General features: G+C 47.0%; 11 protein-coding genes and 1 long non-coding RNA gene across 34 annotated transcripts; 5 read left to right on the top strand and 7 right to left on the bottom strand.

Moving 5' to 3' along the window:
• Nucleotides 1–58,636: 58,636 nt before the first annotated feature.
• On the bottom strand, nucleotides 58,637–86,759 carry RABGEF1 (RAB guanine nucleotide exchange factor 1). Of its 5 annotated transcripts, none has more exons than XM_083479319.1 (10): nucleotides 86,595–86,759; nucleotides 80,132–80,320; nucleotides 78,344–78,510; nucleotides 70,513–70,533; nucleotides 69,222–69,388; nucleotides 68,543–68,624; nucleotides 66,895–67,027; nucleotides 65,108–65,199; nucleotides 63,222–63,478; nucleotides 58,637–62,977 (listed from the first exon to the last, which is right to left on the bottom strand). In XM_083479319.1, exons 2-10 carry the CDS (start codon nucleotides 80,308–80,310, stop codon nucleotides 62,579–62,581), a joined length of 1,497 nt encoding a protein of 498 aa, XP_083335445.1. In that variant the 5' UTR covers nucleotides 80,311–80,320; nucleotides 86,595–86,759; the 3' UTR covers nucleotides 58,637–62,578. The 5 variants fall into 5 exon arrangements, with proteins under 5 accessions (XP_083335445.1, XP_083335449.1, XP_083335446.1 ...); XM_083479323.1 differs by lacking the exon at nucleotides 70,513–70,533 and adding an exon at nucleotides 77,581–77,700 and having other exon boundaries at nucleotides 86,595–86,707; XM_083479320.1 differs by having other exon boundaries at nucleotides 86,631–86,653.
• A 1,155-nt stretch (nucleotides 86,760–87,914) lies between these two features.
• Nucleotides 87,915–102,742, bottom strand: KCTD7 (potassium channel tetramerization domain containing 7). 3 transcript variants are annotated; one of them, XM_083479430.1, is made up of 6 exons: nucleotides 102,585–102,740; nucleotides 98,579–98,728; nucleotides 97,693–97,873; nucleotides 94,570–94,739; nucleotides 91,059–91,237; nucleotides 87,915–90,105 (listed from the first exon to the last, which is right to left on the bottom strand). In XM_083479430.1, exons 3-6 carry the CDS (start codon nucleotides 97,822–97,824, stop codon nucleotides 89,729–89,731), a joined length of 858 nt encoding a protein of 285 aa, XP_083335556.1. In that variant the 5' UTR covers nucleotides 97,825–97,873; nucleotides 98,579–98,728; nucleotides 102,585–102,740; the 3' UTR covers nucleotides 87,915–89,728. The 3 variants fall into 3 exon arrangements, with proteins under 3 accessions (XP_083335556.1, XP_083335557.1, XP_083335558.1); XM_083479431.1 differs by lacking the exon at nucleotides 102,585–102,740 and adding an exon at nucleotides 99,677–100,327 and having other exon boundaries at nucleotides 98,579–99,417; XM_083479432.1 differs by lacking the exon at nucleotides 98,579–98,728 and having other exon boundaries at nucleotides 102,585–102,742.
• A 418-nt stretch (nucleotides 102,743–103,160) lies between these two features.
• On the bottom strand, nucleotides 103,161–119,539 carry TPST1 (tyrosylprotein sulfotransferase 1). 8 transcript variants are annotated; one of them, XM_083479364.1, is made up of 7 exons: nucleotides 119,291–119,430; nucleotides 114,555–115,480; nucleotides 110,353–110,551; nucleotides 109,713–109,763; nucleotides 109,290–109,353; nucleotides 108,185–108,233; nucleotides 103,161–107,092 (listed from the first exon to the last, which is right to left on the bottom strand). In XM_083479364.1, the coding sequence occupies exons 2-5, from the start codon at nucleotides 115,397–115,399 to the stop codon at nucleotides 109,309–109,311; spliced, it is 1,140 nt and encodes a 379-aa protein (XP_083335490.1). In that variant the 5' UTR covers nucleotides 115,400–115,480; nucleotides 119,291–119,430; the 3' UTR covers nucleotides 103,161–107,092; nucleotides 108,185–108,233; nucleotides 109,290–109,308. The 8 variants fall into 8 exon arrangements, with proteins under 8 accessions (XP_083335490.1, XP_083335491.1, XP_083335492.1 ...); XM_083479365.1 differs by having other exon boundaries at nucleotides 109,282–109,353; nucleotides 119,291–119,427; XM_083479366.1 differs by having other exon boundaries at nucleotides 119,141–119,367.
• A 44-nt stretch (nucleotides 119,540–119,583) lies between these two features.
• On the top strand, nucleotides 119,584–141,005 carry LOC310695331. Its single transcript, XR_014520005.1, has 4 exons — nucleotides 119,584–119,840; nucleotides 122,593–122,766; nucleotides 138,766–138,852; nucleotides 140,050–141,005. It is a non-coding gene; the product is annotated as an uncharacterized lncRNA (long non-coding RNA).
• On the bottom strand, nucleotides 125,101–149,060 carry CRCP (CGRP receptor component). 3 transcript variants are annotated; one of them, XM_083479487.1, is made up of 6 exons: nucleotides 148,922–149,060; nucleotides 142,720–142,756; nucleotides 142,146–142,244; nucleotides 141,005–141,099; nucleotides 136,826–136,883; nucleotides 125,101–127,017 (listed from the first exon to the last, which is right to left on the bottom strand). In XM_083479487.1, exons 1-6 carry the CDS (start codon nucleotides 148,927–148,929, stop codon nucleotides 126,871–126,873), a joined length of 444 nt encoding a protein of 147 aa, XP_083335613.1. In that variant the 5' UTR covers nucleotides 148,930–149,060; the 3' UTR covers nucleotides 125,101–126,870. The 3 variants fall into 3 exon arrangements, with proteins under 3 accessions (XP_083335613.1, XP_083335612.1, XP_083335614.1); XM_083479486.1 differs by lacking the exon at nucleotides 148,922–149,060 and adding an exon at nucleotides 148,506–148,567; XM_083479488.1 differs by lacking the exon at nucleotides 148,922–149,060 and adding an exon at nucleotides 146,209–146,227.
• A 5-nt stretch (nucleotides 149,061–149,065) lies between these two features.
• On the top strand, nucleotides 149,066–167,521 carry ASL (argininosuccinate lyase). 4 transcript variants are annotated; one of them, XM_083479342.1, is made up of 17 exons: nucleotides 149,066–149,172; nucleotides 154,345–154,416; nucleotides 157,258–157,452; nucleotides 157,969–158,052; nucleotides 158,682–158,738; nucleotides 161,186–161,283; nucleotides 161,826–161,903; nucleotides 162,169–162,246; nucleotides 162,660–162,712; nucleotides 163,021–163,083; nucleotides 163,288–163,402; nucleotides 164,325–164,409; nucleotides 164,705–164,764; nucleotides 165,259–165,342; nucleotides 165,925–166,005; nucleotides 166,619–166,725; nucleotides 167,270–167,521. In XM_083479342.1, exons 2-17 carry the CDS (start codon nucleotides 154,405–154,407, stop codon nucleotides 167,412–167,414), a joined length of 1,395 nt encoding a protein of 464 aa, XP_083335468.1. In that variant the 5' UTR covers nucleotides 149,066–149,172; nucleotides 154,345–154,404; the 3' UTR covers nucleotides 167,415–167,521. The 4 variants fall into 4 exon arrangements, with proteins under 4 accessions (XP_083335468.1, XP_083335469.1, XP_083335470.1 ...); XM_083479343.1 differs by lacking the exon at nucleotides 149,066–149,172 and adding an exon at nucleotides 151,247–151,268; XM_083479344.1 differs by lacking the exon at nucleotides 149,066–149,172 and adding an exon at nucleotides 154,048–154,157 and having other exon boundaries at nucleotides 163,021–163,080; nucleotides 163,285–163,402.
• A 2,071-nt stretch (nucleotides 167,522–169,592) lies between these two features.
• On the top strand, nucleotides 169,593–188,679 carry GUSB (glucuronidase beta). The gene is made up of 12 exons (XM_083479293.1): nucleotides 169,593–169,861; nucleotides 175,355–175,543; nucleotides 176,256–176,437; nucleotides 177,259–177,401; nucleotides 178,152–178,339; nucleotides 179,397–179,549; nucleotides 180,725–180,903; nucleotides 182,334–182,480; nucleotides 183,745–183,829; nucleotides 184,620–184,796; nucleotides 186,079–186,214; nucleotides 187,509–188,679. Exons 1-12 carry the CDS (start codon nucleotides 169,655–169,657, stop codon nucleotides 187,685–187,687), a joined length of 1,965 nt encoding a protein of 654 aa, XP_083335419.1. The 5' UTR covers nucleotides 169,593–169,654; the 3' UTR covers nucleotides 187,688–188,679.
• VKORC1L1 (vitamin K epoxide reductase complex subunit 1 like 1) lies at nucleotides 188,603–203,613 on the bottom strand. Of its 2 annotated transcripts, none has more exons than XR_014519997.1 (3): nucleotides 203,205–203,506; nucleotides 194,888–195,843; nucleotides 188,603–194,211 (listed from the first exon to the last, which is right to left on the bottom strand). XR_014519997.1 is itself a non-coding variant. In XM_083479484.1 (3 exons), exons 1-3 carry the CDS (start codon nucleotides 203,396–203,398, stop codon nucleotides 193,985–193,987), a joined length of 531 nt encoding a protein of 176 aa, XP_083335610.1. In that variant the 5' UTR covers nucleotides 203,399–203,613; the 3' UTR covers nucleotides 188,603–193,984. The 2 variants fall into 2 exon arrangements, 1 of the variants encoding a protein (XP_083335610.1); XM_083479484.1 differs by having other exon boundaries at nucleotides 195,734–195,843; nucleotides 203,205–203,613.
• A 4,027-nt stretch (nucleotides 203,614–207,640) lies between these two features.
• LOC310695300 (uncharacterized protein) lies at nucleotides 207,641–209,800 on the top strand. The gene is made up of 2 exons (XM_083479479.1): nucleotides 207,641–208,240; nucleotides 209,621–209,800. The coding sequence occupies exons 1-2, from the start codon at nucleotides 207,656–207,658 to the stop codon at nucleotides 209,642–209,644; spliced, it is 609 nt and encodes a 202-aa protein (XP_083335605.1). The 5' UTR covers nucleotides 207,641–207,655; the 3' UTR covers nucleotides 209,645–209,800.
• A 1,961-nt stretch (nucleotides 209,801–211,761) lies between these two features.
• On the top strand, nucleotides 211,762–220,563 carry METTL27 (methyltransferase like 27). Of its 2 annotated transcripts, XM_083479462.1 has the most exons (5): nucleotides 211,769–211,944; nucleotides 216,743–216,871; nucleotides 217,523–217,658; nucleotides 218,934–219,026; nucleotides 220,241–220,563. In XM_083479462.1, exons 1-5 carry the CDS (start codon nucleotides 211,816–211,818, stop codon nucleotides 220,462–220,464), a joined length of 711 nt encoding a protein of 236 aa, XP_083335588.1. In that variant the 5' UTR covers nucleotides 211,769–211,815; the 3' UTR covers nucleotides 220,465–220,563. The 2 variants fall into 2 exon arrangements, with proteins under 2 accessions (XP_083335589.1, XP_083335588.1); XM_083479463.1 differs by lacking the exon at nucleotides 216,743–216,871 and having other exon boundaries at nucleotides 211,762–211,944.
• Nucleotides 220,564–223,512: 2,949 nt separating this feature from the next.
• On the bottom strand, nucleotides 223,513–236,686 carry LOC310695292 (claudin-4-like). Of its 3 annotated transcripts, none has more exons than XM_083479467.1 (2): nucleotides 236,547–236,686; nucleotides 223,513–225,698 (listed from the first exon to the last, which is right to left on the bottom strand). In XM_083479467.1, the coding sequence occupies exon 2, from the start codon at nucleotides 225,682–225,684 to the stop codon at nucleotides 225,034–225,036; it is 651 nt and encodes a 216-aa protein (XP_083335593.1). In that variant the 5' UTR covers nucleotides 225,685–225,698; nucleotides 236,547–236,686; the 3' UTR covers nucleotides 223,513–225,033. The 3 variants fall into 3 exon arrangements, with proteins under 3 accessions (XP_083335593.1, XP_083335595.1, XP_083335594.1); XM_083479469.1 differs by having other exon boundaries at nucleotides 223,513–225,695; nucleotides 236,547–236,669; XM_083479468.1 differs by lacking the exon at nucleotides 236,547–236,686 and adding an exon at nucleotides 228,308–229,029.
• LOC310695294 (claudin-4-like) lies at nucleotides 229,180–231,168 on the bottom strand. The gene has a single exon (XM_083479471.1). It carries the CDS (start codon nucleotides 230,944–230,946, stop codon nucleotides 230,317–230,319), a length of 630 nt encoding a protein of 209 aa, XP_083335597.1. The 5' UTR covers nucleotides 230,947–231,168; the 3' UTR covers nucleotides 229,180–230,316.
• Nucleotides 236,687–244,715: the final 8,029 nt, after the last annotated feature.

Below are 244,715 nucleotides of genomic sequence, written 5' to 3'. Positions count from 1 at the left end.
ATCTCGCTTTATTGGCCAAGGGAGCCGGCATAGTTTCCAGGTCATGTGGCCAGCATGACTAAGCTGCTTCTGGTGAACCAGAGCAGCACGCGGAAACGCCATTTACCTTCCCGCCGGAGTGGTACCTATTTATCTACTTGCACTTTTGACGTACTTTCGAACTGCTAGGTCGGCAGGAGCAGGGACTGAGCAACAGGAGCTCACCCCGTCGCGGGGATTCGAACCGCCGACCTTCTGTTCGGCAAGTCCAAGGCTCTGTGGTTTAATCCATAGCGCCATCCGCGTTCCTTGTAAGAGAGTACACAATGCTAACAAAAGTCTGACTCAGCACCTTTTCCTACCTTCCCATTTATTGCATCCCATTATGCAGAGCAATGAGGACTAGAGTCTTTGCATTATTTCTCAGGGGATGGGGCCTAAGCTTGACGGGCAGAGCATGCAGAAGGTCCCCAGGTCAATCCAGGCAGCACCTCCAGGTAGGGCTGGGAGCATCCCCTGCCTGAAATCCCGGAGCTGTTGCCAGTCCATGTAGACAACACTGAGGCAGATGGACTGACGTTATAAGGTCTTAGGTTTGATCTCCAGGGGCACATTCAGTTTGGGCTGTGAATGCCACACACACACACACACCAGACTTTATTTAGCAAAATGTAAATATTGCTTGATGCCAAAATATAATATAACATATGATGTAGAATATTCACTTTAAAATTGCTATAAAAATAGACTTTAAGAATGTAAATGTAATTAATTCATTAAAATGTAGGGCGGAAATCAATAGATTTATTATGTGCTTGCTGGGGAGGGGGAGTTTTTAACAGAAATTGAAAGCTGTGCAGCAGAGGTGCCCGTCTAATATCAAGAGGCAGACAGTTCCAGGGGCTAGATGCTGCCGCACTAAAAGATCAATTTCTCCCATGTGCGGAAAGATCAGTAGTACACATTATTTCCTTTTAAAGGGGAGGGAATAAAGATATTAAAGTCCAGAGTAAAAAATGACAACTGCTCCAGTACTGAATAGTATCTTTATTAGTTGTATTAGCAGTAGTATTAATATTTCTTCATCTGAGATCTTAGGGTGGGTGACACCAATCTAAAAATACAATATTAAAATAAACTGCAGGGTATAAATGTTATAGTAATGATAGCCCTGTTGCACAAAGGTAACGTTCTCACTTTTTTTCTCTCTCTGCCCATTTTTGCTTCTGGCCCTTCTCACTGCCTGCATGTGGCCCCTGGAAAATTTCCCAGAAGCGAATGCTTCCCTTTCAGAGAGAGAGAGAGAGATCTTGATCAGACTTACAAGGCTGGCTGGACAGTGTGGCCTTTTCTGACCCACTCATCAGTTTGAGAGATGGCCATGGGGGGGGGGTCCTCAGGTGGCAGCATGGACTGCACCATTTCACAGGGGGCAGAACTGCAGTTTTGAATGCTCCCTTGTGGAAAAACTCTCCCTGTTAAGTATGAAACAAAGCCTGGTGGCCTAAACAGAACCCTTTTCTCCCTTGTGCTGTTCCCCTCCCCTCCATCTGCAAGGATTAATTGCAGGGAGGTGCTTTTTACAAAAATGACATCACCCACCTGCAGTCTGAAGTGGTATGGTCCATTCTATCACCTCATTCATGCCTCCTGCTAGGTTTCAATCCTTCACTATAACAGGTTTTTTGGCTAAATTGCTGCACTGTGGGGAGGGCTGTGCATGACCTCTTTGGACTCCCCGTTCTGCTCTTAACTCTTTTGTTGTTGCTGGGTTTGATGATAAATTGCAGTTTTATTACAATTCAATCCATCACATCCCAGGCCGCAGCTATTCTGAACGAGGTGCAAGATGGGGAATCTTCTAAATAAAGAGAAATAAAGATGAGTGATTCAAACTTATTGACGTGTGTGTGTGTGTGTGTGTGTGTGTGTGTTTATGATCCAGCTACAGGCAGATTTATCTTGATGTGCAAATGGCTTTCACTGACAGGTAAGTGTCGTGTGAATGATCCAGAGATCCTGTCCTCTGCAGTGACAGTTTTGCACATTTATTTATTTTTATCTTCAGAAGCATTTCTGAACTGCCTGTTTTTGTTTTGTTTGTTTTTTTAAAAGCTCTTAAGTGGTGCAGGAAAATGCTTGCACGAAAATAGTGAAACAATAGTCATTGAAAAAACAAAAACAAAACCCAGAAATCTGGCAAGAACAGAGTCCAACCTTATGGGTCAGGAAAAGCATGACCAAAAAAAATATGCATGCCTTTAAAAATGTTTGAAGCAACTGATAGATGATGCTTGATATATGGCAGAGGGAAGGGCACTCCATAGAACAGGCCCTCCATAGAACTGGATCCCCACCTTGTGATGTTTTGCAGGGTGCAGAGCTATGAGTAACATTCCCCCAGATGTTCCACTAAGATGATTAGGGAAGGTCATTCAGTGGGAGAGCATCTGCTTTGCATCCAGAAAGTCCTGGGTTCAGTCTTCATATAGCGCATAATCAGACTGTGGAACTCCTTCCCAAGAGACGGTGATGGACACCAACTTAGTTGGCGTTAGAAGAAGATTAGGATTTTGATGGCTACTAGCCACAATGGGACGCAGGTGGCGCTGTGGGTTAAACCACAGAGCCTAGGACTTGCTGATCAGAAGGTCGGCGGTTCGAATCCCCGCGACGGGGTGAGCTCCCGTTGCTCGGTCCCTGCTCCTGCTCCTGCCAACCTAGCAGTTCGAAAGCACGTCAAAGTGCAAGTAGATAAATAGGTACTGCTCCAGCGGGAAGGTAAATGGTGTTTCCGTGCGCTGCTCTGGTTCGCCAGAAGCAGCTTAGTTATGCTGGCCACATGACCCGGAAGCTGTAGGCTGGCTCCCTTGGCCAATGAAGCGAGATGAGTGCCACAACCCCAAAATCAGCCACAACTTGACCTAATGGTCAGGGGTACCTTTACCTTTAGCCACAATGACTGTGCTCTGCCTCCATGGTTGGAGGCAGTGACGCTTATGAATACCAGTTGCTGGAAGCCACAGGAGGGGATCTTGTGTTTGGGTCCTGCTTGTGGGTTTCCCTTAGGCATCTGGTTGGCCTCTGTGAGAACAGGATTCTGGACTAGAATGGCCCATTGGCCCATTTTGAAAAGGGAAGCCATGGTTGAACTGAGGTGTGTACATTTCAGACAGCCATTGAGCATGCTCAGATGACATCTTCACTGAAGTGGAGAACGGGGTGTGTGTATGTGTAGGTGTGAAGAAATAAACCAGGTAATTCAAATCAAATGAAGACATCCACACCGTCACTCTGGTCTGTACAACAATATACAAATGATTTTCAATCCCCTGGGGCTCAGAAATGTCCCCAAACAGCTGAGCAGACTAAGGTGTGTCAGGAAGTCTATCACAATTCTTTTTTGGGGAGAACCAACCAGGAAGGAAAAGCCCCAGCCATCAGACTCATCAGATTTCTCTCATTATCCTGAAATTTGGAACCATGAACTAGACAGATGATACCTGCTCCCTTTCCAGTAGCGAGCAAGTGAGAAGCAAACACTGACTCTACGAACAGGGAATTTCAATAAGCATCCCGAGTATAATTCTGTAAATGTCAGGACTTGTGAAAACTCTCTTATGTGTTAAGAGCATGGCACAGACGCGTTCAGCAGAAATGTCCCCTGGCAAGGAATGAGTTCGGTCTCAGAAACAGTTTTTAGGGACAAGGAGAGAGTCTATGAATCTGCAATGAAAACAGAGGGCTTTCTCGGTAGTGGCGCCCTCCCTGCGGAACACCCTCCCACCAGATGTCAAGGAGATAAAGAACTACACAACTTTTAGAAGACATCTGAAGCCAGCCCTATATTGAGCAGCTTTTAATGTTTGACGTCTTATGTTTTTATTTGTGCTGAAAGCTGCCCAGATGTAAATTATTAACTTTTTATCCTATCAATAATCTAAGGAACTTGGGATGGCTTCTCTGAACAATCTCCAGACAAACAGCTTTTGTATTTCTTTTAGATTTAAGTTTCTAGCAAATGCAGAACCAGAGATTGGGGATAAAATCTACACTGACCGTATTCTTCTCCTTTTCTGTGAGAGACCAGCCTGCTCACCACTTTCAATGTTTTGCTTTAGCCCCACCCCATCCTTATTGAAAAAATCCTGAGGACAGTCATATCTCCTTTCTTTTTTAGCCTCACAATGACCCTGCGAGGTTGGCTGGGCTGAGACATAGTGACTGGTGCAGGATCAATCTGGCTGAGTCAGGATTCAGACCTGGGTCTTCTCAGCCCCAGCCTGATGCTCCTAACCACACCAGCATGTTCAACACACACAGTTCCTGCTGCTCACCCGTGTGATTTTCTGCCTGTTGAAGGGATGTTGGTTGCTAGACATGCAAATAGGGCTGAGAGGAGGGGACTGGTGCAACAGCTTAAAGAATTTTTATTGCAAGGCAAGTATGAAGCCACTGGCATTGGAAATTGACCTTAGTTGTGTTGTTGTTCTTTTTTATAAAAGTTCCATCATTTATCTTCGATGCAATTCCCACTGTGGCCTTATAATCTGAAGCCCCACTGACAGATCTCAGTCAATATGCCAGTGAGCCCTGGCTTTGCCTTTTTGGTCTCAGGACAGCTCCAGGACTTGTCGAAACAGGAGCCATAAATAATGACCGAATCTGGGGATGGTGTATGCGTGTGTGTGTGTGTGAAATGGTAGTTTATCAGAGGGATAGAAAAATAATCAAGCTTACCCTTTCGGCATTGCCAGGATCCGCAGAAGATAAACGTCCAGGAAAGGGAAGGAGAATTGGAACCCCACAGCAGAATTTAAAACTTCCAATTGAGTATAATTCCAGTCACTGCCCAGGCTGGTAAATCAAATCCTCTGGTGGGAGGGGGGAGGGGCAGGAAATCAATGCTGGACACTGAGGACCACTGTGCTGAATTGGATAGAGACATTTTACGAGGGAGGCGCTGAGTTCAAATCCCTGAAGAGCTCTGAAGGACACTGTGTGACCTTGGAAAAGTCCCATTTTACTTTGTTTGTTAATTGTAATAATATCCCACATTTCTTTGCACCAATAAGTTCCATGCAGAATGCCAGGGCTCTCCCTCTCATTTTATCCTAACAGCAGCCCTGCCATGTAAGGCTTGTCATAACTTCTTGTACGGATGACTATATGTCTCCTGCTTTCAGTGGGAACCAGGAAGTATTGTTTTTCGGTTAAAGGAAAATAGGTATGGTAAATAAAAAGGAGAATTTCCTGGATGGGGCAAATACTCTTTGATGAGAAAGAGAGCCCTGGCAGAGATTTAAAATCACAAAAAATGCAGCAAAGTAAAGAGTGAGGCGGAGTGACCTAGCTAAGCCTGGCAGGACAGCTTACTCTATGGTCTTAACCTCTTCATGCATTAATTAGACTTAAGCATGTTGGTTATATGAGGCTGGTTATCCTACAGGAAGGAATTTAACAATATTCTGCATGAAGAAGGACATTTAAAAATCTGTCCTGAGCCTTCCAAGTTCAGCTTCATGGGAAGGGGAGAAAAACTTTCCTCTGTCCACTTTCTCCATGCAATGAGGAATTGTGAGAATTTTATAGTGCTCCTTTGACTGGTGGAATCCAACACAGTGGCAACAGCTTTGCTGGGGGCTCACTGGGCATGGCTTCAGGAACCACCTTTAGGTCCTGGCCCACTGGTTGAAAACCTATGCTGTAGCCCATCAGGAAAAGTCAAGCAATTGCTGCCCCACACTTCCCAGTGCATCTCCCTGCCATTCTCCTTTCTGCAAAAAGTTCCATGTGGGGAGAATCTCTTGTGCATAGTTCAACTAAGGGAGTAGAGTGTGTCCAAAAAGATGCCAGGTTTTTATTTAAGCGATACATATAATTATTCAGCTAATACAGAAATGATCTTTCCCCATGCATTATGCTGTCCAAAGGCGAACTAATTTTGCTAAAAGTGCATATAAGAATTCCAGAGGAGGGAAATCCAGACTTGATTGCTGAACTACAAACTGGAAAACAATAACAATAATAAAAATATTTGACTTGTACAAAAAAACCCAACACCCTTATGGAACTCCCTGCCACAAGAGGCAGTGATGGCCACCAGCTTGGGTGGCTTTAAAAGAGAATTGGACAAATATATGGAAGAGAGGAAAGCAGAGACATCACCTTGCCAACAAAGGTCCGTATAGTTAAAGCCATGGTTTTCCCGGTAGTGTTGTATGGAAGTGAGAGCTGGACCATAAAGAAGGCTGATCGCCGAAGAATTGATGCTTTTGAATTATGTTCCTGGAGAAGACTCTTGAGAGTCCCATGGACTGCAAGAAGATCAAACCTCTCCATTCTTAAGGAAATCAGCCCTGAGTGCTCACTGGAAGGACAGATCCTGAAGCTGAGGCTCCAATACTTTGGCCACTTCATGAGAAGAGAAGACTCCCTGGAAAAGACCCTGATGTTGGGAAAGATGGAGGGCACAAGGAGAAGGGGACGACAGAGGACGAGATGGTTGGACAGTGTTCTTGAAGCTACCAGCATGAGTTTGACCAAACTGCTGGAGGCAGTGGAAGACAGGAGTGCCTGGCGTGCTCTGGTCCATGGGGTCACGAAGAGTCGGACACAACTAAATGACTAAACAACAACAACAATATGGAAGAGAGGGCTCTTGATGGCTTCTAGCCAGGATGGCTCTGATCTGCCTCTGCAGTCAGAGGCAGCAATGCTTCTGAATAGCACTTACAGGAAACCACAGGATGGGAGAGGGCTCGTGTGCTCAAATCCTGCTTGCTGCTTTCCTACTGTGAGAGCAGGAAGCTGGACTAGACGGGTCATTGGCCTGATCCAGCAGGCTCTTCCTATGTCCTTAGGAGCACCAGATCAAATGCAATTGCACAGCTTGAATTCGCTGAGCAGTGCCCAGAAACTAGCGCCGCAAGCATAGAAGAAAATGATCCCTAGCAGTTCTACCAAGCCGCAGTCCCCCTTCAAGCGCAGAGCCCTGACTGAGGCTTGCTGCTAATCTGTGCGAGAGGCGGGTCCCTCCTGCCACTTCCCCACCGCACCCCCAGGCATGCCCTCTATCTGGCTCATGGCTTAATTGCTACCTCCAGCGCCTCGCTAGACAACTGTTTGCAAATTTCACCCAGACACTTCTCCCAAGCAGAGGAGAATCACGGCACCCTCTGGCTCCCGCTGGAAGCACTGCAAGGGAACGACTCCTCTCGCTTTGCTGGGTGCTCTGCCTCTTGGAAAAGCTTGGAAGTTCACCGGAAGGGCACGGAAGCAGTGAAAAACGTGAAAACATCCCAAATCCTTTCCAGTTCTAAATCTTTCCCAAGTCTTGGTGAAATGATAGGGCTGAATACTACGTCTTCCCTTTCAACCTATTCTCAACGGGGTTCTGAATAGCTTCCTTCTGCACGCCACCCTGATCTTCTGCGAGATTCCAGGGATTTGATTGTTTTATTGTATTTCTGTGACGATTTCAAATGAATCCCAAAGTGGTTTACAATAAATAGCACAATAGAACATCCCAAATGCAGCACAAATTATATAAAATAATTAACAAATCATCAATAGAACAATTATAAGATATAAAACACTATAGACCTGCCTGCTGGAGCAACCCTCCCAAATGTGGCACCCTCCAAATATTTTCAACTGTGTCCCTTGTCCCTTGTCCCTTGGCCCAGTGTCCCTTGTCGATTGGCTATGCCTATGAGAGGACACCAGCTTAGAGAAGGTGGTTATGGAGCTACACAGAATGTCCACTCAGTTCCTGCATGAGTGTCGTTCAGATATTTGAAGACCACTATCATGTCTCCCAGATAAAGTTCCTCATAGGGCTTGGTTTCCTGACCCCAGGGTCTGTGTTTCCTTTTGGAAATGAGGCACGACAGAGACTGTGGTGGTTTTGTGATATATGGTTTATATACATATATGCAACCTGAACCTACGAGGGATGGGCTCACAGCATCAACATCCCAAAAGGGTCTTGCTTCTCTCGTAGCTGTAGCCCTGGATTCAAGCAGAAATCAGCCATGGCTCTCTCTACCTTTCCAGCCCACAGTTCCTGCCGCCCGCCTGCCCCCCAGCAAATTCTGCCCTCAATCTCTCTGTCCATCACTGAGGGCACCTTAAAGGAGACAAGTGGAGTCCTCAATTCATGAGAAGGGTTGGAGTACACCTGGTGTTTAACTTCTGTCCTTTATGCCATCAGAAGGAGGGGGAGATGTCCATCCCAATCCTTTTGGACAAACATGGCCAGTCGTACACCCAAGGTGCAGTCAGGTCTTTCCACCATGCTGTCTGACTTAGGGCTCACATAGGTAGCCCATGTTATTGTGAATTCCCAGAATTCCACACGCTTTCTGGAGCACTCTGGCTCAAACTCCCTGCCTTGATCAGAGTGTAATCCCCCAGGCACCCCAGATTTGCAGAAGGTGGGGAGAGAGAGTTGTCAACCAAGGCGTTTGCCACTGTCACAGCTTCCTGGGGTTTTTTAATAGCATGAGCCTCTGGCCACCGTGTGAAATAATCCATGGCAACCAAGACGTAGCAGTTGTCAGCTCCTGTTTCTGGCAAGGGCCCCAGCAGAGTTTGCTGCGATGTGACCTAGAAGGGAAAAGCTGCAGGGTGGAAAGGCAGAGAGAGAAAGCGCCATGGATGTTTTCTGCCTGGAATCCAAGGCTGCGGCAATGAGAGAAGCAAGGCCCTCTTGGGGTGTCGATTCTGTGAACCCTTCCATCGTAGGCTCAGGTTGTATATACGTGTAAATAAACCATATATCGTAAAGCCAGCACAGTCTCCACTGTGGCTCATTTGCAAAAGGAAACACAAATCCCACTTCTTACACCAGTGTTGCACGCCACCCCAATCTCCAAGTGGCATGAGGTTCCAGGGGTTTCAAGCACAGCTGAGACCGTGGTGTCTTTATGACATATGGTTTATTTACACACATATACAACCTGAGCCTATCAGAGCATTGTAGGGTTGGAAGGTATCCCCAAAGGCCAGCTAGTCCAATTCCCTGCAATGCAGGAATCACAACTAAAGAATCGCTGTAAGAGGGCCATCCAACCTCTGTTAAAAAACTCCCAAGGAAAGAGAGCCCATCACCTCTTGTGGGAGTCTGTTCCACTGCTGAACAGCTCTTTCTTTTTTCTTTCTCCTCCTGTGATGAGGCTGCATTTTAATATTTTAATGTTTCAATATTTTAATGTTGTATTTTAATCTTGTTTTTAAGTTGTATTCATTCAACTTGTTTTTATTATTGCTTGTTAGCCGCCCTGAGCCCAGCCTTGGCTGGGGAGGGCGGGGTATAAATAAAAATTATTCTTATTATTATTACCCTCAGAAAGTTCTTCCTGATGTTTAGTTGGAATGTCTTTTCTTGTAACTTTGGAGCAGCAGAAATCAAGCTTGCTCCATTTTCCATGGGGCAGGCATTCCTTGACACCCCCCAACACACACAAAAACAATTATGAGGCAACTCTAATATATCTGAAACACATGATCATATGGAAGGGTTTATTTGAGCTTTTCTTTAAAAAGTGGGGGTGGGGGTGACATCAAAAGAGTCCTGCAGCTGGATCAGGCCAGTGACCCTTATAATCCAGCATCCTCACAGTGGCCAACGAGATGCCTCTTATGAGAAGCCCACAAGCAAGACCCAAGCAGAATTCCAATTCCCAGCAAATACTATTCCAAAGACATCCTGGGCCAAGGGCCTGACTCAGGATAAGGCAGCTTCCTGTTTTCACAGAACCACAGAACTGTAGAGTTGGAAGAGACCACCAGGGTCATCTAGTCCCACCCCCTGCAATACAATGTAGGGCTCGAACCCACAACCCTTAGATTAAGAGTCTCATGCTCTACCGACCGAGCTGTTCCAGTTTTCATCATGTGCATTCATAGCTCAGTGGCAGAGCATCTGCTTTGCATTCAGAATGTCCCAGGTTCAAATCCCCAGCATCTCCAGGTAGGGCTGAGAGTATCCGAAGCCCAGAAAGTCACTGCCAGTCAATGTAGACAATACTGAGCTAGATAGACCAAGGCCCTGGCTGCTTCCTGTGGCCCCAACATCTGGAGGGCCACAGGTTCCCCATCTGTGTCAAGGGCTATGCCCTGGGGTGCCCCACTACAAGGGAGGCAGGTGTCTCCAGGCTGCCTGTCTTTCGCAAAAGAAACCCAAATCGCAAAGACGCTTCCAGCAAAACAGGTTTCCTTCCAGACGGGGGTTTCCGATGCCATTCGGCAAACCCCAAAGAGCCCTCGAGGAGCAGATGGCTGGCTGCGTCTTGGCTTTGCCAGAGCCACCCCACGTCCTTCCACCTGCTGCTTAGACAGAGGCCCCAGCCAAGTTTGGGTTGGAATCATCACGTCGTCTGCTTGCCTGGAAAAGGGGGGACGGTTTCCTTTTCTTCTCCCGAGCTCCTCACAATTGCACATTTGGAAGCAGAGCCGGAGCCGAAGGCAACGTTCCCAACGCAGCTGCTACTTCTGCTGGAAGCGGCAAAGAAATTTCGGCAGAAAAGGCAAAGCAAAACTATTCAGGGGGGTGGAGCGACTCTCCTATGGAGACAGATTGCAGCGTCTGGGGCTTTTCGGTTTGGAGGAAAGGAGAGTAAGAGGTGACTTGGAGGGAAATGATGCAGGGCATGGAGAAAGTGGGGAGGGAAAAGTTTGTCACCCTCCCTCCTAACACTTGAACTTGTGGACATCCCAGGAAGCCAAACGCTAGAAGATTCAGGACAGAGAAAAGGAAGCCCTTCTTTGTGCAGCACATAGTTAACCTGTGGAACTCCCTCCTGAGGACCACTAACCTAGACGGCTTTGCAAGAGGGGAGGGAATCAAGTGGATTCTCCAGTTGTCACTCTTGCTCCCACTCCAAAAGGAAACCATCTGTGGCACAAGAACAAAGTGCTTAAATTAATGTAACACATTTGCTCCTCTTGTCTGAAAGGTGTGCCCTGGCAAACGGTTTGAGAATTATGGGTCTATGCTTTGTTTGCTTGTTTGTTTGTTTGCAGTATTTATAGCTCACTCTTCATGGAATGTTTTCATTCTGAAAGGAACAAAAAGAAAGAAAGAAAAGCCAATAGATTTGACTCGCATCTGCACTGGGGTTACGTTCCAGGGATGGCACATATATGCAAAAAAGGCATATATTCAAAACACTCCCTTGGAACCACCTCTGCATAAGCAATCTTACTTTCCACCAGATGGGTGTTAACCTACACACAAACACAGGCTGGATCTAGATGCATTTAAAAAAAAAAAAAGTTTAAGGAAAATGTGTTGTCAACCTTATGATGGGAAATCACATTGCCAAAAGATGGCACTCTACAGTGCCATCTGGTGTCACACATCTAAAACACTTTTTTTAAAAAACAAAACTCATGTTGCAGCATCTGTACACACCCCAGTAGCAAGGCAGAACAATTCTAATCTCTCTGCCTTGTTTACTAGGGTCTATGAGGCTCTAGTGAGATGTTACGGGCCATCTGATTTTTCGCGACATCTCGCCAGAGCCCAGTAAGCAGGTCCGAGAGCTTAAAATCTGTTTCTATGCCAGGAGAACCCAGCGCAGAAAGAGCCTTTAAGCTTTCGGACATGCGTGCAATTAATTTGAGCAACTTCAACTAGTCAGCCACACCAAGTGCACAAGTTAAACGCACAAGATGCAAGTCGACTTTATACAAAAATTGCAAAATCATGTAAAGAGGACCGATAAACAACGGAACAATTCTATGATAAGCAAAATTACAACATAAATTAATACTTCCAATTTAACCAAGTACGAGCTCAGCCGGGCTGACGCTACCAAGTTCAGATACCAAGGTTCAGATAGATTTGCTGGCTTCCTGCATCTCCCTGGACAGACCAGCCATTGTTGTTGTTTTTCTGCTGCAATGTCTCATGTGGACTGGCATGATTTCGTAGGAGGGGCATCCCAGGTACACAGTCAGGGTCACCCCCAATAACCTCTGGCACAGCCTTCAGTGACAGATTCACACTCGATAGACCTCCACCAAGCAAAGTGTCCCTTCCCTGAAAACACCAAGTGCCTTAAAAGCTTCAAAACACAATCCTAATTCACACTCAATGGGATTCCCAGCGGCTCACAGATCGAGGCTCTGGGCAGAGACTGGCTGGTCCTTTCTGGAGGAGGGGGACGCGTCCAAGAGGCCTGTTAAAATGGCATGAAGCAATTGTGGGGAAAACGTTCAGTGTTGGGAGAGTCTGGAGGTTAGTTTTAGTGGGGAAATTAATAATAATAATATACTTTATTTATATCCCCTGCCATCTGGCTGGGTTTCCCTAGCCACTGTGAGCGACTTCTAACAAAATATTAAAAATACAATAAAACATCAAACATTAAAAAGTTCCCTAAACAGGGCTGCCTTCAGATGTCTTATAAAAGTCAGATAGTTGTTTATTTCCTTGACATCTCCTGGGAGGGCGTTCCACAGGGCGGGTGCCACTGCCGAGAAGGCCCTCTGCCTGGTTCCCTGTAGCTTCGCTTCTCGCAGTGAGGGAACCACCAGAAGGCCCTTGGCGCTGGACCTCAGTGTCCGGGCTGAATGATGGGGGTCGAGACGCTCGCTAAACTGGGCCGAGCCCATTTAGGGCTTTAAAGGTCAGCACCAACACTTTGAATTGTGCTCGGAAACGTACTGGGAGCTAATGTAGGTCTTTCAGGACCGGTGTTACAGTATGTGGTCTCGGCAGCCACTCCCAGTCACCAGTCTGGCAGCCACATTCTGGATTAGTTATAGTTTTCGGGTCACCTTCAAAAGTAGCCCCACGTAGAGCACATTGCAGTAGTCCAAGCCGGAGATTACTAGAGCATGCACCACGAAAACTGTAGGAGGAAAACTTACATCAAGACAAGCTAAAGGAGGTCCACAAGTCCAAACAGAATTATGGAGGTTTCTGAATGGCACCGATTGCATCTCCAGACTTAATTCTGCAACTCCATGGATGAGCCCCAGATTCTGATCCCCTGCCTTCTCTTGTTGGAGACCCTCTCCCAAAACAGGCTGCTTTGAGACCTGATGGGTGGCCCATGGCAGATCTGAGCCATGCACACACCATGCATTTAAAGTGCATGCCCCTCCTCCCAGGAATCCTGAGAAATGTAGTTTACCCTTCACAGAGCTACTATTTCCCAAGCCCTTAACAAACTATAGTTCCCGGGATTTTCAGTGGGCTTGCTTTAAATGTACAATGTGTGCACAGCCTTGGAGATGTGTGTTCTGGGAGTGGGGCTGGCAGGTGCACCTTTCTCTTTGCACAGGTGTCCAGCGCCCCCCCCAACCCACCCATCCACATAGTCCAGGCCCCTGACTCCTCCCAGGCACAGACATTTTTGGTGTTGGGAGATGGGAGGCTCACAGAGGCCCCTGAGGGCCCATGATTTTATTTATTTATTTACTGCATTCTCAGCCTCCACTCCTCTAAGAAACTGAAGGTGGTATACCTAGTTCTCTTCCTATTTAATCCTCACAACAACCCTGTGAGGTAGGTGAGACTGAGAGACAGTGACTGGCCCAAAGTCTCACCCAGTGAGCTTCATATGGCCCAGTGGGCATTCAAACCACGGTTTCCTATGTCCTAGTTCAACGCTCACACCACCAAACCACACTCCCTTTTTTTTTTTGCTCAGTGCCACTCCGTTTTCAGCTGACAAGAGCCTGAGCTGTAGAAATCCTCTGCATCACAGGCTTTCCCTGGGATTTCATTTCCTTTGCGTATTCTAAGTGGATCCTGTTTGCAAATCCTTCTTTGATACTCCAAGGCTTTATCCCTTGTTACTCGGAGAGGGAAGAGAGAGTGAGAGAATTGTCGCCTGGAGCAATCAATTGTTCTTTTTGCAGAGTTGTCTCCTTTGATAGGAAAACCCGAAGGATTTGCGGTTTCCCCTTTCCATGTGATTGTTGTGGGGGGGGTGGAGGGAACGGGAGGAGGGTGCTTAATTCCTAAAATTATGGGCACCGGAGTCCAAAGACTTTGAGATTTGTGCTCTGTGGTGTAAAAGGTGCTTTCTCTAAGTTTTGCAGAGTCTGGTTGCAGCTCGCACCACAAGGACAGGAAGCCACTCTGCTTATGCTCAGAGGTACCATGCTTTGTCGTTCCTTTGCGAATATCAGCTTTCAGTCCTGTATGCATTCAGTGTGGCAAGGTGCCGCTGCACGGGGTTCCCTGCATCAAATGCAACAATATTGGAACCCCAAGACATGGAAATCACAAAAGCTCTGTTCTCCAGGAGGTGTCTAGGCTATGCCTCTTTAGATGGGAGCTTGCCAGACTGAATCCTCCTCTCTAAGAATAGCCCCTGCCTATAGAAAACAAGCCTTTTTCATGGGAAAGAGTTCTGGCCTAGCTGTTTCCTTGCCATACCAGCTTTCCATGTGCAAGGATTACCGTAATTCCCACGAAGGAGCAGTCTATGCCTTCACCTGCATCCTGAAGCATACCCTCCATGCATTTCTCCAATGAAAATAGGGATGTCCTATTCCAGTAGTAGTAGTAGTAGTAGTAGTACCATGCCCATCTGTCTGGGTTGCCCCAGCCACCCTGGGTGGCTTCCAACATATATGAAAACATATATAAAAACATAATAAAACATCAAACATTAAAAAACTTCCCTGTTCAGGGCTGCCTTCAGATGTCTTCTAAAGGATGTATTGTTACTTATTTCCTTGTCTCAGGGGTCGCATAACTCCACACCCTCCAACATTTCTCCAATGGAAATAGGGACGTCCTAAGGAAAAAAGAGACATTCCAGGATTAAATCAGGAACTGGTACAGCTTCTGTAAACTGGGACTGTCCCTGGAAAATAGGGACACTTGGAAGGTCTGCGGAAGTCACACATTCCATACATGGAGGGGACTTATACTGAGTCAGAACATCGGTCAGACAGAATATGGAAATTAACTGTTAAGGAAATGCCAGGGAAACAGAATAAATTGCTGTGAGGACATAGCTTCCATCTTGCCAGATCGCAGAGAGCAAGGCTTGGTTTAAGCTGCGTCTCGGCAGTCCGCTTTGAAAGCCGGGCCACAGCCCTGGAAGAGTAATGGGCAATGTGCTTGAGCATGTGCAGAAGGCCTTTCCCTTGGCCATGGTTGGCACATCTGAGACAAGGCACCAGAGCATGGAGTTATTCTTTTGCTTCAGTAGCATTGACAACTGACAAGCCGACCGCCCCCAGGACACTCATACAGAACCCAGGCGTTTTGTGTACAAATGTATCCCTTTTGTCCCTCCTGAGCAATATCTGAGGAGGCCAAATTTTGCAAAATGTTTGCCGCTGTGCCCTGGTGAAAAACGGGGCGCCATTTGCAACCCACAACGGGATGCATTGGCAGCACGAACCCCCTCGCCCCTGTGATAAATGCCGGGTCTTTTGCAATTCGCCTTCAGAGATGGTGTTTACAGGCATCTCTGATACAAACGACACGCAGAGAGCGCGACGGGTCTCTGAAGACCAGCCTGTACTCGCGACGGTGCTAAAAGGCAGTAAATAAAAGATCATGGCTGAGCTGGGAGCTCCAGAATTAAGGAGCATCAAAAGCCAAGCGTGAGGAATGAGCCTGGATCCCGGACTGCTTTAAGCAAAATATGCCATTTGACTTTTCTTTTCTTTTTTTAAAGGAAAGTGAATCCAGGTTCAATCCATTCCATAAATATACCACGCTTTCAAATATGAAACTCCCCTCCCCCACTGGACTGATCTGTATTCTTCTGAGTTTCTGACCATTTCCTCACTCGTGTTATTTTAAACCTCCCTTGCCAAGGCATCTTTCAAAGCACCCATGCATGGGAACGTAAGAACATAACGAAGGGCCTGCTGGATCAGACCAAGGACCCATCTCACAGTAGCCGAAGTCCACCACTGCTGTGTGGGGAGTTGAACCCTGGTCCAGCCCTCGAACCAATAGGTCACACTGGTGGCAGCAGAGGACAGGCGCAGAAGAAGAAAACTCTTGGGAGGAAATATCTCCACTGCTCAGAATCAGGGAGGTCACTATTTAATTTAAATCCTGCCACTTCCCCAAATTTCTGAATTTCTTCTATAACTCCAGGGAGAGAATTTTTTGGATCTTCCACTGTAATCACCAAATCATTGGCGTATGCTTTCAATTTAAACTCATTTTCCCCAGTTTTTATTCCAGTGATCTCTTTATCTGCAGCAGAGGACAGGAGCAGAAGAAGAATACCACTGAGAGGAAATATCTCCACTGCTCAGAAGCAGGGAGGTCACATTCTTCCTGAGTTTTCTCCATTTATGCCTGGTTGAAACAGAGCCACCCGGTCCCCCTCAGATAAGCCGCACTGAGGGAGGAACCACAGGGCATTCCGGAACATTCTGCTCTGTATCGGGTGCCAACTCCTGGCAAGGGGAAAGCCTTGCTCACCCAAGAGAAGGCTCTCTGGGGGCATGGACAAAAGCCAGGAGAAAGCGCCGAGGTTTCTCTGGATGCCATCATCAGTCACAGCCTGATATCCACTCAGCATGTGGCCTCAAGCAGGCTGCCTCAGCGCCTTCCAGACGCCTCCTTGTTTGTTTAAAGTATGTCACTCCCACCTTCCTCCCAAATTAGGATTCGCAGCGTTCAGACACGCCTGTAAAATACAAAGCGATAAAAACAAGCTCGTTGGAGACAATAATTAAAAGACGTAGGGAGAACCAGAAACTAAAGTGTCGTTTGCTCTGACAGCAGCCCAGCGGCCAGCATTGCCTGCACTTTAGCTTCCAAAGGCCTGGAATTATTATTGTTATTATCATTTAAGGCAGCAGGATGGTGCTCATAAAATTATGCAAGACATGAAGAAAGTGAATGCCAGTTGCTGGGAACCACAGGAGGAGAGAATGATCTTATGCCTTTCCAGTTGTCCATGAGAGTGTTGAACATCCTTGTTCAAGGGATGCAGCCAATCTCAGGCCTTGATCTTTATGAGATGGTCCAACTGCATCACTTCAGTATTGTCTGCACCTCTACAGACTACAGGCAGGGTTCTGTATCTGTAACATCTCGAGAAGGACAGCCTTCCTCCTGACACGCTAGCTTTCTGAGTGCAGGGATGATTTTGTTCAAATGCAAACATTTGGGTCTATGAAGCACTCATCCCAGCCACAGAATGAGGTGGTACAGTCCTGGCTCCCTATTGGGACTGTACCACTGAGATCTGTACCACACAGGCTCCAAAGAGCCACAAGATCTAAAAGGATTCCATCAGGGGTGCCACATACCCTGAAACGCCCGCCGTGGTTCGCAGAGCCGCTTCAAAACCATCTTCACTTCCAGCTAATATTATCCTATTTGTTCAAGCCTTCAAACAATCTTGAAGCCAGTTTTCCCCACTGGGTATTTAATTGGGATTTATTGCCGGCTGTTATTGTATGTTAAATAAATTCCCGGCGATTATTAAACATGGAATTGTTGAGGTTTATTGCCGTCGATAAGCCATCGCTGGAGGAACGCCATGGGAGTCTCTGCCGAAGGCCACAGATCTGCCTGACACCCTCGGCTGTCTTGTTGCGACACATCTTTTGAGTAGCGCTGAAATAATTGGGAGGTCTTTAATGAAATTCAAGCACTGCACCCACTGACCACCACCACCTTTAGCCAAATCACAACCCCACTGTAGCCTTCTAAATATGAAGAGGAGCTAAGTGGGAGGTGAATCCTAGAACTGTGGAGTTGGAAGGAACACCAAGGGTCATCTAGCCAAACCCCCCACAATGCAGGAATCTCAACACGTGGTCCCCCATCCAATCTGAAACCAGACCAGACCCTGCTTAGCTTTGCAAACGCGCTAGCGGCTTCATTGCTGCAAATGGTAGGAACTGGCACTACCCCCTTTGCACAGTGGCATTCAGAAGCATTACTGCCTCCAGCTGTGGTCCAAGAATTTGCCCAATCATCTTTTAGAGTTCCATCCCCTTGAACATTTTGGTGGCTCCTTTCTGAACCTTTTCCAACTCTACAATATCCTTTTTGAGGTGAGGCGACCAGAACACAGTATTCCAATTGTAGATCTTCTTACATGCATCTCAAAGGCACCCAGTGTCTTTGAATCAGGGTCTTAGCAGTCTTTCCTGCTCTGCTGGGGTTTGAGAATATTACTATTACTATTATTATTATTATTATTATTATTATTATTATTATTATTCACTTTATCAAAAGATCCCAGAGTGGGGTACAACATTAAGAACACATTTTATGGAGCATAATAATAAAAACATAATAACAAGCATAGGAGCCAACTCCTAGGGACCGAGGTCCCCTCAGCTCCCCCCCCCCATATTGTCATGTAGGGCCGTCCACCCCACCAGTTAATGGGCATTGCCATTCAAATGGTGTGCATGTGCAAATTATGTGGGGCAGGACTTACCTGCCCCTCCCCCATATTTTGTTCAAGTTGGCACAATTGATAGACAGCTTAATAATAAAATGATCTTATTAACAGCCCCGCCCTCAGTTTTAACAAGCCATAGATTATTTAATGGCCAATGGCCTGGTGAAGAAGAATGATTTTGCCCAGACTAGTGATGGTCAGAGGCTCTTCCAGAGTCTCTGGTCAAACTCAGCAGGTTCTGTTCCAAGCCAAGTGAAGACAGATCAGGACCCTGGACAGATCTCAGGGAGCCAGGCTATGGATGAAGCTGGAAGGAAGATGGTTTAGATTAGAACATGGGTAGGCAAACTAAGGCCCGGGGGCCAGATCCGGCCCAATCGCCTTCTCAATCTGGCCTCCGGACAGTCCGGGAATCAGCATGTTTTTACATGAGTACAAGGTGTGCTTTTATTTAAAATGCATCTCTGGGTTGTTTGTGGGGCATAGGAAGTCATTCATCCCCCCCAAAAAAAATACATATAGTCTGGCCCCCCACAAGGTCTGAGGGACAGTGGACCAGCCCCCTGCTGAAAAAGTTTCCTGACCCCTGGGTTTAGAAAAAGGAAAGGGGAAGAATCTGGAGAGGAAGGTGAACAAAACAGATGTCTCAACAGAAGGAGAAGCCACAGTAGCCAGAGGAAAGCCCTCTGCAAAGGATCGCTTTGGCTCTCCAATGGATCCAAATGACAAGAAATGAGATTGAACATTAGGAAGAACTTTCTGGTTTTGAAAGTGGAACAGACTCTCCTTCGCCGGAGGTTTTTCAACAGAGGTTGGATGACCACCTGTCATGGATGCTTTAGCTGCGATTCTTACATTGCAGGGGGTTGGACTAGATGTCCCTCGGGGTCCCTTCCATCTCCCTGATTCTATGATTGGCAGTTGGGGGCAGGGAGAAGATGCTGAATTAGATGGACCTTTGCCCTGACCAAGCAGGGCTGCACCTGGGCTCGCTTCCTGTTGCCGTTCCCCGACCGAGTCCTTTTAAGCCTTTTCGTATGCGTGTGCTGAAAAGCACAATAAATGAGAAAATCAAAAGCCTTCCAGCTCCAGAATTGGCCTGGCAGTTTGTCCAAGAGCACTGATCATTTCCTGATTCAATCAGGGGGATTCCCAGGAGGGCAGGAGAAGGCCAGAGCTTCCTGGGGGAACCACCTAATGATCCAGGTGCAGGGATTACGTTAACTCAGGGCTCTGAGGAGATGGGCCTGCCAGCGAGCCAGGCACTTGCCAAGCTGTCTCCGTCGGAGCCACAGTGAGGAGGTCAACAAAGAGATGGCAGGGTTCCAAAACGGGTGGTGGGGGGCACAGCTGGTGGGCAAAGATGCTATTGGAAGAAGAGACAAATCACCAGGCAGCCTGGGAGTGGAGAAGGAACTCTGTTCAAAGATAATGGAACTGAAACAGTCCAAATTCCCTTCCGTGGGGTGGGAGAGAGAGAGACTGATGCGCGATCTAGAGCCATATTTGCTTTGGACCACTTCTATAAATATTGTTCAACCAGGTGATTTTTCCAATAAAATGCATTGCCATGGGATTGCAGGGTTGAGCTGGATGACCTCAAGGTTCATTCCAAGGCAGCGATCCTATGATTGGCCGATTGGTTTATTGCAAGTGTTGTGTTCCAGAGAGTGGAAGGACTACTTTAAGTGTTCAAGCCTGCCAGAGCAGTCTGGCTTTGTTATGTGAAGGACACGTACATGTGATTTGTTGCCATAGGAGCTAATCATTGGGCAGCCTTCTTGGATAGTGGGATTACCTTCTCCCAGCTGTGGAATAGACCGATTCTGTGTCCATGTTAAAGAGAAGCACGCAGAGAAGAGACCAGCTGCTAGACAGCCAAAATCAGCTGCCTGAGGCGGCTGCCTCACCCCATCTAAGGATAGAGCTGGCACCACCACCGGGGAGAAAAGGGAGTGTAGAAATGCAAGATGTTCCTGGAGCTGGGATTGGTCAGCATCTTCCAAAACAGCCCAATAAGGACTAAGAATTCTCAAATGGCATAGAATGCTGACTGACTCTTGCAGAAACTTCAGATGGGGTAGGAAGGGGAATGCAATGGAGTGTGTGGAACCATGAAGAGGAGGACTGGATGAGACCAGTGGCCCATCTAGTCCAGCATTCTAAGAACCTAAGAAGAGCTTCCTGGATCAGGCCAGTCACTCATCTAGTCCAGCATCCTGTTCTCATACTGACCACCTAGAGGCCTGTTATGGGAAACATAAAGGTAAAGGGACCCCTGACCATTAGGTCCAGTCATGGCCGACTCTGGGCTTGCGTACTCATCTCGCTTTATTGGCCGAGGGAGCAGGCATACAGCTTCCGGGTCATGTGGCCAGCCTGACGAAGCCGCTTCTGGTGAACCAGAGCAGCGTACGGAAACGCTGTTTACCTTCCCGCCGGGGTGGTACCTATTTATCTACTTGCACTTTGACGTGCTTTCGAACTGCTAGGTTGGCAGGAGCTGGGACCGAGCAACGGGAGCTCACCCCGTCGCAGGGATTCGAACCACTGACCTTCTGATCGGCAAGTCCTAGGCTCTGTGGCTTAACCCACAGCACCACCCGTGTCCTATGGGAAACATACAAGCACGTAATACCTTTCAGTGCAGCTGTGTGGTTGGGGAGGGTAGCAATTATCCAGACGACCCACCTGGGTGGATGGGGACCATTCTCCCTCGCTCGCTCTGAGTCCCCTTCAGTGGCAGCTACAACCAGCTAGCTCAAAATGCATCAGATAGGAATGTTGATCCGTTCTGAAATGGCTCCTTCTGGAAGGACTAAAATGCCGGTGCAATTGGATTACCGCCTTAATGGCTTTTCAACGTCTGCATCAGATTCCCTGGCTCAGTTCCAGATGGTGGAAACTCAAGAGAGGATGGCTGGAGCAACAAGAAGCCCCTTCTCTTCTCTTCCTCCCCCTCCCAAGCCCATTCGTTTCATCTCTTCTTTCTGGAGGAATCAAAAGCAGTCAAACATAGAATCACAGAACTGTAGCGCTGGAAGGGACCCCTAGAGTCATCTAATCCAGCCCTATGCAATGCGAGAATCACAGCTAAAGACTCATTGACAGATGGCCATTCTGTTTAGAAACCTCCAACCAGGGAGAGTCCACCACCTTCCGAGGGAATCCGTTCCACTGTCAGGCGGCTCTTGCTCTCACAAAGTTCTTCCTAAGGTTCCATTGGAAGAAGGGGATTTTGCTTTCTGTGACATGCAGGGGGATTTAAGAACAGAAGAGGCCCCTTGCTGGATCAAAACAAAGACCCACTGAGTCCAGCATCCTTCTCTGTAAAGTTAGCCTGCCAGATGGCTCCAGAAACTAGGGTTGCCATCATGGGCATAGCCAGGATTTTTGCAAGGGGGGGTGCAGGCCTTTTGTTAGGGGGGCAGAATCTCCACTAGCTATGTATTTTTATTTATTTTTATTGATTGGGGAGAGCTGCCCCTCCCTGCCCCCCCCCCGGCTATGCCCATGGTTGCCATATTTCACTGTTGACACTGCTGCCAACCACAGTATTCCAGATATGGGAAAATCCGGACATATGGCTACCCTACTGGAAACAAGTCCCTAAAAATATCTATCAATTCACTGAACCACTCAGCAGACCTCGCACCGAGACCTATACTTCCATCAGCATGCAAAAATGAGATGCACCATCAAAGAACTCTACTGACAGGTAGGGAAATGGGGTTACATTTATTTGGATAAAAAAAATATGGGCTCACATCTTCATTCCTCTTTGTGGGGGTTTGGCTACAGTTTCCATCATAGAATTGTAGAGCTGGAAAGGATCCAGTGTCATCTAGTCCAACCCCCTGCAATGGAGGAATCACAACTATAATATAATCTGATTTGTATCAGAGACAAGAAGAAGAAGAAGGGAAGGGAAGGGAGCAGGTAAATCTAGGATATGCTGGCATTTCCCAACCACTGCTCCCCAGAAAGGAGAATTTGGAGGTACAGTGCCCCTGATGAGGGATGCTCTACTTAGTCCTTTTCTTTTGTACCACTGCGGCATCTCCTCTAATGGATCAACCAGCTTTTGGGGGAAAGGCTGCCAAAACTGATTTGTGAACAAATGTTTAATGAGATAAGTAAAACTACTCATCAGCATATCGTGAAATCTCCAGAGCTTTCATGAACGCATCTGTATTTAAATGAGAATCAGGAATTGATGGATAAACGATTAATTGGATTTCTTGTAGTGGCAGCATGTGTGGTTGTAGTCACATTCTGGAAGGACTTAGAAGGTGCAAACTTGAACTCTTGGCACAGGAAAGGATGATGTGTTGCCCTTAGGGAAAAATTGACTCACAACCAGACTGGCAAGAAAGCACAAAGACACCTTTGCAGGATGATGTTGGAGCTCTATTTCATTTACAAATTATCCCCCCAAAAAGCAACACCAAAGACCAGTCCCAAAGATTTATACTGGATCAGGCCTGCTGGATCAGGCCAGTGACCCATCTAGTCCAGCATCCTGTTCCCACAGTGGGCAACCAGATGCTTGTAGGAAGCCAGAAAGCAGGATTCGGGCCCAAGAGCCCTCTGCCTTTCTGCAGTTTCCAGCAACTGGTATTCAGAAGTATTGCTGCCTCTGGTCATAGAGGCACAGCCATCATGGCTAGTAGCCTTTGATAGCCCTCTCCTCCATGAGAATCACATAATAAGAACATGTTTCACAGATGTATACTTTTATAAGTCATGGTGTGATTTGGAATGCTTAGTGCTCCTATCTCCGCTCTTAGCTCATCTGCCTTACTCAAAGAATTTATGGGTGTCAACCTAATTCATTTACATCCTGTTTTAATAAGATATCTCAATCCCATCTACGTATTCCCTTTGTCTTCCATGGAAGATAACAGTATTTGATAAAGTAATTTCTCTTCTCTCATGGTACACTGCTTTTGGATGGCTAGTAAAGGGTTCTTTAATTCTGCTGGGGGAAGGGATAAATGGTTTTATTGTTTAAATCCATTTTATTTTTATTTGCAACATCATACTTGCTGGATTTACAGCAAGTCCTATTGAATCGAGCACGACAAATAGCGTGCCTACAGTTTTGTTGCTTTATATCCATTTGGTACATTTTAATTATTTTTTTAAAAAATAAATTATAATAATAATAAAAAGTTGTGGTGTGTGTGGATGGGAATACAGGTTCTCATAAGGCGTTTCAGGGGGTGTCCGGGGATGATATAAATTGTTAGAAAACCTGATGAAGTGACTTCTGCTCACGGCAACCGCCTTAAACAGACTGCAGCAACTGGGTTTCTTTGCAGCATCAGTGCGTGGAATAAGCCCTGTTTGATGCCCACACAGGCCTTTCTCCACTCCGAATCCCTCTGGCACAGCTTCCACCCCATCCGCAGATGCTGAGACTGAATAATTTATCAGCTAATGAGCTTTTAGTGCCACTTAATAGCGCCCCCTCCTATCTCCCGCTCCCCCTTCTCTCTCCCCGCAGTGCCTGGCACCCAGGACCCTTTCTCAATTATGCAGGAGCCATCTCTCCAGCATTAGCAGAAGCAGACAGCCATCGACTCGCGTTTCCAGCCACGCCAAATCCAGTCTGCTCATCTGGGCCCTCTCCGGCCCCAGGTGGCAACCATTTAGCAAGACCAGGCACACTCTCGCCTGCGAACCCAGGAGGGACAGAGGGGGCCAAGAGCCCGGACCCTGCACCAACTGCCTCTTCACGTTCGGGAGAACCTTTCAACTAATTGTCAGGATGTGTTTTGGTTTTGTTTTGAGTTCCCTTCTGCCAAAATAATTTGCCCATCTATACCGACTGGCAGTGACTCTCAGGCCAATATCTGAGTGTTTTAAGGAAAAGGGAGGTCCTGGGGATTGAATCGGGAGACCTGCAGCTGGAACAGGCCAAGGGATCCAGAATGCGGCAGCTAGACTGGTGACTGGGAGTGGCCGCCGAGAACACATAACACCAGTCTTGAAAGACCTACATTGGCTCCCAGTACGTTTCCGAGCAGAATTCAAAGTGTTGGTGCTGACCTTTAAAGTCCTAAACGGCCTCGGCCCAGTATACCTGAAGGAGCGTCTCCACCCCCATCGTTCTGCCCGGACACTGAGGTCCAGCATCAAGGGCCTTCTGGCGGTTCCCTTCCTGCAAAAAGCAAAGCTACAGGGAACCAGGCAGAGGGCCTTCTCGGTAGCGGCGCCCGCCCTGTGGAATGCCCTCCCATCAGATGTCAAAGAGATCAACAACTACCTGACATTCTGAAGACACCTGAAGGCAGCCCTATTCAGGGAAGTTTTTAACGTGTGACATTTTAGTGTATTTTTGGTCTTTGTTGGAAGCTGCCCAGAGTGGCTAGGGAAACCCAGCCAGATGGGCGGGGTACAAATAATAAATTATTATTATTATTATTATTATTATTAGGGATTCTTTCACTGTGATTCGTGCATTGCAGGGGGTCAGAACAGATGACTCTATGGACCCCTTCCAACTCTACAATTTGATGATTGTGTGGCCCATCTGTAGTCCAGGACTCTAATCTCACAGTGGCCAACCTGACTTCCTCAACCAGAAGCCACCAAACTCTTGTACTGGCCACCACTGTGAATGGCTTTAAAAGAGGATTGAGCAAAGTCATTGGGTAGGAGGAGAAGACTATCAATGGCTACTAGCCATCATGGCTATGCTCTGCCTCCAGGACCAGAGACAGGAATGCTTCTGAAAGCCAGTTGCCAGAAACCGCAGGAGGAGAAAGGGCTCTTTTGCTCAGGTCTTGCTGTCTGGCCACTGTGAGAACAGCATGCTGGACTAGATGAGCCATTGGCCTGACCCAGCAGGCTCTTCTCAGGTTCTTATGTTCTTAGGAACCAAAATCTTGTCGGGGAGCACACACAGCCTACTTGTAAGGAAATACTGATGTCATTGACGAAACACCTGGAGCAGGCATAGGCAAACTCGGCCCTCCAGATGTTTTGGGACTACAACTCCCATCATCCTTGACCACTGGTCCTGTTAGCTAGGCCAAGTTTGCTTATGCTTGACCTGGAGAGTATGGACTCTTGCACAAAGGTCAGGAAGAGAGAGAGAGAGAGAGAGAGAGAGAGAGAAATCTTCTCCAGCAGAGGCCTACACCAGGGCTCATTCGCTCTGTCCTCCCTTATGACCCATGGTTGTCCATGTGTCTCAGCTGCTCGGCAGAATCAGGACTGGGACCCAGCAGCTAAACGTGCTCCACCATGTTCAGCTGCACTGTGCAGGGCTAGTGAGAAATTGTGAAGAGAGCAGGGAAAGCTGCAATCTGATAGCTCACTGACCACCCTGAAAGCATGCTTGAGTTATTCCAAGCTGAGAAGAAATTTAAAAGCTGCCAATATATTAAATTTAAGAGCCATCAATATATATTAGATCTGGGGTGAGGAACTTTCTTTCTGTCAAGGGAAGCATTTCCTTGGAGGTAATCTGTGGAGGGAAGCATGCCAGGAATGAACGGGGTCATTCTCTCCCTCTGTGTCTCCCTCCCTCCCTTTCTCTGTCCTCCTTGCTTTCTTTCTGCTGCCCCTTATCTTCTCCCTGTGTCAGGCCAATGGCCCATCTAGCCCAGCATCCTGTTCTCCCAGTGGCTGCCCAAGTGCCTGCAGGATCTGAGCACAGGAGCGCTTTTCCCACCTGTCACTCCAGCAACTGGTACTGAGAAACCTGCTGTCTCTGGCAGTGGAGGTAGATCATAGCCTTTGGGGTTGGAAGTCATGTCTAATCCTCTGTTAAAACCATCCGAACTGGGGGCCATCCCTGCCTCCTGTGGGGGTGAGTTCCATAGTTTAACCATGTGCTTCATGAAGAAGGACTTTCTTTTCTCTGTCCTGAATCACCCAGCATGAGTTCTAGTCTTCTGAGAGAGGGAGGAAAACTTCTCTCTGTCCATTTTCTCCACGCCAGGCATCATTTTATAAACTTCTACCACGTCACCACTCACTCGCCTTTTCTCTAAACCAAAAATGTTCCAAGCATTGCAACTTTTCCTCACACGGGAGTCATTCCATCACCTTGATCATTTGGGTAGCCCTCTTCTGAATCTTCTCCTCCTCGTCATTTTGAGATGAGGTGACACAATATTCCAAGTGTGGTCTCACCTTAGATTTGCGTAATGGTATTTTGATACTGGCATTTTTATTTTCAGTTCATTCCTTAATGGTTCTTTGCATGAAATTTGCATTTGGGAGCTCTTTGCAAGGCCTTTCTGATCTGACCACCCGGAACAATCAAGTATCATCAGCAAACCTAGCTACCTCACTGCTCACTCAAAATCCTAGATCATTTATGAACAAGATTCAAAGCACAAGTCCCAATACCAATCCTTGAGAGATTGCACTTTCTACATCCCTCCACCGGAAGAACTGTCAATTTATTCCTGCTCTCTGCTTCCTGTTTCTTAACCAATTCCTGATCCACAAGAGGACTTCTCCTCTTATCCCATGACTGCTAAGCTTACTCAGAAGTCTTTGGTGAGGTACCTTGTCAAAAGCTTTGTGAAAGTCCAAGTCAACAATGCCAACTGGATCTCCTTTATCTATAGGTTTGTTGACACTCTTTAAGAATGCTACTAGGTTTGCGAGATGGTACTTGATCTTGCAGAAGCCATGCTGACTCTGCTTCAGCAAGGCTTGTTCTTCCCTTGACAATTCTTCCCAACCAGTTTTCTTTCAACCACCCCTGCTTTCTCACCCACTTCTGTTTCTTTCTGCTGCCCCCCTCTCTTTCTGCCACTGCTTCTCTTTTCTCTTTCTCCCTCTTCCTTTCAAACCAAATAAGCCACCAAGAGGGCAACACATCCTTCGCATCAGAGGCCTGAGTTGATCACTTGCAGAGGACATTTTTTTCATAGGTAGAGCATGAGACTTTTGATCTCAGGGTTGTGGGCCCCGTGGTGGGTGAAACCTCTGTCTCTCCCTTTGGTCTCCCACCACCCACATGAAAGGAGGCCCAGGGTCTGCTGTGAACCTGTGCTTTGTCCCCCATGCCTAGGTCATGCCTGGACCACTAATGGCCCTCCTGGCTACCAAACCCTGACATTCTATGGCCCAAGGGGAACAGCTCCACCATTTGTGGCACTTTCCAATCAGATTCACCACGTTGCATTTATGAACCTCGTCGAAACACATTTGACAAACGAACCACATCTAGATCTGGGGCAGAATGGGGGGGCGTTGAAGGGAAGCAAAGGAGGCGGGATTGCAGATGGAGTGTTCTTCCTCCATCCCTCGCCCAGGTTCACCACCATTGCCTCAGCCACCCGAGTCTCGCCCGGAAGCTCATTGTAGCCCGTAATGAGAACTGACATTTGGACAGCTGAGCTAACGAGAGCCGGGTGCTTTGGGGCTTCCTGTTTCTCTCTCGGAATGTCACTTTTGCAGTCGGAACAATTTCCCTAACATTAGCATCTCATTAGCATGACACTGCGCCCAGGGTGTGGGACAGGGAGAGAGGGGGCAGTGCAGGGGGGCCAGGCACAAACAGTGTGTTCAGTCCTTCTCCCTTCCCATTTTTTTAGCAGAGGGCTGCTTCCCATGATTCAGAAGCTTGTGGCTTTCTCGATCAGTGCACCAGCTTGTGGAATTTCCTGCCACATGATGACCATGTGTGCAAATCCAGTCGCCTCCCTTAAAAAGGATACTACAGAGTTTGAAAAGTTCAGAAACAGGCAGCTGAAATGATCAGGGGACGGAGCAACTCCCCTATGAAGAAAAGCTGTAGGGTCCGGGACTTTTTAGTCTAGAGAAAAAGGCAAGACATGACATGGTAGACATTTGCAGAATTACGTGGATGGAGAAAAGCTTTTCTCCCTATCTCATAACGCTAGAACTCATGAAGCTGAATGTTGGGAGACGGGCAACATGAAGTCCTTCTTCACGCAGTGCATAGTTCAACTGTGGAACTCCCTGCCACTGGAGGCAGTGATGGCCACCAACTTGGATGGCTTTTAAAGAGGATTAGACATATTCATGGAGGAGGAGAGGGCTATTGATGGCTGCTAACCATGAGGGCTATGCTCTGCCTACAAGGCTGGAGGCAGCAATGTTTCTGAGCATCATTTGCTGGGAACTGCAGGAGGGCGCTTCTGCCTGAATCCTGCTTGCAGGTTTCCCACATGCATCTGGCTGGCCACCATGAGAAGATCATGCCGGCTAGATGGACCATTGATCTGATTCCGCAGGCTCTTCTTATATTCCTATGACCACTTGCGTCTGTGTGGTTTTTAAACAGTTAGCCCTCTTCTTCATGACTTTGCCTTGGAACCTCCATGGACAGAGGCAGTATATCTTGGACTACTGCAATGCGCTCTGCGTGGGGCTACCTTTGAAACTGCAATTAATCTAGAATGCAGCAGCTAGACTGGTGACAGGGGGCGGCCGCCGAGACCACATAACACCGGTCTTGAAAGACCTACATTGGCTCCCAGTACGTTTCCGAGCACAATTCAAAGTGCTGGTGCTGACCTTTAAAGCCCTAAACGGCTTTATACTCCCATCGTTCAGCCCAGACACTGAGGCCCAGCTCCAAGGGCCTTCTGGCGGTTCCCCCACTGCGAGAAGTGAGGTTACAACTAACCAGGCAGAGGGCCTTCTTGGTAGTGGCGCCCGCCCTGTGGAACGCCCTCCCAGCAGATGTCAAGGCAATAAACAACTATTTTACTTTTAAAAGACAACTGAAGGCGGCCCTGTTTAGGGAAGTTTTTAATGTCTGATGCTGTATTGTTTTTAATATTCGGTTGAAAGCCACCTAGAGTGGCTGGGGAAACCCAGCTAGATGCGCTGGGTATAAATAATAAATTATCATCATCATCATCATCATTATCATCATCTTTGGTTACCAGGTGCTCGGGCCAGCGGAAAGTCACATCAGCTTTTCAAGCCCATCCTTTCAAAGCTGACAGTCAACACCACATCCCAATCCATGAGTTATTTTATGTGGCGACACAGTGGATAGGTTTGGTTTGTGCTCACAGGGTCTAGCGACTTGCTATAGTTTGGGTCCATGAAGAGATATTGCTCCCTCCCTGATCCTACTGGTTAGCAACCATGCGAGGGGATTTCAAGTAGTGGGTTAGTAGTATTACTCCATTTTCATCCTACCTTCCTTCCAAGGAGCTCAAGGTGGTAAACACACTTCCCTCCCTCACAGTTTTGTCATTTTAACAACAAGCTTGTGAGGTTGGCTATGCTGAGAGATAGTGACTGGCCAAAAGTCACCCATGAGCCCCAATTGCAGAGCCAGGATTCAGGCTCCCTAGTCGAATGCTCTAACCACAGCACCACGCTGCCTCTCCGCGCCAGGGGAGAAAGCAAGTGTGACAACGAGTACAATTTAAATGTGGGTTTCTGTGAATTTAAAAGCACGCTACAGTAAACAGGACCACAGGGACTTATTATTGAATATTATCTGATAAAGATCTGTCTGTGTGGTGCTTATGAGCATATTCATTAGTTTCCTTTCTTTATTAAATTGGTTTTATGGAGCATCCTTCATCACATCAGGACAGTTTCCTGCTTAGAAAACAACTCGATTAAAAACAAATCTAAACGGAAAAACCAATAAGAAACTTCTAAAAAAACACACTCAAAAACCAGGATTGCAGCAGTCCACGGACCAGTAACAATCTCAGCTCTCAAAGATTAGCCCCCCCCCCCCAGTGCCTGGGAGAAGAGAAATGATTCCTGTGATTCCTGCATTTCAGGGGGCTAGACTAGATGTCCCTTGGGGTCCCTTCCAACTCTGCCATTCTATAATTCTATGTATACTTTGCCAGGACTCTGTCCTGTGACAGTACTTCATTTACATTGTTTTGTTGTCTATAAAATCAAATAAATACATTTGATAAATGTGTATATTCTGGGGGGGGGGGTGTTGCACTCAAATACTGATGAATTTTCATGAGGACTTTCTTAAGTGAGAAATGATGTTTAAATCTGAAGAATTGAACTTACATTGCCGGGTGGGGGGAAGGAAGCCTGTGAAAACTGTTCAGGGTAGTGATTATTTCTTAAGTCTGTTTTTCCTCTTATTGGAGCCCAGGGCGGTTTACAGCGTGATAAATTCTGGTTGCAGCAAAGTGATTAAAAAAATATTAAAAACTGCAGATCTAAACCAATGAAACCTAAGGCAGCAGAGAAGCTAGGGCACTGGGGTGGCCTAGGGGTGGGGTGCTAAGAGGCTAAGGGGGCAGCAGGGTTACACAAGAGGTATAGAGGACCTTGGAAGACTTTGAAAATCTGGTCTCACTAGATTGTGTTCATCAGTTTTGTTCAATTAGTTAAACGAAACAGCTTTAACTGGGCTGTGAATATATGTGCAATTTATTGTTACTCTTCCAAATTTCATTCTGTTGTTCTCTTCCTTAGTGGTTCATGCAAACTGCTGTTTTGAATACTGTAATTATTTTTTATAGGGTAGGGGACACTGGAGTTAAGTTTATGGAACCAAAGGGTGGGGACCCAAAAATGTTTCGGAATATTTACAAATAAACTGTAAACAGATAAGAACATCGGCAGGATTATTGTAACAGCCTGCAGTTTTATAAGAGTACATACTCAAAGTAGATGAGTAAATAAAGTTAATTTGGAATGTGCAGAAAATATTCTTTTTAAGAAATCAAATTTAAGGAACCGCAGGAAGAGTCGAGAAGGAAGTTGAGTTTTTAAAATGTTAAAATGATTGTAAAATTATTGAAATGTATAAAACTGAAAACCATAAATAAAAATAAAATAAAATAAATGTTTCGGAGCCACTGAGTCAAAGGGTATCTTGTCCCCTTTCCCAGTCAAATGGACAGTGAGAGCCACCACCTAGTCCACACAACAGATCTGGAAAATCTGGCCGGACGGCTTGCCACGGCGACCCAATGGCCACCCCCAATCTGCTTGCCTTCAATGCACTGAAGTGGAACGGTTGCCTGCTGAGAAAGGAGGAGGATGGAAATCATTCCGGCAGCCCCATCTGCTTCTCAGGCTTAATGGAACCATCAGCCCCCACCCCACCCCCAAATTATGCCCACCCTGAGAAGGCAATCTGCCCCCATGCATTTTTAACTAGCTCATTAAACTTTCAGAGGGATCCATCAGCTTTAGGGCCAATATTTGGCCTCTCCGTTGTTGTTTTTTACACTGCCCTTAGGTCATCGTGGACAGATTGCAAGATGAGGAAGAGAGGGTCCGCGAAGGAAGCCAGCAGATGCCTGAGCGAGGAAGAGAAGGGATAAAGGGGGTGTGGGAAGGGTAGGGAGCTTAGCAACCAAACCGAGGGAAGCTAGTGGTGTGTTGTGGTTAGAGTGTTGGGCTAGGACCTGGGAGACATGGGTTCGAATCCTCACTTGGGCTGGTCATTGGCACCTCAGCCTAACCTACCCCACAGGGTGGTTGTGGGGAATTAAATGGGGGTCAACCATGCAAGCCACCCTGAGCTCCCTGGAGAAAAAGGTGGGGCATAACAGCAATGATAATTGGATTTATGCACCAACATAGAACCATGGAATCGGAGAATTGGAAGGGATCCCAATGGTCATCTAGTCCAACCCCCTTGCCATGCAGGAAACACAGCTAAAAAATCCCTGACAGATGGGCATCCAAGCTCTACTTTAAAACCTCCAGTGAAGAGAGTCCACCACTTTCTGGGTTAGTTCATTCCACTGTCAAACTGCTCTCATTGTCAGGAAGTTCTTCCTAATGTTAGGGTTGTCATTTCAAAAAGTGAAAACCCAGACACAAAAGTTGTTGAACCGCCCGGACTCTTCTTAAGGGGGCTGAATACCGGCTATGTCTGGATGTATGGCAACTGTACCTAATGTTCAGTCGGAATCGCCTTTCAATGTACACGTTAGTGAAATAACATACTGCATTTATATGGCGTTGAAAGAAAATGTGAAAACCAGGCAACATTGTGGAGGAAACCTCTTATAGCGGGAGATATTTGCACACAAGTGCGGGCAAACCTTCATGGGGACATTAAAAAACAACAACTTTCAACAGAACTGTACGGAACAACCTTACATTCACAGAGCAAAATATCCTTTTGAATTATATACCCAGCCCACGGAACCTTACAAAAGGACAATACGAGTGGACTCTCCGTGCCTTTACCACAGCAAAAAGACTGATACAGTGGTACCTCAGGTTAAGTTTCCTGCTTGGCAGGGGGTTGGACTCGATGGCCCTTGTGGTCTCTTCCAACTCTATGATTCTATGATTCTAAGTACTTAATTTGTTCCGGAGGTCCGTTCTTAACCTGAAACTGTTCTTAACCTGAAGCATCACTTTAGCTAATGGGGCCTCCTGCTGCCGCTGCGCTGCCGGAGCACAATTTCTGTTCTTATCCTGAAGCAAAGTTCTTAACCTGAAGCACTATTTCTGGGTTAGCAGAGTCTGTAACCTGAAGCGTATGTAACCTGAAGCTTATGTAACCTGAAGCGTATGTAACCTGAGGTACCACTGTACTTATGAATTGGAAAAATAAAAATGTGGCTCCCTTCTACAATTGGATTCAAGACTTATACAAACTCACAACGTATGAACCACTTGCATATAAACGCAGACTTGCCATGGACAAATTAAATATTTGGAATCCACTCTTACAAATACTGTAATAGGTTAAGATCTGGTGAAGTTCAATGACAACTTTGTAAAGTAAACAGTTTTGTGTTTTTTCCTCTCCCCCTTTATTTTCCCTTCAACATGGGCACTGTTTCTCTTTTTCTTTCTCTCTCTTTTATTTACGTCTCATCGTGTTTAGTGCACATATAATTATGTACTTTTTGATTTTTCAAAAAAGATGCCGGGGGGGGGGGGGAGAAATCTCAAACTGATGTACAAAAGTGGAGAATTAAACTTAAGGTTGGAAAAACAAGGACCTGAAGTCAACATGATCTCCCAACCCTGCCCTCAGCCGAGTCTGTTGATATCAAGGACCTTGAGCTCCATTCAATTAGATCCAAATGGCTGGCGATGGCTGCGTTAGGCGTGGGGGGTGTAGGCAATTAACTCTTAATTACGGTACAAATTAATGGCCAGAAACCCAGAGTCTATTAGCACCTGGTGACTGACAGCGGGAGAGGGTGCCTCCTGCCTCCTCGCCCGCCACCCGCACAGCTGCAGTGGAAGTGGAACGGAGAGCAACTATCTTGACTTGCACCTCTCCACCAAGAACTGCACGGGGGAAGGTCAAACATGCCATCTGAGAGGGAAACTGCTCCCCCAAGATGTGCTCGGTCTCACCCTAACATTGACCCTGAGAATAAGCTTCCAGGCTGAGGGAAGAGGCGCTTGCCTCAGGCGGCAGACTGTGTAGGGCAGCAGAATGAGGGTGACCATCAGTTGTGGCTCCTGTTGCCTTGATAGCCTCTCTGTGACACCTAAGGGAAGTGCGTAGGAAGTTGCTTGGTTGTCAGGAGCGAGCCAGCAGAAAAGCACACTGAGCAAGTAGGAATAAACACTTTATTGGCACGAACATGATCTGCACAGACTTGGCGGCGTGTCAGGCCTAATGAGCACAGCAGCTCATCCCCAGTAGGTCTTGGAGGGACTGAACATCCTCGCCACCCCACAGCTGTCCAAGTCCCTTCCTCTCCAGGGCTTTCCCCAAGCAATCTGAGACTGCACCTGCATGAAGCCAACCTCTCCTCCGCCCTTTTCATGCCTCTTTTGGTTCTGCGAAACAAGGGGAGAGGGGAGCTTGTCGCAGCAGGAGGGGGAGACACCTGTGACTCTTCACCAGCCTGACTCATCTCTGCCTCTTGGCCTCCCCAGCTTCAGTTTCTGCCTCTGATTCTGGACTTCTTTCTGCCACAGACTCTCCCAAATCACCAGGTCCTATATGTCCTAAACTTCTGACACCTCCTCTTCCTAGTCTTCTCCCTCTGATCACTTATTGTTGCCCCACCACCACTCCCTGGTTTCTGAGCCTTCTTCCCTTGGTGGCTCCCCAGCTGTCTCCCCCCCCCCCCATTCCTGTGTGTCCAACCAGTCTGTGACATTTGTAGCAGCTCTCCAGACTTGGGATACAGTGGTACCTCGGTTCTCAAGCATCTCAGAAGCTGAACGTTTTGGTTTCCAAACACCGAAAACCCAGAAGTAAATGCTTCTGTTCTTGAACGCGTCTCAGAAGTCAAACGGCTTCTGCTGCGGTTCCCCCCCCCCCCAGTTTTCTCAATGGAAATTGCAGACAGCCCTTTGCGCCTCGGTTGTCGAACATTTCGGAAGTCAAACAGTCTTCGGGAATGGATTATGTTCGACAGCCGAGGAACCACGGTATTCCCAGCCCTACCTGGAGGTGTTTGGAAGCAGTCAGGAACTCCTGCAAGCAAAGTCGTTGCTCTACCACTGAGCTATGAAAGTGTCAAATGGACCTGTGGGCCTAGGGCAGTATATAAATTTAATAAATAATAAAAATCAGGAGCTGCCTTATGCTGAGTCAGCCCTAAACCAAATGTGGCCCTCCAAGCTTCCCTACCTGGCCCTCACGCTTCTCCCCAGGCCACACCCCTTGCTGGCCTTGCGTTGCCCCCTCCTTCGATGTTTTTGCCTGGCTGAAATGCATCCTTGAACTTTGATAAGGCCTCTTGCGCCCCTGGATGGAAGGTAGAGCTCCAGTGTCATAACTGGCTGAATGCAAAGGAGTGGTGGGAGGCACAGCTGGGGAACCCCCAAGGGAAGAAGGCTCAGAGCCGGGGACTGGTGTTGGGACGGTGCTGAGTGGTCAGAAGGAGAAGTGGGAGCAGACTGGGAGGCGGAGGTGTCGAAAGCAGAAGAGGCAACAGGGTTTAGTGAGCAGGAAGAAGCTGTGGCAGAGAGCAGTTCAGAAGCAGAGGCAGAAGCAGAGGCTGGAGAGGAAGGGGGCCAAAAGGCAGAGGTGAGGCAGGCTGCTGAAGAAGTCTCCCAGAACCAGAAGGGGCACGAAAAGGGCAGAGGAGAGACAGACAAGATAACAAAGTCTCATGTTGTTTGGGAAGGGGAGACATAAGGAGCTGTGGGAAGGCAGGGGCCTCCAGCCCCACAACTGCCTCAGTGGGGTAAGATCCACAGGAAAGAGTTTCTGTGCTCACTAGGGGCCTGGCCTCCTGGGCTGTCTTGTTTCTTTGAATAAAGAGTTAACTTCATTGACACTGTGTGAGTTCTTGCTGACCCACTCCTGACATCAGATGAAGGGAGGGCTGTGGCTCAGTGGTAGAGGATCCACTTTGCACGGAGAAGGTCTCAGGTTCAGTCGCTGACATCCACCCGACAAGGAGACACCCACTATCTGAATCCCTGGAGTGAGGCTGCCAGTCAGAGTAGGCCATACTGAGCAAGGTAGAACAAGGGCCTGATTCACAATGCAGGAACTTAGGAAGCTGGATCAGGCTATTGGTCCATCAAGCTTGATACCGTCTGCACTGACCGGCAGCAGCTCTCCAAGCTTCCAGACAGAGGTCTTTCCCCCAGCCCTCCCTGAAGATGCCATTGGGGACTGGATGTGGGACCTTCACAACGGCCCAATGCACTATAAGGGCGTTCCTACAGAGGGGTTGATCTAGATGACCCTTGAGAGCCCTCCCAATTCTACAGTTCTATGATTAATGGCGTAGGGGTCTTGTCTGGATGGGAGAGCATCAGCGTTTGCAGGCAGAAAGGCCCAGGCCTCCCGGGTTAAACAGGAACTCCGAGAAAAGGCTTGTCCGCACCTGAGAGGGTCCACCAGGATCCTGGAATGCCAAACTGGCACACTGAGAAGCATCTGAAATGGCTCCACTCGCCTCCTCCCTGCCGTGCCCTAATTCCAGAGTAATCTCTGCACAGCCGACCTTTCCTGCCAGCGATGGAGAGGAGAGAGAGAGAGGAGCAAACTCTCTGTTTCTGCGCCTGATTGTTCTTATCAGCGCAGACACACAGCCCTCCTCCTCCTCCAACCGAAAAAGAAAACGCGATGGCCCTCGGATAGCTTGGCATATGGGAAGGAAAGCTCTTGGCTCCCAGGCAGGCACAGACACACACAGAGAGAGACCCTCAAAAGGAGTCTGCCCTCCTTTATGAATGGCCTTTCTCTCTCTCTCGTCATTTTGTCACTGGGGTGGTGGGCGGAGGGAAATCTGGGCTGCATCAAAGCCACTGTGAGCTTCGCAGGTTAAGAGGGCGAGCCTGCTATTTATACAACTCTCACACAGACGGCGGAGTAGTTAGAGGCTCAGGCTGGAGCTCGGGAGAGCAGAGTTCGAATCCCCAAGTGGCCATGAAGGTCATTGGTTGCGACCTCAGGTCCCTCAGCCTCGCCTACCTTGCAGGGTTGTTTGGGGGATTAAATAAAGAAGGAAAGAACCACGTGTGCCACATTTGAGCACTCTGGAGAAAAAGGAAGGGACCGTGAGGATTGTCTACTCCAGGCATGTGAGTTGTTTTGGGACTACAACTCCCATCATCCCTGACCGTTAGCCAGGGATGATGGGAGTTGTAGTCCCAAAACATCTGGAGGGCCGAGATTGCCTATGCCTGGTCTACTCCAATTCCCTGCAAGGCAGGTATATGCAGTTGTCCCATACAGGGATCGAACCTTCAACCTAGGCCTTATCAGCACCACACTCTAACCTAGTGAGCTAAATAAATACATAAACACACATAGGAAGTGAATATGACTCTCTGTGTGTGTATGTTTATACATTTCACACCCACGTGGCGAGTGAGCAGCATCTGTGCAATGTGGGTGGATATTTGTCAATTTTGCACACATACACACAGATCCCAGAAATTAAAATGGACAAAACTGCCATCAGCTTCCTCTCCTGGCAAAGGGGTCCCTGATTAGCATCCAAAAGCAGTGAATTGGCTGGCAGAGGTGAAGACCCTTCCCCAGCCCCCAGCTGCCTCCAGCCCCAGCCCCAGACAAAAAAACAAACCCCTTTTTTACTTCCAGAATCCTGCATCCTCCCAGGCTAACATGGGAGATGCTGAGCCTCAAGGAACAGGGCTAGAACATGTGCTGGTAGTGAGTCATGTAGAGTTCTAGAGAATCTTTAAAAAGGTATTTCTGGGCTAATTTCATTTCATGTCTTGCTTACATTCTGCTCTGCCTTCCTGGGGGAAGCCTGGAGCAGCGAACATCAAACGGAAGAGCAGCTCCATTCACACAAAATATTCAGAGTTTTGTCAGCCGCACCAAAAAACACAGCGCAGATCAAAACGGAAAGGAAGCCAAAGCCACGTTCATTGTTGGAACAAGCAGGCGATGGAATCAGCTGAATCAGGAAAGCCACGGCGTGTTCAGGCATGTCTGGGGATCAGAGGAACATTCCAGGGCGCCCATTTCACAGAAGGAAATACTGGTGCTGCTCAAGATGGACAGATTGCTTCCCCCCCCCCCAATAGAGGAAACATCTATATGTACCCCCAAACAAATAAACACAGACAAAAAAAAGACAACCTTCCCCCACGAAGAAACCAGGAAAAAACATATTCAAAAACAAGCCATCCTTGTCTCCAGACAAATACACAAAAAGGCAAGCAAAATACCTCCATGCAAATAAGAGGCATTCTGGGGAAGGAAAGTAAGAATGACTGCAATTGGGGGAAGAAAGGGGGGCTCAGTGGGTGTCTCACCAGGTAGCTGCTCCTGCCCTGAACCATTTTGGTTGCCCTTTTCTGAACCTTTTCTATCTCTGCAATAACTCAACAAGTTCTGTTACACTGTGAGAAAACAGTTACCGTATTTTTCGCTCTATAACACGCACCCGACCATAACACACACGTAGTTTTTAGAGGAGGAAAATCCGTAGGCATTCCCTCCATAACACGCATAGACATTTCCCCTTACTTTTTAGGAGGAAAAAAGTGAGTGTTATGGTGCAAAAAATACGGTATATAGTTGGGAAAACAACAAAAACAGTACTGTCGACAGGGGCTGCCAGACATCTGGATTTTCCCGATTTCCACCCTGATAATGCGGAAAATCAGAATGGATGGCAACCCTAACCCCACCCCTTAAGTGAGAACCAACTGAGTCCCAATCTAGAACACGTGCTGCTTTTTTGCTTCCTGCTCCTGAGTAAAAGTAATGTGAGACCAGATAAGTTCTGGTACCTTCTGGTAGAACTACTCTGGCCTTTGGCTCAGATTCACTGCTATCTCCTGGGGTTCTCAGTGGAGGTTCTGGAACTGGGCTGCGTGTCCAATGACAGCTATCAGGTCCCTTGAAACTGCAGGTGCTACAGATAGAAGGGATCTTCCTGAGGTGTCCATCAACTATGACCATGCCGGCAGGCTGCTAGGGCTGATGGGAGTTGGAGTCCAGTGACAGCTGTACCCCTGGCCAGCCTCATGGTCCTTCTGCATGGCTAACCAGTGCAGAAATGAATTATGCATCCTGAATGCAAATGTGCTCTGGTTGCGTAATTTATAAGGGAATGAAGTGCAGGGCGTGCAATCTGTTTTCAAAGGAGAGGGTTTGCACAGATTTGCAGTCGGAAGCTCACTTTCTGCTGAAATCCACCCTGCCATTCCCTGCAAGAAAACCTCCTTATATTGTCTGCTTCCCTCCCTCGTCAGGCAAAAAAAATCACACATGCCATGTCACCCGGATACACAGACTGAAAATTAACCACCCACTGAGTCCCGCCGTCGCTTCTCAGGGTTGCCTTCACTGCAAACGCAACACGTTCCTGACATCGAACATGACAAGGTCTGTTTGTTTCTCTCTACACCGAATTCAGCTGCCGACTGCCCAACCTGAAGCTCCCAGTGCGTCAGCAGCCAGAGACGGAGAAGCCAAAGACACAAGCGCTATATAGGATGGAGATCTATATATGTATATATTCAATGCCAATGTCTCTTGTTCCAATACGCGAGTTTCCAAAAACAGAGAAAGGTTATTGCAAATATCTCTTTCTTCCCTGCAACGTCTTGATAAGGCTCAGCTACACTGAGGAATTGCTGGTTCTTTTCATTTTTGTGGCAAAGGGAGATATCTCGCATCAACTCACATGCAAAAGGAATCAGTTCTACCAGATGCTGCCCCACACTGCATTATTTGGGGGTGCATATAGAGGGGGGGTAAAGGACCCCTGGACAGTCCAGTCAAAGGCATCTATAGGGTACAGCGCTCATCTTACTTTCAGGCCGAGGGAGCCGGCATTTGTCCACAGCTTTCCGGGTCATGTGGCCAGCATGACTAAACCGCTTCTGGCACAACGGGACGCCGTGACGAGTGCCAGAGAGCACAGAAATGCTGTTTACCTTACCGCCACAGCGGTACCTATTTATCTGCTTGCACTGGTGTGCATTCAAATTGCTAGGTTGGCAGAAACTGGGACAGAGCAACGGAAGCTCACCCCATCACAGGGATTTGAACTGCCAACCTTCTGATTGGCAAGCCCAAGAGGCTCGGTGGTTTAGACCACAGTGCCACCCACGTCCCTCATATATATCCCCAGATCGTTTGAGTTGCCTTCGCATGCACGCACACACACAACTTTCCTTCTGAGGTTCCCTCCTGAAAAGTTGCCCAATCTCATACAGAATCAAGTATCTCTGAAGATGTGAGTAGGAAAAAATAATCAAACTGAATGTTGAAAGTTAAGGGGTAGAGACTCAGTAGTGCAATCTATTCATTTATTTCATAGAATTTATCGACTGCTTGATTGTTTTTTTAAAAAAAACTCAAAGTGGTTTACAAAACAAACCCCATAAAAAAATAAAATTATCAACAGGAAAAATAAACAATAATTTAAAACTTTCAAGAAGTTTAAATAACACAAATTAGTGGCAGCAATTAGGCCTGCTGGGCCTGCAATTGGTTGAGCTGCTCTGATGTCACAGAGAGCTGAGGCAAGGAGGAAAACAGTTTGTGGCTGCTGGTGCCAAGTTGCTAAGATCCCACAAAGGGGTCAGGCTGACAGACGGGCCTGGGAAAGAAAGGCTTGAAGAAAACAAGGGCCTACGGAGGGATGACGCATCCTAGGAAAGAAGAGCTGGAAAAGCAGTACCCAAATCAATATGCGAAAGAGGGAGAGACCAGAGGGAGCCGTTGGAGAGCGTGAGAAAAGGCAAGAGAGGAAAATCAGAGAGCCATCCATATCTGTGACTATAGGCCTCACATCAACGTTAGCAGAATCAAGTGTTCCTAATAATTTTTTTTTAATCTGTTGTGGTTCTTCATTTGATATCTAGAGCCCAGATAAACTGAGGATGATAGAATCATAGAACTGTAGTGCTGAAAAGGACTATGAGGGTCATAATGATGATGGAAGAAGAGTTTGGATTTGATATCCCGCTTTATCACAACCAGAAGGAGTCTCAAAGCTGCTAACATTCTCCTTTCCCTTCCTCCCCCACAACAAACACTCTATGAGGTGAGTGGGGCTGAGAGACTTCAAAGAAGTGTGACTGGCCCAAGGTCACCCAGCAGCTGTTCACCAGATTACGAGTCTACCGCTCTTAACCACTACACCACACTGGCTATGGAAGCCAAAATAGTGATAGCAATAGGGGAAAGATAGAGCACTGCTTCCTAAAGTGGGTGGTAGTGCCCCCTGGAGGGGCGGTGGAGTTACCTAGGGGGCACTAAGAGGCAAGGGTGTATAAGAGATGGGAAGGGTATAAATAATAAATTAGTAGTAGTAGTAGTAGTAGTAGTAGTAGTAGTAGTAGTATGGGAGGTGCTGGAGGTATAAATGACAATCAGACTTTGAAAAGCCAGTCTCACTGGATCAAGTTCACAACCATGTTGGTGTATTAATTAAACGAAATACTTTCAACTGGATTTTGAATAAATGCGCACTTAATTGTTACTGGGGTTTTTACTGTTTTATTATCTCCCTCAGCAAATAGTAAACTGCTGTTTTAAATAATACTTTTCACAGGAGGCATGGGGGATGAGTTTATTGAACCAAGGGGACAGTGGCACAAAAAGTTTTGGGAGCCACTGCTGTAGACCAAGGAGAAGAAAACTCAAGTCTGTGGGCCAAATGCGGCCCCCCAGAACACTCCATCTGGCCCTCAGCTCAGGTTACACCCCTTACTGGTGCCACGAGGGTGTGGGGAATAGATGTCTGTGCCCCTCCCAGGCTTCACCGCTTCATCAGAAGGCAACAAGCACAGAAACAGTAAAGGCAGGTTATGATATCAAGGAAACCAGAAGCAGCGGTGGGGACCCCCAGGTCCCGGTGGCTGCTGGGAGTTGTAGTTCAACCACTTCTGGAGGGCCACAGGGTCCCCACCCCTGATTACAATGCAGCATATTGTTATTTGTTTGAATTGGACCAGGCCCTATTTTCCTAGTCTGAAAATGTAATGGGGGGTGGTGGTCAGAGAGAAGCCATAATCTAGAGACCACATCCTGTCCTGTGTTTAACATACACCAGCCTCAGGCCAATCTGCAAGGTAATCATAAAAATAAATAAAAAATGCAGGAGACAGATACTGGCTCTGACAGGTGCGAAGATATAAACAGCAATAAATGTCCAGGGTGATAAAGTAGGGAGGAGAGACTTTTCTGTTCTCTTATTTTTTAAAATGTCATTTTAACAAATATAAAAAAGGGGGGGCAGCAACAACAATAAGCTCCTTAAAACCTGTCTGAGGTATAAAAGTGACCAGCTACGACGGTCTGAAAAATGGTACCTATGAATCATCAGCACGTCACAAAGCTGAGAGCGACAGAAGGCATCCGTGTTAAAAAATCAGTGTATTAATAGAAAACCTTCTGAACCTGTGAATCCCTGATACTGGTCTATGAGTCATTCTCAGGCCTTTCTCTAGCCCCAAGTGTCAAATGCAGCCCCCTAGGGATAACTGGCCCCCTAGGGCTAACTGTCCTCATGCCACCCCCTCTCCCCAGTCACACCCCTTCTTCCCAGGCTAAACCCCTCACTTCAAGCCTCCCTATTTGACCCACAGATAGATAGATAGATTGTCTTGGAGCTAGAAAGTTCTGGGGCAACCTTGGCTTTCTCCAAAATGGAAACCGTTCTCTCTCTCTCTCTCTCTCTCTCTCTCTCTCTCTCTCTCTCTCCAGTTTGATGCACTGTGCAAAACAAGGTTGGAACGACAAGTTACTTTCCAGCTACAAAAAAATAAAAGGCCCACCTCTTCCCAGAATTGCCACTTCACTGTCTTGGGCACGAATTCAGACCCTACTCTGCACCCTCAGGCAAACAGAGGACCACGCTCCCCAAACCGCCTCCTTCATTCCTCTCTGCCAAGTTTGCTTTCAAGCGCTCCCGCCATGCCGTTAACGGGAACTGCCTCTCAGTCCGGCCACCTCCCAGCCTCAGGCACCTTCCATTATGCTCACCGGTGCTTTCCTCTTTAATAAGCCGTTAATATCTTAATAAACTTTTATTGAATGCATTAAAGGGAGAAGCCGAGAAGCTCTTGCCTCTCGTTCCTCGGCTAAATCTTCCTCGGTGAGTGCTCTATAATTGTTCCAAAGTTTATCATTTATTCAGGCCGGGAATTGCTCACGCGGCGAAGAGACGGCTGAGGCATGCAGACGGTGCTCCGCTGCGTCCTGTGGAACAGGGAGAGGCCTCTCTTGTGGAACTGGGCTTGGCTTGTTACCCTCAGGGCCTTCCCAGAGGCGACCAGCCCAAATCAGAAGTGAACAGGGACCACTTCCAGTACATGGCCAACTCTACCATTGGGCAGAGTGAGACAACAGTCTTGGGTGGCAGTCTTGGGTGGCAGATGAACTCACTGAAAGGACAGATCCTGAAGCTGAGGCTCCAATACTTTGGTCACCTCATGAGAAGAGAAGACTCCCTGGAAAAGACCCTGATGCTGGGAAAGATGGAGGGCACAAGGAGAAGGGGACGACAGAGGACGAGATGGTTGGACAGTGTTCTCGAAGCTACCAGCATGAGTTTGACCAAACTGTGGGAGGCAGTGGAAGACAGGAGTGCCTGGCGTGCTCTGGTCCAAGGGGTCACGAAGAGTCAGACATGACTAAACGACTAAACAACAACAATACTTATTCAATATATCCTTTCCTACAATCCTTAACATTCCCACAGGAAACTCAGCTAAAGAATCCCTGGTGGGTGGCCACCCAAATCTTCCAATTGTAGAGAACTCACCACCTTCCAAGGTAGCCCCTTCCTTACTGTCAGAAGAGCTGATCTGCCTTACATGGTTGTCATAAAGGTGACAAGATACCGTATTTTTTGCACCATAACACTCACTTTTTTCCTCCTAAAAAGTAAGGGGAAATGTCTGTGTGTGTTATGGAGGGAATGCCTACAGGTGGCATGCCTACGGATTTTCCTCCTCTAAAAACTACGTGCGTGTTATGGTTGGGTGCGTGTTATAGAGCGAAAAATACGGTAATTTCCATAAAGTGCCTTGAAAAGGGTTTTCTTTTTTTCTCTTCCCCTCATTATTATCTGGCAACAGCTCCTCTGAAGGGACTCGGTTGGGATCTCCTTTTCTCTTCCTACTGTATCGTGAAACTGGCTTGCGTCCCCAGGAGGGACACAAGACACTAGTCCTGAGGAAGGTCACAGGCAGACGGCGCTGAGCTCACCAGGCTCCGAGAGGCCTTTGGAGGATTCTCCTCGACGGAGATCGGTTACCGACAAGGGCCGGCTGTGCCAAGGTGGAACCTGAGCCACTGAGAGAGGGCACGAGCCGCAGCGCCGAAGTTCCCAGCGCACATTAAGGAGATTAAATAATTCATTGCTGGGAAGCCCTGGCAGGAAATCAAATGTGGGAAAGGGGAATCAAAGCAGGGGGCTTGGGTCTGGGGGTGGCTGGGGTATCAGAATTGGCTCCTGTGCAGCTGAGAGAGAGAGGAAACTGAATTTTTGCACAATGCAATCCAGAGATGGCTTCCTGGAACCAAGCCCCGCGGAAGTTCAATGGGATACGCAGAGCAGCATCGTTGGAGATTGTGATTCTTTCTTTCAGTTATGGATATTTCCCCGGAGGCTCCCCAAAACATTTTACAAGACAATGAAGGCATATAGAGAGCTATTGCATATATAAAAGAGGTTTAAAGCTTTGCATATATAAAAACGATCACATATACATACCATTTCAAACAACAATGTCTGTAAAAATCAATTCAATTCAGGTATCAGCTGGGATTAAAAAAAATAAATCCTGTCTTGCTGCATGGAACAGTCTACCTCAGAAAGTGATGGCGTATTAAACAGAGGTTGGGTGGCCGTTCATCAGGGATTCTATAGCTGCGGTTCCTGAGTTTCGGGGGTTGGTCTAGATGACCCCAGGGTACCTTCCAACTCTACAGTTCTAGAACTTTTTGTAGATTAGGATTCAAAACTGTCACCCAGTCTCAGTCAATTCACTGTATGCGTTTGAATGCCTTCATGAATCAATTAAATCTGCATGAATCTGCAAATAAAGAAAACAATCATTCTGAAGGGAAACGCATTCATTTTTCTTTTTCCCTTTGCTTTTTAGAACATCAGCATGGGCATAATGGAGCAAACTCTCCCTTACAAGATCTGGAGAAGGAAGTGGCTCCTGCCAACCCTCATTTTTCTAATTATGGTTTTAAAATAATTAATGTTTAAGGGGGGGGAGAGCCCTGCCACTCAGCTAACTGGGAGCCCCTTTTTAAATTGATGCCAATGTTTTTTTGACTGATTCGCCTTAAGGATTCATTGATGCAAGGCTACATTCCGAGAATTCAGATCCAAATCAGCTGCTGTTTAGGTGACAGGGTTGTTGTCAACCAAGCCCTACTCAGAGTAGGCCCATTGTGATTGTGGAGCTCAGTTAGGATGCAATCCCAAGCAGAATCTTACAAGTTGGAAGGGACCCTGAGGGTCATCTAGTCCAACCCCCTGAAATGCAGGAATATGCAGCCATCCCAGACGGGGATTGAACCTGCAACCTTGGTGTTCTCAGCACCATGCTCTAACCAACTGAGCTATTTGGAATGGTAATCCAATGTGACTTAAGCTGGCGTAGAGTTATACCAGATCCAAACTCGCTTTGGCTGCAGGCTTGCTGCTGTTCCTCTGCCTAGTCATTTATTGATTTATTCATTGCATTTCTATTCCAGCTGTTTCTCTGCAGACCTCAAGGTAGCACACATGGTTCTTCCCCCTCCTCATTTGTACTCCACAACAACCATGAGAGGTAGGCTAGGCTGAGAGGCAGTGACTGGCCCCCAAGGACACCCAGTGAGCTTCATGGCTGTGCAGGGATTTAAACCCTGGTCTCTCCCAGGTCCTAGTTCAACTCTCTAACCACTACACCACACTGTCTCTCCCCTTGAGCTCCAGCATGTAAGAAAGTGTGTGGTGGATCGGGCCCCTGGGCCAGCAACTCAGCACCTCCACACAGCGAGGCTGGCAGACACGCCAGTGTTCCTGTTCTTTTCTCCTCACCCTTTTCCTTTTCCTCCTGCTCCCTCCCCCAGCACACAGATTCTAGGTCACTGGGTTGCCACTTCTGCTCATCGAAGCCTCGGGATATGAAGCAAGGAGAAAATAAAAAATAAAAAACAGAATCCATCCCAGAGCACCGCATTACTTTTACAAGAGGGAAAAACAAAACACAAAGGAATAGTTGTGACTTAATCTGCATACTCTCATTCGAATATAAATGCATCCCTAAAACTGCCTGCTAGATTTATTTTATTAGCCTCTTTAAGCCAGGCACGTCGACCCTTCCTTGCTTGTGAGCTGTGTGGAATGTGGGGTTGCATCCAACTTAAGCCACATCCACACTGTGCATGGGACAAGGCAGCTCAGGAAGTTCAGAACCATGGAGAGCTCCGGCGGAGCAACGTGATCCGACAGAGGCTGAAAGCAAACTGCATATCTACACTGCATATCATACCACTTTAAACCATAAAGGCTTTCCCCAAAGAATTCTGGGAGCTGTAGTTTGTTAAGGGCACTGAGAGTTGTAGAAGATCTCCTATTCCCCTCACGGAGCTACAACTCCCAAAGTTCCCTGGGAAGAGGGATTGATTGTTCAACCACTCTGAGAATTGTAACTGAAGGAGGGACAGAGGAGTCTGCTAGCAACTCTAAGCCCCCTCAACAAACTACAGCTCCCATGATTCTTTGGGGAAGCCATGACTGTTCAAAGTAGTATCACTGTTGTTGGCATCCGTCTGTCTCGAGAGACAATGGAGTCCGCCTCCGGGGTGAAGTCAAACCGTTGCATTGTTAACACCAAAGTGACTTTCCCAGGGCACAAGCCTGGGCTGCCTAGATGACAAGACCCCCCTCTCGGCCTCGCTGATGTGGTCCAAAGGAAAGCAGAGAAGAAGAAGAAGAGTTTGGATTTGATATCCTGCTTTATCACTACCCATAGGAGTCTCAATTCAGCTAACATTCTCCTTTCCCTTCCTCCCCCACAACAAACACTCTGTGAGGTGAGTGAGGCTGAGAGACTTCAGAGAAGTGTGACTGGCCCAAGGTCACCGAGCAGCTGCATGTGGAGGAGCGGAGACGCAAACCCGGTTCACCAGATTACGAGTCCACTGCTCTTAACGACTACACCACACTGGCAAGACATTTGGCACCAGCTTGGCTGCAGGAGTTGCTGGAAGGAGGCATACAAGGTGTGACCCAACTGTCTCAGGGACTCTACTCCAGATTTGTGTAGGGTTTACTCCTTAGACTTATCTTCTCCTGAAGATATTCTGCAAGGCACTGGAGGTTTAGGACCAGAGTTTTCCTTCTCCTAGATGAGCTGCCTGCCCAGGTGAAGGAGCCCCATCTGCCCCTCACTTCCCTCTACAGCACGTGTAGAAACCATCTTCTTGACCACTGGGCCCACCAGTGGTCTTGTTCGCTCAATTCACCAGAGCCTGTCTTCTCGCATGCAGGGAAAGCCCCTTAACTCACCAAAGGACTGTTTCAACTTTCACCACCATGACTACCCTCCCGCCCCCCAAACAGCTTTTCTCTTTTAAAAATGCAGTTGTTGGGGGTTTATGCCAGAAACCCCATCTGGAAACTCCAAATCAGGGACATGAAGGATATCCTGGCTGATATAAACTGGCCAGCTTTAGAGGAGGCCGATTCAGGTTGGACCAGGCACTGACTTTGCAGCATTTGGTGGAGAAACAGACCCAGAACGTCTCTTCTCAGTCCTATCATTGTATGTTATGTGTTGCAATGATTTGAACTGCTCTTTCCCTGACCACATCAAGTTTTAAAGTCATGAGGAAGAGGTTGGCTGTTTACGGCCCCGGCATTTCCCTCCCCTCCCCTCCTTGCCTTCTGCTCCTTATTATCTTGCCATATGAGGCTGTGGCTCCAAAGGACCCATTAGATATTCCTTGATGGACTCTCTGCTCCAGGGGCCTTCCTAAGGCTCTTTTCAAAGTCATTAAGCTGTTAGCTGTTTGAATGCCGAATTAGGGACTCCATTAGCTCCAAAAATAGCTGCCCACACGGGAAACCACACTTAGGCTGCGATCCTGCTGTGCCCCGTCAGAGGCAAAAGGGCTTACTTCTGAGTAGACCTCCCTAGGATTGTGTTGTTTACAGATGCAATCCTAGGCACACTTACGGATGAGGTGAGGCCTACTGTACATAATGGGACTTACTTCTGAGTAGACATGTATAAGGTTGTGCATGGACTCGCATACTTTGTCAATTGCTTGGTGGGGCATTGGATTAGATAACCCTCGGGGGGTCCCTTCTAACTCTGTGATTATGTGATTCTATCCAACTTTGTATAGTTTAACTTCAGGCTATTTGCCTTCATCCATCCGAAAACCATATCCAATAAGTAGTTCAGGATTTTAGCATCCTCCATGGGATCAGAAGGTGCAAAAGGGAGGCAAAGCTGGGCATCATCATCCCTGCACCCCAAAGCTCTGGACACCTTCTCTCTGCAGTTTCATGTAAACGTTTGAAGGCCTTAATAATAATAATTTATTATTTATACCCCGCCCATCTGGCTGGCTTTCCCCAGCCTCTCCGGGCAGCTACCAACAGAATATTAAAATCATGATAAAATATCAGACATTAAAAACTTCCCTAAACATGGCTGCCTTCAGATGTTTTCTAAAAGTCAGATAGTTGTTTATTTCCTTGACATCTGATGGGAGGACGTTCCACAGGGTGGGTGCCACCACCGAGAAGGCCCTCTGCCTGTTTCCCTGTAACCTCACATCTCACCATGAGGGAATCGCCAGAAGGCTCTTGGAGCTGGACCTCATTGTCTGCGCTGAACGATGGGGGTGGAGATGCGTCTTCAATCCCTAGCCCCTCTGTGTAGGACAGGAAATGCCTCTGAGTACCCTGGAGATCTGCTGCCAGTCAGTGCAAACATTACTGAGCAAGATGGACCAAAGCTCTGTCTCTGCCTGGAAGGCTTCCTAGGCTGGCCGCCCCCAGCCCACCTTTGCTCTCGTGGCAATTAAGCCTCTCCGATAAGTGGAGGCACAGCTGTCCTGGGGGGTGTGCAAAAGGGCCCCCTCTCTCCTCCAAAACCGAGGATTATGCAAAGGCGTTCATGTATAAAATTGCTTCTTGTACCGAGAGGCGAGCAGGGACGCCAAAAATCAGCCACTCCGGGGGGTTCCAGGCGTTGCGGCGGACAGAGACCTGCCGGGCCCGCTCCGCTGCACCGTCGCTCTATCTGGGCCATCCACCACTCGAGACTTTACATGCCTCCAGCAAGCGGCGTGCAGCACTGAGCGCGTTCTTTCTGCTCCAGTAACTGCGGGGAAATATTTGTCGGAAATGAGCGGGGAGGGAGGGGGCAAGAAAGAGAGAAGGAGCAAGGAGGGACCGCCTGAGTTTCGCAGCCGTTGTTTTTTTTTTTTCCCAGGGTGTCCAAAAAGTCAGTAGTTTGACTAAAATGAAGTGAAAAGGAAACTGAGGCCCGATCAAGGCTGGCAAGGATGGGACTGAATCTCTCTGGAGCCTCGTCTAAAAATAAAAAAAAGGATATTGAAGGGTTGAAAAAGGTCCCAGAAATGGCCCACCCAAATAGTCAAGGGGATGGAGTTTAGAGAAAAGGTGAGTGGAAAAAAAGGTAAAGCAACTTAACGGAAGCTTGTAAAATTGTGGGTGGAGAAAAGCTTTTCTTCCTCTCTTGTAGTGCTGGAACTTGTGGGCATTCAATGAAGCTGAATGTTGGGAGAATCAGGACATGCAGCACAGAGTTAAACTCTGGAACTCATTGCCACATGAGTCTAATGACTAGAAACTAATAAATCTGCTCTGATCTCTTCCCCTCCCAATTATGTCAGTCACTTGTACAACTCAGAGCAGGGCCTTAAGTGTGATTGCCCCTGTTCTGTGGAACAGCATTCCCATCAAGGTGTGACAAGCGCCCCCTAGTGGCACTTTCCGGAAACAGTTGGAGGCACTTTTGTTCCAACAGTCAGTCTTTCTTTCCCAGCTGGATATTTGCTACGAATGTCTGCTTGTTAGGGTATACTTGCCATATATGAGTGGTGGGGGGAGGGGGGTTTAACTGTTTTTAATTATTCTTATAGTACACCTTTAAACATTGTATGAAAGGTAAATAATAAATCAGTGAGAGCAATAATAAGTCTCCCCAGATCTTGCACCTGCTCCAAATAATTAGGATAGCACTGTAGAGCGTATTTGCTGCTGCACAATGTCTGTACTGTATAGCTGTTTGCAAAAATGATTCGAGGGAAGTCTAGCTTAGCAATACCATCACCCACATTTTAAGTGTGGTGGTTGGAGTGTCAGACTGTGGGCCCTGGGAGACCAGGGTTCAAATCCCCAAATGGCCATGAAGCTCATGAAGCAATGATGACCTTGGGGGGCAGTCACTGCCTCTCAGCCTAATCTACAACACAGGGTTGTTGTGGGGAATAAATGAAAGGGGGCAGAACCTGTTCCCTGCATTGCAGAGGGTTGGACTAGATGGCCATCAGGGTCCCTTCCAACTCGACGCCTTGAGCTGCATGGAGAAAAAGGTGGGATTTAAAGGGAACAGACACGATGGTACAGTGGGCTCTTTTGCTGCCATTTCCAGGTTAAAAGCATCAGATAACTCCCCTTGAACCCAGAACTGGTGTCAGTCGATGTGAACCACGTTGACCTGGATGGGCCAATGGTTTGATTCGGATTCCTTCTCTGTAAGGAAGTTTTAATATAATTGTCACATATTTTTGCATGCCACCTTGCAGTGGTGGCCGGTGCCTGAGATAGCACAGAAGGCAGGGAGCCCAGCAGCAGGTGGCGCCAGAGCCAAGAAAAGGCAAATACAAGCCCTGATTGGCTGCAAGTAAGAAGATAGGCAGAATGCAATGCAGGAATCTTTTGCCCAGCATGGAACTCAAACCGATGACTCTGGGATTAAGTCTCATGCTCTAGCGACTGAGCTATCTGCCTGAGGTCAGGCTGGGGTTGGTGGGGCGCTGGGCTCATTGTTGTGAGGATTCCTTGAAAGGTGGTCTACAAATAATTTAAACAAAAAATGGAATAAAGTATAAACGCATCTCTCCACCATATGCCAGGCCAGTTACAAGAAAGAAGATGTTTCTGTGCATGTGCTGAGTGCCATAACTGCAGCCGCCTCCCATGGATCTCAGGCACTGGAGAAGTGGGGCCCTGAGCCCCACAAACCCCACCATTTCAGAAACAAAGCCTGAAGCCACCGCTTTCGAAGCAGCAGCCTCCAGCTGTGTGTTAATTGGATTACGGCACTTAGGCCTTGCGGAGAAGTTGACAAAGGGCCCTCCGGGGCTCCGCAGTTTAGTGAGAAATACGAGGTCTTTGGGAATAGAAGAACCCGAAAATTCCGCGGATGTTTCTCTGCCAAGAACCCGGCAATGCCTTGTCCTCTCCTGCCCCCTACAGGGGCTGAAGCTGCAGCACAGTTTAATAATCATAGAATCATAGAGTTAGGGACCCCAAGAGTCATCTAGTCCAACCCAACCCGCTGCAATTAAGGAATTCTGCCCCCAACCACCCCTGGGTGGGCTCAAACCACTGGTGGAAGAAGAATAGATTTCTAGAGCTGGAACAGACCCCAAGGGTAAGGTTACCAGATTTTGTTCAATGAATAAGGGGACTTTTTTTGACTTCAGTAGGAATGATAGGATTTTGTATGGGGGCTGATTTGTAAATCCGAGGACTGTCCCCGGGAAATGGGGACATCTGGTAACCTTGCAAGGGTCACCCAGTCCGCCCCCCCCTGCAGAGCAATGAGGAAGCATGACTCCCTAGTAACACCATGGGCGAAAGAGGCATTGAAATGAGACCCAGTGGAGGGTGGTTCCTTAGGGCAAAGGGGCACCACCTCCCCATTCATCCAGCCCTGATCTGCCTGCCTTCTTGCTGTCAACCAGTCCAGGGGGTGGCCTAGTTGTCAGCCTCCTCCTCCTCCTCCTCCTCCTCCATCTCAGTTTTGCCCATGTAGGACTCAGCAAGGAGGAGGATGGAAAGAAATCTGGAGCGAGCTGGATCCTTTGGATGAAAAAGAACAAAATGAATTTCAGTAGGAACCAATGTAAGGTTTAGGCAGGAATAGGCAGACACAGAAATATAAGACAGGGGACACCTGGCTTGGCAGCAGTACATGGGGAAAGGACCCAGGGGCCTTAGCAGACTATATGCTTAACATGAGGCAACCGTGTGATGCAGCAGCAAAAAAAGGCTAATGCTATTCCAGGCTGCATCCACAGAAGTCTAGTGTCCTGATCAAGGGAAGTCATTGCACCGTTCTATTTTGTCTTGGTCAGACCCCACCTGGAGTGCTGTGTCCAGTTCAGGGTGCCACCGTATAAGAAGGATGTTGACAAGCTGGAAGGAGGGCAGAGGAGGGCGACCAAGATGGTGAAGGGTCTGAAGCAAGCCTTTTGAGCAGGGGTCAGCAAACTTTTTCAGCGGGGGGCCGGTCCACTGTCCCTCAGACCTCATAGGGGGCCAGACTATACTTTGGGGCGGGGGGGGGATGAACGAATTCCTATGCCCCACAAATAACTCAGAGATGCATTTTAAATAAGAGCGCACATTCTACTCATGTAAAAACACGCTGCTTCCCGGACCGTCTGAGGGCCGGATTGGGAAGGCGATTGGGCCAGATCCAGCCCCCGGGCCTTAGTTTGCCTACCCATGCTTTTGAGGAACTGTTGAGGGAGTTTGGGATGTTCAGAGACAAGAAGACTGAGAGGTAATATGCTAGCCATCTTCAAGTATCTGAAGGACTGCTCCATGGAAGATGAAGCAAGCTTGTTTTCTGCTTCTCCAGAGATTAGGACCCAACCAACAGATTGAATGGCAAGAAAGGAGAGTCTCACAAAAAATGACAAAGAATTTTCTAAAAGCAAGAGTTGTTCAAACAGTGGAACGGACTCCCTCGGAAGGTGGCAGACTGTCCTTTGTGGGAGCTTTTTGCACAGAGGTTGGATGGACCATCTGCCAGGGATTCTTTAGCTGATGGTTTACTGAAGGGGTTAGACTGGATGACCCTTGGTGTCCTTCCAATTCTACAGTTCTGTCATCCTAACACATTGCCAGTGTGATATATAACAATTCTGCTGTACTTGATGGCATCGTGCTGGTTTTGTTGTTGTCGTTGCTATCATTCTTTGTAGGGCCCTTTGGGGGCATAAAACAGGCTCAGAAATAGATCAGAAAAACTTTCATCTGCCCCCCTGCCTGCCGCCCCCTTCCAAAATAGTGACACACATCCAATTCCTTTCCACCTATTGCAAAAACAACACACTATCCACATCAGTGATGTAGATGTGAAGGACAAATATTGGAGGGTGGGGAGATTTTGCCACGTTCTGAGCATCGCCACCACTTTCAAGTTTAAAGCTTAGAAATCAGGTGCGTAATGTCACCACTTTTCAAGGTGCGCAGAGTCTCTTTTTCTCTGTAATCAGTGCAGCTGCAGTTCCCTGATGCAAAGGCAGGGCAGGCAAAGTGAGGGGGAACCGCATCCCTCTCCGAGGAACATCTGTGCATCCTCCGCAGCTCGGCGGGGGCTCCCTTGGCTACAAAGCCGAGATTGTCAAGCCCCCGCTGTATTTCAAAAAGCAACGAGCTGAAATTCTGTTCGCCTCGCTCTGAAGTGCGGCGACAGCCGACGCTGCCGCTGTTTCAGAAGAGCTGCGTGAGGCGGTGTCAGAGCGCCTCTGAAATCCGGAGATGAAGGGGCTTCGTTGTCGCAGGACTCGGCGACAGTCCTTCCACCGAAAAACAAAGCGAGGTTCCAGTCCAGTTCTGAACAAAAGGGGCAGCTTAAACAGGAAGCTGCCTTATGCAGAGTCAGACCACAGGGCCCGTCTAGTTCAGTACGGATTGGCATAGCGTGGGTGGTTGCCCCAGCGCAAAATGTTTAGGGGCACAAGATATCAACACCCGGAGCTGCTTCAATACAGCTCCAGACAACGGAATGGCTCTTCTTTTCTTATCTCTGCAGCTGCAATCTCCTGGGTGGGGCGGATGCCACTAGGCAGTTGAAAGTGCATGCATACTCTGTTTCCTTCCTTCCCTCCCTCTGCATGTCCCCGGGCACTGGCAACTCATGCTATGCCACTGCTCTTTCAGTCAAGGAACATTTGCAGGCCTACCTGGAGACGCCATTGGGAAATGAAGCTCCTGTTTGCAACAGGCCATGCTTCTCCCTTTGAAAAGTAAAATTCCAGTCCTCATGCTTCTGAATTAATGTATTTGTTTGTTTTGCATTGTAAGTCGCTTGAGGCTTCCAATGCGATAAATTTAATAAATTACTAATAAATTAAATTGGTGTGTGCAGAGGTCTTCGTGCGCAAGTACATAGCTCCACATCACGTCCAGACGCACGCTTCTTTGACCTTGCTGCAAACCAGCCCGAGTTTCATGCGAAGAAACTCCAAAATCCTCCAAAACAAGTGTTTCAAGCGACAAGTAAGATATATGACACACAGACGTGCGTTTCAATTAAATAAATAAATCGCCAAGGACATTACGGAAGGCCCTATTTAAAAACCCGACTTTAACCTGGAGGATTTAGGGATCTTCGAAGCCTGGCAAAAAGTTTCCCCATCATCAAAGGCCTCTCTCTCGTCCTTTAATAGACGGATTAAAAAGCTCCCGACGCAAACGATCCATGAATATTTAACTCCCATCAATATTTCATTATCGAGGGGGAAGAGAAAGAGCAGAGAAAAAGAGATTCGTGGCGCGGACTGCACTTTCTGGAACTTGGCCGCCTGACGCAGGAATCCTTTGAGACCTTTGGCTAGGAGAAAGTCTTGCTGTGATGTGGGAGGACAGTGGATTTATTGGGGGGGGTGCAGGGCCCATTTCCAGTTCTCCAGCCTAAAGATTAACCTCTCCCATTGCAGAGAAGTCATGTACCTTTTGGTACCACCTAATACCCGTTCTGCATGTGCAAATAATCCATCTTTTAGTGTGGCTGCACCTACACTCTGGAACTCCCTGCCTCTTGACCCCAGCCAGACTCCTTCGCTGTTCTTTTTGGCACCTGTTTAGACCAGCCTATCCAGACATGCAGGATGTTGGTGTGTGTTTCAATCTGCTTTTAGTTTATTGCTGATAGCTTTGGAATTTTTAAAGAGATGTTTTTACTGATACTTTTATTGTTTGCTCCTCTTCGCAAAGTGCTTTTAAACAATCACGCAGTGTATTTTATGATTATTATTTTTAAATGCAAATCCCCCACTCTAGAGACATGGAAAGCTACCTTCAGGAAAGTCAAAGCTGTGCTCCATCTAGATCAGTATTATTGACACTGGTAGGCAATGGGCTCTCTGGGGTTTCAGGCAGAAATCTCCCCCAGCCTCCTTGGAGATGTCATTGGGGACTGAACCAGAGACCTCTTGCATGCAAAATGTATGCTCTGCCACTGAGCTGCGGTGCCTTCCCTTAAAAGAGAACTCAAGGTGCTGGTCCTCATGGTTTCAAATGTTTAAACAAGAAGAGAGGAAGCTGCTTTGCACTGTATCAGACCCTGAGTCTGTCTAGTTCAGCATTGTCTCTGCACTAGGAGACGGGGGCTCTCTAGGTTTCAAGAAACGATCTTTCCCTGCCGTACCTGGAAAGGGATGGAACCTGGGATCTTCTGCATGCAAAGCACATGCTCTACCCACTGAGCTATGGGTCCTTCCCATGAAAACAAACCAATTGGTCCAACCAGCTCAGTATGGTCCACACTCCCATCACAGCCCTATAAGTGTGTTTGCCAAACTTGGGTCTCCAGCTGGTTTTGGACTACAACTCCCATCATCCCTAGCTAGCAAGCCAGTGGTCAGGGATGATGGGGACTGTAGTCCGAAAACAGCTGGAGACCCAAGTTTGGGAAACACTGAAACATACTCGGGAACAGCCAAAGCGAAAATAAGGGACTTAAGCCTAGTGCTTTCAGGAGGTCTACGCTGGGGTATGACTTCGCTGGATACCAGCCCCTGCTGAACTTTACATGCTTCAAGTTGCAGCTAAGTACAAATCCACCTGTCTGAATTTCATTATGGATCAGTGGGAAGGCTCCCGATGAGAAGCGCCATGAATCAAGCTACTTATTTTGAAAAATATTGGCAGCAACAACAAAAAAACCCCACTTACCTGCAATGGCAGAAATAAGTTTGCCTTCCTGAAATTCTTGTGCTCTGTGTGGTGCAATGAATCTTTGCAAGGCACAGCTAAGAACCTCACATACATTGGACGCAGGCAGGGTCTTCCCAGCAAGTGCATTCCGGATGGTTCGGTCGCAAACAGAGTTACTGATTGTTTAAGGCTGTATGACCACGAAGATCGTGGCACGGGGCTATTTCTTCGGGCCAGAAATGCAGTCTCAAGAATGACCAGAATATAATAAGCAGGAATGCGCTTGCAGATGTTTCAACGGTAATGGACAGCTTCAGGGAGGGATGGGGAGAGAAATTGCTCTGGGTTTGTGTTGAGGCCCAATGTGGTGTAGTGGTTAGAGCGCTGCACTAGGACCTGGGAGACCAGGGTTCAAATCCCACCCCCACTCAGTGGACCAGTCGCTGCCTCTCAGCCTAACCTACCTCACAAGATTGTTGTGGGGATTACAGTGGTACCTCGGGTTACATACGCTTCAGGTTACAGACTCCGCTAACCCAGAAATAGTGCTTCAGGCTAAGAACTTTGCTTCAGGATAAGAACAGAAATCAGGTTCCGGCGATGCAGCGGCAGCAGGAGGCCCCATTAGCTAAAGTGGTGCTTCAGGTTAAGAACAGTTTCAGGTTAAGAACAGACCTCCAGAACGAATTAAGTATTTAACCTGAGGTACCACTGTAATTGAAGAGAGAAGGAAAGCATGCGCGCCTCCTTGAGAGTAAGTGACTGGCCCAAGGACACCCAGGGGACTTCATAGCCAAGTGGGGATTCAAACCCTGGTCTTCCAGGTCCTAGTCTAACACTCTAACCACTACTCTGACTTTCATAAACTATTACTAATAGGGTCACTGCCTTCTGCAAACGAGGCTTTCCATGAAGACCCTTATCCCAAGCATGTAGGTAGGCTTTAAATGTTATTTGATGCAACCAACTAATGAAAACGCGTGAAGAAAACCCTCTGAGAAGCCTGTGCTCTCCCAACTATTTGACCCAGGATACTTTTTTAATTATCTAGCATGATGAAACCTTCCTGGGATGCTCCCAAGCATGTGTGCTGCTTTATTTTGGGACCCGTTGATTGGCCTAATGGAAGTATTGCTCCAGTATGTGCTTTGGAATTTCTCTGCACATTTGAGGGGGGGGAAGAGAGAGGAAGGAAAAGAAACATATTTGTACCATCTGGTGAGTGTTTGAATAAGTGGGGAGAAATTGGCTCTTGCACCTATTTCTTTCCCTGCACTGCCACCTAGTGTTAGAGAAAAGGAACATCCACAGGGCTAAAATCTGGCAGGGAGCTATCAGCATCTGGGCAGTACTGAAATATTTTATAGCAGGGATGTTTTATTCCTGCATCGTAGGGGGTAGGACTAGGTGACCCTTGAGTCCCTTCCAACTCTACGATTCTATGATTCTAATTACTTCTGTTCTGGATAATAATAATAATAATAATAATTAATAATAGCATTTCTTTCCACCTTTTTCTCCAAGAAGCTTAAGGTGGTGTACATGGTTCTTCCCCTTACTTAATCCCCACAACAACCCTCTGATGTAGGCTAGGCTGAGAAACTGTGACTGGCAGAGTGAGCTTCATGGCTGAGTGGGGACTTGAACCCCGGTCTCCCAGGTCCTGGTCCAGCACTCTAACCACTGCACCACACCGGTCAGCAAAAGGGTATGCTGTGCTACAGTAGTTAAGAGCAGAGATGGGAAAACGTTTTGTCCCACTGGGCTAGATCTTTACCTTCCCCACTGCCTTGGCCAGCTGTGACAGGCAGACAGGCCCACACAGCTGCCAATCATCTAGCCCCATAATGATGCCAAGTGATGGGTGGTCCCAGCTGATGTGGACCTGAGCTCTCATCACACAGAGAAATGAGTAAGAGGGGGACACAAGTCCAACCACAACCGTAGGCCCAGGAACCACTTCTTACACCATTCATAATTGTGAAGGGCAGATTTCATGGAGATGGACACAGACTCCTATTTTCTGCACGATACTCCACAGTTCGACTGCACAATTGAAAATAAAACTGATTATCGTGCCATTATACAAATCAATGGTGCTACCATATTTAGAATAATTGTGTACGGTTCTGGCTAACCCACCATGTAGAGTTGGGAAAAGGTTCAGAAAAGGATCATCCAGAATGATCAATGGGATGCACCCCTATGAAGAAAGGCTGAATCATTTGGGACCTTTTAGAGAAATGGCAAGTAAAAGGTGACATGACATAAGTTTAAAAAATGATGCACAGCTTAGAGAAAGTGGAAAGAGAGCAGCTTTCCTCTGTCATAGCACTAGAGCTCGCGGACATCTAATGAAGCTGAATGTTGGAAGATTCAGGACAGACAAAAGGAAGTCCTTCACGCAGGGCATAGTTGAACTCTGGAACTCACTGCTGCAGGAGGCAGTGACGGCCATCAGCTTGCATGGCTTTAAAAGAGGAGTGGGCAAATTCAGGGAAGAGAGGGGTATCAATGGCTACCAGTCTCCATAGTTGGAGGCAGTATCGGTTTGTTGGGAACCACAGGAGGGGAGAGGGCTTTTGTGCTTGCTGGTCTCCCCCCGGCATCCAGTTGACCACTGGGGGAACAGGATGCTGGAGGAGACAGCCCACTGGCCTGATCACTTGCCCCACTGCCTCCACCACCTTCCTGGGTGAGAGGAACAGGTTGTGCCAGGTTTAACATGTCCAGTTAAGAAACGAGGCATTGACTACTATACAAAAAGACAGTGAATGCAAGAGAACCTTGTTGTGGAAGAGGTTTAATTTCATTCAACAGCAATTCAGTAACAGCAGCAGAGTTAGGAGAGAATGTACGGACCTGGAAACCAGAATTAGCACCTAAGGGCGTCACAAAGAGAGGAACAACGGCAGGGAAAGGAGCCCCCTTCTTAAGGCAGAGGTGGATATTATCTGTAGCCCTCCAGATGTTGCAGGATTTCAACTCTCAGCACCTCTGACCACTAGTCCTGCTGGCCGCCAGGAGTTGGGATATCCTCAGTGACAGCTGGAGGGACTCACAGATGCATGCACCCCTGCTCTCAGAACGGAAGTGGTAAAATACAAGTTCTCTGCGGTCAGCTTTGTCTGTTCCACCCATGTACCTGGGGTTAAGGATCGAACGCCATAAAAATATTTACCTTTCGAGAAACTCCGAAGAGCTCACAGAATAAAGGAACACAAAGGAAGCGAGGACACAAATGGATCACAGTCTCGGTCTGAGCTTATTGCAAAAAAATGGAGAAGGGCCCTGAACAGCAAAACAGCTGTACTCATGCTCTTTTGGCAGACTTGTGGGAATCTACTTTGTTATTTTACGAGAACCCCAATATCCACCAGCTGGTGCAAAAGACATAGGCTTAGAAAGAATGAGTCCTGAGCCCTGGAATGAATTCTGAGTACTGCAACTCAACTGAGCTCACAGTCCTGGGTATCTGAGGGGCTGCAACACGGGTGGAAAGTGGACTCTCCTTCATTTGGGGTTTTAAAACAAGAGGTTGTCAGGGATTCTTTAGCTGTGATTCCTGCACTGCAGTGGGTTGGACTAGATGACCCTCAGGGTTCCTTCCAACTCTACAATTTTATCATCCTATGATACTTTTCCTTCTTCTCTGACTTCCTCTGTGCTAATCAGTTGTAAACAATAGTAAACTTTGAAAGCCTTATCACCTCATTTTTCACCCTGGACGAGATGACCCTTGGGTTTCCTTCCAACCCCATGATTAATTTTTTTCTTTTAAAGGAATTCTGACCCCAAGAATCCTGTCTTGGGGTTAACTGAGCTCACTGTCTTTCCTACATAAAACCCCACTTCTGGAGACTCTCTCCCACCTTCTTACCTCTTCATTTCATCAATATCGTTCTGCCTTGCAAGCCAAGGCGTTTAACCATCAGAAGCCACACGTTCTTCCTGATCCCTCCCTGCAGATTCCTCTCAACTTCCTGTCTGGCCTTGGTTCCAGAAGCTGCTCAAAAAACAAGATACTTGGAAATCTACTCCACAGTTCATCAATGATCTGCACATCTACAAGTATGATGGTTAAGACTGGAAGACCCAGGGGCCAGGGGAAGACATGCAAAAAAAGTGGCGATTCCAAAACGTGTTGTACTGCGGCATCAAGCCGTTGACACTATAAAGCTCAGCTTCTCTCCTTGTGTCATTTGAAGGGGCTGGGAAATTGAAAGTCTTGTGTCTGCTTTCCCTGCAGAAGGTCCCAGGCTCAAATCCTGGCACCTTGAGGTTAAAGGGATAAGGAAAGACCCGTCTGAAACCCTGGAGAATTGCTGCCAGTCAGTGTGGACAATACTGAGCTTGATGGACTGGCTCAGCATATAAGGCAGCTTCCTATGCTCCCATATTTGCAGGTTTGGCATTAAAAAAACAAAACAGAACCAGAAGTCACTGATACTTAGGATGAATTTAATAGCAGGGGAAACAGCTTTGCTCTTTGCAGCCAAGAGCTTCTAAGATCGTGCGCCACCCAAACCTCCCAGCCCTTCGCAATCCCATACAGGTGTAGAAAAAGCATCAGTTACGGGCCAGTTCATCAATTCAGGCTGGCAAGTCACTGTGTCTGAACAGCGTCATCGGTTCTCTGGCCAAAGGGAAGAGGATTTGACAGGGTGGGTGGACCCAGGCTACTGAAAGACTGGGAAAGAGGGGCAGGAAGGAAAGAGACCCAATTCAGTGGAATATGGACCCTTCCAGTGAGCTACTGGTAAGGAAGGTGTGATCAGAGACTTCACTTAAACCCAGCGCTGAGGAAAGGCTACAGAACGTTACAGATATAAATCCCCAAACAGATATATATACACAATACGGTCACATCTTACACGGGGGGGTTGGTTCCAAGGGTTCTGAATATACCCCAAAACACATATGCTCAAACCACCCCTGCATGAGCATCCCTAGCCTTCCAGAGTCCACATTGCTGAGCATACAAACACACCCCAGGAAGAGAGCTGAAAAGCTGGTGCAAAGAGAGGTTTTAAGCTCTCCACCTTGCTTGCGTTGAACGTGCAGGATTTCAACCAGCCGGCCTTCAACTGCACGTGATTGGAACTGCGCGGGTTAAATGCGTGTAAGACGCACTCGTACTGTATATCCATAGAAGTGACACCTGCAACTTCGGGAGGTTGAGGATTCCACAGAATCTCGTCCCGCTATTGTGTCAAATAATACGAGGAAAGGCAGGGAAAGGGGAAGAGGGCTGGCGTGGTCTTCTGCACCCATTACACATTCCATGTCTGTACCCTGGCTGGCCTTCTTTTACCCTGCAGGTACATATCTGGTCTTCGCATTGCACTAAAGCCAGGCTGAAATTCCAGCTAGAAGTGAACATTACAGGGCTACGTATATACACGCTGCCCAGTTTTCTCTAACGCAGGGTGTCATTTTGCCACAATTACAAACAATGCTTTGCAATGACAAAACATTTCAAGGTTGTTTTTATTTTTTTTAAAGGGAGAATGGCCACATTTTTCGAACACGTTTAATCCCACACTGATGATGGGCCAAATCCTGCTTGCTTTTAGAGCAGTGAAAACTGGCTCATAAGCATGTGGGTCCCGCCCGATTTTGCTCTGACTTCGAAGAGACCCAGTTGTGCTGAAGGACAACAGGAAGAAAGGGTTATTTTCATATCTCTCTCTTTCTTTCTTTCTTTCTTTCTTTCTTTCTTTCTTTCTTTCTTTCTTTCTTTCTTTCCCTCTCTCTCTCTCTGTATAAATTCAGCTTGCACCCACCCACGTGCCCTCTCCAGATGTTTTGAAATACAGCTCCCATCAGCCCCAGCCAGCATAGGACACCTGATAGGAGTCAAAGTTCAAAACATCAGGAGGGCACCAGATTAGGGGAGACCAGAGTAACTGGATGAGGAATTGTGAATGTTGAGGAGATGGCCTTGGTCAAGGTATACAGTTAAGATAAAGCAAATTGTTTCCCACTACAAGGTTCTAACTTCCTGCCATTCCACCTCCCCACAATTCCTGGGGAGGGGGGAAAAAACCTGTAAGCGGTAAATTTAACTCAGTGACGGTAAAGAAACAAAAACCAACATTTAGCATTCCTTACCAGATGCCATGCAGGTGAAAGCACAAGCCCAATATTGCAGACCTATTTACAATTGTTAAATATTTACTTTACAACATATTTCCTTCTCCCCGCCCCCAAGAAGGAATAAAAGAGTACCATTCTAGTTTTTTTTTACCTACAACTTGGCATCCCTTGCAAAGTGCTGATAACCACCTTATTTTTTATTTTTGAAGCAGGAAAAAAATACCAGCAAAAACTTCACTTAAAAAAAGAGAAACAAACCAAATATCACACACACACACACACACACACACACACACACACACACACACACATGCATACCTTGAAGGGAGAACAGGGGGAGCAGAGAAAAAACCACCTGTGTTTCTTAAAAATTATACCGGATTTGTGTAAAAAGGAAGAAGTTAAATTGGGTTCGAGGAACACGCAAAACCCACAGCCCTCATAGTAGCTGGCTAACTCTGGCTAAAATAAGTATCATGTGACACACTTGCCAGCAAACAGTACCTTTAAAATGTGCCGGTTTTAAATTCCTCTGATTTTCCTGCCCCTCTTTAGCCCACTCCCCAAGCAGAGGAAAGCGGGGTGGGGGACAGAGAGGGAGGGATGTCTCTGAGCCCCGGAAGGTGCTCATCACCCAGCGTAAACCTGGGGCTGCAATGGAGGCGGCAGCTTGTCATTCTCCACGTTTTCAGAGTCAATGGCAGCCAAGGCCGGATTGGGGGGCTTGATTTCCAAGGGATACTTCTCGACGATCTCCTGGACCTCCTTGGTGATCCCGTCAGTCCAGTCAATGAGGTCCCGCTCAAGTTTTTTGGCCTCGCTCACAATCCTCTCCTGCCGCTCGTTGAGCTGGGAGAGGAGGTCAAGGTTCCTGTACATCTGCCGGACCCCTACGCAGACATCGGCCGGCCAGCTCTCCGGCTCCTGCTTTTTCGGGGACGCTTGGCCGGACATGTAGCGGTCGAAGTCTTCCTCACTCAGGTTGAGGGACTGGGCATCCAGCTTCTCTATGAAGGCGACGGCACAGCACTGGAGGCAGGGGGAAAGGCACCACATTTATTCCCACGCTACACAAAGCACAAGATCCACACACACACACACATAGCACGCCCAACCAGCTAAGCCGCTGTTTTTATTCCAGCTGCTTGAAGTTACTCTTGAGCAGCGGCCGTGGAAGAAAAGGGCAAATTCTATGGTAGGGAGCGTTAGGAAAGGAACTGAAAATGAAACAGGCAATATCACAGTTGTAACCCCCACCCCGCAATGTACCTACCAGGTTTGTAAAGTAGTAACCATCTTCGCCAGACATCAGCCGGCTGGGATTGCAGAACCGAGTGATATACTGGATGTTGGACTGGAGGCGAGGAGGGTTCCCCTTCAGGACAATGTAGATGAGGGTGGGCAGGAAGTCATCGGCCGAAGCCGGCTCGTCCTTCGTGGTCCGGATGGCGGTGAAGATTTGTTTGCTGCAGCTGGTGATGCAGGCCAGCTTGTCCCGTGGGACACGCTTGGAATCCATCTCGATGATGTCTGCGAGACACGGGAGAAGCCCAGAGGGTTAGGGAGGGGTGCAATCTCCAGTAGCCACATGCCCACAGAGGCTCTGGCAGATAGGAAGGTCAGAGGCTCTGGTCCATCTGGTCAGCACTGCTGACACTGAATGGCAGCAGCTCTCCAAGGTTTTGTGCTGCTATACAAGCCGGTGGCACAACCGCATTTGGAATGCGGGATGCAGTTCCAGTTACCTCCCCTCATATTGTAGAGGTTCAGGAAGGGTCAAGGGGGTGAAGAGGCAAAGGTTACAGCCTTTGGGGTGTTTTGGCTTGGAGAGAAGGCAAGCCGAATGCGCCCTCTACAAAACTATGCATGGCATGGAGAAGGCAGGTAGAGAAAAGTTTTTCTCCCTCTCGTCCTACCCGTGGGTACCCAAGGAAGCTGAACGTTGGAAAATTCAGGATGGACAAAAGGAAGTAACTTCATGCAGCACAAACGGCGGAACTCCCTGCCACAGGAGGCAAATGCGGCCACCAATTTGGGTGGCTTTAGAAGAGGATTGGACAAATACGTGGAGAAAGGTATTGATGGCTACTATCTATGTCCTGGGACACGGGTGGTGCTGTGGGTTAAACCACGGAGCCTAAGACTTGCCGATCAGAAGGTCAGCGGTTCAAATCCCCGCGACGGGGTGAGCTCCCGTTGCTCAGTCCCTGCTCCTACCAACCCAGCAGTTCGAAAGCACGTCAAAGTGCAAGTAGATAAATAGGTACCACTCCGGCGGGAAGGTAAACGGCATTTCCGTGCACTGCTCTGGTTTGCCAGAAGTGGCTTAGTCATGCTGGCCACATGACCCGGAAGCTGTACGCCAGCTCCCTTGGCCAGTAAAGCGAGATGAGCGCCACAACCCCAGAGTCGGCCACGACTGGACCTATTGGTCAGGGGTCCCTTTACCTTTACCTTTATCTATGTCCTGCCTCCACATCTGGAGGCAGCAATGCTGCTGAATTTCTGCTGGTTTCCCTTTTTGGCATCCAGCTGGCCACTATGAGAACAGGAGGCTGGACTAGATGGGTCTTTGGCCTGACCCTTGAGACTCTTCTGATGTCCTTGGGACTCTCCCTGGGCCACGCTCTCTCACCACCGCTACTTCCTATTCTTCTGGAGTGTTTCTGCCTAGCTGGAATAAGCCCTTTAACTCTGGAGAACACAGGTGCATGTATGTACAATTTTCTGACTTAGATGTGGCCCAAAACGTAGCCTACTTTTCCCTCTGGCTCTCCCAGAGTTAGGTAGCCCTACCTGGAGATACTGAGGACCTGGACCTAGTAGAGCTTTCTGTGGGTAGTGCATGTGTTCTACTGCTGAGCTTGTGGCCCTGAGCAATAAACATTGGGGAATCTTGTAAGAAACACAAAGATGCCCCTGTTTCTTGAGCGGTCAATCCCAATCAAATCTTGGATTGTTTTCCATGGAAACATGCAGAAAAAGCCACACACCATGGGCTGCATCCAGGTTCTTGAGGGCCGCCTGTTATGGTGCTTTAGCAGAGAGACATATTTGTTTCTGTGTCAGTGATTTTAAGGCTGGGCAATGGTTTTGCAAAGAAATCATGGCATTGCACCCGCCCTTGCGCCAGCTGGGACCCAGCATCCCTCGGCATACCTGTGATGGCCTTTACGACCATGTCGGAGACTTCGGGGATTTCTTCATTGACAGGAACACAGAGCATCTGAGGAGTGACCCAGTGCAAAGCTCTGAAAGTAGAGGAGGAGAGAAAGAGAAAGCTCTTAAGAAATCAAGTTGGTAGAGCATGAGACTCTTAATCTCAGGGTTGTGGGTTTGAGCCCCATGTCGGGCGAAAGATTCCTGCATTGAGGGGGCTGGACTAGACAACCCTCGTGGTCCCATCCAACTCTACAATTCTAAGTTTATGGATTTTGGGAAAGCAAAGTTACAGCTACACTTAAAGTACTCTCTTATCACTTTAACAGACATGGAGAACCCAGAACTGTAGTTTGTCCAGGGTGCTGGGGATTATAGATTGATGTGGTCAACCCCCTTAAATGAACTACAGTTCCCAGGATTCTTTGGGGGAAGCCATGACTGTGGCGTGAGAGTGCTCACGTATGGCATGAATGTGGCTGTAGTTTAACCTTCTTGGCAAACAAACTAACATGCTCAAAAAGCTGAAAATATTTTAAAACAAGACTGTGAGAGAAAAATATTATAAAAACTGAACACAACCACCAACTACTTATTTTTGTATTTCTTGGGCTTGGTGTGCTAATATATAATCTTCAAATGAACTTGATTTAATCTTATTTGTAAAATTAGTAACTAACCCGTGTAATACTCCTTTCTGAACCTGATGTCCTGCGGTAAAAACCATGTAAAAATAAAAACTGACAATTAAGTAAATTACAGGGATGAATAGCAGAAAATTGCTTTTTTCAAAACATCGTTTTGCTGCTGCCATTGTTATTCTGTTTTTAATACAGTGTTCAGAATACAAATTACAAGACATTAATCCTCCTTTCATTATCAGGAGCAGCCCGATTAGACATTCATCACTAGGGATATATCATGCACCATTTTATTTTAAAGGCTGGTGGACCAAAGTTGACTGTAGCAGAAAATTTATTGGGGGAGAGGGATGAGACATGCAAGGGGAATCCAGCTAAAAATGTACATTTGATAGTGCGCAGCGGCCTCTAACTTGCATGATCCAACTACAGGGTCAGGTTCCTTCACCTGCCACTCAAAAATCTATGTGGCTGGGTAAGATTCCCAAGCAACATTGGTTGCTGGCTTGAAAACTACAGGGGCTGAGACCAAATAGCACACAAAGGCTTATAAATGGGCTACTCGTTTACTGTGACTGTGTAAAAGTCCTGTGGAACGCTCTGCCACTGGAGAGTCAAGCAGACGCCTTCTGTGCCAACTTTTAAATGCCTGCTGATATTTTTTTTTTCTATTCCACCAGGCTTATGCAGGTAATTAAGAATACATCGTCTTCCACAATGGGTAACGAATGTCTGTTTTTCAAAAACGAAGATGATAGTTTTTGGTATGATTTTCTCTTTTTATTGCTATGAATTTTTAATTGCTATACAGTGGTATAAAAATATGTTTTTAAATGAGTAATAAAATGAATTCAAAATCTCTTGTGTTCCCTGTAATGCTAGGGTCAGTGGTAACCCACCCAGACTGTGTTTTGTTTTAGCTTAGTGGACTATATTCCTGCTTGTTTTTACATTTTTTATTTGTTTGCATACTTTACCAAAAAGGTCATTTTGAAACTTTTTTTTAAAAAAAATGGGGGTTTACAAATGAGGCAAGGACCCCCCTTGGTGCCACCCTGAAGCAGGCAGAAGTGTAGCAACTACATAGAAGTTTATCAAGCTGAGTGAAGGCAGAACAACTTCCCCCAAGGGGGCACCCCGCCGCACCTGATCCTCCTTTGGACAGCAAGGTCCTTCTTCTCATCCTCTGTGGTTTCCGGGCAAAAAACGTATTTGTAAAGCCGAGTCATGACGTACTTCTCGATCTGGTCCATCGCCTTCTCCGCTTTTTCCGGGGACACTGAAAAAAAGACATCCCGAGATCAAAGAGTACCTGGCTTCCCCATACAGTTCAAAAAAGCGGAGGCAGAGTCTGCACCAAACTTCCGGTTCTACCTGTTTTTAGCCAAATGCCGCCTGAGAAAACACCTGAGCATCTTCTAGTCAAGAGCTCTCCTTTAAGAGCTGCCCTGCTAGATCAGACCAGGAGTGGGCTCCCTTGAACCAGCTAACTCGTTCAACCCTTTATGTATGCTACTACTGCGGCCTGTGTTTTGTTAGCCCATAAATGGAAAACGAGTGAGGTCCCAACCAAAGAAGAATGGCAACTTAAGTTGACAGAATATGCACAGCTTGCAGACTTAACATACAGAAAAAGAGAAGAAGAAGAACATATGTTTAGAGAAGATTGGCAAACGTTTACTGAATATATGGGAAATAACTGTGCGCAGCTGAAAACGCTGGCAGCATTAAGATAAATTTAACAGTGTAAAGAAGTTTTGATGGATGCAATAATGGAATACTGAATGGTATAGTTTTTGTAAAATATGCAGGGAATAATGATATGTAAAATGAACCATGGAAAGAGAAGAAGGGAAGTCACTGATATCTTAAGGATGTAAAAATGAGGATTTTAAACTGTAAAACAGAAAATTTAATAAGTATATACAAAAGAGAAAAGGAAACTCGTTCAGCCCAGACACTGAGATCCAGCTCCAGCTCCGAGGGCCTTCGGGTGGTTCCCTCATTGCAAGAAGTTAGGTTATAGGGAATCAGGCAGAGGGCCTTCTCAGTAGTTGTGCTTGCCCTGTGGAATGCTTTTCCATCAGTTGTCAATGAAATAAACAACTGACATTTAGAAAACATCTGAATATGGAAGTTCTTAATGTTTGATGTTTTACTGTGGTTTTATAATTTGTTGGAAGTAGTCAGAGTGGCTGGTCGGAGTGGCCGGGCGGGGTATAGATAATAAAATTGATGTTGTTGTGGTTTCTGAACTAGAAGCTTGAGACCGGCTCAAGTGCCACGGGTCAGAGGGCCCATTTTCTGAACTCTTCAGCATCACAGGACCCAGCCCTTGTGCCCTAAATCCCTTCTTGTTGTGGGGGTGGGGGAGATTGGCTCTCCTCAGTGTCAGGTGCTCACGCTGTGTTTTGAAGTTCCCTCTTGCATGCTCCCACAGAAAAAGAGGCCCACGCAATCACGAAAAAGGCTATGGAGGGCTACTAGCCATGATGGTTCTGCTCTGCCTCCACAGTCAGAGGTGGAAATACTTCCAAACACCAGTTGCTGGAAACCACAGGAGGGGAGAGTGCTGCTTGAGGGTTTCCCACAGACATCTGGTTGGCCGCTGTGAGCAAGATGGGGTAGCTGTGAGGTCCAACTGTGAGGTTACCAATGAATGGACAACTGTGTTCAAGCTTTCCCAATCCCAGAACGGCCGTAGCTGTCTTGCAACCGAAGCTGTAATGTGTGTGCATGCCTCCCACCCAAGCCCCACTACCTATCATCAGCTAAGAGCAGAAATGAGAAATACCTTTCCAGCGGCTCTGCAACTTATCTGCCACATTCTGGTAGAAGTCCTGGGCGTATTCAGACTGTTCCTCAATACTCAGGTCCTGGAAAAGAGCACCAGTCGCGCAGGTGAGAACAGGCAATGCAAAGTTACGATAAAGAAGATTCCGACGAAACATCAGGAAGAACTTTCTGATGGCAGTATCTCCTCAGCTGTGGAACAGACTACTTCAGAAGGTGGTCCACCTTCCAATGAAAACAGAGGCTGGATGGCGTTCTGCCAGAGGGTCTTCAGCTGTGACGCCTGCATTGGTTTTCCTCAATATCTATTTCCAAAGCTTCCCCACCCCCTTGTTTGCCAACTATCCCCAAATAACAAACATAAAATCTGAGTAAATTATTTTAAGATGTGGCAGCTCCATCTGGGCCAAATTTCAAATATTCCTGCAGTAAAGACTGAAGTACGTATGCATACTTTTCCCATAAATATAACAAAAGCATACTACTTGAGCAGATAATCAGGACATTCGCATTCTTTAAAGGGGCATAGTTATTTTCTATTTTCACAAGTCAGCTCAACACCTAATATACATTAATTTCACTCCTTCAAAAGCAAGTCCGTGGTTTTAATTCCACCCACCCTCACTCCCAGAGCCTCCGACGGAAAGCGAGGCCTCTCCGCTCTTGCGACCGGGACCTACCCGCTTGTGGTGCATGTTTTCCAAAAAGTGTTTGCACTGCTTGTAAATCTCCTGGCCGGATTTATGGTATGTCTTGAGAAACTCAATGAACTCCTTGGACACCCGGTCCGTTTCGATGCTGACTTGCCGGCTGATCGAAGGGCTGGGAGCCTTAGTGTCTGGGACATCTGCGGGAGAGAAGACGGCACAACCTTTAGGGCACCCTGTTATTTGACTTCACTCCTGCCAAGTTATGAACTGCAAAGGGGTCACTAACCATCACTGGGCCATTTGGAATGTTGAGAAAGTCCCTGGTGCACCTGTCATAAAATGCCTGCCAAGGGAGGGGGAGAACACAAAATGGTTGCCACCTCTAAAAGAGCAGAAATAGCAGCCCAAAAAATGGTGTGGGCACTGGGGGGAGGGGGGAATCAACACTGAGCTTGCTCACAGAGAGAAGCGCATTGCATCTATCCTCTGTTCGGAAGGGAAGGGAAGAAGTAGGTATCCAATTTTGGCACGTTCAATGTAGGGAAAGCCAAGCCAGTGCAAACAGAAACTGAGCTGGAGGAGCAAAGGGTTTCCCCTGCGCTGTGGATTTTTGAGGTGATATTTCGCTGGCGCCAGAGGAGGTACTGGCACCCTCATGGCCCGCTATGCCATAGAATAATGGTTTGGGAGAACTGTACCTGAGTAGAAGCTTTATATGCAGAAAGCACAAAGCTCCATTCAGGCACTTCCAGATTGACAAGGTTTCCTCTCCCTCAGATGTTGCCTGGGGGCAGCCTTACCACCAGACTGCCTCAGTGGGAAAGATGGGAAGCAGGCAGCTCACTCCATCAGCTTTGCCAAAAATCCAGCTGTTTTAGGCACCTCCTGCTCCTGAACTGCGACAGCTAATCGTTCTAAGAACTGTGCTGTAGGGGATTGGACTAAATGACCCTCAGCGGTACCTTCCAACTCTACCATTCTATGATTCCATGGTGCCTGAGTTTGGTTTTTCCTCTTCCCTGCCCATGCCTTTTCCCTTGTGTGTTGCAATTTCTGTTTATGGATTGTCAGCCTGTGTGGGCAGGGACTATATTGATGCAATTGACTGCATGCTAGCCGCATCAGGAGCCCTTTCAGCCAGAGAGCGGGCTCCAAAGGCTGCCAATAGATAAATTAAGCAACGCAATGTTTTAAAACGGCCACCAGCCCCGATCAAAAACGAGACGAGACAGCGTTTCGCAGGCCGCACACATTTAAAAAGGCGCAAGCAAAGCCAAACATTGTCACGGTGTGCTCCAAAATGCAGTGGAAAGTCACCCACCTCTCCGTTTGCCAACCAGGACTGTTCGGAATGGAGGGATGGCGCGTGAGAAGGCGACGCAAATGGAGCAGGGCGGACGAGCAAAAAGCGATGGAACGAAAAGAGAGAGGGAGAAGGAGAGAGAGAGAGAGAGAACAAAACACACAAAGGACACAGTCTCAGTTTGTGTTTCACAAATACAACAGCGAGCAAAGCACAAATATGTCAGAGGCAGGGCACACGATGACAGATGTCGGTTTGCAGCAGGGAGGGGAGGACACCAGGAGGCGTTTCACCATTTCGGGCTGGGACCCAGGCTACCTGGAAGATCGCATCTCCCTGTACAAATCTGCCCAGGTGCTAATGTCCTCGGGGAGGACCTTCCCTGCGTCCCTGGCAACCTGAAAGAGAGCCTTTTCTGTGGCTGCTCCCACATTCCACACTGGGGGATCCCCTTCCGAGAGGTCAGGCTGGCTCCCTTCTGCCGGCATGCTAAGATCTTGCTGTTCAGAGAGGCCTTTGGAAACTAAGGTGCAGGCAATGCAGCTGATATATTTTAACTACTAACTAGGTTTTTATGACTAATTTGTCTTTTGCAACAATGTTTTTAAGTGGTGGAAGCTGCCTCAAATCCCAGCTTGGGAGAAAGTGTGGGATATAAATAGATTAAATAATAACCCTTCACAGGGTTGCTGTGGGGGCTAAATAAGGAAAGGCAGAACCATGTATACCACCTTGAGCTCCTTGGAGAAAAGAAAAGGCGGAATACAAATGTTACATAATGGCTGTTCAGCAACCATTGCATCCAGCCACCAGGAGCTCCTTAGTATGCAGTGATGCAAGATGGCAATGAACTGCTTATCACTGCTCTGTGGCAGGGCTGGTCCAGGTAAGCTGACCTTCCCACCGGAGCAACTTCTTTTAAACATGCACAAAAACTCTCCTCTTTTAACCTATTTTCAGCTACCTGACTTCTGAGTGCCTTCCCTCTGCATTATACATGCTTACACACACACTTAGATAGACAGATACACACACACACAAATGTTCTTCCCTTTCCCCCCTTCTTTCATTCCCTTTCCCCCACCTTCTTTCCTTCTCTTCTTCCTTCATCTCTTTCTTCCCCCTTTCTTTTTTCCTTCTTTCCTGCTATGGTATCTTCTCTCTTACATATCCTGTCTCAATTATTATTATCACTATCAGTTTTATTTCAATGCACCTCTCTCTACTGATTTCCGGGGGGCAGGGGGAAGAGGGAGAGAGAGTGTGTCCCTTTCATATTTGCTTAGACTAACCTCATTTCCAATGGATGGGGTAAGGAAATTAAGTACGTACAGACCTAACAAAATTGAATATCAACTTTTTCGTATTTTAGGCACCCCCTCCCCCCTAAAAAAAAAAAGCCATGATGAGGCACCACTAAGATGTCTGAACCACATGGCAATACAAATGAGTTTATCTGAGCTTTTTAAACACAAACAAAAAGCACATACACCCTTTTTGGGTTTGTGTATCTAGCTCAGGGGCAGGGGCGCAAGAGAGGGAAAATGTATGGATTAGGAAATTAGTGGGGCTGTGGGACTGAGCACAAGACACACACACAAACACAGAAACACACACTGAAGACAGAGAGTGTCCAGGAAACAGTGTTCTACCCAAAGAGGCAGTGGCATAGCGTGGGGGGTGCAGGGGGGGCCGGCCGCACCAGGCGCAACATCTGGGGGTTAGGGTTAGGGGGCGCAAATCCACGGGTTAGGGGGCGCAAACTACTTGCCTTGCCCCGGGTGCTGACAACCCACGCTACGCCACTGCAAAGAGGACACACAGCCTGGCATTATCTTTTAAGTGACTTCTACATGGGGGTCTTGAAGACGTGCAACTGGCCACACCAAGCGTCTTCACTGTTGACTTTGCTGCAGCCCAATGTACACGGTGGAGGCTTAAAAGCACGCCTGCCCCTTTGGAGCCCCTTTCACACAAACACCAAACCCCCAAACCATTTGCTTGAACAGGTGGGGCGGGGGATAGGAAGGTGGAGACTCACCGCAAGACACAGAAAAACACAGGAAGCTCAAAGGCAGGCAAAGCATCAGTGAAAACTGTCATCTAGAGGAACATCCACATCAGCCTAAAGCCTCGCACTACGGTTGTGCCACTTTCCTGGCTAAGCAAGTGCCAGAGGATTGTAATTTCTCCAGGACTACAGGAAGCAATGTGTTCCTTCTTCAGAGCCCCCCCCTCCCCCCGCTTGAGGGGCAGGGAGTGGGGTTATAGCCCTCCAGCCACTGCCAGGCTCCATCTCCCATCAGCCCCAACCCTTGGTCAAGAGTTGATGAGAGTTGTGGTTAAGACAAGAAGAAGAGCCCAGCTGAATCAGGCCCACTTATGTCTAGCATCCTCTTCTCACAGTGGCCAACGAGATGCCTGTGAGAACTCGATCACAGTACCAGAGCACAAGAGCCCTATCCTTTCCTGTGGTTTCCAGCAACCAGTATTCAGAAGCATCACTGTAACTGTTGAGAGAGAGCATAACCATCATGGCTAGTAGCCATCAACAGCCCTCTCCTCCAGGAATCTGTCTAATCCTCTTTTAAGGATTTGATTGTGGTTAAGAGACCTGATCCTCCCCAAACACCCCAGCAGGAGTGGGGTCCTACAGCCCTCCAACAACTCTCCCATTGCCCCCGACCACTGACCAAGCTGAGCAGGGCTGAAGGGAGCTGGAGTCCCTTTGTACCTGGGGGCCACAGGTTCCTAGCTCTTGTTGTAGCATTATGGGGAGGGCAGAGAGAAGATCAGGAGTCTAAATATCACGGGCGATATGATGCCCAATAACTGTTCAGAACAGATGCACTTCTGGAATCTTAGCAGTTTTACGGAGAGCAAGGATTTAACTCACTAGACATTTAAGGCCATTTAGGCCAGGTTTTGAACCACATGTCCTTCCTCGTCAGTGACATTTGGAGCAGAAATCAGGAAGGTAGGTTATCACAGAGGGCAAATTCCAGAGGCAAGAAACTAATCAGGGAATCTTAGAACTATCAGAAGCGATGGATCCTTTCATGCTGGATGCTGGGGTCTAGGATATGGGGCACCATTGCTACTATGCCATGCCGGGAGACACTCCAGCATCATCTAGCTGGCTTCTGCCAGAGACCCCTAGCTTAATCCAATGTGGTGTAGTGGTTAGTGTTGGACCTGGGAAAGACCAGGGTTCGAATCCCCCGTCGGCTCTGAAGCTCACTGGGTAACCCTGGAGCCAGCCACTGCCTCTCAGCCTAGGCAACCTCATAGGGTTATTATGGGGATTAAATGAGGAATCATGTATGCCACCTTGGGCTTCCTGCAGAAAAAGGTGGGATATAAATGTGATAAATAACATAAAATAAATCTGACCCAACCTTTGACTTCAAAAATACGAGATCCACCTTTTGGGTGAGGAGGGAGGGAGTACAATTTCTTGAAACAGCCAATCAGGGCAGCTCATAAGAAGTTTGGCAAAAAGCAGCAAGGAAGAGGAGAGCCCTACTGTGATCAGAAGAACACAAAGAAGTAGTGCTCAGGAAAAGCTGGGGGACCTAAGGGAGGGCTACAGCTCAGTGGCAGAGCACCTGCTTTGAATGCAGAAGGTCCCAGGTTCAATACCCAGTATATCCGGTTGAGCTGGTTGCTCTGTCTGAAACCTCTGGAGAGAGGCTGCCTGCCAGTGTAGACAATACTGAGCCAGATGGTCCAATGGCCCAACAGAAAGGCAGCTTTCTGTGAAACAAGAGTTGTACCGCCCTGTAGTTTAAGCACATCAGATCTAGCTCTGTGGCAGCAGGGAAGAGCCACAGCTCTGTGGTGGACAGCATCTGCTTTGCATGCAAAAACGTCCAAGGTACAATCCCCAGCATCTCCAGGTAGCTCTGGGAATACTCTAACTGGAGAGTTGCTGCCAGTCAGTGTAGGAAGCACCATGTTAAATGGACTAACATCTGCCTCAGCATAATATAAGGCAGCTTCCTGGGTTCCCATCGGCCTTCCAGACAGATATGGTGAATGGGCAATGTGTCGTGCAAGCACAACAGAAACCATGTAGGAAACTGTTTCTATGAAAATTGGACCCCACAGAACCCCTGGAAAAACAGGTTAGGGAAAGGCAAAGAAACAGAAACAAAAACCGCTGCCGATAGAAAAGCTTGGATTCGGAAAGCCAAAAAAAGTGCAGGATACGGCTGTGGATACACACAGCTCTCTTTTTATTCCTTAAAAACTTGTTTGTCGTCCTTATTGGGACAAAGGTAGGGTTGGAAGTGTGTGCGTTAAGACTGCTTAATTTTTAGAAGCAAGAAAACTGGTCAAGCGACTGGAGGGGGAGCATCTTCCCCAATACTAACCATCTCAGACCCTATGACCAGCAAGTGAGGCCTTCTGGGTGGGGCTGCCACCGGGGCTGCCCACCTGGTGCTGACCCACAACAGAGCCTTTTCAGTGGAAGTTCCCTGGTTGTGGAATACCTTCCCTAGTGAAGTGTGATTGTCTCCCTCCTTATTCAGAAGAAATGTTCCTATTGACCCTGGTGCATATGGTGAATGAAGAAGACTGTTCCTGGCAACCCTGAGAACATGGGATGGAAAAATGTGTTTAATGGCCTGTAGAGTAATTTTTTGAACGGTAAACTGATTGTAGATGTTTTTTATTATGTTTTTAGAATGTTTTAAAATGTTTGCTTTGTTTTTGTTTCAAATGGTACATCTGTTTCCTGCCCATGGCTCCTCATTGAAGAGGAGCCGAATATAAACTGGACTGAATTGAACTGAAAAATAAAATAAAATTAATTCAGAGTCCCTGCCCCTCCCAAGACTAGCAAAACTAGAATTATGTAAGGTCAGTCAATTTGCAGACTAGGGGCAGTCATAGGGCACCTTCAGCCCTGTTCTATTTCTACATTCAAAGACTTGCTTTTTTAAAGGAAGAAGAACACTAATAGTTGACCTAAAAAAAATTAGAAATAATATAATCTCATTTCTGTCACATACAACTCCTAATTTCCCCTTTTCACTGTTATGGCCTGGAGGGGCAGCTTTGATCCAACAGCTTCTATCTCTCAGAGCCTTTTTTAAAAAATCTGCCCTTCTTAGAGCCGGAAGGAAATATTCCAATTCAGAACAGTCTCAAGGCCTGAGAATTTTTTAGTTTTGCTTAAAACCTAAGAAAAGAAACATCAATGCACACAAGAGACTCCATTATGCACATTCAACACTTTTGTAAGTTAAAACCGTGTGGAATGCAGCAAGTATTTTTATCCATATTTTCTTGAAGGAAAGAACCATGTTTTTAGGCTCCTAAGCTAGCTTCTGGAATGTTTTAATTACATTTATAACCCTCCCTTCCTCCCAAAGGAACATGGGTAGCTTCTGGCTTCTTATTTTATTTATCTAAACAAGATTTACATACTGCTTAATGGCAAGAAACTCTCTAAGAAAAAGCCCCTGCAGGCCCCCAGCAAATTGTAGAGCAGCCTTTGCTGATCAGGTGCTCTCCAGAGGTTCTGGACTACAATTCCCATCAGCCCCTGGGCAGCTGCCTGCTCCTTCCACAGCAGCTAAGGTTGTCTGACAAGGTCCTCCTGGCTGTGCTGCAGCCTGCAGAGACTTGCCTGACTGCGACCAGCGGGAGGACATCCTCATGGAATAGCCTCTCTTCCGAATCAAGGCAGGCACATACACAGAATACCCTTCAGCATCTCACTAAAAACATATTCTCTCCCACCTTTGCTAGACCCTGATACCAGGTGATCACAACAGCTTGAAATATATCTGCTCTGGCCCGATGCCAGCTGCTATTTTATTTATTCTGCAGGTATTTTTGTACACAGCCTTGTGATGCTCAAATACCTAAGAACACAAGAGGAGCCTGCTGGATCAGGCCAGTGGCCCATCTAGTCCAGCATCCTGCTCTCACAGTGGCCACCCAGATGCCTCTTCTGGGAAGCCTGCAAGCAGGACCTGAGCACCACAGCTCTCTCTCCTCCTGCAGTTTCCAGAACAACTGGTATTCAAAGCATTGCTGCTTCCAACCGCAGAGGCAGAGTAAAGCCATTACGGCTTGCAGACAAGGATAGCCTTCTTATCCTCCATGAACTTGTCTGATCCTTTTTTAAAACCATCCACGTCGGTGGCCATCACTGCCTCCTGTGGAAGCAGGTTCCACAGTTCGCTCAGTGCAGCCGACTCCATGTTCTTGCATCCTCATAGTAAAATTGCTCCCTTCTACAGTGGTACCTCTGGTTGCGAACGGGATCTGTTCCAGAGGCCCATTCGCAACATGAAAAGAATGCAACCTGCAGCAGCACGTCTGCACACACAAAGGTTGCGATTTGCTGCTTCTGCGCATGTGTGTGACATCATTTTTGCGCTTCTGCGCATGTGCGAGTGGCGAAACCCGGAAGTAACCCTTTCCGGCACTTCCAGGTTGCCGCAGGACGTAACCTGAAAGAACGTAACATGAGGTATGACTGTATTGAACTGTAACTTTCTACTCCATAGCCCAAGCTAGCAGAGGTAGAAATACCAATGTAGCATAATGGTTAGGACTATGGTTGGGACTACGACCTGGGAGACTAGGGTTCGAATCCCCACTCAGCCATGAAGCTCACTGGGCAACTTCGAGGGCCACTCACTGCCTCTCAACCTAACTGACCCTCACTGGGTTGTTGTGGGGGATTAAATGAGGAGAGAAGGCAACCATGTATGCCACCTCGTACTCCTTGGAGAAAAGGTGGGACAAAAATGCAATATATCAATAAATAGTAAGACCTGCTGCTTTAGTTCTTTGCTTGAGCCGTGGTCTTGGCCCTTCCGGCAGAAAGTTCAACCAAAATAATAGAACCGCTATTTGTGTCGACTTGCAGGGAAATGATGAACGCGCTCAATTTGAAGGACTGCGGTGTCTCCAATTCCAACACGGGAAAGGTGGTAAGGAAGCAGTTTGATCAATTGATGAGAGGCTCTATGGGAGCTACTCCTGGCACAACCCTAGCTTTGGATTCGGCAAAGCTGCTAAAATGAGCAGAGAGGCGGGTTTGGTGCGGCTGGGCCGCGTTACCTTCAGCAGGAGAAGAGAGTTCCCAGGGTGGAGTAAAAATCTCCTTCAAGTCCCTGAGAAGGTTATCAGCACTGAGCTCCTTCCCAAGCTGTCCGGACTTAACGCTGGACTCCTGAGCGGCTGGAACAAATGCAAAAAAGGCAAGGACTCCCAAGGGTGACACAGTTAAGGGAGAGGGAGGAGAGGAGAGACCAAAGATCTGGCAGTTCTCGTTCACAGACAGGAAGGGAGGCCCTGATGAAGCACAGGTAGTTTTATAGTGTGGCATAGGACTTGCTGAGAAGGGTGTGTGAAGGGGTTAAAACAGGCAGAGAGGGGAATCTCCCAGTGCCTACACTGTCTCTTCCTGCCCCTGTCCTTTGAAACTGCAGACTGATACTCTTGGGTTGCAAGCTCTGGCTTCCGCCACCCCCCGGCCCTGGCCCCCTTGCAGAAAGGCCATCTCAAAAATCATCTCGGCTGAGAGCAAAGGAGCAAATGTGGCTCTCAATGCTGTCATTAGCTGTAGCGTTTCCTTTACGATAAAGGTAATGCAGCTGTTATGTTGTGTTGTGTTGTGGGTTGTGCACTTTGAGAGCTCTGCTGGCTTATCATAAAATAATATTTTTCCAAGTTAGGTGATGACTCAGACCAACTGATTTAAGAGTCTGGAAAGGGCCACAATAATTGCTGTATACCAATCCAAAAGGCTAGTGAAACAGAAAAACTTGAAATCATTACCCAGCTGTTTTTAAAAGCCCCCCTAACCGCTCTCCCCGCTTACCCTTCTTAGCTCCCGGTCGAGATGACGCCCCAAAGAATTTCTTCACCGTCGTCACCTTCCGTGATTTCTCGTTGGTTTTCTTCTCCTCAAACTTGGTGAACGTGAGCGACTGAGCCCCTTGAGGGTGCTGAGTGCTTGCATAGGCCTCCTCCTCCTCACGCTGAAGCCTGCAACCAGGTGGAGAAAACAGAGCCACAGTTAGTTCCAGCAAGAAGCACTGCTGCTGAGTTTCACCGGCAGCTGGGAATCCCTCCTGTCTCCTCCAGGGTCAGATTCTGGCTCCACAATAAAATCAAGTCACACATTTAAGCCAGGCTTCTGGCCTACACCTTGAAGCAGGCTGGGAATGGCAATACTATAGACTGCAGTAAGTGCATACCATTTCTGAATGTACCCCCGCAAGCAGAAGAATTAGCAGATCAAGCATGATGGTTTTATCTCGCTCATTTCACAGTCTGCCAACTTTCTACTTGCAGAAATTTCATTTATTCATTTGCACCCAGAGCACAAGAATGTGATCCCTTTATACTGTGTCAATGTGTGAGCACACACGCACGTACACACACATCAAGCGTAAGAATTCTGAAAGCTTTGTTCTACCCTATCCAGACAATTGCCCAACCAATTTTGGTATAAATCTCTGCTTATTTCCCCTTAGCTGTCCCAGGAGGGCTGGAAATGCAAGAACAGAGACAATCAGCTGCTAGACCATATACAGTGGTGCCTCGGTTCTCAAACAAAATCCGTTCCGGAAGCCCGTTCAGCTTCCGAAACATTAGAAAACCGAGGCATGGCTTCTCATTGGTTGCAAGAGCTTCTTGCACTCAGTGGAAGCTGCGTCACACATTCAGGTTCTGAAAAAAGTTCGAAAATGGAAGCATTTACTTCCGGGTTTTCAGCGTTCAAGAACCAAAACGTACGACAACGCGGTACTGCTACATCCTGCAGCAGCAAATTCCACAGGTTAACCATGTGCTGTGTGAAAAACCACTTCCAGTTGTCATCCAGTGTTCAGTTTTCTTGGGTCTTTGTTTTATGAGATGAGAGGGGGAGAGAGAGAGAGGGGGGGGGAGAAACTCCTTCCACTGTGCATAATTTTGTGAATTTCTATGGTGTCCCGGCCTCTCCATTCCTCTGTCTAAACTAAAAAGCCAAAAATGTTGTTCCTCAATGTGCTCCAAACCATTGATCAGTTTGGCTGAAGTAGGCACCCTCTATTTGCCCTCTACAGAAACAGCTGGAGATGTTTTTGGTTCCAATAAGCTTTCCCAGTTGGATACCACAAGCATCCACTTGTTTTAGTCTTCTTGTAAATGTATATGCTGTTTCGTGTTTTAATTATCTTGTGTGTGAAGAACAACAACTATGGGCCTTATGAAACACTGTGGGGGGTGTTTTTTTCTCTGATCAAGGAAAGCTTTTTAAAAGAAAAGGCTGGAAAAGACTCCTTGCCTGAAACCCTGGAGAGCCACTGCCAGTCAGTGTAGGCAATACTGAGATAGTGTTCTGATTCAGCAGGAGCTGGCTTCCCATGTTCCTTACTGCTTGGGGAACTCTCCACATTGCAGTTTCAGCACAGACATGACCAAAACGCCCTCTCTCAGTCACACACATACACTTCAGCTGTCCCCACCTGATATCCTACCAAAGAACTGACATGTTACTAAGCATTATCTTTGTAGAGAGCTGTTTAAAAAAACAATTCAAGCCACAGATTAACATGCAATTTGTGGCAATGCTACAAAAGCTGGAGCTAAGCATTTCTCCCTGGCGCCAACACCTCCTTACCTCTCAGCCAGCTCCCAGTCCTCCTGGATTTGCTTCTGCCTGGCCTTTTGGTACTCCTCCCTCCAGCACTTGGAGCAGAAGCCCTGCCAAGCCGGGTTGCCATAGTAACCGCATCCTTTCTTGCAGAGCAGTTCGGACTGGTCCACGTGGATGCCTCGGCGTTCCGACTTCAGGCTCATCTTGCTCCTGCTGTGGTGGGAGGGAAAAGGGGGTTGTTTTTAAATGTCACTCAAATAAGTAAAAGTGGGGGAGGTCCTACACAAATCAAAGAAACCAGCTGGGGAAAGTGGCATGTGCAATGCCAGGAATAAAATGCCACAGCACCTCCCCTCCCTAGTTCCTCAGGAGTTCAAGATAGGTACTAATAAAATGCTACTAGAGCAAAGCCATCTTCCAAGTTGCAGAGCTCCTGTTATGCAATCCTAGAAATCCTTCTTTCTCAACGTGGAGCCCTCCAGATGTTTTGCATTACAACCCTCAGCAGTCCCTGCCAGCACAGCTGCATGTTGCTGGGGGTCAATGGGAGCTGTAGTTCAAAACATCTGGAGGGCTGGGGAAAGATGTCATAGAGTGTTGTAACTAGATAGATTAGCAATGAGTTCCATGAGTCTCGTCATGGAGGAGAAGGCTATCAATGGCTTCGAGCGGGGATAGCTCAGCTGTGCCGTCATGGTCGGAGGCAGCAATGCTTCCAGATACCAGCTCCTGGAAGAGAGAATGCAGATTTCCCACAGGTATATGGTTGCCCACTGTGAGAACAGGATGCTGGACTAGATGGGCCATTGGCCTGATCCAGCAGGCTCCTCTCATGTTCTTAGAAGGTAATACGCTGCAAGATTTAGCAGCAAAAGGAAACACACACACACTGGCCAAGACAGTCCAGAACTTGAGCTATAAACATAAAATGGTCCCAAAAAACAATATTTGAGGCCAAGCTAAATAGCAGCCTGGCTGGTGACCAGCTTATCTGCACTAGAAAGAGAGAAAGTCTTGGCACCAAAATCACTATGGGAGGTTGTCAACTATTTCACCAACCTGCCACCCAAAATATGAGTGCTGTTTGACTGAGGCAATGCCATGCTTTGCATTCAGGGACTGTAATTTTTACACATGCATCTCTCTTATCATGGCAATGCCTAGAGTGGGCAGCACAATTATATACAGGGCTATGTGTAGTCTGTGTGTAAAACAGGTCTGTGACTATCATTCTTCCACCATTCTGGCAGAGATGAGTCAGGCTGCAGAAAAAGCCAGGGGTTCTCCCCCTCCTGCTGTGACCAGCTCACCTCCCCCCTGGTCTCCCAGAACCAGAAGACGGCAAAGCAAAGACAGAAGAGGGATGAAGAGGGTGGAGCAGACAGGCATGGCGACGAAGTTTCAGATTGCTTGGGATGGAATCAGGGGCGGAGGAGGAGACTTAGGCAACTGTGGAAAGGCCAGGGACCTTCAGTCTGCACAACTGCCTTATAGGAGCAAGATTTACTGGGACAAGTTGCTGGGCTCACTAGGCCCAGCCTCCTGAGTTGACCTTGTTTCCTTGAATAAAAAGTTAACTCTACTAACGCCATGTAATTTATTGCCATCCTGCTCCTGACAGCCAGCGACACACACCCAAACATAAGAGAAACAACCTCATGGCATCATGTGATAAGAATATGAGTTCACAGCAATTCAGTATAATTGCAGGAACAAGAGGCCAACTGCAGAAAACTATCAAGACAGCACAGAGAGAAAATGCATTATCAGCCACCCTGATAGCTATGAAGTTATCACCAGGACCTAGAAGGAAAAACTGACACTGTCAAGATTTGTCATGCAAGGTACGCGCTGTTATGCAACTCACTCAAAGTGTGTCTGCAAGGAGATTATGCAAGGGCTAGTCAAGCAAACTGTGTCCCGCCCAGTGGGTGGAGGCCTGCAAGGACAGTGTCATTCCTTCAAATGACCAAAATAAAACAAGCCAGCAAGGAGGGCCCAGTTGGAGCAAGAGCTGTGTGCAAAAGCAACCTGAATAGAGCTGGTAGGCAAGGGAAGTGGTCACTTCACAAGATGCAAATATGAAAAATATACAGAGATTAAAAATGGAGGTAGAATGTTCATCCAGAGGGAGAGAGAATCCAAGAGTAGCAGCAGTAACGCCTTTATTGGAACTAAACAGTCACCAAGCAAGCAAGCAAGCACTGAGTTCCTCAGCATTCTTCTTCAGGTTAGGGGTGTTTTGTTGCTGGTTTGTTTTGGTTTGTGTTTTGGTTTTTTTTGCTTAACATAAAAAAAAATTGAGAAAGAAATAATGCCATTGTACAAGACTGAAGAGCCCCAGAATCTGCACACTTCAAGTTGGAACAGGGGAAGTATCGTGCAGAATTACTCAGCCTAGGCCCCCCTTGAAGCAAGGGGTTCTCATTCTACCCAACCTCTCCATCCAGAAAGACAGGGAAAATATCCTTCTGCCCAAGATGGTGAGGTGCCTCTTGGTTTAGCTGTCCCAGTGACCTCACTCAGAATAAGGGAACTGCACAGGTTCATGCGGAACAAGGAACAAACAGAAAATGATTAAGCCTGTCCTAACTAAGCCACGAGAAGGCAAGCAAGTCTTCTGCTGTTCCTCAGGAGCAGCTGACAACCAGTGAGTGAAAACACCCTTTTTCTAAGTAGGAGGTTGAAAGCAAACTTGGCAGCCCAGCACTGATGGGGAAAAAGGAGAGCTGCTTTTGCAGGCCAGGAATACATCTAAGAGTGTGCAAATGTTTGCTCCTTCTGAGTCAAACACGCAGAGACACTCCGGCAGAGGCACTCAGGAATGTCACCGGTATGCAAGAAGCCTTGGGAACGGAAAGGACCGGGATGACTTCATCATCAGGATTTTCCATGAATCCTCTGCAGGATCTAGGAGGCAACTCGACTCCAAAGCCACACTCAGCACACAGTGGGATAGCTGCCCTTGACCCATTTAATCCAGAAAGGTGCTGAGAAAGAGGGGGAGAGGGAGGGGTTCTGCAACCCCTGACAGGCATTTTGAAAAGGCAGTCAAGTTGTGAGGTCACCAGAGAATCATGGGGAGGGGCTGAGCTGCCTGCAAGTCAAGACAGCAGCCAGAGCTAGAAAGCTGTAGGGGTCAGGAGCTCATTTTTATAAGGGCAGCAGTGTCAATCTGCTACAAAAAGAGAAACGGAAACAATAGCCGTGCAGCATTCCAGCAGCTACATCTGAAAAATGGGGTGGACAAGGGAGGGAAGGGCAAGAGCCCGGGGGGGGAAATCAGTTCCCAGGAAATCCTCTTTAACACAGTTACCAATTTCTTGCTAGTGACAGAAAGGGGGGTGAGAAAGAGGGCACAAACACAACTGGTTCCTGGATTTGGCCATGTGGTGTCCAAATGCTGATCTTCTGCACACAGGGTAGGGAATTCAACTTGTACCAGAAAGTCTGGGGTGCACACCTTCACTCAAGTTGGTGGGAGAAACTCTTTAGAAGTTTCACTTTCCAAACCACAGTAACATACCAACATCAAAATTGTTCTTCCAGCAGAAGCCCCTAACATTTCCAAGCTTGCTTCCCCAACGCACCCCGCCCTTTTCCGATCTAATAAACTAATCGGCTCCAGATGATTAATCTTCGGAACAAACTGGCTGGAGCCACGTCTGCGCTAGAGGCAGCACCAGGCTCAGCGGCCGGGGGAAATGCAAGGGGCAGCAGGCAGGGACAGAGGGAGAGAACTGGGATTCAAGCTGCAGGAAGGACCGAGGAAAGGAAGTTGGAGTCTTCCTCTAGTTTCAGAACTCCAAGCATCGTTTTTCTTCAAAAGCGTGAGAGAAACACGAAGAAAAAACACTGGGCAGATTGCCATGCTGATGGGTCACCATCAGCGAAGAGCCACTGTCTCTTCCTGGTACAGCACACTGTGCTGTGTATGCAAAAGGTCCCTTCAGTTATGGGATGCCTTAGGCTGAATCCGTTGGCCCCTTTAGCTCAGAACTGTTTACTCTGGCAGCAGCTCTCTAGGGTTTCAGACTCAGGTTTCTCCCAGTGCTACCCAGAGAGGCCAACGATGGAAACTGAGCCCTTCTGTGTGCAAAGCAGACACCCAACCACTGAGCTACAGCATTTGCCCTTTAGGAGAACCATAGAATTGTAGAGGTGGAAGGGATCCTTAGGATCATCTAGTCCAACCCCCTGCAATGCAGGGATATGCATAAGGTATCAAACCGGCAACTTTGGTGTTATCAGCACCACGCTCTAACCAACCAAGCTACCCAGGCTGAAGAGATGGGAGAGGACTCTTTATAAGAGACTCTGGACAGCTGCTGCTAGTGAGAGTCAACAGCACTAGGGGACATGAGCCCAGCCAGATGGGCAGGGTATAAATAAATTATTATTATTAACAAGAGTAAGGCATCTTCATGTGTCCATATACACTTCAGTTTAGTGTGTCTACGGGTAGATTTTTAAATCTGCTCACAGGACAGAAATGTCTGTTTACCTCCTTGTACTCAATTCTCTGTTAACCCCCATAGGAAGCCTCCCCACCCCCTCTACCGCCCTTGGGATAATGTTAGAAATTAACCAAGTGTCCAGCACCTTTTGCGACTGACACTTGTCCAATTGCAACCACATGGAGATATCTGGATGCCATGTTGGCGACAGACATCTCCATCTAGCTGGCCCCTCCAGCTCTCTTAAGCAGATAAGCAGAAGGGCTTCCTTATTGCATTTATATCCTGCCTTTTTCTCCAAGGAGTCTATGGTTCACACTGCTCCTCAGTTAATCCCTCCAATAACCCTGTGAGGTAGTTTAAGAAGCTGTGACTGGCCCAAGGTCACCCAGTGAGCTTCATGACTAAGAGGGGATTTGAACTGTGATCTCCCAGGTCTTAAGTCTGACACTAACCATTATATATAAAGTATATAATTGTAGGTAACCTACCATTTGTGGTCATAAAGGACCACCTTGTCCTCAGGGGAGGAGAGAAGTGACCCACTATGCAGCACTTAGGGTGACCAGTGTTGGTCCTACTCAGAGTAGGCTCACTAAAATGAATGGGCATGACTTCCTTAAAGGTAAAGGGACCCCTGACCATTAGGTCCAGTCGTGGCCAACTCTTTTCTCTAAACTAAAGAGTCCCAAACACGGCACTTTTTCTTCATACTGACACATCATCTACTGCATGAAGTATCTTAGGAGATGCTTCAAGGAGTAAAGGTAAAGGGACCCCTGACTGTTAAGTCCAGTCGCGGACGACTCTGGGGTTGCGGCGCTCATCTCGCTCTATAGGCCAAGGGAGCTGGCGTACAACTTCTGGGTCATATGGTCAGCATGACTAAGCCGCTTCTTGCGAACTAGAGCAGCACACGGAAACGCCATTTACCTTCCCGCCGGAGCGGTACCTATTTATCTACTTGCACTTTGAGGTGCTTTCGAACTGCTAGGTTGGCAGGAGCTGGGACTGAGCAATGGGAGCTCACCGCATCATGGAGATTTGAACCGCCGACCTTCTGATCGGCAAGTCCTAGGTTCTTAGGCCCCTTCATTTTGGTGGGTCTCCTTTTGAGTGCAGTTTAACTGGAAGCAACTCAACAGATCTACTGCCAGGTATGACTATTACTATTATTAATTTATCCCTTTATAGATCACCTTTCACTTAAGTCTCAAGGGCAATGATAGCCATATAATCAAAACAATAGGTTGAAAAACGGTTTTAAAAATCAAAGATAGGTTTAAAAAGGCAGAGACCTCAAAACATTCATGCAGCTGGAAACAGCAGCTAACATTTGATAATATCCATAATGCTAAAATTATTTTTAACATTCGATACCATCATTCACTGATAATATAATGTACAGTTGATCCATAAGTAATAAAGATATAATAAGGTAAATATAATGCATTAACTGATAAGCACAGAGTTATAGTTAACTTGCACAATAAAGCCGTCGTAAATATGATTTACACAACATATCTTTCACTTTGATCTTAGCCACATAATACGATGGGTTGCACCCAATTCTAAGCTCTACCCAAAGCTGACCCAGTGAAACCACTGAACCTAACTGAGCCAGTGTGGTGTAGTGGTTAAAGTGTTGGGCTGAGATCAGGGTTCAAAGCCCCATTAAACCATGCAGCTCCCTGGGTGACCTTGGGCCAGTCCCTGTCTCTCAGCCTAGCCTACCTCACAGGGTCGTTGTGGGGATTACACGGAGAAGGGGGGAGAAGAACCACGTTCCCCACCTGGAGCTCCTCGGGGGGGAAGAAGGTGGGACATCAATGCAATAGATAAATTAACAATAGCAGGGCCATTCAGTGACAAACACGATAATTACAGCAATTAAAGCTCCCAGATTACTCAATAAGGAAGGAGAGATGGGAGGATGCGGGGCCCTTTCACTCTCCTTCCCCCCCCACCCCACCCCCAAACTCCATAGGGTTTTGAAACCCCTTTTCCCCTCCCTCTTCAGCCAGGCTCACCTGGGGGGCCCTTCGCCGCCTCCTGCGTCTCCTCACCAGCTTGTTTCTCCTTCTTCCTCCTCCTCCTTCTTCCCCCGCCCTTCGGCGTCCTTGCGTCACTTCCGCAGCGGGGCAAGCGAAGGGCGGCGCCGGGCGTCCGATCGCTCTGCGCACGTGACGGAGGCTGAAAGAGGGGCGGGGCGGAGGGAGGAACTTCATAGACGCTGTAGAGATATGGAAGTTTGTAGAGATGTAGGTAGCCGCTCGCTTCCGGGTCCCCGTGTGGTTAGCCCGGCTTAATGCGCGGAAGCACCACGCGTGTGCACGTGTGCAGTCATGACGAGCACGAGAGCACTTTTGCCTCTTCGCGAAGCCAGCTGTTGGTGCATGTCTCACACATAACCAAAAAGGAGGGAAGAGCGTGAGTGGGGAAAGTTCCCCATTCCTGATACAGATTTTTTTTTTAAGTAATGAAAGTCAGGGGTTTTTTTGGGGGGGGGGAATATTTGGGTGCTGTTTTTACAAACACACACAGAGAGGAAGATAAGAGTGCTGAGAATTGGGGATACTGTATTGTTCTGTTCACCATCTTACGCACCTATGCAGCTAAAAGGTAGTTTTGTTGTCTGTATTTTTTAAGTTTATACCCCCTCACCCTGTCTATTATTATTATTATTATTATTATTATTATTATTATTATTATTAACCATTAATACCCCACCCATCTGTTTTGGCATGCACAAGGGATAGGCATCATTGTGTCCATTCACATGTTGGACTCCAAGCCCCATCAAGCAGTAGTGGTGTAGTGGTTAGTGTCAGGCTAGGACATGGGAGACCTGGGTTCAAATCCCTGCTCAGCCCTATCTCAGCCTAACCTACCTCACAAGGTTGTTGTGAAGATAAAATGGGAAGTGGGGGGAACAATATACTCCACCTTGAGCTCCTTGGAAGCAATGGTGGGATATAAAATGTAAAGTAATTATCATTATACCAGCATTGCCAGTTACCAGGAATGGTGACAGTTAGTGTCTGTCATTTGGAGAGCATCATGTTGGCTGGCTGCCAGAACTATTTTAAGAGCTACAGCTTCCAGAACAGATACCTGAGTGTGCTTTTTTCCTCCTCCCTACCTGTCCCCTTTTCCTCATCTTTCATTGCTTTTTTTAGGTTGTAAACCTGAGGACAGAGACTAGCTTGCTGTTGTTTTTTGAAGCTATTCTGGCAGAAAATAAAAGTGGTAGGGGGTCTCCTAAAGGAAGGAGCATATTATGATACCCACCCAGCCCTGCTTTTAGTGTTTGGCAGCCTTAAAAAAAGATAATTGTGAGCGAAGTTAGCTAGTGACCATAGTGAGATAATTTATTGCACGTTACTGAGACACAACACGTTTCAATACAAAATATGGGCTGTAAAAGGGGAGAGAGGTGAAATAACATACTTGAATGGTTTTATCATTGCAATATCTACTGTTTGAAGACAACAAACAATTCCCACCTTGCAAATCCATTTACATTTCTCATTTTTGCAGAAGGCATTGAAGGTCGTAATGCATAGAGACATCTGGGTAAAATATACTCTTAAAGAAATGTTTTAACAGTCATAATGAATCGCTTGCCAAATCTACTAAAGGAGTATGCTCAGAATCCTTTTTTATCTCCCCATAAACGAACATCAGCTTATTTGTACCGGGAGGGCAGGGGGAGAGGGATGAGAACAATTCATAGAACCCCAGACTACTCTAATCACGTGTCTTCCTGGAAATAATTTTCACTGGGTGGCATTCAACTAAGTTTTACTCAGAGTAGACTCACTGAAATGAATGAACATAAGCCATGCTGGATCAGGCCAACGACCCATCTAGTGCAGCATCCTTTTCTCACAGTGGCCAACCAGATGCCTCTTTTGGTAAGCACGCAAGCAGGATCCAAGCACAAGAGCCCTCTCCCTTCCTGTGGCTTCCAGAACTGGTATTCAGAAGCATTACTGCTTCTGACCATGGAAGCAGAGCATACTCACTGTGGCTTTCAGCCATTGATAGCCCTTTCCTCCATGAATTTATCCAATCCTCTTTTAAAACCATCTAAATTGGTGGTCATCACTGCCTCCTGTGGCGGAAAGTTCCACAGTTTAATCATGTGCTCTTAATTCAGCCAATAATAGGCCAATCCAATAAAACATCTGGCTGTGATGATCCTGCATGCTCCAATCCCCAAAGAAGCATGCCAGCCATCACCAAGCTGAGAAAGTTTCCATGCTAACAGTAACTTCTGGCCATGAGATTTGGGGGCTGGCTCACTGACACTTCATCAAAGTGCGGGAGAAGTTTCCATCCAGGTATAGTCAACAGCTAAAGCACCCAAAGCAATAAACAGGCACATTTTTATATATCTATATATAACCGTTATTTTTGAATTCATTTAAGAATGCAACCTATGTGGTCTGAACAAGCACCAAGGAGTTAAAAAGAACCACCCAACACCTGCCCTTTGGGGTCAGGGGAGTGGAAATAAATTAAATTTCAACACAAACATGTAAAAGAATTAACCAATACAGACACATAAATAAAGCAGGGATTTAACACAGAGAAAGTTCAGACATTTGTAGAGATAATTCACTTCTGAAACCTCAGCATCTCTGAAAAGTACTTTGTCCTTCTGTCCTGAAGGTCGGAACAGCAGCAAAAAGTCACATGCCAGTGGAAGTGGTGTAAAAATAAAGTGCTCCTGTGCACTTCCAACGCCAGGTGGCTACAAAACAGCTAACTATGTCTCCAGGGGTGCAGTTGGAAGGAAGATTGTGCAATGGTGTGGCGGTGCCCCCTAGGCAAGTGCAGGCAAGTGAGACCAGCGTGGGCCAAAAAAGGCTTGAATTGCAGGTTAGAGCCCTTCCAAAAACCTCAATACACACCAACTGGCATATACCTCTACTGGGACCCTGTGTGTCAGCCACAGTAGCATGTGTCCTTCCAGAAGGATTTCTCTTCCTTGAAGCAAGAATCACAGGAGAGACCCTAGTTTGCTGCATAGCTATGAATGGAGGTCAAGTTCTCTTGCCAAGATAAGACTCCAGCACGCTATCAGCAGTGCCACCGTTTCTCGGAACGCAGGGCAAGGCCATGGAGAAGATGGCAAAACCAGCCAGCTACCTCTACCTCACCACCACGTGATCTTGAATTCGTAAATGGGGCGCTTGCAGTAGTAGTGGTTGATCAGGTGCTTATCGCAGACCCCAATGCACTGGTGGTCCACCGTGATGCCCCTGCTGGAGAGGTCCGTCACGATGCAGTGGAGGAGGTCGTACACGTCCGCCACGGCCTCCCAGGGCCCAAAGGACACGTCCACCTCACAGTGGTGCTCAAAGAGCTTGGCCTCGCCCTCGCTCCGCTCAAAGCGCAGGGAGTTGAAGAGCGGGCACTCGTAGGGCGTGATGGGCATCTCCTCCTTGAAGACGCAGATCTTCAGCTTGGCAAAGCGGGCCTTCCGCTGCATGGCGCGCAGTTTTGCAATCTCCACAATCCGCTCCAGGTGCTCTGAAAAGCAAGGAGGAGAGGTGTGTGAAAAAACAAACATTGAGAAGATGCGCATTCCTCAAACGGGTGCCTTCAGATGTTTCAGGCTTCAACCTTCCACAGCCCCAACCAGCACAACCAAGCTCCTTTCAGACCAAGTACAGTGGTACCTCGGGTTACATACGCTTCAGGTTACATACGCTTCAGGTTACACACTCCGCTAACCCAGAAATAGTGCTTCAGGTTAAGAACTTTGCTTCAGGATAAGAACAGAAATTGGGCTCTGGCGGCGCGGCGGCAGCAGGGGGCCCCATTAGCTAAAGTGGTGCTTCGGGTTAAGAACAGTTTCTGGTTAAGAACAGACCTCCGGAAAGAATTAACTACTTAACCCGAGGTACCACTGTATTATATGGCTGGGATGCAGGTGGTGCTGTGGGTTAAACCACAGAGCCTAGGACTTGCTGATCAGAAGGTCAGCAGTTCGAATCCCCATGACGGGGTGAGCTCCCGTTGCTCCGTCCCTGCTCCCGTTGCTCAGTCCCTGCTCCTGCACGTCAAAGTGCAAGTAGATAAATAGGCACCGCTCCGGCTTCTGGTTCACCAGAAGCAGCTTAGTCATGCTGGCCACATGACCCAGAAGCTGTATGCCAGCTCCCTTGGCCAATAAAGAAAGATGAGCGCCACAACCCCAGAGTCGGCCACGACTGGAACTAATGGTCAGGGGTCCCTTTACCTTTATTATATGGCTATGCTGGCTGCAGGTGATGGGAGTTGTAGTCAGGGGCAGACCTTAGAAATATGCCACCCTGTGCCATTTGACACCCTTACAGCACCTGGTGCAACCACACCACTTGCACTGCCCTAAATCTGCTTCTGTTGCAATTCAAAACATTGGGAGGGCACCATTTCAAAAGCACTTCTGGACTGCTGCAAGACACCCCCACAAGCTTCCTGCCCCCACCCCTTCAATTTACCTTTGTAATATGGCATCAAGCCCAGGAAAGCCTGCCGGACTTTTTCTCCTTTGAGGGGCTGGAGCTCTTCAAGAAGGTCTAGCAAGGGTCCAATGGAATAATATTGGGCTTCCTTGTAAACTGCCCTCACGCGTTCCCTTGGAGGCAAGTCGCCAGACCGCAGGAAATTGAGCACATCCCTAAAAAAATAAAAGGCAGAAGGAACTTGAGTATACATGTTGGTGGATGGCTACCTGTTCCCAAAACACACACTCCATCTCCTTTTCATTACATTGCAGGCAACAGTGTTCAAAACTAGGGCTGTAGCTTTCAATAGACTAATTGGTTAGATCAGTGTTTTTCAACCTTTTTTGGGCAAAGGCACACTTGTTTCATGAAAAAAATCACGAGGCACACCACCATTAGAAAATGTTAAAAAATTTAACTCTGTGCCTATATTGACTATATATAAGTAATTCTCTTGAATAGGAATCAAATAAACACAAATCAAATAAACACAAACACTTAACATTAGTGGTGGATTCAAAAATTTTAGTAACCAGTTCCGACATTCAAGCATGGTTTAATATTTTTTTCTTTAATGGCAAACAAAAACGTCGCGGACCGTTCTCTGCTCAGCGGGGATCGATCCGCTGATCCCCGCTGAGCCGGCGGATGGCAGCTCCGTCTCCGCACTGTGTGCGGAGAGGGAGATGTCAGAGCCCCGCTGCTCTCTATGGGGAATCGGATGAGAGCAGACCGCCTGTCCGCTCTCATCTGATCCCATCCGATCTGATCCCCACCCAGGACGGATGGAAAATAGGGTGGACACAGTCCGGCGCCTGCCTAGTGGGCGAAAATGTGACATTATTTTTTTTAAAAATCTTTCGAATTTTTCAATTTTTCCCACGGCACACCAGGCAACATCTCGCGGCACACTAGTGTGCCGCGGAACAGTGGTTGAAAAATACTGGGTTAGATCAGCGTTTCCCAAACTGTGGAACTCATACCTCCGGGAATATGCAAAAGGGTTCAAAGGATACAGGGCAGATTTTTTTTATCTTACTTTATCATACTCTAACTTTTATATAACTTTTATATATTGCATTTGCTCCAGACTAGATAATATAATGTTATTAAAGCTACCCCAGAATTATCTTCACCCAAGAAACTCCAACTGGCCCAAGCAACCCAAGCAGATGCTTAGATCCAACCTGTTTCAGTGAAGCAGCCATATACCACAGGGGATTCTGGGATGCACATGGTGGAACAAATGCTGCAGGCCTTTGGGGCTAGCCCAGAGAGGGAAATTCTCTCAAGGGGAATCATACTGTCTTCATGTTTGTCAAGATAACACTGCACATGTGTTTCAGAGTTTTCAGCCATTTCTATTTTAAAAGTTGGGATATAGGAACAAAACAAAATGGGGTCTATTTGTAGGGTTGCCATATTTCAAAAAATGAAAATCCAGACACAAAAGTTGTTGAGTTTTTTTAGCAATAAAAAATAAAAAATCCCACCATGAGGCTTTGAGCTATTTTTAAGGGAATTCAGCTAAATCTACACTTCCAACATGGCTTCCCATATGTCTGGATTTTCCCGGACATTTCAGCTATTTCCACCCAGATGCCATTTCCAAGGGCTGAATCCCAGCTATGTCCGGGAAATTCCAGACGCATGGCAGCACTAACTTAAGTAGCTGATTTTGCAAGGTCAGGATATTACACATTTATTCTGAAACAGGAAGGTCAGCATTCCAAGGGCTGAAGAACCTTTTAATATCCTGTTTCCAGAGGCAAAAGCAGCACAGTCACTTTGACTAATCAATCCTATTAGTGACCACATGCAGCACAAACAAAGGGCATCTGTTACTTGCCGTCTGACCCTGTCCAGTGCTCAAAGTCAGGGCATGAGACGGAAAATCCGAAGGGTGCCCCACCCCATTCCAACCATCTCTTGAGCTGAAGCTCTTATGCAGTTTCCATTCATATTATTATTACTGTATTGGCCTGAACATAAGCCTCACTTTCCCCCCCAAATTAAGACCATGAAAAGTTAAAGTACGGCTTATATTCGCAACTTTATGGTATGCAGCCAGGAGCATGGGGCAAAGAGCGCCAGGAGTGCAGCAAAGCGGCGCCCTCCCCGTGCGTAGTCCCCAATCCTCTACCCCAAGGCTGGGAAGGGAGAGAGCGAGGAAGGGGAAAGGCTGTTGGCAACTCAACACGGCTCCCCCCACCCCCGCCCCCAGCATGCAGCCAGGAGCAGTGAGGAATGGGGCAGCTTATATTCGGGTATTTTTTCTTTTCTTTTCCTCCCTCCAATTTTAAAGGTGCAGCTTAAATTTGGGTGTGGCTTATATTCGGGCCAATACGGTATTATTAATTGCTTGATTAAACTTATTAATCACTTTTTTACAAAAGCAACTCAAAAGCGATTCTCGGAAGGAATTAAATAGCATTTACATCAAAACTAGCATTAAACAAAACAGATAAAAAAGACTTAAAGCAAATTTGCATTTTTAAAAGGCAAGATTAAGACATCCCACCCACTCAAGAGAGCCAGTGTAGTGTACTTTTTTTTTAGAGTGTCAGACTAGGACCAGGAGACCAGGGTTGAAATCTGCACTCAGCCATGAAGTTCATTGGTTGTGTCCTTGGGCCATTAACTGCCTGTCAGCCTAACCTACTTCACAGGGTTGTTGTGGGGATTAAATGAGGCAGAACCACATACATCACCTTGGACTCCTTGGAGAAAAAGGTGGGGTTTGAGTTTAATAAAGTAATAAAGAGGCCACAGATAATTAAAAGCCAAAAGCCTGACAGAAATGTATTTGCCTGGTGCCTAAAAATATGTAATGATGGCACCAGGCAAGCCGCCCTGTGGACAATATTCCACAAATGTGAATCCAGCACGGAAAAGGCCCATTGCCACACTGCTACCCTCTGGATCTGCCTACCACCCAAAAAAGCACTCAAAATCCACCACTTCCAGTAATACAATATATACCTCCAACCACAGGAATATGTCAGGGAGCCCTGGTCCAGCAGAGTGCAGACATTCTGACCACAAACAGCTCCACCAACATTGTCCTTCAAAACAATTACCCCCAGTTCTTAGAATAACAGCAGCATAGACTTGTAAAGTTAGAACAGACTCCAAAGGTCATCTGCTCCAACCCACTGCAGCAAAGGAATCACAGCGAAAGAATCTCTGGCAGTCATCCAACCTCTGCTTAAAAACCCCAAATGAAGGAGTCCACCACCTTCTGAGAGAGTCCGTTCCACTGTTGCACAGCTCTTCCCATGAGAAGGTTCTTTCTCATGTTTAGTTGGAAACTCCTTTCTTGGAAGTCTAGACCTTGTCAGCTGCTGTTCTTTGGCCGCCTAGAGCAGTTCCCCTCACCCCAATGGGAACATGAGTGCGGAGGTAGAAGGGGCATACAGATCACACTACCTCCAAGGGGCAGAGGAACCGCCTTGCTCCTGGAGCTTTTGTGGCTAAGGGAGTGCCGCAGGCAAAGAAGACATACCCAAAGAACTTCCCATCTCGGTCAATAAAGTATCTCCCCTCCGCATCCGTTGGGATGTAGTGTCGGCCACTGAACATAGCCGAGAGCATTGTGTCTTCGTGGCGCCGCAGTGTTGACAACCTGGTAGTGAAATAAGCTCCTCCAACATTCAGTGGAACCACTTCAGGGAACTGGGAGGAAGAAACAATTTGTGTCGAAATTCAGCACATAGGTCAGCATTCAAGTATCATTTCCCATCAGTTGAAAATTTACACTTGCCCAATAAAACTTCCCAATCTTCCCCATGCCCTACATCCTACCCAAATCTGCCCCCTAGAACAGATTTAGAGGGTATGCAGTTCCTCGCAGTGATGGATCAAGTTAATTCATGCTGCATTGAATACAAACAAGCCAGTGTGGAGAAAGTGGATGAACATTTTTCTCCTTTTTATACTTTTGATTTTTATTTTATTGCATCTGTATCCCAAATTTTCCTCCAAGGAACTCAAGGTGCCATACATAGTTTTCCTTCTCTCCATTTTATCCTCACAACAACCTCACAAAGTTAAACTGAGAGGTAGTGACTGCCCCTAAAGTCACCCACTGTGAGAGCTTCATGGCCAAGTGGGGATTTGAACCCTGGTCTCCAAAGTTCTAGTCTGAGACGCTAACCACTACACCATGATGGCTCTCAGAGTACTAGAACCTGATTGGGTAATCTTAGAAAGCTGAAGGGTGAGAGATTCAGGGCAGGCAAAAGAGAGGACTTTGTCACACACTGCGGAAATCCCTGCTGCAAGATATGGGCAATGGCCACCAGCTCAGAGAGCTTTAAAAGGAGACTAGACAAATTTGAGAAGAGGGAAGTGGTCTATCATTGACTATATTTTACTTCTTTAAGCGAGTGTATATCTTTCCTTCCTAATTACTAATCTATTTACAAAATAAAACAACATGAGCAAAACAGTAAAATCAGTTAAGAACAATAAAAAGATGAATGTAGGGCAGATAAAAACAAGGGAACAGCTTGAAACTTTAATTTTTAAAAAACAAAAACAAGAGGACAGTTTAACTATGTGCTCTGTGAAGAATGGTGGTTTTTTTTTACCTGTTCTTAATCTTCCACCCTTCAGTTTCATTGGATGTCCACGAGTTCTAGTGTTATGAGAGAGGCAGAAAATTTTTTCTCTATCCACTTTCCCCATGTCATGCGTAATTTTATAAACTTGTATTTTGCCACCTCTTACTCACCTTTTCTCTAAACTAAAGAGTCCCAAACGCTGCACTTTTTCTTCATACTGATACATCATCAACTGCCTGAAGTATCTTAGGAGATGCTTCAAGGGGTAGAGGTAAAGGGACCCCTGACCATTATGTCCAGTCGTGGATGACTCTAGGGTTGCAGTGCTCATCTCGCTTTACTGGCCGAGGGAGCCAGCGTTTGTTCGCAGACAAAGCCGCTTCTGGCGAACCAGAGCAGTGCACGGAAATGCCATTTACCTTCCCGCCAGAGCAGTACCTATTTATCTACTTGCACTTTGACATGTTTTCAAACTGCTAGGTTGGCAGGATCTGGGACCAAGCAACGGGAGCTCACCCGTCGCAGGGATTTGAACCGCCGACCTTCTGATCGGCAAGCCCAAGGCTCAGTGGTTTAGACCACAGCGCCACCCGTGTCCCTTCAAGGGGTAGCCCCACACAAAGCAGCAATCCAGCCTATGGCACATGCCTTCAGGTCTGAAATTCCCAGGTGGTGCACCAGTCTCAGATAGGTCAATGTACCTTAGACCATAGCTGCTGTCTAGCCATGAAACACCAAAGCCCGGTGCAGGTTTACTCCCACCCCTATATGGCATATTCCCAGGCTCAGGATGTCACTGGGTATCAGTTGCAGGGGAGCAACAGCAGAAGAGAGAGCTGTCACCTTGCCGCCCTATACATGGTGGGTTTCATGGAGGTGGCCTGGTTGGCTACTGCAGAAGGCAGGATGCACGGGGCTAGGTGGACCTTTGGACTGATCCTGCAGGGCTCCTCTTAGGCTCATGTCACTGCTCAAAAATGACTCAGCAGCAGATGACTTTGTGTAGAAGGCAGAAGCAGAAGGCAGACTGTGAGGAGACAAGGAAGGGTGGCACTGGCAGAGTCAGAGAGAGGGCAAGCGATCAGTCGCTCTGGGCTGGCACCTGCACCCAGTTCTGCACATCCATCTCCAAGATCAGCTGGAGCTGCAGACTGTAGGGTTTTCAACTACTGAAGAGTACTAACAGAACTGCAAGCCACCAAGCAAACACAGCTTAGCAGGAGTCTGTAAATCTCCTGTTTTCCCTCAGCTGCAAAAACAGGACAGTCATGTGATGTGCCCAGTGGACTGATATCCGCTCAACTGATGATTTTGTGCCCAGACTCCTCCTGTCACCCCCTAGTTGGGTGTATAGAACATGCTAACGCCAGGAAACCTAACAAGTCTGAATATTCCTAACTTACACTGAGTTTTCTCAGTTGTGAGGCTGGAAAAACCTTAGCAGCCAGGGTATTAAAAATGCTAGGTATAAACACTTTTTAAAATCAAAGTTGTTTTGAAAGTCATGATTTGTGAATAGCTTCTAGTTCACCCCACCCTTCAAGCTCAGGGTGGGTTACAAAAACAAGAAATCAGTAATATACATTTTTTTAAATGTCCATTTAGGGCACTGGTTCCCAAACTTTTTTGAGCCACCCCCCCCGGTTCCATACACTCAACCATACCGTACCCCATAAAAAACAGTGGTTTACACAACTCACTCCGGCAGATAAAAGCAGCATAAAATTCAAAACAGTAACAATTGCACATTTACTCAAAATCCAATTAACACTATTGAGTTTAATCCAATCAACAAAACTGCTGAACTTGAATAGTCATTTACACCTCCAGCATCCCCCTGCCACCCCCTTGCCTCTTAGTGCCTCCCTAGGTAATCTCACCACTCTACCCAGGGGGCTTGACCCTGCGCCCACCGCTACAAGCCAGGCTGAAAGCAGAGTATTGTTTTGGAAAGAAGCTGATCCTCAGTGTTGCTCTGGGGAAGCCTCCAGGGAGAGGACCATTCCAGTGGCAGCCCCTGAAAACTGAAGCAACCAGGGTACAAGAAGCACCAGCTCACTCACCTGCTGAGGCAGGAGGGACAGGGCGTGCTCTGCCTGGGTGGCCGTCGGCGTGGCAGGTTCTTGAGAGTCATCCTCCGCATCCGAACTCGACATGGCATCGCTCACTTTGGTCTGCCCCGTGACTACCACCATCCCTCCGGCTCTTGTAAGCAGGTCTGCTGGGCGGGCAGCCGTGGCAAAGCTGGCAGGGAGACAAGGGCCATGTTCATTGGGATGGGAGACCACAGCAGGGGAGGGGGCGCTTTCCTTAATAAAGAAAGGCCACTGAGGGGCAGCAGGCACCCAGAGATGCTCCACGCCAGCCCTTTACGAGTGTCATTGCTATTCTCAGGAGTGAGTCACAACACTCAGGACTGTTCTATCTGCTGCCAGTCAGGAGCACACGCGCACGCGGGGAGGGGATCCAATTTGCACAGCAGCGCCAGGAAACCTCCCTGTCAGCTTTCGCAGCCAGAGACTCCCTCTCTGGAGGAGACAGCCGCTCTTATTGGCCGCCTAACCAGCTCAACCTGCTCTCAGCTGCCCAGGCTGTCATTTTACTTGCTCAAATCTGATTAGCTGCTGGGGACACCTGCTGCTGAGCAGCCATTTGGCAATCCACACAGCTGTCAACCAAAGGCGCTGTCTGACTGGTTCAGCATGCGCTTGGCCACACCCCACTATAGCCTGTGATTCCCCAACACCACACTGCCCCTCCACGACCCTTTCGAAATGGACAAAGGAAAGCATTCCTTGCCCGATCCACAGAGTTCCACCAACATTATTAATAGTGGGGAAACTAGGGCGGGGGAGGTTTTGGCAGCAGCATAGACATTCAAAATCAAGTTAGGAATACTAATGGTCAATCAGAAAAGGGATGGGGATTCAATTTTTAAGTTAGTTTAACCTGGGTTCTGAAGTGCATGCAGAGATCGCCGAAATTGCTTCTTATAACCATTTCATTTCTCGGTCATCCAGACAAATCCTGATATGTAACGGAGCAGAACATCAGCACTGCAAGCAACTGGCGCTGGAATAAGGAGGTTTGCCTGAACGTCTGAAATGAAAGTAAGTCAGCTGGACTGATTGCAAGGGGATCCATTTGTACTACAGATTGAATTTCTGACCCCTGCACCTCAGGCTGGAGGAGGCACAAACTGGCTATTTTTCTCTCTAGATGGCAAAAAGGCATGAGCCTACACGAAGGAATCGGGCAAAGTTACCACATGGACACAAAAAGGCAATCAAAACAGCAGCTCTCAAGGAGTCAGTACATTGCAGGACAGCGAGCTCAAACCAGCACAATTTTGGCCAGCAATGTCCCAAATAAATTCATCCGATTTCATCGTAATGAAATCTATTGATATCTTTCACAGTCCACCTCAAATGGCCAAACAGAATAAACCTCTCTGCACTTTATTTATTTATTTATTTGCAGCGATTTCCTCTCATTTCATCTGTTTCAGAGCCCCACACTGGTAAGCTGCAAAGGTCTGGTGTGCAGCTTCATCGAAACTACTGTTCTAAATTGAGCTTGAAAGACAGTCTCATCTAATTGATTCCATTACGTAGGAAGATGTTCTCCCAATTTACAAATCGCTTACCATTAGATCACTTCCTCATAATGCCTCAACAAGCAATTTTGTCACCTCTCCACATAGCTGGATAAATCATTTCCTACAACTGACGTTGGGTGGTTAGAGTTAGCCTGTTGCAGTGAAAACAAATCTTGTGGCACCTTAAAAGCTAACACATTTTTAATGGCAAGAGCTTCCCACAAGAGTCTGTCATAAAATAAATTTAAATGTCTTCAAAATGTCACAGAAATCATTGTTGTTTTCTGCTACCTGCAAGATTTCCTTGTTGCTGTGAAAATTGCTGCCCAGCTGAAAGAATATTTCAAATGTCAACTTTCAGACAGAAGAACTTAGCAATAAAAATTGTTCTTACTTGATTTAGAAAGACCTTAACCCCTTCATTTTTTTTTAATGATGCAAGGGACCACCAGACACAAATCTCTCAGCTACCATTGATTCCATTCTCTGCTTAAGGAGGGGGAAAAATATTCAAACCAACCTTCAAGACATCCCAGATGTCTGGCACTGCTTTGAAACTGCAATGCTGACCCTTAGAAATCTGAAATATTTCTCCAGCTGTTATTCCGGCATATTTTGTATAATGTGATGCAGTCCCAAGAACACAAGAAGCTATGCCCTTAGATCATGAGCCTCTGAGTGGGCAAAGGGAATGTCTGTCAAAACATACTAAATAAAGGATCGCACTGTATAGTCAGGGGAATAGGTAGGTTTCTCTCAACAGCACAGAAATACAGCAAATTTCAAAGAGGAAGGATTGTAGCTCAGTGATAGAACACCAGCTTGGGAAAGATCCCAGTTTCAATTTCTGGAATCTCCAAGAAGGGCTGAGAATCTTCACTGCCTGAAACTGCCAGCACTAAGCTAGAATCACTATAAAGCTCAAGGTTGGTCCACACACTTTTTCCACCTCTCCATTGTATCTTCACAACAACCCTGTGGTTAAGCTGAGATATAGTGACTGCTCCAATGGTCACCCAATAAACTTCATGGCTGACTTGGTGGCGATTAGAAGCCTGGTATCCCTGATCATAATCCAGCACTCTAACCGCTACACCAGGCATAGGCAAACTCAGCCCTCCAGATGTCTTGGGACTACAACTCCCATCATCCCTGACCACTGGTCCTGTTAGCTAGGGATTAGCTATGGGAGTTGTAGTCCCAAAACACCTGAAGGGCCGAGTTTGCCTATGCCTGTACTACACCATACTTAGAGCTGCCATTTCCTTGACATTACAAAGGTGGAACTGATGCCTGGGGAAATTTCCAAAAGGTGGCACTTTGTATAACTTTCTTACACAGTGGTCTTTAAAAGTCTTCTACTCTGCTGTTGCCCACCACCTATAGATCAGTCTAAAGTTCTTACATAAAGACAGTGGAGACTGCTCCATTAGGGCAAATGGGGCATTACCTCACCACTCTCTGTCTATCCTCTTCCAGCCCTGATCTGCCTGTCTTCTTACTTACAACCAGCCAAGGAGGTGGCCTAGCTGGCAGCCTCCTCTTCTTCCTTAATCTCAGTGTTGCCCTTGTCAAACTCAGCAGGGAGAAAGAGAATGGGGACAAAAATAGGATGAGTTGGCCCTGCCTGTTATTGGTTCTGGCCGCACCTTCTATTGGGCTCCCTGCCTTCCGCCCCATCAGCCCCAATGGGCACCACCTGCCACTGTTAGTAAAGTTCTCACAATGGGAGTCCACAGTCATTCCATCTGAGTGGATTAGCAGAAAGGGCTGCTCAGGAGGCTCAACAAAAGTGAAGCAGAGCCGGTTTGGTTTATGGCTCTTTTTTGCTTCAGCCATAAGGGACCTAAGGAACCACCTTTCTCCCTCCTCTGCTGTCCAGGGGGAGCGGAGTGCAGATCACAACACCAGTCTTGCCCACAGGGTCCTGGACGCAGGTGCACCAATTATATGGATGATGAGAGGCAAGGCAGCTCCAGGCTGTTTTTCAGCTAAGTATCGCAACAGGTGTGGTGTGCCACTGTGCTAGACAGACCTGTTGTGTATCAGAGCCACTAAAATTGTGATTAAGCCACGCAGCCTGTGCCAGCAGAATAGTCCCTGTATACCCCCCGCAAAACTGCATGCATATAGGCCAGTGGTTCCCAAACTTTTTGACAATTTGAAAACTGCCAGCTTGGTTGACATCAAACCACGGCAACCGAAGTTCAAATGCCCATACAGCCACAACACTTTACTAGGCAACATTGGCCAACCACTATCTTTCAGCCTATTGTACTTCACTGGGCCACTGCACGAATAAAATGGGGACAGGCTGCTTTGCCACTTTGAGCTCCTTGAAGGAAAGGTGGGCTATAAATGCAATAAATAAAATTAAAAAGGAAAAAAAAAACCTTTGCCCAGAGAAACATGCCACACTCAACCCACACTCACAGATCTAAAAGATCAAGCTATGTATAGCCTCTAGTTCTCTGGCCTTAGATGATAAAGGGCAGAGAGACGCCACGCAAACAAAAGGGAGGGGCCACAAAATGGACCACCCTTTTCCAAATCTGGATCCAGGAGATTGTTTTAGATTTTTCTCTGCATTGTTTTTATGCTGGTTTTAATGAGTATATTTCTTTATTGTGTTTTAGTTGTTTTTAGATACTGTTTTGTTTTGAAAAGGGATTGGAAAAAAAGAAATTTATTTCCCCCTTTTTTCTCCAACGAGCTTAATGCAGCATATGTGGTTCTCTCCGTCATTTAATCCCCACAGCAACCCTGTGAGGCAGTGACTGGCGTAAGGTCACCCAGTGGAGCATCATGGCCAAGCAGAGGGAGTTTGAACCCTGGCCTCCCAGGTCCTGCTCCAACACTCTAACCACTACACCAATAGCCCATACCACACAATATCACTATACCACCCTGGCTGATTATTTGCTTAACTACAACTCGAATAGTCCTCTAACCACCAGCCTTAGTGGCTGGGGCTAATGGGAGCTGGAGACCAGTTACATCTGTGAACCCAAGTTTGAGCCAGTGGAGCCCAGGAGGTGGTCCAATGGGGAGTGGGGTGGCAAATGCTTCGCCCTCCTTTCTTCTGCCCTCTCTCCACCCACCCATAGTTAATGGGCTTCCTTTCTGGGTCGGACGCCAAAAAGGGGAGTCACCAGCAGGATCTCCCCCACTTAATAACAGGCAACAATGCCCCATCCGCAAAAGGGGAGATCTACTAATATGTACCTCCAGATGGAATCATTTAAAGAGAAGGGGGCGTGGCCATCACACCTCGCCCTCTGTCCCCGCCCTCTCCGAAGAAGGGGAGGGGCCATGTTGCCACAGCAACCTCCCCTCCAGCCCCGCCTTCGCCCTCACCTGTCTGGTTTTCCCTCCGTGGGGAAATGACGGCGCTTCACTCCTCCTCAGCGCGTCCCACCTTAAGTATATATATTTATTCCCCACCCCCGACCCCCTCACGCGAGGCCCACCAGCACCTCCTCAGTGCCTGTCAGCTTCGCGCCTGTCAGCTTGTGCGCATGCGTGTCACTCCATCCGGGTACCTCCCGAGCTAACGGGACCTAGGTGGGGAGGAGGCAGAGGGGGAAAGTAGGCGTTGCAATGGGAGGGGCGTGTCGTAAGGAACCCTCACATCCTATTGGTTCAGTCCAAAATACGCGAGGAGAGGGAAAGCTCTGTCTCCCATAGCGACGAGAAGCGGTGAGCCTGCGGCTTTCTTGCTGCCATAGAAACAGAGAGGGTCGCTTTCTTCTTTCGACCTACTGTCTGAGCGGGTACCATCTTGACTCATCCCGTCTCCATGGCAACGGGATGCAGGCCTCTTTTGTCTTCAGCCTTTCATAATGATGGAGAAGGAACCAAATCTTCATCCTCTTGCCCACGACAAATGGGGAAAATCTTCCCCTGCTGAATTATATTCATTTATAGGACACATTTATGGGCATAGTCCACACAAACCAGTTTTTTATTTTGAAAACAAATTATAGGCCACTTAATCAGAAAATTCCCTAAGCTGTGTACTTAACAGAATTACCAATGACTCTGGAATAAATCAGCAAAACTTTTTTTTTAAAATACACATAACTAGAATTACATATGCTTCCTGAAACTTTGTCAGTTTTGCAATAGCACAAAAACAATACATACAGCGCTCCTGAAATACTGGTAACAGCAGCAGTATTTTTTAAAAAACATTTTTTACTTATTTAAACAAGAACATACACTTCAAAAACACACAAGAACGAAAAAGTTAAAGAAAAACAACAAATGAAAGAAAACTAGAATTAAAGACACACACACAAAATTAATCTGGTTTGTTTCATTCACATTCCCTGGATAAAGAGATAATGATTATTGGCGCTGGGGTCATACAACAATGCTTTTTAAAAACTGTTATATATAAATGGCAGCAGCATTACCAAGGCATATGCCAGTTAAGAATTTAAGAACGTAACAGCCTCCTGAATTAGGCCAGCTGCCAATCTAGTCCAGCATCCTCTTCTTACTGTGGCCAACCGGGTGCCTCAATGGGAAACCTGAAAGCAGGATTCAACCACAAGAGCACCCTCCCCTGCTGCGGTTTATAACCACACAACACATTCAGAAAAACCTAGTATAAGATTGACAGCTTTGCTAACAATGAATGTCTTATTTAGGAGAAGCATATTTTATGGCTCTTGAAAGATCAGTCTCCCTATCTGAAATTAAAAGGTGCAGCTGATGAGTGGGTTACTGGCCCTTTCATTGTGTAAAAATGGGGTGAGAGATCTTCTGACTTTTAGTTTCAGCAGTTTCCCCCCAAATGAGTTTTGCCTTATCGAGCCACACACCCTTGCCAGCCCTGCTGTGCACCCTTTAGGTGGTTTTGCCTGGGTGGAATGTTTTCTTGCACTGCAATGCCTCTTGCTTGTCCTGAAGAGGTGTAGCTGTAGAACAAACTCTGACTTTTATCTAGCTGTAAAATAACCTACTAAAGGTAGGTAAGAATTGCATGCATTGCTTTGCCTGCTTTTGCTCTCAATGTGCCGAACACTAAGAATGCAAATCTTTGGCTGAAACAGGTTTTCCACCAATGTTAAAACAACGTCCACCTGTACATTAAATATTATTGGAGGGAGAAAAGGCAGGGGCAAGGTTGCCAGCTTCTTTTTTATGGGCCTGACACCCACTGCAAGGTAAAATTATAGCTCTCCTTATTCCAGGTGGGAGTTGTGAGTAGTCTACAGCTCAAGCTGTGGAACTGTCAAACAGAAGAGGGCATGGCAGGGTTGTTGCTACAGTGTCTGAGAAAGAGTCTTGCATTGCACCTCTGTTTTATATTGCCCTGTCCAGTCTCTTGGTTGCTCTGAAGGGTGACCAGAAGATGAAAAGATGTTTAGATCAGTCGAATTGTAAACTCTGTGCATTTGGGGAGAAGAGTCTTCTTCTCCTGGCCTTTTAATTCACAGCTGAATGATAAGGAACAAGTGTAACCTGTGATGACACTTTCCTAATCTTGAGTGTCTGTCGATACCTCAATGAAACTGGTTTCGAAACTTTAAATAGAAATTGCCAAAAAGTGGTATTTTGACAAATTAGCACAGCCATCACCAGCTTCATGTCCTCCACATGTTCTGGACTACAACTGAGGCTGATAAGAACTGTAGTCCGAAATAACTGGAGGGCACCAGGTTGGCAAAAGCTTGTCTACCAGTGATAAGCCTTTAAATGTTAAGGAAAATACTGGCCAGTTTTCTGTTATGTTGGGTGTTGCTGTAACTCAGGATTGCCAAAGCAGCTTTTTCTCCTTCCTCCAGCAGAGGTTACCCTCAGCTTGTCTATTGCTGAACTGCAGTGCATTTTATAATTTTTTTGTCTTCCAATAGTTCTGGGTTTTGACACCCTTTACAGACTTGACCTTAAGCCTTCTAGTATGTCAATGTTAGAAAACAGGAAAAGAGGCACTTTTATTATTTTTTTATAGCATCTGAGAGGTGGTGAATGTGGGATTACCCTTATTCCATATTCATAAGAATCCCAAATGATGAGCTTGGGCTGAACTGGGAAATGGCTACTGTGCTTATACAGGTGAGCAGGGCTTTGCACCCTGACTGAAATCTGACCTTCTACCAAGCAGAGTCCAACCACTATCTGTGCTGACTGGCTGTGGCTCCCCTGGGCTTTCAGGAGATTCCAAACCCTACCTGGAATAGGATTCTATGATCCTGTGCTGCCATTGGGGATTGAACCTAGGACCTCCTGCGTACAAAGCAGATGCTGTACCACTGAGGCCCAAGGGCTCAGCAATTCTGAAATGTAAACATGGGAGGCAGAGGGGGAATTTGGCATGGGCAGCTTTCAGCCGTGAGATCGTATTTGCTGCCATTCCCAATTCCCCATGCTCAGCCACCATGGAGTCTTGGTCCACTCTACACCAGTCCCTGAGATCTGAAGGTAAAGAAAACATTTTAAAGTTTTGGTCTGGCATGCCAAGCCACACTTGTTATCCAAAGGACCATCTGCTCCCTTGCAAATTTATGGACAGATCAAAGAAAGCACAGGCTCATAGAGCACATATTGAACTCCATCACAAAGGAGGCAGCAGTGGCCACCAACCTAGATGGCGTTAAAAGAGGACTGGGCAAATTCATGGGGAGAGAGTGATCAATGGCTATGCTCTGCCTCCATGGTCAGAGGCAGTGGTGCTTCTGAATCCCAGTTGCTGGAAGCCACAGGCTTGTGTTCGAGTCTTGTTTGCGGGTTTCCCATTGGGGCATCTGGTTGGCCAGGATGTTGGACTAGATGGGCCATTGGCCTGATCCATCCAGCAGGCTCTTTTTATGATCTTAACATACCTTTTCTTTAGGATATGTGTCAGAAAGCCCTGCTCCGGATGCCAATGTCTTTAGAGGTGAGGCAGGTGACAGCCATAGCAGGGCATTCTTAGTGGTGGCACTCCTGGTGTGGAATGATCTTTGCCCCTAATGACATTCATGGGAATAATTGCCTCACAGATACTCTGCACACTTGACCTTGACATTGTTCATGTCCTGTTTGGGATGATGGGACAAGGGGGATGCAGTCCAAGTCTCCCTTCCTCCACCCCCATCAAGCAACGACCACCTATTGTCAGCTAAGTGGGTAGGCATGCAGATAAACCAACATTCACCAGTGTGGTCACAGCCTGCTGCTCACACACTTGCAGGCCACAGGTAAATATCTTCAAACCAGCAGAGAAACACCTCCCCCCCCCAAAAAAAAATATCACATATTTGACATTCCAAATCTGTGTTTTGTTTTGTTTTTACAAAAACCCGCTCTGGTAAAAACTAAGGTGCAAGAACAAGAGAGAAAAGGCAGGCAGCCTAGGCATCTCCAAGCTCAGTCCAAGCAATCTCTGCTCCTATGGCTTTCAGAGGAGCTGTGTAAATGGAGAAATACAGTCCTGGATTTCCAGCAAGGAGTCTTAAGAATTTGGCCATGGGATGAATTCACGGAGAACGTCTCCTGCACAAGCACGGTGGATATCAAATGGCATGTGTGCACAGCAAAGTACTTTTGCTCGCTGTCCACTCGTTCTGAAGAGGTTTGCACAGACGAGATCTCCAGCTGCAGTGTACCCTCTTTGGTGCAGTGATCCTGGAATCACTCACTCAAAATAGCTCCAGCATTTCAGAGGGGCCGCTATGGAGTCAATGGCACGAGGACTAAGACACAGAGGGTTAACATGTGTGCACAACCCCCTTCACCTCCCACAAATATACCCCCTTTTTAAAAAGCAAAACAAAAACCACAGGATGAAAAAAAAATTCTGAACAAACAGAACAGCTCAGCAGGTTCTTGACGATTCCACCCCAACGCTTTCCTCAAAAGGGCAGCTGACGTCCCTGGTCAAAAGAGGAAAAAAAAGATTTAAGCAAGTGCAACTCAAGGGTGGGCTACCTGCAGCAGCTTTGGGGCAGTGACTCATTCCTTTTTGCATGCAGAAGGTCCCAGGTTCCAATCCTTGGTATCTCCAAGTAGGGCAGGGAGAAGGACTCCTGCCAGTAACCCTGGTGAAACGCTGCCAGTCCGTGTAGATAATACCAAGGCTAGATTGTCCAATGGCCTGACTCAGTGTATGTTAGCTCCATATGTTAACACAACTCTGGGCTATTGACATGAGCTTAGCATGCAAACGCGTGCAACAAGTGCCTCTGCTCTGTGACTGATGCAGCTGCCTATTGTGGCTGGTAGGGCGGAAGACAGGGAGCCAAACAGTAGGTGGCGCCAGAGCCAATGATAGCCAGAACCTACTAATTCTTTTTGTATATATCTAAATTAAAATCAATATACTAAAAATACACAAAAGCAGCACAGTATATCCATAAAAGTCTTAATATTGGGATGGTAGAGTACTTAAGACTGTTAGGAAAGCCTAATTTTAAGTTGTGCTGTAGAGAGGGAGTTCAGAGTGTCTGTATTTGTTAAAATCCCATTAAAGCAGGACAGAATTTTTCAAGCTCCTCTGAGCCTTTGGCTTCACATAATCTATGAGTTACTTTTTTCAGCTAATGCATATAGTTTCTAGAGTGGTTTAACAATCAATTCCTCTTCCAAGGGAACTCTGGGAACCGTAGATCCCAGGATACTTTGTGGAAAGCCGTGAGTTTAAAGTGGCATGATAGTGCTTTAATTGCATAGTGTGGATTTCAGTGGGTCTACTCAGAGTATGGTGATCAGGAGGCGGCTTTCCTCCCAAGAGGGGCCCATCACATTCAACCACAACTTGCAAGGTTTTCACCCTCACTGGAGACAACACACTAGACATTTACACTTATTACCATGCTCATCTCAAGAGTGATTGTGGAGAACACAACCCAATGAGGGTGGGCTCAAAGCAGAAGGCAAGAATAAACCTTCCCCCCACCCCAGCCATATACTAATATACTGTGCGTTAACAAACAGAGGTTGAAAGACAGGATGTTCTCTTTTATTACCAATTAAGCACAATTAACTCCACCAGGACTTCTATTTCAGCACATCAGCCTAGAGAGAGAAAGAGAGAGATGGAAGGCACATTAATTTCACAAGTAAATACCAGCTGTCCATTAAAATCAATTATGCTTGTTAGTAAACAGGAAAAGGCAAAAGGCAAATACCAGTGAGGGGGTTGTCACCCCATAAAACTGACTGGTAACAATTCAATTATGCTTTTCACGCAGAATGAGTTTATGAAACTCACTGCCACAAAGTTTAGTGATGGCCAGCAATGTAAATAACAGGACAACAGAAATACATGGAAATGAGGAGGGGGAAGGGGGGAGTGGTCTATTGGTTGGTTGGGGTTTAGTTGACTAAATGGAACATCCTACTGCAGAGACAGTCTACCCCAGAAGAGCAGGTGCTGGGGAACAATCAGTGCAAGAGCTCCTTATGAACCATCTTACTTAAAAGCAGACTGGAACAAAAAAGGTCTGTTAATAAGAGCATACAAAGGGCTCTGCCAGTTCTGTCTAGACCAGCATACTGTTTTGCCACAGTGCCTGTCTGGGGGCTGATGGGAGTTGTAGTCCAACAACAACATCTGGAGTGCCCCCATTTGCCAAAGGCTGCCGTAAATAATCATTATTTTTGGCTCCATAAGAGACAGGATTTGTTGAGTGAGAATATAGGGGGACAGATGAACTAAAGAGAGAGAGAGAGAGAGAGAGAGAGAGAGAGAGAGAGAGAGAGAGACTTTACTTAGATGCCAATTCTAATGAAAATACACAGCTTCTGCAACACTTTATTTTATGGGGGGTGACGAGCATGCAAAGTCTGGAGCGGAGCAGAGCCAAGGCAGCATATGAAGCCAAACAGGGGCAGATCCTCTACAGCTTCAGGTTAGAGACAGCCAGCCAAGGCAGGGAGGCCCAGAGGGACAGCAGAGACCAAAGGAACTACCTCCCTGTCTGCACCAAGCAGGTGAAACACAGAACACACACATACATGCATGTGAATGAAAGGAGCTGGGTGCGAGGAATTTCAGTGCCTGCAGCCAAAAATGGGGGGCGGGGGTCCGTGTTTGGGGAAACACAAGACAGACACCACACACAACTATACTTTCACATCAGCTCCTCAATCATTTTATCTTGGCCTGGGGCTTTCTTTCTACAGTCTTCCGCAGCTGCAATGAGAAGAAAGGGCCATGGCTCATTTAAGGATGGAACAAAAACTCTCGCCTCGAGTTTGACCAAGGGGTTTTTAAAAAAGAGGAGTCCATTTCACAGGAGAATAGTATTGTGTGTTATATTTCCAAAGGCAGGTTGGTAATCTGAACTGTAAACCTTTAAAAGAATTTGTACCCAAGCTTGCTTTTTCCTCTGCCCTCCTGTTGCTTTCCCCCCCTCATGTGTCATGTATTTTTAAATTCTCCATTAGTTCAAACTCAATTAAGATGAAGAAAGGTCCTCCAAATGAGTTGATGGACAGGCCAAAAATATTTATGGTGCAACAGGCAAGACGAATGCTTCCAAGGCGCCTTACCTGTGGCACTCCTTTGAGAAAGTCAGGAAGTTGAAATTCTCCTTTGTAGACCTTCAAAGAAAACAAGCACGCTTTTAAACCTTTTTAAACACAAGTTTTGATTTAATTCAGAGCTGGTGCAGTGTTATAGTTAGATGTGGGTTCACAGCCCCACACAAGCTGCGGAGTTCACTGAGTGACCTTGGCCCAGTCACTACCATACTGACTTTACGGGGTTTTTATGGAGCTAAAATGGAGGCTGGTGTAAGCTCCTTGGGAAATGAAATAATATATGTGTTTCTCTCAAGTACCTTTCAGACAGGATGAATGTGGCAACTTAACAAGGGAACAAAAACTATGACAAAGATGCTCAACTCAGATAACAAATATCAGCAGCGAAACAAAGCATCAAGCTAAAAAAAATCCAGAGACAGAAAGAATAAGCCTGTTTAAAGCCACTTGAAACTTGAATTTAAAGAAAAGACCATAAAAATTGACAGAAGCACTTTCTCTTTTTTGAGGGGGGAGGGGAGTGTGGAAGACCATGAAGATACGTCAAATGCTAACTGTATGCTCCTTGGGGCTTCGGTTTTGCCAACAGTGCAGTGTATCATTCTAGGTAAATAACAATATTATAGTAACAATAAGCCTTGTCTGTTACCCTTCTAGTGTTTTCCAAAACTTTCTGATCCGGCTTCCCGTAGTTAGGGGGGTTGGCGTAGGGGTCATAGCCAAGTTTCGCCAGCATCGGGGCAATCACAGGCATGTCGTGAAGGACGTCATCGGGGATCTTCCCCACCCATTTTGACAAAGCTTCCACGTTCACTGGCTTGATTACTTGGTCGGTAGATCTTTCAACTCTGCAAAAGAAAGGAATTTTTGTTTTAAAAAATGATCACATTTAAAGCCAGTATGGTGCTGTGGTTAGTGTGTTGCACTAGGGCCCAGGAGACCATGGTTCAACCCCACCTCCACCTCCCAAATTTGGCCACGATGCTCAGCTGGGTGACCTTGGGCCACTCACTGCCTCTCAGCCTAACCTACCTCACAGGGGTATTGTGAGGGTTAAATGAGAGGGAGAACACCTGTATACCACCCTGTGCTCCTTGGAAGAAAAGGTGGAATATACATGCAATACATAAATGTTTTTCCAGGTACAGTGGACGCTCGGGTTGCGAACGTGATCTGTACGGGATGTGTGTTTGCAACCCGCAGTGTTCACAACCCGTGTCTGCGTGTGTGCGCATGCGCGGGTTGCAATTCGACACTTCTGCGTATGTGCGACCGCTGAAACCCGGAAGTAACCCATTCCGGTACATCCGGGTTTCGGTGGTCCACAACCTGAAAAAACGCAACCTGAAGCGGCTGTAACCCGAGGTATGACTGTATTGATCAAAACACTGGATTTTATTTGCACACTTAAGAGAAGCCTGCTGGGGAAAAATACATCAAGACAGCTACAAAAATCCACAGCCACCCAGAGCCCATAGATTTGCTCTGTATATTCTGGAGAATATAGTGGCTTGGAAGCTTTCCCAAAGGCGCATAAGAAGAGCCTGCTGGATCAGGCCCATCTGGTCCACACCCTGTTCTCACAGTGGCCAGCCAGGTGCCTCAAAGGGAAACCCATACGCTGGACCCACAAGCACAAGAGCCCTCTCTCCTCCTGCAGTTTCCAGCAGCTGACATTTATCACAGCTTTTCCCTCCATGAATTAGTTTAAACCACACACACTTTTCCAGGGCAGGGGGAGGCTCACACATCACAGTTTCTTCTATGGGTGACTCAAGAGGCCAGAGATAAGCCCAGCAAAGAGGGAGAGCACAGCTAGGAGCAGGAGAATTTGGAAGGGGTTGGAGTTGTCTTCCTTTCCAAACACAGGAAACTGCCTTATTGGACCCATCCGGCTCAGTCGTGCCTACACGGACTGGCAGCATGGTTCCCCAGGGTTTAGACAGGGCTCCCTCCCAGCCCTGCCTAGAGACACCACTGGGCTATGGCTCTTCTCTCCCTCTCACTACCCAGCCAACGTCAGCTTTGGGAACTTGCATCTGCCAAGGTAAAGCACTGCTCCAGACAGAAACTCTGCCCTGAATTGCCAATCCTTGGATTTCACAGCAGATTAAAATAGAATCCCAGGCATTCTGATGCTCTTGGACACAGAGCTCCCTTAATGGATTGTCAATACGGTGCTACACTTTCACAGCAGCCCAGGCTGGGTGGGGGAACAAATGCAAAACTCAAAAAAGGAGGATGGGAGCAGAATGTCTCTCCATCCCCATCCTAGAGTGAGCGAGAGCAGGGGATGACTCTGGCCAGTAGGTTTCCTGGTAGCATCTGGTCAGTCTGATGTAGGAAGCAAGAGTTCTTCTTATAATAATAGCTGAACAGACTGAAATCCAGACACCACACACCCCCATCGCCACATCCTAAGAGAAGATAAGCCAGTGAACAAACCAACACACACACACACAAACGTTGCACATTCCTTCTTGCAGATTTGTGGGTTTTGCTTACAGTAATGAAAAGGAAACTTGGCCCAGATCCTCTCCGGGGAAAATGACACCTCCCCCCCCCCTTTCAGAGGCTGTTGCAGACACAGATGTTTTCCATCAAGGAGAGGGCAAATGCCAGAATTTTTCAGCACTCAGCTATGGCAAGACTGCCTGCCAGCAGCCACGCTGGCGATGCCCCCAAGCCACAGAGAGTCCCGTGCTGATCTGCGCTGGTGCCAACCCCTTCCCTGTGAAAAGCCTCCCTTTGGACGCCCTTGCGTCGGGTTTCGAAGCAAGCTCGCGGGAGATAGGAAAAACACGCCCGGAAATTGCTAGAGGGCTGCGGAGTCGCCCAGAGCGACAAATGCAAGAAGGCCTGGTTATCCAGAGGCCAGAAAACAGCTCAGGCTGGAACACGCCAGCAAAGGCCACTGAGCTCAAAGTAAATATTGTTTCGTAATGGGAGATGGATGGAATCATTAGAGAGAGAAGGGAGGAATGAACTGAGCTCCCTTTCCCCTCTTTTAACTCTTCCCCTGTTCTTCTACCCCAAAAGACACACACATATATTTTGCAAACTGTCTTAATGAGCTTGATTAGCCCATGGAAACTGCTTTTAAGTACCGCCACAAGCCTCTTGATTGAGATCTGCGTCTCTGCAAGGCTGATCAAGAGAAGTTTCTCAAATGGCATTTTCCTCCCAGTCCTGCCAGCCCCCAGCTAAGATGAGAGGCACCCAAAGAGATCTATTTTTATCACATGCAGGTGGAAGGGCAGGAGAATGAGAATGCCCTGTCCATATGCAAAGGAGATGCCGTGCCACTGAGCCAACTGTGGTGTTCATGCACGGCTCCAAAACAGGCTGGAACCCTACAAAGAGAGGACCCTTCTACCTCTTCAAAGGTGAGATTTAGCAGCCTACAAGGGCTGCAGCCAGAGACAGTATCAAAGACAGCTTCGTGGTGAAGCATCCCAAGCCAAAAGAAGTTCCAAACCTTGGCCTGGAAGTCCTCACTGCTAGGGGGTGTGCCTCGAGAGTGCCAATCACAATCATCAGGGGAGGGCAGATTGCCAGCCCGCAGGACCTCCTCCTTCAGCCTTTACTGGAACCCCAGTGCCCACCACTCAGAAGCAAGTATAATATCATTAACTCAGCCAGGCACACATGTGAACAGCATTAGGGTTCGGGGTGCCTCTGAGCATACACAGAGCATGGGGATTTGTGCTCAACGCCAGAACCAACCTCAAAAAGCCTTTCAGACAAGCCCATCTCAAAAGTCTTTCCCTGCCCTTTCAGACTACTACGGAAACCACATTTTAAGTTTCTTTTTCCTAATCAAATATGACCGAGGTAAAGCAGGGCGGAGTGGAGATTTATATAGGACATAACATGGAATACTTACTTACTAAAGGTAAGCAAGATTAAAATGCTAATATTAGAACAAAACTATTTGCAGCAGTGGGGTGGGGAAGTTCAGGCCCAATAGCTGAATGCCCTCCCCACCCCCTCAAAACTCTTCCCAGCAGGGGCAGATTTTAGGGCTGTGTGAATGAAGCACATGCACTAGGTGTTGCACGAAAGGAGCGCAGTCTCAACACATCTTATGTTCTGTTAGTTTAATAGTGGTTTATGAGAGAAATGGATGCATCTGTTAGAACTTGCTTGGTGGGATTCATAGCCTGGGTAGGGTTGCAAGTATTTCAGGAGTGTTAGCAATAACGATTCACCCCGGTGTGCGGACTTTATAGCTACGATACACACAATACAGTGGATGGTCAGACAGGCACGAGCTATGCATGTTCTTGAAGAATTATAAAAATGCATACTCGATTCTGACCAAACTACAGTGGTACCTCAGGTTACATATGCTTCAGGTTACAGACACTTCAGGTTACAGACTCCGCTAACCCAGAAATAGTACCTTGGGTTAAGAACTTTGCTTAAGGATGAGAACAGAAATTGTGCTCCGGCAGCACGGCAGCAGCAGGAGGCCCCATTAGCTAAAGTGGTGCTTCAGGTTAAGAATGGACCTCCAGAACGAATTAAGTACGTAACCAGAGGTACCACTGTATACACTTCCAGAGTTAATGCTAAACACATTACTTCTGGTAAATGAGCCACCATAACCACTAGGGGGCCAGGAATATTTGTGTCCCGAGCTTTTTAGACTCATCTACTCACGTACTATCTGAAACCAGCATTGGCAGCCCGATGTGAAAATTTTGCCACCCCGATGTGGCCCACAGAAGATTCCCTCTAAGAAAAAGTGGCTCAAAAAGGTCCCCTACCCCACCTTAATTTTCTCCCTACAAAGATTTTCTGGAAAACCCTCAAGGGATCCCCCACCCCAGGGAGGAACCGACTCACTTTGAGAGGGAGACGCCCCCGGCTTTCCCAATCATTTCTTCGTGGTGCAAAACGGCAGGGTCCCATGGGATGTGGAGGAACTTGAGGAGCGTTTGTAGCCACCTCTCAGGGTGCAAGACAAGCTGCTCGTAATGGACCATCATGCAACGGTCCAAGCCAGCCTCCAGGCACTGGTTATACATGGTCTCTATGGCCCGATTCCACTTGGTCAAGCAGTCCCTGTAGCTGCTGAGGTCAAAGCCAGCGATGGTGACCTTCCTGGAGATCATGGAGTGGACGGAGGCCCGGCCGTCCCGCACCATCAAGACGAACTTGGCGTTGGGGAAGATCCGGGCAAGGTACGCCAGGGACTTGAGGGCAAAGGGGTCCTTATTGCACAGGTACGGGGCTGGCTCCCCATGCTTCACAATGATCTCCAGCAAGAAGGCCCTCATAGCCGAATCCAAGACCTCGTCCGTGACGCCGGCCTCATCGAGCCGGATCTTCTCCTTGCTCGACCGAGCCCACATCTGCTTGACGGCCAGGATCCGGGGGATCACCCGCGTCTCTTCCCCGCAGCGGATGTCCGGGTGAGCATCCAGCATTGCCCGCATCAAGGTGGTGCCACTCCGAGGGACCCCTCCAATGAAGATCAAGGGCATGTCTTTGTGGTAGGCCAAGGTGGCATTCTCTGGCGAACTCAAACCAGCACTCAGAGTGGCCCTGACCGGCTCCGGGCGGACTATCTGCCTGCGTTCCTCCATCTGGTGGTGGCACTCCATGGCGTGCTGGCCCAGGTAGAAGACCGTCACTGAGCTCACCACCAGGCACGCCAGCAGCACGTTCTGCTTGAGTTTGCCAACCATCTTTGCGCAGAACGGTGCCTCACACGACTGAAGCAGATTGCTTGGGCCACGACAACGATTCAGACCATGAAGAAGCTAGATCTGAAAGCGAAAGAAAGAAATTGCGGTCAGGACAATTTACATACAACCTCCTCCAGCCCATAACAACACACATTCATGGAGGACTATCAAAGGCTGTGTTCTGCCTCCGTGGCCAGAGCCAATAAGGCTTGTCTGTGCCAGTGTTCTCGTGCACGGGGTCTCACTTGCAGGTTTCCCATTAAGGGCATCTGGTTGGCCACTGTGAGAACAGGATGCTGGACTAGATGGGACACTGGCCGGTGATCTAGCAGCCTCTTCTCATGGTCAAAATGACACACTTCTCAGAAACAGCAGCACCCAGGTTACAGTACCGTCTGCCCCAGGAGCAAGGCAGCATTCAAAATTAACAAGGCACAGGTCAAATTGTGACCACAAGGGAGATCTCTGGGTGCCAGGTTGGCGACTGGGATAAGCAAAATGTCACTTAGAGAAGGATCTGAAATATTTTATGTGAAACTTGAATTTGTTTTATTCTGCATTGTTTTAATGTGTTGTAAATTGCTTTGAAATTCATTCTTTAAAATATAAAGCAGTATAGAAATGAAATGAACAACAAAGATCAATGGAGAAAAAATGGCACCTAGACATTCTGTTGTGGCAACCGTAACCAAGGTTTAAGGTGCCATTTGGCGATTAGATTATTGATCTGAGTTTCAAACACTGAAACAAGGGTGCTCCTTGGCACGTCAACATTTTGGGGCCATAGGCGCATGAGACAAATTAGCCTAAGATTTGAAGGTGTTCATTTATATGTACAGATGCCTCTGGGGAATTAAGATGAAGGGCTGCCGTCACCAGCGCAGCCCATTGCAAGGTGCCCAGATGCTGTTTTAAGTCCCTGTTGACGTATAATAATATATATACAGTGGTACCTTGGGTTACATACGCTTCAGGTTACATACACTTCAGGTTACAGACTCCGCTAACCCAGAAATAGTACCTCGGGTTAAGAACTTTGCTTTAGGATGAGAACAGAAATCGTGCAGCGGCAGCAGGAAGCCCCATTAGCTAAAGTGGTGTTTCACATTAAGAACGGACCTCCGGAACGAAGTAAGTACTTAACCCAAGGTACCACTGTATTAGGGTCTGCCCCCCCCCCACGTGCTCTGCTGTTCTTCATCCCCACCTCCCCCTCTTTTCGCTTCTTCCACACCTGACCAAGCCCCTCACTTTATGCCTCTTCCACCCCCTCACCTGTCCCCACCCCCAGCTTGCTCCAGCAGCTGTTTGGTGCTGAACTGACTCGTTTCCACAACAGCAGCAGGTGGAGAGGGAAGCACAGGTTTGGACCTGCCTGCCAAGAAGCAGAGGCAGCCAAAAGCACCGCCAAGCCGCCCCTCAAGGGACGGATGCTTCCAACAGCTGAGCTTTCGTTATTCTGACTATTTGGACAAATTAATTCCATCTTGATTTGACAGCTGCTTTTGCTGGGTGAGGCCAAAGGCCCATCAACATGTTGCTCCCAGCGGTGGCAAGGCAGGTGTCTCTTTGTCCCCAAGTGCACTGTATGCAGAGGTACACCATCTCTGCACATGGAGGCTCCATTAGCTCAAAGAAATTCATGGGAGAGGATCAGATCTCCCTAGAGGACTACCTCTGAAGGACGCAGACTCTCTTTCATGGGAGGTTTTTAAGCAGAGGTTGGGTGGTCATCTGTCATGGATTCTTTGCCTAAGATTCCTGCATTGCAGGGGGTTGGACTAAATGACCTTTAGGGTCCCTTTCCAACTCGACAATTCTAGGATACTATGTGTGGAATAATGCACAGCACCCATTCATGGAAAAACCATCTTTTTATTTAAAGCAAGCTGCTATTGTTTGTGGCTGCAAAGACTTATAAAAGGGGACCTGCATCAGCATATGGAGACAGAAAAGGCTATCAGCAGCTACGACAGGAAAGCAAGCTTCACATTCAGAGGCAGTCTATCTCTCTGAGTGCTGTTACTATGGGGGAATTACAGGCAAGAGCTGCTCCATTCACACCCCACATGTAGGCCTCCCCAAACCATCTGGTGGGTCACTGTGGGAGACGGGAAGGAGGACTAGATATAGTTTGGATCCATCAGCAAAGAGGACTAGTGGGAAGAAAGGAAACACAAGAGAAGCTTGCTGGATCAGGTCAATGGTCCATCTAGTCAGCATCCTGTCTCACAGCAGCCAACTATGCCTGTGGAAACCTGCAAGCAGGATTTGAGCACCAGAGCCCTCTCCCCTCCTGCGGTTTCCAGCAACTGGTATTCAGAAGTGTTCCTGCCTCCGACTGTGGAGGCACACAATAGCCATGAATCCTCCATGAATTTGTCCTAGACTCACATATTCAAGGGACATTGGAGCACTTCTAGCACATTTCTGCCACTCCACCCCCTAAATACTTCAAGTGTTTCTGGGTGGGTAACGAACCCAGAGGAAATTGAATTGGGAGGTGATCTGGGTTCACGGGCAGAATATTAACATCGGGAAATAAATTAATCATAGATGACTAACTCGAGATGATGGGGGGAACTAAATTGATTTGCAGCAGGAACTCTTGTGAAATGAATAAAGAGTAAATGAACTGAACTCTCTTGGGATGATCCAATTTGGGTGGGCTGCTGCAGACTGACTGAACTGCTCACCTGGGGCGAGCTTGGACAGGAAATTAGCCGGCTCATCTCCTGTGACATTTAAGTTTGTGTCTACAGACTCTTAATCTTTTAGGCAACCCACCTGCTGCAGGGTGCTATGAGGCATAGTAAGAAAGATTATTTGGGACAGAGGCCCTCTTGCAAGTAAGTGGATGAGATCTCCTGAAAGCTGTGTTAGGATTCTCTTCAAAGGGGCATTCTAACCATGTTCAGAGGCCCCTTCTCAATCTTTTTAAATTTAAAATGCCCTGCTCAGAGATCCCCATATATTTCAGAATCAATTTACAATCAATATAAAGACACAGTATATCCCAGCAGGTATAAAACACCCTTCATTTCCAACAGAAAGCAGATTAAAAATACAGCAAAGAACAGTTTCTCTGAGCATGTACAGGCCACTATACGCAGTTTTTTTATTTTAAAAAAAAACACCACAGGGTACGGCGTTATTGTACATGACCAGAAAGGTTTTCTATCTACATCTTAAACAAACACCTCTAATAGAAACCATCCAGAATATCAAAGACAAACAAATATCTGGTTTTTCTGGCTTAACAAACTTTCTGCTCAATTAATGAAACACAAATATGAATTATTTAGCTGGCAACTGAGTCATTCAAAATCCTCGGTGGCAACGCTGGCTGGCTGCTCTTCTCAAGAGGTTGGTATCTTTAAAAGAGCATTTTTAAAAAAACGCCTCCGAGCACATGCAGAGTACAGTTCCGACACACATACCGCTTCAGTCTTCTGCATAAAAGCAGATTAAAATAAAGCAGGTGGGGGAATTCTGTGCGTGGTCAGAAACTTTCTATTTCAACAAAAAGGAAAAAAATCAATGTAAGGGCAAAGCACCTCTGAGCACGTGGGAGGCACCCTTTGTTGGGGAACAAGCCTACATACGAAGAAACAGGCTTGATGGAATCTGTGCATGCTCAGAGACGCTCTCCCCCGATCCCCGTTTTTTGAAAAAGCAACAACGCAGAGTTTATAGAAAGCACGAGAAAGAAATAGTAAGAAGCATCAAGCCAGCACCTACGCAGGCAGAGAGGATGTCGTTTTCTCGGCTCTGCGGTCGGTTAAATGGGATCCGAGCTCCCGATTACCCGCCCCCAGGAGTTCAGGGATCAGCCGCATGCACAACACAGGAAAGCTGCTGCGAAGCAAGGGGTGGGTGCTCCCACTTTACCTGCCGGGGGTCTCCTCGCGGATCCCATCCTGTCCCCGCCGCTCCCGCTGCGCCTCCAAGCTTCGCCAGGCTCCTAGTCCGCTCTGTACGCTGCGGCGCTGCCATGGAAATCACAAGCCCTCTCAGGATTGGCCGTTGTGTCGCCGCGCCCCATTGGTGGCGCGAGGGGGTGATGGGCGGGAGGGCGGGGCCTCCTCTGGCTCCACCCCACCCCCAGATTCCTTCCAGCCTGGGCTTCCCCCATCACCACCCACGTGGGTCATCTGGACAGGCAGCTGGATCAGAGCGCACAGCTGGCGGTGGGGGGGGGGCAGGAGAAGAAGCGCAGCTAACGTCTGGCCTAACGTGAAATATTGGCATCGTAACCCTAATAATAGCTGCATTGAGTACTGCTACTGTTCCCTACAACGTGCATAAGGCACCTTGCAGATTAAAACGGGATGGAGCGATTCCCCCTATGAGGAAAGGTTTGGGGGTTTTTCGTTTAGAGAACAGACGAGTAAGATGTGGCATGATAGAAGTTTATAAAATGATGCTTGGCACAGAAAGAGTGGGTAGAGAAAATGTTTTTTCTCCCTCTTTCTTTACACTAGAATTTGTGGACACCCCATGAAGCTGATTGTTCGGAGATTCAGGACAGATGAAAGAAAATACTTCTTCAGGCAGCTCATAGTTAAACTATGGAACTCTCTGCCACAGGAGGCAGTGATGATCACCAGCCTGGAGGGCTTAGATTAGAAAGAGGTGTAGACAAATCCATGGCTGATATGGCTATCAGTGGCTACTAGTTGTGCTGGCTATGCCCTCAGTCTCCACGCTGGAGGCAGCAATGCTTCTGAACACCAGTTGCTGGAATGCAAAGGAAAGGAGCAGGCTCTTGTGCTCAGGTCCTGCTTTTGGGTTTCCCCACACAGCCATCTGGTTGGCCACTGTGAGAACAGGGTGCTGGACTAGATGGGCCTGATCCACCAGCCAGACTCTTCTCATAGACTGGAACAAATGACCCCAGAGGGCTAAGGTGGCCTAACCAGAAGCCAGAGCAAAGTGTAAAGAAGGGGAGGAGGCATCACAATTATTAATCCATGGCACATCGGGTGGAGGCATCTCAGACAGACGTCATCCCTGCAACCTGCTTTGAACACCAGGGTTCACAGAGTTCAATTTCTTTTAAAAAGAGAGTCCAGCAAGTCTGTTTTCAGAGTTATGCCTGCAGGTTTTTACATTTCCCCCTCTTTTGTAATTTCTGGCATTTCTTTGATAAGCATATTTAACTTAGGTAGGCAGCAATGCTTCTGAATGCCAGTTGCTGGAAACCAAAGAAGGGAAGAGCTAATTTTGTGGCCAGGCCCTGCTTGAGTTTCCTGTTTGGGCTAGGTTGGCCATTGGCCTGATCCAGCAGGCTCTTCATATGCTCTTCTGGGATGCACAGCCACCTAGGCATACTTAGAATCACAGCCTTCCTTTTATGGCTCAACATGTTTTATCTTTTTGGTTGTTGGTTTTTTACGATACGAATTTTAATCAGATTGAGAGGTGGGTGGTTGTTGTTTTTATAGTGACTTTTGTTAACTGCCTTGGATCATTGTTTGTGTATTCATTTTTTAAAAAAAAGAATGATGACATTTCTTAGAAATAAAAACCACATATTCCAAAGATTTCAGGGCAAACTGAGAGATTATTTGGCACCACTCAATCCACTTGAACCCACCTAAAACACTTGGGGGAGATGAAATATGGTGGCACCCTTACCAATTTTAAGTCACCTCTAGGAGGAAGGAAAAAGCACTTTATACAAACTAAACTCTCAAGCCACTGGTTCGGATTATGCATGTGAGTCCAAGGTTTGCATGTTAATCATCAACAGGTTATTTGGTTCCCAAAACCTGCAGGCAGCCACAGGATGCTTCTACCCATGTCCAGAATACTTTCTGCCGACTGTGAGGCTTGCAGTCATTCTACATTGATCTAGAATTCAGGATTATGCAGGCTAGGGTCCAGATACCTCAATATCAATATGATTTCCAGTAACTGGCATTCAGAAGCATCATTGCCTCCAACCACGGAGGCAGAGAAAACCATCAGAGCTAGTAGCCATTGCAGCATGTGAAGAAGTTCTTTTGTCTTTCCTGAATCTTCCAACATTCAGTTTCATTGGATGACACCCCCCCCCCCATCCTGGTATTACAGTGGAGGAAAAACTTCTCTGTCCACTTTCTGTTCATACCATTTATGTTTGGCACTGTTCTCGTATTTAAAAACTCTGCAGGTCTCCCCTCTTTCCCCCAACCTCTCTACCTTCCTAAACATCTGCTTTTCTGCTGGGCAGGAGGGAAGCTTAATAAAATGCATACAATACGTACAGTGCATTAGGAGAACTCAGCTGTGCAGCTAGATCTATCAGACCTTGGCTGACAGCTGAACCTGGGACGTGTCACAGCAGAGATGAGAGTTGCTAATAAAAGCAAGTTAAACACGCCAAGCAGTACCTGGAGACAGCTCACGCAATGCTAGCCTCCAAATCTATATATCTGAACGGGGGTCAAAGGCATGCATCAGCAACAGTGCAGAAATGGAACTGCCTGGATTTGGAAGATTAAAGGGCGATCAATGAGGCGACAGGTTGAAATGGATTGCTCTCGGTTCAGGCATGAAGCATTTGTGCATATATGTAGTATTCTCTGTCATCCCAAATTAACCTCATAAATCGACATATGTAGTAAGTTTTTTGTGTACGTTTAATTCTGCACCTTCAAGAGCAGCATGACCTGAAATAATGTAGCAGGTGGAGTTTCCTGGCTGGAGTTTGTGGGGTGGGGTGCTCATTCAAACTGACTTCTTTTTGGGGGGGAACATGTCTGGGGGCTGTTAACATCTACTCTGGGAACGAAGTTCCAGACCCTTTGAAAGCTTACAGCTCTATTTCAGAAATTTGTGCAGAGAGTCTTTGGGAGGTTGAATTGAACTAAGCCTTGGGAGACCAAGGTTCAAATCCCCACTCAGCCATGAAGATCACTGGGTGACCTTGAGCCAGTCACTACGTCTCAGCCTAGCCTACGTCACAGGCCTGTTTTGGGGATTAAATGAGAGGTAAGCCTTTGCTGTATTCAGTGTTCACACAAAGGTAAATGGATATATAATTGCAGCCTTGGTCTCACTAATTATATTAGAATTAAGAGACCCAGGGTGTAGATTTTTTGATTTTAAAAATGTTCTATTAATTGCATTTAGCCAATGACTAGAATGCATCCATGAATGATTGCTGCATGCCTGCACTTTGTGACTCATGCCTCCTTCCTACGTAGCATTCCACCTCTCCTATCTGACCCTGAAAGTGGCACAACTGGAAGGATGTGTTCCTATGTCTGTCGTGCGTTAGCATCCGCATCTCCTTGAGAAGTTCCAGGGACAGATACAGGAAAAGAACGTCAAGAGCCTCCACTGAAGGTCTGGTTGTCTAGACAACTGCCTGATAAGTTGTAAGTTGAGACCACATGTTTTGGAACACCCCAAGGAAACTGATCTCATTATGAAGCCGTGCGTATTTAACATCCCATGACCTCTAACCATTCTTTATATATGTAGAAGGACGTTTAAAGATGTTTTGATGACTGTGTGCTGTGTGTTAGCGGCCTACATAAGCTTTGTTCTGAAGTATCTCCGAATCTCTGCCCCAAAGGGTTTCCAACCTATGGAAAACTAGAAATCATGTTTAGCAACTCTAGTCATGATTCTCAGCAATCTCTACAATAGCCCCGTAGGATAGGCTGCTTTTATTGTCGCCATGGTGCAGATTGGGGAGGGGTTGTCAGAGAGAGTGACTCCATCACTAGGCCGGAGTCAGGAGGATCAAAGACCGTACCTGCTCATAGAACACTCCGTGCCATAATTAGAAGGTTAAAACACAACTCTCTACCACAACTCTTATTTTAAAAGTTAAGTATGGTGTGTTTGGAATACACCCAGGAGGGGTATCTCTGCTTCAGCAGGCAGGAAAACCAGAAAAGGTCTTCTAATCCCAGCAGCTCCATTGACAGTGCCCAACACCACTGGCTAAACCCAGGCATCAAATGGAAAACCAGGAGCACATTTGTTTTCTCATCTTTTTCTTTTCTAAAAAAGCTAGTCATTTTTGAGGAACAGTCAGAGGCTTGAAAAGCAAAGCTTAGGAAAATCAACAGAAGCGTTATCTAGGAAAGCCCTGCAGCACACACATGGCTGTAGCATTATCATTAGCTGTCTCCCTGGCCTGGGCCTAAAAATGAAGGAGTGGGAAAACTTCAAGCTGGCAGCACAGACATTTCCTGCGGGCCTCTCCCCAAAGCCCACCCCATCTTAGGTCCCACTCTTCCATACACACACTGCTGAGCTGTTTCTCTCTCATCTGATGTCCTCTCTCTGAATTATTCCACCCAGCTGATTTCAGTAGCAGGAAACGTGAGCATTCCCAAGTTCTGATGCCAAACTACCCCACTCCCCAGTTTGATATTTTTCCAAAGAGATCCAAAAACTACCAAATTTATTGTCTAGACTCTGTTACATTTTTTTATTCTCCTAGGCTTCTGCTGCTGGCTGCACTGCTTCTTAACAGTTGTTTTCAATTCAACTTAGACTATCTGTTGTATTTTATTTGCTATAGACTATCTGTTCTATTTTATTTGCCCACCCTCCACCCTTAGGTCTTAGCGTGGTTACAATTTAAAATCTAACATTAAAAATTACAAGGAAGCTACAGCTGCAAGAAAATCAACCACAAAAAATAACATCTAATAAAAATGCAACATCTAATTAAAAGGTAACAAGACTTCATATAGTTGCTTATAGATTCCCAAGCTTTCTGCATTAGAAATCTTCAGGCAGTTTTCTAAAAAGAGACCACAACTCCCATCAGCACCAGAGGTTGGTAAATGTGCTCTGGCTTGTTGAGATCGGCCTTGGAGGCAATGAAGGAGAAAAGCCCAAGCAGCACTTCCTCACCCACTGCCAGAGCAAATGTATTAGGCTGAGGTCCTGTACTTGACTTACTTGGGCATAAGTCTCAAGGAACTAAAATATTACTTCTTCTTGTTGGCATCTGTCTGTCTCGGGAGACAATGGAGTGCACCTCGGGGGGGGGGGGGGGAGTCAAACCACTAAAGAATCACAGCGCCTGCAGTGACCTCTCTGGGGTGCAAGCCTGGGCAGTGTATATGGAAGCACTGGGTTTACTTTTGAGTAAAAAGGCATAGGAGGTTGGACTGTTCCTCATTTCACTATTCTCAAGCAAAAAAGCTAAGTATTTTATTTACTTTGACAACTTATATATACTGCTAAATTAGTTGCTTCTATGTGGCACATACAAGAACCCAATACAATTAAGTGGTTAAAATTATAACATCAGAATTCACTTAAAATGCCTGCTGGAAAAAAGAACTATTCATTGGGTGCTGGAGGTTCAACAGAAAGGGGGTCTATCTGACCTCAACCAGGAGGGAGTTCTACAAAATTGGGTCCACAATACTAAAACAGCATGTGAATCATGGGCGACTACTCCCCCAAAAATCCTCAGTGATCAAACAGGAATAGAAGGAAGCAGGTGGTCCCTAAGGTATCCTAGACCAAAGTTTTTATACCTAAAGAGGTATAACACAATATGATCATGATGTTTATTTGTGAACTACTTAACATTAGTATGTGGCTTCTGAAGAGTTAGATCTGGGATAGGTAACGTTCGGCCCTCCAAATGTTGCTGGACCCCCCCAAACTATTGGCTGGGTCACCAAATGGTGCAGAAACATTCCAGATCTCCAAAACCTTTCAAGACACACCTCAGGCAGTTGCTTTGCACAGCAGGCTGGGGTTTATTCGAGCTAAGCTTACAAACCACGACATCCGCAAACAGAAGAATGTGCTGGGAGGGAAGGGGAATGCATTCTTAGCTGCTGAGGAACATTTCTATTTGTTTTTGCTTTCAGGGATTGGTCCCTCACACACTAACAGGCCCTAATAATTAACTGTCAAGTTCTGATAAAGACGGTGCAAAAATATGTATCATTGCCTGGATAAACAGAGCACACACCCCAAATTTAAACCACATCTCTGCTTATCTTTTCATGCATTCATTCTTTTACACAGCTTCTACAAACACAAAATGCAAAGTTTCAGAAATGGGCCCCATGTTCCCATGAATGGGAGGGAGGGAAGTGGGCAGATGTTGACAGATGCCCAGAACTGCAAGGGCAGGGAAGAAGGACAGTCACCCTGTAGCAAAAGCTGGATGTCTCCAACCCTGGTGTAATAAATACAGCAATGTAATACAAGCCAGGTCCTTCATGTTTTATGCTTTCTAAGTCCAAACCAGTTCTAAGCAGGTGGAGTATGTGAGATCTAGAAAGCTGAGGGAGAAAAGTGTCCAGGAGACTGAGGGACTAAGGAGATGAGGGGCCCCAGAGGCAACAGGGCTGAAGAGAAAAGAACACAGATTGGGCGAAGGAGAAGGATGATGACTGGGGTCAGAGGGCCTAATAGAATGAGGTGTGGATATAAAAGATAAGGGAAGGGAAAATGGGTCACAGGGCCTAAGGACAGAAGAGACTGTTGGCTGTTGGTTGAAAGGCATAAAGCAGGGAAAGTTTTGCCTTATGAGATCAGAATGAGGTCCAGAATTCAATTTCCGCCAAACAATGGATGGATGCTTCCAAATGCTCATAAGCAGGGCACAAATCCAACACTCCACTCTTGTTTGTCCCTGGCCTCTGGCATTCAGAAGTACTAGGGCTTCTGTGCATGGAGGTTCCATTGAGTTATCGTGTCACCCCACTTACTCATACAAGTAACATCAGTTTTCCATCTAGTTCAGGGTTGTCTACACTGACAAGCAGCTGCTCTCCAGGGTTTGAAGCAAGGAGTCCATCCCAGCTCTGTCTGGAGATGCCATTGGGGATTGAATCTGGGACCTTCTGCATGCAAAGCAGATGCTTTGCCCCTGAGTTGCAGCCCTTCTAATTCTTTTTACAGCTATCTGAGCTCATGTGTTGGCTATCAATTCTGTAAGGTCATGTGTTGCGTCAAGAGCTGCTCCCTTTCTCCAGTCCTGAACCTACTGCCAGTTTACTTTGTTGGGTGATCCTGCACTCTGGTAATGCGAGAGAAGAAAAACTGGATACACCTCTCTAGTAAATAAAGAAGCAGAACAAGATTTTGCAATCAATTGTGAGACGTATTTTGCAAAACAGGTCGGGTCATTCAGAAGCACTAGAAACCAACTGGTAATCAGAAGGCCAGCTGCATGTAAATCTTACTCAAAGGAGTACACACATAAAAGGCACATGGAACCAACCACAGCATCTGCATCTCAGACAAATCCAGTTTTCTTACCCCACAAATAGAACATTTGTTAAGAATTCTGTTGTTGGTAATTGTTGCTCTTGTGGAGGATAAACAAACATGAAAAACACTGCAGGGTGATATCACTGTGTGTTAGTCAGCAAATGAGGGAGGGGGGAGTCTTCATCCTCCCTGGAACCTCTTTGCAACTGGAATGTTTGGCTGACTCTCTCCAGTGATAACATTTTGGCAAGGCCACCCACATGGTCCAAGTCTTTCTATACCCCATCTCCTTCTTCCTCCGCAGCCATGGCTGACTCCTGCTGCTCTTCTTGCTCTGGGTCTCCAGGAAGATTTCTAGTGACCGTCTGGAGCAGGGATTCAATCTGCTCTTCAGTGAGCCTCTCCTCACTTTCTTCCACGATCTGCAGAGGAAAAAGCAGTGAGCCACCTCTGGTCTCTTGCCACCATCACATGCTAAGAGTAAACCGTTCCTTAGGGCAAAGCACAGACAAACTTTGCCAACCTGGTACCTTCCAGACGTTTCAGACCACTACTCCCATCAGCCCCAGCCAGTTGGCTAATACTGTAAAAGCAGAAATAGCCAAAATGGGTGTGGTGCAAGGCTAAGTTAGGGATGCTTAGGCCCCAATGAAATAGAGATAGCTGTGACGAGCTCAAATTCCATTGATTTCAATGGAAACCAACAGCTGCAATCCTAGAAGCAGTTACTGGGGAACTCATTGGGACTTATTTCTGGATAACCATTCATAGGACCATGCTGTCACTCCAAATTAGTCTAGATCCAACCCTTCATTTCTACCCAGTGAATTCAATCCAAGATTCCTTGTGTCTTCTGAAACTGCTCCTTATGTTCCTAGAATGTTTGGCAAACCTAACTGTTTATTTATTTGGGACATTTCTCTTATGCTTGGAACACTCTTCTTTTGGAGCAAGAGACACAGCAGTTCATAGAAAGCACAAAAAACAGGATAAAACCTGCAGCAGATTAAAACACAAAAAATAAGATCTTCTTTAAAAAGTTTTTAAAAAGAGGATCAATAAAACAGACATAAAATCAAATAGAGAAGCAAGTGACAGAGTCACTAAATCTGGGAGGTTTTCCTTCTATGTGACAGACTAGCACTGCTGAATCTCTAGCCTGTGGGCCTCATTAGGCCTGCCAGGCCTCTGAATTTTGCCCACAGGGCCCTTTTGGGCAAAGCATGCCAGGATGTCAGGCACTTCACAGATCTGATGCATCTTTGCTAAGCTGAGAGATAAGATCAGGAAGCTGCGGCCCTCCTGCTGTGGTTGTTCAAGCAGCAAACTGGGCAGTGTAAAAATGTACAGCGATGGTACTGAATAAAGGAACTCAATGAAGTACAGTGGTGCCTCGCAAGACGAAATTAATTCGTTCCGCAAGTTTTTTCTTCTTGCGAGTTTTTCGTCTTGCGAAGCACGGTTTCCCATAGGAATGCACTGAAAATCAATCAATGCGTTCCTATGGAAACCGCCTTCAGACCTGGTCCGGGGACAGTCTGTCCCCCGACCTCTTCTGAAGGCTGGGGGGGGGGCAAGGGCTTTTCTTCCCACCGCCAGCCTTCAGAAGGCTGTTCTGAAGGCTGGCGGTGGGAAGAAAAGCCCTTCTCCCCACCTCCCGCCCCGCAAGCTCCGGGGACAGGAGGGCTTTGCTGCCGACCACCAGCATTTTAAAGCCCCCGCTGTCCCGGGGCGATTTTAAAATGCTGGCGGGCGGCAGCGAAGCCTCTGCTGTCCCGGGGCGATTTTAAAATGCTGGGGGTCGGAAGCAAAGGCTTCGCTGCCACCCGCCAGCATTTTAAGATCGCCCGGGACAGTAGAAGTCTCCGCTGCCCCAGGGGCTTTTAAAATGCTGGGGGTCGGCAGCGAAGGCTTCGCTGCCGCCTGCCAGCATTTTAAGATCGCCCGGGACAGCGGAGAAGTCTCCGCTGTCCCGAGAAGGCAGGTGGGGGGGGAGCAAAGACTTTTGCCCCCCGCCGGCCTTCAGAAGAGGTCCAGGACCTCTTCTGAAGGCCGGTGGTGGGCGAAGGTCTTTGCTCCCAACCGCCAGCATTTTAAAAGAGGTCCCCGGAGATTTCCTGTTAGGGATTGATTAGCTGCTTGTGCGTAAAAAAAACGTGCTCCCTCAGAGTTTGTGCGACCCCACAAACCTCCGTGTGTGACGGAGCTCCTCAGACATGTCTGCTCTAGTCACTAGTAGAGTCCGACAGTGGCTGTCTGCGGAAGCGTTTCCAGCAAAGGAGCTCCTTAACGGAAACGCGTCTCCTGGACTCTCGGCGTGACAGTTTCCGGCGAGGTGTGGGTCTCCCTATGGGAGACTCAGATACCTCCCCACTGTTCTCGCTGGAAGCTTCCCTGAGCCCTCCCTCCTGCTCGCATTCCCTCAGAGACCCACTCCTCCCCCTGCTGGTCCCTGCTTCAGCTGTTGAGTCTCTTTCTTCCTCCCTGAGTCCCTCCACCACCTGATGCTCCGATGGCAGTTCCCTGACATCCACCTCCCCTCCAGGGCCCCCCTCACCCCCTCCCATTTCCTCTCCCCTGGGAGGTGAAGGGCTAAAACCCCGAAACGAATCTTCCTCATCTTCCGACGTCTCGAACAATTCCCTCCATCGATCGTCGTCCTGGCTCGCTGAATCCTCTTCCTCTTCAGAATCTGGGAACCCCTCCAACTCCTCTTCCTCGTCGGTGGTGGCAAAGTATTCCCTTCGGAACCTCGCTACAGGCTGAGGTTTACGTGGGAACCTCTGATGAAAAGTCTCTATTAAAACTCCGTCATTGACATCCTCTGCCCTAACCCAGGTGTTTTCCGACTCCGGTTCCCCTTCCCACATTACCAAATACTCTACTTGATCTCCCTTCCACCTGGAATCGAGGATCTCCGCTACATGGTAGCTGTGTTCCTTCTCCTCCATTGCTGGTCCCCTAGTGACCCTCCCTTCACTGTCTCCTCTATACGGTGACAGCAACGACCTGTGAAAAACTGGGTGCAGCTTCATGTGGTTCGGTAACCGGAGCCTGAAAGCCACTGGATTGACCTGCTGCATGACTTCAAACGGACCCAGCCTTTTGGGTCTTAATTTCTTACAACCTCCTTTGAACGGCAACCCTTGGGTTGACAGCCACACCTGGTCCCCCACCCTGATGCTTTCACCTTCCCTTCGTTTTTTGTCTGCCTGCCTCTTATATTCCTCCTTAGCCCTGTTTAAGTTGAGTTGGAGCTGGCGATGGATCGCTTCCATTTCTTCAACGAACTGTTCTGCAGCTGGAACGCTCCAGTTCTCCCCCTCCCCCCCTGGGAAGGCTCTGGGATGGCACCCGTGATTAGCCAAAAAGGGGCTCATCCCCGTGGACACGTTCTCTGCATTGTTGTAGGCAAATTCTGCCAACGCCAGCTTCTCCACCCAATCATTCTCTCTGTCATTAACATAACACCTCAAATATTGTTGGAGAACCCCGTTTGCTCTTTCCGCCTGCCCGTTGGTTTCTGGATGACGGGCCGTTGAAAAATTAACCTCTACATGCAGTAAGCTCATGAGCTTCCTCCAGAACCTGGAAGTAAATTGTTTCCCTCGGTCTGAAACCACCCTCAAGGGGGCGCCATGCAACCGAAACACATTCTCTACAAACAATTTGGCTGTTTCTTCTGCTGTGACCGCATGTGAGCAGGCTATAAAGTGGGCCATTTTAGTTAACAGGTCTACTACAACCATGATGGCTGTTTTCCCTCTAGACCTTGGCAGATCAGTCATGAAATCTATTGCCACTGCTTCCCACGGTCTTTCAGGTGTGGGCAGTGGTTCTAATAAACCAGCCGGCGCCCGCCTCTCCCCCTTGGCTCTTTGGCATTGTTCACACCCTCTCACATACTCCCGCACATCTTCCCTGACCTTGGGCCACCAAAATTCCCTGGTAACCAGCCACATGGTCTTGTGTTGCCCAAAATGCCCTGCTGTGGGGCTATCGTGCAGCTGCTTGAGTACCTTCTCCCTCAATTCCCCTTCAGGTATATATAACGCTCCCTTATAATACAATGCCCCGTTTCTCTCCTCAAAACCACCGGATTTGTCTTCCTCCCTCCTGAGATCCCTGAGTTTGTCCTGGGCGTATGCATCCTGCACCGTACCCTCTACCAATTCCCTTTGCCCCACCAAGGTCCCCCCACACACCCAGCGGTCCTCTGGAATGATATGGGTTTCTTCGGGTGCTCCCTCCCCCTCCAAATATTCAGGTTTGCGTGAGAGAGCGTCCGCCCTAACATTCTCTGGGCCTGGCACGTAACAAATCTCAAAGTTAAATTTGGAGAACTCCTGGGCCCATCTCAACTGCCTTTGGTTGAGCACTCGCGCAGTTCTCCAATACTCTAGATTTTTATGGTCCGTGCACACTTGCACCTTATGTTGTGCACCAACTAGCAGATGCCTCCATCTCCGGAACGCCTCATGAATAGCAAGAAGTTCTCGGTCGTACACCGTGTAGTTCCTCTCGGATTTGTTCAGCTTTCGCGAAAAGAAGGCACACGGTCGCCACTCTGACTCCTCCTTCCCCGGCTGCAGAAGAAGCACCGCCCCTATGGCTCTGTCAGATGCGTCTGTTTCAACCCTCAGCTTCTTTTGTAAATCCACATGCAGAAGTTGTTCTTCAGAGGCGAAGGCCCTTTTCAGCTCCTCAAACGCTCGCTCCGCCTCCGCCGTCCATACAAACTTCTTTTTACTGCTGAGACAGTCCGTGATGGGCGCCGTCAGATGGGCGAAGTTGCGGATGAACTTACGATAAAAGTTTCCAAACCCTAGGAACCTCTGCACATCCTTCTTGGTTTTGGGTGTTTTCCATTCCAGCACTGCCTGTACCTTGCCGGGATCCATGGCCAATCCCTTGTCTGACAGGCGGTACCCCAGGAATTCCACCTCCTTGGTATGGAACCGACACTTCTCCAGTTTGACCCACAGCCTGTTGGCTTGCAGTCTGCTCAACACTTCTCTGACGTCTCTCACATGTTGCTCCTCATTCTCCGAATACACCAACACATCATCTAGGAAAGCAACGCAATTCTTGTAGAGCAAAGGGCCCAGTACGTGGTTCATAAAAGATTGAAAACACGCTGAGCCTGCTTGTAATCCAAATGGCATAACGAGGTATTCAAATGCCCCCAAAGGGGTAAACATGGTGGTTTTCCATTCATCCCCTTTCCTTATGCGTATCAGGTTGTACGCCCCCCTTAGATCCAGCTTTGTAAAAATCTTTCCCTTCCTCACCCTGGTCAAAATATCATCAATTCTGGGCATAGGGAAAGCCACCGGTTCAGTCACTGCATTTAACCTCCTAAAATCACATACAAGTCTTGGCTTGTCCGCGTTTTTTTTGTCCACAAAAAACACTGGGCTACCCCCTGCTGCTTTGGACTCTCTGATGAAGCCTCTCTTCAGGTTCTTGTCAATAAACCCTCGCAACTCCTGCATTTCTCTGTCTGACATGGCATACAACTTGCCCACGGGAAGCTGTGCTCCAGGGAGTAAATTGATCTGGCAATCAAAGGGTCTATGAGGTGGTAGTTGGTCAGCTTCCTTCTCGCTGAACACGTCGCTGAGATCTGCATACTGTGGTGGTACCTTCACCTTCTCCATTACTTCAGTCCCTGCTAGGGTGGCTTGGGCCCCTGCTGAACCCTTTTCCCCTTTGCAGTGTTCTAAGCAATGTGCTGAACCAAAGGACACCACTCTTTGATGCCAGCCAACCAGCGGATCATGTAGAGCTAGCCAGCTCATTCCCAAAATAATGGGAGCGCCTCCCAGGGTGGCCACATTAAACGCTATCAGTTCTGTGTGCCTTGCCACCCTCATTATCATTGGGACAGTCTGCAAGCTGACTCCTCCTCCCAACAACTCCCTGCCATCAATCGTGGTCACCTGCAGGGGGTTGCTTAAAGGGATAGTCTGTATCTGGTGTTCAGCAGCAAACTCCTTGCTCATAAAATTGCAGGAGCTGCCTGAGTCCAATAGCGCCTTTATTTTTAGGGGGTGCCCATTTTGCAGCTCTAGCGACACTTCAATCACTAGAGCAGGTCGAGGAGCTTCTGGCACAGGCACTTTCACTGCTCTTTGGCCTGGCTGCAGTGCCCCGATTGTGGCAACCAGGCGTTGGCTTTTACCTGCTCCGTTCCCCCCTGTTCTCCCCCCTCAACAGCTCCCACCATCCCTTGCCATTCCTTCCTCTGGGGGCAGACTCTGGCAAAGTGGCCTGGCTGTTGGCAGAGATAGCATTTCCGGGGGCCCTTTCCCTCCTTCTTAGCCCCCTCGCTGGTTTTTGAAAATGCGCGCGCGCGCGCGCTGTTCCGATTTCCATCGGCTCTGCCGGCGGGAAAGCTGGCTCAGGAATGTCTGGAATGCGGAACTCCTTCCAACGTTCCCCTCTCCCTTCCCGCCTCTCCAAGGCTCTTGCCTCCTGCCGCGCTCCTATGGTCAGCGCAGATTTGGTCAGCTGATCCATAGACTCCGCCCTGGGGCTCCGTGACAGCTCGTCTTTCACCGCCGAAGAAAGACCTTCTTCAAATAGCATTTGAATGGGTGCCGCCGATAAATCCCAACTCAATCTGTGAATCAGCATGGTAAACTCAGTCCAGTACTCACGGACAGATCGACTTCCCTGCTTACAAGCCATTAGCTGTCTGCGCACCGCCCCTTCCTCAATATCGCTGGAAAACATGATATCCATTGCACGAAAGAACTTCCTCGTGTCCTTTAGTATGTCATTGTGCGTTGCCATTAGGGGTCGAACCCAGTCTCTCGCCCCTTTCTCAAGATGCCCAATTACGAAAGCAACTCGCGATTCCTCATCAGGGAACTCATCGAACTGCACATTAATGGCATATTGCATCTCTGTCCTAAAGGCATGGTAATCCTTGGGGTCCCCCCCAAATTTTTGCACCAATCCTGGTACCTTTCTGGGGAATTGAGTGGCTCTCCCCTTCTTGTCTGCATCCTGAGCCCTTCTCTCCTCCAGCCTCGCCGTCTGCAGCGCCAGTTGGACCTCCAACGCTCGGTATCTATCTTCCAAGCTTGGACCAGCTCCAGCCCCCGCTCCTCCGGTTCCGGTTGGTTCGCTCATGATGCTTTCTCTTGCACAGGCAGCGTACAGAGACTGTCGGACTGCTGTTAGGGATTGATTAGCTGCTTGTGCGTAAAAAAAACGTGCTCCCTCAGAGTTTGTGCGACCCCACAAACCTCCGTGTGTGACGGAGCTCCTCAGACATGTCTGCTCTAGTCACTAGTAGAGTCCGACAGTGGCTGTCTGCGGAAGCGTTTCCAGCAAAGGAGCTCCTTAACGGAAACGCGTCTCCTGGACTCTCGGCGTGACAGTTTCCGGCGAGGTGTGGGTCTCCCTATGGGAGACTCAGATACCTCCCCACTGTTCTCGCTGGAAGCTTCCCTGAGCCCTCCCTCCTGCTCGCATTCCCTCAGAGACCCACTCCTCCCCCTGCTGGTCCCTGCTTCAGCTGTTGAGTCTCTTTCTTCCTCCCTGAGTCCCTCCACCACCTGATGCTCCGATGGCAGTTCCCTGACATTTCCCTATGGGCTTTCTTCTTGCGAAGCAAGCCCATAGGGAAATTCGTCTTGCGGAACAACTCAAAAACGGAAAACTCTTTCGTCTTGCGAGTTTTTCGTTTTGCGAGGCGTTCGTCTTGCGAGGCACCACTGTATTACTGTAACCAATACCAAATTTTCACAAGCTGCAAAGAGATCATTGGGGAAAAAACACACACAATCCCCTTAATGTTCAAACGTTAACACATCATGTTTTCAGAAATGTCTTGTTCTGGGGGGGGGGACACACCCTGATAGTCCCTTCTTTTTCTATGGCAACTGCCAACCCACACCTTTAAATTGGCCTTTGTTCTCTGGAACTGCAGGGAATTTGCCTCAATGGAATAAAGAAAGACTCTCTGAAAGGACGGTCACATTTTCATATCATGATGATCAAGAGCAAACAGAAAATTATTCCTCATGCCAAGTAAAATCAGATATACGTAAGTCTCCATCTCTGACCCGTAAGCCTCTGCCCGTAAACTCTTATCTCAAGGAGAAAAAGAACATCTCTTAACCATTTGCTGACACAGGATCCCACTCTTTAACTTCTTTATACTCAGTCTCAAATTAATTTCTCCTTGCGATAGCTTGTATTTCAATTTCTTTTCCTCCTGCTTGCTGTACATTGCTTTGAAAAGAGACAGCACAGAAACGCAAATAAATAAAGAAGGGGAAATCTACTGCTAAGTCAATTCTGCAACATGGAATGATATCCACATGCTTCAGCTTCCAGATCCATTTCCTAGGCTTTGCATTCAGGAAGAGGTTTAGAAACAAGTGCTTTTATTGGGGGGATTAACCTGGCAGTCACCTTTTGTCTTCAATCTGCTGTAACCTAATGGACTTCCTTTTGTTGGGGGAAGAGGGAAGAGGGAGCAGAGAAATCACCTTCTTCCCATTTCATTGACTCAACAACTCCCACAGCTTCAGTGGGTGCAGAGGCCATCTCAGAGTGTTTACTTCAGCTATTCATCTCCTTCTAAAACAGTAGACATTTTATGTGCTCAAGGGTACATTGGTTCTCAATGACGCATCAGTCAATACTTGTTTATTACACAGTACTTTAAGGTCTGTTAGCTTCGGTTGCTAGGCTTTAGGTAACCTGGAGAGGCAAGCGGAGTGGAAATTGGGACTTACCAAGTCCCTGAATGGTGGCTGAGGGAGAAAACCCACATATAGCAGGCAGGCAGGCAGGCAGGCAGGCAAGCTGACCCAATAGGGCTCACCTTCTAGCCTTTGTAGATAATTCAATGAGCCAGGATTAAGGCAAACCATTCTAGAGACAGAGGGTACATCGTCATCAGTGCATGGGTAAGCAAACTAAGGGCCGGGGCCCGGATCCGGCCCAATCGCCTTCTAAATTTGGTCCGCGGACGGTCCGGGAATCAGCGTGTTTTTACATGACTTGAATGTGTGCTTTTATTTAAAATGCATCTCTGGGTTATTTGTGGGGCATAGGAATTTGTTCATTTCCCCAAAAAAATATAGTCCACCCCCCCACCAAGGTCTGAGGGACAGTGGACTGCTCCCCTGCTGAAAAAGTTTGCTGACCCCTGATCTGGTGGAACCCTCTGAACTGCAGCCCCAGCTGGCTCACCAAAGGGGGCAGCCAAACATAGCCACTGCTTCTCCGTGTGTTTCCCTCTGGCCTTTCATATCACTCCTTCAGGATACACCACTGCCACCAGACTTTCCCCTCCTGCATCCTCACCCTTCACTGTTCACCACCTCTCATGTGGACCACTATGCTGTGCCACACACTTTGGCACGAGATTGGTGCCCACCCCTGCCAATCATCCTCTTGGCCATAAAGAGGTCTGAGCCAAAACCACTAAATTTGAGAGCCAGTGTGGTGTAGTGGTTAGGACCAAGGAGACCAGGGTTCGAATCCCCACCTGGCCATGAAGCTCACTGGGTGACCTTGGGCCAGACACTCTCTTTCAGCCTATTCCACCTCACAGGGTTGTTGTGGCAATCAAATGGAGGAGAGAATCATGTAAGTCTTGAGCCCCGTAGAGTGAAAGTTGGGCTATAAATGCAGTAATCATGTTCAGTCTTATGACTGACAAAAACACAAATGATTTCTGATTATGAATGTCTTTGTGCTATTCCAATGCTGCTTTCTGAGCATCTAGTTATTAATTATACTTATTTCTGAAATGTAGATCCCAGCCCTCAAATAAATTGTTAAGGAAGGCTTACAACACAAAAGCAAAGATACAATAAAAAACATTTTAAAAGAAAAGAAAAACTGACTACAGACTAAAAAGCAGGGCACAAAAATTTTAAACAGCTTCATGAAGTTTATCTGTCTTCTGCTGGCTCCCACCCCATTTTCCCCTCAATGCCATTTAAGCAGCACAGGTGTGTCCAACTACATGGCTCATTTACTGTTGTCCATGATGTCAACGCTGGCAAAATCACTGGGGTTGTTAGGGCCCGATTAAACAGCAAGGTAAGTGGAGGACAGTCAGGTAAACAACAAAGAAGGAGCAGGAAATATAAAAAGGTCAATGAGCAGCATCAAAAGACTCTGAACATTTCAGGACACAGAAGGAAAAGGCTTACTGCTCTTCAAGGGCTAGGGATACCTGGAAGCTTCGCAACTTACCAACTGGATCTCAACGGCAGTCACAGGCCTGAGGTTGAGAAGTTGCAGTTTTTCTGCCCTGTGCAAATGCAAAGAACACAACACCATATAATTTAGGGATTCTGGTTACAGGAGCCATCCGCATGCTAACACTTCTTGGCCACAAAACAATGGCTGGAGAGCCAAAGTTGCAGCTTGACCTCAGATGAGATGCACAACAGGCAAAAATGAAACCATTTGGGAGCTTGGAAACAGGCTCATGGCCACATCCATAACCCAAACCCACTGTGGCATTTAGTGGCCCGAAAGTTTTAAAACCATCCAATTTTCATTGTAACTCTTTGTTCAGACACACTCAAAACCACTACTCTTTCTGAACCCAGGATTCTTTGGATGCCGACTACAACCCACAGCACACTTTTCCATAGAGCTGTCCCAGAGACAGTTGGAAAAGAAAATATTTCAAGTTCAGAGGCGCCAGAAAAAACCCTTTAGGAGTCTCATATTCTAGGGTGCACAAATATGCTCCAGGAAGACAAAAAGTGGAGTAGGAAAGAAGCATCAGCAGGGTGCATAAAAATATTTTTTTTAAAAAAACCATGGATTTTTAAACATGTAAATCAGTTTTAATTTCTTAACAATGTTAAGATATAAGTTTGTTTTTAAAATAACCTCAGGGAAAATCTGAACTCAATTAAAACATCTCCCAGAGCTGAATGTATGATCCTCTTATGAGCAGCAACTGTGAAAAAAGCAAGTTCCATGCTAGGGATGAGTAGGAACAGAACTGAAAATAAAAGCGCTAATATAATAATGTAGTTACACAAATCCACGGTGCAGCCACATTTGGAATACATTAGGCCCTCAATTTACACGGGAGTTATGTTCCAGAGATTGTGCCTAAAGGTTCAATGGCAGATGAAATTGCCAAAGCCATTTTCCCCAGAACCCCGCCCTCTTAATTATTTTTTTTTAATTTACCGTTCACTTAAAGCTGAATGCACACAAGTTATATGTGTGCAAGTTGCAGACTTACTATACTGTGTACAGTTATGGCTGCTTCACCTAAAAAAAGATATAGTGGAGTTTGAAGGCTATGGTGGCCACCAATTTAGATTGTTTTAAAAGACAACTGGACAAATTCATGGAGGAAAAAGCTATAAATGACTACTAGCCATGATGACTGTGCTCTGTCTAAATACTTGGAGGTAGCAATGCTTCTGAATACCAGTTGCAGGAAAACACAGGAAAAGTGCACTTGTGCTTAAATCCTACTTATGGGTTTCCCACAGGCGTCTGGTTGACTACTGTAAGAACAGGATGCTGGACTAGATTGGCCATGGGTCTGATTCAGCAGGCTCTTCTTATGTTCTTAAAATACAGCGGTGCCCCGCAAGACGAATGCCTCGCAAGACGGAAAACTCGCTAGACGAAAGAGTTTTCCGTTTTGGAGGTGCTTCGCAAAATGAATTTCCTATGGGCTTGCTTCGCAAGACGACAATGTCTTGCGAGTTCCTGCTGGTTTTTTCCCCTCCCCCCCCCTTTTCTAAGCCGCTAAGACGGATAAGCCGCTAAAAGCCGCTAAAAGCCGCTAATAGCGCTAATCCGTCAATGGGCTTGCTTCGCAAGACGAAGAAACCGCTAGACGAAGAGAATCTCAGAACAATTCTTTTCGTCTTGCGAGGCACCACTGTATTATTAATAATAGAAAAACAATTTCTCTTAACATTTCTGTTTAGGTCCAGACAAACAAAACTAAACCAATTAGATTATTCTGAAGTGGTAATGCAAGAACAGAAGCAAGTAACAATGGTCATTCAAGGGCACTGGGAACTTCTCCCGCCTTAAGACCCCCTGGAAAATTCAGCCTCCATTCAATCCAGCAAGGCTTGCTCAGGAGAACTCCCTGGCAAATTGTCGCTCAATATTTACTTACTTCTCTTGCCTATCTTTCCACTCAGGAAGCAACAACGTACTAATCCCGCACACAAGAACTCTGAACTAGTAGCTCCCTCTGCTGTCAGCATAGTATCCTTGCATGTAATCTGGTGAGGTTTCATTTTGGTTTAATAAACATCATAGAAATACTGATCTTTCAAATCTGACTACCTACAGGGAAACACCAAAATCTTGAGGCAAACTTCAAAACAGACTGGGAGCCATTTATTTTTCAAACTGTTCTTTGGCATATTTTTGTATAAAGCATTCCTAGTTCTGTTTGTGATTTTGTATAATTATAGCAGAGTGGTTATACTCAGAGAAAGGGACGCGGGTCTAACCACTGAGCCTAGGGCTTGCCAATTGGAAGGTTGGTGGTTCAAATCCTCGCGACAGGATGAGCTCCCATTGCTTGGTCCCAGCTCCTGCCAACCTAGCAGTTCAAAAGCACGTCAAAGTGCAAGTAGATAAATAGGTACCGTTCCGGCGGGAAGGTAAACAGCGTTTCCATGCACTGCTCTGGTTTTGCCAGAAGCGGCTTAGTCATGCTGGCCACATGACCCGGAAAAACTGTCTGCGGACAAACGTCGGCTCCCTTGGCCAGTAAAGCGAGATGAGCGCTGCAACCCTACAGTCGTTCGCGACTGGACTTAACTACCAGGGGTCCTTTACCTTTTTATACTCAGAGAGTATCTACCGTTCTCAATGAGTCTACTCTGAGTATGACTCATGTTGCATATCACTAATACATTTTTAAAAGGCTCATGGAAGGGATATCAGTGGTAATTCCACCAGAATTAATACCCACTTTACATTCTGCAGTTCCATGTTTTCTCATAAATTGCATGCTTATGGTTTAGGAGAAGTAATGCCCACTCTCCCCGTCAACCCCACATTGCCTATAACAACAATGTCTCAAACTGACTACAACTAACCTGTATGAAGGACTCTACAATTTGAAAACAGAGATGATGAATGTATTTTTTTTTTTTTTACTTATGGAAAATATATTATTAAAAACTTTTTTTTAAGTGAATGCCTGGACTTTCAGTTTAAAACACTGGTACCTTGAATGTCATTAAAGATATTTTCACATTTATAACCGCTATATGCTTGTATGCACTGGTCTTTGACACACAGGGTATGTCATTTATTTTATTTTTATATCCTATGCTTATCAGCAATGTTCCTCTTGGATTTTTTTTTCCTGCTGTAAATTGGACCTGCCCAGTGGAAATAAAATGCATTTTAGATCTACAAAGCCACTGAGAAAAAGTAATGCTTCAAAATCTGGTAAAAGATAACAGATTGAAAAGCAGATTCACTCATCCATCTCTTGGGACTGATTGCTTTTGACAAGTTTCATTGCTACTTTGAAAACATAGAGCCCACTGGATTGCAAAGGCACAAACATCTGCTAAGTAGCACTAAAGGATAAAGACTTAGCATTGGCGCCTCACAGAAGAATGAGAAGAGCCAGTCCAATCTGACTGAAAACAGAACACAGAGTTTGGTCAGCTTTGAAGGGGGGTAAGGGAAACCACCCTCCCACTCATTTCATCATGGCACTGTCAGAAAAGCTTGCGAAATTTGTTATTTGCTAATTCTCATACAAATGGATCTAATCCACACATCCCATGAATGCAGTTACCTTTCAGATTTTGCATTTCTTTGAATTCTATATTGCAGCTCTCAGCTCAAAGAGCATACCAGTATGTATATAAAATTATTATTTTACGGTAAAATACATTTAGACATACATACTTTGGGAGAAAAATATATAGCAAAGTCCCTATGGAGCATAGAAAGAGACTTGAGATGCAGTCGTCACACGCACCCTGAAGGGACTGTGAAGAGGGTGGCTGCCTGCACTCTTTCAGTGGTTCATTGGAAGAAAAATAAGACATTGAATGTGCCCAGACCAAATAATTAAGTCCTAGCCAATGACTGCTGGCAGCGGCAAGCTCTTTCATCACTTGACACCTCCCTGTGCTTCAGAAACTCATGCTTTTCTATGGGTTAGCATATACTGAAACCAGAAATTCAAAAGCATCATACATCAAGGCCAAGCTCAGCAGTCAGTAACAAACACAGTGCTGGGTTGCTGCCTCACTCCTGCAAAGCTTGGGATGGAGTGGGTTGCATGGGAGAAGCAGCAGACTGGGGGAAGGAATTTCATCCTCTTGTCAACTGTTGGAATAATTGAACCTCTCATCTGGCAGCTACAATCCATCAGCCCACATTACAATATTAATGTCTTACTTCGTTAACTTGTGGCTTTTCAGTGCCAAGAGGAAGTCTCTTACAACCTCAGGATTCTGGAATTTGCATGGTGTCTTAGATATGTATTTCAGTGTCTAGAAGGGCAGAAAAAGATAATTGTGCAGATTCAGTCTACCTTTACGCCTCCTTTTCAAGTCTAACTTAAAAGCCGATCCCTCCAAACCAGGAACAATGTTCTCTGAAAGCAAAACTGCTCTTCAGATTAGCAAATGTATCACAGCCATGTTGTAACCAAATAGAGAAATGATAATCAAATTGTTGGGAACTTTAAAATATTCACTGAGCAGGAAATCCAGAGGTCAAAAGTTTAATGATGACATTAACACATTTTCTTATTTCACACCTGTTAATGTTCATAATTAGAAATAAAGAGAGTACAGAAAAATAAAATAAAAATGATTGGGGCATATGTGGGAAAGGAACACAGCTCACTGATAAAGCATGCAGAAGGTTGCAGGGTACAATATGCAATAGCATCTCCAGGTAGGGCTAGAAAAAGACTCCTGCCTCAAGCTCCAGAGAGCCACTGGCTACCTGTGTACACAATACTGAGCTAGATGGACCAACACTATGATTCACTCTGAGGCAGCTTCCTATGTTCCTAGTTAAAATCAGACCTTTTTTCAGAACCATGTGGACTGAAATCTTCAATGGAATAAATAACACATGCATTACATGCAGGAGGCCCCAGATTCAATTTCCACCATTTCTAGGTAAGGCTGGGGAAAGACCCCACCTGAAATCCCGGAGAGCCGCTGCCAGTCAGTGTTCACAGTACAGAACTAGATAGACAGATTGGTCTGGTTCAGTCAAAGGCTCTATGTTCCCTTTTTAAAAAAGAGAGCTTAAATTGGTTAGTTTTTCTGGCTTAGAAAACTGCATGTGGATATAACTGTGCTACCTAAAATTATGAATGGTATCAAGACAGCAGAAGCACATTTTTTTTCCATCCTTCTCTCTCTCTCTTCTTCAAATGCTCTTGTGTGTGAGGAGGGCTGGGAGAGGTGAGGGAGGGGGAGCTGGCAAAAAGGGGGTCCTGTGAATAGAAGCATGGCTAGTGGGATGTGGAGAGAAGGTTGCAGCTTGGGACAGGATCATTTCCATTGTTGGTTTTACTCACTTCATACATGATAGTATTCAAATTCTGCTGCCCAGCACTCTGCTTGCTTCTCCCGGTCTCTCGGCGCTGCTGCTTAAGATCAGTCAGCAACTTATACACCTGAAAGAAGAAACTTTGCTATGAGGTGGCCTCAAATGCCATAAGAGCTTTGATAATGCTAGCAGCTCATCATATGAGCTGAACCGTTTAATTCCTGTTCTTTCTGCTAATTTTGGTATGTGGCTCTCTTCTATTTTTGAAAGAGGTCCCGGTCTTCAAAATGAGCTCATAACAACTATTGTAGGTCAAGCATATATCATTCTATTGCAGATAGAGAGAGCAAGCACACATTTTTATGGAAAATAGGACCTTAAAAACAAATTTTCAGAGGGGTGCAGCTTTCACCCCAGTGAGAAGAACTTTTTAAATTTGGGCTGTAGGAACATTTCAACATTTATATTCCCCACTCCTCCAAGAAGTGTATGACTACAATGCAAGCTTTGTTTGTTGATCTGGCATGGAACAAAGGTTAGAACTAGCATTCTGAATAGGGCAGGACTTTACATAAATTATAATTGCAGTAAAATGATTTTACCTCATAATTGCTCAGAAGAGCTGCATTTCCATCTTTCCTAGAAAAACAATAAATAAAATATGTTAAGGTGCTTTAGATGTGTTGGCGTATGTGTGGAAAATCCACCTTAGAAACCCCTGCCTCCCATTACAAAGTTCCAAAAGAACTATTTTTAAAAAGTGTATTTCCTTAGTTCCCTTTTCCCCAGTGTTTTGTGCCAGGCTTGGGTGAGGCTACACATGTGTGAGTGGACACATCTCATCAAAGCCAACCATTACAATTAAGCTTACATACAAGCTTTGCTTGAAAGAGAACTCAACTGGCAAACTCAGAAACTCACTGCCCACATAGACAAGGATACACTAATTCTCACAGCACATATTCATTGCCACAAGATGGCTTTAGACAGGGATCAGACTTCACTATGAATTTGTCTATCAGTGTCTGTTAAAAATTTCTGTGCACATACCATACATTTGAGACACATTTTTTATCCCAAGAATCCTGGGAACTGTAGTTTGTTAAGGGTACTGGGAATTATAGCTTTGTGAGGGGTATAATAATAATAATTTATTATTTATACCCCGCCCATCTGGCTGAGTTTCCCCAGCCACTCTGGACGGCTCCCAATCAAGTGTTAAAAACAGTACAGCGTTAAATATTAAAAACTTCTCTGAACAGGGCTGCCTTCAGATGTCTTTTAAAGATAGGATAGCTGCTTATTTCCTTCACATCTGAAGGGAGGGCGTTCCACAGGGCGGGTGCCACTACCGAGAAGGCCCTCTGTCTGGTTCCCTGTAACCTCACTTCTCGCATTGAGGGAACTGCCAGAAGGCCCTTGGTAAATTAAATAATCATTTTTGGAGGGGGCAGGGGTGTGCCTTAAAGTTATGCAGTGTACACAATCCATGTACCTCCACATCCAGAGGCAGAGTACCAGTAAATATGAGTTGCTGGGGAATACCAGTAGGATAGTGTTGTTGCTTTCATGCCTCTTTGTTGGCTGATTACAGACATCTGATTGACCATGGTGGGAAATGGGATGCTAGACTAAGGCCTGATCCAGCAGGACTCTTCTTCTCAAGTCCTTGTTTAAAAGCATGAGTTGGTCCTAGAAATGCATAGTCTAACTTTGCTATAAACTACCTCTATGGAGTCAAAATATATGCTAAGGAAAGAGCTTTCCTGCATGTTTAAGGCTGCAGTCCTATAAGCACTTATCTGGACGCAAGTCCCACTGAAACCAATGGGTCTTGCTTCTAAATAGACACATGATATATAGAATTCCACTGTAAATCAGTTTCAAGCCACTGGTTGTGTGTAGCGGCTGTTGCTGCTTATTATTATTTTTCCAGCAAAAGGCTTATAGCGGCAGGAGGCATAAATGCAAAGTGGAGGTTTGTTGCTCCCCCTGTAAGAGCCACTAACTGTCAGATATGAAGGGGGCAGATATTTCCCACACCACAACACTGTTTCTGAGCAGGACTTTAATTTTTTCCCCTTAGCAATGACCAGTAACCATCCATCTATGCCCCTGGTGACCCAAGCAATAAACATTCCCTTGAGTTTAGGTCTGTTGGAGAAGTTTCCTTCTGTACTTCAACAGCAGAAATGTTGGCTGGATCACAACAGTTCTTTGGGAGAAGGCCTTGTTGGCAGTATCAGAAGGCTGCAAAATCCCCTGCCTAAGGAGGCTGAGCTTGCCTTGAAACCTTGACAGTTGTGCTGGCCCTGTTGGGTTGCTGGTGTCCCTTTCTATGCTGCCTGAACTTGCCATGAAACTTTTCCTGACTGTCTCAGTACCTTCTGAATTGCTTTACTTGTTATTTGTAAATTTCGCACTGCCTTGTTTCTTTAGAAATGGAGAAGTGGGATAATAAACATCGTATCAACTGCTGAATCAGGGAACAAATGTACATCCAATTGTGGATGCTATCTAGTCATTCCATAGGGTAGATAGGCAGCTCCCAAGATTCCTGCATTGCTATCAACACCATTCACAAATGTGGACCCCCATACTTTAAGCAACCAGCCACACATAAATACCTTTTTAAAGCACAACTAGAGATGGAGCAGACTGGCATGTTCCACAGCCAGCAAGCACTACTGCAACCCACACTTATTTACAATTGCTTAGATTCAATTCCATTGGGACTTGCTAGCTATTGTTTACTATTTAAGCACAATCCCGATTAAGCTACAGACAATATTATTTAATTTATTTCCATTATAAATAAATAGAATGTTAGTTTTTAAAAGAAAACAAAACCACCACAAAGCCGCGACCGCTATACATCCTCAGGACAATGGGTTCTGCTGAACAGACAGACAGCACTAACAACAGAAAGTTGCCACAGCTATATAAAAGGAGGAGGGTAAGGCTATTCTCGTGTCCCCCTATTGCAACATATTTAAAAGTACAATGTATTATGTCAAGCACAGCCAACTGTTTGAATAGAACTGTCATACTCATCACTTTCAAACAAGTTCAACGCCTCTTCCACAAACTTCCACAGTTTCTAGCATTGTTTTTGAAATTGCATTGGGATAGGGCGAGGGGGGAAAGAGGGGACCCCCTTCTGAAAATACGCTGAGGTGCAGTTCTCATCACACATTTTGCTGATCCAGCAGAAACTTCAGCAAGCAAGCAAGATCACCAACACACACATTCATGCATTGCAAAAACGGTTACTGCTTTTTGTTGATACGTATATTTGATTCTTTGGAAGAGGGCTATCTTTGCATTCCATCTACATCTAGAGAAATCCCTGCAGATTCTCTATGACCAAAGCCTATTTTTTTTAATGCCCCACATAAAATAAAATAAAGGAGAACACAGTACAGAAAGCAACTGAATGTACTAATGGGTCTAGGAAGAATTATTGTTGATGAAGTGCATTTAAAACAAAGGGTGGTCCCATTTGGAGCAAAAAGAGAAAAAGTTTGCATTGTTTCATAATAAATCAGAAGGTTCAGGGAGGTCAAGGCTCTTTTCAGGGTGTTAAGTCTTGCTGGAAAATATGGAACTACTATCACACAATTTAATCTATTTTTGTATTTCCATCTTGAATGTAACTACATCAATATGCTAAGAATGATACCAGTTGACATTGCCACACACACACCCAGTTTGATTGCAACCTAAGTACTTGGTACTGTGTACTAGTAAAGTCAGTGGGACTTCTGAGTAAAAGTGCATAGGGTCAGATTGTACCAAATATAACCCCCATCCATTTCTACTTCAGGACACCCTGGGAGGAGGGGGGGGGAGGAACCTTTTTCCTTTCTGGGGAAGACACAGTAATAAACAAAGAAAATGTGCATCTTTAAGATGGTTTCCATTTAAATAAAGACAATCATGTCCAGTACAACTTTCAAATTAAACAAATACATTTCTATGAACAGAAACTCAAAATGAACTTCTCAAAACACATCTTTTTGTCAAGACCCTTGCGATCACCCATAAGTTTTCATTTGCAAGAAAAACTGCTTGCAATTTACTTTTCTTACATTTATGTCCTATCTTTCTTTCATCATGGAACCCACATGTGGTGCCCAGCTGGCCTCCCATTCAGACACTGACCAGACTCAGACCTATTTAGCTTCAGCATGATGGTGGCCTTCATCCCACACAATCTGTTCTGTGATAACATGTGTAAAGCGTTTAAAAATGACTCTCCATCTGGCACTCAACAGTAACCATATTATTTTTTTAAAGTTATCCTTAACAGCTTCATTTAAAAAATAGTAAAGATGAATGATGCATATCATATGGGAAGATGGAGTAAGTCCAATTTCTATAGTGCAGGAATGGGGAACCTGGAGCCCTCAAGAGGTAAAGAGTTCATATTAAATAATCTGAATATAAACATGTCAGCCCTGCAGTTAATCATTTCTTGTAGAGGCACTGATTAAAGCTTAGTGTTTCTATGTAAATGAAGAACCAATCTGATCATTTCTCAAGTATGAAATGACTTTACACAGGGATTTGATTTTCACTTCATGAAAATGAAGCTGCTCTATCCTAGCAACTACTAATGGACTTTGCTTTTGACTTATCCAGTCCCAGGCATTTAATTTTTTTTGTTACTTTTGCTTTTGCAAGGGTGGGACTGGGCCAAGACAGAGCGAAGCAGAAAATGAGCAACGATGAGGGTGTGGAAGAAAGAAAAGCTGGCAATATTGTCCAGTGTGCAGGATCCTTTCTATTTTCAGATTTAAGCTCACAAACTGTTATGTGTGCCGGTTGTAAGAAAGGCCCCATGAAACAGCCACTCCTGGACTGGTGCCCTCTAGATCATGGGTAGGCAAACTAAGGCCCAGGGGCCGGATGTGGCCCAATAGCCTTCAAAATCCAGCCCGAGGACAGTCCGGGAATCAGTGTGTTTTTTACATGAGTAGAATTTGTCCTTTTATTTAAAATGCATCTCTGAGTTATTTGTGGGGCACAGAAATTTGTTCATTTATTTTTTCAAAATATAGTCCGGCCTCCCACAATGTCTGAGGGATAGTGGACTGACCCCATGCTGAAAAGGTTTGCTGACCCCTGCTCTAGATGTTTAAATCTGGCTAGGGCTGGTGGGAATTGTGGTCCCCAGCATCTGGAGTATACCAGGTTGGTGAAGGGTGCTATATGGAAATATTTTACAGACATTCATGTCAAGGATGTGACACAAAAATGTGCTTTCCCCCTCCCTCCCTTGTAGATTAATAATTCTGAATTAGAAAAAGATGATCATGCATAAAAATCTACACAGATCTGGTAACCTGTAGGTGACACAAACAAGTGACCCGTCAGTTAGGGAAATCTTAACAAAATCTGCAGTGCAACCCTATGCATGTTTTACTCTAAGTGGACGTATCCACACTCTGGCCCCATCCATTATTAGCTAGAAGACTGAGAGCTGCTGGATATTGTGTGTAGTGTACTTAAAAAGCAGGCAATGGTCAGGGCAGGATTTTGGTGCAGAAGCCCAGAGCTCCCCTCAGGAGAATGGAGGGGGACAAAAGTGGAATAAATACATATTACCACCCAACAGAACATTAAACCTAGAGTCTAAAATTAATGTCGACAGTGCCACTGAAAGCAGGGAGCCAGATGATGCCATTGAGATTATATAACTTCAAGAACTGGGTCCTGGGTCCATCTGCTTTCCTCTGCCCTCCTCACTCGCTTTTCGTTTTGTACTGTGTGCATTAGATTGTGAGCCTGCATGAAGGGACTGTCATCTCCTTTTATCTCTGCAAGTTTTTCAGGCAGCCCCTTCTCTGTCTGCTCAGTACCTCCTAAAAATATTATCATTTATAGACAAGCCTACCCAGATACTTAGAATGCTGGTGCCTGTTTTACCCTTCTTTTTAGCTTACTGATTTTAATTTTTTGAATGTTTTAAATTGTTTCCAGTGGTAATTTTATTGTTTTATCTTTTTTGGTATTGTATGTCACTTTGAGGGTTTTTCTTCTTTTTTTTTACAATCTAGTGTATAAATTTTATGAAATGAAAAAATAAAAATAATGTTGTGTGCCCAAGAAGGAGGTCTGCACCCGTCCGATTGTTCATTCACCCCTTCAGAACTTTTGAGAGGAATTTCTCTAGGCGTCTCTCCAGCACCCTCATTTCTTCAACCATCCCTTCAAATATATTGGTGTTCTTTTATTTTAGGAAATTTCATCAAGCAATGCCAATTCCAGGACCCCATCTCACCTCTCCCTCTTAAGAACGATTTCATTTTCTACCCCCCCCCCCCATTTCCTCAGCCATCCCTCCAATTGTATTTTTTGGGGGTGGGGAAGGGTAGGAAATTACCTCAGGCATTGCCAATTCCTGGAAATCCACCCCTCCATTTGCTCCCCCCACATCACAGAACCCCCCCCCCGTCAAAAAACCCTTAGCCATCTAAATATGAGAAAGTTTGCCTAGAGAAAAGTCAATTCCAGGAATCCCCCCAAGTAGGAAATATCTCTTCCCCCCCCCCCTAAAAATTTTTTTCCTCAGCCATCTAAATGTGAGGAAATTCACCTCAGGAAAAGGGACCATTCCAGGAATCCCCCTCTTCCTCCCACCCGAGTTTGAACGGCCTCACCCACTCCCCTGAATTTACACGCACCCCCCCCCTCTAATAGGCAGGGAATCCCCCCTTATCCTACGGCGGGGAGAGGAGGAGAGAGAAACGGGGCGACTTCAGAGCAAGCGGGGCTTGCACAGTCGCTCCGCCATCTTACACTTCCATCTTGCCCACGCCGCGGCCTCTTCCTGCCTCTCGCGCCGCCTTCGCTCGCTCCTCCCTTCGGCCCTCCGCCGCCTTTCTCGGCTGTGTTGTCTCCGGCCGCGTCGCTGCTCAGGCAGCGGCCGCTTTGCCTCTTTCCGGCGGCCCGGTCGGAGCGGGGATCTCGGCGGCCTCCTCCCGCCTTCCTCGAGGGAGTTTAGGGCGGACGGCTCTTTCCGTAGGAAAGGGAGGAAATAGTATATGAAGGTATCAATAATACCTTTCACGCTGGAGTATGACTTCTGCCCCGGGAAGGAATCGAACCCGCGTCAGTCTCGCAGCACCATCCTCATTGTTATTATTAGGTCGCTTTAAGAATACTTTTTATAGTGTAAATTAAAATAACCTCTAGCATAGAAAGAAATCGAACCCACGTCTCTCTCGTAGCACCATTCTTAAACTTATTATGTCACTTTAAGAGTACTTTTTACAGTGTAAAATAACTTCTACCATAGAAAGGAATCGAACCAGCAGCCTTATAGCAGGTACACATCGAATTCCCACCACTGCTACTACCCCATTTTTTATTATCATAATCAACATCACTTCTTGGCCTTTTGGCTAAGATCAAGTATATTATTATTATTATTATTATTATTATTATTATTGGGGGAATAAAAAATAAATAAAAAATTGTCTGGTAGCACCTTATAGACCAACTAAGTTTATACCAGAACGAACTTAGTTGGTCTATAAGATGCTACTGGACAATTAATTTTTTTTTTTTTTTTACTGCTTCAGACCAACACAGCTACCTACCTGAATCTATTATTGTTATTATTATTATTATGGTTGTCACTTTATCCACTGAAAATGACTCAAAGCAACTTGCAGATACTAAAACTCATTAACAACCTGTGAGGTTATCCCTAGTAAACCACACCATGCGTTTTAGCGCATAGCCAAGCCACGTTTAGAAAGTGTGCCACTTCCCCTTATGTGGTGCAGGAATAAAAATGCTAGCACATTTGCAAAGCTAAGCAGGGTCCAGTATGGTTTCAAATTGGATGGAGGACTGTGTGTTGAGATTCCTGCATTGCAGTGAGCTGGGCTAGATGACCCTAAGGATCCCTTCTACGAGTCCTGGGAACAGTAGTTTGCAAAGGGTTCTGGGAATTGTGGCTCTGTGGGGGGGAGAAAGTACAGTTCCCAGGATCCTTTGGGGGAAGCGATGTGCTTGAATTTCTTCACCAAGAGAAGGACCTCCCCTGAAGATCTCAGAGCCTGGGCAAGTGAGGGAATACCATCTTTCAGATAGCTTGGACTTAAGCCACGTAGGGCTTTATAGGTCACAACCAGCACTTTGAATTGTGCCTGGAAACAGTGGAGCTCTTGTAGCAAAGGAGTCATCTGCTTCTCTATAACCAGCCCCTGCAAACAGTTTGGCTGCAGCTCTTTGAGCCAGTCAAAGTTTCTGATCACATTTCAAAGGCAGCCCTTTGGGAGAGCCCTGTACGCTACCTTGAGCTCCTTGGAAGAAAGGTGGGATATTAAATAAACAAACAAAATGTGCATTTGGTGTGGGACCGCAGTCCTGATCCTGCAAGCGCTTCTTACGTTCTTACGCAGTCCAGCTACAGAAATTGTTTCCTCTTTTACTTGGGTGTGGAAAAACTTTTCCCCACCTGATAATGCAGTTCTACAACTTCTACAATCCCTGGCTGTTGGCCATGCTTGTTTTTACTGATAATTTAATTGTTTTATTCTCTTTGTAAACCGCTTCAAGGTTTTTCTGCTACAATTGAGCTGTAAGTTTTTGGCAACAGCTAAGTCCGTATGGTATAGCTCAGCCAGTAGAGCGTGAGAGCCTTAATCTCCGAAATCTATAGCTTTGAACTCTATTGTATCTGTCCCTTAATAACATGATAGTTCAGTTAGTAGATAGTGAGAGACTCTTGACCTCATGTCACAGGCTCGAGCCCCACATTGGGCAAAAGATTCCTGTATTGCAGGGGGTTGGACTAGATGACCTTGGTGGCCCCATCCAACTCTACAGTTCTATTATTCTATGGAAAAAAAACAGCAGCTACGATGAGTGGCTGCGTGAAAGCACCCTCTGGTTAGCAAAAGAGAAACATATATACACACACAGAGCTTTCTTGCTGGTCCCTGGCCCAGCCATGTTGCTAGACAACACAGAGAGAACAAAGGCACTTTGTCCCCTTTTTCCTCCCCAAAAAAGTGTGCTCAGCATAGCAACGTTTCGGTGCAGCGTTCTGAGTGAGATGGCAGGGGGGCCCAGGGTCACTTGTGTGCATGTCGGTATTAACTATTGAAAGCAGAGAGGCCCAGCGCCAGCTATTGTGAGTATTTGTATTCTTTGTCATGAAAGATGTTTACTACGCTCAGCATTTTGCTGATGACACCAATGTGTCTTTTTTTCTCTCCCCTTTCCTTTCCTTTTCTTTCTGTTTCTTTCTTTTTTATATAAAAAAAAGGAAACACGCGCAAACATTCCCTATTCATTAAAACAACTGGTTTTAAAAAAACAAAAATGTCAACACCTCTACATACAAGTTCAGCTGATCAAGCATTTCACCAGCACTTTCAGGATGTATACAGAATCTTTCTTGCAATGCTGAACGTACTTTTTTAAAAAAAGCTCATTTTAGCACCCCGCATTCATTAAACATAATTGCTTCTTAAAGAATGAAGAATCATTGCTATACTATTCAGTTTTAAAATAGTTTAAAAGGAACTTTTATTTTATTTGTACACATAAATCTAAGAATAATGAAATAAAAGTTTTATATTATGAGCACCCAGATGTTTATTATTTATTTATTTGTTGGTTTGTTGCATTTATATCCTACCTTTTTCACCAAGGAGCTCAAGTTGACTTACAACCCCCTCTACCCCTCCAATTTCATCCCTGCAACAACCTTGCAAGGTAGCTTAGGCTGAAAGTCAGTGACTGGCCTCCAAGGTCACATCCAGCAAATTTTATTTGGGCCCTTGTCTCTCCCAGGTCCCAGTTCGACACTACCCACTCCAGTATACCACACACAAATCTAGGAATAATAATAAAATTACAATTATTATTATTATATTTCTTACCTGTTCTTCACCAGAAAGTCCCAGATTGGGTGACAGCAATGCAAAATACAACATTAAAAACTACTTTAAAACAATTATGCGTACTCTTAAAGACACAAGACATTGCCCCAACCATTTTTGATTCAATTACACTGAATTTTTTTCAGTATAATGGCTTGTGGTCTATTTGTCAATGTGCCTGGCACTTTGCAAGGGACAAGAAGGCAGGTCCTTGCCCCAAGGAGGTTACAATAAACAAAATGACATAGGGGAAAACACAACAACGGAGAAAAGGGAGGCAGAAATCAGCATCTTCAGTACCTTCAGGGAGAATAAGAATCTGCGTATCAAAGAAAAATGTTTCATATGAATTTAGATTTTTTGCAATCGGCTAATGGGACACACAGCTTCAGTTGTTCCTTTTGGTCAGCCTTTACCATCCTGCTGCCCTTCAGAAATTTAGGACTACAACTCCCATCAGCTTATGGTGGAATACACCGTTCTCACCCTCTTACTCTCCATTTTATCCTCACAATAACCCTGTGAAGCAGGTTAGGCTGAGAGAAGGTGACTGTCCCAAAGACACCCAGTTAGCTTCATGGTGGAGTGGAGATTTGAACTCATCTCCTGGGCCCTAGTCCAACACTCTAACCACTACACCCATGCTGGTTTGATTTGTGTTGTGGGTAGTAGTTTCTGAACATCACCCATTTTTCCTTCTGTGAAATGGGTATTTTGTGGTGCCTTAACTGCTCAGATTTCCACATGGGCCCAAGAGGGTTGGGGGACACACCCCCTGGTTTTAGCATAAGGAGGCTTATGGGAGGGGAGTTGCTAGTTTGTCGGGGGGGTTGGGTCTTGTTTTTATTATATATTTTGCGTTCTCATTTTGTATTTTCATGTTGCAAACTGCGGTATACAAATTTAATAAATAACCAACAAATAAATATTAAGCTTCCTATGTTACTTTGCTTCCCTGAGCCAGTGCAGACTGCATTTCTCATCACAACAGCAACCCAAAAGTGAGATTTCCAGACAGCGGGGGCAGGGGTGGATAACATCTCCTATTTAGATAAGTAAGCTAAAGTGCTTAACCTTATCTGATTTGTGTCATTAATAAAGGGGGGAAACCCATTAAACAGCATAGGTTATTACATGGTACAAGGAGGGAGAGATTGATACATATGAAAGGAATTTGGACATGATGGACAGGGTTGCTTTTGAAACCATTTTCTTGATCTGATTTGTCAACCGCTGTTGGAATGGAGTAGCAACTTAAAATCACCACCCGGAAGCTGTCTGCGGACAAACGCCTGCTCCCTTGGCCCATAGAGCGAGATGAGCTCCGCAACCCCAGAGTCGGTCACGACTGGACCTAATGGTCAGGGGTACCTTTACCTTACAACAAAATAAGAAATGATAAAAGCAGGAATGTGACATTCTTTGACGCACTTCATTCTTTGCCTCTTGGATCTTAAGATGGCAAAAGCCTTGCACAAACACAACGCCTCTAATTTTGGAATATTTGATGCAAAAGGGAAGGGCGACAAAAAGAACAAAACCATAACATGATCAGTAAAACCAGTCAAAGGCAGCTAATCTAAAACATCCGAATAATAAGTTTTTTAAAAAAATGAACCAGCAATAAGCTAAAAACAGATCAAAACACATATCAGCATCCTACAACCAACATGTTTAATCAAGGCTGTGCGCTGACTTTTCTAAGCCCTCCCGGGCTTCTTAGACAAAAAGGTGGGAGATAAATGCGATAGATAGATAGATAGATGGGGAGGGATCATCATAATCTAGCTATAATATAATACTTCCCTCTCCCCACCACACACATAACTTGCTAAATTATTTCCTAAGATTTGGAGACAGAGTCGGTAAAAAAACGAAACTCTGTAACAAGAGCGAGTTTGATATCTCTTGATGAGTTTAATCACTTCGAGCTATTAGGAATACAGATTTGAGAGCAGCCCTTCCAGAAGCGTTGGGGTAAAGCCAGAGGGTCGGTGGGCGGGGCCAGCTATCCGTTCTGCCAGTAAGCCCCGCCCAGGGGGCGTAGCTTGCTGGAGACTGCCGCTTGAAAAGGGGAGCCCTGGGCGGCTTGGAACAGCACAGATCGGCTGGTTGGTGCTTCAGAGGCGCAGCAGGTGAGCCCATCGTGGGAAGCAGCTGCGGGGCGCTCCCTAGCGGTCTCTCCAGTAGCCTTGCAAAGAGGGGAAAGGATGCACCGCATCTCTGTCTCGCTGTGTCTGTCTGTCTGTCTGTCTGTGATGGTAGAGGGGCGGGCTTCTTATGCAAGTGTCAAACCACCCCCAATCTCTGGCTCTCTTCCAGATTTTGCAAAGCTTGCTTTCTTTCTAAGCCAAATTGGAGAAGGAGGAAACATCGCCAGACATGGCATCCGAGGTGAGCTGGGAGTTTTTGGAAGTTCACCTCCCCCCCCCGTGCCCCCCCCCCAAACCCCACCTTCCATCCCTGTCCTTTTTCACAGTAAGGTTTGTCATTGCGGAGGCTTCACATCAGAAATCACTTTGAGCAAAATTAGGGTTTGTAGTTATTTCTGTGATTCATTTTCCGTTTTGATGGCACTGACAGTAGCTTGCATGCTGGAGAGGGCATGGTTGCAGCATGGGATAAGGATTTTTTGGGATGGTGGAATTCACTGTCACCGAAGAGCTGCTGAAGGGTCTGACATGCTAAGAACCAGTTTCTGGGTTTGCTGTTTTCCTCCTCCCTCCGAAACCCTTTTCCTTTTGTGTCATGTGCTTTACAATTTAAGCCCGAGATCAGGAGTTGTTTTATTACTGAGATTTGTAAGCCTCTCGATGAGCATTTTTTCCAGGGCTGGAGAGTAGAATGTGAATAAATAAAATATATGGTGTATTCCATTGCTGCAGAGCAGACATATGGGTGCCCTTTTATTGGGGTTGTTAGCATGGTTAGATGAGACTCGTATACCCTCCATGGTTAGAGGAAGCGTACCTCTCACTGCTGTTAGTGAACAAGGGCCTGGCTGTTAAACCATGCATATATGTGAGTCCATTGAACTACCCTGTGTTGGAGGCAGAGTACTGAGCTAAACAGCCCCAAGAGGGCTATTCTTATGCTTTCATTTATAGCACTTAGATTCTAGACATCTGGTGCCTGAGTTTTCAGACAACAGCTATTGCTGGGTATCTAAGTTTCATTTTTTTGACCCATTGTAGGATTGAATCATTGTAGGATTGAACCTTCTTATTTATAGTGTGCCATCAGCTAAATGTTGGCAGATTTCAGGACACACAGAAGGAAGTTCTTCTTTACAGGGCATATAGTTAAACTATGGAACTCCCTCCCACAGGAGGCAGGGATGGCCATAAACCTAGATGGCTTTAAAAGAGGATAGGACAAATTCACGGAGGTGAAGGTTATCAGTGGCTAGGAACCATCATGGATGCGCTCTGCCTTCAAAGCTGGAGGCAGCGATGCTTCTGAAAACCAGTTGCTGGAAACCACAGGAAGGGAGAGATGCTCTTGTGCTCACATCTCTGCTTAGGGGTTTCCCACAGGCATCTGGGTGGGGTCACTGTGAGACCTGGATACTGGACTAGATGGGCCATTGGCCTGATCTAGCAGGTGGTTCTTATGTTCAAGAGGCGAATGAATTTAGGGTGGGAATGTGAGGGGTTTGCAATGCTGGAAGGCCCAGGGGTTGGGGAGAGATTGGAAGGGGCCGGGCTTTGTGGTGGTGCACCTGCACTGCATACAGAAGGCTCCTGGGGAGTCTGACGCCCTCCCTGGCACGTCCGTTTCAAAGAAGCTCACATGGCTGAAGGCCGTTTCCTGGTCAAGTCAGACACTCTTGGGCAAGGTGGACCCACAGTCTGACTTGCACATGCTGTATTGGAAGGATCTATACTGATTCCTAGAACTGTAGAGTTGGAAGGGACCCCAAGGGTCATTAGTCCAACCCCCTACAACACAGGAACCACAGCTAGATAATCCCTGACAGATGGCAGCCCATCCTCTGTTTAAAAACCTCCATAGGGCAGAGGGCAAGCAGCTCAGTGCATCAGTTTGGTGTGCAGAACCTCCCGGGTTCACTCCCAGATAACATCTCTAGGTAGGGCTGGGAGTGACTCCCTGCCAAAACCTCTGGAGTGCCTCTGCCAGTCAGTGCACACAATTCTGAGTTAGATGGACCTGCGGTGCACCTCAGCGTAAGGCAGCCGCCTGGGTTCTTTGATTCAAAACCATGAGGACTAGAATCTTAACTTTATTTTCAGGGCAAAGGCTGTGGCTCTGTGGCAGAGCATCTTCTTTGCATGCAGTAGGGCTGGGATGGACCGGCAGGTCTGACTCAGTCCTGCGTTAAGAGACCCTTCCTTTTGAAAGCAAATCCTCCCCTAACAAGACTCGCTGTCTCTTGCAAAAAAAGGGTATTTGCAAGTGATGCTGCTCAATGCTAACCTCCATTACTGGCATTGCCCAGGAAAAAGAAGCATTTTTACTTTTTAAAGTGCTGAATGCAGGCTTCAATGTGGCTTGACCCTGAAATGATATTTCCTGGCCGGCTGACCTTTGGCTCCTGAAGAGGCAGAGCAGTCACATGTTGCCCTCCTATTTGTTTTGAGGCAACGGGAGCAGTTGCAGCAACGGAATCCTGTGCTGACAGAAGCAGATTGTGATCCACTGAGTGTTCCGCTGAAGATCAATAATAAGCTATATGTGCTGGATTCACCAAAAAGTTGGCTGGGGGGGAGGGAGAGGCGGTGAGCTCCAGAGGTAGACCTGTGGGTCATATGGTTTCAGAATCAGACTTCAACATTTGAGGGGAGCTCTGCCGCTTGGGGGGTTTTTAGGTTCAACCCTGGTAGGGCTGGGAACGTGCCCTGCCTGAAACCCCAGAGAGCCACTACCAGTCAGTGCTAGATGGACCAACAGTGTAATGAAGTACAAGCCAGCTTAGAATCATAGAACTGTAGAGTTGGAAGGGACCCCGAGGGTCATCTAGTCCAACCCACTGCAATGCAGGAATCTTGACTGAATCATACATGGTAGATTTGCCATCCAAGCTCTGCTAAAACAAACCTCCGAGGAAGGCTCAGTCCCCAGTTGCATTCCCAGATAGGGCTAGGAGATGCTCCCTGTCTGAAACCCTGGAGATCCAGTCCATGTGAACAATACTTAGCTAGAGTTATTCCCTACATTCCTTCTTAATTTCTCATTCTTGCTAACCTGCGCAAGGCATCTTCCTTCTTTCCCCAGGGTGATAAACTTTACGGAGGAAGGCTGACGGGGAGTCTTGATCCCATCATGGAGAAGCTCAACTCTTCGATAGAGGTAGACCATCGCTTGGCGGAAGTTGACGTCCGCTCAAGTATAGCTTATGCCAAGGCTCTGGAGAAAGCTGGGATCTTATCCAAAGCCGAAGTGGAGAAGATCATCGGTGGGCTTGAGAAGGTATTGATCCGGGAACTTCAAAGCAAGCCTACAAGATCTAGAAAGGGTGCTTTGGGAGACGGGGACTGTTTCATCTTGAGTAGGGAACATTAGAATTTAAGAACTGGGGCCTGTGTGGGTTTGTTTCCCCTCTTTCCTTGCCAAGAACAGGTTAGAAAATCTCTACTTCAAGAGCATGCAATTTGTGTCCCCCCATCACATCAGTCTGGGATTCCTTGTTAGAAGGAAGAATCAACTTCTCCTTATCCAGTGTACAGTTCCTTTTATAAAAGCACCCCAGAGCCAAAAATATTTCTCTGGTGGGTGATGTCATCCACTTCCCAATATGCTGACACCCCTAAGTGCATGCTGGCTCTTTTTGACTTTCTCCTGGAAAGAAGCAGGGCTCCTAAACACAGTTTCTTGGACTCAGCTGTTAAATGCATGAATGACTCTCTAACTCATCCCGCCACAAACACAAGCAGCAAAGACCGCCTTGTTAATTACTAACCAGCCCTTTTTCTGCTTTATTTGTAGATTTCTGAGGAGATTTCCAAGGGCACTTTGGTGATCGCCAAAACTGATGAGGACATCCACACTACCATTGAACGCAGGCTCAAGGTTTGGTGCACCTGTTCAATCTACGTTCTGTGGCTTTTTTCTTCTGGGGACTGTAGACTCTAAGGGATTTTTGGCTATGTCCATTTCAGGAAGAAGCAAGCTTCCCCTTACCTCCTGTTTGTCCACCAAAAGAGATCCATACCCTAATTTTCAGTGTCCTAATAGCCCTTTTGGGCTACAAACACGGTTGGATAACTATAGGACAGCAGGATCATAGAGGCCGAATGCACAAGCAGGTCGAAAACAAACCAAGCTTTTAGATCCACAGAGCCCTACCTCCCCAAACAAGCAAACCCCACAGAACCATCCCCAAGCAAAAATAAATAAATAAATCACCTCAAATTATGAAAATAAAAAAGGGATGAACATGGGGCCTAAGTGGGTGCCAAGGGGGCTGTCTGAGGAGACCATGGTGCCTGCAAGCACCACATCAAGGACCCCAGCTTTAAAGTAATAAACCATGGTTTGTTTACTTGTTGGGGAGACAAGCATGGTTCATTCGGCAAACCATTGGTTCAGACAAACCATGGCTTAGCATTACATGCAAACGTAGCCAATGAATAACTGTTTTCAAGATCTACTTCCTCCAAAGCATTGGACTGACAATGACGATGACTCCTTTTTTCCAGGAGCTGATTGGTGATGTGGCTGGCAAGCTTCACACTGGAAGAAGCAGAAACGATCAAGTAGGAAAACAAGAGTGGATGGCTTATTAGCAGTTTTAGCTATCCTACCCGTTTCTCTCTCTCTCTGCCCTGTTTCCTATGTAAATGTAGTAGCAGATGGTATTGATGAAGGGGGCGTTCTGAAAAAGCTACTCTGTTTTAAAATATAACGTCAAGTTTCTAGTCCTTGGAGCTTTCCAGATAAGTCACACTTCCAAAAAATCTCACAAGATGGTGGGGAAATGAGGAGGGATTCTTGTAGACACCCTGATTTAAGCCATTGCCCTTTGCCCCTTCCTGTGTCCAGCCGAAGTCAGATTGTGCAAGGTTTAGGGATTTTCTGATACAGAGGATAAACAGCCAGTAATTCCACATTTCTGAACTCAGGAGTTGCACCATCGTGCTCTGAATCTATTTGAATGAGATCAGCTTTCCGGCTCCTCTTCTGCAAACTCCACTGGGGTGGGGATGGGGGGCCCTTCCTCCTTGCTGAGGTTGTAACAACATAAATAAGAGAATCGGATCAATGCCCATTTAGTCAAGCATCAGAGGGAGCGGGTGGCGCTGTGGAGTAACTGCATCCTCTTGATCATTAGGGTTGCCCTTTTCTGAACCTTTTCCAATATCCTTTTTGGGATGAGGCGACCAGAACAGCACACATTATAACTCAAATGTGCTTTGAGTTACCACTGTAGCTCCATCTCAGCTGCCTTTGTTTTTCTCCCTAGCCCAACAGCTCTGGTACCCAACTCTCTGAACCGAGTACAACGAGCTATTCGTTCATAGCTACTGAGCTTTCTGTCTCTTATTATTATTAAAAATATGTTCTTGGTCTTGGGGACCAGTTGCTTGTGTAAAATTCGGAGTCTGTTTGCTCTTTCAAGGTGGCCCCTTTCCATAGCTGATTTCTCCAAAGCCCTCTTTTCCTCCTCTAGCCCAGAGCTGTTGCAGTTGAGAGGCAAAGTGGCCTGGTGGTTAAGGAGCTTGTCAGCATCTCTGAAGGCCATGGGTTCAAGTCCTGCTTATTCTCACACTGGATGGCCGCCTCCAGTTCACTCAGCAATGAAGCGGTACCTGAACTGTGCCAAATATATCTTGTATCTTGATTCCTGCATTCCCCACAGCCAGATACTGGTCCTTCAGGCCTTGTAGGGAGCTAACTGGCCTCCAGCTGAGCGCCCCCCATGCAATTCCATACATGGTTACTTGGAAGTAATTCCAATTAAGTTTAAAAGGGCTTACTCCCAGGTAAGTGTGTATAGGACCAAGGCACCCAGATTCTTATCAGGAGACCTTCAGTGGAAAAATCTGCTTTTGCAGACAAGTTTCCATGACTCACTACCTGCATTTTTAAAAATTAGTAATAGTAATACATTATTAAACGAGCAATTTTTAACCCACAGCAGAGGCAAAGGAGTTGGGGGATGGAAGCAGGGGCAGACCAGGGATGTGGTCTTACCCAACTGGCCACCGAGGTGCAGGAAAATGTTTGCCCAGAATGTCACTGAACGGGGGAAGAAATGTTCCCAAGCTGTAGGAAATAGAAATGTGTTTTAATGAATTCATCGTTGCATTATTATTAAAGTGTGTGAATGTATGTGTGCAAGACAGGTAAGGGTCATAGCTCAGTGGGAGAGCAACACTTTGCTCCCAGATTGTTCGTTTGCAAACTAGAGAGCTGCTGCAAGTGAATGGAGCTGGCATTGAGCTAGATGGACCAATGGGTTCTGTAGAAGCCATCTTCCAATGGAACCAAATTCTACTCTCCTTTAAGTCAAACCCATGAGATCTAGCTCTGCACTCTCAGCAGCAGCAGCAGCAGCAGCAGCAGCGAGAGCCATAGCTCAGCGACAGAGCACCTGCTTTGAACAAGGTCCCGGGTTTGATCCCCAATGGTGTCTCTGGGTAGGGCTGGGAACACCCCCCCCCATCTGAAACTAGGAGGCCTTCACTCCCATCCTCCCCACCCTCCAACCCAGTAGGAGAGAACAACATGTTTCTCAGAAGTAACGGCTGTGTTCCAATAATGGACATCTTTGGGCCAGGGTAAAGGATGTCCACTCCAAGCAATCAAATGCTATATGGATTCCAAAACGGTTTTCTTGGATGCCATCAGGACCTTCTGCTGGTTTCTTGGGTAGAAGGGCTTAGACAAAACACCCTCCAATGCTCTTCTTCCTTGCCACTTGTGGTTGGCATGCCCATCAGAAAAAGAGGCAAGTGAGCAAGCCAGGGGCCACAGGGCAGGGCTCTTTTTCAGTGTGAACCCCCCAATCTTAGCAACTGCCCAGCCACTATGACATGTGGTGCGTGCCTTTGGAACGGTATCCTTGACCAGCTAAACGGATCCCAAATGACCTCCTTCAGCATCCTTTGTGAAAGGGGCCAGATCAGCGTCTCCAGGTGGAATTGTTGGTCTTTCTTCCGTGAGGCCTGAGCAGTGAGATGCTTTGCGGCTTTTCTTCCAGGTGGTGACCGACCTGAGGTTGTTGATGAAGAGCTCTATCACAGTGCTTTCCGGCCACCTGCAGCAGCTCATCCGCACCCTGGTGGAGCGTGCTTCTGCGTAAGCTTCTCTTTATTTTCTCCCTGCCCCTCCACCACATTTTACTTATATATATTTTATTGCATTTATATCCCATCCTTTTCCTCCAAGGAGCTCAAGGTGGTATGCATGGTGCTTCCCCATTTAATTCCCGATAACAGCCCTACAAGGTAGGCTAGGCTGAGAGAGGCAGTGCCTGGCCCAAGGTTGCCCAGTGAGCCGAGTGGTGGATTTGAACCCTGGTCTGCCCTAGTCCAACACTCTAACCACTAAACCACACTGTCCCCTCTTCTTGGACTAGTCACTCTGGCTGCCAGTTCATTTCTGGGGACAACTTTAATGGCTGGTCCTAAGCTGGAGGAGGGAATCTTTTCCTTTTCCCCAGTGTGAGGACTACATTCTTGGGCAACCATTTGTGAGCCATGTGTCAGAAAAGGGCAAGGCCAGAGGCCAAGAATGGGTGGAGACAACACTGCAACTCTTTGTGCAGTAGGCAACAAACTTGGTCCAAAGTCAGTGAAATGTGATTTTGTAACTTGGTGGTCTCCTGTGTTTCTTTGCAGTGAAATTGAAGTGATCCTTCCTGGTTACACCCACCTGCAGAGGGCTCAGCCAATCAGATGGAGCCATCTCTTATTAAGGTAACAGATGCCTTCCCCACCTTCCGGAGTTCCTTCTAGTAAGTTGCCCCAATCCATCCTGCAGCAGCTTTCAACCTGGAAGGGAGAGGTAGTCTGAGCATGTGCAGAGTGCTAGGTCACCAAAATCTGCTTTCTATGATCCAGGAGGCTCCAGATCCAAGAAGTAAAATTCCTTGGCCCTGGCGGGCGGGAGGGCGGGCACCTCTTTTCAGAGATGTGGGTTTGCTTCCTCCTCTTCAAGTCTCTTCCTCTTGACTTCCAACAGCCACGCCGTGGCTTTGACCAGGGATTCCGAGCGTCTCTCGGAGGTGAAGAAGAGGATCGACGTCCTGCCTTTGGGAAGGTAAAAACTGAATCTCCTTCTGGTGTTAGTTACACCTGGGCCAGCTAAGACCAGTAGCTCATCATCACCTGTGAATCTTGAGGATGTTGCGTGTACACCTGTCTCCTTTGGATTTTAAGAATAACTGTAATGTAATGGACCGATATATCCTGTAACTGCTGACAGCAAACTGTTAGTCTGTATAGGGAAAGGAGGGAAGTGTTTTCTCAATTCCATGGCTCCCACCCCATGTACAACCTCCCTGCAGTGTTGCAAAGGATCTTGGCTGGGCAATGTGGGCCTCCCCTGCTAGTTGGCTTCAGCCCTTGCTGCCCTTCCTCTGAACGGGAGGTTAGAAGAGGACCCTGTTTGGGGAGGAGGGATTCTTTCTACCTCTTCTCTCCATTTATTTTATTTTATTTTTATTATTGCAGTGGTGCTCTGGCTGGCAACCCTCTTGGCCTGGACCGTGAACTTATCCGTAAAGGTGAGTGGTGCATTTTTCCTTCCAAATGAAACAGAGCAAAACCATTCTTCCAGGAGGTGAGGGAGTTCATTTACAGACTGCCAAAAATAAAGGAGCCTAGATTTTAGGCTGAATTGGTCTGAGGTGTTTTCTCTTTCCCCCCTCTCACACAACAATACATTCACTTTCTCTCTTTCTCTCTCTTACCCCATTAATCTACTCTTCGCTTGTGGCAACATCTGTGTGCAAAGTGAATCAATCTGACTTTGTTACTCTTTTGCTCAAATTTCCTTGGCGTGTCTCTTTTTGTCTGTCTTTTTTCATTCTAGAACTTGAGATGGCATCCATCAGCATCAACAGCATTGATGCCGTGAGCGACCGTGACTTTGTGGGTAAGTGTGCTGTTTTTGTGTCAGGGCAGAGTTCCGAATATTTGGAATCGGTTGCAGGCGGTAGGTTTGCAGAGGACTAGAACCTTGAAGGCTTTGCAATAAGAGTGAGCTAGTTAAAACAGGACAGCCTGATGGACTCTATTCTTGTTCCCTGTTTGAGGGCAACCAATGAGATTTCTTTTCCCCTCATTTTTTTTCCTCCAGTGGAGTTCCTTTCCACTTCTTCTCTGCTCATGATCCACCTGAGCAAATTAGCCGAAGACCTGATTCTCTTTGCCACAAAGGAGTTCGGATTCATCACTCTCTCCGATGCATTCTGGTAACACTTTGGAATTTCTTAACCCTGTTCCGGGGATTCCTCCGGCAGTCGTGCCCAAACAGAGGTGGAAGGGCCACTTTTTCAGAGAATATTTAGCATTGCAGGGGTCCCTTGCAAATCTATGATTCTACGTCCAATGGCTTTTAAGCTAGGCATTTGGGGATCTCTGTTTTCCTTGCTCACTTAACAGGAATTTCTGAATGAGATGGCTGATAGGGGATTAAAAGACAACCCCTCGCAAAGATGACAGCTTCCTCCTCCACTACACTGGATATTCCTGGGGTCATGCTCCTAGTCCACATGGCACAATTAATGAACTGCAGCTTGTGGTCTGACTGTGCACTGTAAGGCACAGAGGTATTGACATACTTAAAAGATTTGGGACTAGGGCACAAATTTGCATATGCTAATATAAGCAAACATAGAACTTAAAGTCACAGGAGTGAAAAGAAAACTTAAGCCCCCACCCAAATCGTCTCAGATAAATTCTTCCATTAATTTGCACTCCACAGCAGTTTCCCTTCCATTCAATTTCCACATGGATCTTGCTCCAAATAATTTCAGTTCCCCTTATATTATCACCCAGGTATCATCTCAAGGTAATGCAAACTTTTAATTTGTTCCCCTTCCCAAATGAATACACCAGGTAGTAATTCAGCTCAACCCAGCTTCAGTTCAATTTCCCCCAAATTCATTTTTATTTTACTTAAACACTGAGATCTGTGGCTCATAGCCTTGTGCCTACCACTGCCCCTAATGGGGCCTGTTCCAGGATCCTCTGCAATTTCAAGCAGAGCAAATATAGAGAAGTTGCTTTTCTCCCACTCACAGAGAGGCTGAAAAGTACTGCTGCAGCCTGAGAGGTTGAACCCAGATCTTGCTTTGCTCTAAGTGTGACATATTCTGTTTTGTTTTTTCAAAGCACCGGGAGCAGCCTGATGCCTCAGAAGAAGAATCCGGACAGCCTCGAACTGATCCGTAGCAAGACTGGCCGTGTGATCGGAAGGGTGAGTGCCCAGGCTTGGTTTCGGTTCAGTCAGTGACAAAGCCTCGAAAATATTAGTTGTGATTCCTGCATTGCAGTGGGTTGTACAATTGGACGACATGACCATTACAGGGGGTTGGACTAGATGACCATTGGGGGTATGTTGATAAAGGAATAAAATACAGGTGACCCTTGAGAACTTTCCTTTAAAAGAAAAATCCAGTGGATTTGTCCGTACCTGAATGTATTTGTGACACATACTTTTTCAGTGTTATTAAATGCCCTCTCCCATCTCATTCCTTCCTTGTTCTTTGCAGACTATTGGACTTCTCGTGGTACTGAAAGGACTCCCCAGTGCCTACAACAAAGACCTGCAGGTAAAAGGATGGGGGCATTAATGGCTTTACCTAGGTCCCAGTTACAGACTGCCACCTTCTGGCGCAGCTGGGGCTTGGATCGAGGGTAAGAAACACAGAGGATCTGTGGAACTTCTTGCCACAAGATGTGTGCAGCACTCATGTTGAGAGAAGGCTTGAGTCTGTTCTCTGGGTCAATGTGGACAAATTGCAGGGGACGACCATTGCCTACAAGGCCTTGCTCATGAGCTTCCCAGGGGAAACTGACTTATGTCAGACCCTCCAAGTGTTCCTATTTTCCAGGGACATCCCTGATTTAGAGAAGCCGTCTTGGTTTCTGATTTGATCCCAGAATGTCCCGCTTTTCGTTAGGATGTCCTTATTTTCATTGAAGAAATATTGGAGGGTATGTGATGTTTTGCAGGACCAGGTGGGCCTTCTCGTCTGGTTCAGCAGCACATTTCTCATGTAAAAAAAAGGGAAAAGCATTTGTCTGTTTTTTCCCCTGCAAACAGGAAGATAAGGAGGCTGTGATCGATGTGATTGACACCCTGAGTGCCGTGCTTCAGGTCACCACTGGTGTGATCTCTACTCTCCAGGTAAGAATTATTATTTTTTAGGAAGGTTTGCCCTTACTTGCTGAGGAAGCCCATAAGTGTTCCCATTCTCTCCCCCTCTCTTTCTAAGGCTGGTTCCAGACTGTTACAATTTTTAAAATTTGGTATACCACCAAATCCCAGGTTGCACAATTAAAGTGGATTTGATTATTTTAAATTGGCTATCCATTATACCTGATGTCTTGCAATGGAGCATTCACTACTCTTGCCAAAGGTTTCTGCTGCTATTGGGTTTCTTTTCTTTATTTCTTTTTAATGAATTTCATGCATTTTTGTTATAAATGCGTTTTGTATAGTGTGTTTTTTAAGCAACCAACAAGTTCAATGTGATAATAGGGGATTTGTAAGCAGAGACCTACGTAGAACATGGATGTATGTTTTAATCTGTTTTTTGGGGTTGTTTTCTTATTCCCAGTTGTATCTTTGGAATGTTTTAAAGAGCTGCTTTGACTGATAACTTGATTGTTTTGTTCTCTTCGTAAACCGCTCTGAGGTTGCTGCTTTTCACAATCAAGTGGTGTATACAATTTTAAAACAACAAAAGAAATAAATATTCTCTTCCAGATCAACAAGGAAACCATGGAGAAAGCCCTCAGCCCTGATATGCTGGCTACGGATCTTGCCAACCTCCTGGTTCGCAAGGGGGTGAGTGTCTAAAGCAGGGGTAGCCACCCCAATGGTGTCCCCTAGAAGATAGGACCAACTGCCAGGAATGATGGGAGCCCAAAAACATCTGGAGGGGACAGTGCACCATGTTGGTTACTCCCGATCCAAAGTGGTAGATTCCACTTGCATTTGTACTTGAGAGCTGTGATCCAGTGACTTCCCCAGCGGATCTGGGCCTGGGTGGGCACCAACCCGCAGGACCACCAAAAGCTATGATCTCCTGGAGAAACCGCTGCAAATTTCTGCTTGCACAGGAAATGTGGGCATCTGTTTCCATTACATTCCACTACATAATTCAGCAGGGAACACCCACCCCAAGTTTCAGATAGCACTTTTTGATGCAAGATGGGCTGGTATCCCAAGAGATGACCCCCCCCCCAACAGGTGTTTGGGTGCTCCTTGTCTGCGCAATACCCCTCAGACCAAATGGACCATTGACCTGATCCAGTAGGCTCTGCTTGTGCTCTTAAGGTCCTAGGGGGGAAGCTGCCACAGGAACCTCCTACTCTTCGTAGATTCAGTCTGAGGATTGCAGGGATCAGCTAGGTCTACGTAAGGGGAAGCTTCTGAATGTGTGCTTTTGCGATTGCAGATGCCGTTTAGACAAGCCCACACTGCCGTCGGGAAAGCGGTCCACTTAGCTGAGACCAAAGGAGTGACTCTTAACCATCTATCCCCAGAGGACCTGAAGAGCATCACGTAAGTGTCGCCCTTTATGCAAAACGTGAAAACCAAGTTCCGTGGAGTTGGAAGCGACCCCAGCGGTCATCTAGCCCAACCCCCTGCAATGCAGGAACCTCGACTGCATCATACATGACATAAGGGCATCCAACCTCTGCTGTTTCTAGCCCTTGTGGCTGCAGACCCAAAGCGTCAGCATCTTATACTGCGTTAAAATCATTCCTTCCAAGAGTCTCTCTAAGGCAGAATGTTAGGTGGCCAAAGAGAGCCATCCCAGCTCAAGGATACTTCCAGCCAGTCAAAAAACATACTCCGGGGGCTTCGGAGGGGTATGGCTTTTGGCCAGAGATGTGTGGCCTGGAGGAGGGCCCAGAGAACTGGACAGAGAAACCTGTTAGGGGTACATTTGGCCTCCTGGTTTGAGGTTCCCTCACCCCTGACACAGCTCTGCCCTGCATGACTGTCTCTTGGTCACTTGAAAGTGTGACCAACATATATTAGTTCTCTGGATATTGTTGAATACCCACCGACTGACCTCCGGCTGCATTTTCTTTCCCTCCAGCCCCATGCTGGGAGGAGACATCTCCCAGGTGTTCAACCAGCAGAGCAGCGTGGAGCAGTACACCTCCCCTGGCGGGACGGCCAAGAGCAGCGTGAGCACCCAGATCGAGCAATTGAAGGAGCTCCTGAAGAAGCAGAAGGATTAAGCTTTTGAGTGTGGGGGAAGGAAACTGTCCCTTTGCTGCGGGTTGTGCTTATCACGTTTAATCCCGAGTTAATAAACACAGTGGTGTATTGGATTTCACTGAGATAACTTTGTTGCGTGGTTTTTCTCCCCTTCCCTTTCTCCTTCGTTACAACTCTTCCTGCATTGCAGGGGGTTGGACTAGATGACCCAAAGGTCCTCTTCCAACTCTACAATTGTGTGATTCTAATGAACAAGTTCTCCCACAAGGGCGGGCAGCCGGATCCTCCTTCCATCACACCCTCTTGCTGTGCCAGACTCCTAACTCTCAGCAGTCAGAATGCCAGGAATTTGAGGGCCCTATCAGAAGGGTAGATTTGTGTATGGTGCACAATCTCACACACACTCAAAACCACATTCATGGTTTAATGAATAAAATAAACTCAGGTTAGCTCCTGTACAGTTTTCACTGAGGGTAGCTGCTGGCAGCCATTTTGTCCAAGGGTAAATCCTGAGGAGAATTTTGGAAAGCACCCACACCTGAGAATCTAAGCTTTGATAACAAACTGGAAAATCAAGTTGCTAGTCCTTATGGTTTGAAGCTGAGGGGTGGGAAATGCTGTGGGTGGCAGCACACTGCAACTTAAACAAGTGTTTAAAACACTTTTTTTTATTCACAAGTGAATGTGAGGGGAGAGGTTTGGCAGCCTGCTGTGGTGTAAGGTGTTCTGAGGAAAATGTAGGCCTTCACATTCATTCCTAACAAAATTTCAGTTCAAGAGAAGGGGGGAAGATTATGGATATCCCCCATCTTCGGAAAGACCCCCACTAGTCCTGTTTTTAATTGTTCTCTCAGTGGTCTAGCTGTCAAAGTGCACTTGTGAATGAGGCCTGAACGGCTTCCTAGTACAGAAGCTTTATTATAACAGGGTCATTGAACAAAAAATGAGGCTTCACAAAGGAAAATATAAGCAAGAGGCTGAAAAGATGTCTCTGCCCCAAGCCACTTGCAATGGATGGGTGTCTGAGGAAAGCATTGCAGCAGAATTGGGTGGTACCACCACCCGGGGAATGATGGGATTACAATAATAACACAAAAAAATTAACAGGAAAAAAACACTTTAAAAGCAGCTATTTAAAATCTTAATGATTAAAATCAGTGGTAAACTAAAAACCAGATTAAAACACATGTCAACACGCTACATATCTGGGTAGGCTTGCCTTAACAATGTTTTTTAGCAGTCGACAAAAAGAGTGCAGTAAATGCTATTGTCTGGTGTTTAATAGGCAGGGAGTTCCAAAGCATAGGTACTGCCACAATAAAAGGTCAATAAATAAATATCATAAAAGCATAAAAATGTAAGGGCAGAGTGTCTTTAAGCACACACAAAGTATCTCTCTTCTTGAAAAGCACCACATTTTCTCTTCTTTTATAAAGACAACACGCACAAAGCAGGAAAATATAAAGAACGCATGACAGGCACAGACTTTGCCCTCACCTTGCGGTCCATGCTGTTGATTCTGGTATGGACCGTTTGCATAAATAAGTAACAACTGCTTAACTCCGCAGTCTGCTGATCACTGAACTTGAGTGACAGCAGAAAAAAGAATCAACAGGTTTATTGTGGAGTCAGCTTTCCATAGGGAGGCAAAGTTGCCTAGCGGTTAGAGAGTAGCATGAGAACCTGGAAGACTAGGGTTCAAATCCCAACTCAGCCACATGAAACTCACTGGGTGACCTTGGACCACTCACTGCTTCTCAGCCTTACCTACCTCACAGGGTTGTTGTGGGGATTAAATGGGGGGGGGGGGAGCCATGTGCTTCTTGGGAGAAAAGGGTGGGATATACAATCAATAAATAAAACAAACCTGGTAATCTCTAATTGCTGCTGGACTACAACTCCCATCATCTAATTTTCGCGGGGGGGGGGTTGATGGGAATTGGAGTCCAGCAACATAGGGAGGAAGGCCACAGATATTCCCTGACCCTACTTAGTTCCTGGAAATAAATATTTTAAGTCATCCAAATGCCTCTTTTTTCAGTCTGTTTTACTCCCTCTGACAAATGAAAACCTTAATACAGTTCTAGCAAAGCCCTGGCAGTGCCCTCAAGCAAGATGGCTGCCTCTGCCTCCCCATGGCGGGAAGTGGGCGTCTCCTGAGCATACAGACTCGGATTGGCTCCTGACAAGTCAGCTGGGCTGGAGATCAGCCGACTGCCTCTCCAGCCTCAGCAGTGAGCGGGTCAGGCTGTCTGGCAGCATGAAGGTGCTGCTTCTCTGCGCCCTGTGCCTGGTCCTGGGGTGCTGCCAGCCGGGGGCCGCCCTGGATGGAGGGATGCTGTACCCCCGGGAATCTCCCTCCAGGGAGCTGAAGGAGCTGGGAGGCCTCTGGAGCTTCAGGGCAGACTGGTCAGAGCGCAGGGATGCGGGGTTTGTGGAAGGCTGGTACAAGAAGCCCCTCTCCCAGGTGAGTGAGCGGAAAAGGCGGGCACCATCAAGGTGAGGCGGGATTTTTTTTTGGAAAGCTGCTGAGATAAATTTTATGAAATAAATAAATTGTTAAGTAAGTTACGTCCCCCTTGATTGCAAAAGCAGCGACCTCAAAGCAGTTTACGAAAAGAAGGAAAGCAATAAGTTTGTCGTGGAATCGTAGAATTGAAGAGCTGGAAGGGACCCCAAGGGTCAGCCACCCCCTGCAGTGCAAGAGCCACAGTTAAAGCTTAAGAAACAGTTAAAACCAACCATTGGAAACCTTAAAAAAAAAATCAACAATAAGCTGAAAAACCAAACTGAAACGTGTGTCGATATTCTACATGCTTCGGTAGGTTTTGCCGAAACAAAAAAGGCGCCAAAAAGAGTATAATGAATAATGGGTTTAGCTTTTTAGTTCTTGTTTGATATCAACATCTGAGCATCCCTAATGGGTCAAGCCAAAAGCCCTGTTAATCTAAATAACCAACACAGAGGCTGCCATGGGTGTAGCCAAGAGGGGGCAGGGAGGAGCAGCTGCCCCCCTAAATAAATAAAAATACATAGCAAACTGAGGTTCTGCCCCCCCCCAACAAAAATCCTGGCTACATCCATGGTTCTGGCTGCCCAGATGCTTTGAGGGAGCCAACAAGTGGGGAGGGTGTTTGGGGGGGGAATGCAATGTCCAGTCCCTGTGGTCCCCCCAAACATCTGGTAAACTGCCACTGACTGAATGTGGAGGTTTGACTTAGCTTTCTGGGCACACAGCCGCTGGGTAGATGTGTTCTTTCTGTATTTGTGAACAGTGCACTGGGATCTTTGGAACAGTTTCATTGGAAAGATAGAAGCTGAGAGAGCCAAGAGTTGTCATTGATTGCCCTTCAGCTCCAACAGAAAGGAGAAGTTTCAAATATCAGGAAGTGGCTCAGCATTTCTATGCGCAACGTGCAAAGCTGGTGAAATAATTGTTTCCCCAAAGAGCAGGAGGTAGGCATGTGCATCTGTGAATCAGGAAACAGAAAGGGTATTATTTAATGCATTGTTTTATTTCACTGTTCAGCTGAAAAAGTCTTCCAAGAGCACTTTGCAAATATCAGTATTAAGATAGTCTGTGCCTTTGAGTTTTCCAAACTCAAGTATGCAACGCTAAAGGAAAGGGCTTTGGGAAGGAGGAGGGGAAAAACAAACTCTGGCACAGTTGAATGAATAATCACCTGGAATTGAAAGGTTTTGGAAAAGCAGAATGTGCATGATCATTAGTAACTTGCTAACAACAGTTTAAAAGTCATACTGTGTGTTTCAGAAAAGGTGAGTAAAATCAAAGATTGGGTTTGGAGTTCTCCACTGTTTACACGTTAGAATTTAGGCCAAAGAAAATAGAAATGGAAATACAGTGGTGCCCCGCAAGACGAATGCCTCGCAAGACGAAAAACTCGCTAGACGAAAGGGTTTTGCAGTTTTTGAGCTGCTTCGCAAGACGAATTTCCCTATGGGCTTGCTTCGCAAGACGAAAAACGAAAACGTCTTGCAAGTTTGTTTCCTTTTTCTTTTTTCTTTTCTTTTTTTAATTATATTTATTAAGGTTTCAAAGAAAAGAATTACATGAATTAAAAAAAAAGAAGAAAAAGAAAGACAAAAGTAAAAATAAAAGAAAAAATACAAAATACAAAAAAAGATAAAAAACACTTTAAAAAAGACATCAGTCTTTCCATACCTTACATTCATTTCCTTGTTTCCCTGACCTCCTCACATCTCCCTTTTTTGTATTCCAATTCAGTTAGTTAATTCAGCAATTTCTTTCCCTCTTTGTTTTTATCTTAGTCCTTTAAGATAATATATTATAACTTTGGATTATCACCTGTTAACAATCCATTTTTACATACACCTTTATAACATTGCTGCTTAAACCACTTAACTTCATTCTGACATCATTCTAACATTCATTAATTTTGCAATATTTCTGTAAATAGTCTTTAAATTTCTTCCAATCTTCTTCCACCGACTCTTCTCCCTGGTCTCGGATTCTGCCAGTCATTTCCGCCAATTCCATGTAGTCCATCACCTTCATCTGCCACTCTTCCAGAATGAGTAGATCTTGTGTCTTCCAATACTTTGCAATAAGTATTCTTGCTGCTGTTGTGGCATACATAAAAAGTTCTGTCCTTCTTTGGCACCATTTGGCCGACCATGCCCAGGAGAAAGGCCTCTGGTTTCTTCAGAAAGGTATATTTAAATACCCTTTTCATTTCATTATAAATCATCTCCCAGAAAGCCTTAATCCTTGGGCACGTCCACCAAAGGTGAAAGAATGTACCTTCAGTTTCTTTACATTTCCAACATTTATTATCGGGCAAATGATAGATTTTTGCAAGCTTGACTGGTGTCATGTACCACCTGTATATCATTTTCATAATATTCTCTCTTAAGGCATTACATGCCGTGAATTTCATACCTGTGGTCCATAACTGTTCCCAGTCAGCCATCATTATGTTATGTCCAACATCTTGTGTCCATTTAATCATAGCAGATTTCATCGTTTCATCCTGTGTATTCCATTTCAACAGCAAGTTATACATCTGTGACAAAATCTTAGTTTTGGGTTCTAGCCGTTCTGTTTCTAATTTTGATTTTTCCACCTGGAAGCCAATTTTCTTGTCCAAATTGTATGCCTCCATTATCTGATAATAATGAAGCCAGTCTCGCACTTTGTTTTTTAATTTCTAAAAACTATGCAATTTCAGTCTATCTCCCTCTTGTTCCAAAATTTCCCAATATTTTGGCCATTTGACCTCCATATTGAGCTTTTTCTGAGCTTTCGCTTCCATCGGTGACAGCCACCTTGGGGTTTTGTTTTCCAGTAGGTCCTTATATCTTATCCAAACATTAAACAATGCTTTCCTGACAATATGGTTTTTAAATGCTTTATGTGCTTTGACCTTATCATACCACAAGTATGCATGCCATCCAAATACATTATTAAAACCCTCTAAATCCAAAAGCAGCCATTCTTTCAACCAGCAGAAAGCTGCTGATTCATAATAAAGTTTAAGGTCTGGCAGGGCAAATCCACCTCTTTCCTTTGCATCTGTTAGTATTTTAAATTTTATTCTAGGCTTCTTGCCCTGCCAGACAAATCTAGAGATATCTCTCTGCCACTTCTTGAAGCAATCCATTTTGTCCAAAATTTGCAATGTTTGAAACAGAAACAACATTCTAGGCAATACATTCATTTTTATCGCAGCAGTGAAAGCTTCAAATTTGACCAAATTTCTAAATCTTTTTTCACTTCAGGCCAGCATTTTTCGTAATTGTCTTTAAATAAATTCCCATTTTTTGCTGTCATGTTAATCCCCAGGTATTTCACTTTCTTAACCACTGTTAAACCTGTCTCATTCTGAAACCTCTCTCTCTCAATCGGTGTTAAATTTTTCTCTAAGACCTTAGTTTTTAACTTATTCAGTTTAAATCCTGCAACCTGACCAAATTCTTGAATCAGTTCCAAAACCCTTTTAGTACTAGATTCTGGCTCCTGTAACGTCAATAATAAGTCATCTGCAAATGCTCTCAACTTGTAATGTTTAGCTCCGACTTGTATACCTTTAACCAACTGGTCCCTTCTAATCATATTCAGCAGGACCTCCAGGACCAATATAAAAAGCAATGGGGAGATTGGGCAACCTTGTCGTGTCCCTTTTTCTATCTTAAATTCTTCCATCACCATGTTATTTACAATTAATTTAGCCTTTTGTTCTGAATAAATTGCACTTATACCGTTTTCAAAGCCTTGGCCTACCCTCATCCCCTGTAGGTTCTTCTTCATAAAACTCCAAGAAATGTTGTCAAAAGCTTTCTCCGCGTCCACAAATATCAAAACTGCCTTAGTATTTATGTTCACTTGTAATTTTTCTAGAATGTTGATTATATTTCTCACATTATCAGACAAATGTCTACCCGGGAGAAAGCCTGCTTGGTCTTTATGAATCTCTTCCATTAAGACTTTTTTAAGTCTTTTAGCCAAAATGTCTGCAAAGATTTTATAATCCACATTGAGCAATGATATGGGGCGGTAGTTCTTGAGCTGCGTCTTTTCAGTCTCTGTTTTTGGTACAAGTGTAATATACGCTTCTTTCCACGACTCTGGTGCCCTTTTCCCACCCATTATTTCGTTACAGACTTCCTTCAAAGGTTGTACTAACCATTCTTTTAAGGATCTGTAATATTTAGAGGTCAGTCCATCCGGTCCTGGAGATTTGCCTAGTTGCATGTTCTGAATGGCACCTTCTATCTTCTGTTCAGTTATTTTATAGTTCAGCATTAATTTATTTTCCTGAGAGATTTTTTGTAATCCATTTGTTTTCAAAAATTGATCTAAATCAATTTCTTTCTGTGGTCCTTGTGTATATAGTTGTTTAAAGTACCTCTGGAAACAGTTTCTAATCTCAGCGGGGTTCTGTATGTTCCTTCCTTCCACTTCTAAATTTGTAACTGTATTTAATTTTTGTCTTTTTTTCATTTGCCAAGCCAACATTTCCCCACATTTATTAGCCGACTCCTTTTTCTTAACACCGTTAATACAGTTGCGACTTGACTTCGAGGAGCAACTCATAGAACGCGGTGAGGTTTTTGGTGATTTTTGAAGCTTTTCCAAATCTTTTCCGACACTGTGCTTCGCAAGACGAAAAATTCGCTAGACGAAAAAACTCGCTAGATGAAAAAACTCGCAGAACGAATTAATTTCGTCTTGCGAGGCACCACTGTAGTGGATTGCTTGTGCAAGTGAGCTCTTTGTAGCTTCAATGAATGGAAAACAGTGCCTGTACATTAGTGCCCTCTACTGGCTTCTGGGTGCAAATGCCACATTTAATCTTCCAAACTGATCCTGTACTTTAAATGGAATAGCCTGAGGCCAAGACATGATTTAACAGGTCACAGAATCGTATAGTTGGAAGGGACCCCGAGGATCATTCTAATCTAGTCCAATCTGCTGCAGTGCAGGAATGTGCAGCTCTCCCATACGGGGATTGAACTTGCAACCTTGGCATTACCATGCTCTAACCAACTGAGCTATCCAGAAAAAAATCATAACTTGCTAAGTTGCTCTGCATCAGGCAGATTTCTGAAAGCAGAAGAGCAGAACAAAATATGTTGACAACCTAGATAAAAGTTTGCTGGAGTTTGCTTGTTTGTCAGAATGTACAAACTGCTCTAGTTTTGGAGAATATACGAGTGCTATGTAGAAAGAATCACAAAATGGAATACAGGTCATAAAACCGTAATAAAACCCAGAAGAATCATGCCCCTGGTATAGCACTGCATGCCCCAGCCGTAAAACCCTGAATCTTGTCCCGTAGCAAATTGGCAGCCAGTGCAACCTTTTCAACATGTTTTCAGTGGGTGAACCCAGAGCTGCTGTGTCTGGACCAAAGTCCAGGCCTGCATGGGAGAACATCTCTGCCCTGTATGCCCAGCATTCCTTCCTCGTCTCTTTCAGTCTGGGCCAGTGATTGACATGCCAGTCCCCGCCAGCTTCAACGAGATCACGCAAGATCCAAAGCTGCGTGAGTACATCGGCTGGGTTTGGTACGAGAAGGAGGTGTTCCCGCCAGCCCGCTGGCTCCTGAGAGATCCTGGGACACGAGTGGTGCTCCGGGTTGGCAGTGCAAACTACTACTCGATCGTGGTGAGTATGGGGCTCCCTGGGCAGTGCAGCTCCCCATGGAAGCCTGTCTGGTTTCTGGAATCATTGCATTTTAAAAATTTTCTGCATTTATGTCCTGCACACTTCTCCAATAACCCAAGGTGGAATGTATGGTTCTCTCTCTTCCTCATTTAATTCCCAAAACCAACTCTGTGAGGTAGGATAGGCTGAGAGAAGAAGAGGAGGAGTTTGGATTTGATATCCCGCTTTATCACTACCCTAGGGAGTCTCAAAGCGGCTCACATTCTCCTTTCCCTTCCTCCCCCCACAACAAACACTCTGTGAGGTGAGTGGGGCTGAGAGACTTCAGAGAAGTGTGACTGGCCCAAGGTCACCCAGCAGCTGCATGTGGAGGAGCGGGGAAGCGAACCCGGTTCCCCAGATTACGAGTCTATCACCCCCCCCCAGACACACCCAGTGAGCTTCTTGGCCGAGTGAGGATTTGAACCCAGGTCCTAGTCTGACACTCTAACCACTGCACCACCACTGCATCTCAAGTTCAGGAGTTATTACATGTGAATGAGGAGCCTGTGGCCCTCTGGGTATTGATGACCAATAGCAAGGGATGCTGGGAGTTGTAGTCCAGCCACAGCTTTCCCGCTGCTCCAAGTCATGTGACCTGCATGCCTCCCTTGAGGCCCCATTGTTTGTTTGGAGTCTTTGCACCTAGACACCCTGTTTTCTTTTGTTGTAGTGGGTGAACGGGGTCCAGGTGACTGAGCACGAGGGCGGACACCTCCCCTTTGAAGCCGAGATCAACCAGTTCCTCCGCGATTCTCCAGGAGAGCCTTGCCGAATCACCATTGCTGTCAACAACACCCTGACTCCCCACACGCTGCCTCCGGGGACCATCCATTATATGGAGAACGAGTCTATGTGAGTTGAAGGCCTCACTGAGGAACCCAGCAACCCTCTAGCCAAAGATTCTGGGACGTTCTGTCTAGAACAGGTGAAGGAAGTCGCTCTGAAATGCGTTTTGCCTGCTTTTATTCCATTGTGGTCCACTGGTGTAGGGAAGAGGCTTTCATCTTGCACATAATCTTGGGTGTTTTCTTGGGTTTTCCCTTCTCCCCCCTTAAAAAAAGGATTAAGCATATTATTTGCAGGAAGAACAATCAATCCAGTTTCCCTCAGTCAGATTTTGTAATTTTGTGGAATTTAATCCCAGGTGCCGCAACTTTACCAAGTGGTTTAGGCATGTTGGCATTTCTTATTGGTTTGCTCTCTGTCCATTGTGAAGTCTCTTCAGCTGTCAAACTTTCATGTGTTGTCACATGTCAGCTGTCTTTCAACTCTTAACGTTACAGACCAATTATCAAAACCTTCCATACATCAGCTGTTGAAACTGGGTATTATTGGGTACATAATAGCAAAATCAAATATTGTGACTCGCTGAATATTCAAAGAGTTTTTGATGACGAATCAACAGCAAAATTTGCAGAGAACCGGTAGAAGCACATCTATAATTCTATTCCCTGATCCACTTAAAATAAAATGGTAACATCCATATTTTATGCAAGACTGCAGGAAACAACCTCCAGATAAGAACTTATCATTTCAGCGTAAATACGTGGAACCTCAGGTGTTCAGTGAATCAGACCTAGTTGTTTCCATCATGCCTTTCAACCCTCAGTTTCCAAGGGTGGGGATTTCCTACCCCCCTCACTCTCTTCCTGAACCCTTCCCCCTTGATCCAGGTACCCCAAAGGCTATTTTGTTCAAGACATACATTTTGACTTCTTCAACTACGCTGGGATCCACCGACCTGTCCTGCTGTACACCACCCCCTTGGCCTACATTGATGACATCACCGTGACCACAGACGTGATGGGAAACGTCGGTAGGTATCTGAAGTGCCAGAGCTAAACAGCATTTGGAAAGTTGGAGGGGGGCGGGGATGACGATCCTGCAGTATCTATGGAGGAAAAGCTTTTTGTGGGAACAAGCTGTTTGTGGCTGGAAACCTGTTAATGATTTCACTTATCAAAGTGACCACCTTTGAATATTCTCGCTGTGACATCTTCACACCATTTACAACCTCAGGAAGTCTACGAACGATTGTTTTAGCCACCAAATGGCACAAATGGAGAGCCAGTGTGGTGTAGTGGTTAAGAGCGGTGGACTCGTAATCTGGGGAACCGGGTTCGTGTCTCCGCTCCACCACATGCAGCTGCTGGGTGACCTTGGGCCAGTCACACTTCTCTGAAGTCTCTCAGCCCCACTCACCTCACAGGGTGTTTGTTGTGGGGGAGGAAGGGAAAGGAGATTGTTAGCCGCTTTGAGACTCCTTCGGGTAGTGATAAAGCGGGATATCAAATCCAAACCCCACAGGCTAAAGTTTATTTAACCAAGCGATGGCCCCAATTCTCTCTCTTCAAAGCCGTTTATCCCACAGTCTTCACAACAACTTTGTGAGGTAGGCTGGGGTTGCTTTCCCCAAACTGTTGTGGGAGCAGCGGCTGAGAAAATGGCCTACCTTAGGATGCTTAAGGGATTCAGTTGGTGGTAGCCGTGGGATCCGAAATGGAGCGGTTCTGATTTGTAGCCCACTGTCTTCGCCAACTCACCTATTTTGCTTCTGCTGGGACAGGCTTGGTGCAGTATTTGGTTTCAGTCCGGGGCAGCCCCCGTTACTCCTTGACCCTGACACTGCGTGACCAAGATGGCGTCACTGTGGCAACTGGAAACGGGTCCGCTGGCGAGATGAAAGTGGTGAACCCTCTACTCTGGTGGCCATACCTGATGCATGAACGTCCTGGATACCTTTACTACCTAAAGGTAACCTAAGCCTTATTTGGACTCAATCCTGAGGGGAGGGAGGGAGAGAAACAAAGGCAAAGATCTTGCATGTGGTTCCTGTCCAGGATCCTCAGATCTGCATGGTCCCCCAGTGGAAAACTAATGTTCTGGCCCCTGCTCAGGGCTTAGTTGAGTAGGGAAGGATGCTGACTTGAAAATCCAGAAGGCAGCTGTGCAGGATGTCCAGTGGTTAAGAGCAATCCAAGGACGGGCTCCTGCCTTGCTCTGCCAACAGGAAAAGAAGGGATGGAGGGACACACAGGAAACTGGCTTTAAACCTCAGCAGAGGTTTGAATAAAGCAGGAGTGGAAGGAAACTGAGAGGGGGAAAGCGGTGGTCTTAAACCATGGCAGAGATTTGAGTGAGCAAGGGGAGACACTGAGGAGAGGGAGCAATGGCAGTTTAAAGCACGGTTTGAGTCCAGTGAGAAGGGAATTGGGGAATCTGTCTGTACCTCTGGCGTTGCTTAAAACCACTTTTATAAATCTCTGCGTCCCTCCCTGCCCGCTTTACTCAAATTCTAGGGAAGTGCTGTAGCTCAGCAGTAGAACAGGTTTGATCCCCAGTGGCAGCTCCAGGTAGGGCTGCCCGAAACTCTGGAGAACCGCTGCCAGCCAGAGTAGACAATGCTCAGCTCGGTGGACTAACAATCTGACTTCCTATGATCCTTCCCATCCACAGCCCTTGTGGGAGCCCTCCAGCGAAAAACTCTGCCAGTTTTGTGGGGCAGTTGTTTTGTGCAGGGCAACACACAGAGGGCAGAAGGGGTGTGGTCCCGGCTGCCCACCCGCTACCGCATCTGACCCTTGCAGCACATTTTTGCCTACTCCTAGGTTGGAGAACGAGGCCTTGGGTTCAAGTCTAGCAAATTCCCTGCAAATTATGCAGGGTGCAGATTACGGGTTACCTTGGCACAGCATAGAAATTTCTCCTTCCCCGGATGCTACATCTCAGATTCAGGGGGCTGGTGATTGTTGGGGTGTGGGCTTGTGTGCTCCGACAGCTGACACAAAAAGGGGGGCTTTTCGGACCACAGATCACGCTTTCTGCCGAGGTGAACGGCACGGTCTCCGAAGACACTTACACGCAGCCGGTAGGCATCCGGACTGTGCAGGTCACCCGCAACAAGTTCCTAATCAACGGGAAACCGTTCTACTTCCACGGGGTCAACAAGCACGAAGACTCAGATGTGAGTTGAGTGGCGCCTTGTTTGCGGATCTCTTATTGCTGAGCACCGGTGATGGGCTGGGGGGCTGGGTTAAGAAGCAGGATGGGCCTCACCCAGAAACATCTTAACCTGGGTTTAGATCAGTGGTTCCCAAACTTTTTGGCCCCTCCCCCGGTTCCATAAGCTCACCCCCAGTGTCCCCCACCCTATAAAAAGCATCATTCAGAACTGTGGTTTCCATGACCCACTAAGGAAGCTAATAACACTATAAAATTCGAAATGGTAATGGTTAATTGAGCATTCATTCATCAAAGCCCAGTTAAAAGCTATTTAGTTTAATTAATTCAAGAAAACCGATGATCCCATGATACCTGATACTGTAGGAAAAATATTTTTACACATTCTTAACTAGTAAGTTTATAGCACAAAATATTTATTTGTAATCACTTACCAAACATGGACCTGTCACAGATGTGCTGTATCTAATTTATAAGAAAATCAACAGCTTGGCTATCTTGTGAGAACTCAGCATTGTAAATACATACAAACATGGCCCAAGGAAATAGCTTGGGAAGCGATAAGAATGGCAAAACTTTAAATACAAAGTGAGGAAAGTGCTTTGCTGTAGTCTCTAGCATGGTCAGCCGTAATAAGAGATCAATACACTCAGAGGGGCCCATCTCTAGTGCCTCCCCTGCTGCCCCCTTGCCTCTTAGTTCCCCCCTGGCTATTCCCACCCTGCCATGGAGTGGTACCGCCCAGTTTGGGAACCTATGGTCTAGATCAGGGGTAGTCAACCTTTTCACACCTACCGCCCACTAATGCATCTTTCTTGATGGTAAAATTTCCTTACCGCCCACCAGTGCTCGATGGAAGGAGGATTCAGCTGTGCCCTAGAACCCCCTACTGCCCACCTAGAATCCTGAAACGCCCACTAGTGGGCGGTAGGGACCAGGTTGACAACCCCTGGTCTAGATGGTTCCGAGCTAGGTGGCCCAACGGTCTGGCTCTGCATGAGACAGTTTCCCACATCAAATCAACCCTTCAGACCCAAAGGACTAGAAACTTGCTTTAATCTTGGAGGAGGAGGACCATCACTCAGTGGCAGCTCAGCTGGGAGCCTGATGTTGGCGAAGGACCATTGCTCTTCTAACTTGTAGCCTCTCCCGTTTCCCCGGGTTTGTTCCCTGCGGCAGATCCGTGGCAAAGGGCTGGACTGGCCCCTCATCATGAAGGACTTCAACCTCCTGCAGTGGCTGGGCGCCAATTCCTTCCGTACCAGCCACTACCCCTACGCTGAGGAGATCATGGAGCTTTGTGACGCCTACGGCATTGTGGTAATCGATGAGTCTCCAGCCGTGGGCATGAAGGACAGGTGAGCGAGCGGCGATTTCTCCGAGCTCCCCAGCGATTTATAGAGTGATGCACTGAGGTAATGAAGTGGTGGTGAAGTGTTTGGGAATGATTGGCTGAGCTGGCCTCACGTCACAAAGGGGCGGGGCTGCCCGATGGATCCGAGGCTCCCATTGGCTTGGATGCTCTGAGCCGAGAGGTTGAATGGGAGCAGGTGTACTTAGGGAACTATGGTAAGGGCCTTAGTAGGCAGGAGGCTGAGGAGGAAAACCAGAATAATTTGGCTGCGCATGAGGTGAGGAAGGAGCATGTGAGAATGCCATGGACTGGTTGGATGCAGAGGAATGATAGGAGGAACCAGCTGGGGAACCCCTAAGGGAAGAAGGCTCAGAGTCAGGGGAGTGGTGGTGGGATGGTGACGAGTGGTCAGAGGGAAAGAGGTGGTGTCAGAAGCTGAAGAGGCAACAGGGTTTAGTGAGCAGGGAGAGTCTGTGGCAGAGAGAAGTCCAGACTCAGAGGCAGAAGCTGAAGCGAGAGAGGAGGGAGGCCAAGAGGCAGAGAGGAGTCACAGGTGTCTCCCCCTCCTGCTGTGACCAGCTCCTCTCCCTCCTGGTCTAGAACCAAGAGAGGTACAAAGAGGGTGGTGGAGAGATGGGCAATGTGCAGGCGCAGTCTCCGACTGCTTGGGGAAAACCCTGGAGAAGGGGGGACTTAGGCAGCTGTGGGGAGGCAGGGACTTTCAATCCATGAGGCAAGACCTACTAGAGATGAGTTGCTGTGCTCATTAGGCCTGACACTCCTGTACAGATTCTGCTTCCGCTAATGAAGAGTTAACTCCAACTTGCATGGTGTGATTTACTGCTGGGTTGCTCCTTTCAGATCTCTCTCCTGGTATGCTCCACGGAGGACCTTACGGTCTGCAAATAATAACATCTTGGAGATCCCGGGCCTCAGGGAGATTAGGCTGGCTTCGACCAGGGCCTGGTGGAACGCTCTGCCACAAGAGATGAGGGCCCTGTGGGATTTGACATCTTTCTGCAGGGCCTGCAAGATGGAGCTGTTCTGCCAGGCCTTTGGTCAGGGCTCAGCCTGACTCCCCTTCTGTTTTTGTATAAGAACTAGTATGAAAGAGGCCTCCCAGCAATTCTCACAGGCCCATATTAGAACAGCGTAAACAGTTGGGCCTGATGAGCATTTACTGTTCCCAACCCTAATCCTGCGGAAAACCATCTAATTGGATTTAAATTTGATCCTGACTTGTTTTTAGGAGGTAATTTAATTACCATTGATTTTATACCAATGTTATATATTTGATGTTAGCTGCCCTGAGCCTGGTTTCGGCCAGGAAGGGTGGGATACAAATAAAATATGATTATGATTATTATAAAAGAGGCAAAAAGTGTGCTTGATGATGGACCCCTTGTCCCCCCTTTTTGCTTCTCTCCATTTAAGCATGAACTTTGGTAATAAAAGCCTCCAGCACCACCTCATCGTGATGGAGGAGCTGATTCGCCGGGACAAGAACCGCCCCTCAGTCGTGATGTGGTCTGTGGCCAATGAGCCGGCCTCTTGGCTGCCCCCAGCCGGCTACTACTTCAAGTGAGTATCTGCCACACACAAAACTGTGCTGTGAAGTCTGTACCCTGGCACTCAGCCTGCCCAAAGTGAACTCAAGCATCACATAAAGTATCACATAAAGGTGCCCAGCAAAGGCACCTTTGTTGACTTACTTTTGGCGCCAGGTAAAGACTTCTCGCTTCCCTCAGCCAGGTTTTAATAGACCTGAGGGGATGTTTGACACCAGGCAGGCACCTTTGCTGTGCTTTTTGCTCCCCAATTAAAACATTATTTATCTAGAGAAATTTATTTATCTAGAGAAAACGCCTCCTCAGACCTGTATAAGTTAGGCATGTTGTATTCCTTCTTAGCTACTCTTGATCACCTTTTCAAAGTTTTTAACTGTTTATCAATTAATTAGAATGTTTCTTTTAGTAAACAACTTAGGGAATTGTTTTGTTGTTGTTTTTTACAATCAAACGGTACCTCAAACGTTAAATAAATAGATGTTATACATATGTCTCTGTGTTTAACAGTATTGTTAAATGCTTGGAGACCCACAGGTACCAAGTGTTTAACAGAGAGGATGGAGGGACACCCGCTATGAGGAAAGGTTGCAGTGTTTGGGACTTTTTAGTTTAGTTTAGTTTAGTTTAGTTTTTAGTTTAGAGAAAAGGTAGGTCAGAGGCGACATGAGAGGAGTTTAGAAAATTACACACGGCATGGAGAAAGCGGATAGAGAAAAGTTTTTCTCCCTCCCTCAGAACAGTAGCACTTATGGACAGCCAAGGAAGCTGAATGTTAAGAGGATTCAGGACAGATAGAAGAAAGTCCTTTCAGCACAGAGTTAAGCTATGGAACTCCCTCCCACAGGAGGCAGGGATGGCCACCAACTTGGAGGGCTTTAAAAGAGGATGAGACAAATTCATCCATGGCTGCTAGCTGCAAAGGCCATGCTCTGCCTCCACAGTCGCTGGCAGTAATGGGTCTGAATTCCCGTTGCTAGAAACCACTGGAGGGGAGAGGGTTCTTGTGCTCTAATCTCGCTTAGCAGTTTCTCATTAAGGGCATCTGGTTGGCCACTGTGAGAACAAGATGGTGGACGAGATGGGACCCTGGCCTGATCCAGCAGGCTCTTCCTATGTTCTCAAGTCTAACTAATAATTTGTAACGCAAACTAACCTTCCGTCCAGGTTGCCATGCAGAGCCTCAGAGGTGCAGGAGGGTGGAATCACATGTGGATGAATTAATTCTGCACAGCGAGAAACAGTTGTGGTTTTGTCTGTTTTTCACCCTTTGCACGCAGGACGGTGATTGCTCACACCAAAGCCACGGACCCCACGCGCCCAGTCACGTTCATCACAAACACCAATTACGCTCTAGATCTTGGAGTAAGCACCATCCCTTTTGTCTCTGTTGCTTATTTAATGTTATTTAAGGCTGGAACGCAGATGGCGCTGTGGGTTAAAATACAGAGCCTAGGACTTGCCGATCAGAAGGTTGGCAGTTCGAATCCCCGCGACGGGGTGAGCTCCTGTTGCTTGGTCCCTGCTCCTGCCAACCTAGCAGTTTGAAAGCACGTCAAAGTGCAAGTAGATAAATAGGTACCGCTCCAGCGGAAAGGTAAATGGCGTTTCCATGCACTGCTCTGGTTTGCCAGAAGCAGCTTAGTCATGCTGGCCACATGACCCGGAAGCTGTACGCCGGCTCCCTTGGCCAACAAAGTGAGATGAGCACCACAACCCCAGAGTCGGCCATGACTGGACCTAATGGTCAGGGGTCCCTTTACCTTTAAGGCTGGCTTTCTGTCCTTCCAAAAAAGAACACTTTCTTTATGCCAATATTTCATAAGATGCTCAGCATGGAATATCCAGGCCAAGCGGTGGGGAATCTCCGACCCCAAGTCCTCATAGAGTCAGAAGGGGCTCAAAGCATCATCTAGTTCAGGGATAATTAGGTGAGACCTTGATTCCACCTGGATACAGGTCTTGTCCATTGTCGTGGTCCCTTCCAACTCTACAATTCTATGAAGCTTATGCAAGAATGAGTTGCTTGCACCCTTCTCTTTCCCCCATTATGTTTAGGGATGGGGGAAAGGGGGCACAGAGAGAGAGAGAGAGCGCTTGCCGTCTAGGGAACATGCCTCAAAATCAGCTAAAAACAAAATTGAAATTTCTGCAGGCCCCTTACGTGGACGTCATCTGCGTAAATAGCTACTTCTCCTGGTACCACGACCCTGGACACCTGGAGGTCATCCGCCTGCAGTTGAACTCTCAGTTTGAGAACTGGTACCAAACTCACCAGAAGCCCATTATCCAGAGCGAGTACGGAGCAGATGCCATCGCTGGCCTCCACATGGTGAGTCCGGCTCTTCTGAGGCCATTCGCCAGTAGGCAGAAAACATTTCTTTCCAAAGAAGAATGGCAGACGTCTGAGAGGAAAACTGTACTGAGCAGCTGCTTGTTGCTGATCTGTGGGTGCTCATAATGCTCAATATATATTTTGGGCTTTGATCCAATACTGGTACAGTAGTAGCCTATGCCTTTAAGCAAGTTTCTAGTCCATCACAAACTCTTCAGGCCTCTTCCCTCCTTGGTGCACATTCACAGATACCTAGCTAAGCCAGTGTGTTGTAGTGTTGGACAAAGACCTCACTTGGCCAGGAAGCCCAATGGGTGGCCTTGGGCCAGTCACAGTCTGTGAGCCTGACCTATTCACAAGGATGCTGTGAGGATGAAATGGGAAGAGGGTGAACTATGTATGCCACCTTGAGTTCCTTAGAGGAAGGGTGGGATATCAAAGTAAAAATAAGCAAATAAAGGTGGCATTTTAATTAGGATTTTGGAATCCTGCTTAGACGAAGGGTGGTTTAAAAGTCAAACAAACAAAAAGTCCTGTCCTCTAGATCAGCCGTGGGAAATTTTGGCCCAATCTTTTTTGATTCATGGGCCAAGTTTGAAAGCTGGGTCCTTCCCCACTGCCAGTCATCTGAAATTGACCCATGGGGAGGTGGGGGTAGGGGTCTGCTTTGCCAGCAGCACTCCACCCCCAACCCCAGAACACCCTGGTGAAATTGCACCCAGCAGGACTGGGCTCTCCACTTATCATGAGATAAGTTACTGTACAACCTTTAGAAGACATCTGAAGGCAGCTCTGTATAGGCAAGTTTTTAATGTTTAATTATGTTTTTTTATCTGCTGGAAGCTGCTCAGAGTGGCCGGGGCAACCCAGTCAGCTGGGCGAGGTACAAATAATAATTTTATTATCAGGTGATGAGTGGAGGGTTCAATCCTGCTCTATGCAGAGTTCCACTTTGTCAGGGTGTTCCCCCACAGGGAACATGGTGGAGAGACAGCACCCAGCAGGACTGAACCTCGCCTCCGCATCAGTTGATCGATAGGTGGGCGTTGCTTGGGGAAAGTGGTCTTGCAGGCCAATCTGAGGCCCACAACAGGCCAAAGGTCTCCCACCCCTCTAAAGCAACAGAGAACAAAAGTGTTCCACCTTCCGCACGACAGTGACCCAAATATTGGATGGCTGCTCTCATTCATTGCACAGCCTGCACTGGTTCCATGCACATAAGGGCTCTTCCTTCCTGTTCATCTCGCTTGAGAGGCCTCTCCTTTCCCTATTCCCACAGGACCCGCCTCTCATGTTCTCTGAGGAATACCAGGCAGCTGTGCTGAAGGAGTATCATGCTGTCCTAGACCAAAAGAGGAAGGACTATGTGATTGGAGAACTCATCTGGAATTTTGCCGACTTCATGACAAACCAAGGTACTGGCGTCTCAGGTTGAAGTTGCCGTGTCCTCTGCGAAAGTCTTCCACTCCCAAGTTTCTTTAGGACTCTGCCGTTGGGAAGCAACTCATAAATTTAATACTAGGGGGTGCTGCCCTTGTTCACTTTGCCTTGCTAACTCCATCTATCGCTTTCCCAAACCTCCTTCACTCACATCTAGCCAACCCCTTCTCTCCCTCTACACCGGCCTGACCCCCTATGGTTCTTGACTACCTTTGCTTGTGCCGAAATGTACAAGCCAGCTTCTCTGGTGTGGTGGGAATGGGGCAGGGGCGTCTTAGAATTCTTGGGATTTGCTTCCAGCATCCTGCAGAATATTCATCAGCAATAAACAAATACTAGAGTCAGCGCTGCCCGCTGGCAACAGCTCCTCGGAAGTCTTAAATCTCTGGAAACTTTTGACGTTGGTTTGGAGGTACAGTGATACCTTGGTTGTCAAATGTAATCCATTCCGGAAGACTGTTCAACTTCCGCAACGTTCGACAACTGAGGCACAAAGGGCGGTCGGCAAAGTCAACAGAGAAAAAAGAAAAACACACAGCAGAAGCCGTTTGACTTCCGAGGCGCATTCAAAAACGGAAGCAATTGCTTCTGGGTTTTCGGTGTTCGGGTTCCAAAACCTTTGGCTTCTGAGACACTCAAAAACCGAGGCTCTAGAGTCCTCCTGCCTCATTCCAAAAGCTTAGTTAGCACTTTCCCAGTTTAGAAAGGAGGTGGGAGGGCTCTTGGTCCCTGCCAGAGCCTTGTGGGGGGGGGGTCAAACTTTAGTCTCGCTTGCACTTCCAGCACAACAAGGCAATGTGCAGCCCGCGGGTTCTGTGTCTAAGTACTCTTGCGGCCCAGTTGGTATGAAAAGTTGGGACTGTCCTGCTATAGGCAATGCAAGACAGCAGCTCCCAGGTGTTCAAGAGCTGTTGAGGCAAGAGACCAGACTGCCTGGTGAAGCAGGGGTTTTCATTCACATAAGGAATTTAAGCAGAGGCTGGCCACATCTGGCAGGGGGGCATCCTGCACTGGACAGGAAGTGGCCCAGAGATCAGGGACAGGGAACCTGCATGGCTCTTTGGATGTTGTTGGACTCCAACTCCCATCAGCCCCAGGCAGACAGCTTTGCCAGCACTGAGAGATGATAGGAGTTGGGAGTCTAACAATGTATGGAGAGCCATCACAGATTCCCCATCCTTGGTCTGGATTACCTGCAAGTTCCTTCCCAGCTCTACAAAGCTGTTGCCGTTGGGCCTTCCCTTTGTAACTTTCTTCCCCATCTTGCAGGCACAACGCGCGTTTTGGGCAACAAGAAAGGTATTTTCACCCGCCAACGACAACCCAAATCGGCCGCCTTCGTCCTAAGGGAGAGATACTGGAAGCTGGCTGAGGAATGCAGGCCCCTTGCGCGGCCCAATTACCATGACATTGGTTTGCCCCAAACTCAGGCGTCCAAGTGCACTTGACTTACGCTGTTACATTAAGCACAGCAGAAGAAATTCAAGGAGAGGCACTACTGAGCATCCAAATAGCGACTAAATTTCCGTGATTGTTGTTTTCTTCATGAAAGCAGGGGAGGGACCGCAGCTCTGCTCTTCCGTACGATAAAGCCAAAGGAACGTAAATGAATACGGACAAAGATTTTCTTATAGAACCATAGAATTGTAGAGTTGGGATCCTGAGGGTCATCTAGTCCAACCCCCTGCAATGCAGGAGGAATGTCAACTAAAGCATCCATGACATTCTCATTTTGAACATGTTTATAGATTCTGGTTTACACAAAGCCAGTGTAGCCTTGTGTAACGATCACCGCAATCTCTTGGGTCTTTTTGACAAGTATGGTGTATGAGCAAGAAGCTGCTGGATCAGCAGAAATGCTTGTCTAGTTCAGTGGCCAACCAGATGCCTATTCTGGGAAGCCCCTGAGCAGGAGATTAGCACAACAGACACACTCTTCCCACTTGTAATTCACAGCGATTGATAGAGCATAGCCATTGGTGGCCTTAACCGCCATGAATTTGTCCAATCCTCCTTTAAAGCCATCCAAGTTGGTGGCCATCACTGCCTCCTGTGGGAGAGAGTTCCAGAGTTTAACTATGCGCTGCGTGAAGGAATTACCGGTATTTTGTCTGTCCTGAATCTTTCAACACTCAACTTTAGTGGATGACCCTATTGGGTGCTAGCATTATATGTGAGGGAGAAAAACTTCTCCCCATTTTTCTCCACAGTGCATAACTTTATGCACTGTAATGCGGACACTTCACACAAACTCTGAGGGGCTAATAGCTCTCTGTGACTAAACATCAAGGAATTGAGGGCCTTACTGGGGAGAAGGGCATGAAACAGCAGCACGGATTATGAAGCAACACTGCAAAGACATCCACAGATAATTTCTACATTTATTTTTGTTTTTTATACCAAAAAAGTTATGTGCAACAAATAAAACATTCTTACATTATTTACATGGTTTCTGTTTTAATTTCGCATTAGCAAAAAGTGGACCCCAGACCTTAGAATGTCGCAGTCTTAGGTTGAACAGAAAAACGGGACGACTCCAATTTAGACACAGGTGGCGAGTTCGAAACACATGAAAAAGAAATAATAATTGTCAGATCAAAACATACGAGACAGAACACACATTGAATATTTAGTCCATGCTTAATACAGGTTTTTTTTAATTAAAAAAATGGTAATGGAATACTTCAGCTTCCTTAGTTTTGCAAGGGTGTGTTTCAATAGCGTTGGCAGAACAGAGGCCAAAGTGTTTTATTTTATTTTTAAATCCAGGTAGGCCAGGAGCTGCTAGCTGAAATCCTACCTTTCTTTTTGGATCAGAGACCACATGAAGCAGCAAGAAAACCCCTTTCAAAAGATGTTCTGACTCTGCGGTCTGCTAACATTATTTCCATAAGCAGCGGACCTTTATAGAAAAAAAAACACACACACAGATTTATCCTGCCCTTTGCCCACCTGATGCTCTCCAGATGTTTTGGACGCCCCCCCCCCCAATCTCTCACCAGCTCCCTCCAAACAAGGTTGGCGAAGGCAGGACAAAAGCAACATGAGCACGTCAGTTCATCTAGATCAAAACCTTGAAGGGGTGAGTGGAAGCTGGATTATTGTCTGCCTCAAATAATATGCCTTCATTCAAAATTAACCTCACAAGCTCCTGGACGCAACAGCTACCCCCTACTCTACTGTGAAGGGTCCCACGTGTAATACAAAAATGGGTTTCTCCGACCCACAAAGGCTCCCTGTCTCCCATCCCCCACTAAGCAAAAAGCTGCCTGCTCCCTGTCTGCAGGGACACGCCACACTCAATTTTTGAGGCCCTTTGGCCACAGTTTTCAGGGGTTGGGTTGGAATGACAGGCGAGGGAGGAGAATGAGGTTGGTCTCCAGAAAGTCTGGCTTCCCCACACATAGGGCTAATACGAACTTGAACCTTTAAATCACCGAAAGACAACAAGCATTTCTCTGTTTCTCTCTGGCATAAAATGAGGCAGCTTGGACAACCAGATGCAACTGGCCAAGCATGGTTGTGTAAAAAGACTGGATTTTGGCAGGTGCATGGGAAAAAGGGGGCAAGGGTTCCCTCTTCTACATAGGTCCATGAAGTCTGCTGACCTCAAGAGAAAATCATGTGAGCAAGTTGCAACTGGTGCTGCATGGGGCACCACCATGTTGCATCCTGCACTCAAACTGCCTTTTTGCATGGATAATCCCATCCTCTCATGGCTGAGACCTGGGTATCACAATCATACATTATGGGGAGAGTTGGCTGGGGCTTTTTGGGGGTCCCACTGGGGTGGGCGATAAGGAAGAGTGCACACTTCTTGCAACCCTGTAGGCAGGGCCAGCCACCACGGTGCGTTAAGGGGCCGGCTCCTCCAAAGGAGAAGGGTTTCTGTCCCCCCGGGTGATAGGAGTGGGAGGAAGGAGCCGGATGGGCTCTCCTGCAGCTCTAAGTCAACTGCTGAGTGCCCTGGGTGGCTGTTGCGCAGGGGTCAAAACAAACCAGGCTGGGAACATCTGTGATGCACAGAGCCTGCGAAGAACACTTAACAAAACGGTGGGTTTCTCTCCATCGGGGAGAAAATGAAGGGGGAGGGATGAAGTCAGCACCCAAGGTTTTGATTCTGCAATTCAAGATCAGCAGGCAGAGCAGGCCAAATTGCGTGGGAGCAATGAGGCTTGCTGGCCCCGGAAAGCAGGAAAAGGCTGGTCCCAAGAAGCAGGGAGGAAACACAAAGGCCAAGGTTACAATCGTGTACAAATGGAACTCTTCTCCTTGACCAAAGGTTCAAGGAAAGTGAAGCCTTCTCAGATATGTTAAGAAATAATAATAATCAATAAATAAACCCTTACATTTCATCATTACAAGAATTTTTTTTTAAAAAAAAAATCTTTCAGAGCAAGGGCAAAAAACAAAAAAAATCTATACCACTGACAAATTTCAAGACAAGCTTCAGCTTTACTCTTGTTAACACAAGATGTCTTTTGAGAAACTTTTCCCCACCCTGACGAAGACAACGAGCGGTTATTAGTGTTTTTTCTTTCTTTTATACACTGCATGTATGCATATATGTGTATATATATACATACATACACACACATATATACACAAATACATATACATATCAAACAGTACTCATATGACCAGGCTTCCACTGCCACCCTCTTGTGCTCGGTTGTGGTCCCTTGGGAGAACCGGACTGTTCATTTGGCAGGCTTTAAAAATACTGTCGAAAAAGACCATCGGGGGGGGGGGGGGCAGATGCCGATCCCACTGAAAACACACTGCGTTTTTCACAAGACACAAGAGGATTTCATTCTAACACCTTAATCTTGTGTTGTTGTTTTAAAAAGGAGAATGGTACATCAAAACGAGGACTTCTTACACAGACTCACGAGAAGTATTTAGACACAGACGGAATGGAATTTTCTAGAAGGAGGTTCTTCAAAGAACGTTTTCAGCCCTCTCAGATACGAAGGCAGGAAAGAGTCTGCCCTGCACTAAGAGTGGGCAGTGGGAATAGCGCAGGGCTATCCTTTTGGCATCACACGCTTGGGAGAACAGGGACCTCTCAGTTTCTCTTGGGATTGGTTAGATACATTCAGATCTGCCCCAAGATATTTCACTGTCCTGTGCAACCCAGGACAGGCACTGTGAGATGCCTAGGAAACAATGCCGGGTGCCAGGGCTCTGATCACATGCCACTGAGCTCAATGAACCCGCTACCCTTAATACTTTTGCACAAGCGTGCGTAGGCATGTACACCCAAAGCAACTGCCGGAGATATTTGGGGATGAAGCATAGTTGTGACTATATCAATGCCACAGGCTAATTCATACAGGAGCCTCAAGTAGTCCTCCCATGCAGAGAAGCCTCCAGGTGACTGTAGCAGCTGTGCGGTTCCAACAGGGGCTACGGTCACCCATGGAGACTGCCCTTCCAAACCCTCCTGAGCACCGCTAAAACACACACTCTCACTCTCCAGAAACACCTGCCTTCTTGCTACCTCTACGAGAACAAAGTGGCAACCTCGTTTCCCCACCGCTCCGGGAAACTGCCGGGTGGGGTGGGTGTGGAGTAGGAAAGACAGAAGCACTTCCAAGGAGCGATCTTTTGAGTGTGGCGGCTGTGTCAAGACTGGAAGCTGCTCCTGCCTTCCCAGATTTCGAGCCCTGCAAAACGGTCCATTTGCAGGCTCCTGCCTTCCTATCAAAACTGGCCGGGCAAAGCCTCCACGGTTAGGTAATGTAGTGTGGGAAGGAAGGGCAGGGAGCCTCTTCCCGCCAGGAGATGCTCCAGCACAAGGAGCAGAAGCCAGTCACAGGGACTGTGGAGCCCACACTGCTGCCCTTGTCAGCAGTGGGCACCAAGCATTGACTTGGCTGAAAAGACCAGTTTTGGGGGGAGGCCGAAGAACTGAACTGACATTCCTGCCTCCTCCAACCAGGCTTCATAGGAACGTCCTTGGAAGGCCTTCACAGCAGCCGAGTGCCTTCCCCCTGGGCGCTTTCGGACTACAACTCTCCTCAACCATAGTCCAAACCATGAGGTTTGCCAAAGTGATCATAGGAGGAACCCATCTGAGGTCATTGGTTATGTGGGGAGCCCCAATGGGAAGAGAAACACTTTCTACATACTGCAAAGGTTTGTTTCATATATATATCTATCTCTCTCGTACGAACACTTCTGCCTGCCAATTTCAAACACCTCCAACCCCTTGGCCCAATATTTGGTTTTTTTCTTTTTTTTTCTTTTTTAAGGACAGAAGGCACTTTTTTAAAAAGGAAAAAGAAACACTGCATTTCAGGACGCCATGGAATGAAGGAAAATAACCCACAGTGATGCGCTCTTTCGCTTGAACATACAGTTTCCAACAAGAACCGTTACGGAATCCTAAGCCTTCCCTTTCAACCGAGCCTATTCATTTCGCCTGCCCATTTTCTTCTAACACAATCCCTAGCCCTCCTGCCCCTCATCTCAGGAGCGGGGGGAAGAGTTCAATATCCACCCTAAACTTCACTCCCAATTTTGTATAAAAGGATCCGGGATCGCTAGGTCTCTACAAAGTTTGTCACAATCATTTTATGCGCCAGCCTCGTTGAAACAAAGGGAAACTGCCCAGGGGAAACTCTTAAGTGCCCGTGGACATTGCCCTCCATTGCATTCTGGCTTGCATAAGAAGACTTCAGTGCATCAGTTTGCCAGTAAGTCACTGGGATCCAGTGTAACGTTGTAATTCTACGCAGCAGCTTGAAATATACCTCAAACCATTAATACTGTTTGGCCGCCTGACATAGATTTGGAGCGCAAGGGCGGCTCACCCCTTTTTCTATTTGAGAAGATGGTTCTCCCAATGCCATGACCCTCCATTCCCCCAGGCCAAACCCTTCTTAGTGTCCTCCCAGGAGATCTTTTGTCACCCACGCCAAACAGCTCACGTGTCGCACAGGAACCTGTATTAAGTCCTGCCGCTTTCTGAAGACATGCACAACTTGCCGCATCAAATTCCATTTTCATGTCCAAAGAAAAAGAAGGAAGAAGGAATCTCAACTAATTCTCCCTCGTTGCAACAGTTTTCTCCAGAGAGATGGGCTCATTTCATCCTCCATTAAAAAATAAAATATTCCAACGAGAATTGGAAGGTTTTTCAAGTCGCTAAGCTTCTGAGCAAAAACCGGTTTGAGCCGTGATAAGCTTCTGTTTTCACACGGATGCTGCCCAGCGCTTCTGAGCCTTATGTACAATGTTGCAGTAAGTCTTCTAAGTGAAATCCCCTTAGCTACAAATACACATAATGTAAACAGCAACATTTCCGTACGGTACCTCTAAAGTCTAGAATAAAGTTATCATGATCTTCTGTTAAAGACTCCCAAAACTGAATTTATACATAGAATGCAGGGGCTTCCTAGCAAGTGTTACCAACCTGAAATATTGGGGGGAGGACAGAGTAGGAGGGTGCAACAAATCTGCAGCTAAGAACTCCTTCAGCGTAGAGTTAAAGCTGGTCTTTGATTGGGTTAGGACTTCCACCGATGCCACCTTGAGTTCATTGGACAGAAGTTACCACAGAGCCCGGTTCTTTTGCATTCACTGTCATTAAACCAGTGAGGTTCCTTGGGGGAAAGCATCTGATATGGAGAAGAAAAATAACAACAACAAAAACCTTCTTTTACTGTGAAATAAACTCGAAACGGAAGTCGGGTCTTCAGACTGTCAGTCAAAAGTTTTCATGGGGATGGGGGAAGGGGTTAATCCTGTTTGGGCGGGAGTTGCCGCTTCCAGGCTTCGTTCAAGTAAACTAGTCGTTTGTAGTTGATGATAAAGAGAATGAAGTTCAGCAAGTACGTGACAACGCAGATAATGCAGAATTCCTTCAGGACAAAGTACAGAATGTAGGCCAGGTACAAGGATCCTATTACCGAGACTATGGAAGACATCATGAGGACTAGCGCCGCTACCGCACTTGCCGTCATACCTGGAAAAGACAAAGCAGTTACTTGGCACAGTTTTGCCCAACACAGCCCAGCCGAGCCATTCCTATTTCTCATTTTTAAAAAGACACGTTTAATATACCATTAAAAGCAGACTTGGAAAGATGGAGAGGTGTTTTGTTACACACACACCAGCTGGAAGCTTGAAGTCAGCAGCAGCACCTACACTTTGGAACTCCCTGTTTTTGGTTTTGCTAATTTAACTTTTTGAATGTCTTCAATTATTTTGGTTAATTTTTCCTAGTGATAATTTTATCGTTTTATCTTTTTTTGTAAACTGCTTTGTGGTTTTACTACAATCAAGTGGTGTACTGTATCAATTTTTTGAAACAAATAAAACAAATAGGTCAGTCACCGCAGCACTAACAGACCGCCTACTGTCAGGCGGAGAAACAGGATTTGTTCAAGGATTTTTGCTTTCTTAAAATGTTTAAAGCCTCAGAGGTTACGAGCTCCAAGCCCTGGTGCCAATGCTAAGTCTGCTCCATCTTACTCGATTCATGGAAACTGGCTGTAAAAAGTAGTAAGGCTCAGAAGGCCTTCATGGGGGATTAGATAAACTCATGGAGGGAGAAGCAGGGGCCTGTCCTCAGCTTATTCCCCCCAAAAAGGTACTTCACAATGCTGCCCACCACCAAAATATCAAAGACCACCAATTACCATAACACTTCAGTTGAGGCTCCCGGGATATCCAGCGAGGAAATTTAATGCACAGCACCTTTGCAGAGAAGGTGTGCAAGTCCTTCCTCTGTTACATTATGCAGCGCCAACACCGGGCACCGCATTTTAAAGCAGCTGCAAGCACAGAGTGGTCACTGCCACAAGACGCTGACAACCTGAAGTTTGACAGCTGGGAGAGCAGGAACAGCAGGAGTGGGGAGGGTGGGAGGAAAGGAAGGGTTAATGAGAGCAAATGCTGCAAAACACCCACTCAGGCTTGCAAAGAAGCCCCATCAAAGTTATACTGACTCCAAGGATTTGCAACCTGCTGGGAGCCTGAAAACAAGAAGTGCCAGCTTCCTTCTGAGTTACAGCCTGGTTTTGCCTGGAATGGATTCCAGCTCACCAAAGGCAACCAGGCAAGTGGCTATTTGCAAGCCTACGCATTCACTGAAAATATGGTTATCTGAAGGGAGTTTGGGGAGGGAATCCGAAGTGAGAAACACAGGGGATGGTTGCCGCCACATTCCCCATCATTTCTGATGCAGCTGAGACATTTTCCCCAGCCCTGAACATGGCTGACAACTAACAAATGTGTGTTAATTTTGATGGCTGGGAATTGACTATTCTTTCCAGCTCTGCTTCAGGATTTGTGGGTGTTACTGTGGTTAAGGACTATGAGCTGTTGACCTGCTTGTTCAGACCATGGAATAGGAAAGGCAGTTCAGTGAGGATACAGGATGCAACTGTGCCAGGAACGAAGTTTATTCAACAGAAGGTGTGTGACCCTGAGCACCACAGGCAAAAGATAATGGAAAATGGAGGGAGGGAAGTTTTGACACTTACCAAGTAACATTTGTAGAACATAGAACACAAGACCGAAGACGCTGTTCGGTTGATTTATTGCACTGTCTTTTCCAAAAATGGAACCCAGCAGGCCAAAACCTCGACCCCATCTGAAAGACAGCGGAGCAGTTAGCCTGCATTGCATGAATCTGATTATTTTGCCTCCTCCTACAGTAAGATAGGCGAGTGGGTAAGGAGGCCTTGCACACACAGCTCGGCCACATCTGCCACACACATACAACATGACAGAGAAGACTGGAATCATTTGATTCGGAAGCTGCAGTTATAGTGCAAAATGCTGTGGCACGATCGCTGACAGCATGGAACACCTGTGATCAAAGATCTCACTGGCTACCAATTTGCTAGGTACTACTATTAGCATATAAAGCCCGTAACAACTTGGGAACCATTTACCCACCATTTAGTCAGCGGAAGTGGCCCTGTTAGTTGCCACATAATACCCGTTCCACATTCGTAAGAAGTCAACTTTTTAGTGTGACAGCACCTGCACTTTATGTTGTGATCTGCAGAGGAAGGGCGGTATACAAATTTAATAAATAAAACAAATACATACACTCTGAAACTCCCTGCCTATTGACCATCGGGCAGGCACCTTCACTGTACTCTTTTCAGCACCTGCTAAAAACATTCTTGTTTAGACAAGGCGACGCAGATCTTCAGAAAGTTGAGAAGAGTTTTAATCTGTTTTTAGTCTATCATTATTTTAACTTTGTGAAAGTTTTCAATTATTGCCATTAATTTTTCTTATGAATTTTATTGTCTCCTTTTTGTAAACCACTTATAAGGGTCTTTTCTGCCTTACAGTCAAGCGGTGTATAAATTTTATGAAATAAGCGCTTCCCTTTCGTCTAGTGGCTGGCTTTGAGGGTGAAATATTGAGATATTTAGCTGGTGATGTATCACGAAGTTGAAAAGCAGATATTGCCTAGCCCTAACGAAGACTGAGCCTGACTTCACCGCTTTGTCAACCTCATTTCTCCCAGTGGTTTAAGGATATTAAAACCATGACCTCACAGTTTAATTTCTGACCATGATTCCAGACAAGCCAAGGAAGGCTTTCTGCAGCATTAGGAATGCAGGCAGTGCCCTCAATGGCCCTTGAGGGCCGCTATAAAAAGGGCTCATTTGTGGAGTTCAGGCAAGTGTGGTGAGCCTTCAGCTTCATACCACCGCTAAACAGAACCCTTTATGCAAACCTCAAAGAGAAACTGCTGCTGCTAATTCTTGCCAGGATGCTCTGTGGCTCCTCTGCTCAGTAATTAAATTTGTTATGGGATAATAAAGGATTTGGGGATTAGTAAGCCCATAAACTTGCTGTGTTGTTTCCATTGCTACTGAAACTGCGGGTCTTCTGTCAGCTGCTCTCTTTAATTTTCCTGCTTCACTTGTTTTTGATGGTTTTTGGATTGGAGTTTTTTGTGGTTGTTTTGTTTTGGTTTTACATCAGATGAAATGTAACTTGCCCTTAAAAGAATCACTCAGGTTTCAGATGAGCAGCACCAGCTATTAGTAAGTCCTTTTGCACTGTAGTGTAGCCAGCGAAGCCATGAATGGGCCATGCACGAATTTGAGTTTGTTAAATTGGGCAGGGCTGGCAAAGGGGTTCATAAGAACGTAAGAAAAGCCTGCTGAATCAGACCAATGGCCCATCTAGTCCAGAGACCCTCTTCTCACACTGACCAGTCAGGTGCCAAACCCGCAACCAGGATTCGAGCATAGCAGCACTCTCCCATCCTGGGGTTTCCAGCAACTTGTATTCAGGAGAATTGGTGCCTCCAACTGTGAAAGCAGAGCAGAGCGGTCCTGGCTAGTAGCCCTCTTTGCTGCCATGAATTTCTCTAATCCTGTTTTAATGCCATCCAAAGCAGGGGGTGAGTTCGACTGTATCAAAGTTCTACTCAGAGGAGACCTATTGAAATTAGTGGCTCTACATTAACCACTTCTATTAACTCCAGTAGCTCTACTCTGAGTATGACTAAAACTGGATATGATCCTTGGCCCTCCACTTCTGCCTGAGCTGGGCTTGAGGATAAGAATCACAAACCATGGAGGGTGGTGTTGCAGTCAGGTCCTGCCTGCAGACTCCCCACTGGGGCATCTGGTTACCTGCTGTGGGAACAGTATGTTGGACTATTGGCACGATCTAGCTGTAGGTCTTTTCTTAGGTTCCAAGTGCAATGAGTGCCTAACTTTAAGGAAGGCTTCCTGTACAAGATAAGGATTTTCTCACACTCCCGTTCAAGTTTCACCCACATTACCCAATTCCAAACTGGGAAACCACTGCTAATCACCACCTAAGCACACAAATGCCCAACCCATGATGCGTTTGGGAAAAAGTATTCTAAAACATTACACAACTTCAGAAAACATTTCACCTACAGAAGGTACGTCTGCTAGCAAATATTTCAGGAGAATGTGCAGGGAGCTGCCAAGGTTAAACACCTGACACACACACCCCAACAGAAATTCCATATGTGATTAATGCAAAGTCCACTAACTTCAACTGTAGCAAAGGGCCGAAAATAAATCAGTTGCCTGGTCCCCTATGATGAACAATCTCATCTCTAGGCCACCATGCAGAGAAAGCTTGGCTCCTTTTAACGCCACAAATGGCTAACATACAGCATATGTGGAGAGGAAGGCAAGTAACTTTCCTATGCTTACACCTGCTAGGATGACCTCCTTTCTTCCAGCAAGCATCCAGCTTTACCTTGAACACAGTGGAGTTGGCAGCAATTTAGAAAGTATATTTAAGGTCCCGTACAGTACAGTACTGACCAAACTGCGGGAGGCAGTGGAAGACAGGAGTGCCTGGCGTGCTCTGGTCCATGGGGTCACGAAGAGTCGGACACGACTGAACAACTAAACAACAACAGTACTTCTATAGTTTAATTGTGAAAATCTTAGAACACCTTGTATGTTTAAATCTAGCACACCTGCTCTGGGAGCCAGCTTCCAAAAAAGATTGATTTTCCAGGAACTAGCCAGAAGACACGGCATGAAAAATCCCACTGTTTCTAGACAACGACACACCTGGGTCTTCTCCAGTCCCAAATGAGAAGCAAGACAACTTTGTGTGCCATCTGAAAAAGTTGGAGGGGGATTCTGAGCAGAAGACACCCTTGCACAGCACAATGAAGGAGGTCTTTAAATCAATCATTCCTTCTGGTTTTCCAGTCTCCAGATTATGATTCCCTTTAGCTGTGCCATATTGCTGCTATTTATTACCAGGGCATCAAATTTCATATCTGGCTGCAATTAAGGCGAAAAGAAGAATGATATTCATCCAGCAGTGCACAAGATCTCCTGCTCGGCTCTGCCAGAGGAGCATATCTTGACCTGTGACCCCTGTAATGTTCAGGGAGTTCCCTTGCAGGAGCAACAATGTGCTTCAAACACATCAGCTAATGAGATGAATGAAAATGTTCATTCTTGGGGTGGGTGTTGGGACAATAGTGACACAGCAAACTGCCTTATATAGAGTCACACCTCTGGTCCATCCAGCTCAGTACTGTCAACAACGACTGGCATTTCAAGTTAGGTGCATTCCCAGGTCTACCTGGGAGTGCTGGGGATTGGGCCTGGGACCTTCTGCATGCAAAGCAGATGCTCCATCCCTGTGTTATGGCCCTTCCCCAGAGCCTGTATCTTTGCCAAGCTATATAGTAGAATAGTAGCTGGAAGGGACCCTGAGGATCATCTAGTACAACCCCCTGCAATGGAGGAATATGCAGTTGTCCCATATGGGGGATTGAACCTGTGACCTGGCATGATCAGCATTGTGCTCTAACCAACTGTACTGTTGTTCCTCCAGTCTGCTAGCGTCTCTTTCATTTCAGCCACATCCCAGCTGTCTTTAGATGGGCTGGCTGGGCCAGCCCCTGACCTGGCAGTGCTCTAGCTTTCAACTGACCCTCTGGGTGGACTCTACACTGTCCTGCATGCCAAGCTAATCCAACTGTGCCACGACTCACTCTATCAGCTGTCTACTGGCCAACTCTGGCAAACAACAGCTAGGAATCAAGCAATGCTCAATAAGTAGGGCAGCAGGGAAAGATGTGACGGGAAAAGAGGCAGGAGAGGTCAATCCGAAAGGTCAGGAAGCCTAGCAGCAAATAGGAGCTGAAGGTCATCGTGGCAATGGGTTGGGAAACTCAGTTCAAAGTATAACTAAAAAGATAAAACAGCACACTATTGTTAAGGAGTGGAGAAAATATGCTTTTACTTGAGGGATTTGTTTGACAAACCAAACCAAAGGGCCCCTACCCTGTCCCAACAGGAATGAGCTGTCAATCCAGCCTCCACACAATACAGGCAAAAAACCCCTAGCTGCTGCCTGCCAAACTATCAGCAAGTCAACATGATAAATAGCAACAGTGCAAAACGGAGACTTTCTGAGACTGCTAGTGTACTGATGAAAATCTTTCATACAAATAAGATTTCCTCAGGAATCCTATGATGTTTAGTAAGCCTCTTGTCTGACAACACTCCCCATTACCATAAGATAGACACAGGGCTTTAAAACCAAGTTGAAGTTTTTGCACAGGCTGTGTCTTTTTTTAAAAAAAAAAGTGAATCTATTTCACTGAATTGCTCAAAATGTGGTGAAAACTGTATCTGAATATTGCAAAATCTATAGCATGTCTGATAAAAGTCCATGGTATTAGGGAGCATGCACAACACTTCTGGCTCTAGGAAGTGGATCACAATTCCCTATGAAAGCACAAGGAATTTACAAAATCTTTTTGAAAAGGATTAAAGTATTATGACACGAAGCAAGCTAGCACTGTGGCAAAATGCAGAGTGTCAATATAACGCACTGGACTTTGGTGAAGAACCTGGGGGATATCTGCATAAAAGAGGAAAAACCACTCGCCTGCAAAAGTATGTACTAGCCTGGTGGAGGAGGCCTGGAAAGCTCTGTTCTGCTTGCACTGGCCCACTGCATAGTTGTGCTTCCCATGACAGGCGAGTCAAAGTACTCTGTCCTCTTCCTTCCATCTGCTCACTGAAAATCACCCACATATAGTTCCTTATAACCGATGTCAACAATATTACTGATAAATACAAGGCAGTAATAAATGCATGAGAGTTTGGGAGAATGGAATTTGTAGCTTAGAGCAAACCCCACTGCATTAGGAGAGTGATCTCCAAGAGAGCCGAAGGCTTAACAATGCCTCAAACTGCCCTGTACTGGGGCCTCTTTCACCAGTGGAGATCAAGACAGAACTGAGTTATCTTACTATTGGGTGGGAAATGCTTTTGTAGGAACACAGGCTGTATCTGCATAATAAACAAGGTTCTTTGACATTATCTGGATAAGCGCATTTAATTCATCCCTCAATCTGACAAGCTCCTTTCTCACTGCTGCTTGCCCAAACCCACACTCCACAATAAACCTTTCCAACCTTACCAACATTTCCCACACCCAACCTCACCCCACCTGCTAGCTTCTGAGACACCATGCAAGTTCCTGCTTTAACAATGATACACATGGTTACTGCGGAACCTGGTCTCAGTCCAAATAAATCTGTCAGCTGACACCTCTTGCTTCCTCCCCACAGCCTAATTTCTATCAGCGGTCACCCAGTCCACCCAGTGAGGCCTGCTGGATGTCGCCTGTCATGACATTCTAAACCCACACAGTAGATCAAAGCCAAAATCGAAACAGTCCAAGACACACACCCATCAGCTAACACAGCCTCACCCATTTTTCCCCCTTCTCTGCTTCCACCCTGCACTCATTCACTGCCACTCCCTCTCCTACTCAAAAATGTTGCTCAACACATACAGATTCCTGGCATGCACAGCTCTTATCCTGGAGCCCAAGCCTCTTTGCAAAAGAATTTCTTCCAAGGGTCTGGAGAGAAAACAAGAGGCTACATTCAGCCAACAGTCTAGATCTAGAACACTTGTTCAAATACAACAACCCAAACACGTATAGAGGGCCTTCCCTCTCCTCCTCACTCTCTGCTGGAAAAAGTTCCCAAACAGGTCCAACACAACTTGGTTCAGTAACTGAATCTTCTAACATTTGAAGCCTTTTATCTCACTCTTTAGTTGAAAAAGGCTCCCAGAATTCATTACAAATATCAGTATACAGTGTTACCTTGGTTTACAACCATAATCCGTTCCAGAGGTCCATTTGTAAACCAAAACAGGTTGTAACCCAAGGTGCGCTTTCGCCAATGGGGCCTCTAAAAAAAAGGGGTTGTAATCCAAAAAAAGGTTGCAAACCGGGACACACACTTTGGGGTTTGAAGTGTTTGTAATCCAAAACGTATGCAAACCAAGATGTATGCAAACCAAGGTACCACTGTAGTAGATCAGAAGAACTACAAAGATCAGTCCCTGTCCTCAGGTTAAAAGTTTTATCAATTTACTTAAGTTTCTCCACAAAAACCAAACCCTAAAACCACTCCCTGTAGGACAGGAATTCTTCATGCTAATCTTAGGGGTTATTTGACTATAATGTGGTTGCAGATTTGTCACCAAATGACCTCAGCAGAAATTCCAGAATGCAACACACTATTTAGGTGTTAGCAGATATTGTTCATCTTATGGAAGGCTACGCCCACTCTCCCTGGGTATTTTACTCTTCTGACAGCTTCTCTTCTTCCTATGTGATATGTACAGTATCCTCTCATGTACACAGGTGGTCTTTTGGCCTCATACTCTTGTACTGTTTCTGTCTGGTAACTAAAACCACTTCACATATCTGATGAAGCATACTCTTGTCCACAAAACCTCTCCCACAATATCCTATGATGAGCTGGAGCTCTTAGATTGAAGAGCAGTGACCAAGATTTGCTCCAAGACCTGTCAGCTGCAACCCTGTAGGTCAACATTAATCACCCCCTTAGGGCAGTTATATAGTGGTGAGACCCAAGATTTTTTATTTACTTATTGCAGTTATTTTCCATCTTTTTCTCCAAGGAGCTCAAGGTGGCATAAATGGTTTCCCCTCTCCTCATTTAATCCCCACGCCAACCATGTTAGGTAGGCCAGGCTGAGAGGCAATGACTGGCACCCAAGGTCACACAATAAGCTTCATGGCCGAATTGAGACGCGGACCCTGGTCTCCCAGTCCGACCCTCTACCCACAGCTAACTCCTTCCACTCTTTTATCACCCAAATTCATTGGTGCTATCAGTCCCGGACTAAGTATGGGCAGAATAGGAACTGCACCCTCTGCACCTGCCCAGCAAGACCCGAAACCACCCAAGGACGTGGAAGCAGCAGGACATACGCGTCGGGGCGTCACTGGCGAGAGAGAAGGGGCAGGTGCGGTCTGTACATGCTCAGGGGCCCTTCCGCACCGTGGAGGGAAATAACTCAGGCCACCCCAGACCGTCGCGGGGGGGCGGCGGGGGAGTAGGCCAGACGCGCTCTGCACACGTTCGGGGACACCCTCTCCCCCCGAGCGGGTCTCCTCCCCGGCCCGCCTGACCTGGAGGCGATGGCGGCGGAGCAGCGGACGCGGTCGCTGAGGTCGCAGAGGGCCCGGTAGTGGAGGTCGCGGCCCTTCTCGCGCTCCAGGTGGCAGGCGTAGAGCGAGAGGGCGATGCCGGCCAGGCACACGGCGTAGCGGGCCACCCGCTCCCAGCGCGGCACCGAGACTCGCAGGAGGACGGGCGCCGCCATCTTAGCCCAGCCCTCGCCTAGGCGGACCCGGCAGGAGACTTCTCGCCCCTGCGCGCACGCTCACGCCACGACGCAAACCACGTCGCGCCACGCCCGCGCGTGTTGCCTCCCACCCACCTATTGGCTGAGAGGAGCCACGCCCCCTCCCCCTCACGCCCCTCGGCCTGGGTTCTTATTGCGGCTTCTCCTCCTCCTCCTCCTTTCTCTCTATCTCCTCTCTGAACGTGGCGCTCTCAGACGCGGAGCCAGCCGGCCAATCAGAACGACGGGCGCGTGCGTTCTCATGGCCCCGCCCACTCTCATCCTACCGGCCGGCCCCACCCACCGCACCGCTAGCAGCGCTTAGATAGGAGGATATCGCGAGGCTTGTGCGTGGCAAGGGAAGCCAATGGGCGTGGTCCTCCACTGCTACATTCTGGCGGGGCTGAGAGTTCGAATCCTTTGGCAGGGGGTTACTTTAATTTTTTTGTATTATTTTTATTCCACTACAGTTTTTAATTATTTTTAAATACGTTTTTAGTTTTTCTTATTTTATATGTGTGGTTTTAAATTGTGTAAGCAGCATAGATTCCCATCTGGTAAATATATGGGATATGCAGTAGATAAATATGATAATGATCTTATTTTGAAAATTATCAACCACTTAATCCAGCAAGTGTGTGGCCCGATTAGATTATTATCTCTTGATGCTTCTGATAGTGAGCTGTATCCAACCTAAATTAGTCATAGACATTCATTTTAATTGATCTGCTCTTGAGTTTTATTTTTATTAATAAATGTATCAGCCACCCTTCAACAGCAGGCCCCAGGGCAAGTTACAACAATTTCAACATTATAAATTAAAAACAGGCAGAATCCCTATGTCTTAAATACTTTTAATGTGTGGCTTTTTTATTTGAATGTATTAATTTGAGATTTTATAAATATTGTTTTGTAGAGTTCTTGTTTAACCAATTTTATTTATTTATCCCTGAGATTTCCAAACCCTTCTTCCAAGACTTCCCAAGGCAGCTTACACTGACAGCAAATCTGTAATGTCTCTATAACATACAGTTTCGATCACAATAAGTCAGTCACTTTAAATGTAGCCAGTAGTACTGTAAAATTCAACAAACAAAATGCAGCAGTAGCCTTTTCAGTTAAAAGCCATGGGAAACAGGAGGTTGACTAGATGACCCTAAGAGTCCCTTCCAACTCTGCAATTCTATTATTCTGTATTTTCTAGGTCAAACTTTCTCCCCTCTCCCAGCATCCAGTCTTTATATTAACTCATACTGAAAGGACAGAGCATTCAAAGACATCAGGCATAGTTACTATCTACACACTGGATCCAGACAGTAGGTCCCCTGTTGTTTGGCTCTATCTGGGGCTTGCTGGACAGCCGTTCCGCATTATGAGTCCCTTTTGTTCAGAGAAACAAAGAGGGTCCTGATGACATCCTTTGGAGCCATGAATGCTACCCTTGTGCGACTTTATTGTCCCTTGAACCACAGGAAGAAAGATGGGAGTGAATATTCTATGGACGCACTGCAACGCCATCCGCTAAGTATGACCAACTGTGCCAAGGGAATTGTCATGGGGGGAGGGAGAATCTAAAATTAGACTTTAAACCATCAGTATACTATTAAACTGCATATATTAGGCCTCTCTGTGGTCTACCCCTGCACACAAAATAATTCCCCCAGCACAACGGGCAAAGGATATTGATTGTCAATATTCTATATCATACACCCATAGAACTTGCTCTCCGATATGCAGTGGTACCTCGGGTTAAGTACTTAATTCGTTCTGGAGGTCTGTTCTTAACCTGAAGCACCACTTTAGCTAATGGGGCCTCCCGCCGCCGGAGCACAATTTCTGTTCTCATCCTGAAGCAAAGTTCTTAACCTGAGGCAATATTTCTGGGTTAGCAGAGTCTGTAACCTGAAGCGTATGTAACCCGAGGTACCACTATATCTTGATTCAACATTGGAATTTCCTAGGTATGCTAGATATCTGAATAATTTGACTATCCCCAAATATCACCAAGCCTTTTGTATCTAAATAATCTGACAATCCCCAAATATTGCCAGGCCAGATCTAACTGTCTCCCTTCCACAATATTGGAAAGGTGTTACTGAGCTGTCCCATAGGAGGGTCATCTGTGTACCTGTAGAGGTGAAGTTGTCAAAACTTTGGGTCACATCTTTTTTGAATGTAATCTCCGTAGTGAGGAATGTAATAGGCTCTTTTGCCACCTTTTGGCCAGGGAATTCCTGGCCACTGCTAACAGTTTGAATGATTTTTGGCTACTGTACTTTTTGTGATATTCACCACTTTAAGTGGCTTGTACTCCCCACCACCAATAAATAAATGTTTTATGTTTTTAGAGAATGATTTTGCATCATTATTGTGAACCACCTTGGAGTTATTCTTAATGAAAGGAGAGATGACAATGGCTTTAAATATAGTTTAAAAATTCATCCCCTACTTTTAAAAAATGTTGAGAATTGTTCTAAATAGATCAATGTTTTATATCTTCATTGAATTGTTATCATTGTAAACCACCTTGGGGTTATTTCTTAATAAAAGGTGGTATCAAATGGATTTAAATAATTATACAAAAATAGAGTAACATCATATATAAATATGTTCAAATAATAATAAATGTAATGATAATATGTAATGATAAAATGACATTTTATTTATTTCCCAAGTCAGACAGAATATATATATATATATATATATATATATATATATATATATATGCAGGTTTTGGTGTCTTCGGGTGTCTTCCCGTGTAAGAGTTGGGGTGTCTAGGCGACGTTTCGACGAGGTCTCACTCGTCATCTTCAGGCTGGTGCTTTCGGCTTCTTGTTACTGGAACAGAGCAGGATCTCAGTGTTTGAGTTCCTATAAATACTGTTGAGGGGGTGTGGTGTATAGCCTCCAACGTTCTGGGCAGAGAGGAAGTTCCCAGGTTAGTGTGCCTTTTCTTCTTTTGTTCCTTAATTACTTGAGGGATATCTTGAGTGATTTCTTGAGTGATATTCTGAGTACCACTTAGGTGGGTCATTAGGTGTGGATTAGTTGCTAAAGCTTAGTGGCAAACCATAGTGGCACCTCCGGATGCTGCACCCCCCTGCAATCCCTACACAGATCTGGCTGGCACAGGGCACAAAACCACAGCTCGCCCCTATACACGAAGCCAAGCCAGAGCACAACTAAGTGCAGTACAGCCATCTTCTCAGAAAAACTCTTCACAAGCTCAAGAGGTCAAGACACGAAAGCTTTAGCAACTAATCCACACCTAATGACCCACCTAAGTGGTACTCAGAATATCACTCAAGAAATCACTCAAGATATCCCTCAAGTAATTAAGGAACAAAAGAAGAAAAGGCACACTAACCTGGGAACTTCCTCTCTGCCCAGAACGTTGGAGGCTATACACCACACCCCCTCAACAGTATTTATAGGAACTCAAACACTGAGATCCTGCTCTGTTCCAGTAACAAGAAGCCGAAAGCACCAGCCTGAAGATGACGAGTGAGACCTCGTCGAAACGTCGCCTAGACACCCCAACTCTTACACGGGAAGACACCCGAAGACACCAAAACCTGCATTCCTGTACCCGTGAAAATCTACGAAAGCATATATATATATATATATATATATATATATATATATATATATATATATATATATAAAATTTCATTTATCTCATCTATCTATCATGCAAAAATGTAATGATAATAAAAGCAATGGAAGAAGGAGGAGAAGGGGGAGGGAACTGGAAGGGGTATATATGTTTGTGCACATGACTGTAAACTTGTGCATGCTCTTTGTGAGTTATCACACTTGCTCCTTCTACCAGTTCATGGATGGTAGAAATAAAGCTTTTTCTCTGAAACTCTTCCTTGAGTGTCTGTTGACTCCCACTTCCCTTTCCCGGGCGCAATATTTTTCCCACCCGAGGGCAAAGCCTCATAAGGCTACAATAATATAGAATAATAAAATAAAATTTATTTATTTGCAATGTTCATATGCAGCTTTTTATATGATATATATAGCGGACCTGCTATGACAGCACAAGCCCAGGGTAGCTAACTGATCCTCCCCCCCCCCCCAGGTGTTTTGGACTGCGAGGTGGCTGATGGGAACTGTGGTCCAAAAACACCTGGAGGGCACCAGGTCGGGAAAGGCCGGGCCTGCTTCACACTAGGCCTTGGCAACGCATTGCTATGGCAACCCTGCGGCGAGGGAGGGGGTGATGGCTCTATGACGCAACCTGGGGGAGGGCTGCATTTGCGCCGCGCGCCGCCAATAGCGAAGCAGAAGCCGGGCAGCTCGTGGAGGAGGAGGAGCGGCGCCAAGATGCGGCGTGAGCGCAGCCGGTCCAAGGTTGCTCTGGCGACTGTGTCGGCTGAGCCCCCTGCCGGCGTGGACGGGGAAGAGCAGGAGTCGGGCCGCTCCTTGTCGCCTTCGGAGGAGCGCGTGGAGCGGCTGCGGGATCGGACGCACCAGGGCGGCCCGCGGGGGCCCGGCGCGGGCGGGAAGGGCCGGAGCCGCCGCGAGAGGGAGCAGCGCACCAACTGGACCTCCCCGGCCGGACACGAGCGCAAGATCGCTGCCAAGATCCGCGCCAGCATCGCCAAGCGCCGCCGCCAGCAGCAGAGCGGGCCCCGATCCTCCCAGCTCCGGAGCCGCAGCAGGAGCCGGCGCCGCACCGCCACCGCCTCCCCGGGGCCAGAAGCAGCGGCAGGTCCCGTCTCTGCTGCCCAGCAACAGGTGTGCCCGTCAGGAGCATCGGAGAGCGAGGAAGCCTCTTCACCCTGTTCTGACCAACGATGCGCCTCCTATCCTGTACGCATGTTGTGGCTCCCCAACCCCCCCCCTTGCAATAGCTGAACCCACATGCACACACCTAGCCCCCTCTATGCAATAATACACCCCCTCAAATATTTCATGGAGCAAAGGGACCTCGGTCCCCAGAGTTGGCTACTATGCTCTATGCAATAATGCAACCACACTTGATTCCAATACATCCTTAGAAATATGGATGGGCCCCTCAGTATTCTACACCCATCTTTGAGAGGCACCTGGTCAATCCTGGTCAATGGGGCTAAAAACATAAGAGCCCTGCTAGATCTAGTCCAGCATCATCATCTCACAGTGGCCAACCAGATGTCCCAACGGGAAGCTGAAAAGTCAGAGCAGCAGCACACTCCCCACTTGCGATTCTGAGAAACTAGTATTAAGAGCCCTATGGTCTCTGACAGTGGAGGGAGAATATAGGCATTGTGGATAGTAGCTGTCAATAGCCTGCTTATCCTCCGTGAATTTGTCTGATCCTCTTGAAGCCATTTAAGCTGGTGGCTGCAGCTCATAGGAAGATAGGAAGACTGGACCATACACTAACTGGTTTGGAATTTCAGGCAGGAGTTTCTCTCGCAATGCTACCTAGAGAAGCCAGCAGGGATTGAACCAGAGATCTGCTTACAAGGCAGATGCTATACCACTGAGCAATAATCCTTGGGGTTTAGGCTTGGGTTTGCTGTATCAGGTGTCCAAAGGTAGTTCCCTATAGCTGGGACAAGTTAATCTGAAGTAGAATCAGCCTTCCCCAACCTACTGCAATTGCCAGCAACTGTTACTCATAGGCACAGCTCAGTGATAGAGCATCTCCCTTGCAACTGCCTATGTTCTGGCATCTCCATTGTGACTACTAGACATTGACTACCCTTTGTGGATTTGATTAATCCTCTTTCAAAGCCATCCAAGTTGGTGGCCATCTCTACATTTTGTGGTTGTGAATTCTGTGAGTTCAGATATACCGAAATGACTCCATTGAGTCTTGGTGCGATCGAGAATCCCAAATGCAATAACACCCCCTCAAAGGCCAAAATAGCTCCCCCTCCGTGGCTTTTCAAAATTAGAAGCTCTACCATCAAGTAGGTTCATAGGGACATCATCACCTCAATTGCCCCCCACTAGAGAGATTTGTAAAACATATTCAGGTCACCAAGTTGATGAAGGATTCCAATCATAGAACTTCTCCTTCCATGGCTCCAGAGAGGTATCTGCATCATAAGTGCCCATAGCATCTGGGGTCAGGGTGAGAGAGATCCTGGATCCTGCTTCCAAAGGCCAGCCTCCAAGTAATACCCTATAGAACTACTGCAAATTAGGGTTGACTGTGCCTCTTGTCCTGACGATTCAAGGCCCTTTTTTGTTATCTTGCAGGTTGAAGAAATGACCACCTACTGAGGGCTTTCCATCACCACCATCCTGGATGTCAACTCCTCTGTAGCCAAAAACATCTTGGGCAGAGTTTGCTGCTGTGCTGCAGAGTCCCTTCACACCACCGGGTTCTCATCCTCCAGGGCTGTTTCGGTTCAATAACACAAAAGTTCTTGGGCAAAATTTAGTTTCATGATTTGTCTGGCACTTCCCAAGATCACACACAATTGGAAAAGGTGGAATATGTATGGACAGCCTTTGCCCAACATCCTTCCAGATATTTTGGATTACAACTCTTGTTGGTTCCAGCCATGCTGATGGGAGTTGTAGTCTGAAGCTCCTGGGGCTGATGGGAGTTGTAGTCTGAGACACCTGGGGCTGATGGGAGTTGTGGTCCAGAACATCTGAGGTGAGCGGAATACATGCTCCAAAACATCGGGGACAATGGGGAGTTGTGGTCTGAAATATAAGAAGTACCGGGTTGCAGGAAGGCTGGCGTCGCATGACATCACCCTTCAAAACTGAAACAGGGGCCGTACTTAAAGTGGAAAATGAACATAAGAAGCTGTCTTGCACTGAGTCATAATGCACCACTGAGTTATCATGCACTCTGGTCCCTAGACCGTCCTGGAGTAGATTTCCTTGTCCTCACAGCTCTGGACTCTTGTGAGGTCCAGCTGGACCGGACCAAAGGCCTATATCCGCCTGCATTCTCATGAGATCCAGCCAGATGCCTCCTGTCAACATGAGAGACTTCGCATGCAAAGCAGAATTGGTTGGGGATTTGTTGCTACACCTCACAGAGGTAGCAAAATGTTTTTGGACACCACATAAAGAGGAATGGTTTGCAGAGGCATCCTCAAGCATGATCTACAATTTAGACTTCTAATTACGGCCCCGAGCCAGCCAGCCCCCCCACTGGAACTCCAGGTCAAATGTGCACCACCACCACCCCGCCCGCTGTGTCCCACCAAATAAGGCCTTGGCATTCTGACTCCCTGTACAAATGATATGGGATGGTTGCCATGGAGAGTGGTACCCTGGTTGCCATGGGAGCCCTATTACCCCAGCCTCCAAAGATGCTGGGCTGAACAGCCCCCATTTCTGCTGTTTCTCAGGCAGATTGAAAAAATGCACAGCCAATTTAGGGGACACACACAAAAGACTGCTGTCCTAAAATTTAATTCATCCATATATATATATATATATATTTGTTTTCGTATATATATATATATATATATATATATATATATATATGCAGGTTTTGGTGTCTTCGGGTGTCTTCCCGTGTAAGAGTTGGGGTGTCTAGGCGACGTTTCGACGAGGTCTCACTCGTCATCTTCAGGCTGGTGCTTTCGGCTTCTTGTTACTGGAACAGAGCAGGATCTCAGTGTTTGAGTTCCTATAAATACTGTTGAGGGGGTGTGGTGTATAGCCTCCAACGTTCTGGGCAGAGAGGAAGTTCCCAGGTTAGTGTGCCTTTTCTTCTTTTGTTCCTTAATTACTTGAGGGATATCTTGAGTGATTTCTTGAGTGATATTCTGAGTACCACTTAGGTGGGTCATTAGGTGTGGATTAGTTGCTAAAGCTTTTAAATACACATATATATATGCCATCACCAAAATCCCGAGTGTGGCCACATGAATGGGGGACTGGGCTGCCAGATGTTGTTATAGAACCATAAAATTGTAGAGTTCTAATCAAACCTTGCACAATGCAGGAATCTTTTGCCCAACATGCATGGGCGTAGCCAAGGGGGGCAGGGAGGGGGCAGCTGCCCCCCATCAAGTAAAGCAATAGAAATACTTAACTGAGGTTCTGCCCCCCTAACAGATAAAGCCTGCCCCCCTCCACAAAAATCCAGGTTAAGCCCATGTCAACGTGCGGTTGGAATCTATGACCCTGAGATCCGCTTATATACCCCACCTTTTCCTCAAACTGGGACTCAAGGCGGGTTACACAAATTAAAACGGCACATAGGCACAGAAAGAGAAAACGTGGGAAATAACCGCTGAAAAAACAATTATTACAAAATTAAAACCATGCTTTAAGAAACACAACTAGCACAAAAGAGCGCAGCACAAGTTAAAAGCCGACTCCTTAGAGTTCCCCCAAGCCTGCCGGGGGAAGGACAAGGAGAGAGGCGGGCGAGAGAGGAGGAGCCGGGAAGGAGGCGGCCGCGGAGGGGCGGATCGGACATGGCTGATGACCGCGCAGGGAGCGGCCGCCTAGCCGAGGTTCAGCGCCGCGTCGCCCAGGTGCACCACGAAGGCGATCCGGAGCAGCAGCTCCGTTTCTACGACGGCTGGGCTCCGGAATACGAAGAGGTTACTCCTCCTCCACCCCCTCCTTACCCCGCTTCGCTTCTGCCCTTAGTTCGTCCCCTCTGCCTCCTGGGACCATTCTTCTCTTTCATTCCCTAAGGAGACTCTTGAGCGCGTGCAGAGTTCTGCCTTTCTCTCTCCTCCCATGAATCCCGGGTCAGCAGTTTAGCCATCATTTTAAAGGGCAAACTGGGGGTGGGGATTAGAGAAATTGAATGTCGGACCAGGACCTGGGGGTAACAGGGTTCAAATCTACCACTCAGCCATGAGGCTCAGAGACCTTGGGTTCGCTGTCTCCCAGCCTGCCCTTACCTCAGAGGGTTGCTGTAGATATGAAATGAGGAGAGGGGGAACCATTTGCTTCACCTTCAGCTCCTTTGGAGGGGAAGCTGAGATATAAAAGGAATACGTAAATAAGTAATAAATTAATGGCTAGAGGTCCCACCATCATCTCATCTAAATAGAACCTCCATGTTCAGAGGCAATCTACCTTGACACCCATTGCAGCCACAGGATGCATGAGATAGTTGGGCAAATAACAGGCCTGCTTGTGGGCTTCTCAGAGGCAGCTGGTGCTTCTAAAATAAAGTGGATATCTAGCTTGGTGAACTTTTGGGCCAATTTTGGCAAAGCCCCCCCCCCTTCTGAATTTAAATCCCCCCAAACCCATCTTCTCCACCTGGGCACAATAATTAATAATAGAGAGGGTGTTCTTGGGCATGTGTAGAGTGCCAGCCTCAGGAAGGCAGTCCGCCATTGAGCAGGCTTGCTTTGGGGGCTGATGGGGTGCAAAATATCTGGACAGTTGGGGAAGGCTGAAAAATCAAAAGGGTCTTTCCCACTGGAAGGAAGAGTGGTATAAAAATAAATAATAGCAGGTAGCAGGTAATGAAAAGAAGATATTTCAACACACACACACAATATTATAAGTATTTCCTGCTGGACCAGGCTAATGGCCCATGTGATCCATGTGTTTTTACATTGGCCAGCCAGATGTCTATGGAAAACCCGCAAGCAGGATTTGGCCGCAGGAGCAGCACTCTCCCCTCCTGTGATTTCCAGCAGCTGGTATTCAGAAGCATTGCTGCTTCGAACTGTGGAGGCAGAGACCATTTGGATCCCTTCCAATCAGGGTTCAGGCCTCATCATGGGACTGAAACTGCCTTGGTCGCACTGGTTGATGATCTCCAGCGAGCTAGGGACAAAGGTGAGAGTTGTTTCCTAGTTCTGCTGGATCTCTCAGCGGCCTTTGATACAATCGACCATAACATCCTTCTGGACCGTCTAGAGGGGTTGGGAGCTGGGGGCACTGTTATACAGTGGTTTTGCTCCTTTCTCCTGGGCCGTGTTCAGAAAGTGGTGGTGGGGGGTGAGTGTTCAGACCCTTGGGCCCTCACTTGTGGGGTGCCTCAGGGTTCTGTCCTCTCCCCCATGCTTTTTAACATCGATATGAAGCCGCTGGGAGAGATCATCAGGGGGTTTGGACTGGGTGTCCATCAATATGCAGATGATACCCAGCTCTACCTTTCTTTCAAATCAGAACCAGTGAAGGCGGTGAAGGTCCTGTGTGAGTGCCTGGAGGCGGTTGGAGGATGGATGGCGGCTAATGGATTGAAGTTGAATCCTGACAAGACAGAAGTACTGTTTTTGGGGGACAGGGGGCGGGCTGGTGTGGAGGACTCCCTGGTCCTGAATAGGGTAACTGTGCCCCTGAAGGACCAGGTGCGTAGCCTGGGAGTCATTTTGGACTCACAGCTGTCCATGGAGGCGCAGGTCAATTCTGTATCCAGGGCAGCTGTCTACCAACTCCACCTGGTACGCAGGCTGAGACCCTACCTGCCCGCTGACTGTCTGGCCAGAGTGGTGCATGCTCTAGTTATCTCCCGCTTGGACTACTGCAATGCGCTCTACGTGGGGCTACCTTTGAAGGTGACTCGGAAACTACAGCTAATCCAGAATGCGGCAGCTAGACTGGTGACTGGGGGCGGCCGCCGAGACCACATAACACCGGTCTTGAAAGACCTACATTGGCTCCCAGTACGTTTCCGAGCACAATTCAAAGTGCTGGTGTTGACCTTTAAAGCCCTAAACGGCTTCGGCCCAGTATACCTGAAGGAGCGTCTCCACCCCCATCGTTCTGCCCGGACACTGAGGTCCAGCGCCGAGGGCCTTCTGGCAGTTCCCTCATTGCGAGAAGCGAAGCTACAGGGAACCAGGCAGAGGGCCTTTTCGGTGGTGGCGCCCGTCCTGTGGAATGCCCTCCCATCGGATGTCAAGGTGATGGACAACTACCTGACATTCAGAAGACATCTTAAGGCGGCCCTATTCAGGGAAGCTTTTAATGTATGATATTTTAGTGTTTTTTGGTTTCTGTGGAAGCCGCCCAGAGTGGCTGGGGAAACCCAGCCAGATGGGCGGGGTACAAATAATAAATTATTATTATTATTATTATTATTATTATTATTATTATTATTATTATTGTCGTCTGTAGCCTTTGACCTCCACACATTTATCCAATCCTCTTAAAAAGACATCCGACTTGGTGGTCATTTTTTCTTCCTGTGGCCACGGGTTCCGCAATTTGACTATCCATGCCTCACATGGAATCCAACCAAGTGAAGAGGCCAGAGAGAAGAATTGCTTATATCAGAAGGAGGGTGAATTAATCAGGACGGGAGTTAAAAAAGGAGTCAGTTACCAGTTAGGTTTGGGAGAGAATTTTGATTCAGTTCACATTTGCAGGTGAACAGGTTCTTTCCAGAACAATACAAACCACAACCACCCCTCAAAATTTGCAGTACTCCATATTTTGCCATGCAGCTCTCCCAACGGTTACACGAATGCATATATTAGCAGAAAACGTGCGTAAGAATAAATATGCCACTAAAAACAACATACAGAAATGGATTATATTAGGGGAAATTGCTTTCAGAAATGTTTGCTGGTCAAAACTGCATACAGGAAAATCGGTATATTAGAAGAAATTCACACGAAAATGGTGATGAATTTTCCTGCGGATTTTTTTAAAAAATGCAAATGTATGCAGAAATGCAGAGAAGTGAATTCAAGACTGGACAAATGAGAAAGAGAGGTCTGAAAATGACAGGTCCATCCTCCATCCATCCTTACCATGGCCATTTAGCCACAAGCACATCCTTTTCTCCACTCATCTCCCATGTGCTAAGAACTTGCTGGATTCAGCCAATGACCCATGTGGTCCAGCATCCTGTTCTTACAGCAGACACCCAGATGCCCCAATGAAAAGCAGGACCTGAGCACCAGAGCCCTGTCCTCTCCTGTGGTTTCCAGAAACTGGTATTCAGAAGCATCACAGCCTCCGACTCTGGAAGCAGAGCAGAGCCATCATGGCTAGTAGCCATCAATAGTTCACTCTTCCGTGAATTCCTCCAATCCTTTCTTTAAAGCCATCCAAGTTGGTGGCCCTCACTGCTTCCTGTGGCAGTGAGTTCCATAGTTTAACTATTCCCTGTGTGAAGGACTTTCTTTTCTCTGTCCTGAAACTTCCAACATTTGGTTTCCTTGGAGAGAGAAGAAAACTTTCCTCTGACCATTCTCTATCCTATAAACGCCTAACCGTGTCTCTTCTGGCTCGCATTTTCTCTAGACTGAAAAATCCGAAATGCTGATAGCTTTTGCTCCGCCTTGCCAGTCCCTCCCCAGGCTCAACCTGTTTGGGGCAAGGAGGATTTTTTTACCGCAAATGTCTCCATCTCAGCCAAGGTTCCCTGGAACTGGGCAGAGCCCAAGATACCTGCTCTCCAACTGCCCTGGAACACCTGGATCAATGAAATCAGGACGGCAGGGGGAATGGAATGTTTTCTTTGGATGTGAAAAGGCCAAAAGTACAATTCCTAGCAGAGCCATAAGTTCTGTGTTTGACAAACCTTCCTTTCACCTCCTGCAGCCAACACGGTATTTTTATTAGACGTATGGTGCAAGGGGTTAAAAGTACCAATGCTGGGCGGTTGGAAAACGTTCAGAAAGGGGCAACAAAATGATACAGGGGGTGGAGCAACTTCCCTATGAAGAATGGTTGCTGCATTTGCGACTTTTTAGTTTGGAAAAAAGAGCTGACATAATAGGAGTTTATACAATTAAGCACGACATTGAGTAAGTGGGTAGAGGAAAGTTTGCCTCCCTCTCTCATAGCACTAGAACTTGTGGACCAGTGAAGCTGAATGTTCAGAGATTCAGGACTCGTCAAAGAAAGGATTTCTTCGCGCAATGCATGGTTAGACTATGGAACTCCCTCCCACAGGAGGCAGCACTGGACACCAACTTGGATGGCTTTAAAGGAGGCAGTAATGCTTCTGAATTCAGCCCAGACACTGAGGTCCAGCTGCGAGGGCCTTCTGGTGGTTTCCTCGTCACTGCGAGAAGTGGAATGCCCTCCCATCAGATATCAAGGAGATAAATGACTATACAACTTTTAGAAGACATCTGAAGGCAGCCCTGTTCAGGGAAGTTTTTTTTAATATTTGATGTTTGATTATGTTTTTTATATCTGTTGGAAGCCACCCAGAGTGGCTGGGGCAACCCGAACTAATAATAGCAATAATAATAATAACAACAACAACAACAACAACAACAACAACAACAACAACAACAACAACAACCTGTTACTGGAAACCACCGTAGGGGGAGGGTGCTCATGTGTTTGTGTTGGCCACTGTAAGAACAGTATGCTGGACCAGATAGGCCATTAGCCTGATCCATTGGGCTCCTACTTATGAAGTTCGGTCCCCACCCTTTTCCTGACTAGACCTCTTTTATCCTGTAGGATGTTGCTGTCTTGCAGTATCAAGCCCCCCGACTGGCTGCTGCCTGCTTGGCCTCCGTTTTCCAGGAACCCCTCCAGGACGCTCTAGTGCTCGATGTGGCCTGTGGCACAGGACTTGTGGCCAAGGAGGTAACTGGGGCACCCCAGCCCAATCTCAGCAGAGGGCATCATGGGGTGTGTCTCTACCCGTGTCATTGGCCAGGCCTGGGGACCGTCAGCTAATGTATCAAGTTATTTGGGGCACAGTGATCTCACCCTGCTGTGAACTGCCCCAGTCTGATGGTGCTCTCGTCTCTGGGAAAGACGGGCATCTTAATGAGGCTGCCACTTGAGTCACAGGGTCTTATTTCATTGAATCTAGTTTTTAATGGATTAGGAGGTTCATTAATATTTTTGTGCTGCTGTTTGGAGTTGATCCATCGGTTAAACTGGGGCAGGGAATATTTTGCAGCCTGGGGCCCACATCCACCTGTGGAGACAGAGCAGTAGCCATTTAAACCCTTATTATCCTCCACAATTTTGCCTAGTCCTCTTTTAAAGTATCCAAGTTGGTAGCTCTGCAGAGCTCCCCATCTTTATTTCAGACACTGTATCGGTATATTATGATGTTTAGCTGGTGATCTATCGCAATGTTGAAAACTAGATATCGCCCAGCTACCCTGACACCATCCCCATCTGGCTCCTGCTCTTGTGGTGTCCAGTAAGCTCGCGTTTGATTGGCAAGCAGGAGTGGGTGTGGTTCCAGGCTGATGTCATGTGACTTAAGCTGCACCTTCTAAGCTTCAGGCAAAAGGTTTCTGCCGCCTCCACGGCCTGGATGGCAGCCAGGGGATGCTGGAACACGCGTGTCGCAAGGGGATCTACCAGGATCTGAAGAGGTGCCTCTTGGGCCAGGAAGCCTTACCAGCTCCTGAAGGTAACAGGGCCAAGGGGTGCACCACTTCCTGAGAAATGGGTTGAGTGGGTGTGAGTTAGGGTGCAGGGGGTGAGGTGAGGCTGGGGTGGACAAGGTGATGCTGCTGCTGCTGCTTCCCTGCATTAACCTCTGGAACCCACCCCAAAGGACCTGGTGCATCGTCTGGGGCTACTCCCAGAATGACAACAGTCTGTCACTTGTCAGGAGTAGGTCAGCAATAAATCACACGGAGCAAGTGAAGTTAACTATGAGAAGAAACAAGGTCTGCTCAGTAGCGCCAGGCCTAATGAGCACAGCAAGTAGATCTTGCCCCTATGAGTCAGTTGTGGGGACTGAAGGTCCCTGCCTTCCCACAGCTGGCCAAACCTCCTCCTCTCCCGGGTCCTTCCCAAGCAATCTGAGACTGCACCGGTGCATCCAACTCTACTCCTCCCTCTTCATACCTCTTATGTGGTTCCGGGAGACCAGAGGGGAAGGGGGAAGCAGGAGGGGAAGACACCTGTGCCTCTTAATCAGCCTGCCTGATCTCTGCCTCTTGGCCTCCCTCCTCTCCTGCTTCAGCTTCTGTCTCTGATTCTGGACTTCTCTCTGCCACAGACCCTTCCTGTTCACTAAACCCTGTTACCTCTTCAGCTTCCGACACCTTCACTTCCTAGTCTTCCCCCTCTGACCACTCAGCATCGTCCCACCACCAATCCCCTGGCTATGAGCCTTCTTCCCTGGAGAGTTCCCCAGCTGCTTCCTCCCACCATTCCTCTGCATCTAGCCCAGGCTTCCTCAGCCTCGGTCCTCCAGATGTTTTTGGCCTACAAGTCCCATGATCCCTAGCTAGCAGGACCAGTGGTCAGGGATGATGGGAATTGTAGTCTCAAAATGTCTGGAGGGCCGAGGTTGAGGAAGCGTGATCTAGCCAGCCCATTACATCACTTGAGACCCAAGTGCTGTTTTCGCAGTTCCGTCTGGTTTGCCAGTGTGAACTCTTCCTGGGCACAGCCGTTCATGCTGTAGTAAAAACAAAACAATAACCTCCCCAATCTGGACTCCTGTAATTCTCTCTCCATGGGGCTGCCCTTGAAGATGGTTTGGAGACTGCAGCTTGTGCAAAACACAGCGACCAGAAACCTGATGGGCTTTTCTGCCAAGGAGCATGTTACACCTGTCCTTAAACACCTGTGCCATTTGCCTGTTCATCCCTGAGCCCCAATTCAAAGTGTTAGGCTATTTTTTAAAATGAAAAAATACAAATAAATAACCGGTGCTGTTGCTTCTGACCAGGGTGCTATGACGCTGTTGTGATCGTGGGGGCGCTCAGCGAAGGACAGGTGCCCACCAGCGTGGTTCCAGAGTTGCTTCGTGTCACCAAACCAGGTGGGGTTTTAGCCGGAGATGCCCTGTTGCAGTGGGGGTTGTGTGTGTGTGTGTGTGTGTGTGTGTGTGTGTGTGTGTGTGTGTAAAACAGGAAGCATCACCTAGGTTCATCACTGGAATGTGTGCAGAGGAGAAGCAACCAAAAGGATCAAGGGCCTGGAAAATTAGCCAGATTAGGAACAGTTGAGGAAGTTGGGTCTGTTTAGCCTGGAGAAAAGAAGACTGAGAGGATAACCATCTTCCAATCCCTGAAGGGCTGTCACATGGAAGATGCAGCAAGCTTGTTTCTGCTGCTCCAGTGTGGATGACCCAAACCAATGTCTTCAAATGGCAAGGAAGGAGATCCCTACCAAATATTAGGAAGAACTTCCTGACAGCTAGAGCTGTTCGGCAGCGGAATGGGCTCCTTTGGAAGGTGATGGGATCTCCTTCAAAGGAGGTTTTTAAACAGAGGTTGGATGGGGGTCTGTCAGGGATTCTTCAGCTGTGATTCCTGCACTGCAAGCGGTTGGGCTGATCCACCATGAATCTGTGGCCGCTAGATGGTGCTGGGAGACCTTTTTAACCAGCCACAGCCAAGGAGATCTACTCCAGTGGAGCTGGGGAAGAGGGATAGTTCACTTGCTTGTTGTTGGTTGTTGTTGGTTGTTCGGAAAAGACTTCCTTGAATTCAGACCAGTCACACTGAACCACTTTTAAGCCTCTCCCGTGCTCTTCAAGTGAATGTATGAAAGGCATAAATGCCTTTTAACATGTGTTTATATTGGAGTTTTAAAAACTGTTTTGACAGCCAGGAGTGAGGATTGACAGCCATGTTTCTTAAACTTTGCTGTGGTATTGTGGGGTTTTTTTAAAAAAAGAAATGCCCCCCTTAAAGAGCTGTACTCTCCTTGAAATTTCATGTTCAGTCCTCCACTATGTTCCCCACAGGATTGGACACATTTAATCTCCACACTTTAATCTGTATGGAAGTGTGATGGAGAAAGGCCTTCTCCGTTTAGCCAATGCAGATTTCCTTCTCTCTCCCTTCATCCTGTCCTCCAATGATTCTGTCCAGATGAGGAATTTTTTTGGGTCAGTTTCACCAATGTTTTTTGGGGGGGCAGGAATAGCGGTTTCCCCTGGGGGGAAAGCAGCAGGACAAGTGTGGAAAAGCCCCTGTGATGCTGTCAGGGCTTTCCCTGGACCTGATCAACATCCTCCTTTAATAACAGGAGGCTACCTGTGCCTGACCACCCGGAGCAACACAGGCAACCTGGAATACAAGGCCCAACTGCAGCAAGTCCTGAACGAGCTGGAGCAGCGGGGACTGTGGCGAAAAGTCATGGAGCAGGAAGTTGAGGCATGGGAGCGGGCGACATCGGAGAAGGAGTCTGCACAGTGTGTGGAGTACATCCCTGGCGTAGTGTACCTGTATCAAAAGAGCCCTGTCTTGTGAGGAAAAGCTGCCATTCCTCTACTTGCTGAGAGACCCTGCAAGGTTGGAACTTTGCTATCCAGTGGGTGGAGCATTTAATAAAGCAGTCTGTGCCTTTGAGCATGTGCAGAGTGCCTTTGGACACTAAATAATCACCGTGAACCCCCCCCCCGGCTTCTGCTTCTATAGCCATGGGACATTCATATATCTTAAAGGCAAATTTTTCCAACTTGGTACATACACATAGATGTCGTTTTGGACTACAACTCCCATCAACCCCAGCTAGGACAGGCAGATTTCAGTTTTTACTGGGTCAGCCTTCCCTCAACTTCCTGCAGTGGCTCAGATTCAGAACGTGGTAGAAATTGGGTTCAATTTGCATTTAAAGCCCAGCTTATCGATGTCGCATTTTCCAAAACAATGAGAACTGAAGCACAGCTATCCTTAGAAATCTGCACTTCTCAGAGTTTTGCAATGCCGCCATGGCTTTCTCCCAAAGAATTATGGGAGCTGTAGTTTGTTAAGGGTGCTAAGAGTTGCTGGGAGAGGCCCCTATTCCCCTCTCCCAGAGCTACAACTCCCAGAGTGACTTAATAGTCAACCCCTCTTCCCTGGGAGCTATAGTTCTCTGAGGGGAATTGGAGGTCACCTAGCAACTGCACTCATAACGAACCACACTTCCCAGTATTCTTTGTGGGAATCTATGAGAGTTTAATGTGGCACCGTAGTTCTTTAAATGCATGGTATGAATGAGGCATCAAGGTTTCTGAGCAAAATCAGTTTTCGGTGCAGTAAAAGGAAGTGTGTGGTGGTGAGGTTTTTTTCCTTCATTGTTCCTCATTTGTAGCTCAGGCAATATACCCTTTGTTAGTTTGGCCCTGGCATTGCTTCTCCTAGCAACCAAAATAAGCAAACATTTGTAGCTGGAAGGATACCTGGTTAAGGACCTTGAAAATGAACAGGAGAGCGGAGAGTCATTGAGAAGGCAGGGAGGGCACCAGCATTAAGAACATAAATGGAGCCCGCTGGATCAGGCCAGTGGCCCATCTAATCCAGCATCCTCTCCTCACAGCGGCTGAACAGATCCCTGTGGGGAAAGCCGAGAGCAAAGGGTTTACTGCCTCAAACTTTGAGCACAAGAGCCCTTTACCCCTCCTGTGGTTTCCAGAAAAGGGTATTCAGAGGGTTTACTGCCTCAAACTGGGAAGGAAGAGTATAGTCATCGTGACTAGTTAGCCCTTTCCTTCTCTGGTTGGCCACTGTGAGAACAGATGCTAGTCTAGATGGGTCATTGTGTGAACATTATTACATGTTGGACTACATGGGCCATTGGCCTCATCCAGCAGGCTCTTCTAACACTCTTAAGATTTTCGTAGACAGTTTCTGTTGTTGGCATTTGTCTGTCTCAAGAGGCAATGGAGTGCACCTTCTGGGGTGAAGTCAGACTGCAGCACCAAAGTGACCTCCCTGGGGCGCAGGCCTGGGCAGTGTGTATGGAGGTCCTAGGCTGCCTGGATGACAAGACCCCCCTCTCAGCCTCACTGATGTGGTCCAAAGAAAGGCAGAGCAAGACGTTTGGCACCAGCTTGGCTGCAGGAGTTGCCAGAAGGAGGCGTACAAGGCGCCATCCAACTGTCTCAGGGGCTGCACTCCAGCTTTGAGTAGGGTTTACTCCTTAGCCAGGGCCGTCTTAAGCATATCCGGTGCCGTGGTGCGAAGATCCAAGCAACGCCCCCCCCTTCCCAGAGTTGCCAACCTTTTTTAGGGAGGATGGCGCTGCCGGCGACGTGGCCAGCTTTGCAGGGCTGGAGGAGGCAGGCAGTGGCTGGAGGGCAGCTCCTCCGGCGGGGCAGAGGCGGAGCTGGCTCTCGGCTCAGCTGGCCGCATGGTGGATGCGGGCAAGGGTGGCGAGCTGATGCCGGGAGGCGCTGCGTCCAGCCTCCGCCTCTTCCCTGGCGCCCTCCAGAATTTTGCACCCTGGCGCCCTGCGCCACTAGCCTCTATGGGCAAGATGCCCCTTTCCTTAGCCTTTCTTCTCTCGAAGATATTCTGCAAGACATCAGAGGTTTAGGATCAGAGTTTCCCTTCTCCTAGATGGGCTCCCTTCCCAGGTTGACGGTCCCATCTGCCCCTCACTTTCTTCTGCAGCACGTGTAGAAACTGCCTTCTTGCCCATTGGACCCACAGCTGGTCTCATCCGTTCAATCTTCTGGAGCCTGTCTTTGCATGCAGGAAAAGCCCCTAACTCGCCAAGGGTTTTAGACCCACCAGCTACCCTCATTTGATATAGGTAGCCAGTCGAAGCCATTGCAGGGCTGTGGCCACTATCACATGCTGAAAAAGATCTGGGAGTCACATGTGAGAGCTGAGTGCAGGGTGGGGACCAAACGTGGACAAGCTACCCCGGAAGGAGCACAATCTGTTCCCCACCAGATCTGCTCCCCCTCCCCTAACACCCTATATACCCAGGACAGTCTCTACAAACTCTCAGAAAATGGTGGAACTAGAGAAATATTAAATCCAAATGGGGAAGCGTAAAAGGAAGCCCAAATGTGTGAATGTTTGCACCTTCTCTCTCCAAACAATCTGAAACAAGGGTCTTGAAACCGGCAAATCCTTGCAGAAATATGGATAAGGGTGAGTTCCGTGTTGCCAAACTCGGTTCCCCAATGGGCAAAACAGGGTTATAACTCAGTTTGGCAAGTCTGCAAGGGAGGAAGGGATGACGAGACAGAGAGCGAGAAAATGCTTCTTTCTGTAAAGGACTTAACTAAAGTTTACTTAGCCTAATGGAGAAGAGAAGGATATATAAAAGCAGTTCCTGGCGATTTAATACAATGTGCATGCATGCCTTCTAAAGAACAATGGGTGTGGGCCATTTAAAGGAGATCAAGGCTCCAGATAAATACTGACTTCCTGCCCACAATTAATGGAGTCGCAGGACCTCTTGGCTCCAACAGCTTCCTTGTGGGCAGAAAAGCCCCAGCTTGGGAGTCTTCCCGGCCAAATGGGATTCTTGCCTTTAAGGCAAGATTGCCACAGCACAGCCCTGCGGTGATACATCAATGCTCCATTAAAGTTGTATTTTTATTTGCATTTTGCACCTGGTTTACAACCTGCACCAACTTCCTTGTGCTCTTTTTTGAGGAGTCACTGCTTATTTTAAAACACCAAAGTTTACATAGGGAGGACACCTCTCTCCCTCCTCTCTTTTTACAGGACGAATGTGGGTGGGGTTTGCAGAAGCTGAACAAAGGTGTGCGAGCACAGATTTATGCTTTTGGAAATATTACACAGCCTCATGCTAGCTTGGGTTGATGGAAGTTGGGCGTCCAGCAACATGGAACTGACTCTCTCAGAAAGGCTCTGCTTTGTTGAAGGTTTTTAAGCAGAGGTTGGATGGGGGCCTGTCAGGGATTCTTTAGCTGTGGCTCCTGCATAGCAGCGGGGGGTTGGACTCGATGAAGCCCCTTCCAACTCTATTTCAGTGATTCTGTGATTCCATGATTCCATATCCTCCAACATTTCTCTGACATTCTCTTCCACATCAAGAAGCTTCTCCTGCAGTTGATCTCGCTGCAAACATATACATCATATTCACATTTACATCAGTCACCTTGAGCCAATTACAACCTCCCGATTGAACTTACCTCACAGGACTGTTGTAAAGAAAAAAAGGTGCGAGGGAAGGGAATGTGTGTACACCTTCAACAGATAAATGGAATTTTTAAAAAATTAAGCTGTAAACTGCGTTCAGTCCCTGTCAGGAAAAAAGGTGGGATATAATACTAATATGATGATGATGATGATGATGATGATGATGATAGTAAGTGTGAGAATGATCAGGAACATATCAGAGAGTAAAGCCCATTGAACTCAATGGGACTTAGATCTGAGTAAAAATGTTTAGGATTTCAGTGTGAAGCTGCACAGTCTTTACCCAGTTACCTGAGGGTAAGCTCCATTGAATACAATGGTGCTCACTTCTCTACAGTAGACAGCGTAAGGCTCCATTTACAATCAAGGAATCAACATGTTTCCTAAAAATGGCTCGCTGCTGAAGCATTGCAATTTTAAGTGGATTGGTGACATTTTCCTTCAAGGATTCATACGCCAGCTTCACCATTTCATTTGGTACAGGAATTTTATTTTCAGTATAAACAGGACTCCATTTTTGCAGCTACTACACACACACCACTTTTAATTGTTTTCCGAGGTGTGGAGGGGAGGAAAAAGGAAAATCGTGACATTGTGGGATCAAAACAGAAACTGGGACTGCTTCTGTAATTTTGGGACTGACCCTGGAAAACGGGGACACTTGGGAGGGTATGTGATTCGATCTGCCAAAGGTTGCTATGGCTGGAGAACCGGTGGCCTTCTAGATCTTGCTGGACTGACTACAACTCCAACCATTCCCTGATCACGGGTCATTCCAGGGATGGGTGTCCCTTTAGTACCAAACACTCCCTGAGTTTATACTCCGGCAAGGAGTGACTTTCAAGAAGCAACATGCAGCTTCTTTGTTCTCCCCCTGCACAAAGTGAGAAACCTTTACCCTCCTGAAGCGAGAGGTGCGCCCCCACATAACAGTCAAACATAGTCTTTCCGGGCATAGCTGCCTGGGGTGGAGTGCCTCCCCCCGGCCCAGTATCTCACTGGGTAAGGTTTGGTGCTCCCCTTCTGTGGGAAGTGGCAGCACAGCATGGCCCCTCCGAAGACCAGGAGGGCGCTGGCTGCCCATCCCACATACAGCGAGATGCCCAGCTCTCGCTTCAAGGCCTCGGGCACCAGGGGGTTGTAGAAATTGCTGACGATGGCGCTGGCAGACCAGGAGATGGGGACAAGCAGAGTCAGCCCGGCCAGGATGAACCCCCCACCGGCCACTGCTGAGACTCTCCCCTTGGCCTCCGGGTCCTCCACGCAGCGGGTGCACTCGGCTCCAGTGATGGCCACGAGCAGGGCCAGGGCGGAGAGGGCGATGGAGACCACCACCAGGGCGCGGGCTGCCTGAAGGTCAGCGGGGAGGTCCAGCAGGGAGTCGTAAACCTTGCACTGCATCTGGCCGGTGCTCTCGTAGACGCAGTTCATCCACAGCCCTTCCCAGAAGACCTGGGCCACGATGATGTTGGAGCCAATGAAGGCCGTCACTTTCCACATGGGCATGGCACAGGCCAAGATGGCGCCCAGGAAGCCCAGGACCGACAGCACCAGGCCTCCCATCTGCAAGGCCAGGACCGCCATCGTGCTCCCCCCTGCTGGGGAAACAGCACAGAGGGCGGTTAGTTGGAAGCAGGAGCCTTGGGGTTGGGAGAATGCCAAATAAAGCTTCCCAAACTTTTCAAGGGTCTGGATTGAGGGGATTCTGAATACAGTGGAACCTCGGTTTTCGAATGTAATCGGTTCCGGAAGACCGTTCGACTTCCAAAACGTTAGAAACCTGAAGCGTGCATTTCCGGAAGCATTTCCGTCCAGAAAACTCTATACGGAAGCCATGTGGCACGTTCAGATTCTGAAAAGCGTTCGAAAACCAAAGCAATTACTTCTAGGTTTTTGGCGTTCAAAAGCTGAAACGTTTGACTTCCGAGATGCTTGAAAACTGAGGTTCCACTGTATATTGTCAGGAGCCAGATTCAGGAGTAGGTCAGCCATAAAACACCCAGTTTCAGTGAAGTTGACTCTTTATTCAAAGAAGCTAAACAGCTCTGGCTGTTTACATGCACACACCTACCTACCTACCTACCTACCTACCTACAGAGCTTTTTTTCTGGGGGTACACAGGGGTATGCATGCCCCTAAACATTTTGTGAATCTTTGTACTTTTATCCATTTACTGTATTTATTTTCCCCGATTTGAACTATAAAATGGTGATTTTCTTGAGTCAAAATGAGAGCACCCCTTAACATTGCACTACATACATACATACACACACAGACCGTATATATACGGTCATTTGAGCTCTGCCCCTTAGATACTTTTAGCTTATGAGATAGCATTTCAAGAAGGGCAATTTGCCAAACCCTAGAGCGCCAGCATCTAAATTATTAAAGGTTTTCCAGGTTTCGGCAACACAGCCCCAGGCTGCCGCCGAGAGATGAATATTAAGTTATTTACTTCTCAGATCCCACTCCATTTTTGTATACAGGTTCGAATTTGCCAGGTGGGAAGATGGAGCAATCATTTGCTGAGTTATCAAAGAGATCTCAACAAACACCTCCACCCCAAATGCAGCCGCCTTTGAGCAGGCCCACAGCCTGTTTTTCTGGCCGCCACACCTGGCAGGGAGCGGGTGCGAGGAGGTGTAGTTCAGGGGGTTGTAGGTCAGCTGCTGCCAGCCCTAGGAGACCAGTCTCAGCTTCCGGCTCAGAGAGGAGGAGGCCCAAGGGCTCCCATGGAGTCTGCATTGCATTGCCACCTCTTGAGCAAGAGTCTCCTTCTGTGGCGCTGACCATGAGGGAGGAGTGCCTCCTTCCACACCCTCTCTCTGTTTGCCCTCCCACCCAAGATGGCGGCCGATGTGAAGCCATGAGGCGGCCTGAGGCAAGGGACGGCCTGCCTGCTTCAGCCCTCGCGTGGGAACAGTGGTGTTCAAAAACATCTGGTGTTCAAAAACATCTCCACCTAAGAAAGAAGCTGTAGGTGTGAGGAAATAACCTGCCGTTGCTCCAGAATGATGTTGCTGGACCAGGGGTCAGCAAACTTTTTCAGCAGGGGGCCGGTCCACTGTCCCGCAGACCTTGTGGAGGGCTGGACTATATTTTGAGGGGGGAAATAATGAACGGATTCCTATGCCCCACAAATAACCCAGAGATGCATTTTAAATAAAAGGACACATTCTACTCATGTAAAAACACGCTGATTCCCGGACCGCCCATGGGCCGGATTTAGAAGGCGATTGGTCCGGATCCGGCCCCCAGGCCTCAGTTTGCCTACCCATGTGCTAAACTGTGGCTCTCGCCATTTTCTCGCTGTCTGCTGGGAGTCTTCAGAAGGCTGCAGGGCCCTGCAGATAGTATGGAACTGTTTATGTGAGAAGGATGGAAACAGACTAATATTGATGCATCCCAACTAGAGACTTGCCCGGCCTCCCCGCCACACAGCTCCAAATGGCTTATATTTTATAGAAACATGGACTTCAGATCTATCTGTGGCCCCCGCTATAATGCTGAAGCAAGACATCCCAACCAGTATAAGACCGGCATCCGCAGACCATGCCCCATTGACTGATCAGGTTTTCTACTGTGAATGTTTAGCGCATCAAAAGAGAGAGAGAAGGGGAGGAGAAAGTCAGAGAGAAAACATTTCCTTTTGAGCATTTGCTTTGCTGAAATTTCTCATCTGATCCACTGATGGGGCTTGACTGGAATGTGTTCTCTCTCTCTCTCATAATGTTAGAACTCAAGGACATGTCATTAATCTGAATGCTGGAAGATTCAGGACAAAGAAAATAAAGTCCTTCTTCATGCCAGAAATAATTAAACCATGGAACTCATTTCCACAGGAGGCTGCAGTCTGAAATCCTGCCCATCACTTTAGACAGTGCCGAGCTAGATGAGCCCATGACCTGATTCCATACAAGGCAGCTTCTGATGTTCCTCTGAACAGTTTGCAAACTCAAAACTTCCCCTCTTCTTGCTCAAGAGTCCTATCTCAGCTCTTTACCTCTCAAAACCAGTTCTATCCCCACCCCTGGCACACACGCGCCCCAGTCTGGTATACGGTGTCTTCTTCCTCTTCCTTGGAATTACCAATGTGCCAACACAAAGGTGGCAGAGCAATCAGGTTACTAAAAGACTCACCTGCCTCCCTGCCCACCCGCCCGCTAAGCAGCTGGAAAGGTGGTTCAGTCCTATTAGGAATATTTACCTGATGTTCTTGTTGCCTCACCTAACAGAAAGGATATCGTGGAGGTGGGGAAAGTAGCTACAAAATGATTGCGGAATAATAGATTTGTAGAGTTGGTAGGAATCTCAAGGGTAATCTAGTCCAACCCCTGCAATATAATGCATTTTAATATTATTTACATGAATGTTGGCATTTTTTAATGTGCCCTTTCCCCTCATGTACACATTATTTGGTTGTGCAAAATTCAGAGAGCTGCAGATTTCAAAGGATGACTTTTGATTTGCAAAATGTTTCGGGAGAGCAAATCAGGCTCAACTTGAAATGCAAACCAAACCAAATTTCTCCCTGCCCTTAGACACAAGCCAGGGTTTATTCAATTCTGCCCCCCCCCTACCTCAGGGACCTTCAAGGTTGTTAATGATCTAGCAAAAAACAACTAAAGAGAAATATATAAGGGTCAGTGATCGAAAACAATCCCTGAAAAAGGGGCACGAGAGCCCCCATAATTTATTTAATATTTATTTGTGACATTTACATCCCACCTTTTTTGCTCCAAGGAGTTCAGAGTGACTTGCATGGTTCTCTTCCTCCTCATTTAATCCTCACAACAACCTTGCAAGGTAGATGAGGCTAAGAGTGAGTGACTGGCCCAAAGTGAGTTTCAGGGGTGGTGGGGAATTTGAACCCCGGTCTTTCCCAGGTCCTATTCTGACACTCTAACCACTACACCACAGCTGGCTCCCTTAACAGGCTAAACGTCACAGCCCCAAAAAGATGACAGAGGATCTTGCAACCGTTAATGAGAAAGTGAATCATTTCCCCCTCAGCACAGAAATGATGTAAAGAAATTGCATGAAAGGAGTATAATATGTGGAATGGAGAGGACAGAAAGGTATGCTTCTTTTTTGTTATTTATTCAAAGCATTTCTAGGCTGCTGGATGGAATTTACAATCAAATAAAAGGCAATTTGAAAATGCAAAAATAAAATACTGAAACACACACACACACACGCACACACACCAGAATGCCTAACTTGAGATTCTCTATCTCTCTGTCTCTCTCCCACCTTTCTCCCCCTCTTCCTACTCGGGCATCCCTGATTCAGGCAGAGGCAGAATATGAAAAGCCTGGCTGTCAAAGGAGAGATCAGCCTCAGAGCATCGCTTGGGCCACAGAAAACAGGATAGTTGAATGTTACTGTAGCTGATGGGAGCACACAGCCCTGCTGGCTGGGGGCACTGATGGAAAGGTGCCACACTAAGAAGGCCAGCATAGGTGAAAACACCCACTTCCCCAAAAATATACTGACTGAATAATGGGCTAGAGCCACTAACCAGAGGGAAAGAGGTTCAGAAATTGACCTGAAGAGTCTCTGGAGGTCCCTAGCCCCAGATACAACGTTTTTGGCAGCGACTGGTCCCCAAGGTTGCACCCTGTGAGCTTCGTGCCCAAGTGGGGATTTGAACCCTGGTCTCTGCTAGTTCCTAACTTGTCACCACAACACCACAATGCAGAGTCTTAGCACCCAAACTCTCACTGGCTTCCCCCTGCCACTCCACAGTTCCAGGCCAGGTAGCGAGATGCAGATTCTAACAATAGGCAAACCCAGAAATGCTCCTGGAACACAGAGACACACACAAACCCTTAACCCCCACCATCCTGGGGCTGTTAGTCCCATCTCTTTGTGGCTCTTGAGTCTCAAAGTCACAAGGAAGCTTCCCTCAAAAGCTTCAGTCCAGCTTAGAAATCTAACATCCGCCGGGTGGTTTGGAAGGTCACTCTGCTTCTGCAGCTCAAAGGCAGTGTGACGGAAGCCAGTTCCTGGCCTGCTTTGGTGGTCAACCTAGCCGTGTTCCTGTTTTAGGATTTGGTGGGCACAGCAAACAAAGGCTGCTTCCAGAGTCAAGACACAAAGTGTGGGGGGTGGGAGAGAGACTCAGGCAGCGAAGGAGGGTCCCTCTCCATCCGCAGTAAAACCTACTCAGTCGCCTTCATGGTGGAAAGGTCCCTCAGGAGAAGGGGACGGTCCTTAGACGTAGTTACTGGCAGGCACGGACCGCGCCGCCATGTACTTTGCTGAATACGGCTTCTCACTTTTCGGAGGGCAGTTGCAGCACAGCAAGGCCCCGCCGATGATCAGGAGGCTGCTGGAGGCCCAGCCGATGAACAAGGAGGGCCCGAAATCCCGCCTCTGGTTGTAGGCGAGCATGGGGTTGTGGAAGTCCTGGATGATGGCATGGGTGGTCCAGCAGAGGGGGATGAGAAGCAGGAATCCCGAGATGATGAAGAAGACACCAGCCGCGATGATGACCCGGGCCTTGGGGACTTCCTCCTCCACGCAGTTGGTGCACTTGCCGCCCAGGATGGCGAAGCAGGTGCCCACCACCGCCAGCACAATGGCGATGACCACCAGGGCCCGGCCAGCCTGGATGTCCTGTGGCAGGCCCAGGATGGCCTCATACTGCGTGCACTGCATCTGCCCTGTGCTCTGCATAACACAGTTCATCCACAGGCCCTCCCAGATGCGCTTGGAGAGCAGGATGTTGTCTTCCTGGGAGATGGCCACTTTCCACATGGGGAGAATGCAGCAGGCGAGCGAGCCCAGCCAACCAATGATGGAAAGGGAGATGCCCAGGACTTGGATTCCCATGGAGGCCATGGCTTCTGGAACTTTGGTCTCCCCTGCTGCGCACCTGCAGCCGAATGGTGAGCGGGAAGACTTGGGAGTGTGAGGCAGGTGGGGAAATTTGGGAAAATTATAGGCTGCAACAGTGGGTGGAGTTTCCTGGCTCCATCCTGGCTGAGAGGACCCGGAGGCTCAAACCTGTTCCCCGGGATTCCTCTGCATCATATAGGCTGGGATCGTTGCGGCACATCTGGGACGAGAGGGCTGAGTTTCCCTGTTCCTGTATCGCTTAGGGAAACCAGCCAGGGATGAGATGGGATGGGTGAAAGAGGCTGGCCGGATGCTGTTGAATAGAAAAGGTGTTGCAGAGCTGGCGGAAGTTCAGAAAAGGGCATCCGGAATGATCCAGAGATGGAGCCACTCCCATAGGTGTGAAGGTTTTGCTGTGTTTTTGGCACCGTCGATCAGGGGGAAAGTGAGTGAGAGTTGGTAGGATAGACACTTAATAAATTATGCATGGCATGGGAAAAGTGACTCAAAGGGACCCAAAATGTCATCTAATCCAACCTTCTGCATTGCAGGATAAAGAAAAGTTTCTTCTCCCTCTATCATAATGCTAGAACTCATGAACATGCCATGAAGCTGAATGCTGGAAGATTCAGGCCAGAGAAAAGAAAGTCCTTCACGCCGCAAATAGTTAAACAATGGAATCACTTCCACAGGAGGCAGTGATGGCCACCAACTTGGATGGCTGTAAAATAGAACTGGACAAATTCAATGCGGATAAGGCTATCAGTGACTCAATATCCATGATGGCTATGCTCTGCTTACATGGTCGGAGGCAGTAATGCTTCTGGATATGAGTTCCTGGAAATGCCAAGATGGGAGAGAGAGCTCTTGTGCTCAAATCCTGCGTGCAGGTTTTCCGTTGGCTGGCCACAGCAAGAACAGGATGCTGGATTAGATTGGCTTGATCCAGTAGGATCTTCTTATGTTCTTAGGGTAACTTCTTGAATAGTTTGATTCAATACATTCAGGTCTGAATCAAGACAACAGTTTCCTATCCCACTCCAGGGGCTGATTTACTCAGCAGTGCTAAGGTGGTTCTCTTGGGTTGTGAAGGTCCACTGGGTTCATTCTGCAAGAATTTCAGCTCTGGCTCTATTTTCCACCACATAGAAATGATTTCTGTTGTCACTAATTACAGCTGCTTCAAATGGTCTTTTTGCTGACGTTTCGGCTCTGATCGACTTGCCACGGACTGTACCTGTTGCATGCCATTGCCATTTAATGCCATTCTTTGCCATTTTGTTTCCTTATCACCCATTTGTGCATAGAGAGAGATACACCTGACAATAGAGGAATGTGTTCCCTGCCTTAGGTAAAAGTGGGCTCTCATCCACAGGAAAGCTTCTGACAGGAGCCAGGTGTGTAGCTCAGGGACAGAAGATTTGCTTTCAGTAAGGAAAGTCCCAGAATTGATCTCCAGATCAAAAAGAATCACGTAGGAGATGATGGAAAGGCGGAGGACTGCAGCTCTGTAACTGAGCTCCTGTTTTGCATGTTGCCAGTCATTGTAAGCAATACTGAACTAGGTGGAAAGTCGGACTGACTCATTCTAAGGCAGCTGCTTTCTACATTCCTGACTGGGAAGGACTGGTGCTCTGTGACAAAGCATCAGCTTTGCTTGCAAAAGCTCCTAGGTTCAATCAGGAAAAGCAGGAGCAATTGGATTACCAAGCAGGGTGGGACACAGTGTCTCCTTTGCATGCAAAGCGCCCAATCCCTGCTGGCATCTTCGAGCAAAACTGGGAAAAGACTCCCTAAGACCTTGGAGAGCTGCTGCCAATCAGTATAGATAATATTGAGTCAGATGGACCAGTGGTTTCACTTGGCAAAAGGCAGCTTACTGTGTTATACTTTTAGTCAGAACAATGAGGACTGGAGCCTTGGGCTGTTTATAGAGGAAAGGCTGTAGTTCTGGCCGGTAGAGCATCTGCTCTGCATGCAATCCCTGCTGGCACCTCCAGGTAGAGCTGGGGAATAGACTCCCTGCCACAGAGAGACATTGCTGCTGCCAGCCAGTGTTATGATAGCAAGCTATCTAGGTCAATGGCCCTCCCACTTCCATGCAGTCTGCTCCAGACATTGTCTTGTCCTCCTTGGAGGGCGTGAGGTCCACAAGCAGCAGGGCCACGCCCCTGCCACTGAAAGCACCAAACCGGTCTGGGCAGTGAATGTTACCAGACACACCGCACAACAGCAGCAGCAGCAGCAGCCAGTGAGCCATCATCTCAGAGGTCTGTGGAAATAGAAGCCAGGGAACGTGGAGGGTGGCTCCACTCAAGGCAACCTGCTGCCATCCATTCCTTCCCTTGTAAACATCTTTAGGATTACAGCCCCAAAAGCGACGCGGTGAATTGGATAAGATCTCTTTAATCAAGCGACCGCCCTAATAAGGTTGAGCACGTTGTTAAGCTCACAAGCGGAGTACTGGAAAGACACCCCCCACCCCGTATTCTCATAGGAGAAGGCTAGCATGGATCCACAGCTAGAGGCAGTAATGCTTTGGACATCAGCTGCTGGGAACTGCTGCAAGGGGAGATGGTGCTTGTGCTCAGGTCCTGCTTGCGGGTTTTGAATCTGGGTCTCCGCAGTCCTAGACCAACACTCTCATGCTCTAATTCTGCACATTTTCATGGAGAGACGTAGACCAAGTAGATAACATTGGGCCGGGGGCTGCCCAGTATCCCCACCCACCCTCTTTGGGCTGCCTGCTTGATGTTGACCCAGGACAGGGCATATTCAGTGGTGGCTCCCTGGTTGTGGAATGCCCTCCCTCGTGAGGTGCATCTGCCTCCCTCATTATTGACTTTCAGGAGGAATTATTTTTTTTAAAAAAAGTTTTACCCAGGCCTTGGCTGGCAGAAAAACACTGTCCCAGACGACACTGAAACTACCAGCTGTGTGAATGCATTTGTTTAAAGCTGTTTGCATGATGTTTCCAAACGATGTTGTTGTTGATCAGTTTCTTGCCCGCGGCACCTTAGGGAGGAAGGGCGGGATGTACGTTGAATAGATGATGAAGATAAAATAAAGGTAATGCATTCAGACGCCTGGCGAAAACAGTGTGTGGCTCACGCGGGGTGCATTAAGTGCGCAACACTCTGTTGGGGAGATTTATTTGCAAGAGCAAATGTGCGGGTGTTCCTCTCAAGGAGGCGAATTCTCAGGTATTCAAGGCATACCTATCTAGGAACGTACTCTGGCAAAGGAATGTGAAGGGCAGGGGCCGAGAATGAAAAGTTCTTTGTCATGAAAGGCTGGACAAGGGCCAGCGAGGATCTGCACAGCTTGTTGGCTTCCAGAGATCTCTGCCCAGCATTGCCCTCCATGCTTATGGCATGCAGGCGATGGAACTAAGAGCATAAGGAGAGCCTGCTGGGTCAGTGGCTCATCCAGTCGAGCATCCTCTTCTCACAGTGGCCATTTTCTCTGGGACGCAGGGCATGAGGTTAGGTAAAGGTAAAGGGACCCCTGACCATTAGGTCCAGTCGTGACCAACTCTGGGGTTGCGGCGCTCATCTCGCTTTATTGGTCAAGGGAGCCGGCGTACAGCTTCTGGGTCATGTGGCCAGCATGACTAAGCCACTTCAGGCGAACCAGAGCAGCGCACGGAAACGCCGTTTACCTTCCCGCCAGAGCGGTACCTATTTATCTACTTGCACTTTGACGTGCTTTCGAACTGCTAGGTTGGCAGGAGCAGGGACCGAGCAATGGGAGCTCACCCCGTCGCAGGGATTCGAACTGCCGACCTTCTGATCTGCAAGTCCTAGGTTCTGTGGTTTAACCCACAACGCCACCCGCGTCCCATCGGGCATGAGGTTATCAAGGGCTATTAGCCACGATGGCTGTGCTCTGCCTTCACAGTTGGATGCAGCAATGCTTCTGAATCCCAGTTGCTGGAAACCATAGAAGGGGAGGGTGCTTTTGTGCTGGAATCCTGCTTGTGGGTTTCCCATTGGGGCATCTGATTGGCCCCTGTGAGAACAGGGTGCTGGACTAGATGGGCCATTGGCCTGTTCCAGCAAGCTCTTCTTACGTCTTTGTGGGCTGTTTGGGGAGGTTCCCTCTCCCTTAGGGGTTTATTTTCTAAATATTTGTCATACTTTTGCAAAACTGGAGGTTCATGCAAGCCTGCTGATACTTCTCCGCTTGGGCGGTTTAGTTTTGGCTCTGAGAACGAGTTAGCAGCTAGTAGTCATCATACACCAGTAATGGTGACACCATTCTGAGAAAGCCCATGCCGTCAGTTCTGCTTGCAAAACCATAGCGCTGAGCTAGTTATTCATTTCCGTCTGTTTGCGGAGTGCCCAAGGCCTTAGAACAGTCCCTTTCCACAACTCAATATGTTTTCGAAAGTTCTGCAGCACTTGTCAAGCATGAGCTGAATCGATCCAGGCAAAGTGGTTTGCAACACAGCTCAGGTCTTGCAAACACAGCATCTGAACAGCTTATCTTAGCAGCCAGGAAGATTGTCAACAGGAAATGTCACCAAAGGTGGAACTGTCCCACAAAAAGACAAACTGGAGAGGTCAAAGGTCAGGAAAGGAGATAAATGTGTAAGGCCAGGTCACTGCCGTCACTTCCACCTGACCAAGGCTAAGTCAACCAGGACAGCGCCAGGCCTAAGAGCCAGCAGCAAATCAAGGATGCTACCGCAGGAAAACAAAAGTGGGGTTTGAGTTGGAATCTCCATAGATAAAGACATGTAGCTGAGCAGCAGAGCATCTGCTTTGCATTCAGAAGGACCCAGGTTCAATCCTCAGTGACATCTCAAAATAGGGCTGGGGAAAAGACTCGCTGTCTAAAACCTTGGAGAGCTGCTGCCAGTCAGTGCAGACAGTACTGAGTTAGATGGACTAAGGGTCTGTTGAAGTATAAGGCAGATTTCTACAATCCTCTGTAAAGCAGCTCTTGGTTTGGAACTGGAATCTTAGCTTGGTTGTTGAGCACCTCCTTTGCAGGCAGAAGGTCACAGATTCAATCCCTGGCATCTTCAGACAGGGCTGGGAGACCTTCCCAGGAGACGCCCCTGCGCCTGAAACCCCAAGGAGCAGCTGCCAGTCAGTGTAGACAGTACTGAGCTAGGTGGACCCAAGGGTCTGACTTGGTAGTTCTCAGAACAAACAAAGACTACGTGAACACACAAAGGCTGATCTGGGGAGAAATGATACTGGGCATTCTATCAGCTGGATAGCTCAGCTGGTTTGAGCATGGTGCTGGTAAATCCCCATAAGGGGCAGCTGCATATTCCTGCATTGCCGGGGGTTGGACTTGATGATCCGCAGGGTCCCTTCCAACTCTATGAATCTATATGAGCATGTGGAAATACCCCTGTGGGGTGCCAGTCTCTCTCTGGTGGGATCCCAGCCTGTCTCAGGCAGCATTTGACCCAACCCACAACAGCTGGGTCCATGGCACCGATGCCCAGAAACCTCTTCTTCCTTTGCCAAGGCAATCTGGGGTGCTTCAGGCAGACTGAAGGTTAGCCCCCTGTTTGCTGAGCCCCTGAAATGCCCAGCTGGGCCAGGACGTGGCTGGGGTGGGGAAATAGGGGGAGGTCCACTCACCTGCGGAGCTCTCTGCGGCCTCCAGCGAGCGAAGGATCCCAGGAGATGGCGGAGGGAGGGAGGGGACGGGAGGGAAGGGGCGGCTGGCAGGGGTCTCTCCCTGGGCATGGAGTGGAGCTGCAGAGCAAGCTCCTTGAGAGGGGAAGGCTGGGCCAGGCAGGTCGCCAGGGGAGGCGGAGAAAGCCACAGGGGATCAAGAGCAGGTGTGCGGAATGTGTGCCTGGAATCAACAGCCTGTCCTGGAGGGAAGGGAAGGAGGCAGCTTTGGCTAAGGAGGCCCAGCGAGGACGTGAGTGCAACCAAAGACCTGCGTGGCTGAGCTCCTGCTTCCCAACTCATCCTGCCTTGCAACAGTGAATCCTGGAGAGAGGATGTCTGTGCACGCTCAGGAATTCCTGCAGCAGCTGTCACAGAGAGTAACTCCCACCCCAGATACCTCTTTGGTTATTTTTTATTTTGTGACTGATATATTGCATTTATATCCCACTTTGTTCTCCAAGGAGTTCAAGGTGGCATGCGTGGTTCTCTCCCTCCTCGTTTAATTCCCACAACAGCCCTGTGAGGTGGGTTAGGCTGAGAGGCAGTGACTGGCCCAAGGCCACCGAATGAGCTTCATGGCCAAGTCGGGGATTTGAACCCTGGTCTCTCCCAAGTCCTAGTCCAGCATTCTAACCACTGCACCAGGCTGGCTGAAATAATAATAATAATAATAATAATAATAATAATAATAATAATAATAATAATAATAATAATAATAATAATGTTTAGAAATTAGGTAAGAGCTGGGAACGTGATGGATATTGTAACACACAGCCCAATCTCTGAGCAGCAAGAGAATCTGGTGGTTCCAGCACATACTCAGACTTTGGTTTCTGTGGAATGAAGGTAGGTGGAGACTGTGGTGTCTTTAGCATTATACGGCTTTATTTACACATATATACATCCTGAGCATGGGATGGAAGGGCTCATACTTCCTCCTCCAGGAAGCCCACTTCTGACACCAGTGTTGCATGCTCCCCAATCTCTGAGCAGCAAGAGACTAGGGGTTCTAGCACCTATCCAGGTTCAGTGTCCTTGGGAAAAGGGTCAGCAGGGACTGCAGTATCTTTCGGATTATATAGTTTTGTTTACACATATATACAGCCTGAGCATAGGATGGAGGAACTCACAGCATTAACATCCCAATAGATCTGCCCACCCCATTAGAGTTCCAGGGCAATCCCCAAGCCATAGCTTTTGAAGGGTCATCCAGATTGACCCCCCCCCCAAGCCTATAACATTATGGACAGCGGGGAGAAATCTCTTATATCCCTAGGATTTCAAAGGATGGCTACATTTCGGCTTGCAAGTTATTTCGCAAAACACAGATTTGCTAAGTTCATCTACGAATGTGAGTGGGCTCAAATTTTTCTCCCATCCCTAGCAGTGACTTTCTGAAGTAGGGGAGGGCTCACCTTATAGCCCACATGGCCATTCCCCCAAAGAGAGTCCCAAAATGCCGGCAGATGTGTTGATCCTTGGTAACTACACCCACCCACCCCAAATAGCAGGTGGGCCCACCAGGAGGTCTGCTGCATACATACAATATTGGGACAGGGCTTTTAGTGTGGTAGCACCTGCCCTCTGGAGTGCCATGTAGTTACATTTCAGACAAGTTCTTATTGACTTTCTGGGGTCTATTCAAGACAAACCTTTTCAGTGGGGATTATTTATCCCAGTCTGAACTCGTATTCAATTTGAAATTGTACTCATATATGGAATTGTCTTAATCTGATATATGTTTGTGTGTGTGTGTATGAAAATATTTTAATTGCCTTTATACATAAAATTGTTTTATATATGTTTTATTTTTGAGAGTTTTTCATTGTTGAGGTGCTCCAGGATGTTTCACAGGAAGTGATTCACAAACAGAAACAAACAGGATAATACCCAAATCAATTCAAATCTTTATTGCTGTGGTCAATGAGCAGGACCAAGCATCATATTCAATGTGTTCAGACCAGTTGACAGTCATAAAATTGTAAACCATTCCCCTACTTCCTCTTTGATAAGCTGTTTCAAACCAACTTGAAAGCCTTGTTATCTCCCCAGCCATTTGCCAGAGCATGGAGGGTTTCTCAGTTACCCCACTTTGGCAGAATGTTCTTGCTCCTCCTCAGTAAGAACGTCTTGAACTTGCTTTCCCAAATAGCCCTTTTCTAGTAAAAAACAAAAATTGATACTTGAGCATGTAAGGTAAAGGTAAAGGGACCCCTGACCATTAGGTCCAGTCGTGACCGACTCTGGGGTTGCAGCGCTCATCTCGCTTTATTGGCCGAGGGAGCCAGCGTACAGCTTCCGGGTCATGTGGCCAGCATGACTGAGCCGCTTCTGGCAAACCAGAGCAGTGCACAGAAACACTGTTTACCTTCCCGCCAGAGCGGTACCTATTTATCTACTTGCACTTTGACGTGCTCTCGAACTGCTAGATTGGCAAGAGCAGGGACCGAACAATGGGAGCTCACCCCGTTGCGGGGATTCGAACCGCCGACCTTCTGATCGGCAAGTCCTAGGCTCTGTGGTTTAACCCACAGTGCTACCCGCGTCCCACTTGAGCATGTAAAGGGTGCCCTAATTGTTTGTTCAGTGACCCAGAGTTCTGCGGTCGCAATGGATTGCCATGCTGTGATGCCCTGAGATCATTTAAGCTTGCTGATGATTTCTGGGGTTTTCCTGCCCTCTTTCTCCTAGGCTTCTTTACCAATAAGGGAAATTACTCTCTAGACAAAGCCAAACACACAAGGTGTGTCCACATGATATCTTTAACAAGTGTACAATATGTGCGCCTTTGTATACACTGGTTGAACCGACACCTGTACAGTTATTCCCAGGTAATTGTCAATGAGTGTAGTGTCTGTGGTCCTCCGTAATCAACAGCTGAGCTATACAATGATTCCGCACCCTTTCACACAAAAGCTTGCAGATGTGTAGAGAGACGGCTTGTCCAGAGTCCACAAGTGAACAGGCCTACACACAAACATGCTTTTCCTTCCAGGCACGCTTTTTCCGCAGCCATCTTTCAACAGGTTGCTTTCTGCAGACCTGCCCATTTGGGTCTCTACCTCCCATAGTTCCCTCACTCACTCAGTCCCCACATGTCACAGAACCACAGCTGGTGAGGAACACACACGGCCACGTGGGAGATGTTTGTTCTAACTGATGCTAGTCCTCATGAATTCTCATGGGGTTCAGGGAGGTGAACCAGAACGTCCCTCTTTCTGTCCCAGCGCCTGTCTCTCTGCCATCGCTCTTAAGCAACAGCAAATCAGCCGTTACGGAAGAGTGACAGGTGCAATGTTTGCAAACCAGCGCTCTAGTGAAGAAATTCGAAACCCAGGAGCAGCCGTCATGACTCAGGTCCTGGCTCTCTCATCTCCCAAATATGATACATGAGAGGAGCAGCGCTCAGAAAGTCCCGTTGGGAAAACGGTGAAGTGAAACCAGGTGGGGCCTCCAGATTTCAAGAGAGGGAATGTCTTGGTTCACATTCATACTACAGATTTAAAGCCCCCTTAAAGCACTTTAACATAAAGGAAAAAGAGACTCCCTTAGGAGGAAAGGTTGCAGCGTTTGGGACTTTTTAGCGTAAAGAAAAGACAAGTACTGTATGAGGCAGCATGATAGAAGCTTATAAAATGGCAGCAGCTTATAAAATTAAGCATGGCATGGTAGAATTCATGCACATCCCATGAAGCTGAACGTTGGAAGATTCAGGACAGATAAAAGAAGGGACCCCTTCACACATTGCATAGTTAATCTATGGAACTCACTCCCACAGGGGCCAGCGATGGCTACCAACTTGGATGGCTTTAAAAGAGGACTGGACAAATTCATAGAGGGTCATAGGGCTACCTGCAGCTACTAGTCATGACAGCTGTGCTCTGCCTTGGCAGTCAAAAGCAGGTGAATCCCAGCTCGGGTCCTGCTTCAGAGTTTCCTACGGTCATCTGGTTGGCCACTGCGAGAAGAAGATGCTGGACTAGATGGGCCACTGGCCTGATCTAGAAGGCTCTTCTTATGTTCTTAACAGTCATGGAGAATCTTGGGAACTGTAGTTTGGATACTGGGAACTGTAGGTCTGTGAAGTCGGCACCCTTAACAAACTGCAGCTCCTGGGATTCTTCAGAGGAAGCCATACCTGCTAAAGGTATGGTGTGGATGTGGCCTTAGTTTGAAGCAGCAATAAGCCACCGAGAGTCCTGTAAGCGCCAACAAGATGTTGCAGCACGGGGGCTTGGGAAAAGATAGCATCACTTTAGCCTCATTTGTGCTTCTCTCCCCATCCCTTCTGGAATTCCCTAAGGTCCCATTGGTGTCTTCTAAATTTACAGAGCAAGAATTCACCACCTCGGAGGAGGAGGTTAGTTTATAAGAGACCTATGCTAAGCACGCACTTTCTCAGAAGCATCTCACAAGATGCTTGTTTATTGGGGCCATCAAGGTGGGACTTTTGGGCAAAGGTTGGGGCCTCCTTTCAGCAGACTGAGGATTAGGGAGGGCCCCCAATACAATTACCGCGTTTGGAAGCTTTACTTATTTATGCATTTATTCAAATTTTAAAAATGATACTGCTTCAGATAATTGTAATATCCCAACGGTTTACAATAAAAGATACAATGGCGGCAATTAAAATGCAAACAACGTCCAATGCAGTTACCTTGAAAACCAGATTAAGAATAAGATTAAGAAACCACCACTGCATATATCTCAAATAAAAACTGGGCCATGTAGAAAAAAGGAAGAGTCAGAGTCCAGGAAAGCTTGGGTAAACATACGAGTTTGTAATAAGTGTTTAAAGGTCATGACTGTCTCCGCCTCACGTCCCACTCAAGGGTGGGCGTTCCAGAGGGGTGTGTGCGGTGACTTCTGTGTTACCACCGAGGAATGATCCTCAGGTCATGAAACAACCGCAGGGTCTCCTCAGGAGACCTAAGGGCACATCCACTCCATAGACTTAAACTGGCCTAACAGTCAATCCTTCTTTCCAGGCAACTCTGAGAATTGTAGACCTGTGAGGGAGATAGAAATCCCCTGACAATTCGTAGCACCCATAGCAAACTATAGTTCCCAGGATTCCTTGAGGGAAACCATGACTGTTCAAGTGGTGTACACTTGATATAAATATATAGTGAAGCCATACACCTTCTAAAGAGAGGGGGCCCATAAGACCATTAAGTCCCAACTTAAGTCTAAGATGACTGCATACATGGGTCTGACAAAGACCCATCCCAACCAATGAGAACCACAACACCCAGCTGGTAATCATTGGTCCACCAGAAAAGGGCCAGGGTCCAGTTTGGCCCATGAATTAATTGTATTGAATTCCCCACCCCAACCACCATACACTTGTCCCACACATGACATAATATATCAGGCTCTGTGGGTGAGCAGACCCTCCAAGCATCCCTGTTTTCTAGGGACACTCCCAGATTCATCCCAGTTTCTGATTTGATCTCAGAATGTCCCGCTTTCTCTTAGGACACCCCTATTTTTACCAGAGACATGTTGGAGGGTATGGCAGGATGTCCCTATTTTCATCAGAGAAATGCTGGAGGGTATGAACTAGGACGCCCCTATTTTCATCCAATAAATGTTGGCTGAAAAACACCTTTGTCCTATTTAGAAAACTATCCCTTATGCCCCAGACTGTAAAAGGTTTTTATAAGGTACCGATCGGCCTTTCCATAAAACTCTGGGCCGTGTGATGCGGAGGGTGAAACTCACTCACTTCCTGGTTCCCCACCTCCAACAAGTTGGCGTGGGGAGAGGGAACGGTTTCAACCTCGTAAGAAAAATGGACATGGTTCATCGCCTCCTCTCTGTTTCCTGGTCCTAAGGAGGCAACGAAGCTATAGAGAAACCAAACTGTTGATAAGAAACCGCCTGGGAATATGTACTCAAGGATAGGATAAAAGCAACTGCAAACAAACAGTCTTTGCTTGGGCTGCTTTGTTAAACAAGGCTGCTGCAGAGGTCATCGTCACTTACATAAACTCCAGGGCAGAGCAGGAAAAGCCTTGTGGTCCAGGATGCTTGACTCCAAGAATGGTCAGCCAGTTGTCTCTTAGAGCTGGGGATGGACCATAGATCACCTGGTTTCTTTCCCATGGCTACTAGCCACAATGGCTATGTCCTCCCTCCATTGTCAAAGCAGGTGTACCTCTGCATACGAACTGGGAATCACAAGTAGGGAGAACTGCTGTTGTGCTCAGGTCACGCTTGTGGGCTTCTCATTGGGGCATCTGGTTGGTTGCCGCGAGGGCGAGATGCTGGACTAGATGGGCCACTGGCCTGATCCAGCAGCTGCTTCTTATATTCCTATGCATTCCATCATACATCTGTTCTATCTCAGTTTTTATGCACTTTTAAAAAACAACAACATTTAAATTGTCTTGTGCTCATAACTAACTAAATACAGTGGTACCTCAGGTTACAGATGCTTCAGGTTACAAACACTTCAGGTTACAGACTCTGCTAACCTAGAAATAGTACCTTGGGTTAATAACTTTACCTCAGGATAAGAACAGAAATAGGGTGGTGGGGGCGCAGCGGCAGCGGGAGGCCCCATTAGCTAAAGTGGTACCACAGGTTAAGAGCAGTTTCAGGTTAAGAACAGACCTCCAGAGCAAATTAAGTTCTTAACCTGAGGTACCACCATAACTGGCAAAATGCTGATGCCCCGAAGTCTACCATTCGAGGTGGCAACTTCCCTTCTCCTTGTGGAGTCGAAAATGCAGCTTAATAAAAGAAAAAGAAATCTGCAACCCAATGTGGAGATCTGAAGACTGGGGGAAGTCTCAGAGAAACTAAAATGGACAGATTTTGCCCATCCATACCTGGGCCTTGAACCTGGAACCTCTTGCATGCCAAGCAGGCAACCTATTGCCCTGAACTGTGGTCCTTTCCCATAGCATGCATGGGAGGGGGGGGGGGACACCCATACTGCTGTGACCCTATTCTGTGGCATGTGGTTGCTGTTCCAGGATTTTTCTGCCACTGCAAACGCTCCCTAGGTGTAGTGTGTGAAAGGAAAACTTTTCTGCTCTTGCATCCCATGGATTGAGGGGCCAGCTGGTATTATGGAGGAGTTTTGTGGCACCCATTTGGGGTGAGCGTCCATAAAGATGTCTCATTCCCCAGGTTTTCTATAATCAGGGATTACCGTATATGTGTGCATGAGATTTCTAGCCTTTGGGAAATTCCCTTGGCAGCGCTGATGCCCTTCGGTGAGTGAGTCAATCAGAGACTGACTTCTGACCTGTTTAGTTTTTTTTTAAAAAAAAGAAAGTATCACTATACATGTGGGTGTGCATATGATGTAAATACTGTATGGACCTTTATTTATTGGCCATCTATTAAGGTCACATGCTTTGAAATCTTATTGAGTCCAACGGTTTAATGTTTAAAGGCAGGGCAGGGAATACCTCTGAGCCTCCAGATATAGTTGGACTCCCATAACCCCCATTAGCCAGCATGAGCAATAGCAGGGGATGGTGGGAGATGGAGTCCAGCAACATCTGGAGGTTCCCCATCCTTGTGCGAAAGGATCTCTCAGTGTAACAGGCTCTGTAGGACAGACAAAAAGAGGATGAAGCTGGCAGTATATATACAGTGGTACCTCGGGTTACATACGCTTCAGGTTACAGATGCTTCAGGTTACAGACTCCGCTAACCCAGAAATAGTACCTCGGGTTTAAGAACTTTGCTTCAGGATGAGAACAGAAATCACACAGCGGCGGAAGTGGGAGGCCCCATTAGCTAAAGTGGTACCTCAGGTTAAGAACAGTTTCAGGTTAAGAACGGACCTCCAGAACGAATTAAGTTCTTAACCCGAGTACCAGGGATGGGGGAACTTTTCAAACTCGAGGGGAACATCCCCTTTAGGACACTTTCCATAGTCACATGCCCATATTGGGTATGATCACTAGAGGCAAATGTGGGCAGAACAACAGGTGCAACTCTTAACGTTGTATTGTCCGCAACGGTTCAGCCAGACAAAATCAGAGGTTTCTGCATCTCTCCATCATCTATCTGGGCAAACAGGAGCTATGATTACAGTTCAAGGATGCATTTTAGCCTGGAAAAGGTACTCAAGGGCAGCATGGAACAGGGCAGGTGAGGTAGTGGGCA

Source organism: Podarcis liolepis, assembly GCF_965112155.1.
Source record: "Podarcis liolepis genome assembly, chromosome: 16".
NCBI lineage: Eukaryota > Metazoa > Chordata > Lepidosauria > Squamata > Lacertidae > Podarcis > Podarcis liolepis.
This window is presented reverse-complemented; position numbering and strand designations above follow the sequence as displayed.

Excerpts from the sequence above, each read along its gene's own strand:
- LOC310695300 (XM_083479479.1), top strand. The coding sequence starts at position 207,656 with ATGACGCAACCTGGGGGAGGGCTGCATTTGCGCCGCGCGCCGCCAATA. Across the intron at positions 208,241-209,620 it reads AACGATGCGCCTCCTATCCT|GTTGAAGAAATGACCACCTA; the intron begins GTACGCATGTTG and ends GTTATCTTGCAG.
- LOC310695294 (XM_083479471.1), bottom strand. The coding sequence starts at position 230,946 with ATGGCCTCCATGGGAATCCAAGTCCTGGGCATCTCCCTTTCCATCATT.
- TPST1 (XM_083479364.1), bottom strand. The coding sequence starts at position 115,399 with ATGGTTGGCAAACTCAAGCAGAACGTGCTGCTGGCGTGCCTGGTGGTG. Across the intron at positions 110,552-114,554 it reads GGGGGCGTCTCCCTCTCAAA|AGTTGAAAGATCTACCGACC; the intron begins GTGAGTCGGTTC and ends TTTCTTTTGCAG. Across the intron at positions 109,354-109,712 it reads TTCTCAAAGGAGTGCCACAG|CTGCGGAAGACTGTAGAAAG; the intron begins GTAAGGCGCCTT and ends TTCTCATTGCAG.
- METTL27 (XM_083479462.1), top strand. The coding sequence starts at position 211,816 with ATGGCTGATGACCGCGCAGGGAGCGGCCGCCTAGCCGAGGTTCAGCGC. Across the intron at positions 216,872-217,522 it reads CAGGACTTGTGGCCAAGGAG|CTTCAGGCAAAAGGTTTCTG; the intron begins GTAACTGGGGCA and ends GCACCTTCTAAG. Across the intron at positions 217,659-218,933 it reads AGCCTTACCAGCTCCTGAAG|GGTGCTATGACGCTGTTGTG; the intron begins GTAACAGGGCCA and ends GCTTCTGACCAG.
- LOC310695292 (XM_083479467.1), bottom strand. The coding sequence starts at position 225,684 with ATGGCGGTCCTGGCCTTGCAGATGGGAGGCCTGGTGCTGTCGGTCCTG.
- KCTD7 (XM_083479432.1), bottom strand. The coding sequence starts at position 97,824 with ATGGTGGTAGTCACGGGGCAGACCAAAGTGAGCGATGCCATGTCGAGT. Across the intron at positions 94,740-97,692 it reads TGTCCCTCCTGCCTCAGCAG|TTCCCTGAAGTGGTTCCACT; the intron begins GTGAGTGAGCTG and ends TCTTCCTCCCAG. Across the intron at positions 91,238-94,569 it reads CGAGATGGGAAGTTCTTTGG|GGATGTGCTCAATTTCCTGC; the intron begins GTATGTCTTCTT and ends TTATTTTTTTAG.
- RABGEF1 (XM_083479323.1), bottom strand. The coding sequence starts at position 80,310 with ATGAGCCTGAAGTCGGAACGCCGAGGCATCCACGTGGACCAGTCCGAA. Across the intron at positions 63,479-65,107 it reads GGTCGTAAAGGCCATCACAG|ACATCATCGAGATGGATTCC; the intron begins GTATGCCGAGGG and ends CGTGTCTCGCAG. Across the intron at positions 62,978-63,221 it reads GTTACTACTTTACAAACCTG|TGCTGTGCCGTCGCCTTCAT; the intron begins GTAGGTACATTG and ends CCCTGCCTCCAG.
- CRCP (XM_083479486.1), bottom strand. The coding sequence starts at position 148,558 with ATGTGGGGGGAGCAAATGGAGGGGTGGATTTCCAGGAATTGGCAATGC. Across the intron at positions 142,245-142,719 it reads CTCTTCTGAGCAATTATGAG|GTGTATAAGTTGCTGACTGA; the intron begins GTAAAATCATTT and ends TTCTTCTTTCAG. Across the intron at positions 136,884-141,004 it reads AAAAGCCACAAGTTAACGAA|GGCAGAAAAACTGCAACTTC; the intron begins GTAAGACATTAA and ends GCATTTGCACAG.
- VKORC1L1 (XM_083479484.1), bottom strand. The coding sequence starts at position 203,398 with ATGGCGGCGCCCGTCCTCCTGCGAGTCTCGGTGCCGCGCTGGGAGCGG. Across the intron at positions 195,844-203,204 it reads TCCGCCGCCATCGCCTCCAG|ATGGGGTCGAGGTTTTGGCC; the intron begins GTCAGGCGGGCC and ends GCTGTCTTTCAG. Across the intron at positions 194,212-195,733 it reads TGTTCTACAAATGTTACTTG|GTATGACGGCAAGTGCGGTA; the intron begins GTAAGTGTCAAA and ends TGTCTTTTCCAG.
- GUSB (XM_083479293.1), top strand. The coding sequence starts at position 169,655 with ATGAAGGTGCTGCTTCTCTGCGCCCTGTGCCTGGTCCTGGGGTGCTGC. Across the intron at positions 179,550-180,724 it reads ACAAGCACGAAGACTCAGAT|ATCCGTGGCAAAGGGCTGGA; the intron begins GTGAGTTGAGTG and ends TCCCTGCGGCAG. Across the intron at positions 186,215-187,508 it reads CGACTTCATGACAAACCAAG|GCACAACGCGCGTTTTGGGC; the intron begins GTACTGGCGTCT and ends CCCATCTTGCAG.
- ASL (XM_083479342.1), top strand. Across the intron at positions 158,053-158,681 it reads CCATTGAACGCAGGCTCAAG|GAGCTGATTGGTGATGTGGC; the intron begins GTTTGGTGCACC and ends CCTTTTTTCCAG. Across the intron at positions 163,084-163,287 it reads GAGCGACCGTGACTTTGTGG|TGGAGTTCCTTTCCACTTCT; the intron begins GTAAGTGTGCTG and ends TTTTTCCTCCAG.